The sequence below is a fragment of the Saimiri boliviensis genome, chromosome 16 (genome assembly GCF_048565385.1).
Source record: "Saimiri boliviensis isolate mSaiBol1 chromosome 16, mSaiBol1.pri, whole genome shotgun sequence".
In the NCBI taxonomy this organism is placed as follows: domain Eukaryota; kingdom Metazoa; phylum Chordata; class Mammalia; order Primates; family Cebidae; genus Saimiri; species Saimiri boliviensis.
Window position 1 is genome coordinate 70374018 of NC_133464.1, and position 288358 is coordinate 70662375.

Genomic DNA, 288358 nt, shown 5'->3' on the forward strand with positions numbered 1-288358 from the left:
AAGTTAATAACATGGAATGTATTTAAAATTTTAATTTTCTAAAAGAGGAAAATGAAAGCTTATTTTAAGGAGAAATCTACTAAAGTGAAAAAACTGAACTCTTACAAAGGGTAGAATTTTGCTAAGAATTAGAAAATAATGCATTTGTTGCAAAATATGACTTGAATTGTGTAACATTTGTAACTAGTAAAAGTAAACATTACCCTTTTGAAAGTATATATTCCATAGCCCAATATTAATTGTACTTTTTATCAGACTAATGTCAAGAGCATTATACATATATATTCTCTTTTATCTAAACTTAAAATAAGTAGGAATTTTATTTTATTTATGGAGTTAATTTTTCTATTTAGGCAATCCTCAAGTTAGGCTTTGTCTCTAGAAGTATGAAAGATCACATTTTATGAGTGATATATCATTTCCACGGTAATTTCTCTTGTTTAAACATTATGAATATTTGGCTTAATTCAGATGCAGCAAGAGTTGATAGAAAATATAACTAGAGAAGGTATATTGCCAAAATTTATTAATTAAACTTAAATTAATTAGTTGATTCCTGAAATAAACTATAAATAGCAAGTAGCTTTCTTCTCCACTGTTTGGTTTATAGATACTACAGTAGGTATTTTTTCTTATACACATTTAATAAAACATAGGAACACATAAATACTCATAATGAAGAGTATACTTATGCTTCATTAATTCATGTTCCATAGCTTTAAAAAAATCTCATGAAGTTTAAGTATCTCCTCTGTTCTGACTCTACACTGTCTTCATCTCTGCCCTCCCTATGGAACTGTCAGCTAGCACACTGAAACTGCACTCAAGAAATGAAGTCATCATGGACTTCTCAAAGTCCTGGTAGTAATTTAAGGTCAAAAGACCAGGGTCATCCACTAATACTTAGCCAAGCAATTAGAGTTTAAAGACAGAACTTGGCAAGTGACATTTTAGATCTCCAATTATTTACTTTGTCATTGATTTACTTTTGAACTTAGGAAATGTTCTAAGTTGCTTGGCATGCAATGAAAACACGTACATCAATTTGTTTCTTATCAAGTTATTTAGCCTTGTCTCTTGCTACATAACCTACTCTACCCCTTTGCTCTAGCATCCAGCCAAACCAGACTACATAGAATTCCACAGTGCTCTTTCTCACCTCTTTGCACTTTATTCTTCCCTCTATGTGCCATACCTTTTCCTTGTCCTTTAGGTATCAACCTATATATTGCCTCCACCGAAAAGCCTGCAATATTGACACCAAACTGGGAGAGGTTTCCCTTCTGTGTGTTCCAACAGTGTCCTCTTATATGCTTGTCATGATATCTTATGATTCTGTAAAGAAATTGCCTGTTTGTTTTTTCAGGTGGCAGCATATGAGTTTTGAGGAATGAACTGATCATCTTTGTCTTGTAATTCTAGTGCTTATTGTCATGTGGTTGCTGAATGCAGGAATGAAGAGGGAGAAAACCAGAAGCTCTGATACTTAACCACAATTAATTAATGAATTAATTCAATGCACGACTATGGGCAGATCATATTTAAAATTAAATAGTAATTTTGTGAACTCAACTGGAAGCTTTTAATGTGTATAGATAATTGTATTCTATAAAGTGATGACATCATTTTTTATGGAAAAAAAGTAATTTTGTACTGTGGTCATACATACATATTTTTCCTTCTTATTAACATGAAGTTCTCAACTCTTTTTTTACTGCCTTACACTTAACTATGAAATATTTTAGGTAAAGAGCATCATCCATTTTCTTTCCAGGTGCTGCTGAATTTGAATCTGAGTCCTCTATATGGAATCTGTCCCTTTCTGTGGGATCTACTGATGAGTTACACCTAAATAAAGAGCTATTTAAAAATCATCATGAGAAAATGTGCTGATTTTAAGAAAAATTCTATAATCCATTCAGATCCATGGATTGCATTTAGTTATTGTGTCTCTTAGACTTTATCTGGAGAAGTTTCTCAGGTTTCCCTTGACCTTATGACCTTGAATCTTTCAAAGAGTAAAGTCCAGTAATGTAGAATGTTTGTCAACTGGGTTTTTTCCTGATGTTTCATTGTGATTAGGTTTAGATGATAGTTTTTTAAAAATTCAACTTTTACTTCCAGGGAGTACACGTGCAGCTTTGTTACATGGGTGTATTGTGTCATGCTGAGGTCTGGGATACAAAGAGATTTTACATTTTTGGCCAGGTGTGTCCTGTACAGAAGTGACCCTGTAATTGTCTCATTGTATTGTTATCATGTGACCTACAATGTGAACGTACTTAATGCCACGGAATTGTACATCTGTCGCCAAAATAAAAGTCTGTACTAAAATATACACTCTACAGCACTATAAATAAATCACAAGATAATTTTAAAATACCTTAAAGTCACCCACAGATGGTAATAAAAATGAAACGGAAGGAAAAATACCAGAAAGGACAAACAAGAAACAAAAGGAGACAAAAACAGCACACTTACGTCCTAACATCAAGACAATGATTTACAAGTGAATTTTAAAACAATCTAATGATATGAAACTCAATCATTGAGTTTTCAATGGAAAATTGCTTCCAAAATAGTAACTCAGGTAGCCTAAAGGTTAAAGAATGGAAAAAAGATATATCATAGAAACATTAATAAATAGAAACCAGGAGTAACTATAGAAATGTCAGACAAAGACATCTGACCAATGAAAGTTGTAGACAGAGAAGAACAATAGGTAGTGATGAAAAGATTATTTCACTAAAATGTATAGTTATCACAATTCTGTATGCACTAAACAGCAGAGCTACCATAAATGTAAAGGAAAAAATAATAAAATTGAGAAAAAAATAGTCAAAGCCACAAACTGGAGACTTCAACACTCCCTCTCAACAGCTGAAAGAATGAAGAGACAGAAAATCAGCAAGGATATAAAGAACTCAACAACCCCATCCACCAACAGTATTTAATCAATATATATATAGAACATTCCAACTTATAATAGCTGAATTCACAAAAATAGAATAAGATAGACAACATCTGGGGCCATACAGAAAACCTCCCAAAGATTTAAAAAAATAAAATCATAGAGTACATTCTCTACCACTATAGAATCAAACTAGAAAATAATAGAAAAATGAGATAAGAATTTCTAAACACATAGTGTGGATATTACCTTCTATTGCAAGAGGGAACTTTTGGATGTGATTAGTTTAGTGATCTTCAGATGAAGGCGTTTTTTTTCTGGATTATACAGTTGGACCATAAGTGTGATCATAGATGTCCTCATAAAAGGAGAGAGAGGTAGAGCTAGCCACAGAAAAGAAAAGAACAATATGAGGTCAGGAGCAGAATCTGAAGTTATGTGGCCACAATCAAAATAATAACAATAATAATTCAATCAGCAACACCAGAAATTATAAGAGGAAAAACCAAAGTCTACTCTGGAGCTTCCAGAGATACCCAGGTTTACTAACAGTTTAACTTTAGCCCCAAAACTCAGATTGGACTTTTGACCCTACAACAAATTTCTATTGTAAGCCACTAAGTTTTTGGTAATTTTCTTTTACAGCAACACAAGGAAACTAATACACTAGAAAATTTCAGTAAAACACTCTAAGTAATCCATAGTGAAAAGGAAAGTCACCAGAAAAATTTTAATAATTCATTAAATTGAATGGAAATGAAAATCTGACATATCAAAATTTGTGGAATGTAACTAAAGCAATGCTGAGATGGAAATTTATGGCACTAAACGTATACATAAGAAAAGAAGAAAACTCTCAAATGAATAATCTAAGCTTTCACCCCAAGAACCTGGGAAAAAAAGAGCAAAATAAATCCAATGCAAGCAGATGAAAGGAAATAATAAATATAAGGGCAGAAATCAGTGAAACTGAAAACAGAAGAACAGACAATAAAAATCAATAAAACAAGGAGCTGGTTGTTTGAAAAGATCAACAAAATTATCAAACCTGTAGCAGAACTGACAAAGAAAAGAAAGGAAAGATACAAATTACCAATACCAAAAATGAAATGGGAAACCACTACAGACTATGGAGACATGAATATTATAATAATGAGATACTACAATAAACTTTATACACTTAAGTTTGATAACTTAGATAAAATGGACCAATTCCTTGACAAACATCAACAACTACAGTTTATTCAATTGAAATAGATATTTTGAACATTCTTACAACTATTAAAATTGAATTTGAAAAGGAAAAAGAAACTCTTAATAAAGAAATCTATAGGCCTATATTGTTTTACTGAAGAATTGTATGAAATGTTTAAAAAATAATCAACACCACTTGACACAACCTCTTCCATGAAATGGAATAGTATGAGGTACATCTCAATTTGTTTTATGAAGCTAGTATTACCTTGATTCAAAACCAGAGGAAAAAAGCAAAAAAAAAAAAAAAAAAAAAAAAAAAGGAGAAGAAAAAAAGAAAGTTACAGACCAATGTCTCTTATGACTATAGACTCAACTGTGGTTCATTAAATATTAATAAATAAACTTTAACAATATATGGAAAAGAATAATGCACAATGGCCAAGTGTGGTTTATTCCAGGGATGTGTGGCTGATTCTGACTTTAAAAGTCAATCAATGTCATCCAATTTATTAACAGGCTAAAGAAGAAAATTCAAACAATGATATCAATCAATGCAGAAAAAGCATTTGAAAAAATTCAACAGCCACTTATGATAACAATTCTTGGCAAACTATAGAGGGAGTCTTCCTCAACATAATAAGGAGTGCTATAAAGTAAATTACACCTTCCCACAACTCATACTGAATCCTTTATCCCCAGTAAGATTCTATCTGAAGGTGAGCCTTTTAGGTGGTAGTTAAGGTTAGAGGACATCATAGAGGTGGCATTTCGTTATGACTGCCTAAGCTCACTCATACAAAAAGCATTGACACAAATATTACAGCTAATGTTATACTTAATGGTGAAAGACTCAATGCTTGCTTTTTAAGATTATGAGCAAGTCAAGGATGTCCACTGCCACCACTCTAACTCAGTGCTGGAAGTTCTTGCCAGTAAGACAAGAAAAGAAAATAAAGGGACTACAGATCAATAAGGCAGAAATACAACTGTGCCTATTTGCAGAAAGATATAATTTTCAAGAAAGAAAATTACAGTAAATTTACAAAAAATGCTGAAAATTGTTAAGTGAGTTTATCGAGGCTGCAGTATACAAAATAAATATGTGGAAATAAATTGTATTTCTATAAATTAGTAATGAACACATGGACATCAAAATTAAATATGTAACACCTTATATAATTGCTCCAAAAAGAGATAACTACTTAGGTATAAATCTGACAAAAGATTCACAAGAATTATGCATAAAAATCACAAAATGCTGGTGAAAACAATCAAGGAAGATTTAAATAAATGAACAGACACACCACGTTCATGGTTGGAAGAGTAAACATAAAAAAGGTGACAAGTCTCCTAAAACTGATATGTGTATAGATTTAAAGCAATTCCTATAAAATTTCAGCAAGATGGTTAATAGACATGACAAGATGATTTTAAAATTTACATGCAAACACAGAACTAAGAGAGTTAAAACCTTTCAAAAAAGAAGAAGAAAGTAGAAAGAATCATTCTCTAATTTCAGAACTTATATGACTATAATATTAACACTGGTACTGGTGGTGAGATAGGCACATAGGTTAATGGAATAGAATATGAACCTAGAAATAGACTCACAAAAGCATGTTTGACAAAATTTTGACAACGGAACAAAGTAATTCTACAAAGAAACAGTAACCAAAATTTAAATAGTGGTATTGAAACATTTAGACATCCATAGGGGGAAAAACTTCAACTGAAGTCTCACTTTTATGTAAAAGTTTACTCAAAATATATCATTGACTTACATTTAAAACATAATATTATAAAACTTTAGACAAAAACATAAAAGAAAATCTTTAGATATAATAAAACGGTTCTTAGACTTAACACCATATCATGATCCATAAAAAAGAAAGGTTAATAAACTGAACTTCATGAAAGCTAACTACTTTTGCTTTGTAAAAGATCCCATTCGACAATGAAAAAATCTACAGACTTGTCTTTTCATTTTCTATAAACTAAGAATGCATTTGCACACCATATATTTGATCCAGAACTAGTATATGTATATAAAGATATACATATGACTCAAAATACATAACCCAACTGGATAAAATGTAGTCCAATTATAAAATGGGCAAAAGGCTAGAAGAGACATTTGACTGAAGAGGATATATATATGTTGAATACGCATATAAAAAAGATACCCAAGTCATTATCCACCAACAAAATTAAGATCACATGCTATCACTATTTTATCATTATCACTAAGAATAGCTAAATTTTAAAAAATGACATCTAATGCTTGTGAGAAATCAAAGAAAGTCTGTCATTCTTACCTTGCTGGTGGATATGTAAATGGTACAGCCACTCTAGAAAACCGGTGCTTTCTAAAACAAACAATCTAAACATGTAAGTATTATATGACCCAACCAATGCATTTCTGGGTACTTGAATATTTATGTTCATTCTGAAACCTGTGTAAAAACTTATACAGCAGCTTTGTTTGTAACAGTCAAAATTATAAACCGCTCAGATGTTCCTCAATTAAGGAATAAGTAAATTAATTGTTGTATAGTCAATGAAATCCTAATTTAGCAATAAAAATGAATGAAATACTGTTACATGAAAAACCATGAATGGCTCTCTAGAAAATTATATGGAGGAAAAAAACCCAAACAACCCCATCCTCCCCAAAAAACTCCAATTCCAAAACATCACATGCTGCATGAATCTGTTCTGCTAAGGTAAAGCTCTTAGTGAAGCGCATCCGTATTTCAGGTGTTGTCAATGTGATAGAATTAAGAGGTAGGGTCTTTAATAGATGATTAGGCCAGGAGAAAGCCTCCCTGGTGAACGGAATCAGGTGTTCTTATAAAGAGCTTGAGGGAGGAAGGTCATTCCTTCTTATCTTGTGTCTCCTTCTAAAGGAACCATCTTGGAAGCAGAGAACGGCCCTCACCAGAAAACTGGATCTGTGAGCACCTGGATCTCAGGACTTCCCAGCCTCCAGCACTGTGAGAAAATAAATTTCTGTTCCTTGTAAATTATTTAGTGTCAGGTAGTTTTGTTATAGCAGCACAAAACAGACAAAGATATGTTTCTATAACATTCTTGAAATGATACTGTTAGAGAAATGAAGAACAGATGAATAGTTTTGAGGGGCCGAGTATGGGCAATGGGAGCATGAAGGCAGTAGATGTGCTACAGAAGGGCAAAATGAAGGATCTTTGCAATAATTAAGGTGCTTGGTTTCGTTCCTATGTCACTATGCCTTTGGAGAGGACCCTTCCCAGCCACATGTCAGCAAGCACATGTGGACACAGAGCTCAGGATGCCTCAGAGACAAAAGAATGCCACAGAAGGACACTGTCAGAGGGCAAGTGTTCATACATGCCTTTGTGTCATTGCAGTTATGTCCTCAGAGATTTGTTTTGCTCAAGGATTTCAAGGGGTGTTTTGTATTTATCTGAGTTACAAACACATTCAGAAAGATACATGCATTGCCAGGCTGTGAGGTTTTCGACCAAAAAAAAAAAAAAAAGACCTTTTAAAAAATATGCTTTTACCTACTCCAATTCCTTGGGCCAAGAAAAGAGACGTGGAACTCTGCACAAGTTAGGGGTGACAGGGGCAGGAGGTACATTTCAGAGGAAGCTTAAGGCTGTCTTCTCACTTTCTTCTGGGTCATTTTCTGAATGGGCTGGAGCAGCTGACGGTGCTTGGACACTATTTTGGGAGACAGCAAGGGTCCCTGCTTAAAAGGTCAGAAATGGGAGTTGGCTACTCTCAGCCTGGATTTGGCTTAATTGGCCTCCGGAGCATACGGTGACTCTCTGACAGCCTGGCTCCTACTTGCTTCTTCAGAGAGACTATTTTCTTTATAGAGGGTAGAGAATGAGGAGAAGAGACCCATTAGTCTCAGCTGTGAATGAGCGTTTCCAGGCTGGTGTTTGCTGCTGTATCTGAGCAGGACACTCCCAGGCTGCTTGGGTTTCCTCCAGTCTTTACTTTTTAAGCGGCTCCCTACCTTGACAGAAGAAAACCATCTCTCCCGTCCATTTCAGGGAAACCTGCATGGGGAAGATATTCTTCTGCAAGTAAAGTGTAATCAGGTTGAGAAAACCGGGAAAAGCACGATTTCACTCCATTGAAATGCCTCTGCCGAAGGAGGAGGGCAGAAGGCCAAGGTGGAGTTGAGCAGGGACCACTGGCACCTGTGACCTGTCTCCAGGTCCTCAGGCAAGGGGGTGAGTGATAGTGCCAGAGCCTCATGCACCACATTTTTTTAATGCTGTTGTGGTCATGAGATGGGAAAGTTCCCGTGACCTCCTCATGAGACTTGTGACAGGTTTGTGGCTCGTTTCTTCCCCACTGTGTGCTCAAACCCCTTGTGGGAGGGGAGCATGCAGGTGAGTGGGTGCAGGAGCCAGGGCAAGGGCTTTTGGGCTTTGGCCCGAGGGCAGCATCTGGGGGTGTGTTACAATTAAGCTCTTTTAGCTTTGCCATCTGTGGACAGCTTAAGTATTAAGCAGCTCAGTCAAGAGTCAATGTGACCGCTATTTTGGGTTCCTGCACCCAGTACATCCTGAATTTTTTTCTGGTGTCCAGGGAGAACCAGGTCACATGACAGGTTTGAAAGATGATGAATACGGAGGATTTTATTAAGTGGTGGAAGTGGCTCTCAGCGGATGGTGTGAAAAGAAGGTGATCTTTTTCTGAAGCCTGGCCATCTCGGGCTGGGGCTCCTCTCTGAAATCATGCCATGTGAAGTTAAGCTGAGTCTAACCATAGTCTCAGATGCTCAGTTACTTCTTCCTTTCTTGATGTTCATCTGCTTGTCTCTCTACCAGCTGACGTCTGAGGTTTATGTGGGCACAGGATTGGGGGGCCGGGTGGGCCAAAAACATAACATTTGGGTGGGAAAACAGATAACTTTCCTCATTTAGGGCTTCAGTTTCTAGGCTTGAGGGTGTAGCTCTTGCTGGGGAATCACCCTCTTCTACCCAGTATTTTCCTGTCTCTTGTCTGTATCACTGGCAGGTTTAGGAGAACCAGGAGTTATTGCCAGAGCCCTTCACAATTTAAACAATGTCAGAATGCTCAGTCTGGACAAATGCAGAGGTTGGCACTTGAAAATGAGACTAGGTGAGAAAGGAAAATAAAATCTCGGCACCTGAATTCACCATGACAAAGAAAAATACTTGGAAGCTGAGTTATGCAAGAAACTGCCTTTCCTCTTGTTCCTGAGCAGATAGCTACAAATGAAAGGCCAGATAACTCACAGGTTGCTACTCTATGTTCATTTTATCTTACGTAGTGCCAATGTGGTAAGTGTAAGACAAATACATAATTGATTATTCCATCACCCGCTTTTCTCCTGCAACATGTGCATTCAGTAATGTGACCATATCCTCCCTCTTTTCCCTCAAGCTTGCTCTCCCTTTTAAATACTGAAGCCCTCAAAATCATCTTTGGAAAAAAATGCACAGATCACACATTGTTCCTGTGTCTTTGTGTCCCTTTTTTCCAGGAGTGTTCTTAACCCTGGCTAAGTAAACCTTTAAATTGATTGAGACTTGTCTCAGATACTTTTTGGTTGGGGGAGGTAGGAGACAGATGTGGACAGCGCAATGTCTCAGCTCTGCAACCACTTCTTGATGGGGAGGACAAGCCATGTAACTTATCTCAGTTCAACCGGCATCTGGAGACTGGTTCTTTGTAAAATCTTTTTATTCAGAAAGTGACTATAATACCATCTATGATGAAGCTCTTCTCCCTACTTGCCCCAGCCAGGTAGGCTCTTTTCCCTTCTCCAGCAGCACTCATGGCATATCCCTACATGTGGCTATACTGTGGTTAAGGGATTTCAAGCTTGGATTGGCAACCATGAGACTGTGGGCCTACTGAGCACAGAGGCTACTGTGTTCCAGCTCTTATCCTGTTACCTAACACATAAGAAGTCCTCTATAGATGTTGGCCAACTTGAATTACACCAAATGGAACCAGTCGCAGAAGAGGGTCAGTAGAATTCAGTGGGGGTGTCAGTAGCTTCTCCTAGCCCAGGGATGCACACTGAGCTCCCACTCTGGCTCCAAGGAGCTGTGAACCTACGGTCTGGGATTGTGCAAGTGGCAGGCATCATCTTGGAGGCCTTGACCTTCTGTTATGGCAGATGCTCAAGGGCTTTTTGCATCTAATTTTGGTCCTGTTTTGGGGTCTTCTTTCATCTCTTCCCCAGGCAGCTAAAAGACAGCCTTCTACCACATGTTCTTGTCAGATTCCCCACCTCTCCTAATAAGGTTTCTTCCCACCTTGTCCCCACATAACTTCTCACTTAGCCATTGAAGGAGATACAAAGAACCAGATAGGAAGCACTTCGAGTATTTGTCGGGTGGGCAACATAATCTCACTGCTGCTGAGCAGGCTAAGAAATTGCTCAGGTTGTGTACTGATTGCCAGCTATACACAGAAGGTTTTGGGCTCCCACATTTGGTTCTCTGATAACCTCACCTTTTCTGATTTCAGCTCCAGAAATATGCTTTCAGCTTGCAATGAGAAATGGACAAACGAAATAGACCAATTATTGGTGTGTTTCTTCATATAGTTGTAGCTGAGAACACAGAATGTCCTCCGTAAAGATGGTCCATGGAGAAATCTCTCTGATCAGCATCCTAGGCATTGCTGCTTGTTGTAATCATTGTTTGTTTAGTGACTTTTCTGAACCAATTCTGTAGTCTTTGTTCAGCCACTGTAGTCTTTACTCAGTTTGATTGTTAGCTAGCGATTGTACAGATCATTCTTTAAACTTGAGGCCAATTAATATTTCAGTCTTTGCTGAAAGATTATGTATGTGTTGGAGCATGCCTTCAACACTCAACCAAGCAATTTAAAACTCTATCTTAGTCTTCACTTCCCCTCCATAGAGCTTCAAACTCAACCAGAAGTAAGAGATTAAGGCCTTCTCATGTGTTTTCCTGTGTATGTGTATAGTGCTACACATACGTATGAACTTCTATATTCCTATGAATATGTCTGATTTTAAAAGTCTCTATAAACATCTTACTTTTCAGCATTTTCTTTAAAGCTTTCTGGTTAGTGTGTTGTTTGATCCAACTGTTATTCATCAGATTTAGCAGATACAACATTTTAAACACTTGCCTATACATGTTTTTGTTTGTTTGTTTACAATTTCCTCCCTATCATCCCTCTCTGTATAGGTTTTTGGTACTGTGTGAGCTTTAAGTAAAGTTACATAAAGAGAAGTATTTCTAGTCTAGTCATAGGATAGCACCGGACAGGTCAAATTAAGGCCAATTCTTTGGGAATTAGTCTTTAAAAGCACTCAAGCTCTACTCTATTCTGTTGGTTTGTTTCTTTTTTTTTCTTTTTTTTTCTTTTTTTTTTCTTTTTTTGGTAACAGAAATGCTGTATTCTTCAAGACTACCACTGAGCTAGGGGAAAGGAGAATGCAAATTAAAACACAATAAAATGTGCTGTTCTCATGGAGAGCTAGCCTTTTATTTATTTTTTGAATGCATGCTTCCAGCTTTCTATAAGCCTTTGGTTAATTTCCAAAGTTCTGAAAAAGCTGATTCTATCATATTATTGGTCAGATTTTTGTTGCTTTTACGGAGAGGTGAATTTTCAAAGTTTCTTACTCCACTATTTTTAATAATGTAACTCCACTCCGATTGGTTTAATAGAAATAACATAACTTAATAAATCAATATGCCATATATAATGGATCCTTAAAAGTAATTCTGTGATGTATAGAGTTGTTCTACATAGGAAGATACTGAGACCAACACATGAGAAAAACATTAGAATAAAAATATTGTAATATTAAAATTCTTTCAAATGTTAAAAGATAATTGTTAAGAGGAAAAATTATTTGTTTGTGGTTAAGATTACTGGAGTCCAATATGTTTAATGATGATGATGGCTGGAGATAGACTAAAATTTATCATGGCCCCATTTACTAAAGGATTTGACATTTATCCAAACTGAAAAGTGGCTAACACAGATAATACAGAGATGATCTTGGAAAGGAAAAACCATGAGAACCAGCCTTATTCCCTTACAGGTGGCCAGTGTTCTCTCCTTCTTAGTCATGAATCAATATTCCAGCGACACCTCAAATGAGCTCCTCATCATTTCAGTAACTTCACTCCTTGGGACCCAGACACATGTCACTTTCTCTCCCACTGCCTACAATGCTGTGCCAGCTTTGTTTCAGTTTTCAGATCACACTTACTTCAGGGGATGACAATGGATGAAGTCTGTACATCTATGATGATCAATAAATAAAGAATGGTATCAGTTCAGAGACAGAACAATTAAAGTGATTGGGAAGATGGAGTCAGTCCTAAATTTAATACATAAAATTTGTTTAACAGAGTATTGAAGGACTGGCAAGGAGAAAAGAAAACACCAAAATAGCAAAAAATAATCTCAAGTTTCTTCTCTCTATTAGAAACAGGGCTACTGTAAGAATTAAAGAAAGTGGAAAGAAACATTAAAAGTGGCTTAATAGTCAAAGACAGGTTTCTTTGGAGAATAAACCTAAGAGGGGCTTCTGGCTTTTGGTCAGGAGCATTCTCTCTTACAGACTAAGAGTATTTATTGGTTTTCGGGTGAGACCATGAAGGCTTATCACAGGCTTGGAATGTTTCTGTGTGGGAGAAAAGTTTATGGTGGGGTTGGAATGTCTCTGGCCAGAGGGGAGGTTATCCTGGGGCTGACATCTCTCTGGCCAGAGGGAAAGTTATCTCAGGGCTGGCATGTCTCTGGTAGAAGAGGGGTTTATCTTAGGGTTGGAATGTTTCTGGTTGGTGATGTCATTTGTGTTTAATGGTCATGCAGACCTTAGCTATTAGGCTGATGTCTTTGGATTTAGGCAGTTTTTGATTAAGAGGAACTTTAAAATGGCAGTGCTTGTCCAAGATGGTGGTGCTCATGCTCTGTCAGCTACTTCTTAGGATCATCATAAAGATTCAGTGAGATAACATGTAAAGCAACTAGCAATGAGGTATCACAAAAACATTTACCAATAAAGGACCATTTTCTCTCTTCCCAGAATGACTAGATTCTTATAAATGTATTACTAATGTTTCTAAATATAGAATATAGTGTCTCACATAGTCTCCCTGAGGGACTATGTTAACTTCTCTTCTGGGTCCCCAAGGGGCGTGATTTCAAAGGCAAGAACTTCCCAGCGCCATGCCTCCATCCACCTCCCCATCCTGGAACCTAGAGTTCTTTGGCTAACTTTCCAGGCAGGGGCTAGGTAAAATTCCAGGTGAGCTTCCTTTGTTCAGAAAGCGTGCTAACAGCCCTGGAGGGAGGGGCTCTGTTGCAGGCCCAAGCAACCATCTGGGATCAGAGTCAAAGATCAATCACTCCAAAGGAAGTTTAAAAGAACTCCTCTCATTGGACAAGAACATGAATGGGGCGGGAATAACTTCAAAGTTAAAACTCCACTGCCCCTTACCTTACCTGTGCCGAGAACTCCTTCTCAGGATACCCTCCCACTGTAACATGGGAACTGTCTTTGACTCTCTACCTATGTGGATTTCCCTCTCTGGGATCCCCTCCCACAACAGTGTGGGAGCTCTCTCTACTCTCTCTCTCTCTCTCTCTCTCTCTCTCTCTGTCTCTGCCTAATAAATCTCTCTCTGCAAAACTCTTTGGGTCAGTGATATTTATACAAATGGTAAGCCTGCCACACCTCCAGGGCCTCTGCTCCCATTCCTGGGGCAGGGGAGGCCAAGAACCTGGAACACCTGGTTACATCCCCACCCTGGGCTGCTCCAGCCAAAAGCCATTCTTCTGGTATGATAAATGCTGCCTTTGTTTACCACTGTGCTCACTAAACTGTAGTATTCTGTAGACTTCCAGTTCCACTGTTATTACATTGTGGTGACAGTACCAAGTCTTCAGAGATGCAGGAGAGTATTCGGTGAGCGAGGTGCTGAGATCTCTTACTTAGAGGGTTGGTTGATGTCACAAGATCTCAATTTGCTCCTTAATTTTTCCCCCTCTCTGTTGTGTATGCTTTTATTGGAGAAAGAATCGTAGAGCTAGTAGACATGAGTACATGGCAAGTCTGAAATCAGTTAGGTTCATATGTAGGTTTTTGTTCATATTTTAATTATTTTCACAACAAAATCATCTTTAGGACCATATATCTCCTAAGTCTAATGAGATTTTATTCAGTTCTGCCTAAAAAGGAACTTTGCCTCAGTGTTGTTAATTTGCAGCCTGTACTTATAACACATAATCTTTCAATAATTCTAGGAAAGTATTAATAGTTGAATAATATCCATTACTATTTTAAAGCCTCAGCTCATGTTAATCAATTCTCATCTCAGCTTTCTTTCTTTCTCTTTATTCTTCCTCTCTCTCTCTCTCTCTCTCTCTCTCTCTCTCTCTCTTTCCTCTTTTCTTTTCTTTCTTTTTCTCACTCTGTCACCAGGCTGGAGTGCAGTGGCACAATCTCAACTCACTGCAGGCTCCTGCCTCAGCCTCCCAAGTAGCTGGGACTACACTAATTTTGGCCAAAATTTTCCTTTCTTAGTGATAGAAAGACTTCCTTTCTTAGTGATAGAAAGAGCCCTCACCGAAAACATGGGGCTCACCCAAGAAACCTGATTTGAGACACTGGGCTAAACTTTTGAAGATTACTCTTTCATAGACATCAATTCTTTGGTCTTTAGAGATGCATGTTGTGATCATATTTTGTACACTAATTACTTTGGGTTTATAAACCCTTGCTTCACAAAAAATTTGTGTCTTCTGCCTGTGATTTTGTAGTTTGTGTAGTGCACAAAGATTCAAGACAGAGGATGCACATAAGGACTGAAGTAAAAACTTTGAGGCATGTGCTGAAGTTTACATGTTTTGGCTGGTAAGAGTCAATTGTTAAATTTTCAGGAATTTTTCCAACTAGCTGATGTCACACTGATAACTTGGAATTGATGATGATGGGAGCATTTTCACTAGGAAGTCAGCAAAAGCTGATTTGGGACTCTGCTTTCTTCAAAGAGCTGATTGTTAAAATATCCCAGCACAACACTGGCTTGACTTACCACACCATGCATTCCCTGTGAAGAGTCCTCTTCCACTTTCTAAGTGTATTAACTGTGTTTCTGACCCTCTGACATCCAGGGCCTTTCTGACCCAGGAGATACTGCCTCTCCCAGAGGTAGCCAATTCCTAGAGACAGTAGATGTCTGTGGGTATGGATTTCACATGCAAATCAACCCATCCACAGCCCACACTCTAGGCCATTATACACATGTCCTAATCACCCGAGAACTAGGTACCAAAAACTAGAGACCGTCTCTATGCTCTAGCGACTGCTGTAATTTTTCAAACTAGCCAGTCCTAAACCTGTTTATCTTGCCTCATGACTCCTGCCTCAGATACCGCAATGAAAGAGTTACCATGTCTTCCCCTAGCTCCCTCTGCCTCCTGACCAGCCCTGGTGCTTCTCCATGTGGCCCTCCATGGTGTGGTGTGCCTCTTCCTCTTGTGATCTGTGAGTATAACAAGCTGTGTGTGTGTTTTTTTTTTCTTTGTTTGTTTGTTTTGAGATGGAGTCTTGCGCTGTAGCCCAGGCTGGAGTGCAGTGGCATGATCTCGGCTCACTTCAACTTCTGCCTCCCGGGTCCCAGTTCAAGCAATTCTCCTACCTCAGCCTCCCAAGTAGCTGAGAATACAGGCACAAGCCATCATGTCCAGTTAATTTTTGTACTTCTTAGTAGGGACAGGGTTTCATCATGTTGGCCAGTCTGATCTTGAACTTGTGACCTGGTGATCCACCCGCCTCGGCCTTCCAAAGTGCTGGGATTACAGGCATGAGCCACTATGCCTGGCCACATGCTGTGTTTTTAATGGCAATCTTCTCCTCATCTGTTGGCATTGTCATACCCATATAATACAATCCACATTTAAAAACACCAAATTATGAGCCTGGAGTCTTCATCTCTACAGAGGGGCTACTTTTTCCCAATTATCCACACAGACTAGGTGCCTCTTTTAATGTACACACAAGTGTCTGTAAAAATAACACAGTATATGGACTATACCAATAGAAAATCATAATATTATAAAGAAAGCTTCATTGATTCTAGTCACTGCCTTTGGGGTCTTCTTTTTTGACACTAGGAAATTACCAGTACTTCCCAATTTAGTGGTCTCTCTTTAATTTAAGCCCAGTGGTGGTAGTGGTGGTGTGGAGGGACACGGGAGTCCTGTCCTCATCAAACACGTTTGAATCACATCAGGCCGTAGTTATGGTATGTTCTCACACAGTCTAGATGTTTCTAACTCACTGTCTTCTGAATGGTATCAACTTTATGAAATGCTTGGGGAAATACATTCACCTCTTTTCTCCATACGGCCCTTTCAAACTTTCTTCCCTGATAGCTACCATGCATGCTTCTGATCTGTCCCAATTTCCTTTAGATTTAATCACGCACTATCCAATAACCTTCTCCACCACGCTTTGCCACTTTGCAGTTAGTCACATTTAAATTGCTAGTATGCCCTCTTAACATCCTGGAATGCTCTTTGGGCTGTTGAGAATAAGACTTTCAAAGATTACTGTCAAAGTTTTTAGGGGGAAGTTACTGGCTTGGTTGAAAGGCAGGGAGGAATCAACAGAGTTTAGTCCCAGATCTCCCTGCCTCTGTTCCTGATGAGTCTGTTCTCCCAGTCCGGTCTACCTTGGTAGACCACAAACCCAACTCTGGTTTGTGGGTTTTCCCTTACATTGGGTGCCTCTGAGTGTGGCTTTTTCTCTCACTGTCAATATCCTTGAGGGACTGAGTCATGAATCTTCCCTTCTTTGGTTCCCTTCCTCAGACTTCCTGAAGGCCAGACCCTGTCCCTAGCAGTTTGGACATTTCTTCACAGGCTAATCACCCCAGAACTAGGTATCAGACAACTAGAGACTGTCCCTATGTCCTAGAGACTGCTGAAAGTATTCAAAGTAGCCAATCCTAAACCAGTTTACCCTGCCTCATGACTCCTGCCTCAGACACCAGGATGAAAGGTTTACCCATGTTTTTAAATTCCGTGATCAAGTTTGGTTGAGCTGTACTTTTCTGTTACTGGTCACAAGCTGTCTCTTGCAACATAGCCATTTTCTCTCTCCAGTCTTGGAAGTGCTGGAAGGTCTTTGACATAGGAGTTATTTTTCTTCCACGTCACCCTTTTTTTTTGTAGTTTGTCTTTTTCTTGGGATATCCTTCAAAGTCTTAAACAAGCTGTCTTTGCATTTCATTTTGGTATTTAATAGTGGTGGCCTCATGTTAACAATCTGACCTTACAACAAATCAATTGATCATTAACTTAGATGACCAGACCACATTGGCAGTAAAGACCTGATTAGTTAATTCATCCTCATCACTGCACTAGGTAGGATTTCCTAACCATAGCAGGGTCTAGTCATACTGCTTCCTGGGACAAAGAATTAGTTAGTCCAAATATGCTGTTTCCCTTAAATATACATTGTCCCTGTCCATACACTCTTTATAACTGGTGGGTAGGCGCCAGGATCCTGCAGGTGGATTCTACTGAGGAGAGACAAAGTTTTACTATCAGTCTGAGTGGCAGTGGGAGCACAGGTCCCAGTCCGGATAACTGCGTAAGTTCAAGGCTCCAGGTGGAGAATGAAAATAACTGACATTTATCGCAGACTACAGGAATCTGTGATTTTAGCATAAAAATAAGTTATAGAACACACCAGAATAACTTGGTCATTTGAACACACTTATATTTACATGGGCTTTATTTATATTAAACACTTGATATATTTTGAAGGAAAACAAGTGTATAGTTATGAAACACAAGTGGCAGCAAGACTTATTCTAGACATGAATTTATGACTGAATGGCTCCAAATTTTGGAGCAAAAGTAAATTCCCAGGAATAAATGTCAATATCCACCAATATGTAGTAACTTAGTAAATATATGATAACACTAGACCCTGTTAGGTTTTGAAAAATTCTCATGGGAAAATAAGAATGCTATGAAGTTCTGCAATAATTACATTACACACAGATATGTCACTCAGAGGCTAGAGAAATATAAATTTACTTAGTGTTACGGAGGGCACTTGGGAAGGAAGCAGGCACATAAGACAATTATAAAATGTATCTTGCCAGGCCAAGTGCAGTGGCTCACGCCTGTAATCCCAGCACTTTGGGAGGCTGAGGCAGGCAGATCACCTATGGTCGGGAGTTTGAGACCAGCCTGACTAACATGGAGAAACCCTGTGTCTACTAAAAATACAAACATTAGCCAGGCATGGTGGCAGATGCCTGTAATCCCAGCTACTCAAGAAGCTGAGGCAGAAAAATTGCTTGAACCTGGGAGGTGGAGGTTGCGGTGAGCCGAGATCACCCCACTGCACTCCATCCTGGGCAACAAGAGTAAAACGCTGTCTAAAAAAAAAAAAAAAAAAAAAAAAAAAAGGCCAATAATTCGAATTCCTGAAGTCACAATGAAAGACTAACTTGTACTACTTTTTGTAATGTGTATGCATTTAGCTTTTACAGAATTTTTTTTTATTCTTCCTCAGTATTGCCTTTCTCTATTTTAAGTGATTTTTGTGGTAATGCTCTTTACTTTTAATGCTAGTTTTAAAAAATTTACATTCTTATTTTTTTTCTTTCTTGAGGTGCAATACTGACAATTCTTATCTGAGAGGATGATCCAAACATTGGGAAAAATAAATATAGTAGAAATGCACTTAAACTCTGACAATCATGTAATCAGTGTAGGCAACATTTGGCATAGTAAAAGAACAGTATGCATCTAATAATTATAATTTTAAAAACTTCGATGCTGTTAACATTTTAACAATTTATTTCAGTTATTTTCTTCATTTTAAGGTATTCAGTCATACAAAACAACTACATATATGTGATCTTTGACTTTTTATTCTTAATTAAATAATGAAAGGAAATTTTTTTTGCATCTTAAATGTCAATGTTGAACCTCCACTGAGAAAAATCAAGGCACTGATTGTCATCATTTTATTCAGTATGACACGTTTGATGTTTTGCAGGAAGTTCTTTTTTCTTTCATCTGAAAGTCTTAAAATGTTACACATAAGGGATACTGCATAAATGCTGTGTGGACTTACCAGCTTTCTGATGAATGAGGATATTAGTTACATATCAAATATGGTCATGGTTTTGAAATGAAAGGGGGTGTGTTATTGGAAGAATAAAAAATACATCTCAGAGAAAGAAACCTAGTTCAACAACTTAAAAGAAAGAAAGAAAAAAAGCAAAAGTAGGTGTCATGATTGAGCATCTTTGTTCTTGTTACTGTTCTTTAACTAAACAAAATATTGAAAAAATACAAAGCAAACATCGGGGAAAGAAATTAGATGTTCTTGAAAGATAGGGAAGAAAGATACTGAGTGTCTAAGGAGCTATGATTGCTGTTTTAAAGTTTGCAAATTTAGAATTCTGATTTTTCTCCTAATAAAATACAATTAAGAGAAACGTTAGTAATATTTTATCAACTTTAATTCATGAGTCAGTTTTCTTTCCTTACTGAGAAGTTTTTGATGTACGCTTCCTAGTGGAAACTATAGAAAAACATCATGTCCTTCTATTTTAAAATGTCTTATAAAAATCAAAATAGCTACCAAAATCTCAAGGCATTTGGTTTCTTAGTATCAAAATCTATGGAAAAGGGGAGAAATAGACATTAAGGGATAATTTCAACCTACATAAAATGTTTCCTTAAACATTATATGTTATGACTGTGCAATACTGCAGTCAATTCTAGGATAATACCTCCAGGAAATATATTAACCTCTGAGCTATGTTAAGGATGCTCCCACAATAGTGTTTTCACAAATGAGCTTTCTGTTGACCTTTTTGTAAAACTTCATATGAACTATTTCAGTTAAAACTATGCCTTCAGTGTTATCTCTTTCCTAGAAATTAGATGTTTGGTTATTTTTATATCTATGTGTGTGTATATGTGGCTGTGATAGCAATGGCATTTATAATTTCCTCCTAAATTACATATTTCTGAACCTTGGTAAACTGAACTGGTTGAATATTTGGGTCCCATTTATTTGCCGTACACGTAGTGAAGACACCTGCTTTCACCCGTTGCTTACTGCTGTCATGTCTAGAAACACAAGTTTCAAAGAATGGTCACTGCTTGTTTTCTGATTAATACAATTATAAAAATTTCAAATTTGTAAGACATTTACATTTTTAAACATTTTTTTCTTTACTTATTAAAGGACTGAATTGGCTTCCAAGTCAATACTAAATAAGTGTTTTCAAAAAGCAGAAATAAAATTTCCAACTTTTAAAATCTAAATGTCATTATATTTAGCTCTATTATTGGTATTTTAATAATTTTCAACCTGGGAATATTTTAATTCTCAGCATTGAGATGAATAAGGAAAATCACTCTGTGATATTTACACAGGTCCATTTACATTTTTAATATTGACTTTGGAGTTGGCACACTCGAAAAGAGTTAGAGGTAAGATGACTTGATAAGCTCTTTTGGGCCGGGCGCAGTGGCTCATGCCTGTAATCCCAGGACTTTGGGAGGCCGAGGTGGGTGGATCACGAGGTCAAGAGATTGAGACCATCCTGGCCAACACGGTGAAACCCCATCTCTGCTAAAAAGACCAAAAAAAAAAAAAAAAATTAGCCGGGCATGGTGGCACACGCCTGTGGCCTCAGCTACTTGGGAGGCTGAGGTGGAAGAATCGCTTGAACCCAGGAGGCAGAGGTTTCAGTGAGCCGAGATTGTGCCACTGCACTCCAGCCTGGTGACAGAGCAAGACTCTGTCTCAAAAAAAAAAAAAAAAAAAAAAAAAAAAAAGAAGCTCTTTTGCTGCTTACAGAACTAAATCTCTCCATACTGAGCCTAGAGTTGGTCCTTCTCATCACAAACACTATGCAGTGGCTTGGCAGCAGGATGCTAGCTGACCTTTATGCATATTGTTCGAACATTGTGGATTCTTCTGAGAGGGTGGACTTCAGAAGGTGCTAATGCTGCTAACGAACTGGAAGAAGAGTTTATGTGCTACGTGTTATTCTTGGAATAAAGTGGGCCTATCTTTCACAAGAGTAAAAGAATATGCAGTGCCACCCACAGCTCTGCAAGTCACTCCCCTGTGTGGGTTTGCAAAGGTCAATTTTATAGTTACCAGTTTGAATCATTTTGTATAAATCTGTCATCAAGATGATCCATAACATATAGGGCTCTTCTAGATAAACAAGAGTGGACTCTGCTGTTGTTATTCTAGAAAGATTTTTAAATTGTGGTTCACAGACGGGACTGTTGTGTTTCTGGTTCAGGAGAGAATCTAATGCAAATCCTGACACGTTAGTCCAAATAAGGAGCTGCATTCAGTTATAACCTGCCCAAGGACAAGGAGTGGAGCTTGGTTTCTATGCAGTCTCTCAGAATAGCTGATCCTAGATGAGCATCACTAAATGTTAACTAAGGACAAAAACGGGAACAGATAAAATCATCATTAAAATACACATGTCAGTGCCTTATGATTTTTATGTTTAGGAGAGCTACTAGCATAGCATTTATTTTTGGTTTTATTTTTGCTATATAATATCAACGAGACCTTGATTAGAGTCAGAAGCCACTGAGTGTTAAGGAGCTATTATTGCTATATCCTGTTCTCTATGGGAAGTTATTTTATGTATTTGTTCTGATAGTATCAGAATAGTTCCCTAAAAACAAAATGCTAAAAATCAGGGTCGATATTATTTAACAAAAAAATTATCTTATTCTTCCCACTAAAAAGTTTCAAAAAATAATTCATGTATATTACATATTTAGTAAATAGATATTAAGAAAATGATGCAAAATTCCAAGCACTTTAGACTTTAAAAAGCTGTATCTGCCTATTTCCCACAGACTTTCTTTTTTTCAAGGAAATAAAGGGAAGGAAAAAAAGGGAGGAGAGAGTAAGAGAACAGATGGACAGAGAAGGATACATTTTTATTTGGTAGAATAGGATAGAAATGTTCTGCATTTTATAAGCTCTCCAATTTATATACAGTAGCCTGATAGGCATTGAGGAGTGAAATTTGATATAAAACCAGCCTGCCCCAAAGGCTCAAAACAGCCTTCTATAGTAATGCTTCACCGATCACTATATTCATTGACACACACTCCAAAATCGCATGATAGGCTCAGAAGCTCTTAACTATTGAAATACCAGCAAGTTGAGTATACTTGATCTAACAGTCTACATCAATTGAACCCAATGGTAAGTAGTGAAAAGTCCATGCACTATTTGATGCTCCCCAATTCATGTCCATTCCCATACAAATTATGAGGTAGCCAAAATAGTAGTTAAGCATCTGCCAGAAGGTAAAGCAAAGGAAAGGGGGATGATCAAGACATTACCACTATTTATCTTGCTAAATAAACTCCTGGGCTACACAGTACTTCTGTTTGTATAAGCCATTAGTGGGACTTTTGAAATGTAGGTGACATTTGTAAATTCTCCAATGAAAGGATACTACAATCTATTTTTTAAAAGACTGAATATGAAGTTCAGAGCAGCCTAAAAGAAGAAAGGCAACTGTCAGCCATGTTTCCCGTCTCTCAGTAAGAGTGTCGCTTCCTCATCTTGATCAAGAAATGGTTGATACTTAACAGGCACCAAATGAAGATGTGCACATCTGATCTGAGAAGTTTGCCTTTTAAAAATCTGCAGTGACAAAGCTGTCTAATGTAGCCAGTTTATAGCTGGAAGTGAAAGGGGATTCTAGCCAGCATTGGAAGGATAATCTTTAGGCATTATTCTTTTTCTCCTGACCTTATTTTTCTTTGAAACATGTTTACTAGCTTTTGGAAAACAGCTCATTAAGATACTGAAGTTTTCCCTTTCTGAGCAAAATTTCTGCTAGTTGGTAAAAAACACATTGCGGCAGAAAGGCAATGGGAGGCTTGCCAAGCAAGCTCACCTAAGTTCGCTGGATTTGTCAGGTGAATGGTAAGCACTGTTACAAGCTATATTTTTAAATACTGAGAGGGATTACATTGCACCAGTTCACTGAACTGGGGATGCCAGAGTGACATCTTCCTGAATCAAAGAAGAATACGATCAATGATTCTGGCCACCTCCAATACAATTTCTGAAATGATAGTTGCAGAGATTCCCATTGTTTGGACCAGATGCTACATAGAAAGCTAATAAAATGTCCTGTGGCCAATTTAAGTTCTAAATGTTATTGTGTGATTATGCTCCTTTGAGGGATAACCTCATCTGTCATCTGTCAAAATGTTCTTTTATTCTATTAAGTATGTATAAGAGGCACTCTGATTAGACACATTATATTAATAAATACCACTTTTTCCCTTCACCATCTGTAATAATGTTTCTCATTATCCTTTATGGGTTCAATACTGCAAACATCTAGGCTCAGTTCTCAGAGAACATTGTCTTGTAGTGACGCTTAACTCTGTGGCATTTCTTCATCACCAAAATGTCACTAACCCTCTAATTTCCCACAAATGTTGAGCACCAATAAGGTATATTACTACACAAGAGCTCTACTGTTACTCGCTACATGCCAAAACAGAGCCGTCTCTCTTAAAAATCTCTTCCAGAATTAACATATTCTTTGGTTTAATTTAAAATTAACTAGGCAAATAAAACAAGGAGAGTCTGAGGAGAATGAGAAGCAATTCAAATTCAAGTGAGTGAACTTCCTTCCCTCTGTCTTTCCTTCCACTGTGTCCTAAGTAGTAGATCAGTTGATTTGTGGGTTGAGCCACCCCTGGTCATAATTCTATGCTGTCTTCACCTATTTGAAAACTTGTCATAATAAACACTGTGTTCACCATTTTTCCAGACTAGCAATGAAAACCTTTCTAGTACTAATCTGTTATACAATGAATAAACAATGTGATAATTGCACCTTCAACATTCACACTAACATAGCAACAATAGACTCCTCTTACACTGAGGGGTCTGTAAGAGAGTCTGTTAGCACCTTTTAATAGGTTTATCTCCACTGCGTACAGAATATGTCTAAAATGAGGAGTACATTCCACACCATCTATCCATGGCTCTGTGTACATGTGAGTACATCGTTGCTGCCTTCTGGGCAAGAGGAAAGATGTCTTAATTTGTTCTTTGATGCATAAAAGAGTATGGAGAATTCAAATCAAAGTACATTAGTATACTCATGTTCTCTGATCAGCTTTGTCACAGATGTCCTCCATTCTCTATGGTTTACCAGAAGTATTTAGGGTTCCACTGTGGTCTTTTCTTAGGCACTTAAGAAAAAGGTTGCATTCTACCTGTGTGATGTCATCAAACTTCTGAGCTGTCATTGTAATGGCCCTGTGGGGGCACCATGGGCTCGCTGCTGTTGGAGCCCTTTGGGGCATCCTTCCCCCTGAAACTTTCCTTGCCCCTGCACATCAGTACTGCAATGACAGTGAGGCAGATGGTGAGTAACCCCACCGCGATGCCTCCCACCACGGTGACCAGGCTGACTGCAGAGCTGGGGCTGTTGAGCTCCCGGGGAAGGATGCCATCCAGAGGTACTTTCCCATGGGGGATCTGCCTCTTGGTGCGGTCCAGGGCAATGTGCTGGATGTTTGTTCCCAGATTGTTTTCAGCACCAATCTCCCATGCCAGCGAGGGTGTGCTCCTGATCTCTCTCTTCTTCCGGCTGTTGGTAGTGGCTTGGGGCCTTCCTTGACTCACCAGAGAATGATACTCCACGCTTCTCTTGCCAATACCTCGATTGGCATTGTCTTTTGATCTCACTGTATAGATCGTATGTATGTACCATTCTCGGCCCAGAGCGACCTAGAAAGCACAGCTCTATTTGTTAGGAGATACTAGATATCATGTGAACCTAATTTGTGACTCTTTGCAAGAGAAATTCACGGCAGAGATATTAATAAACGATGATTTATTTTAGTCTGCAGAATTAACTTAATATTTTTGAATGAGTACTATGTGTAAGTTGCTGTGCAAAGTACTCTATGATACATTCCATGCAACTCTTAAGGGAGTGATTATTTGGTACTTGTCATTGAATGGGAGAGTTTTAAAGAACTATAAATAGATTTTACAGTCGAGCTTATTCATTTAAAAAATGAGTAAATAAAAGTACGCAGCAGTTAAGTGAGTTGCCCAATGTTATTCAACCAGTTAGTGGCAGAAGCAGGACTATAGCTCAAACCTTCTGAACCTCAGGACTCTTTTCACCATGTCTTGCAGCTTATTGCTTATAAGACCATAGGCAAAAAAAAACCCAATTTTCAAGCTTTTCTTGGGCTTTGGAAAAGGATGGATTTTCTGATAAGTCTTTGAAGCATGCAGGATTTAGGGAGGTCAGATGCTTTGAGATTGAATGGCAAGAATAAAAATAAAAGATATCATACTTCAAATTATTGTTTGAAAAGATTCAGAATAACAAACATGCTTTCTTAAGATTCCTTCCTTAAGCTGAATGAAAATAACACATTTCTCCAGGATATCCTGTTGGGATAATTTTCAGTCAATATCCTAAAGGGTGCACTTGTTCCCACAGAGATTTACAGTGTAAGCTCATCTTGAAATTTGTGACATTTGTCTGCTCAGTGTTATGGTGGCTGCCTGTGTATCCCTCCACCTTTGATCCCTGAGTTAGGAATTTGTGACTTGGTTTCTGAAATCTTTGAGAGAGGAGCGGTGTACAATTGCTTTTCTGAGTTTAGCTGTTCACACAAGATCACCCTAATTAAGATGTTCATGAAAAGTCAGCAGGAAGGAAGTTTTGAATAAGAAAAGCAGATTACTCAACTGTCAGACACAGATATATATTCTGGGCGAAATAAGACTCTTCATTACCCATAGTCTTAAAATAATATGAATACATTAATAAAAGTGATAAAAGCTATGAAAACCACATGTATTGCTAACAAAAATAATAAAAGCTGGATTGATGGCATACTCATCATGCCCAGTATGGGGCTATGTGGTTTATATGCCATATCTTGTTCAATGTTCCCATTAACTATGCGCAGTGTTGCTATTACTGCTATTTACATTTGAGACATCTGAGGCATATCAATGTTTGGTAGCTCGCATGTGGGTACATAGCTATTACAAATGAGCTTGTTTCTGGCCTACCTGAAAGAGGGGTGTGGAGTCGACTTTAAATCCATCAGATCCAGGCTGATTCACTAAGAGAATAGCTTCAGGGTCATCCACCGCTAGTTTGGCATTAAATAGGACATTTCCAAAACTGGTAGCTTGTGTCTCTGGCTGAGCTTTGTCCTTTAGGCAGTAAGGAAAGTGATGATTGCTGTAGATAATACCAGCTTTTACAAGTACAGAATGCTTCCCTATTTGTTTTGTGCAAGTACAAATTAATATAAAATGTCACCATTCGGTTTAATAAAAATGATAATTAAAAAAATTTTGTCTTTTCTTTTCTTTCTTTCTTTCTTTTTTTTTTTTCTTTTTTTTGGAGACAGAGTCTTGCTTTGTTGCCAGGCTCCAGGCTGGAGTGCAGTGGCGCAATCCTGGCTCACTGCAGCCTCCGACTCCTGGGCTCAAGCAATTCTCCTGCCTCAGCCTCCCAAGTAGCTACAGGCACACGTCACCATGCCCATCTAACTTTTGTATTTTTTTAGTAGAGATGGGGTTTCACCATGTTGACCAGGAGGGTCTCAATCTCTTGACCTTATTATCCGCCCACCTTGGCCTTCCAAAGTGCTGGGATTACAGGCGTGAGCCACCGTGCCCGGCCTATTATTTTATTTTCTTAAGAGACAGGGACCTTCTTTGTCACCCAGGCTAGAGTGCAGTAGCATGATCATAGAGGGAACTTCCTGACTTAAGGAATCTTCCCACTTCAGCCTCCCAAGTAGCTGGGACTCCAGGCATGTGCCACAATACCTGGCTAATTTTTAAAATTTTTTGTAGAGATGAAATCTCACTATGTTGCCCAGGCTGGTCTTGAAACGCTGGCTACAAGTGATCCTTCCACCTTGGCCTCCCAAAGTACTGGGACTACAGTGTGGCCATTTTGCCCAGTCTTGTTTTTAAATATAAGACAAGCAGGCTGAACTCGGAAAAACTGATCTAGCTCATTGGGTCAAAGCACTTACCACAATTTTAAATCTATATAAGATTGAAGGAGAGTCAGCTAAGCAGCCATATTCTGCATTCGTTGGACTATACTTGGGAACGTAGCCATCGGCTCCAGTGCATAGAAACACCTTCTCAATGCTGCAGAGAAAGGAGTCACCCAGGTTCTGGACAGGATCCACCATGACACGACCATAAATTATATCACCTGAAATAGAGATGTGGAAATGTTATTTCTGTGATGTGATAAGGTATATCAGTGTGACACTGTGAACGGGCAATGACAGTGAGGACACAGAGATTATTTCCTTCCCACCTGCATCTACTATCAAATATTGAAGGCCTGTTCATATGAGTTTCAAATCTGGTGCATTCCCAGGCCTCAGGTAAGACCACTTTGCAGACTGACCACAGGTGACTGAAGATTTACTGAATCGCAGATGCTCAGCCACTAGTGGGAATAATTTCCAAGGTCTGGCCTATAATTTGACATTAATAATATCCCACTGTGATTCAAGTCCAGTTTGCATAAATAAGTTGGTAAAAGGAATACTGTTACAATATAGAATAACACTAAGAAAGAATCAATAAAAGCCTAATTCATTTTATTTGCTTTTGAAGGAGGGCTTAATGAAACCCCCTGGTGTTCAATTAATTATTTCATAACTATTATTGAACCCCTACCATGTGTGCCAGGTATTTTTCTAGGTGCTGAATATACACCATGGAACAAGGCAGGCAGTCTTTGCCTGAGAAGCATTTACAGTCTCATGTAGCTGCAGCATTTAAGTTTATGCAAGTTGAAAAAAAAATTGAAGAAAATCATCTAGACTTGTTCCAAAAGTCATTTAGGTAAGACACCTAGAGATTAGCTTCCTCAGAATAAAAAGACACCCAGTAACATATACACAATTGTAACGACCCCCACGCCAGCCAGAGTTGGTAAAGACGCAGTTACATTTTCAAAACCATAAACGAAGCTATAATTTCCCCAAACACAATCCCCAAAAAGTAAAGCACAAAACACATACATGCTAAACAGTATCCCTCTCATTTGTAAAGTGATACCTTCTGCAAAAGCAACATCACTCTCTTGCCCGAATCCCATGGAGCCATCAGACAACCAGAGACTCTTCTTAGAGAGCAGGTACATTTGGGTGTTCAAGCTAAACTCAGCGGCCACTGGATCACTGACCTAAAACCAAATGTAAAAGTCCTTTTATGCACTGGTGGTTCCGAAGGTGCACAGAGGCACCGCTCACAGATACGTACATTCACCGTACGCTGACTATAGTACCGTAAACACCACACTGCTGTTTTCATGCCCTACCAAGCCAACTTAGAAAGTTGTAACATTGTTTTTGTCCTTGAAAAGCAAAAACTGGTGGGGTTAAGTTATTCTTTGAATGGGACTAAATAGAATTGCTTGAGCTCATTTCTACTGGTTTATTGGGGTATATGAAGGACTTGTAAATATCATTTTGTCAGTAGAAGGCCAATAGTATAAGTTCTTGAAAAAAAAAGATACCATCACATTTCTTATAATGCATAACGGCAATGAGGTACTTTGAGGCGGTTTGGGCTACAGGATTTCATTCTCTTTAGAGAAGAACAAGAAAAGAAATGCAAAAATTCTCAAATCTCCAAGACAGAAAATTTCAGGAGGAGACAAGATAAAATGGTAAAAAAATAACGATTGCATACATTAAACTCTGAATTTTACATCCTGTACTAACAACAGATAAAGGGCAAATATTTCCTCCTCCTTTTCTCTCTTGCTTCCTTAACTGATTTCTTTTCTTTCCACCATGCAAGAATTAAAGTCATTCATGTGTGGATACTTCTTTAAAAAATTAATCAATGTAAAACAAAGTGGGATTCTGCAAGTCATGAGATAATACTTCTCTAAGCCGCACCTGTTGGAATCTGATGTCAAGGTCAAAGGTGACAGGCTCTCTGGGATTGCAGCTGACTGGCAGGCGGTATTCCTGATGTGATGGGGCCGTGCATGGCAGCAGCTTCACAGTATAGGTCCCGGAGTAGTCACGTACCTTTGAGGAGAAGACACTGACATGTTACATTTAAAAATCCGAGGTGTCATAAGACGGCAGCAGAAAAAGAAAATTAATTAGAGTCTTAGTCACTTACGGCAAAGTCAGAGACAAAGCTCCACTGCTGTACTGGCTGGTTATAGGTTGGTTCACTCCTTATGAGGCGGAGGGAAAATGTCAGGCCCGGATGATCGGCTGACATGATCACTGAGCTTGTAAAGGATGCTAGGAAACGTTAATAATGATACAGTGGTTCAATTAAAAGAGTGTATAAGAGTTTAGCATTTTCAAAATACCCTATCATACATTTGCTTCTATTTTTATGAGAAGGCTGCAAAGCAGTCATGGTTGATATAATTATCCTCCTTTGGCTGATGAAGAAACTGGGCTGTGAGTGACTGTGTGACTTTCCAAAGATCACACAGCTAGGACATGACTTTCTGATTCCTACTTCGGTGCTGTTTCTGCTCTATGGTTCTGTCAAAAGATAATTGTACAGAAATGCTCAAATTGTTCAGAGCTACTTTCTGGGGAGTCAGAGCAGCACAATAAAGGGTGATGTAATGCATTTATTGCACCGAAGCTATGAGCTGAACTTAAAAGAGTTCTATTAGTATCCACACAGCTGGGCAAGCCCAGTTTATGAAAGGAGTCTAATTCTACTTAGATCGCCTGCAATCATGGTTAAACAAGGATTCAGTTTATTAGAAAGGTAGACATGTAGCGAGAACTGTATAGACCAGAAAATCCTTATTTTCCAGAACTGTCAATTACAATAAAGCAAAATGATTTTTCTGAATTCTTTCTTTCTTATAGCTCAGTTTCATAAAAGTACAATGAAGCTTCTTTCTCTTCCTAATTATGCAGCCCTATTCTCTCTTTTATTAGGGTTCAAGCCTAGAAAAAGAAAAGATATAAAGATATTGAGTGAACTATTTCCCCTTTCCCATTCTAACATAAGTTGGCAGAAACATAGCTTATTTTTTATTTGACTCTCCATGTTACTAGTTTAGTAACTGTTACCAGTTTAGTAACATGGAGAGTCAAAAAATAAGCTCTTTCTAATGAAAGGTACTTTATTAAAAAAATGAAGTTAGATGTGGGATTTTATTGACTGCTGCCTTATTCATATTCAAAGCATAGTGCATCACAGTTAAATTGCATAGCCAACACTTATTAAACATAATTAACATATCCAAAACCTAAATACGAAAGTGAAGTACCTCTTCTGACCCTATTAAAATGGTTTCTCATAGTACCTAGTAAAGAGCTGTGAACAGAGAAGTGCTTGCTGAATGAATATCTGCAATTCAATTTGTACAATGGAAGCAAAGCAGAGAAAGAAATCATTATTCCTATGCTCTTTATCTAAGGAAAACTTTGCTTAATATGAGCTCAATAGGGTGTCCTTTTAATTTTACTCTAATTATTTTGCATTTTCTCTGAAAGTCTGCATAATGATAATTTTGTGGTTTCCGAGATGAAGCTGAAGAATTATCAAGCCCTCATGGAGATAATCCCACAAGTACAATTCATTTGAATTAAGGGCTTCTAAGGCAACAGGGAAGCATGCTGAAATGCATGAAGAAGGAGAATCTATCTCCTTGTTGTGTGGGGAGTGGTTGTTAAAAGGTAACAGGGCTTACCGGGATGTGACAACACGAATAAGCCATGGAACTGAGCCTCTGTTTTGAAGTGCACGGCCAAGCGTCCCTCGTCACCAATGCGCATGCTGGTTGGATAGAGGGAACCTATAATGGAGAGAGTACCCAGAATGAAAATATATGCAGCCAGAGACCCCTATGTACAGATTCCTTCCATAAATTAACCTGCTGAGGTTTGTCTTGTCTTTAAGCAAACAGTATTATCAGGAGAATTCTGAATAACGGAGGCGGAAATATCTTCATTTTCTTTTCTAAGCAGAAAAGGAAGCCAAAATGAATTATTGAGTAACATGAGTCACTATAAAATACACAGACCAATTACAGTAGACAAGTCTTTTAAAAAATTCTTAGTTTACACAAATGAAGCTGCAAATTGAGAGACGTGACAAAATTGTCACGATGGAGATTCGGACATGTAAAAGAAATAGGTTTGAGTTATTCAGAATTATTCCTAATTTTCTAGACTTAAAGAAAGCTCTGAAGCTTTCCCAAGAAACTTAGCAGTTTGATAAAATTTGGCTCCAGAAAAATCAAAAGGAAATAAGAGATCCTATGTGGAGATTGGGAACCACAGAAAAATCCTCATTAAGATTAACTTAAATATATATCTTCTAAAACAAGATATGGACTTAAAGCATTTGAAATAATTTAAAATTATAATTCAGAATGATCACATTACCCATCACATAGCTCTAAAATAATTTTAATCCGCTTAAGAGAATAGATTAACATATAAGATGCATGATCAACTCTATTCTCCTGCTCGCTAGTAAAATGTAGTACTGTCATGACACTATGAATGTATGAAAGTTTGTGGAATCAGAACCGTAATACATGTCTGAAAAGGAAAAGGCACTCATCCCACTAATGGATTTATTATATTGATTCTTGTGGACTTTGAACTATGATTCTAACAGGGAGGTTGAAATCAAGTTTTGCAAATGCTTGTGAACCCGAGTTAGTGGCATTCACAATCAGAGTTCAAAGACATTCAGTGAAAGTGTCTCAGAGTAATATAATTTTAAATCAGAAAGAGATATTAGAAGTTTTGTCTATCATTCAAAGGAAATTAGGTCTCAGAAAAGTTAAGCAACATGCTCGAGATCTCACAGCTAGTTAGTTGTAGAGTCACAACTAGAATTCAGACAACAATTTGTATGAGAGTTTAAAAGGCACCTCTTATTTTCAGAAATAAAAATGTGTAACTTTTTCTTTTGCTCATTTCTTGTTTTCACTGGAGCTTCCTCTATCCATTTTCTAGAACCCAGAAAAATACATATGTTGTGTTATGTAACATATAATCACCTAAAATAGATCACAAGAGTAAAATATCCATGAAATACATAAAGTTATATTTAATCATCACATTATGCAAAATTTGAAGCATTAATATGTTTAAAGAGTTTTTTGATGAAAAGGGTGAAATTATCTTATTGTAGAATAGAAAAAGAAAATATATTGAAAGTTGCTTGTACTACTTTTGGCAAAAGCAAAAAAAATCCTCTTAAATAATTTAAATAGGTTACAAAACTAGAGTATTCCAAGTCTTATTAACTCACCTTGAAGTTCAGCCTCTGGGGGGCTGCCAATCCCATCATTCCACAAGATGGCAGTGTCATACACAAAAGTCAGACGAAGCTCTGACTTCAAGTCAAAATGCTGCCAGCCTCCTATCCCCACGGGGGAATGGAACACGTAGGAAACATACAGGGGGACTCGAAGGGTCACATAGGACTGCACTAGGTTTAGGACCTGAAACAATAAAATTACATCTCTCAACACGATTCAGTGTTAACTCAATGAGCCTAATTTTCTACAAGCCATCTTCTCCTTTCCCTTAACTGAAGATTTTGAGTAATCATTGAGAAAAGGAAATGACAGAATTTTATAGCACTATTTCCCCTCACTTAATTTTGGATCAATTAAATAGTTGACACTAACTACCTTCATTGGCAACAAAGTATATGTACCAGAAATCCTTATGACCATGCATTATTTTGAGCATACTCTACTTACAAAATCCTTTTTACTTTAGTTTTATGAAGATATAGTTTACATACCATATAATTCACCTATTTAAAGTAAATAGTTCAATGGTTTTTAGTACAATCAAGGAGTTGTGCAACCAACACAATCAATTTTAGAACATTTTTATCGCCTCCAAAAGGAAGCCTGTACTTATTAGCAGTCACTCCTCCCGCCAGCCCCTGGCAACCACTAGGTCTCTATGGATTTGTCTATCCTGGACATTTCATATAAATGGAATCATACAAGATGTGGTCTTTGGTGATAGATTTCTTTCACTTAGCATAATGTTTTCAAGGTGTATCCATGTTTTTGCATGTTTCAATACTTCATTCCCCTGTTAATGAATTGCAGCCTACTGTATGCACATTTTATGTATCTATTTATCACTTCATGCCATTTGGGTTGTTTCCAGTGTTTGGCTTTTATGAAAAATGCTGCTATGAGCTACTTTTTTATTAGTGGAATATGAAGCATAGATTTGGAAGCAAATATATTTACTAATGACATATAACATTTATAATATCTCAAGAATAATTAGTTGAAATGAAGTATTTTGTCTTGAATTTTATACTTTTCTCCTTCTGGTATTTAGCAGATGGGTTGAGAATAGTGGAGAATAAACTAATATTTATTTGTTGAGTAGTTACCATATTTCAGACACTGTACTAGTTTCTCAATAAACACTACTTAATATTTTCACTCTTGTCCATAATTATATTTATATGCATGTATGGATAATTGGATGGATCAATGGATGATGGATAGAAAGAGAAGAAGATAAAATTAAGATGCAAAGGAAGAAAGCAAATGTCCTATAGTATTTTCTAAGCTTCCTGAATGGTTTGGCCAAGATCATAACTCAGCTTTTGGCCCATGCTTTTTTCTACTCTGTCATACTTCATTGTATTCCAAACAAAGAAGAAGGCAGTCTTAAGGTCATCTAACAAAGGTTATCATATTCAATTCTCATAACAGCTCTGCACAATAATAGAACAAATACAACTAGCCTCTTCTACATAAGAGGAGAAGACTTAGGTCAGATCACACTCCATGGAAGTTTGAATCAGGCCAGGCGTCCCCAAACTATGGCCCGGCCCCCGCAGGCCGCATGCGGCCCCCTGAGGCCATTTATCTGCCCCACCCACCCCGCTGCACTTCAGGAAGGGGCACCTCTTTCATTGGTGGTCAGTGAGAGGAGCACAGTATGTGGTGGCCCTCCAACGGTCTGAGGGACAGTGAACTGGCCCCCTGTGTAAAAAGTTTGGGGACGCCTGAATCAGGCTGTCTGCTAATGGTCTAGTTCTCCTTCCACACTGAGCTGACGACAAGAATCATAGGCATGAGTTAGCGAATAATTTAAATTATGAGAACTATGATTTATAACATTATGAAGTCAAAAGTAAACTGCTCACGTCACAAAAATGATGACCTGAATCCTTAATAAAAACATATAGAAGAGAACCATCAACGAAACAAGTTATTTCATTCTCAGCTGTATAGTAGCTAGCATTCCCTATAACCCGCCAGCCTGGCCAGCAGAGGTGCTTTGCGTTAAAACTCCTTTGAGACAGTAGTTTCTAAGGGCGGCTATTATTACTTCATTGAGCACTTGATTTTGAAGTGCAGTGGAATGGACAGCGATTAAGTCAATCCATATGCCACTGTTCCTTAAGATTAATATTTTATCTTATGAATTTAATAAACCATGGTTTTAAAAAATGATTAGGCTTTAGGAATAGATTCCAATTAAATTTTATAGATGCTAAGAATAATTTTTTTCCAATATTCTGTCCATCAAATGTTACTGAGTATGCTATTTTGGAGGGAATTACTAATATTCACTTCCTATGAATAAGTTACTTAGAGTACAATTCCTCGACTAATTCTTATTTAATTTTATTTGATGTGGTTAAACTAGAGTTTGATCATTTTTGGACACAGAATTAGCATTCCATTGCATTTTCTTAGTACCCATAACAAGGTCTTCTTTCTGTCTACTAAGAATCTCTACCTAGAGGAACTGGAGCAGAAATGAAGCTACCTTGACCATCTAGATCACCTACCCATTTCTTTCTTCAAAAGTGCAGAGTGCAATGCAATCAATCTAACTTGTAGATGTCAATCTTAAAAAGTACTTAATTTTCTTTCAGCCTATATCACAGGACTTTTCTAGGTATTTGTTTGTACTGAAATAAACATCTGTCAAATCTTAAAGAAACCAAGATATGAGTGATTTCATATGTCCTTATTGATGTTTCAAGTTTCTTCATCAAAGGCAAGTAATACTTAAAATTCCATATTTAAAAGGAAAGTGTAAAACACAAATGCTATGGAAAAATAACACACTGTCAAGTTTATCCTACTATACATTGGGGTAAGTATATATCTTGCAAAAAAATTTAGAGTAGCTTACATATAAAAGAGAATCAGTGTACAAAGCATAAAATAATGGGATGGAAAAATGACCTCTCATTTTTTATTTTGAGTATATTTGAGTATATTCCAGCCTCAAAATTTCATATTTCTAAATCAAATACACAGTAAAAAAGAGGCATAATTCTTCCTCAAAGCAACTAAGAAAAAATTTGTTTACTTTTTAAAAATCATGCTATGTCTTCTCACAAGTACATTATAATTTCACGTTTTAAGTGAAAACTATGATTGGGGTTGCATTTCTGTAGCTTATTCATGCAAATTGAGCAACTTTATCAGTCGCTGTTTACCTAACACATGGGAGAGTTAAGAGTAAGGAAAAATTTTAAGAAGTAGAGAGGATACCAAGAAGATTAAACTGGACTAGCCTTATTTGCAAGTGAAGAATCTGGTGCTGCTTTCAGATGTTTATCCTTTATTTTTTTCCCCATAAGCTTTACTCTTCGTCATTGTCTTAAAGTCAACTGATGTTTCTTGTTTATCGACTTTGGTACAATGGTGCTTTGCAAGAATGTATTTGTATGATCATGGTCAACATCTGATCAGCCCTTGTCCACTTATTCACTTCCCTCCGTTTGTAAAATAAGTGCTTTAATTATAAACTGTATAAAAATACCTCGTATAAAACCCCTTTTTTGATTATTACAATAAGTCGAGTTGTAACAAATGAAATGTTGATTTTTATAATGAAACAGTGGGAAAAAAAAAGATGCTACAATGCAAAACAGCTAGCCAGGACAATAAAAAGTCAAATGATCTGCAGTCTTTAATTATTCTTAAAAACTGTTTTCAAGAGAAAAACTACCAAACTATCCAACAGTTCTAAGAACTTAATTTAGCTTTAATAACCATTGTGCATCTAAAGTGTTTTTTATTGTGTAACCAAACCACTTTAAATTTTATTTACAAAATATAATTTTGTCACATATAAAGGTGGAGTGGAATCATTTATTTAATACATCTGTATTTTGTTTTTCCTGTTATTTATCTGTGTTTATATTTTAGAAACTATTAAAAATGATTTCAGAGTCAAACATCGTTAGAGAAATTCCAAATTTGTTTTCCTTGGCAAGTAAAATTCTTAACTTTTATGAGTGATGATCTGACTCGTAACGACTTTGTTGCTCTGTAAGCTTCATGTCTGGTGTCCTCATGAGTACTTGGTATGTTCCTGGGCACAAAGTAGGTGTTCATTGAATATTTCTTTAATGAATAAATGTACAAGTAAATGAAACAGCAAAATCAGATATGGTTTTAATAACAGCTGAAGCTAGATGTGGTATAGCTGCATAAAAGTTAATCACACTTCATTGCTGTTAACAGATAACTATCCTGTTAACTAATAAGGTAAATAATCTGAATTGGGAGGTTGGAGAAGGCAGAAAATCCTTCCAGTGTGGTGTTAGATTTTCATTTACAAAGAAAAATGCAGGGACTTGGCAATATTTTATGGTGGTAGATTTAGCTACTAAGAACACTTTTTAAAAATCAATTCTCTAACAAGTTGTTTCTGGCAAAAGCAACTACCAGTTGATAAAATGTGTTTGCACAGTGATTACCTTGAGCTAAGTTGCCAACTTTGGGAAAGGACTAGAGGAGGGCAAGCAATGTCGGCTAGGTGCTTGGCCTGGGCTCTGTGGGGCTGTTGAGGACGAGCAGACCTGGGTCAGCACTGGCTTGCTGCAGGGGCTGTTGACTGGGGTAGTCAATAAAACCGTGAAGCCTCTCTGAAGCATATGGAGTCTGTGTTGATGGTTTGCTTTTCATTTTTGTCCATTTTCCCATTCTTAATGCTGAAATGCAAAAGTCTGGAAGGCCCTCACGACAGTCTAAAATAGAGTCTAAAGTAGAATTTACAAAGCATTTAGTTTGCTTTTTCTCAGGTGCCATCTCATGAAATATGCTTGCATTCAACACTGATCTGCCTGTATTCAAACAAAGCTGGAGACTAGTGCTGCGAGGACATGGATTTGCACTGTTTTACCAACAGTGGGTGTGGATGTGATCTGGCATGTATTTTCACAAAGGCTGTCAGGCAGCATACTTGTACCAAGAACAAAGGAAAAAGTTCATCTGGCTTTCTTGCAATTTATGTGTAACCATATCCATTCCTCACATTCACTCATATGCAATTTAATGCCCAGATAAGCATTATGATGTGTTTAACAGCATAGGCTTAAAAGCTACATGAACCTGGGCTAGTTATTTGAATTGCCTTTGCTTCAGCTTCCTAATCTGTTAAAAAGATGCAAAAATAGTACTTATCTCAAAGGGTTTTTGTGAGGCTAGGCTGAGTGAAAATATACAGAGTATTTAAAAGATGGCAGGCATGAAGTAAGCAATAAATACATATAAGCTATTACAATTATCATATCGTTACTGTTATTCTTAGTACTATTATCAGATATTTCATTCTCTTCACTGTAAGTCAAATCTAATGAAGGAAAGTTAGGCCAATATCTCAGAGGGTTGAATATTTTATATTCTAATTTTTATTGTCTTCTCGCTCACCTGTGTGTCAATAACATGTGTGTGTATGTTGAGGTGAGGGTGAAGGACAATATCAACAGCAAGGAGAGAGGTAGAAGCTTAACCTCAAGGAAGAAGGTAGAAGAAAATGGGACGGCCATCTGTGATGGTTAATTCTAGGTGTCAGCTTTACTAGATTAAAGAATACCCAGATAGCGGGCAAAGTATTATTTCTGGATGTGTCCATGAGAGTGTTTCCATAAAAGACTGGCATTTGATTCTGTGGACTGAGTAAGGAAAACTCACCCTCATGCAATGTGGGTAGGCTCCGCCAAATTGGCTGAAACCTAGCTAGACCAAAAAAAGGCAAAGAAAAGGGCAAAAATAGTACTTATCTCAAAGAGCTGTTGTGAATTCTCTCTCTCTCTCTCTCTCTCCTGGAGCCGGGACACTCTTCTTTTCCGGCCCTTGGATAGCAGAACTCCAGGTTCTCTGGCTTTTAGACTGGGGAACTCAACCTGAGTTCTTAGGCCTTTGGCATCAACTGAGAGTAATACCCTCAACTTTGCTGGTTTTCAGGTTTTTGGACTTAGACTGGGCCACATCACTGGCTTCCCTGGTTCTCCAGCTTGCAGATGGTCTGCCATGGAACTGTTCAGTCTCTGCAATATCATGAGCCAATTCTCATACAGAATCCCTTATCATCTAATCTATCTATCCATCCATCCATCCTATTCTGTCTCTGAGGAGAACCTTGCCTAAAACAACATCTCTAAGCTTCACTCCAAGAGAGTAAGCAATATGTTTTATTAAATTGTATTATCATTTACAATGAAGATTTTATAATTCTATAACAAGATCCTAAAATCTCAATGATTTACTCTGAATCTTGTCATCACTATGATATTGATCATGATGGTTATACTACTAAATTTATTTTTAACGATGCAAAAGCAGAATAATTCTTTCAGAAGGAACTCATACAAGTTAGCCATCTTCCTTAAGAAGGTAACACAAGCTATTAAGAACTGAATTATGTTGCAATTCTTACCTTGCACTCTCTCCTAATATTATGGAACATAAGCTTTTCTAGCAGGCAAAACTTAACTGAAAACCTGCAATTGCCGATTTTCACCTAATGGAATTGAACCGTTGTCAGTTTCAATAGAGAAGCAGAGTAATGACTTTTCTAGCTAGTGGAAGTCATAGGAAGAAAAAAAATACTGAACACAAATAATTCAATACAGGCACTGAAGTTTTAAAAATCTAGCAAAAATACCGAACACAAATAATTTGATACAGGAACTGGAATTTTAAAAATCTAGCAAAGTACAGTCACTTTAGCTGAGCTAAATTTTACAGTAAGAAGATTTAAAGAATGAACACAGTAGAGGGCAGGCTTTGCATTCAAAATAAAATGGCCTTGCTACATTAAAAAAAATGGACAGATATAATAGGATAAAGCTTAAGCAGGCAAGTGCAGGATTTTTATTATTGATAGAAAAGGCTACCTGGGTAACATGTTTAAAAGACGGAGAAGTGCTGCCGCTTTGTGGAGAAGATAGAAAGCATTCTTAAGGGTAAAAACAGACTACAGACTAATGAGATCCACAGAGAAGCTCAATAATGCAAAGTGATTTTAACAAGGAATGAGAACTACAGTGTAATTCTATTTCTATATCCAATTTTGTTTATGGCAATAGATCCTGTGATGTAAGCAAGATTCTGAGAGAAAAGTAACCAGAAAGAACATAGAAATAATTTAGTAATGGACTGAAAACAGCTTTGTGAGGAAGACATGAGGGAACTAGAGATACTTGATCTATAAAGGAAAAGGGTGAGGTAGACTTGTTAATATGAAACTTTATTTTTCTTCTGGGGATTGAATACTTATTTTTCCATGTTTCTTTCTGTAGCAAAAACAGGCAAGGAAAGAGGGATCTGCAGGATGAATACTTATAAGTGTTACTTATAAGTAACTTGGTCAAAAACATATAGCTAGAAAATACCGGAGCCAAATTTTGGTCAGCATTTCCTTGATTCCAATACCCAGATTCTTTCCACCATCTTATACTGCCTCTCTGTTGGTATTTCTGTTGGTGTTTTTAGCAATCCCTGCAAGTTACTAAACATTGCTGCTTTTTGACAAGGTGGCTATGGTCATGCCTCACTACTTCTGAGTCCAATTCAATATCAACACCAGCTGAGCTTGTCAAAGTCTACAGATTTACTGTGGGCTTAGCTCATGCTAGTTATCTAGTTTTTTCTTGCTACCGGTTGTTATATACGTCAACACCTTAGGAGTATAGCACAAAAAATACAGTCTCACTTTAGCTCAATCTGGAGGGACATGATATCATCTGTATACCATTCAACACTTCAATGCATAAATCTACTTATATAACTCCTTGTTTAGTCCAGGCAAGACAGAACACTGCTCTTAGTTCAAATACTCATAACAGTTTTAAATTATGCCCTACATATTTTAGGTTCTCCATTGTAACCCTGATGAAGATCTTGCTTCCTTATCATTTAACAACTTTGTTGCTGATGATGAGGTGGGGGTGAGAATTGTTTGTGTGTATGTGTATTTTATGTGTGAATGTCTGTGTAGTATGAAGAAGAATCAGTAATTGTAGAGTGAAAATAACAATAAGCGTTTAATAAAAACACTTTTGACTGTGTTAATCATGATAAATGAATCAAAAAGAGAGGAAGAGGAGAAAAACAGAAAGAAAAAAAAGAAAGTAAAACAGGAGGCTAGAAGAAGAGGATCTTTGTAAAAGGTAAGGGGAGAGGAAAGTTAGAAAAGAGGGAGAAAAATTAAAGTGACTCCCAGGACTGTAAAACCTCACTTTAGGTGGCTCATGATACAACATCACAGGCATCTAAACATGAACACAAATCGATAGTTTATGCTTTGAAGGGAAGTCAGGGCAATAATTATACAGCATCCTTTTGACATAGGTTTAATGTTTCTAGCCCATTGTCAAAAACTATATATATTCTGGCCCACTGTTCAGAAACAGACATGGATTTTCACATCATCCATGCCGCCTGTTTGTTCCCCTGTTGTCACTAATGACCTATGCCACCAAGATGGAAAACTCAAGTTGGGATTTAGTACAAATCTCTGTGATAAAACAAACCAATTGGTTTATCCAGTGACCAAACTCAGATGTTAAAAATCTGTACCTGTCCATCTGTTCCAATGGTGCCACCACAGTCAGCAAGGAGTTCTGACATGTCATAGTAGCTAACGAACTCCCATAAACAGGCCTCTAGGTTCAGGTTTCGGTAGAAGCGTAAGGTATTGGAACCTCTGATAGACAAGCTGTACTGGTAAGGATATGTCTCGCCAATTATTTCCGGATTTTTGGTAGCATCAGTCAAGAAACCATAATGAGTCTTCACTTCAGTATAATCCAGGAGGTTGGAGCACTTGTGGTTTCCAACTCTTGTGCCATCAGGGCTGAGGGTGAGCTCAAAGTTGGAAAGCTCTCTAGTGGAGATCACAGGAAGCATGCCTAGGATAAATTGAAATCATTGTTAATATTCTTTCAGGTAGCCAGGAATTTTGAACACGTTAAAATCTCTTTATCTCTTGAGAAAACAAGTGTCATAAAATACTGCACAGCAGTGATGATCCAAGCCGGGCGCTGTGGCTCATGCTTGTAATCCCAGCACTTTGGGAGGCCGAAGCGGGTGGATCATTTGAGGTCAGGAGTTCGAGACCAGCCTGGCCAACATGATGAAACCCCATCTCTACCAAAATTACAATAGCCAGGCATGGTGGCAGGTACTTGTAATCCCATCTACTTGGGAGGCTGAGGCAGGAGAATTGTTTGAACCCGGGAGGCAGAGGTTGAAGTGAGCTGAGATCACACCATTGCACTCCAGCCTGGGCAACAAGAGCGAAACTCCATCTCACAAAACAAAAACAAAAACGAAAAAACAAGAAAGTGGTAGCATAAGAACCCATGGGTTCCGCAGGAAAATTTCAAGATTTCCATGACTTAAAAGCTGTTTTCATAATGATACTAAGTTATTATTTGACTTGGCCACTCATATTCTCTCATAAGTGCTTCTTTTCAGAGGCTACAAGATAGGATAAATTGCAACAGATTGAATACAGAAGCAGAGAATCCAGTGATTTTCTATTAAGTCAGACATTAACAATATCTTAAAGTATAAAAGTGCCACTCATTATTTTTTATTTTATAACATACTTTCTTAAAAGGATGTATTTTATGTTAATAAGTAATCTATTTATTTTGATTTTTAAGTAAGTGAATAAATATTTAACAATTCCTCAGTTTTAATTTAAAATCCAGTAAACATTTATAGCTATCACCCACATAAACACAATGTCTTTGAGAGCTTCAGTAATTTCCAGGATGTCCTAGATCATAAAAGTTGAAAACTGGCCATGCCCAGAGTGGCTCGTGTATGTAATCATAGCACTTTGTGAGGCCGAGGCAGGTGGATTACTTGAGGTCAGAAGTTTGAGACCAGCCTGGCCAATGTGGTGAAACCCCATCTTTACTAAAAATACAAAAATTAGCCAGGCGTGGTGGCACGTGCCTGTAATCCCAGCTACTCAGGAGGCTGAGGCACGAGAATCACTTGAACTCGGGATGTGGAAGTTGCAGTGAGGTGAGTTCACGCCACTGCACTCTACCCTGGGTAACACAGTAAGACTCTGTCTCAAAATGTATATATATACAAATCATTTTGAGACAGAGTCTTACTGTGTTGAAAACTACTACCGCTATATAGTACAGGCTAAGGATTGAAAATTTGTTCTGTAAAGGGTCAAATAGTAAATATTTTAGGATTGTGGGCCCTGAGGTCTCCGTTGACTGTTCAATGCTCCCATCAGAATGAAGGCCACTGCTCTGTGTAGGAATAAACATAACTGTGTGCAATAAAACTTTATTATGGATGGTGGATTAGAATGTCATACTACCTTCATGTTTCAAAAATTTCATACTAGCTTCATGTTTCTTCTTTTTTTTTCCCCCCAAACATTTAAAAATATAAAACCCATTCCTAGCTTGCAGACCGTATGAAAACAGGCAGCAGACTGTACCTGGCCATAGGCCATAGTGTGCTAACCCCTGGCAAAAGCAATACAGCAAAAGACTATGAACCAGGTCTTCTCTTTGAGCCTTCCCCATCTCTTCCTCTCAGATTCACTCATAGCAAAACCCTGGACCCACAAAAGAAGCGGTCAGCCTCAACTACATTTCTGGCAGAGCTGTGGCTTTTGAACATTGAACGTTGCATTCAGAAAATGCAAAGCCAAGCCTTAGGAGTGGCATAAGAGACACTCTTTCTTTTAGGAAAGATCCGTTTTAGGTCTATGTTTCCTTGATGGGTCTCTTCTCAGCCCTTTGCAGCTCCAGTTACACCTCCACATGGACCTAGAGATTGGGTGGTTCAGGGACCAACATTATGCCACAAAGGAAGGAGACACAGATTCCTGGCCACCTGCCTTTCCAATCCCCAGAAAAATCTGAGGTTGTAACAGACATACAGAGCAGATGTTCCTGTTCTGGGGAGGTATATTCTAAATTACCGTTCCTAATGACATTTCCTCTCCCTTAGCCACATAAAATAAGTGACATATCAAGTAATAAAATTAATATTAACAATTTGCTACAAGTATACAGTGAATTGAGTGGAAAAAACTTGAAAATGCCTTCTATATATAGTAAAATATTCATAAAGTATGATAAAGTTATTGACGCACACGTTCTGGTCACAGCTCCCTAGCCAGAGAAAATAAATATAATGCGTAATACCTGTTAGTTTCATTTTTGTTTTATTTAAATATCTGGGAAATGTCTTAGTGACATGATAAATACTGAGAGAGACATAAAACTCCAGCTATAAAATTGTCAACGTATGTTGCGGGTAGACACTAAGACAGCAAATACTTTACTGTAACTTCAAGTTTATGATTGAAAATACATTTGTGCTCTTTCATAAAATCTAGTATTATATCTATATAATTTTAAAGAATGCTTCCATTGCCATAGTTATAAAAACTGGGTAGAACAAAGCTAAAACAGTTAAAGGAAGCAGAAGGACTTGAAGCTCAAGTTGCAAGGTGAACACCTGTTGAAGCTTGGTTGTTTAGAAGATTAAGGAAAATACACCGGGTAACGAGGAGCCCAGAACAATTCCATGGACTTGCTTACCCAAGTCACCTACCGTCTATGTGCGGCATCGTGACAGTGAGCTTGATAAGGTTTGTGTAGTCTGGGTCCTCAGGGCCTGTGTAGCGCAATTTAGCTGAGAACGGCTCTACCCCAACAACCCCAGGTACACGGGGCTGACAAAGACCTTGAAAAGAAATGAACACAGTTATGCTAAAAGAAGGTAATCGATAACATCTAAAGAATGTTTTTAAAAGTAGGAGCTATTATTTTTCTACGTGATTTAAAATTCTCTGTGGAATAGGACATGGCTGACAGTGTACATTATGTCATAAAAAAGCAGAAGGCCACAGGGTGAGAAGTAATCACAGCAGACAGTTTAGTGGCCACTTGACAATTTAGGGATTGTTTAAACTTTGAGAAAATAGTTACCATTCAATGTAACTTAATGTGTGCTGGTTATTCTAGATCATGCTCATATTCACAAAACCATTTGAAGTATGAACAGATACAGTAAAAATGACTGAAAGTCAGTAGGATAAAAGTAAGTGTAGTTAGACCAAGTAAATTTACTTTTTACTCTAGAATAATATACTTATCATTAGTTATGTTTACATTACTTATAAGTGAATAAAATGAAAAATATGCTCATTTTAGGAACTAAAACTAACGTCTCCTTCAAAATCAGAGGGCAAAATGTGCACAGTTGCGTTTTCCTTATATATGTAATTTTTTTACAGTATGTGTATTATATATTATAAACCATTTTATATTCATCCCTCTATCTTTCTTTCTCACATCTCTCAGTGATCTTCAAGAATTTGGATATGAAACTCTTTCTCCAGTATTTCCTTTAAGAAAATAGTGGTTTTTATTTGAACATCATGAAAGGGACCAAGATGCTGGATTATAATTTTAAAAGAACTTGGAAAAATACAATTTCTCTTCTATTTGTTTAAGACAGAGAACATACATAGGTATTTACTAGAATAGCAATCAGAAGCAGGCCCCAGCATACAGGCTGTCTGATTTATTAAAAGAATCATTTTAAGGTATTATTTAAATATTTGATCCTGAATATATCATAGTGGTAGGTAGGACACACGACCTCTCTTTATGCAACAAATTAACTTTTGAATGCAGTATGCAAATGGATGATTTAGAAATAGAATCAGATATATACACAATCTTTTTTATTTTTTTTAAGTCTCACTAAAAATTATTCTTCAGAGTGAAGGATTTATTTATACAGTGGATTTCCTGTCTTTCCAATGTGGTCCCCAGCCACATCCTATTCTCCTCCCCAATATGTTTTGGCTCCAACCTCAGATACAGTCTCTCTTGTAATACCAAGGTGTGAATTTGCACATACCCCTCTACCTGGACTGCCTTTCCCCTCCTGTCCCCAACAAACTGCTACTCACCCAGCCACCAGCTGAGCTTCTTTCACACCATGAGCTCTGTTTGGAGCTGACCCTTGCATATCATTCTGCCTTGTCTCCTGGTTCTTCCTCTCCCTCTCAGAAGCTTCCCCATTTCTCTGCTTGCTGTTCCCAGAATATCCCACATTCTTTCTTGCTTTTACAAGTTGTTGCTTATGCTTGTTTTTTGTACTGTTTTCAGATTCAGCTTGAGCCTCCCTTCTTTGATGAGTCTTTCCTGACCCACTCAGGGTAGAACAAATCACTTCTACCTTTGCATTCCTGTGCCCTATCTAGACTAAAATGTGTTCGCATCTTCAACTGGACCAAGAATTCCTCAAAGCAGGGATCCTGTCTTCTTTATTTTATAGCCAGCACAAAGCACTGTATCTGGCATCTAATAGGTACTCAAAGGTAGAATGAATATTTCATTTTTCTAATAAATAGGTGGAGGTTGCAGGGAGCTGAGATCGTGCTATTGCACTCCAGCCCGGCGCCTGGCGATGGAGCAAGACTCTGTCTCAAAAAAAAATTTTTTTTTTTTAAATTTTTTAACCACTTACAAAATATATGGAATATGTGGGTCATGTGGAAGTATTAAAAACCAGAAAATAGACATTTGTAATTTTCCACAGTATTCCAGTGATCTACCTGGGAAAGTGGAAATGACTGACCTTCTTCTCTGCTTATGGTTACGATAGTGCTCATGAGCTCCAGGCCTTCATCCCCGTTGGTGTTCACAGCACGAGCCGCACATTGCACCCGGGAGCCAGGCTGAAAGTATATGGAGTCCAGCGTGACCATCTTGGATGATGTAAAAAAGGTGTCGAAGTCCACTTCTCTCATAGGGCTGGTCACACCATCAGGGCCCGCGGGTGCACTCATCAGCCACCGGTACCGGGTCAAAGTGTCATTGATGTTCTCACTTGCACAGATAGAACCTGTTTTATCATAATCTGAATATTTGGGGTTGCAAGCCTGTAGAAAACAAATGACTGTGTTAGGAACAGAGTCTAGAACAGTGTGGAACCCATTCCTCTCCAGTTCTGTCATCGAGTTTTCACTGCTACTTTCCCTGATTTCTACATGCTGTTCATGCAGCTTCCAAAGTTTGATTCCCAGCTATGATAGTGTTTATAAACACTCATCTTGCATTTCAAACAGTGTATTGGATGTTTTCATTTCTAAGTTAATATGTGTAAAACTGCTACTTACATCATAATCTCTCAAATCATCAGGTTTGCCAATTATCTTTATTCTCTCTCTTCTCCTCCCTCCTTCCCTCTCTTCCTTCCTATTCTCATCTTACCCCCCTTATCCAGTGAATCATGAGCTTGACTGATTCTTCTTTTGTGATATTGCTTGAGTTGATGCCTTCCTTTCCATTCCCAGCAGCACCTCTCTGTCTAATTCAGTGTCTTTTCTTCCAGTCCATTGACGCACAACTGCCCTGTTAACCTGCCGATTTCTAAATATGACATTTAAAACTCCCTATCACTTGACACCAAATTTTTATCTCTGCCTTGTTAACTCAATAAACATTTGTTGTGTACCTTTTCTATATAGTTGATTATAGAAGTGCTGTTGTGATATAAAAATAAGTAAGTCATAATTTTAGCTCACAAAGGGCTTGCAATTTAGAGTCAAGAGAAGGCAAACTTTAAAAGTAGTGATAATCTGCTATTTCTTATGCTATTTTTTCTAGCTGTAGCTCATATTATAATCCCTTCTTCCTAGAATGACCTTCCCTTATCAGACTTGCATTCTAAACTATCAAAATTCCACCTGACCATCCCAAACCTCCCCTCATCCATGGAGCTTCAGCGCTAACTTGTAATTTGTATCATTCTATGATAGTGGTCCATCTTGCCTTATATTAGAGTTACCAATTTCTATATTTTTTTCCTCATTTCTAAATATCTTGAATGTACACTTCAAATCTTATTTATTTTTCTATTGGTGACAGACTGAGATAACACACTATGTACACATTAGTTAACGAACCTTTGTTGGGTGAAGAAAGAAAAACAGGACCTTTACTTGATTCTTGTTATATTTGCAAAGTTCAATGGTTAAACCATGTAGTATTTTTCTGCTTTCATTTCTTCATAACAAAGCCAATGCTATATTGATTACAGTTTGTAATTATTTAAAATAATTATCTTACAATTTTCCTCAATTTTGTGAATCTCCTACTCACTGTGATACAGATGACAGGATAGCCAGACACGGGTCCAGCACTCTCCTTAGCTTTGGAAGTGTCATCATACATCAAAAGGGACACAATTTGAGGGACAGAAGGAAAAGTGACATCTGCCATGCTGCTCATTTCTTCTATATACACAATGGCTTTAGTCACCTAGAAGAGAAAGATAATTATCACTGATTAGTGAAATATTAAACTTTTTATGCTTCTATGATACAGGACAATACTCACGATGCCTGGCAAACCCATGCCTCATTATGATGCAAATTGTCATACTCGGAGCCCCTGGAGAGCAACAGGCTCTAAATGGCCTGCTGCACGTGACCTTGGCACCTTGTTCACAACTTTTGATTCCAGGGGAGGGCAGCTGAGACCAGGGCAGTCAGTCCAAAGGTTGGCCAGCAGCCCAGGAGGTGTTCAGGCTCTGCATTTTTTTCTCCATTGTGATGACAGTAGCTAAATCTGTTTTGGAGTTGTGAAGGGAAGTTTGATGAAGAAGTCAATTCATTGACAGTGGGAGGAAAGCTGGAGGACATTCTGAGGGAAGGAAGATCACAGAGGTCATGGGATAGTGTGAGCCTGGATGAAGCAGATGCCAGTAATAAGAAACTCTTTAAAGCAGCTGAGGGCAAAAGGCACCGCCTTAAACACAGGCAGGGAGAATTTGAGTTCCAGACAGAAGAGGAAATTATGAACATCTGCTTCTGGGCAGGCTGACAAGAGCACCTTGCTGTGAACTTGCCCTGGCTTCCAACATCTGACTACATAGCGTAGTTTCCCGAACTATCTTTACATGTATATTCTTAAAAGAAGCTTTCATCACTGGAAGTAATTTGAGTGAATCTTTATTCTTTTCACCCAAAAGAATTTCATATGCTACTCCATAAACATAATAAAAGATTTATCTTATGTGATGAAGACATAAAACTGTATTTGATAAAGATTGCCCATACTTGAATTTTAAATGACTTGCTAAAAAGCAAGGCACTATAGTAGAAAAACCATCAAGCAGTAAGGATTACAAAATGGTAAAAATATGTAAGGAAAAAAATTTCCCAGCTGAAACTCATACTGAAGTGAAACAAATTTAAAAAGGTAATACAGTAAATTTAAGCAAAGACATAAAAAATTAATACATTCCAAAAACAGATGTAGTTTTCAAAATTATTTCCAGTGTAAAGGTCAACATTCTGTGGAATTATGTTCATTTTGAGGAAGATTCTGGTTAATGAGACAATATAAATTAAATAAGTATGGATAATAAGATTTAGGACTGCAATATTTTGATCATGAGGCTGTGGACATCAAATTCTGATAAAGCCAGGAGAAACAGGTCTTGATCTGGAGGGTTAGCAAACTGCTTTGTGGGTTCAGATATATGTTTGACGAGTTGTGGCGTTGAATTAATAGTTCCCTCTTTACTCTGAGATGCTGCTTTCTCTCTGATGGTTAATCCCAAGGTCAATCAATCATACTGACTGACATGGGAAGGGCAGTGCACTGCTTTGGGGCTCAGTGACTTCACTTTTTGAGTTTCCACAAACATGATTTTTCAAAGAAAAGGATAGGAATTTCTTGACTATGATCTAATCGGAACAAAATATATTAGGTGGTAAAAAGAGATTATGCATATCTCTTTCATGTAAGGCTTGTACAAACTCTCCTCATTTTATGGTACACTATGTGATTGCTTTTATGCATTTTCTCTGATGAAGTGCTGGCCATGAATTTACGTACACATTACATTACTTACCTGCGTCTCTGCTATCATATTTTCATCAGGCTTTAGGTGAACAGTGAAGGCCTCTCTCATCTCTCTCACCTCGTCGAAGATAACTTCGATTTCAACCATGTGCTGGGTTTCTCCTTCCTTAAACTCAATTTCTAAGAATGCGAAAATCACAGATTTAAACTGTTTGCATATGAATATGAGAAGTTTTCTATCAAGCTTTTTTAAACTGTGACCTACAATGAGAAATACGTTTTACACTGTGGTCCAGTATACTTGGCTGTGTATGTAAAATGAAATCAAATGTTTAACGAACAGCACCAGTTTTACTCATTTTACTCTAATATTTTCTTTTTTTCCCAAGACTTTAATTTTATTTTTATTTTTTATTTCCATAGTGTTTTGGGGAAACAGGTGGTGTTTGGTTGCATGAATACGTTCTTCAGTGGTGATTTTTGAGATTTTGTTTCACTCATCACCTGAGCAGCATATACTGTACTGGATTTGTAGTCTCACATCCCTCACCTCCCTCCCACCCTTTCCCAGAATTCCCAAAGTCCACTGTATCATTGTTATGCCTTTGCATTCTCATAGCTTAGCTCCCACTTATGAGTGAGAATATACAATGTTTGGTTTTCCATTCCTGAGTTACTTCACTTAGAATAACGGTCTCCAGTTCCATTTAGGTGGCCATGAATGCCGATTTTATCTGAAGGAAAATTTTAATAATAAGACATTGGTTTGTTGGCCCATAGTTTGAAAAGATGCTGAATTATAGGAGGCACAATCAATAGTTCTAATATCAGGACATAATCTGAAAAATTAACCTTTTATTCTCCAGAATTTCTAAATCAATAGGACTCAAGACAAATGAATGTGATCATAAGTATAATAGAGTGTGAATGGGATTTACATTATGTAGTGGATATATAATTGTTGAGTTTTTAAATATAATATCACATTATATTTAAAAAGACTTCTTTTTGGGCTAATATCCAGAATCTGCAAAGAATTAAAACAGATTTACAAGAATAAAACAAAAAGGGCTTCTGTCATGAGTGGCACACATAGAGCAACTTGATTGCTCTTCGTGCGAAATCAACATCAAAAGATTTCAGAAGCATAATTTTTTGGTATTCGGGCAGCTGGTGATCGTTGTTTCTGGCACCCTTTAAAAGAAAAAAAAAAGAAAAAAACAAACAAACCCATTCAAAAGTGGGCAAAGGACATGAACAGACATTTTTTAAAAGAAGACATTTATGAGACCAACAAACATGAAAAAATGCTCATCATCACTGGTCATTAGAGAAATGCAAATCAAAACAAGTCAAATACTGCTTGTTCTCATTTATAAGTGATAGTCAAATAATGTGTATGCATGGACATCAAGTGTAGAATGGTTAACACTGAAGAATTCGGAGGCTGGGAGATTGATAGGGGCTGGGTATTGAGAAATTACTTAATGAGTACAATGTACATTATTCAGGTGATGGATATACTAAAAGACTAGACTTCTCCACTACACAATATAACAATGTAGCAAAATTGCACTTGTACCCCTTAAACTTATACCTTCCCAAAAGATTGTTCTATTTTTATTTCAATTGGATGTTCCCCTTCTTTTCCTTAAGGGCACTGGCACTAGCACACAGAGTTGGCATGACCCATCAGGAGACAGGCTCTGGGAGCCCCGTACCTTCTGACACAGGGTAGTAGTCTTCTCCAGAGGTGGCAGAACCATCCTTGGTGTGGACTCTCACGATGGAAACCTTTGAAGTGTCTCCTTGGCGAATCACTGGAATTCTTATAACCACAGACTCTCTAGGTTCTTTGGGTTCAGTGACACTAAATTTGGTTTCTCCAAATTTAATAACAGTCTCTAAAATTGTGGGAAACACAGACAAATGAAATTGTTAGTAAGGGGAATGCTTCCCCCTCATTTCTAATGTTTATTTCCTTGTGGGAGGGGCTTAGTGACTATTCCATTCCTGGTTTCTCTCTGTCCCCTCACTCAAAATTAGTGCTCTGTGTGGAAGGAAAAGCAGGCATGTGCTGTCCAGCTCCTTCCCGGGATTTAACCAGCCCCCAGTGAGCATGTGCTCCGAGCTGTCTATATGTGCCATAAATTACACGTGAGCAAGTCACTGAAGGTGGGTGGGGAGGGAGGAAATGGTTAATACCCCTGTACTCAAGGGCATGTACAGAGTAGAGGGCAGGTATGGATGTTTGGAATTCAGTGTTTGGATATAAGCCATATTCTCCAAGGTCAACTTTATCAGTTTTAATGGTTTATTTTGTTCGCCATTTGTCTTTTTTCTATTTCTCAGTTGCTTAAGAACCCTAGTCAGAAAGCAGGGGAGGTAGGGAGATTTTTCTGAGCCACTTAAAACCTTAACTTGGATGGATTTTAGTTCCCAGTTTACAGTTGAACACACACAAAAAGTGACTTCTTACTATCAGCATCATCTTGGATCCTTATGAGAGTTTCGTTTTGTTCACCAACTGCAGCCCCAAAGGGAGAGTTGCTTTGTGGAGTGCCGAGTACCAGGCGGAGTTCCTCGACCTCCTCATAGAGCACGTCATCCATCAGCTCAAGGATGCAGGGCTTTTCCGTCTCACCTGGAACAATAATGTTAGCAGGTTAATCACGTCCCATAGAAATATATCTACAACTAGGAATGTGAGCACCAAGGGCAAGAATGTTGATTTTGAACTGCTGTTATCAGTTCAATGTGTAGTGTTTGTCATGTAATAAGCCTTCAATAGATATTTGTTGAATAAGTGAATACATATTTAAGTACATGCAATGACCGGTCCTTATTTGTATGGGGAATTTCTTTAATTTCTGTCTTTAAGCTCATATTCACACATCTTAGAAAACAAGAGGAAAAATGCAAATGCCAATTTTGTTTATGAATTTCTAGTATTACATTAAGAAAGCAACATTAGCAGCCTTGCACATGCTGGTCATTGTTAATTTGACCTCAACACTAGTTTCTAGTATTAGCAACTTTTGACTTACTAAACAAATCATTGAGCCAAGTTTAATTCCCAGCATTGTAAAATCTGTACATTTGATATGCTCTTGTCCATTGAATAAGTTTTAAATAAACCATATATCACATCACTGGAAATCAATCAGTTAATGCAGATACCATAAAGGGCATTCATCCAACTTATTAAAAATCGATCTCGCTTTCCTCATTTAGGGCACATAAAACCATGCCATAAGCCTGTTCATATCAAGGAAGTTGTATTTTCCTGCTATATATTTCTGAGTAAAAATTTGGCTTCTTCAAATTTCTCAAAAAAATTTCAAGCAAAGCTTACCAGGGAGGAATGTAATGATGGAGATATCAGTGTTTGGGCGTTCTTCAAAGTCCATCATCACCTGTGCAGACCCCTGCCGGGTGTAGCATCTCACTGAAGATCTGTACTGGACATCCCCACTCCTATGGATCATTGTAACTATCTGCCCATCACTTTCACTGCCAGTATATATTCGTTCTTTGAATTGCATCTTAGGTACTGCAAAAACAAACAAAAGATCAAAGTGAACCGAAATTTCCTGTGGAAAATGGCATTTCAGAAGATGTAGTTTAGTGGAAAGAATAATGAAAAGTAAGTGAGAACTGGATTCTGTCTCCATTGAGTCTCTTGCTAATGTTTTGCCTTGAGCCAATCACTTAAGAGTTAACTTTGACATTTCGCTCTGCCTGTTTGGTAAAGTAAGGCTATACAATGAAATGCTAACAAGTGGATAAAACCACAAACCTTAAGATATTTGAATCTATATGTTTCCTAGGCATGAGCCTTTCAGAATTTCTTGACATGAAGAACATTAAATATTGTGCACATAATTATAAGCATAGTTTACTCAGATCATGTTGGGAAAGTTGACTCTGTGTGTGTGTGTGTGTGTGTGTGTGTGTGTGTATGTGTGTGTGTGAGTGTGTGACACAGAGAGAGAGAGAGAGAGAGAGAGAGAGAGAGAGAGATTTTTTAGGTGACATCTATGCTAGGTCAATGATGTACAGGGATCATTGACAATAGGTGAGACTTTCCCAAGCACTGTTGGAATCATCATGATTGAAGAGTGCTCAGAATTCCCTTGTGATGACGTGTCAGAGAGCTCTGCCATGTGTCCAGCAAAGGGTTGTCCAAGAGCAGCATTTTTGGCACATTATTAGAGAAATGTTACTAGTGTCAAGGGGAAGGAGATGAAAGAAAGTGTCTTGTGCTGGGAAGTGGAGAAAGATCATTGACACTCAAGGGTCTGTGCAGTTCCACATGGTTCCACCCATCTGTGGTGAGCAGAATTCTTGAGGTACAATCAAGATACTGATGACATCACTTTTTTTTTCTTAAAAGTTTGAGAGGAAGAATAAAAGTTTTATTCTGAGACTGTCTAATTCTGTCAAAATCAGCAGGAAGAGAAAGTGTGGTCAGCTAGGGTATTTGAATGAGTTGGACTGTGTCCCCCTAAACTTCATATGGTGAAATCCCAACCCCCAATACCTGAGGATGTGATCTTACTGGTAGGTTGGGTCTTGGCAGAAGTAATTAAGTTAAAATGGGGTCATTAGGGTGGGCTTTAATCCAATATGACTGATGTCCTCATAAAAAGGGGAAAAATTAGACAGAGATACATACAGGGCACATGATGTGAAGAGACATAGGGACAAGATGGCCATCTTCAAGCAAAAAAGAGAGGCCTGGAATATCCTTCCCTGATGGCCTTCAGAAGGAAGCCTGCCAACACCTTAATTTTGGACTTCTAGCCACCAACCATGAGATAATAAATTTCTGTTTTTTAAGCCACCCAACAGTAGACTTTGCTATGGAAGCCCTAGCAAACAAATATATATATATATATATATCACCCAACAGTAGACTTTGCTATGGAAGCCCTAGCAAACAAATATATATATATATATATATATATATATATATATATATATATATGTATATATATATATAGTTTAGCATCTTGCTCATCATATATATATATATATATATATATATATATATATATATACACACACACACACCTTAGCTATATATACACACACACACACCTTAGCTTATCATTTCACTTATCATTGTGAAATTAATAAACACTCACAATCGGAGACAGAATCATTGATGGACACTGTGGCTTTGCTGGGCTCCCCAAGGGCTGCATTCATAGGCATACGCAGCACCAGTTCAAATTTCTCAATTCCCTCCAGCACTGGTTGTCCTAGATCATCCAGAATGACAACACGAACGGGCTGCATGTTGACTCCAGGTGCAAAATCTAAATTACGGCTGATGCCCACATAGTCTGTTCCAGCTATGACAGTAACAAAAAAAATATTCAGTTGGGGACTAATTAAATTGCAAAAAATTATAAGGCATACATTGTGTAATTATATTTGTGACTTTTTTTAAAAATAGAGATCAGCATAACCTTACAGAAAAATACATTTAATAAAATGCAAAAGATTAGTATCTACATAGCCACATTGGTGGTAGAGCAAAGATCAGCTGCTGAACTTTATCTATGTTTCATGGTTAGACTTTGGATTAGTTATAGTTCCTCTGTATTATAGTTCTTCTAACTTTACTTTGAAAATTCTCTAATAAGGGTAATAAAAATCAGGTTTAAGAAAAATCAGCATATCAATTTATGATCCTCATAAATTACATATGAAATATAGACATTTAAAATTTTGTTAACATTAATTAAGTATTTATATATCTTTGCTGGAGCTACCACAGAACATCCTACTTAGGTATATGGTTGTCTGTTAGTTAAAGCAACACATGTATGGTACCAGCTGTGCCCACATTCCACCCACCCTTGTCCCAGGCAGAGAGAGGCTTCTACTTTCAGAGGTATATTTGATCTTTAGTTTAATATTTTTCAGATAAAGGGAGCTATATCTAGTGTTGATACCTCCATTCATATCTAAAGTAGTTAAAAACAAAACTATCTTTTAATCTGTAGCTACTACATCCACAAAAACTGACAGCGGTGGGCAATAGCTGAATAATGCTGCTTCTTTGTTTTTATAGCTTCTGCTCTTCTGATTCTCGCTCTGTATCCACTTTGCCTCTGAATGTGCAACTTTGCTTGAGGATGTCTGTCTTTAATTCATTCTGTAGAATGTCCATGTCTCCTTCTGGTCCTTTTTACACTTTTTCTTTTCCTCTGCTCCTTCCCCTTTGCCCTTATTTCTCTCTCTCCCTCCCCTCATCTCTGATTTGAATCTTTCTCTTAAAAAATGACTAATTTAGTTAAACAAATGTTTACTGGGCACCTGCTACATAGAAAGCACTATACTGCTTCCACTACATTAAAAAGGTTAAAACCTAAGGGTGACTTTTAAAATGGTATAAGCTGTGCTTGCTTTGTGTGATGAATGTGTGATGTGTGTATGACATGCCTGTGTGTTCTCATGTGTGTGTACTTGAGAAAGTTTGTATGGTTGGTCATTTAGAAAAAAAAAAAAAAAGGAAATTTTGAATTCTATCCTTGCTGTAAACTTTATAATCAACTTTTTGGAGATGTAGATCCTGGAATAAAAGATGTGCTAGTTAGTACATTTTTTATAATGAAGTATGGAAAAAACCTTTTGGATCTGAAGTATTTATAGGGACACATGGTTAAAATAAGGAGACAGCCAACTGAAGACACATGCCTGCATAATACTTAAATGTCATAGGTTTCTGTGGGGATAGATTATGTGCAGCAAGATGATTTTCCTGCATATAATGCCACAACATTCAACAATATTAGATTTCCTGAGAGTAGAGAACCACTTCATGGAAACACAGGCCTTAGTGTATAGATCCTGTGAGTCTTGTATTTGTAACCTAGCTTCAGATTCACGGCGCTTAAATGTACTTTCCCAAAGTAGTGAATAAAGCCTAGATTTACCTCCTAGAGTAATAACTTCAGCAAAAACAATACACTCAGCCAAACTGCTTTAATAGAAGTGAAGTATTTCAGCTTTAAATAAATTTGTGCCATTGTCACTGAAAATTCAACTGAAAGAACCCAGCAGGAAACTGCTCACCCTCTGCAGAGGGAGGATCTGTTTTCCGAGATCTCACTGTGACACTAGAAGACTTGGACAGGTCAGTGCCCATTCTCCACACCCGCACTTCCACGGAACCGGCATTCTCATCCACAGAGTATTCCACATCACTGAAGTAGAAGATGGGTTCTGTTAAGAATGGAACACAAATCATTTCTGTTATTTTTAATTTTTCACATCCAACTCTGTTGGCATGATTCCAAAGAAGAGTGTGCTTCCTGTTAGGGGCTCCTTATATCGTCACACTTTTTCCTTTTAGTAAGATAACGTCTCTTCCATCGGTACTTTTCATGTCAAAGTATTAGTGCTTAACAATCAAACATATGCACAGTAAAGTGCCTAATAAAGTATCTTCGTCTTGAGGCATGAGTTAGTTTGTCCTTCATATGTAGATGATAAGGGGCTTCTAAAAGTGCCTCTGGAAACTTAGTTGGAAAAATAGAACTAAATGAAACAAAACACATACCTGATTACTATTTTTTTTAGTTTGGTCCAGCCAATCACTTAATTATCTCCTACCAAGTTTCTACTCTGGAACAGAGCTATAACTTTTTGCATTATGCCATTTTCTGGTCCATTAGACTGGAGCTTAATTCAGTGTATACAGGCCTGTTATAATCACGAGGGTTAGAACCTATTGTCTGCAACTAGACTGAAGATTGCCAGTCCTGAAGAGTGCAAGGCCTGACTACCAGTTACCTGTAGAGCATTGGAGATGCTCTAGAAACCAAGTGAGATTTAACTAAATAAACAATCTCATACTAAGAGGTTAATATTAATTCTAAACACACATGAAAATGAGGCAAATTCAATCACTACACTAGGGCACATGCTTTGGGGACTTTGTATTTTTTTCCAATACTGGTGATAAATTTGAATTGATCTAATTATTGTTTCTGCCTCACTCAACCTGTGACCAATGGTTTACCTTGTGATGGAGGTGCTAGAAGTCTGAGGTTTAGCATTCAGCTGACCAATGAAAAAACAGAGATTTAATTTGTGAGCTTACTGTAAAAAACATAATTCATTTCGAGATGTACAGAGGCCCACAGGAAGTTGCAAAAGTAGTATATACTTGTGAGCTTATTTTTATAAGCAAGTATTAAGAAAGATAAATTATGTCACTCAGAATGAAGATGAATGATAATAGTTGCCATGTATGAACAGACACAGGTGAATGTACACACTTAAGGTGAACAACCCTTTGACTTGAAACATTCTAGTTATCTGTCTCCAGTTTTACAAGATTCAAAAGGGCTGAATCTAAAGGAACATGCAACTCACATTACTGTTCCTTAAGGAGGAAGGTCACTAAAAAGATGATACCATGTTTCAGGGCAACTAATTGAATTCCCACACATACCAAATCAAGCAAAAGTCTACAACACTGGCTCACAAAGCCACTTGGAAAGCCGAAGAAAATTCATTTTGTGCATTGTTCAAGTTGAGTATGATTTCTTTATTTTCCAATAAATTACCTTTATTTAGAAAACAAACTAGAAAAGTTTGTTTTCTTTGTTTCTTCATGTGGTAGGCATGATAAAAATCATACAGCTCCCTCAAATTCTTCAATAGTACAAAACCAACCTTAGAAATTCTGTTCACATATTTTGTTTCAGGGGGTGATAAATGTCCCTACGGCATAGTTTACCTCCTTCTTATCCTTTTAACTTGGACGGTGCTAGGGCACATGAGTGTACGTGTACAGATGAGGGTGTTATCTGTTAACCTCAATCAAAGCAGACCTCAACTGCAAGCCAATACATTCCTGACATTTCTCACACTGAGGTAGGGGGCAAAGGTGAAGACAGAGAAGCTCTGAAAATGCATCTTCTGACCAGATGGCCAAACCAGGCACATCTGTAAGTCTTTTAAAAGGCTTCCACAATTATCATGAAGGCTTGATCACCTGCATCCAACAAGTGATCTCTGTAAGTCTCTTCACATTCCTGGCAAACTACATCATCACCAGAATTAGGTTTCTGAGTCATGGGAGAGAGCTGTGAAATGCAGTTAAGGGAGGACCTCTTATTTAACAATGATACCTCCCCATTTTCCCACCTCCCAACTCCTCCCAAACATAACAAAAAAGGAACACAGTAAAATCCTGTGAGTGAACAGACAACTGTGAAACACCAGATAAGCTACACACTGGGGACCAAATGGTATGCTGTATGTTTCAGATTCATTCTAGCAACTCTAACACAGGTATTTTTACTTTACAGCTTAATGTGTAGTTTTTATTTAAAAAAAATATGGAAGTCTTATATATGTGGTACATTGAAAACTTTTATTTAAGTTGTCATTCAAAATGAAGATGAATGAGTTACCATATATGTACAGACACGTGTTTTATATGCATGTGTGTGTATTTGTGTGAGTATATATGTCAGCAAGACAGAGAGAGAAAAACAGGTTCGGGTGGCATGGCATGTGACAATGTTAGAAAAATAAAAATGATATGAATGATGCAAACAACATTATTATGTTGCCTATTGCATAATAGAGTGTTATCTCTTGTAGGAAGAAGGAGGGGTAATGGAAATGGGATTTTAACCCTAAATCCTTCAACTTTAATACGTGCTAATAAAAGGAGAAAAGTTAATTAACTACTTCCTTAAAGCTTTTGATTATGAGTAGATTTATTTATATGATTTTTCTCCCTCTTTGTGCTCCACTCACAATGATTGAAAAACTGGTCAAACAATCAATTGCAATTACTGAAGTTAAAAGTTTGAAGTGATTATTATGAGATTAAAACACATTCAATAGTTTCCATATATATATAAAAAAAGAAACTCTGCTAATTACCTACTTTCTTGTGCCTGAATAAAAGAATGGCTAAACATCAGCATATTTTTTTTTCAGGGTTAGATGAGTGAGAACTAAAAAGAAGTAACAATTATGTTTATTTCAATTTCTCATATCTTTTCAAAATATCTAAAATTTGAATGTGTTTATAATCATTACCACTGGGACAAAACCTTATGTAATATGAATGAGTTAAAGACACATCAAGGAGTTGAGTTATAGGTGTCACTTAAGAAAAATATGTTACTGGGACATTTTAATGAGTACTAAGCTAGAAGAAGGAATAAAATAATAAATGGATGAGACTGTCATGCCTTTGAAAGTTATCTATGCAAAAATCCAGAATAACTGCTTGTCCCAAAAAATTATTATTTATTAGTAAGACTTTTAACTCACCTGTTTCTTTGATAAACTTTTTTTTTTTTTTTTGGCCTAGGAACTTGGTTTCTTTTAAGAAAATAAGTAAACTGAAGATCTTTATAGATCAGTTATGGAACTACCCCTACCCCTATTGCAACTTAAAGTAAATTAGAAGTCTATTCAATTCTTTAATTCAGTTCTTAAATACACACTGTGCCTTGTACCACGTTTAAGTTCACAGACTTAATGGATAAAACAGTCCGTGGATGGTATTATTACCTGGAATGAGAGGATGATCAAATAAAGCCACACATCTCACAGCCTACACCCACCTAAGACCATAAAACAGTCATTGCTCATCACTCTACCACCCTCAGATGACACTCCAGAATGCAGAGGAAAGATAAGTTTATCCAAATTGTCTGTGAGCAGTGCAAGGGAGGTTTTGAATTGGCCTAGTGGGTGTGAAATTCATAAGGGAAGCCAAACTCCACACTCTATCCCTTGAAGTCTTTATACTTTTAAATGAAGAACATAGATCAAGGCATTGACTATAGAAAAGTCTATTTTAGCTCATTAAACATAAATGCGCTTCTTAAAGTTGGAGATAATTTCACTACCCACAGCACAGAAAGGATCACATTTATTTCCTACAAATGTAGAAAAGGTGGCCAGGTGGTGAGCAATATAGCACATATACCTGCAACAAAGACAAAGAGAAAACAATTTAAGTTTCTTTCCCAGAGGGAAAAAGTGAACTTTTTTTTTTTTCAGTGTCTGGATGGATGTTTACAATTACAGTGTGTCTCATGAGATGAAAGGATGAGGTGCCAGTAGTAATTGCTATCTGGAGCCAAATCTTATTTACTCACGTGCACATAGACCATCATTCAAGTAAGCTTTGTAGATCTAACCAATGTGTTTGCTTAGAACTGAATGAAGTAAAAGCTTTAATGCTGCTTTTTCATCCAGTGCTGAAAATAATACAAAGGAATTGTTTCCAAATGAAATCTTCCTTCTGAGATATGGACCCTGAAAACTTACTGCCTAATCAAGCCATGTCCCATGGGCACCTCAAGGTGACCTCCATAATGGAGTCCACAGGGTCACCTCCGCTCCCCTTCCCCTGGTTTCTCTCTGTCTCATTGCCACTAATCTAGCTACAGGCAGGAACACCTTCCATTTGAATTTTCCCAGCAACCACTCAACTAGGCTCTTAAGGAAAGTGATCATCCCTCAAAGCAAATCTCATCATGGTACTCCCTTTGCTGAAAGCCTCTCAACTTTCCTTACTGCTCTTGGGATTATTCACAAGCTACTTAACATGGTTTACAAGACACTGAAACATTTGGGCTTGGTTTGCCTTTTCAACTTCATATTTCAACCCTTTTCTACTAAACAATCGAGTGTCTCAAATGTCTTAAATGTGCCCCTCCCAAACTTTGGTCTATGGCTGCTGCTGCTTTGAATGCTCCTCCCACCTCCTCATTCAGATACCTCCTGCTCTGCTCATCTTCCAAGCTTCTGCAGAAATGTCACTTCTGTGGGGAGCACCCTGCTTTCCCCTATCAAAGCCCTTGCTCATCTTCTACTGTCACTGTGAGTATGTCCCCTACTGTCTCTGAACTCTGTAAAGGGAGGAATCAAGCCTCCTCTATTCACCGGTACTTCCCTAACATTAGTTTAATCAATGCAATAGGTGAGCAATCAGTATTTGTAGAATGAATTAACATCAAAGCAGAATTATTTATGTGCTACGGCAAATGAATAAGCATGTCTGTCTTTGTGATGGGTGAGTTAGAAGAGGACACTCTTAGCATCAGGCAATGGCAGCTAAGAAGCCTCAGAAAGAGGAGTCAGTGATTTTCTCTGCAGTAAAACGACTTTGTAAGGCTGCCCTTTGAATCTGCAAGAAATCCACAGGGAAGGAAAAGTGAATCAAAATGAACTCAAAGAGAAGAGGCTTCTTTTCTTTTGAAATACTTTGTTCTCACCGGTTCCCAGATAGGAAGTATACTAGAATTATCCAAGAGGATTTAAAAATACGGATGTAGGGCCTCCTCTCCAACTTACCAAATCAGAATCTCCAACAGGTGTTTCTAGGTACCAGTGTTTATTTATTAATAAGTTTTAGGGTTTTCTTTTTTTTTTTTTTTTTTTTTGAGATGGAGTTTTGCTCTTATTGCCTAGGCTGGAGTGCAATGGTGTGATCCCAGCTCACTGCAAACTCTACCTCCCAGGTTCAAGTGATTCTCCTACCTCAGCCTCCCAAGTAGCTGGGATTACAGGCATGGACCACCACACCCAGCTAGTTTTTCGTATTTTTAGTAGAGATGGGGTTTCACCATGTTGGTCAGCTAGTCACAAACTCCAGACCTCAGCTGGTCCACCCACTTCAGCCTCCCAAAGTGCTGGGATTACAAGTGTGAGCCACCATGCCCGGCCTAGGCTTTAACTTTTAAAGCAGTTTTAGGTTCATGGCAAAACTGAGCAGAAGATACACAGATCTGCACATGCCCCTGGCCTCCACACAGGCACAGCACTAGTGTTTTTAAAAACCTTGACGGGCAACGAACTTGGAGTCAGCAAGTTGCACATAGTCTGCGTATAGTTTTAGTTCATTTCAGTGTCTTTAACACTGGTAACTTAATTACTAGATACCACGCTAGCTGTTTTAAATTCAGTGCCTTATTTCATCCTCACAACCACCCACTGAGGTGTGTACTATATTAATCCTGTTTTCACAGATAAGTAAATAAAGGATTGAGGAGATTAACAGATTTTCCCAAAGTTGTGCTGTACATCAGGGAAATAGTGGAAGTAGAATGCATATCTAGATAAAGCCTGTGCCCCTGACTACTATTAAGGGAGGAAAGGAGTCATAAAACATTTTTATAAGATTTTTATGGACAAAATTTTTACCTAGCAATTCAATATATGGGGATGTGTCATAAAGAAATGTTAACCTAAATGTTCAAAGATACATACAAAGGATTGTTTATTGTATTTCATTCATTTATATTGGGGTGCAATTGGAAACAAGCCCCAAATCCACCAGAAAGGGATTAAATTCAGTTCTCTCACAAAATGGACTACCAGACTATAAATCATATATATATATACATGATCCCACCCACATAGAGCCCAGCAAGCTAAGATCCACTGGCTTTAAATTCTCACTGCCAACACAGCAGTCTGAAGTCCACCTGGGATGCTCGAGCTTGGTGGGGCAAGGGGCACCTGCCATTACTGAGGCTTGAGTAGGCAGTTTTCCCCTAACAGTGTAAACAAAGTCGTGGGGAAGTTCGAACTGGGTAGACCCCACTGCAGCTCTGCAAAACCACTGTAATTAGACTGCCTCTCTATATTCCTCCTCTCTGGGCAGGGCATCTCTGGAAGAAAGGCAGCAGCCCCAGTCAGGGGCTTACAGATCAAACTCCCATCTCCCTGGTAAAGAGCACCTGGGGGAAGGAACAGCTGTGGGTGCATCTTCAGCAAACTTAAATATTCCTGCCTGCCAGCTCTGAAGGCAGCAGCAGATCTCCCAGCACAGTGCTCCAGCTCTGCTCAGAGACAGACTGCCTCCTCAAATGGGTCCCTGACCCGTATGTCTCCTGACAGGGAGACACCTCTCAGCAGGAGTTGACAGATACCTCATACAGGACAGCTCTGGCTGGCATCTGGCAGGTGCTGCTCTTGGACAAAGCTTCCAGAGGAAGGAGCAGGCAGCAATCTTTGTTGTTCTGCAGCCTCCTGCTGCTGCAGCCCCCTGGTGCTGATACCCAAGCAAACAGGACCTGGAGTAGACCCACAGCAAATTCCAGCAGAACTGCAGAAGAGGGGCCTGATTATTAGAAGAAAAACTAACAAACAGAAAGCAATAGCATCAACATCAACAAAAAGGATGCCCACACAAAAACTCCATCCAAAGATCATCAACAGCAAAGACCAAAGGTAGATAAATCCAAAAAGATGAGGAAAAACAAGTGCAAAAAGGCTGAAAATTCCAAAAACCAGAATGCCTCTTCTCCTCCAAAGGATCACAACTCCTTTCCAGCAAGGGAACAAAAGTGGACAAAGAATGAGTTTGACAAACTAACAGAAATAGGCTTCAGAAGGTGGGTAATAACAAACTCCCCTGAGCTAAAGGAGCATGTTCTAACCCAATGCAAGGAAACTAAGAATTTTGAAAAAAGGTTAGAGGAATTTTTCTAACTAGAAAGACCAGTTTAGAGAAAAATATAAATGATCTGATGGAGCTGAAAAACACAGTACAAGAACTTCTTGAAGCATACGCAAGTGTCAATAGCTGAATCAATCAAGTGGAAGAAAGGGTATCAGAGACTGAAGATCAACTTAATGAAATAAAGTACGAAGACAAGATTAGAGAAAAAAGAATGAAAAGGAGTGAACAAAGCCTCCAAGAAATATGAGACTATGTGAAAAGACCAAACCTACATTTGATTGGTGTACCTGAAAGTGATAGAAAGAATGGAATCAAGTTGGGAAACACACTTCAGAATATTATCAATGAGAACTTCCCCAATATAGCAAGACAGGCAAACATTCAAATTCAGAAAATACGAGAATACCATAGAGATACTCCTCAAGAAGAGCAACCCCAAGACATAATTGTCAGACTGACCAAGGTTGAATGAAAAGAAGAAAAAAATGGCAAAGGCAGCCAGAGAGAAAGATTGAGTTACCCACACAGGGAAGCCCGTTAGACTAACAGTGGATCTCCAGAAACCCTATAAGCCAGAAGAAGAGAGTGTGGGCCAATATTGAACATTCTTAAAGAAAATAATTTTCAACCCAGAATTTCATATCCAGCCAAACTAAGCTTCATAAGCGAAGGAGAAATAAAATCCTTTACAGACAAGCAAATGCTGAGGGATTTTGTCACCATCAGGCCTGGCTTACAAGAGCTCCTGAAGGAAGTACTAAATATGGAAAGGAAAAACTGGTACCAGCCACTGCAAAAATAAACCAAAATGGAAAGACCATCAATGCTATGAAGAAACTGCATCAACTAATGGGCAAAATAACTAGCTAGTATCATTATGACAGGATCAAATTCACACATAATAATATTAACCTTAAATGTAAATGGGCTAAATGCCCCAATTAAAAGACATAGAGTGGCAAATTGGATAAAGAGTCAAGACCCATCAGTATGCTGTATTGAGGAGACCTATCTCAGGTGCAAAGATACACCTAGGCTCAAAATAAAGGGATGAAGGAAGATTTACCAAGCAAATGGGAAGAAGAAGAAGAAAAAGAGGTAGGGGTTGCAATCCTAGTATCTGATAAAACAGACTTTAAGCCAATAAAGATCAAAAAAGACAAAGAAGAGCATTTCATCATGGTAAAGGGATCAATACAACAAGAAGAGCTAACTCTCCTAAACATACATGCACCCAATACAGGAGCACCCAGATTCATAATGCAAATTCTCAAGAGACCTACAAAGAGACTTAGACTCCCACACAATAATAGTAGGAGACTTAAACACCCCACTGTCAATATTCAGTGAGACAGAAAATTCAGGATATTCAAGACTTGAACTCCACTATGGACCAAGAAGACCTAATAGACATCTATAGAACTCTCCACCCCAAATCAACAGAATATACATTATTTTCAGCACCACATAGCACATATTCTAAAATCGACCACAAAATTGGAAGTAAAACATTACTCAGTAAATACAAAAGAATGGAAATCATAAGAAACATTCTCTCAGACCACAGTACAGTCAAATTAGCACTCAGGATTAAGAAACTCACTCAAAACTACATAACTACATGGAAACTGAACAACCTGCTCATGAATTACTACTGGTTAAATAACAAAATTAAGGTAGAAATAAATAAGTTCTTTGAAACCAGTGAGAACAAAGACACAACATACCAGAATCTCTGGGACCCAGCTAAAGTAGTGTTTAGAGGGAAATTTTCGCATTAAATGTCCACAGGAGAAAATGGGAAAGATCTAAAATTGACATCACAAAAGAACTAGACAGGCAAGAGCAAATTCAAAAGATAGCAGAAGACAAGACATAAATAAGATCAGGGCAGAACTGAAGGAGATAGAGACACAAAAACCTTTTTTAAAAAATCAATGAATCAAGGAGCTTTTTTTTTTTTTTTTTTTTTTTTTTTTTTTTTTTTTTTTTTTTAAGATTAACAAAATAGACTGCTAGCGAGACTAATAAAGAAGAAAGGAGAGAAGAATCAATAGACACAATAAAAAATGATAAAGGGGAGATCACCACTGATCCCAAAGAAATACAAACTACCATCAGAGAATATTATAAACACCTCTACACAAATAAACTAGAAAATCTAGAAGAAATGAATGAATTCCTGGACACATACACCCTTCCAAGACTAAACCGGGAAGAAGTTGAATGCCTGAATAGACCAATAACAGTCCTAAAATTGAGGAAGCAATTAATAGCCTACCAACCAAAAAAAAAAAAGAAAAAAGCCCATGATCGACAGATTTACAGCCGAATTCTACCAGAGGTACAAAGAGGAGCTAGTACCATTCCATCTGAAACTATTGCGAACAACAGAAAAAGAGTGATTCTTCCCTACCTCATTTTATGAGGCCAGCATCATCCTGATACCAAAACCTGGCAGAGACCCAATGTAAAAAGAAAATTTCAGGCCAATATCACTGATGAACATCGATGTGAAAATCCTCAATAAAATACTGGCAAACCAAACCCAGTAGGACATTAAAAAGCTCATCCACTACCATCAATTCAGCTGCATCCCTGGGATGCAAAGCTGGTTCAACATACGCAAATCAGTAAACATAATCCATCACATAAACAGAACCAATGAAGAAAACCACATTATTATACTAACAGATGCAGAAAAGGCCTTTGATAAAATTCAACACCTCTTCATGCTAAGAACACCCAATAAACTAGGTATCAATGGAACATACCTCAAAATAATAAAAGCTATTTATGACAAACCCACAGCCAATATTATACTGAATGGGTAAAAGCTGGACACATTCCCTTTGAAAACCAGCACAAGACAAGAATGCCCTCTCTCACCACACCTGTTCAACATAGTATTGAAAGTTCTGGCCAGGGAAATCAGGCAAGAGAAAGAAATAAAGTGTATTAAGATAGGAAGACAGGAAGTCAACTTATCTCTGTTTGCAGATTACATGATTGTATAGTTAGAAAACCTCATCATCTCAGGCCGAAAACTCTTTAAGCTGATAAGTAACTTCAGCAATGTCTCAGTATACAAAATCAATGTGCAAAAATCACAAGCATTCCTAGATACCAGTAATAGCCAAATTATGAGCAAATCCCCATTCACAATTGCTATAAAAAGAATAAAATACCCAGGAATACAACTTACAAGGGATATGAAGGACCTCTTGAAGGAGAATTACAAACCACTGCTCAAGGAAATAAGAGAGGACACAAAGGGAAAAACATTCCATGCTCATGGATAGGAAGAGTAATTTATAGGTTCAATGCTACCCCCATCAAGCTACCATTGACTTTCTTCATAGAGTTAGAAAAAAAACACTTTAAATTTCATATAGAACAAAAAGAGCCCACATATCCAAGCCCAATCCTAAGCAAAAAGAACAAAGCTGGGGGCATCACGCTACCTAACTCAAACTATATTAAAAGGCTACAGTAACCAAAACAACATGGTACTGGTCCAAAAACAGAGATATAGACCAATTGGAACTGAACAAGGACCTCAGAAATAATGCCACACATCTACAACCATCTGATCTTTGACCAGCCTGACAGAAAGAAGCAATGGGGAAAGGATTCCCTATTTTAAAAACGGTATTGGGGACTATCTAGCCATATGCAGAAAGCGGAAACAGGACCTCTTCCTTATATCTTATACAAAAATTGACTCAAGATGAATTAAAGATTTTAACATGTGAACTAAAATAGGCAATAACATTCAGAACATAGGCATGGGGAAAGACTTCATGACTAAAACAGCATAAGCAATGGCAACAATAGCCAAAATTGACAAATGGGATCTAATTAAACTAAAGATCTTCTGCACAGAAAAGAAACTATCATCAGAGTGAACAGGCAACCTACAGAATAGGAAAAAGTTTTGCAATCTATCCATCTGACAAAGGTCTAACAGCCAGAATCTACAAAGAACTTAAACAAATTTACAAGAAAAAACACAAACAACCTTATCAGAAAGTGAGTGAAGGATATGAAAAGACACTTCTCGAAAGAAGACATTTATGTGGCCAAGAAATATGTGCAAAAACGCTGATTATCACTAGTCATTAGAGACGTGCAAATCAAAACCACGATGAGATATCATCTCATGCCAGTTAGAATGGTGATCACTAAAAAGTCAAAAAACAACAGATGCTGGAGAGGATGTGGAGATACAGGAATGCCTTTACACTATTGGTGGAAGTGTAAATTAGTTCAACCACTGTGGAAGACAGTGTGGCAATTCCTCAAGGATCTAGAACCAGAAATACCATTTGACCCAGTAATCCCATTATTGGGTATATGCCCAAAGGATTATAAATCATTCTGATATGAAGACACATGCACACATATGTTTATTGCAGCACTATTCACCATAGCAAAGACTTGGAACTAACCAAAATGCTCATCAATGTTAGACTGGATAAAGAAAATATGGCACATATACACCACGGAATATTATTATTATATTATTATTATTATTTTATTGCATTTTAGGTTTTGGGGTACATGTGAAGAACATGCAAGATTGTTGCATAGGTACACACATGGTAGTGTGATTTGCTGCCTTCCTCCCCTTCACCTATATCTGGCATTTTTCCCCATGCTATCTCTCCCCAACTCCCCACCTCCCCACCCCTATCCCTCCCCATATCCCCCCAACAGACCCCAGTGTGTAGTGCTCCCCTCCCTGTGTCCATGTGTTCTCATTGTTCAACACCATGGAATATTATGCAGCAACAAAAAAGAATGAGTTTATGTTCTTTGCAGGGACATGGATAAAGCTGGAAACCATCATTCTCAGCAAACTAACACAGGAACAGAAAACTGAACACCACATGTTCTCACTCATAAGTGGAAGTTGAACAATGAGAACACATGGATACAGGGAGGAGAACATCACACACTGGGGCCTATCAGGTTGTGAAGGGAAAGGGGAGGGATAGCACTAGGAGAAATGCCTGATGTAGGTGATGGGTTAATGGGTATAGCAAACCACTATGTCATATGTATACCTATGTAACAAACCTGCATGTTCTGCACATATATTCCAGAACTTAAAGTATAATTTTTAAAAAGGGTCATTCTTCATTTCTTTTTGGTAGCTTTGAAGTTTTTTCCCTTTTTTGCTAATAACTCCATAAGCAAAAAGGAAACTGTGCTCAAAACCCGATAAACATCTCTATGGACTAAAAATGAAACAGAACATCATAGTGGTAAGGGAAGCCAAAGCAGTGTGGTTCTGCTGGTCTCTAAGTCTGGAGGCAGGCAGTGAATCAGCTCCTGAGGGGGATCGTAAGAAACCAAATGAAAGCATAATTCAAGAAGGAGAAAGAAATATCGATTTTTCAGGCTTTGAAGATGAAAAAGTTTCATCCACTATGTTGAAAAAATGTCATTGCAGAAAAGCACATAAACAATATAACATAATATGTGTTCTATGTAAAACTAAACAATACTGCTATTTTTCATAGTTGCTCCGTCGCCCAGTCTGGAGTGCAGTGGTGACTGCATTGCAACCTCCACCTCCTGGATTCAAGCAATTCCCCGCTAATGTTTGTGTATTTAGTGGAGATGGGGTTTCACCATATCGTCCAGACTGGTCTTGAACTCCTAACCCCAAGTGATCCACCTGTCTTGGCCTCCTAAAGAGCTAGGATTATAGGTTTGAGCCACTGTGCCTGGCCTACTCACTTTTCTTTCAATAAATACTTTACATAAACATACATTCTGAGAAATGAGCTCATATGTAGTCTTTAAAAAGCATTTTCGAAATTATTGTTGAAAAATTAAAGTTCAAGACCAGGTATGGTAGCTTATGTCTGTAGTCCCAGCACTCTGGGAGGCCAAGGCAGGCAGATCATCTGAATTCAGAAGTTCGAGACCAGCCTGGCCAATATGGTAAAACCCCATCTCTACTAAATATACCAAAAAAAATTTAGCCTGCCATGGTAGTGCGCACCTTGTAGTGCCAACTACTTGGGAGGCAGAGGCAGAAAGATTGCTTGAAACCGCGAGGCGGAGGTTGCAGTGAGCCAAAATTGTGCCACTGCAGCTTGGGTGACAGAGCAAGACTCCATCTCAAAGAAAAAAAAGTTGAAATATACATAAAAAGGGAAAGTTTAAAAATATATATCATTTTAAAGACATGTTTTAACATTTCTTTTTCTTGTCAACTATAATTTTCTCAGGGAGAATAAAGAAAAGTCAATACATGTCTAGAATGATGACAATTTAAATACTGAACTCTCCCAAGATCTCAGTTGAGAATATAGTGAGCCTTTCTTCAAAAAGATAATGATATCAGAGATCCTACTGTCAATCTAGTTTCATTCTGGAATCTTCTCTTGCCTTTTTGAGAGTCATCACAAGTTTAAAATAAAATTTAAATATCATAGTCATCAAAATTTTCCAACACCCAGTAGCATGTGAGGAGGCTTCATGAGTATTCTTTATTCCACAAATGTTATTGAGCTCCTGCCTTCTAGAAGAGTGTTTCAAAACTTAAACACATGTTTTTTTATTCCATATGATACCACACCCCATATACAAGGAAGAAGAAGGAAAAACTAGTCATGACCTACTAATTGATTTTTCAATTCAATGGGGTGCAATTTACAATTCCTTATCGATTCTACATGAAACTGTTTCCCAAAAGTGGTCATAGATGTGTACCGCAAGTTCCTCAGGGCTTTTAAAACACACATTCCTGGAGCCCCATCTTAAATCAACAAAACTAAAATTTCTCAGACTCGGGGATTTTAAGCTGTCTCAGGTGGAATGTACACGTATTAGAGTCTGAGAATTAGTTATCACCCTTTGTCTGCAAGTCTGGGAGGCCAGAGGACACAGTGATTTAACAGGTGACAGCTGCTGTAGTGCAGAGGTTCCTGAAATGGAGAGCTGGCACAGGACAGCAACCCAGAGAAGAAAAACAAATGTGAGCTGGGCCTTGTAGACTGAACAGGGCTTGGCAGCTTTGAAGGGGAAGAGCATCTCAGGTGAAGGAAAGGTTGGGAAGTTGTGTGGCTGGAGTACAGAGAACATAGGAAAGGGCGAAATCCCAGGGAGGAAGTCAAGGTGAGAGCCAGGCTTTGCAAGTTCTTGCAATACATGCTAAGAACTACAGAAAAAAGGGAGTCAACGCTGATTTTTAAGCTGGAAGCGAAATCATCAGGACTTGGTTCGCAAAAAAAAGCATACCAATTATGGTGGACAGACTGAAGCAGAGTTAAACTAGAAGCTGGGACCCTTGAGGGGAAAGTGCAATTCAGAGAAACAGTGAGTGAGGTCTGCAGCTAGGGCAGTGGAGATGGGAAGATTGAGAAGTCAGATTCTAGAAGAGCTTCAGAAATACGGTGACAACGCTTCGTGATCAATCACATGTGAAGGACAGTATCACAGTGGATGATTGAGTGACATCCAGCTTGATCAACTGGCCAGCTTTTTAATTTTGAAGGTTATTTGTGTTGTCATTCATTGTGCCATTACCAACTGATTTCTCTGGTACACAGTAGTTTCCCTCACTTTTATTCGTTATCTTTTCCATTACTTTTGCATGATATATTTCTTTAAAATAATCTGGCTAAAAAAACCTATATATCAACATGTTGTATTCACACCTATGTGTCTTCTTTTAGAGAAGATTAAAATTCCTAACTACACTTTGTGACTAAGAATATAGATGAAGTCATCCCCTAGATTTGTGCAGAGATAATAAATGTAATTAAATGTAAGGTTATAAGTACAATTCTTTGAGAAAACTGGTAGAAATAATGTATTCAGTCAACATGATGTCTATTTTTAAAGACAAAAGCAAAGACAAAAGTTGCAGAGAAATGACTTTTGAGAGCAAATCACTGATGGAAAGTAGGCAAATTGTTTGGTGTGTGTAAAATAAATTTCATTCCAAACCCGTGTGTTCCATGTGTATCTTTCAGTTTCCAGGCACCATCCAAATAATTTGTTTATTCAAATCCAAAAAACATTATTCACAGAGGAATGGACTCTATACTCAATAGGTTAAAATCAAGATACTGAATGTGAAATCTAAAAAAAAAAAAAGGGAAATAATAAATACATTCCACTGAGGCCTCCATTTCTATACTATACTACATGGTGTGCTATACCACAAATGGCATAGTAGGTCCCCAAATGCTATTGTACGTACCACAGTGTTTGTATTTTTTTCCTATTAATGTTTGTCTTTTTGTATAAGACCAAAAATGAGAAATAATGATAAATAGTTGAGTTGTCCATAGTTAATGAAAAAGTTTGATATATTTTCTTTCAAAGTCATGTTAAAATGAATCTTGGAAAGGGTTATTCTGCCATCACAGACTAAAGGGGCCTCATTTCTGGAGATAGAGTTTTCCATAGTTAATGAAAAAGTTTGATATATTTTCTTTCAAAGTCATGTTAAAATGAATCTTGGAAAGGGTTATTCTGCCATCATGGACTGAAGAGGCCTCATTTCTGGAGAAAGCCCGTATCATTAGATGCTGTCTACTAAAGGATATGACGCAGACCTGTTAGAACCTCTTACCATGGACAGCCAACTATCACAGGCTATAGCGATTTCCAATATGGATACCTTTTCTCAATTAAATAACTTTGCTTTTTAAAGACTTCCTATGTTCTACCCCTTACCGATCATTTTCTAGCAGTATGGCCTTGGGTATGGTACCTAATATCTGTGTCTCAGTTCTTCATTTGTAAAATTAGGGATTATGACAGGACGTGTATCATGGATTTGTTGAAAGGACTGAATGAGAGAATACATACAACATGCTTACAGCAGTCCTTGGCATGTCATAGTCTCCCCAAAAATGTTAATCATGTATTGTCATTACATAATACAGATAATTTCTAGTCATATTATATATTTTGTTACATCTAAAACTGAATGTAGTGATAGAGACTAGGCAAATAAATGACACCTTGCATGTGTGAAAAAGGATATGTACTATAGCATGTATGTGATTATGAAAAATACCTGAATGCAATCTAAATATCCATAAATAGAGGATTGTTAAATATGTTATAGCCAGATTGTGGAATACTATATAGCCATTAAAAATGAGCTGGGTTTATATGCATTAACATGAAAAGCTTTTCATAATATATTCTCTTAAAATTTTATTTTTAAAATTAATTTATTATTATTATTATTATTTAGATACAAGGTTTCTCTCTGTTGCCCAGTCTGCAGTGCAGTGGCATGATCATAGCTCACTGTAAACTGGAACTTTTGGGCTCAAGTGATCCTCCTGTCTTAGCCTCCTGAGGAGGTAGTATTTTAGGTACACAACACTATGCTAGGCTAATTTTACTTGTTATTTTTGTAGAGATGGGGTCTTTCTATACTGCCTAGGCTGGTCTCAAACTCCTGGCCTCAAGTGATTTTCCTACCTCAGCTTCATGAAGAAATGAGATTACAGGGCAGGACCCTGTGCTTGGTCATTATGTATTCTTATGTGAAATACGTACATCATAAGATAATATGTATATCATCATGTAATAATAATAACCAATATTTATTGAGTACTTTCAGTGTACCTGAACTGTTCTAAGCACTTTATATATATTTCTATCTCTATCTAACTACTAACTCAATCTTCCTAACAATGCTTTGAAGTGCAAACTATTATCATCCTAATTTTACAGATGAAAAAACTGACATACAGAAGTTAAAGATCAATAACCAATAAGTGAAAAGGAAGTCAGACAGTTTGTCTTTGGAATATGCTGCCACCTTACCAATAATTTCCTCTAATTAAAATGAAACAAAAATGTGTGCATGTTACTGAATGTATGGAAAGATGTATCAAACTAAATGACCTCAAGAGAGAGGTGTGGCTTCCATGAGGAAGATTACAAGACTACTGCCATTTAGTTGATGTCCTTCTTAGTACTCACGTAATAAGTTTGTGATAAAAGATATTATTACTAAAACAAAGATTAACATGTATAACCTGTCTCCTTTAAAGATAATCTCAGAATACTAGGCAAAAATATTAGAGAGTAGAAAACCTCTCTTTTTGTTAAGATCTCTAAAACATTTTTACTCTTTAACAGGTTCAGCTCTACCAACTGGCTATACCATTTTACAGTGTTGTGGATGATTATGCTGTCTAGGGAGCTGAACAGTTATTGCACTTTCAAAAACAACATTATCTCACAGACAAAAGGCTCTGCAACGTTTATCTTTCCATTCTTACACGTAACTTGCCTCCGAGGCAATGCCACACATCTACAACCATTCGATCTTTGACAAACCTCACAAAAACAAGCAATGGGGAAAGGATTCTCTGTTTAATAAATGGTGTTGGGAAAACTGGCTAGCCATGTGCAGAAAGCAGAAACTGAACCCCTTCCTGATACCTTATGCTAAAATTAACTCCAGACGGATTAAAGACTTAAACATAAGACCTAACACCATAAAAACCCTAGAAGAAAACTTAGGCAAAACCATCCAGGACATAGGCATAGGCAAGGACTTCATGACCAAAACACCAAAAGCATTGTCAACAAAAGACAAAATAGACAAATGGGACCTATTTAAACTCCAGAGCTTCCGCACGACAAAAGAAACAGTCACTAGAGTGAATTGGCAACCAATAGAATGGGAAAAAATTTTTGCAATCTGCCCATCTGACAAAGGGCTAATATCCAGAATCTACGAAGAACTAAAATAGCTTTATAAGAAAAAAACAAACAAGCCCATTCAAAAGTGGATGAAGGATATGAACAGAACTTTACAAGAGAAGACATATATGAGGCCAACGAACATATGAAAAAATGCTCATCACTGGTCATTAGAGAAATGCAAATCAAAACTGCATTGAGATACCATCTCATGCCAGTTAGAATGTTGATCATTAAAAAATCTGGAGACAGCAGATGCTGGAGAGGATGTGGAGAAATAGGAACACTTTTACACTGCTGGTGGGAGTGTAAATTAGTTCAACCATTGTGGAGGACAGTGCAGCGATTCCTCAAGGACCTAGAAATAGAAATTCCATTTGACTCAGCAATTCCGTTACTGGGTATATATCCAAAGGATTATAAATCGTTCTATTATAAGGACACATGCACACGAATGTTCATTGCAGCACTGTTTACAATAGCAAAGACTTGGAACCAACCCAAATGCCCATTGATGATAGATTGGACAGGGAAAATGTGGCACATATACATCATGGAATGCTATGCAGTCATTAAAAACGATGAGTTTGTGTCCTTTGTAGGGACATGGGTGAACCTGGAAACCATCATTCTCTGCAAAATGACACAAGAACAGAAAATGAAACACCACATGTTCTCACTCATAGGTGGGTGTTGAACAATGAGAACACATGTACACAGGGAGGGGATCATCACACAGTGGGGTCTGTGGGAGGGAACTAGGGGAGGGACAGTGTGGGGTGGGGAGTTGGGGAGGGATAACATGGGGAGAAATGTCAGATATAGGTGATGGGGAGGAAGGCAGCAAACTACATTGCCATGTATGTACCTATGCAACAATCTTGCATGTTCTTCACATGTGCCCCAAAACCTAAAACACAATTTTATATATATTTATATATACAAACAGTTGACTGCTGTCAAGAAACTCCTGCCTTCTCACCTTCTCCCATTACTTTTATGCTGTATTCCAATGACCTATTCACACATCCATCTTCAAGAATCCCAAAGGCAAGAATCACCTATTGTTCATTTGTAAACTCTAATGAAAAACATAACATAGAGTCTGGTCTATGAGAGGTCATTAAAACACGTGTGGAGGCATAAGCAAAGACTGACAACTGCCTCCTGAGTTTCTAATGAAAAGTAATCATTTTGGATGTGAATCTCATCAGGTGAGAACATACCACTTAACATCAAGTTAATGTAATATTAGTATTACAATAGCTACATTTACTGACAGTCTCTGCCCAAGTCACACCAGGATCTCTAGAAACTTTGTTATACTGTCTTCAGTGCTCATAACAGCTTTACAAGGTGATTATTTTTATTTGCTGTTTACAAACATAATTAAGTCAAGACTCAGAGAGGTTAAATAACTTGCTCAAGGCCACACTGCTAGCATGTGGTATAAGCAGGATTTAAACATAAGATACTCATACTACAAAATCTGTACTGTAAAAAAGTTAAACAGTACTTTGTCTAAAAATGGTTGTCTGGACATATGAACATTTTAGATGTTTAGATTTTTAGAATATTATTTTTAAAGATGTGTAATGAGAATTTGATTAAAGATAAAAGGAGGAACATGATATTCTATGCAAGAGAAAATTATGATATGTTATATAGATCAGTATTCCTGAGTTGTGAGCATAAACTTCTTAATTAAAAAATAAAGTAACAGCATTATAGGAAGAGGGAAAGAAAGTGAGATGTCACTTTATGCTTAAACTCTCCATACCTTTAAAATTGTCACTGCTTCAAAAAATCACCAATCAGAAGTTACATATGTACATTTTTATTCTTGCTAACTAAAGTAAATTTTAAAAGTAAGATTTTGAAATCAACATAGACTGTGACAGGACAGTGATTTATTTGGAAATCCCAACAGCTGAATGAAGAAAGATGACGACTAATATGATGTTAAATAAAATCTGTGTGAGATGTCAGGAATAAAAGCATGTGGTTCACACTCAAAAAATAAATAATCTTGACCACAGGCTGCATGACACCTGACACCTGAACATGCCTGCAGGCAGCAGAGGATGGGACTCTGGAGTAAATAGCAAAAGCGACTCCATTTCAAGTTGGAAGGAATGTGCTTCTTCATCGTCAGCTCCTTCTTCAGTTATCCCTGTATTATTCTATATTAGCAGCCAATGCTGCTGCCTCTCTTCCTCATGTTGTACATGGAAAAAAAAACCTCAGTGTTCTACAAGCTAGGATGCCACTCCCCTCTCTGCCACTTTTGAAATGTCTGACATTGGGAAGCCATCTTGTTTGGTTCTTGGATTTTTTGCTGTGCAATATCCAATTTGATCTATGCGAAGTCAGATCTCTAAGCTTTCAGGTCCAAGCTATTCTTCTTGCCCTTCTGAGACATTTGTTTTTCTTGTTGATATAATACTAGTTGACAGCTATTTCTCTCATTCAACGTTTATGCAATTGATTCATGCTTACTTCCTGCAGTCTTTATTGGAAGGATAATAGGTGCTTTCCTCTTACGGAAAAATAGGAGTTAGAAAACCATTCTTGTCTTTAAAATGGTTTGTCTTTAAGGAGTAAACAAGAAGATGAAAACATAAGCATTATGATTTTTATATGACTTCTTATATCAGACAACATTTACTCAGTAACATACTTGGCTTTAAAGAGAACAACTTGTTTAGTCATTTAAACATGTATTTTCATTTATAGAGAATATAAACCTGTCTAATATATTTTTAAAATATAATTTAAAAAGAAACCCATGACACTTTCTAGAGTAAAAGGAGCTCAGCCCCAGTCAGGGCAATATGAGCAATGGTCACAGCAGAGCCTGTGAGTGACGGGGGTAAAAGGTAGCTCAGGGAGGAGCCTGGGTAATAGAAACGGACTGTTAAATAAATAGCTGATGCAAGGAAATGCCAATTGAAGGCTACTGATGTTCGTATAAATGTAACGTCACTAAGGAGCTGTTCAGCATTTTCAGTTTAACAGCTGAATATAAACTGCAGCAGCCAGAGCTTTCTAGGGCAATGACAATGCCTCCCTGCAGCCTTTAGGTGGAAGACTAACCACTGCTTTTCAGAGAAGGATCTAGGAAAATTCAATTAAGCTACAAAGCACATGTTTTGTTCTTAGATATTTGACATTTTGTGAATATACTACATGTGGATTTTCTTTTTAAAAAATTAGACTTTATTCTTTGTTGTTAATTTTGTATATTATAGAAACAATAAATAATAGCAAGAATATCAAGAAAGGTAGCCCTGGCCAACCCTCCTGCCTGCATACATGTAACCATCAATTTATTATCTATTTTTTTAACAACTATTATGGATCAGGCACTGTGCTCCATACTGGGGATATGATAAAGACCAGCCCTTGTTTTCAAAGAGTTCCTGTTCTAGTAGTCAAAACAGAAAACAAACTCACCATTGCACAGTTGTCTGGGCAGTAATAATAATGACAGGTAAACATATTGGTATTCTAAGTGTTTTACATATATTAACTTATTTATTCTTTATAACAACCCTCTGAGGTAGATACTATTATTGAAACCATCTTTCAGTGAGAAAATTATGGCAGTGAGGGAGATCTGATGTAGCCCACCCTTAGCTCTCCTCTTTTCTTTAGCTTTCAACCTGTCTGGGCTTAGCCTGGCTAACTTGGGAAGACATTTAGTTTATAGTTTCAATGAAAATGCCCCTTCCCCAAAACTCAACTGCCTTTATGAAGCTAATGAGAGACCACCAGCCTACAGGAGGAGAGGAGCCTGAATTCTGCTAAGGTGCAACTTCTCCAATTACTCCTGCAAATAACATCACTCTTCTATTGTAGTTAGGCATTTTGAAATATCCTTTCAGTTTTTGTGCATATCTAACACCATGGCTCCACCTGGACCCACTAATTGATGGCTCCTGTGGCCCCACCCAGAACCAACTCAGCTCCAGAGGACAGCTTCAATTCCCTATGATTTCATCTCTGACCCAACCAAGCACCCATTGCATAGGCACTCCCACCCTTTCCCTCAAAATACCTTTGGAAAACCCCTAACCTATGAGCCTTTGATGAGATTGATTTGAGTAATAACTCTGTCTTCCACATGGCCGACCTCATGTCAATTAAACTCCTTTTTTTTACGGAAATGCCATGGTTTTTATTTGTGCACCGAGCAGAATAACCCATCAGGCTGCTATATTATGAGGAAACTGGGGCAGAGAAGGGTTAGATAATTACCCCAACAACATATATCTTATAAGACAGCCAGGATTAGACACCGGGTGATACGGCTTCCTCTCCATGTACCACCCAATTTTACCACTTTATGTGACAAACCTGTCTCTCTCTCCTCACTCTTTCTTCTCTACATAAAATCATCATTTCCCTTAATACAATCACTCCATCCACTGTCACAAGCACCGTATTTGATCTTAAAATTTCTTTCTTCCTTTCACTTGAATAATAACTTGAAATACTGTTATTTTCATATTCTGAGCTCTCATTAATTTTAAACTCATTGAAACACAGCCTCATTCTCCAAAACACTCAAGAAATACTCTCTCCACATTGGCCAGTGCAATTGGATTTCTCTTCGCAAAATCCAACTGCATATTGTAAATCTTTGTCTTTATCTTTGCAGAATTTAATACTGTGGGCCACATCTCTTTTTCTTGCACCTTCATCCTTTTCTGTCCATATTACCACTGTCCCCCTGGTCCTTCTCTCATCTCTTACCTGTTGCTTAATTGTGAATGTTTTCTTTCAAAGGAAGCAAAGATGACCATAAAGTTATCACATTACCTGCACGTAGAAAGTGCTCAGTCGCCGTAAGTTATTATTTTTCATAGCTGAGTTTTAAGGCATTAATATGAGTTAGCCAGCGAATGCATGAGGAGGTAGAAAGGGAGAATTTTTCAAGTAGAAGCAGAGGTAGAAACCGAAGATAAGCAGACAGCCTCATGGGTTTGGGGGCTGCAGAGTTTGGTGTGGTATTGTATGCTGCTTGGAACGAGGAGATGGGGTGAACAAGAAAAGCAGGAAGCCATGGCCAGGCCCTGCAGGACCTCGCGGTGGAAACCTTGTCCTAGAAGTTAGCAGGTGAGAGGTGTGCTCAGTGTTAAAAAGGTGGGGAGCATGATGAAATATGCATTGAGGGGTCTGAAGGATGAATGGACTGGTGGAAAGAGGTAGGATTTGGGCAAACTGGAAGCAGGCAGGCTAGCTAGTCAGCAAGTGCAAGAATCTAGGCAAGACAGGAAGTTCGTTTGGATCAGGTGATGGCAGTTCCGATGGGGAAAAATAATAAGGATATAATATTTAGAGATATGAAGCTGGTAGAATCAAGGAGTTAGGGTGAGGAGTAAGAGGAAGGAACCCAGTACTGAGAACCATTCACCAAGATTAGGGATACGGGAAAAAACAGGGCAGGGCAAGGACTAACTGCTCTCATCTATTGAGTTTTTCTCCTGATTTGTTTGATGCTTTTCAGAATCAAAGGCATTAGCTCTGGTAAGATGTTTGCCTATATCACTTTTCTTGCACGGTTTAAAAAGAAGAAGAAAGAAAGAGTTTTCATGCATGACAATAATCACTGTCTTCCATAATTATAGCTCAAGGGTTTGATGGAGTTACCTTCTTCATAGAGCTGTCAAAGGATGTAATGTGTTGAAGAGAGTAATAAAATTTTCCTCAGAGAGCTAAACTAACATCTTCTACTGCGAAGAGTTGATTTGTCCTCTCAGTATACTGAACTAGATCGAATACATCTTACCATTTAGATGTACTGCCATTTAAAAAAATTCAAAATACACGTAGAGGACCAATATCAGCGACAACATGCATGCTAGGTTTGTTGGGAGGATGGCGATCCCCTGGAAAGAGTTAGGAACTGCACAGCATTCGACCTGCTATGCAGTGCAAAGAGCATTCCACCAGTTTATGAGATGCACACTAGATCCACAGGTATAAAGCAACACCTAGACCACTTTTTGTATTTATAGGATCGTCTTACACCACTGAGACTGTGAAAGACTGTGGCTTTGGCTTTTTAAAGCCTTCTCTGGCAGGGAGTGTGCACTCAAAAATTGCCCTTCTGAATAAGAGTGATTCTTAAAAACAAAGGAAAGAAACAGAAAGAAAGAATGGGCTCCTTGTTGGCATTTTGACCACAGAGCTTCGGCTCTGTAGCATACTTCCTGGGCCTGTGAAACCCATTGTTTGTGAAACACCCTCAGGGAAATTGAAGCTGAGATATATTTCAGCTCTATAAGGTGTGAAAAGAAAGCTATTTTTTTCCTTTCACAATGCCTATGTTCTTGCTTTTTAAAAAAGTACTCACGAGTAAAGATCTATCAGCTGTTTTATTTCTTTTCACAGGAATGTGTTTAAACTCGGGGACTGATGAATTGTACTGCGACTTGGCTCATCTCAAATAGTGCGGTTGTCTTCACAATGGAGAGACTGTCACAGCCTAAAAGGACACGTGACTCTGAGCATCAGTTTACTGGCTGCCCACTAAACGATTCAGGCTCCTCCGTTCTTTGTGTGGAAGAGAACTGACCTTCCGGAAGCCTGAGGCTGAGTGAGAGAACAGTATGAAAGCAGTCACTGCATGTGGAGCCTGGACTTATCCTTTGCCTTTTTGGAGCTGTATGTCCATTTCCTTCTCGAAGTTCTCCATAGAGTGGTCAGTCTCTTTCACCACTGTGTCCTTACTGTCCTGGAGACGACCCGCCACTTAGCAGGGGCCTATAAACATATGGAGGGAGACCAGGACAAATCCTTGTTCCCTCCACGCTTGCACAGAATCTGGAAACATGAGAGATGCTAAGTGTGTGTTTTAAATGAATAAATGTGTGGATTCAAATGATTTCAAATGTCTGTTTCAGAGAGACCAAAAAAAGACCTGCTTCTTAGAAAACAGAAAAAAAAAGATGATTTATTTCTCCAGTAGCATGAAGGAAAAGTTTCATCCATAATTTTAAGTGCTTCGGATTGTTACAAATGGCCTAGAGAAGGAAGGCAATTTTAGTTTTATCTACATTTAAAAAAATTTCAATAAAAATTATTATTGTGATTGTCACATGTTCTTTACTGGCTTATCAAATAATACTAGCACTATATTTGACTGAGCAACCTTGTATTTTTCTAGGTCAATGGTAAGGTTCTCTACATAATTTTAAGAAAGACTTAAGGCCAACTATAAAAAAAAAAGTCTAAGATTTACAACATAGGAATAAATGAGGGAAAAGATGATCCAATGTCCAGTCAGCTAGAAGGAAGACCTACTTCTCAGGGAAAGCATAATACCTATCTGTTCCCTCTGAAAGAAAATATTTATCTACAAAGAGAAGGAAGGTTTCCAGAAAACCTAGGAACACCATAAAGACCCCTCATGAGACAACTACTTCCGATTTCATAAGGAAGCAAACTAACAAGTTTTGCATCTCTACTGTGACCACTGGTGTATCCACCAGTGTCAGAAAGTAGTACATCTATTCTAAAATGTTTTCTTAATATTTCATTCTAATACCATACATAGAGATGCTGCTGTCTGTTTAGTAATGGATTTTATGAAGTACATGTTTTCAACAGTAGACCATAGGCGCATAGTGCATTTTCTGGACTTAAATAATCATAGCCCTGCAAGTTCATGGCAGCATTTCACAGATGCTGGCCTATCTTTACATCACTGAGGCATGCAGGCCACGACTTGGAAGTGCCCTACTTTCAGCCAAGTTGCTGTGTTTGGCTTTTCAGCATTTTCCGTACGTTTTATGATTTCAAGAAAAAGATATGCCAGACCTCTGTGGCCAGCAAATAATTAGGACTTTCTGATCATAACAATAGGATTTAGTAAGAGTTCTTTTTCATTTAATCAACTTTTAATGTATTTTATTGGTTTTTATTATAAGATTCATTTTAATAGTTTTAAACTTACAAATTCTGAAGTCTAGTGTCTCAGAAGTTGCTTCTCAGGTTTATGTGATTTTTAGCGTTAGAATGGAATTTTCTGTGACTGAGATCTTGAGGTTCCTATAAACATTTAGTGAGCTGCTTCCAGGGTTTTAGTGGTAATAAATCAGCAATATTTATTCTTTGATGTCTGTAAGATGGTATTGCATGGCCAGCATTCCCTTTCCTGTTTGGAAGAGACGGGAACCAGGCAGATAGTGTTAGGGGAAAAAGACAAGAACTCAGGATGGTATTTATCCACGAGAACTTGTCAAGAGAGCCAAAATGCAATCTTTCAGAAAGGCAACCATTTTCACTGGGGGGTTTGCTAAATGTCATGAAAAAGGCAATGCTATTTCTTCTCCAATTGAAGTAGCAGACTGCACTTAATAAGCTTTCCTAACGATCCAAGGGGAAATATAATTGATAACAGATCAACAAGAATAGTTCATTTACAAGTTATGCTAACATCTATGATATTTCAATTATCCTAGGATAATATTCAGGTGCTGTATGTCTATATAAGTAGCTTGCTTCATCTTGTAAACTTCCCTACTAGGATACCTAATAATATATTTGAGTATTGCATGATAGAATTAGAAGGTTATTGTGTATATTAAATATGCACACTGCTAGCATAATACAAGGTGTGCCACGTAGTTGTTAATGCCATAGTCTCTTTAGTCAGATTGGCTAAATGCTCCTTGGCCAAGTTACATAACACTCACAGATGATAAATATAACTTGGCTTATAATTTGTGTACGTGCATATGTGTATTAAATAATTCAGATAAATGATTTAGCACACCTAAGGTGTTTCATGTTAGCTATGATTATATAAAAATATATGATATCTATGAAGCCCTATAAAATAAAGCCCTAAAAATATAAAGCCCTAAAAAAATTAAATGAGTTAATTTAATATTGTGAACAGCATGATCCTATTCAGCATCACAACCTTGACATCTTAAAACCATTCTAGCAGACTACATACCTGTAAATGTGCACTCCATGAATCTGAAGCCTCATTTCTGTCAGCCCTATGCCCTGGCACAGCTCCCTGTGCTCACTTTCTTGTGGGCAGAAAGGTCATTCTTCAGTGTAAATTATACAAAATGGTTAGCTTTCCTCATAAAGAAGTTTGGAGCCTTTGCCTTTTCTGGTAACGGTGATGAAATGTTTTTATGTGACTAGCAGGAGAAATTCAAGTGGCTGCTTGCCAAGCTTGTGTGTGTGCAGTGGAACAAAGCTCTTTAATGCTTTTCCTGCGGTGAGCAGTGCATTGTATCAACAGTTTCAAAAAGACCAGGTGAGCGCACAGCAACATAGCAGCCAGGGCCTTTGGAGGTTCTGGCCATAATAGGTTGAGTCAAATTGACTCCTATTGCTAACAAATCCACTAGAGAAGTCTCTGATCTTTGCTCTTTTGCCTTTTGTTTTGTTTTTAAATTTGATTTTTAATTGACACACTGTAATTCCCCATATATATGAGGAGCAATTTGATGTTCTGATACGTATCTGCATTATATAATGATCCAATAAGGGTAGTTAGTACATCTAGCACATCATGCATATATTATTTATTTGTGATGAGAACACTCAAAAGCCTTTCTTCTAGCTTTTTTGTTTGTTTGTTTTCTTCTGTTTGAGATGGAGTCTTGCTCTGTCTTCCAGATTTGTGTATAGTGGTGCAATCTCAGCTCACTGCAACCTCTGCCTCCTGGGTTGAAGTGATTCTCCTGCCTTAGCCTCCTGAGTAGCTGGGACTATAGGTGTACACCAGCACACCAAGCTAATTTTTTTCTTTTTAGTAGAGATGGGGTTTCACTATGTTGGCAAGGCTGGTCTCAAACTCTTGACCTCAGGTGATCTGCCTGCCTTGGCCTCCCAAAGTGCTGGGATTACAGGCGTGAACCACCATGTCCAGTAACCTTTGTTTTATAATATATAATATTTTATTGTACGTAGTCACCCTACTGTGCAATAGAACACGGGAATTTATTCCGTCCAAGTAATTGTAACACATACCCATTAATCAACCTTTCCCCATTATCCTCTCCTTTCTCCTCTTCCCAGTATCTAATAACCACATTTCTGTTCTCTGCTTCAATGATTTCAACTGTTTTTCCTTTGTATATTCCACAATTGAGTGATATCATGAGATATTTGTCTTTCTGTGTCTGCCTTATTTCATTTAACATGGTGTCCTCCAAGTTCACCTATGTTGTCTCAAATGATAAGATTTCATTATTTTTTTATGGCTGTATAGTATTCTGCTGTGGATTTATACCACATTTTTTCATCCATTCATACATTGTTGGATACTTAGGTTGAGTCCATATCTTAGCTATTGTAAATAGTGCTGCAATAAACATGGACATGCAGATACCTCTTCAGCATATAGATTTCAAATATTTCCAGTAAATACTCAGCTGTGGGATTGCTGAATAATATGTTAATTGTATTTCTAGTTGATTGAGGAACCACCATACTGTATTCCATAATGGCTGTACTAGCTTACAATTCCACCAACGGTATGTTAAGTGTTCCCTTTTCTCCACATTCTCAACAATACTTGTCTTTTTTTATAGCAGCCATTCTAACTGAAGTGAGATGGTATCTTATTTTGGTTTCAGTTTGTGTTTCTCTGATGGTTAGCAACGTTGAACATTTTTAAAAATATACCTGTTTGTCATTTGTATATCTTTTTTTGAAAATGGCCTTTTGCCCATTTTGATTAATATTAACATTATGATTATTGTTTTGCTGTTAAGTCCCTTATATATTCTAGATATTAACCCATTTTTGCATGCATAGTTTGCAAATATTTTCTCCCATTCTGTAGGTTGTCTCTTTACTCTCTTAACGGTCTCTGTTGCTATGGAAAAGCTTTTTAGTTCGATGTAACCCAATTTGCCTATTTTTTCTTTTGTTGACCATGCTTTTGAAGTCTTATCTAAAAAGTCCTTGCCCAGCCCAGTGCTGTGAAATGTTTCTCCTATGTTTACTTCTATTAGTTTCAGATTTTACAATAAAATCTTCATCCATTTTGAGTTGATTTTTATATATAGTGAGAGGTAGGGATCTAATTTCATTCTTCTGTGTGTAGATAACTAATTTTCCCGGTACCATTTATTGAAGATACTGTCTTTTCTGCGACATATATTTTTGGTATATTTGTTGAAAATCAGTTGTAGGTGTGTAAATTTACTTCTAGGTTCTATATTCTGTTCCATTGGTCTATATGTCTGTTTTTCATGCCAGCATCATGTTGTTTTGTAGTTACTATAGCTTTGAAGTATGTTTTGAAGTGAGGTAGTATGAAGCTTCCAGCTTTGTTCTTTTTGCACAGGATTGCTTTGGTTATTCTGGGGTCTTTTGTTACAGATAAATTTTAGAATTGTTTCTTTCTATTTTGGTGAAGGATGCCATTGGCATTTTGGTAGGAATTGCATTAAATCTGTACATCGCTTTGGGTAGTTTGGCCATTTTATGACATTAATTCTTACACCCCACAAATATAGGACATCTTTCGATTTGTTTGTATTCTTTTAATTTTCTTGCATCAACGTTTCACAGTTTCAGTATAAAGATTTTTCACCTCCTTGACTAAGTTTATTCCTAGATATCTTTTTTTTATAGCTATTGTAAATGGAACTATTTTCTTGATTTCTTTTTCAGACAGTTGACTATGAGCATATAGAAATGCTACTGATTTTTGTATGTTTACTTTGAATACTGCAACTTTACTGAATTTGTTTATTAGTTCTAATAGTTTTTCAATGGAGTCTTTAGGGTTTTCTATGTATAAGATGATATCATCTGCAAACTTTAGCTTCCTCCTTTCAAATTGGAATGCCTTTTCTTTCTTTCTCTTGCCTAATTGCTCTGGCCAGGGATTCATGTACTACATTTTTTTTTTTTTTTTTTTGAGACGGAGTTTTGCTCTCGTTACCCAGGCTGGAGTGCAATGGCACGATCTCGGCTCACCGCAACCTCCGCCTCCTGGGTTCAGGCAATTCTCCTGCGTCAGCCTCCTGAGTAGCTGGGATTACAGACACGCGCCACCATGCCCAGCTAATTTTTTGTATTTTTAGTAGAGACGGGGTTTCACCATGTTGACCAGGTTGGTCTCGATCTCTCGACCTCGTGATCCACCCGCCTCGGCCTCCCAAAGTGCTGGGATTACAGGCTTGAGCCACCGCGCCCGGCTCAAGTACTACATTTAACAGAAATTGTAAAAGTGGGCATCTTTGTCTTGTTCCTTACCTTACAGAAAAAGCTTACAATTTTTCCTCACTCTGTATGATATGAGCTGTGTGTTTATCATGTATGGCTTTTATTGTGTTGAGGTACACACCCTCTGAAGCTAATTTGTTGAGCGTTTTTGTCATGACAGTAAATTTTATCAAATGCTTTTTCTGCCTGTATTGAAATAACATTTTTAAAATCTTCCTTTCTGTAAATGTGCATATCACATTTATTGGTTTGCAAATGTTAAACCATCCGTGCATCTCTGGAATAAACTCCACTTGATCATAATAAATGATTTGTTTAATGTGCTGTTGGATTCAGCTTGCTGGCATCTCGTTAGGAATTTTCACATCTATGTTCATTGGGGATCCTAACCTGTAGTTTTTCTTAGTCGTTGTGTGATTGTTTGATTCTAAATCAGGGTAATGCTGGCCTTGCAAGATGACTTTGGAAGTATTCCTTCCCCTTCAATTTTTTGGAATAGTTTGAAAAGAATTGGTATTAATTCTTCATTAAATGTTTGTTAGAATTTGGCTGGGAACCATCCAGTACTGAGCTTTTCTTTGATGGAGGACTTTTTATTACTGATTCATTTTCCTCAGTCATTATAGATCTGCTCAGATTTTCTGTTTCATCATGGTTCAATCTTGACAGGTTGTATGTGTCTAGGAATTTATCTATTTCTTCTACTACAGTTTTGATATGGTTTGTTTGTCCCCACCAAATCTCACGTTGAAATTTGGCTTTTAATGTCAGAGGTGGGGTCTCATGGGAAGTGTTTGGGTTATGGGTACAGATCCCTCATGAATAGATTAATGTCCTCCCTTGTGGACGTAAGCGAGTTCTCATTAAATTAGTTCTCACCAAAGCTTGTTGTTAAAAACCTTGGGCTCTCTCACCATGGGATCTTGCACATTCTCGCTCCTGTTTACCTTCTGCCATGAGTGAAAGCAGCCTAAGTCCCTCATCAAAAACTAAACAGATGCTAGAACCATGTTTTCGTACCTGCAGAACTATGAGCCAAATAGTCCTTGTATCCTTATAAATTACCAGCCTTGAGTAATCTCTAATAGTAGTGCAAGATAGACTATTAACAAATTTGTTAGCCTATAGTTGTTTACAGCAGCCTCTCATCATCTTTTGTATTTCTGTGGTATTGGTTGTAATGTCTCTTGTTTAATATTTGATTTTATTTGTCTTCTTTTTCTTATTCTAGCTAAAGGTTTTTCAAGTTTGTTATTGTTTTAAGAAACCAACTCTTTATTTTGTTGATCTTCTGAATTTTTTTGCCTCCATTTTGTTTTTTTCTATTCCAAGATTTGTATCTTTCCTTCTACAAAGGAAGAAAACATTTCTTTAGCAACAGAAATCAAAGAAAAAGACATATACAGAATGCCTGAAAAAAATCAAAACAATAATCTTAAGGAAATAGCCAGATCCAAGGATCTCAGAAAAACAATGCAATGAAATTAAAACAATTCAAGGGAAGTGAAGCAAGATGGTGGAACAGAAGGCTACACCATTTGACCCCCCCAATCCTGCACCAGGAACACCAAATTTTAACAACCGTATGTATATAGAAAAGCACCACCACAAAAGCCAAAAATCAGGCACCAGCTTAGCCACAGTGGGGTAGAGCAACAAGCAGGCCCTTATGGTTCCTGAGTCAAGGTCTAGATTCTTGCACAACATTTCAGGACCTTCCTGGGCCAGGGAGGAGCTCACTGTTCTGAAGGGTGAGTCTTGTGCCTGCCAGCATTCACCACAAGCTAAGAGAAGAGCCCTTGGGCTTTATGTGAACACTGGTGGTGGCCTGGTAGAAACCCCCCTCCGCCCACCGCCCTCCACGGATCAGTGGTAGTGGTGGTCCCAGGGAGAGGCTCCTCTGCCTGTGAAAAAGGGAGAGAAGAGCAGCAAGTACTTTGTATTGTGGTTTGAATATCAGCTTAACTGAGTAGAACATCAAGTAAATTGCTAAGGTTTTTAATTCTAATCCCTGGCTCCCAGACAGCATCCCTGGACATACTTGGGGCCTGGGGAAACTTGTCACTCTGAAGGGAAGGGCCTTGGGCAAGACTCAGTGCTGTGCAGGCTTCAAGTCTGACCCAGCATAGTTCCAATAGTGATGGCCACAGGCATCCTTGCCTCACCACACTCCCTGTTCAAGGTGGCTGAGCACAGAGAGAAAGGGACTCTACATGTTTCAGAGAAAGTGAGGGAGAAGAACAAGAGCCTCTGCCTTGGAATCAGAGAACTGTTCTGGATCTTAACCAAGACCACCAAGGTGCTACCTCTATGAGTCTGCAAAAATCACACTGTCTTGGGCTTGGGGCCCAAGTGCTTTTGAATACTTGGAAAGACATCCAAAGAAGGACAGGCACAAATAAAGCCAGACTCTGAAAACCACAATAAATACCTAACTCTTCAATGCCCAGACACTGACGAGTATCTACAAGCATTAACACCATCCAGGAAAACATGATCTCACCAAATGAACTATATAAAGCACCAGGGACCAATCCTGGAGAAACAGAGATATATGTCCTCTCAGATAGAGAATTCAAAATAGCTGTTTTGAGGAGACTCAAAGAAATTTAAGAGAACACAGAGAAGGAATTCAGAATATCAGATAAATTTAACAAATAGACTAAAATAATTAAAAAATAATTAAACAAATTACAGACTTGAAAATGTAGCTGACATGCTGAAGAATGCTTCAGAGTCTATTAATAATAGAATTGATCAAGCAGGATAAAGAATTAGCGAGCTTAAAGATAGGCAACTTGAAAATACACAGTCAGAAGACAAAAAAAAAGATAATAAAAAGCAGTGAAGCATGCTTACAAGATCTAGAAAAGAGCCTCAAAAGGGCAAACCTAAGAGTTATTGGCCTTAAAAGAAGGTAGAGAAAGATTTGGGGGTAGAAAATTTATCCAAAAGGATAATATCAGAGAACTTCCCAAACCTAGAGAAAAATATAAACATTCAGTTATAAGAAAGTTATAGAACACCAAGCAGATTCAACCCAAGGAAGACTACCTCAAGGCATTTAATAATCAAACTCCCAAAGGTCAAGGATAAGAAAAGGAACCTAAAAGCAGTAAGAGAGAGAAAGTAAAGAAAAACCAAGTAGCATACAATAAAGTTGCAATATGCCTGGCAGCAGACTTTTCAGTGGAAATCTTATAGGACAGGAGAGAGGGGTATGACATATTAAAAGTGCTATAGGAAAAAAAGGCATTTACCATAGAATAATATATCCTGAGAAATTATCCTTCATAACTGAAGGAGAAATAAAGACCTTCCCAGGCAAACAAGACCTGAGGGCTTTCATCAATGCCAGACCTGTCCTATAAGATGCTAGAGGGAGTTCTTCAATCTGAAAGAAAGGATGTTAATGAGCAAGAAGAAATCATCAGAAGGAACAAAACTCAGTGATAATAGGAAGCAGATAGAAAAACACACAATAGTATAACACCATAATTGTGGTGTTATAAACTTCTCTTAAGTAGAAAGACTACAGGATGAATCAATCAAAATAATAACTATAACTTTTAAAGATATAGACACTATAGTAATAAATAAAGAGAAACAGCAAAAAGCTAAAAAGTGGCAGGGGTAGGGGTGAAGTTAACGGGTAGAGGTTTTGCGGGGTTTTCTTGCTTGCTTTTGTTTTTCTTTCATTTTGTTTTTTTGACACAGGGTCTTGCACTGTCAACACCAGACTGGAGTCCAGTGGTGCAATCAAGGCTCACTGCAGCCTCAGTCTTCTGGGGTGGGAGGATCGCTCGAGCAGACTCAAGTGATCTCAAGTAGCTAGGCCTCTCAGCCTCTCAAGTGATCTCAAGTAGCTAGGACTACAGACACATACCACTACATCTGGCTAATCTTTGTAGTTTTATTTTAGAGACAGGGTTTTACCATGTTGCCCAGGCTAGTCACAAACTCCTGTTCTCAAGTGAACTTCATGCCTTAGCCTCCCAACAAGTTGGGATTACAGGTATAAGCCTCCATGCCCGGCCAAAAGTTTTCTTTTTCTTCTTTTTCTTTTTTCATTTGATTTCTTTTTTCCTTTTCTTTTTTTTTGTTAGTGCATTTATAAGGTGGCATTAAACAGTCAAAAGGTTTTATTTGTTCTCTTTTACATGTTTGTCTGGCTGTTATGCAATCAGTGTTAAGTTGTCATTAGTTCAAAATCATAGGTTATAAGATAGTATTTGCAAGCCTCATGGCAACCTCACATCAAAAAGTATACAATATATACACAAAAAATAAATAGCAAGACATTAAAGCGTACCAACAGAGAAAGTCACCTTCACTAAAAGGAAGACAGGAAAAAAAGGATAAAAAAATCAGACAACCAGAAAACAAATAACAAAATGGCAGGAGTAAGCCCTTACTTATCAATAATAACTTTAAATGTAAATGGACCAGACTGTTGAATGAAAAGACACAGACTGGCTGAATGGATGAAAAACCAAGACTCGATGATCTCTTGACTAGAAGAAACATACTTCACTTATAAAGATACGTATAGAGTGAAATTAAAGGAATGGAAAAATATATCCCATGCCAGTGGAAGCCAAAAAAGAGCAGAAGTAGCTAAATTTATATCAGATACTATAGATTTAAAGGCAAAAACTGCCAGAAAATCCAAAGAAGGTCATTGTATACTGATAAAGGGATCAATTCAGTAAGAAGATATATAATAATTTTAAATATAGATGCACCCAACACTGGATCATACAGATATATAAAGCAAATATTGTTAGCGCTAAAGAGAAACATGGACTGCAATACAATAACAGCCGGGGACTTCAACTTTTCACACTCAGCACTGGGCGGCTCTTCCAGACAGAAAATCAGTAGAAAAACATCTGACTTAATCTGCACTACAGAACAAATGGACCTAATAGATATTTACATTTATCCAATAACTGCAGTATACACATTTTTCTCCTCAGATTATGAATCATCCTCAAGAACAGACCATATGTTAGGTCACAAAACAAATCTTAAAACATTCAAAAATTGAAATAATATAAAGCATATTATCTGACCACTAAGGAATAAAACTACAAATCAAAAACAAGAGAAACTCTGGAAACTATAGATACACATGGAAATTAAACAATATGCTCCTGAATGACCAGTGTGCCAATGCAGAAATTAACAAGAAAACTGAAAATCTTTTTGAAACAAATGATAGTGGAAACACACATACTAAAACCTATGGGATACAGCAAAGCAGTACTAAAAGGGAAACTTATAGCTATAAATGCCTACATTAAAAAAAAAAACAGAAAAACTCAAATAAATAACCTAATGATTCATCTTTAATATTTAGAAAAGCAAGAGTAAACCAAACCCAAAATTAAAAGAAAAGAATTAATAAAAATCAGAGCAGAAATAAATTATTTTGAAATGAAGAAAATAATACATAAGATCAATAAAACAAAAAGTTGTTTTTCAAAAAGATAAACAACATTGACAAATCATTAGCCAGACTAACTAATAAAAAAGGCAGAAGATCCAAATAATTAAAATCAGTGATAAAAAAGGAGGCATTACAACTAATATAACAGAAATTCAAAGGATCATTAGTGACTACTATGAGTAACTATATGCAAATAAACTAGAAAATTTAGAAGAAATGAATAAATTCTTAGACACATATAATCTACCAAGATTGAACTACAAAGAAATCCCAAACCTGAACAGACTAATAAGACTAAAGCTATAATAAAAAGTTTACCAGTAAAGAAAAGCCTGGGAACTGAAGACTTCACCACTGAATTCTACCGAAACAGTTACAGAAGAGCTAATACCAATCCTACTAAAACTGTTCTGAAAAACAGAGGAAGAGGGAATATTTCCAAACCCATTCTATCATTATCCTGATACCAAAGCCAGATAAAGACATATTAAAAACAAAACAAAACAAAAACTATAAGCCAATATCTCAATGAATATTGATGTAAAAATACTCAGTGAAATACTAGAAAACCAAATTTAATAATATATTTTAAATACTATTAATCATGACAAAGTGGGATTCATTCCAGGAATGTAAGGGTGGTTTAACATATGCAAATCAATAAACATCATACATCATATCCACAGAATAAAGGATAAAATCCATAAGATTGCTTCAATTGATGCTGAAAAAGCATTTGATGAAGTTTAACATCCTTCCTGATAAAACACTCAAAAAACTGGGTATAGGAGAAAAATATATCAAAAGGTCATCCAAATCAGAAAGAAAGAAATCAAATTTTCCTTGTTTGCAGATGATACAATCTTATATTCAGAAAAAACTAAAAATTCTACCAAAAAACTATAAAAGCTGATAAATTTATATAAAGAACTGATAAATTCATTAGAGTTTCAGGATACAAAATCAACATAAAATATCAGTAGCATTCCTATACGTTAATAAGAACAATCTGAAAAAGAAATGTAAAAATTAATTTCATTTAAAATAGCCACAAATAAAAGTAAATACTTAGAAACCAACTTAAACAAAGAAATGAAAGATCGCTACAACAAAACCATAAAACACAGATGAAAGAAATTGAGGACACACAAAAATGGAGATTTTTCATGTGCATAGATTAGAAGAATCAATATTTTTTAAATGTTCATACTACTCAAAACAATCTATACATTTAATACAAGCCCTATAAAAATATCAATGACATTCTTCACAGAAATAAAGAAAATCCTAAAATTTACATGGAATCACAAAAGACCCAAAAGAGCTAAATCTTCCTGAGCAAAAGAAAAAAACTAAAGAATTCACATTCACTGACTTCAAATTACACTACAGAGCAATTGTAATCGAAACAGCATGGTACTATCTACAGACACTTAGACCAATGCAACAAGAAAGAGAACACAAAAATGAATCCATACACCTACAGTAAACTCATTTTCTAACAAAGGTGCTGAGAGTATACATTGGGAAAAAAGTCTCTTTAATAAGTGGTTCTGGGAAAACTGAATATTCACATGCAGAATAACAATACTTAATCCCCATCTCTCGTCTTAAACAAAAATCAAATTAAAATGGATTAAGACTTAAATTGAAGACCTCAATCCATAAAACTACTACAAGAAAATGTTGGGGAAACTCTCCAGGACATTGGTCTGGGCAAAAAAATCTCTTGCACAGTACCCCATAAGCACAGACAACCAAAACAAAAATATATACACCTATTATGTACCCTCACAAATAAAAACATTAAAAAAAAGTTTTAAAACAATCCAGGATCTGGATGATAAACTCCCCAAGTGGATATATATCATTAAAATAAAACAAACTCAAATTTTGAAGCTGAAAAATTCAATGAATGAAATAAAAAATACTACTGAGAGTTTCAAAAATAAACTAGATTAACCAGAAGAATTTCTGAACATGAGGACAAGGCTTTTAAAATAATCTATCAAAGCAAAAAAAGAAATAAGAATTTTTAAAAATGAAAAAATAAACCCTATGGAACTTAACAGAAAATCAATAATTGGACAAATATTTCCATCAGAAGAATGTCAGATGGAGAAGAGATGGAGAAAAGCACCAAAATCTATTTAATGATACAGTGACATACCTCTTTATATTGTGTTTTGCTTTATTGTTCTTCACAGATTTTGTTTTCTGGCTTTTTTCTTTAAACAAATTGAAGATCTGTGATAAGGAAGTCTATTTGAATCATTTTTCCAACAGCATGTACTCTCACTTTGTTTCTCTGTGTCACATTTTGAAAGTTTTCAGAATATTTCAAACTTCTTTATTATTATTATTATATTTGTTATGGTGTCCTATGATCTGTGATCTTTGATGTTACTATTGTAATTGTTTTGGGATGCCACAAACAGTGCCCATAGAAGAGGTTACACTTAATTGATAAATGATGCATGTGTTCCAAGTATTCCACCAATCATCTGTTCTTCCATCACTCTCCCTTTCTTTGGGCCTCTCTATTGCCTGAGACACAACAATACTGAAGTTAGTATGCCAATTAATAAGTTTACGATGGCTTCTAAGGCCATGTAATAAGCTTACAATGGCTTCTAAGTATTCAAGAGGAAAGAAGAGTTGCATGTCTCTCACTTTAAATAAAAGCTAAAAATGATTAAGCTTAGTGAGGAAGGCATGTCAAAAGCTGAAACAGGCCTCTTGTGACAAACAGTTATCAAAGTTGTGAATGCAAAGAAATAGTTCTTGGAGGACATTTAAAATGCTATTCCAGTAAACATGCAAATGATAAGAAAGTGAGATAGCTATACTGATGACATGGAGAAAATTTGAGTGGTTGGGATAGAATATCAAACAAGCGAAAACATTCTCTTAAGTCAAAACCTAATTCTGAGCAAGGCCTTAACTCTCTTCAATTCTGAGAGGGGTGAGGAAGCTGCAGAAGAAAAGCTGGGAGCTAACAGAGGTTCGTTTATGAGGTTTAGGGAAAGAAGCAGTCTCTAAACCATCAAAGTGCAAGGTAAAGCAGCAAGTGCTGACATAGAACTGCAGCAAGTTATCCAGAAGATCTCACTAAGATAAAAGATGAAGAGAGCTACACTAAATAACATATTTCCAATGGAGAAAAAACAGTCTTATGTTTGAAGAAGCCATCTAGGACTTTCACAGCTGAAGAAGAGAATTCAATGCCTGACTTCAAAGTTTCAAAGGAAAGGCTGACTCTCTTGCTAGGGGCTAATGCAGCTGGTAACTTTAAGTTGAAGCCAATACTCATTTACCAACCAGAAAATCATAGGTAACTTAAGAAGTATTCTAAATTTGCTCTGTGCTCTGTAAATGGAGCAACAAAGCCTGGATGACAGCACATCTGTTTACAGCATAATTTAATGAATATTGTAAGCCACCACTGAGATGTACTGCTCAGAAAAAAAAGATTGCTTTCAAAATATGCTCATTACAATGCACTTAGTTACCCAATAGTTCTGATAGAGATATTCAAGAATATTAATGTTTTCAAATCTGCGAATATAAAATCCATTTTGCAGCCCATGGATTAAGGAGTCATTTCAACTTTGAAGTCTTATGCTTAGCTGATAAAGCAGTGGCAGAGTTTGAAAGAATTTACTCCAATTTTGAATGAAGTTCTACTGTGGGTAAAATGCTATCAAATAGTATCACGAGCTGCAGACACCTTTTGTGAAAGGAAGAGTCATTCAAAAGGACAAACTTTATTGTTGTCTTATTTTAAATAATTACTACAACCAATCCAACCTTCCACAACTCCGATCCATAAGCAGTCATCAACATTGAGACAAGAACCTATACTAGCAAAAAGATTATAAATTACTGAAGCCTCAGACAATCATTAGCATTTTTGGCACTGAAGTATTTTTTATTTAAGGTATGTTTTTTTTTTAGACATACTACTATTGCATACTTAATAGACTACAGTATAGTGTAAGCATAACTTTTATATGTCGTGGGAAACCAAAAAGTTTGTGTGACTTTCTTTATTGCAATAATTGGTTTATTGCAGTGGTCTGGAACCAAGCTCACAACATCTCTGAGGTGTTACAGACATAGCAGAAAACTTCCCAAGTTCGAGGAGAGATATGGGCATCCAGCTTCAGGAAGCTCAAATTTGCTTTTATTTTAATCTGTGCACGGCCCACTTCCTCCCTTATAAAACTGTTCTCCATTAACAGCTGGCCTGGTGGGTTCTGCATCCAAGTTTAGAATTAAGTAGAAAGCGCTAGAAATTGGGATTCATGGAGCCACAGGTCCTCCCACAGGTGAAACATGGAGAAGTCTCTCTTCTCTGGACCCTCCTACTTGTATTTAGTGAATGACTCACTTACCCTCACAATGGTCATTTTTTCCTACCCTCTCCCACTCATGTGTTTGTTAAATGAATCCTGTAATTTTGCAACCTCTCCCCAGAAACTATTTAAAAATATATATATATATCTGAAATGACTCTTCATCAAAAGAGTGGTTTAAATTTACCTGAAAGGAGTTACAAAATGATGGAATGAAACCACACTACAGTATTTTAATTTCTAGTTATGTTTTAAGAGGCAAGATTTAATAACAGTTTATCTAAAAGGCCTAAAGATGTATTTATTATTTGACAATTCCATTATGTACTTAATGCTGCAGAGTTCCACAATTTTCTCATTATATAACAAATGATAATTACTATGATAATTACTATTTGTAGCTAACAGCCAAAAAAATCTATATGTTAATATTTAGTAGAAATACAGTAACCTTTCATTATTCCACTTCACATACTCAATTTATTATAACTATAGATAAAATTCTACTGCACAGTAATTTACTCTCTTCATCCTCTCTCCTCTTTCTTGTAGATGTCATCTACCCTCATTTTAACTACCACCATCAGACATGTGACTTATAAATCTGAAAGTTCAGCTTAGTGAGATCTGTATTTTATTGGCCTATTCCTGGTTTCACCTGCATGCCCTACAGGTAGCTCTATCTTAGTATGTTTAAATAGAGTCTCATCTTCTTCCAACTCTTTTTCCCTAGACTAATTCCCTCTCCTAAACTCCTATAATGGTACCTCTGTTTTTTTTGGACTTTCCACTCATAATCTTTTTTGAAAATAGATTTTTTTTCAATCTCCCTTCTCCTTCTCCCTCTGTGATGTCCGAGTTATATCAGGTTTTTACTTAGCAGTGATTCCTTTCCTATCTAGCCTCACCTCCTTACCCTACATTTCCCATTCCTTTTTGTTTTAATCTCTCTTCACTTACATTGCTATATCATTAATAACCTTCAAACACTACTCTGATTATTTCATTCTCTTGTTGAAAAACATCCAGGTGCTTCCTATCAAATAAATGTGCTTCAACCTTGTTGATCCATACCCGACTGCCAATGATTCTCATTTTTCTTTTGCTTAGTTTTTAAAGTACTTTCATACAGATCATATTTTTGATACTCATCAAAGTTCCATACAGTAAGAAATTCAGGTAAAAATATGCTCATGCTTCAAATGAGGAAAAGAGGCTGGAAAAGAAAGCTGGATTGGTTAAGGAGAAACATTGTTTGGTCAGGAATTATTGACTGGAAAACTGCAAAAATGTGTCTATAGCCCAGGACTCCTAACTCCCAATGCAAGGAGCTGGGCACTAAACCTTCCTCATAAAAAGGGAGTCTGGCCAAATTGGAATGCCCACTGCTCCCAGAAGCCTTTTCCTCCCTCACGGCTTCTCTCATGCAATCTTACAATAGGTGGCCTATTCTCCATTCATCTACATCCTTTTCATCTTTTAAAGGCTTCATCTGTTCCTCCTCTGACTCACAGAATGATTCATACAATTGGTTTTAGTCACACTCTGCTCTCTTAGTCTCCTTTTTACTGTTTCAAATTCTTACTAAAATAAGTTATTCTTGTTTAGCTTTTTACATACTTAGCTTTTCCTTTCAAACAGATTTTAAATATTGTGAGGTCTTGGCCTATATTGTAAATGTCTTTGTATTCCCACATATTATTTTAGTATGTGCAGAGCAAAGATTTGCTACATACATGTGCCTTTTGACACTGGATAGTTTTGAAACAGCAAGATATTTTATATACTGTTTGATTTGATTTGATTTTTGTTTTCAGACTATAATATCTCCATTATTCTATCTAGCATCCTTCTCGTGGAAAAACTGGTATAATTTCTGCTATTCAGTGAACCCCTGGAATGCTTTCCACATAGTTGGGACTTGCTAAATATTTACTGACTTTCACTGAACTGTTAGAATCAACTATATTAAATGGCTAGATTGCATTACTATTCTGAGGAATTAGAAACTCATTTTTCTACTTCTTGATTTTTCATTTTGTTCTAATTCAAGTGTACTAAATACAGAATGTGACTTTATCAAGTTGTTACTTTAAAGGAATCTAGCCATTTCTGATAATGACTGTTACTTTTTGAGAGCTTGCACTAATGCAAATAATTGTATTCAAAACAAAAAAGGATGGTGATTAGGTCTTTCAGCTCAGCACTAATGAATAAAAAATATTTCAGTCACACACCCACCGTGCCATGATGTATTTTTCTAGCACTAGAAATGTTTTCTTCTCTGAGGTACTCCTGCTGTTGAGAAAGCTTTTCCGATGTCAGTAAGCTTTTGAACTGCACTGAACTGAGTTACATTTACCACAGAGCTCACCAGGTTGCCTTTTACATGTCCCTGGCTTATATCTAGTATGGTAATTTTTCCAGGGTGGTCCAGGAAGCAAGCCACTTTAGCTAAAACCCCTGCAGGTTGTCACACAAAGGCAGAGAATAGATTCAGTTTGAATGTTCCTTAATTACCTTCCTAAGACTGACAGTAAAGATTAGTGAATGGTTGTTAACACTGACTTAATACTGACCCCAGTAAACCAATACTGCAGTATTAAGTTGTAACATTACTGAAGTACTGAGGACCAAGGATATCGATGTAAGATGTTTAAGGATATCTGCACAAAATGAGAACATCATTCTTTTTTTAAAAAACTTGAAGTTCCAGTGTACATGTGTAGAACGTGCAGGTTAGTTACAGAGGTATACACGTGCCATGCTGGTTTGCTGTACCCATCACCGTGTCATCTACATTAGGTATTTCTCCTAATGCTATCCCTCCCTGTTGAGCCTTATTCTTAACAACAATTGTGTTGTTCATGTGTAAACATGCTGCAGTGTAAAAATTTTAGCTGTGTCTTAAAGAATCGACATAGGTTTCATCAGGCCATGTTCCTGTACAGATTCTAGCACCCCTGCCCCCCTTGCACACAGTTAAGAGTTAGTCAGCACAGAGAAAAGCTTTGGCCCCAGCTGGAAGTTTCAGACATTGCAACGAAGAGAAGTCACTAGTAATCCAGGGCTTGGTCTACCAGTCTGCAAGCACAAAAACATAATTTCATAATTTTATTGAGAGACAATATAGTTTTAGAGAACCAATTCACATGTAAAATTTCAAATTTTCCCTGAGTCACAAAGTCATAAGGAGGTCCAGAGTTCAAAAGGGCTGACTAGATGCAGCTAGTCCCTGCCTCATCCATGGAAAGGAACCAATATAGCAAGTATTCACACTTCGAATAGACAATCTAAGAGACTGTATTGAGATTCAATAGAGTAGCAATGGGAAGCGCCAGAAGCAAAGAAGGAGAGGGAAGCGAGGCAGCCTGCTCAGCTGGGATTGGCTGGAAGCAGAGAGAACCTCCCACAAGTGGGGAAAGGGTAAGTGACAGACTGCCAGGGCTCCATATTCCCTCTACAGACTTTCACAATCCCAGCTACAGGAGAGCCCCTCAATCTATGCAGGGCTTGCGACTGTCATAGGGAGCTGCCTACTGGTTGCACAGAGGCATTGCTCTAGAGAGGAAACTCAAGCTGAGTACCACAGGCTTCTGAGCTGTCAGCAGCTACAGCTTGGTACCACTCGGAGAGCCAAGTGCCCAAAGGACTGTATCTTGCCCTGGAGCTGATGCTGCCACTGCTGCTACCACGCTGAGGAGGGGAAGGGACTGAGCATCTTCACCCACTTCCAGAAAAAAAATCTTAGTGCCATTGCTGTGGGCTGTTGTGGGACTGAGGTGCAATCAAACTGCACTCCCCACAACTACCTATCTACACTGTTCCCACTGAGTGTAGCCCTGCCTTCCTGGTGGCAGACCCACAGGTGGGATATCCTGAAAGCTCAGCCTCCAAAGGTCTGTGTTATACCCTGGAGCTGGGGCTGATGTTGCCATTGCTGTGCTGGCCCAAAAAGGAGAAGAGAGGCTGAGCAGGTCACTGTCACTATTGCAGGCTGCAACAGGGACCTAGGAGCAAGGAAACCATGCATCCTATAGCTACTTCCTTACTCTGTTCCCATTGAGAGTGGCCCCACTTGCCCTGATGGCAGGCCCACAATAATCTGCTGCTGCTCACACCAGAAGACTCCACTGGTGGCCTGGGGACAACCCCACTTCTGCTTATCAAAGCCAGCACCTGAACACACTACCAAGGGTCCTGAAGACAAATCTACCAGCCTGGTCTAGTCCTCTCAGTATTTGAATATGCCATCCAGGGGTCTGGAAATCACCCAGCCCAGTGTGCCACTGCTGGAACCTGAACACTCTTGGGATCTGAGGTTGAGGCAAATCAACCTGCCGATCTTATCACACAGCTGACATCTACCCATGTGTGCCTGCCCAATCTGTTGCAGCTACCACAACAAACATCTTTGGTTCCAGTGGGCTGCTTCAGCACTGTTACTGCTGTCTCCCACACTATATTTGTTGTCCAGAAAACCAAGAACCGTCCCACATGCCTGGTCCACCACTGCCACTGATAGCATCTGAGCAAGCCACATGAAAGCCACTGAACTGGCCCACCATGACCCACTAATACTGGTGCCAGCATATACTACCTTGGGGCCCAGAGACAGGCATGCTCAGCTTACCACTGCCACCCCTAGGGCCCAAAGACTCACCCACCTGGCATCCCAGTTCCCAGAACAACTTCAGCATAGCCTCCACTAATAATGACACCCTAGCTAAAGAGAAATCACAGATACCACTGATGCTATTTACAGTCAATAAAATCATATGAATATTACATTACTGCAGGTACTTAAAAACATATATACATCTTCAAGAAAAAGTCATCCCCTACAAAAGCAAATTCAAAAAATTAGAAGCAACGGTTATGCCAGATGCACGGGTATCAACATAAGGACACAAAACATGAAAAAGCAAGAAAAGAAACCTTCAGATAAACATGATAATTCTCCAACAACAGACCTCAATCAAAAGGGAATTCACAAAATCCCAAAGAATTAAAAATGCTAATTTTAATGAAGCTCTGTGAGATACAAGAAAATTCTGAAAAACAATCGAGAGAAATTTTTAAAAATTAAGGATATAAAACAAAGAAATATATATATTTTTAAATAACCAAACAGAAATTCTGTAACTCAAGAATTCACTGAATGGAATACAAAATACATTCATAAGTTTCAACAATACGTTAGGTCAAGTGGAAGAAAGAATCTCAGAACTTAAAGACAGGTCTTTTAAAATAATACAGTCAGACAAAAATAAAAGGAATGGTCAACACCTTTATGACATTTAGTATCAAATAAAGCCACCACATATTCAAATTATTGGTTTCTCTGCAGGAAAAGAGAAAATGAAATGGCTTAAAAAAAAAAAAAACCTACTTAATCCCTGGATGAGGTGGCTCACACCTGTAATCCCAGCACTTTGGGAGGCTGAGGTGGGCGAATCATCTGAGGTCAGGAGTTCGAGACTAGCCTGGCCAATGTGGTAAAACCCCATCTCTACTAAAATTATGAAAATTAGCCAGGCCTGAAGGGACATTTCTGTCTTCATGTTTCTCTTTGTATTATTTGTGTTAAGTATATGGTAGATGTAGTGATTTCCAAACAGACAAACAATAGGGACTTCCCATTAAATGACAAACAATAGGGTTTGCTACAGTATGATAAAAAGTAGATGAACATAGGAGGGAGGAAAGATATTACTGGCAAAACTGCACTCACTCTTTACTTGAAGATACTTTCTGGCATTGAAAGTCAGGCAAGTGGTAAGGTAGAGAGAAGCCCAATGAAATAAATATGTTGCTTTTGGCTTTTTGTGCTTGATATGGCTTGGCTCTGTGTCCACACCCAAATCTCATCTTGAACTGTAATAATCTCCATGTGACAAGGGCAGGACCAGGTAGAGATAATGGAATCATGGGGGTGGTTCCCCCATACTGTTGTGATAGTGAGTTCTCAGGAGATATGATGGTTTTATAAGGGGTGTCCCACTTCTCTTGGCTCTCACTCTGTCCTACCACTCTGTGAGGAGCTGCCTTCTGCCATGATTGTAAGTTTCCTGAGGCCTCCCCAGCCATGTGAAACTGTGTCAATTAAACCTCTTTTCTTTATAAATTATCCAGTTTCAGGTATTTCTTTTTAGGAGCACGAGAACTGACTAATACCTTGCTTTTTATAGTTTTCCATGTATTGTTCATTCATGCACTTTTAGGGATGGTGGCCAAGGTAAGGAAACGGTGAATAATCAAGATACATGAGACACTTTTTTTTTTTTTTTTTTTTTTTTTTTTTTAGACGGAGTTTGGCTCTTGTTGCCCAGGCCGGAGTGCAATGGCGCGATCTCAGCTCACCGCAACCTCCGCCTCCTGGGTTCAGGCAATTATCCTGCCTCAGCCTCCTGAGTAGCTGGGATTACAGGCACACGCCACCATGCCCAGCTAATTTTTTGTATTTTTAGTAGAGACGGGGTTTCACCATGTTGACCAGGATGGTCTCGATCTCTTGACCTTGTGATCCACCCGCCTCGGCCTCCCAAAGTGCTGGGATTACAGGCTTGAGCCACCGCGCCCGGCTGAGACACTTTTAAGCAGCAAATTCACAGGGGGAGACTGAGTTGCTTGATGCTCTCACTTGACCCAATCCTAGCCTAGAGTCTTTTCAACTTAGACACCAAAAAAGCATATAGATAAAGGGAGAGTTTCAGATGCTTTCTATAAAAACATGTATTTGTAAATGTGCTGTTGAAGAAGTGATGAAGCTATGTTATTCAGTGGTTCCGAATTAAATTTGTTGCATTTCCCCCTTTATTTAATCTCAGTCACTAGCAATCCTTGATGATATATGAGAAGTAAGCTGCTTCAGTCATCGCCCAGATTTTCCTACTTTGTCAAGTGCTCTTGTCCTTTTCACAGGGGAGCTTGGTTTATAATGGTAATCTTCTGTGCTCACTGACACCTTAGTGATGAAATTGTGTCTATCTGAATAATGCATTGTGGGAAACAATACAGTGGGATTAATTAAAATAAAACTTCAAATAACCTATTTTGGGCTTGTCTTGGATATGTTTCAGTACAATAAAAGAAAAACAGGATTTGTATAGTAAGTGTCAAATCATTTGGCAAAAAAGGTCATGTCTAGAAATTAAAGCTTTTAAGAGCAACTTACCTCACAAAATATTAAGTTGGTGCAAAAGTAATTGCTATTTTTGCCATTACTTTCAATGGCAAAAACTGCAATTACTTTTGCACCAGCCTAATAAAAAGTTTGGTTGCCCCATCTTTGACTCAGCTTGACATAAGAACTGATATAAAACTGATAGTACAAATGGCAATCTAGTATTAGAAAAGAGTAGTCCATCAGCACCACTGCAGAAAAACTTCTGGATACATGTTATTTTCACTCGGTAAAAGCTTTTCTAATGAATTATAACAGCAATATTTTGAAGGGTGCACTTGAAAACCTTCCTCTCACAAATTTGGTAAATATAATAGAAACTCTTTTAAATGTAGGTTTTACAATAAAGAAAGAGATACTCTCACAAGATAAAATTAAAAAAAAAATAAAATAAAAACACTGAGTACTAGCTACATGAGCTAATACTGTGGCTGTCCTGAGTGGGTTCCATTTGATTGCCCACACAGAGACAGGTGATATAAAGTGGAAATTTGAAACTGAAACCCCAAGAATAAAGTTTGGGTACCAGAGGAGGTATGTGAGTTAGAATAAAAATCCAATAAACCTCAAAGATTTTTTTTTTTAAGAATGTACAGGGGAGCCAGCACCATGCCTGGCACAGAGTATAAGCTCACAGGACACTTTATCACCTTCACCTCTCACACGCTTTGTCATGTAACTATCAAAGACCTTTTCTGGTAGATTATTTTCAACTTCCTGAGTTTGGTCTTTTGACTAGCCTCCAGCTTCTTTCCAGTCTGAAAGACTCATCCCTCCAGTTTCTTCCTCTTTCATTTACCAGGAGGAAAATTTCAAGGTGGAAGGAAAACTAGCCCAGTGTTAGGGAGTCCCGTCTCCCAATTTACTGCTCTCTGCTTTACTTTTAAGACTATTCACAATCTTTCCTTTTGCTCTCTCTATCCACACAAAAAAGTACAAACTGTTTCTTGAACTGGGAAGATTAAGATCCTTTTGTTCCCTTCTCTATTTCTATTTCATGGCAATTTAGTTTCTCTGGGGAAGAATGATCTAGGATATTCCCTCCTATTTTGAGGCAGAGAGTGGACTGTTGGACTTAAGTTTTCTGTGTAGTTACTAGTTTTTCATTTAACAGCCTTGTCTGACAGGTTTATTTGAAAAAGCTTCAAACACTGAGATTAAGGTTACAAAACATAAGCTTTTAAAAGCAAAACAAAACGAAAAACTAAGAAGGAAATACGTTAGATTTCAATTCTTCACCATGAAATGTTAAAAGTTTAATCACCTAATGGTAAATGGCACGGTAAAAGAAACTGCACAGGGGAAAAACACACGTAGTTGTGACTTTTGCCCTTTAAAAGCATTAAATCAAAGGAGACAAACTGACAGATGCAGCCAACTTTGAAACCTAATCATATGAAAAAGCCAAATATCAAATAAATGTGTATATTATCACTGTTTTAGACTCCCATTTTTTCTATCTAGAAAGTTGTTCCTAATGTTGATCTTCCAAGTAAGAAGAATTTTCAGGTAACTTAGTACTCACCATCGTCTTTGTCAGGAAGGATTGTAACCTGAGCCCCTGGGAACTCTGATCCGATTCTCCCTCCCATGGGCATGCTCAGAAGGACATGGAAGGTTTCCTCCTCCTCATACAAGGAGTCGTCAATTACGACTATCCGACACAGTTTCTCCCGTTCATCTTTGTCAAAGCGGACAACACTGGTGTGGTCCTCAGGCCTGGATATGTAATCAGAGTAAGATAACACAGAAGTTGGCACAGTTCCAGTTGCTGTTCCTGGAAGCAGAGAGGATTCAAAAGATTTTTATGTAGAACATAAGACAAAGATATTTCCAGACACAATTATTTTCATATACAGCATTTTAATGGGCAGTTAGTAGACATGAACACCCCCAGAATTATAATAGCAACTCCATACTCCTCTAGTATCATGAGCCAACTTGAGAATGACCTCAAACCTATACACCTGCAAGGAATATTACATTTCCAGTGTTCTTTCCTGTCTTTTCTGTCAATGAACTTTAGATCAACACAATGTTACAAATTAATAGCTCCTACTATTCAAAAGCTTACTCTGTAGGGGCAAAGTGCCAAGTGCTTCACATATTTGCCTCCTTAATCCTCTCAACCACTCTACTGGGCTTTACACATTTGGAAACCGAGGTTTTAAGAAGTTGAACTACTTGCTCTGGGACCCAGAGTTCAAGGCTGGTCCTGAAGTTGGCTTTTAATCACTCTTCCGTACTGCCTCTCAAATCACATATTCATGCATGAAAATTTTAGCAAATGTCTACTCTGATATCAATATCAGCATATATGACTTTTGCTTTTGCATTTTTGGAAAATCTGCTTATTTCCTAGAAAGGTGTCTAGCATACTAGTGAATATTATGTATTAATTTTAATTTTACATTACATAATATCACCTTCCATAGGATGGTTGCTCATGAGCAAAGCAAACATTTTGATATTTCTTTGAAATGAGTTTCAAACTGGTTTTAAATTAGTTCCTTTTCCTTGGACATGCATCCCTTTGCCTCTTTTTTAAATTTTTTTTTAAAACAGTTACGCATTTCTACTTGAGCAGGTTTGGGTAGGCTGTAGTTCCTTGCAATCCAAAAAGCCTTGAGTATTGCAGTAAGTGACCAAGTGAAATCAGAAAGGGGACTCCTCAAAGGTGAAATCCTGAAGAAATACTTCTAAATGAATCCTTTTTTGCATTTATGGAAAATTAATAAAGTATACCCTTTGTGGCAAAATGTTATAGCTCCAAAATGTTAAAAAGGCTCATTTATATCTTTCAGGACTTATCTTAGGTTTTTGGCAAATTGAGCTACCTTGTTGGGTATAACAGACCACCATAAACTCCTGGCTCACATCTCCGCTCCTCCTGATGGGAATGAACACCTCACCAACATCTTCTTCAATGGAGTATTTGGACTGGGGAATAAATACAGTTGATTCTAAGGAGAAAACACAATTGCAGTCACTATTATTTTTGTTTGAGCTTCTTACTGCTGAAACAATCATACACAATTAAAATTTCTCTAATGATTGATATTTTTCCCCTTGAATATTCTTTAGAACAACATAGTGGGAGGAAAAGGAAGAAGGACAGGGGGAAAGAAATGGGTTTAAAGTGTGTGGGCACTGGGCCAGTGAATTCCTAAATCTAAAAACAAAACCCAACATGGCTTTTATCTCTAGTAATTGCTTTCTTCTAAATTAGTAAGTCTTGCTGACACAGTTTTTTTTCAAATCTAACTTTGTTCTCTCGGCACACATTAACATCTTCCAATGGAGTACAATTTGAGAGGTGGGAATGACCTCAAAAGTCACCTTGTCCCACCTCCCACTCTACAGATGAGGAAACTCAAGCTCCTGCAGTTGAACTCATTTGTCAATGGTTGGCCAAATCAGAATTGGAACTTGGATCTTGAAATGTCTGTTCTGTTGTTTTTTTTCATCCAAAGTGTGTTCCTTTTGGACAATTCGTGATTAAAAGTACAATAATACATTGCTCATTCAACATTTAAAAAAATAGCTGTTCCTTAGAATTGATAAACCTATTTATCAGCTATAAAAAATATTTCCGTGGTTCCCTTTCACCCTGGCAGAATATAATATACAACAACATTACCAATGATTTTTTTAACATAGTAAAAAAGCATGCTAAATGATAAAAGTGTGATAATTAAATTGTTTAAAAAATGCAGTTATTGTGTAAAATGATAAAAACCATTTAGTACAATGGTTTGACTATGCAAACCCTAAACAGATACTTTGGTATTTGACTGGGAGTTTGTTTCAGTGAGACTCTCACACCCACACAGAGAACACTACAGTTAACCTTATGATTTTCAATAATGATAGAAGACCGTTGGAACAGTGGATATAGCCTTGGAGGTCCATGCTCCACCCTGCTCCACCCTGTGCTGTGCCCCAGGAGCTGGCAAACGGGAACCACGTCTAATGTTTCCCTTACACTCTGGCTCCTAGTTGGGTCAGCCAACGGGGAAAACAGGAAGGACCTGGGAGGGCAAGAGCAGAGTGGGCCAGGCGTTTATTCCCCTGGTTTCCCTTAGGGTTTCCAGAGCTGGCTGCTCACCCTCCCCAAAAGGTTAGAGTGCCTGGCTCTGTAGCCTCTGTGCTCTGGCTCAGCTAGCCTCTCCTGTCCTGTGCCTAGAGGTGGTGATGAGGCTGCTCTCATTAGCCTTAAAGCACTTTACCATGCCTAGGTGTTAAAGGGTCTTTGCCCTCTCCTTTCTAAAATAGTCATGTGATTCAATCCTTTCTAAATTACTCATTTTGAGTGTGCCACTTGTTTTCTCCTGGGGTTGTGACTGGCATACTAATTTTTTAAATGTCCTCCTTTTCAGAAATCTGTGAATATAAAATTTTGTAACTATTTATCAAATATTGGTTGGGTGACATCAACTTGCCAAACACTGCGCAGGGGACACAGAAATAACAAAATCTTTTTCCTCATGGGGTTTTTAATTATAGTCGAGGGGTGGGGCGGAGGAACAAAATATGTATACAAGAAAATAGGTAGCATATTAGGGGGCAACAAGTTACACGAAGAAAATAAAATGTGCTGAGGTGACAGTGAGGGCTGTGGCTGCACATAGTATGAGTGGAGGGGTCGATGACACACAGGAACATTGCAACAAATGTCTCTGTAGAATTAGAACCACATTTGCGCTGAGATTGGAAGGTAGTAATAAAATTTCCTATACAAATAACTTAAGAGAATTCCTGGTAAATGGATGGACAAGTGAAAAAGGCCTTGGGCCAGATTGCACCAAATCTTTACAATGATCAGCCAGGAGGCCACTGTGCTTGAAGCAAACTGGGCAAGGAGGTGAGCATAACACATGAGGCTAGAGAGGTGGTGAAGGGGTGGATGGTGCGAAGATCACATGAGCCCGTCAGGACTATTGGAAGGACTTTGGTTTTCACTTATTGTTAAGATATAGAAATAAAGATCAGCTGGGATGAGAACAAGCATACGCTGTTTATTCAGAGCTTGCTATAGCAATGGAGTCAGCCACTGTCACCAGTGTTTTGATAAAGACTCAAAGACAGGCAGAGATGTGGGAATGCCTAGTAGTGGAAAAAAGGGAAGGCTTCAGGAATGCCCTGAATGGAGGCTGCTGACATGAGGAAGCTCTAGCAGATTAACTAGAGGTGAGTTATCCAATGGGGTATCCTATGGTTAGAGGTGCAAATCTGGCTCTGTCTGGTTGTTCCAAAATTTCAAGTGGAGACAAAAATTAGGAAAGCCATCATCAGATACTGACCACTGGGGGCTGATTGCCAGAGAAGTTGTCTTTGGCTTTCTGGTTGCTGTAGTCTGTGCCGCAAAACTGTATTTTAATGTTTGGTCTGGCTACGGGCTGTTTACATATTCAGTCTTTCAATATGAAACCATGGGAAGTCTTTGGACATGGGAGGAAGGGTGCCATAATCTGACATTCTTTAAGAACATAAGTTGTGGCTGCTGTAAGATAAAGAGACACTAGGTCCAGGAGTTGAAGTAAAGAGCCTGATCAGGAGATTTCGCAACTACACAGGGAAGCGATCAGAGAAGCTTTAACCAGGCAGTGCAGTGGAGGTGGAATGACAGAGCTGCAGGCAGGAATATAAAGGCAGAGCCATTCAAGTTTTCTGATGGACCAGATGTGGTATGTGCAAAAAACAGAAGAATCAAGGATGGCTCCAAGTTTTGTTGACTTGACCAACTAGAAAGATGAAATCACTCTTTATATAGAGTTTAGAAGATTGTAGGAGAATCAGATTTAGGAGTGGAAATCCACAGTTCCATTTGGACATATTAAAATTGAGGTTCCTTTTAAATATCCAAGCTGACATGTCAAATTAGCCATCTGGGTATAGAATCACGGATATTCTGAATGGAAATCTAAACCGAACATGTTGATGGTATGGAGAGCCATGAGTCAGAATAAAATCATATAGATAGATAAATTAGAGAATGGATTTACAGACTCACCATGGGGCACTTAGAAGTCAGGAAGATACAGAAAACTGAGCAATGAGGCTGAGAAGAAGTCCTAGTGATGAGGACACCCAGAGGAGTGTGGGTCCCAGAGGCCAGTTACAAAAAGCATATCAAGGAAACGGAGTGACCAGTTGTTTCAAAAGCTACTAACGTCACATGAGTGAAGAACTGAGAGGTGATCCTCAGAGATAGCAAATGGAAGTCACCAGAAGTTGGTTATTTTCACCAGAACTGTCAGTGGTGAAAAGGGGGAACAAAGCCTGAATGAATAGGTTTAAGAGAGAGTGTGAGGAGGGGAACAGGTGACACCAGGCATAGGCATTTACTTCAAGAAGCTTTGCTTTAAATGGAAATAAGTGACATGGAGAAAAACGTCTTTGTTGGTTTTTACATTTTATTTTCTTACTCATGTGTCAGTAATCTTGGTGGCTAGGGAGGTCCTTACCATCACTCAGGCAGCAAAAATGTGAAACGCTTCACAGATTTGCTTGTCATCCTTGCACAGGGGCCATGCTAACTCCAATTTCAGTATATGACCTGACCAGGTGAGCACTTGCTGGGTGTGCTTTATATATATAAAATATATATATACATATATATTTTAATTTGCTTTAAGTTCTGGGATACAAGTGCAGAACGTGTAGGTTTGTTACATAGGTATACAGGTGCCATGGTGATTGTGTTTTGTTTTTTTTTTTTTTTTGAGACGGAGTCTCGCTCTGTCTCCCAGGCTAGAGTGCAATAGCATGATCTCAGCTCACTGCTACCTCCACCTTTCAGGTTTAAATGATTCTCCTGCCTCAGCCTCTTGAGTAGCTGAGATGATATGTGTGTCCCACTACACCTGGCTGATTTTTGTATTTTTAGTAGACACAGGGTTTCACCATGTTGGCCAGGCTGGTCTCAAACTCCTGACCTCAGGTGATCCATCTACCTTAGCCTTCCAAAGTGCTTCACATGCATTTGTCCTAATGCTGTCCCTCCCCTTGGCCCCTATCTACAGACCCTGGTGTGGGTTGCTCCCCTCCCTGTGTCCAGGTATTCTCACTGTCCAACTTCCACTTATGAGTGAAAACATGTGGTGTTTGGTTTTCTGTTCCTGTGTTAGTTTGCTGAGAATGTCAGTTTATTTTTAAGATGAGTTTTAGTAAGAGCAAGAATTACACCTATTATTATAAAGTAAGGTTTTTACCAAATATAAAATGTCAACATAGGAATTATCATTGACTTGAGTACAAATAATACAGCAAGTATCACTGAAAATTTAAGTCAAATATTCAATTCGTTTCAGTGAGTTTCTTTTCATTAACTATGAAAATGTGCTCTAGTATCACCTAGATTTTGGCAGTCTTCAGGTCATGGACTCCATGGCATTAGTATGAAATATTACACAAAGTTTGATTTGTTAGGAGTTTTGTTAACTTATTTTTAAGTTCAGGGGTATAAGTGTAGGGTTGTTACATAGATAAATGTGTGCCATGGTGGTTTGCTGCCCAGATTATTTAATCACCCAGGTGTTAAGCCAAGCATAGTACCTACTAGTTATTTTTCCTGATTGTCTTCCTCCTCCCATCCTCTACCCTCTGAAAGACCCAGTGTATGTTGTTTCCCTCTATGTTTCCATCCATTCTTATTCTTTAGGGTTTGTTATGGGCTGAATGTTTGTGTTCGTCCTGCATTATATGTTGTAGCCCTAATCCCTAAGGTAGTGGTATTAGGAGATACAGCCTTTGGGAGGTATTAAAGTACCAGCTTTTGGGAGGTACTTTAGTGAGGTCATGAGGGTGGGGCCCTCAGGATGGGATTAGTGTCCTTATAAGAAGAGGAAGATGAGATATTTTTCTCTCCAGGAGCATGCATCAAGGAAACGGAAGATGCAGAGAGAAGGCAGCCATTTCCAAGCCAGAAAGAGGCCCCTCGCCAAAAACCAAATCTACTGGCACCTTGGCCTGGGATTCTCCAGCTTCCAGAACTGTGAGAAAGAAATGTCTGTTGTTTAAGCCACCCCAGTCTGTGACACTTTGTTATAGCAGCCTGAGTTGACTAAGATAGGGTTGATTACTCATAATATCTGTTCTATACTGCTAATCCACACTGGCCCGGTTTTTCTTTTCAAATAACTTATTCAGAAGTGGCCCATGTATGGGATTTTAATTTAATAAGCTTTTTTAAGATTTAAAGCTCAAGTATCTGAGTTTTTGTGTTTGGTTCTTCCTACACCTTATGACCCTTGAAGGTTTGATTAAGCAAGCCAGGACCTCTTGCTGGTGCCAGTAAGTTTCAATTAGGAACAACAAAGAAACCTGAGTGTCCGGGCTGTGCCCTTCGCTATGGAATTCACTCCTACAGCTGATCTGACAGAGAGTAAATAGGCCCAGTATCAAGTTCAGGTCTTCTGTTGACCTAACTTCTAACAGAAATATGTAGGCTGTGGGAGAAACTGGAAAAGGGTATCAGAGAGACAAAGAAAGCCTCCCCTGATAGACTTTTCAGTTAACATTCCTTTTCAACTTCACATTATAAATACAATAGAAGTGTCTACGCAGACTGCTTCAAGTAAGCATAGCTCTTTAAGTGCAAAATTCCTTAAAGTGGCATTTGTATATTATCCTTAAAGATTATTAGCTAATAGGCATGGAGTACTTATTATTTGCTAAGCCCTATTCTAAACACTTCACCCGATTGGCTAGTTTTACCCTTGCATCAATCTTTGAGCTAAGAATTATTATGACTCACTTTACCTCTGAGGTACATGGATGTTGAGTGAGAAGCTGAAAGATAGGTTGGCAGGTGGTGATGCTGGAATTTCAACTCAGAACCTCCGTGTCAGAACCCGTCCAGGCTCATAACCACTGCACTCTACTGCCTAAGAGAAGACTGCTCAAGGTAGCCGGGAGTGGGAACATCACTTACAGCAGAGAAAAATGAAAGGCTAAATTGAGATAATGAAAGAGCCATATGAAGTTCTGCTAAGGCAGAGACAGGGCCATTGTAGTAGAAGCAGAAAAAAAAAGTTAGAAACAAATATTTTGAGAATTCCTTTTAAGATCCAGTATTTTCGCGCCGGGCGCGGTGGCTCAAGCCTGTAATCCCAGCACTTTGGGAGGCCGAGGCGGGTGGATCACGAGGTCGAGAGATCGAGACCATCCTGGTCAACGTGGTGAAACCCCGTCTCTACTAAAAATACAAAAAATTAGCTGGGCATGGTGGCACATGCCTGTAATCCCAGCTACTCAGGAGGCTGAGGCAGGAGAATTGCCTGAACCCAGGAGGCGGAGGTTGCGGTGAGCCGAGATCGTGCCATTGCACTCCAGCCTGGGTAACAAGAGCGACACTCTGTCTCAAAAAAAAAAAAAAAAAAAAAAAAGATCCAGTATTTTCATAGAAATTGTATATATATGATTGCATACATACACAATTATAAAAGTATTATGTATAATTTTATAATATATGTATAATATGCATATTAATGAATCTTCACAAGTATGAAAAAATATATAATGTATATAATATATTAATATGTATATGGAATATAATACATGTATATCATAACATAAAAGTACGCAGGTCAAATCCCATTAATGCACTGGACTGGAACTGCAGCTCTTTGTGAGGGTGTTCACTGAGAGACAAACTAAGGGCTAAAGTATAGAATAGTCAACTCTCATGGGAAAAAAATGACCACAGTATCGTCCTTTCAAATGTTAACAATGGTTATTCCCAAGTGGTAAGGTTGCAAATGCATGCTTCTAATCCCAGCACTTTGGGAGGCTGAGGCGGGCTGATCATGTGGTCAGGAGATCAAGACCATTCTGGCCAATCTGATGAAACCTCATTTGTACTAAAAATACAAAAATTAGTATAGTGGTGGGTGCCTGTAGTCCCAGCTACTCGGAAGGCTGAGGCAGGAGAACCGCTTGAACATGGGAGGAGGAGGCTGCAGTGAGCCGAGATATCACACTAATGCACTCCATCTGGCGACAGAGCAAGACTCCATCTCAAAAAAAAAAAAAAAAAAAAGAAAATTAAGAGAGTAGACCTCTGTTTTGATTTTTTTCTTTTTAGCAGTTTTAGATTTAGAGACAAATGAATGGGAAGTACACACAGTTACCCTATATTCCTTCACCCCCTCTCATTTCCCACGATTATTAACATCTTGTATTTGTTTTTGACAATGAACATGTGTTACTTTTATGCTTCCAGATTGATTTAATTATGCCTTTATTTTGAAAGAAAGAATAAAGTGAATGCATTCTTTATTAGTCCATGTGACTATATTGTAATGCATACTGCAATCTGTAACTGCAGTTTTTATTTTTAGGTTTTGCCTGTTCTAGAACATAGGCAAAATTGACTTGTGTTCTCAGACACAAAGTAGCTGTATCTTCATTTAAAAGAGAATGTACATTTTGTCCCTTCTCGCAATTATATCCTACAAAGGATAAAAAATAAACAGACTCTGCCAAATAATGATAGAACAGAATATCTTCTAAAAATCTGCTATAAAAGAACAAGGAAGGAAAAGAAAATGCAGATATGGATGAAGGCACTGATTGTTCCTTGCCTTTAAGAAATCTGGCAGGTTCAAAAACAACTCAGAAGATATTCCAGATTCCAGTACATTTTCAGGCCACTACGGTGCCCTCAGACTAGCCAAGTGGTATTGAATACAGCAGAGTCTGTCATTGATATATTTGAACATAGACAGCTTTCTTACATTTCTATGGTTTGTTTGTTTTACTCTAAGACAGACATAGTAATATAGACTAATTTTTGCAGGAGCTTGAAAAAGAAATAAATCAAAGTAATGTAAACATACTCAAACCAGATGATAATAAGTGCTACAAGTTCACATCAAGATTTCATGAGGTCCAAAAGTTATCCTTTGGTACCATACAAACTTGTTGATTAAAGTGAATCTTTGGAGCAGAGCATGGTGGCTCATGCTTATAATCCCAGCAATCTGGGAGTCCGAGATGGGAGGACCACTTGAGGTCAGGAGTTTGAGATCAGCCTGGCCAACATGGTGAAGCCCCGTCCCTACTAAAAATACAAAAATTAGTCAGGCGTGGCAGTGCATGCCTGTAATCTCAGCTATTTGGGAGGCTGAGGAAGGAGAATCGCTTGAACTGGGGAGGCAGAGGCTGCAGTAAGCCAAGATTGTGCCACTGCACTACAGCTAGGGTGGCAAAGTGAGACTCTGTCTCTAAATAAATAAATAAATAAATTGAATCTTTTGATAATCTTTGTTTGAATCATTAGATGTTTTTATTTTGTAAATGTAGAAACTTTCAGAATGTTTTTCATGACTCGAATTTTATTTTGCACTATTTTTCTTCACATCCACAACTCAGTGTCAGAAACTATGTGCTATACTTTTAACAAGTGTTCAAAATTTTTTGTTTGCCTTAAGATGATGACTCATGCTTCACACTGATAGTTTCTTTTTAAAAAAGTTTTGACTGTCACTAAAGTTGAAGCTCTCACATGCCTGCTTTATCATTTCTCTGTCATCATCTGCAGTATACTATGGTTTCATTAATTCTGGGACTTGAATTTTGGCACATTCACTGCAAAATATCAACTAGCCAGTGACCTACTTATGCCAATATTGACAATGTTGACAATTTCAAAAATAAGAATTAATGTTTGGGTTTCATAGTGTAGTCAGCTTATGTCATCTGAATTCTATCATATGAAATGGGTTTGGTTCACTCAGAATATACATTTTTGTCTTTTCTTTGTATCCATTAATATTAGGTTTTTAACATTTAATGTTAAGGCCTACATTCTTTTAAAATAATGTGTTTATTTGCTATTAAATATTATGTAGCATCAACCTGCCATGGGCCCACTAGAAATCATTACAGAGATCAAATATTTAATCTACTCATTCCTGGCCATATGTTGGTATCATGCAAATATCAGAATGACTCAGTTTCTATCAGAAGTTGGCAGACATTTCAAGTGTACAAACTAAATAATTACATAAACTATTACAGGCTTTAGATACCTGTGCTAAGTATCTGTACTCAAATACCTCTATATTTGAGGTTGTTTTCTCCCAATAAATGTACATAAAACTCCATTTAGTCTGGCTAGAAATTACAAAGTAAAAAAAAAGAAAAAATAAGGGATCTTTATATAAAATAATACATTTTAGCTCTTGCATATTTCCCTTAACAGAATTGGAAATGTTGAACATTAACTAACATCTATATGCGTTAAAGAGCAAGGAAAGATTGTGTAATTTCTGACAGGGAACTTAATACACAGAGGTTAAGAATCTCTATCCTAGAAGCATTTCCTTCTCTCTCAAGACAGGATACTCCATAGATCCTCCTTCTATGGGCTCTGGTTGCTTTAACAGAGCACATAGCATTCTATATTGTTATTCTATATTGTTAAATTCCCCTAGTAACAATCTAGGGGAATTAGATCACCTAATTATATAATTAACTTCAAGGGTTAGTATGCCTTCTTCTCTACTACCTAGATCCTAGCAGCATTCCTGGCATAGAGTAGATGTTTTATAAGCATTTGTTGAGAACACAGATACATGATACAGGGGCTGAATTGGTCCTGACTATTTTCTTAGAATGCTTAGTTTTATTCACCCATATAAGAAATTTGAGGCTTTAGTATATAATAGAAAGAGAAAAGAGAAGAGCATAAGAAGGGAAGAAATTACTTTGTTGTTTTCATAGACAAGATAAGTAAAACAATGTCATAGTGATAAGCACACTGATTAATTATGATTTGGGATATTAATTCTTTTCTAACCATGTAAAATGATAGAAGATCATAACTTAGGGGAAACAATATACATATTTGAAAATACACTGTTTAGTTTTATTACATGAGATATGTATGTATACACACATATATATATTTTAAATACTGCCTCTGGCACTTATTAGCTTGGCGACTTTGGGAAAGTAAATTCTTTGAGCCTCAGAGATATTTGTAAATTGATATATAAATCACAGCATTTTTATACACATGAGATTCAAATGAGAAAAGTTTTCAATGCTCTGTTTCTCAGATTCCTCATCCAGAAAATGAGTTAAATGTTTCATGAACTTTAAAACCCTTCCCAATTGGAACTTTCTATGAGCATATAAAAAGAAAGAAGAGGCTGTGTGTGGTGGCTGATGCTGGTAGTCTCAACATTTTGGGAGGCCAAGGAGGACCACTCGAGGTCAGGAGATCAAGATCAGCCTGGGCAACATAGTGAGACTTCTTTCTCTACAAAACAACAAACAAACAAAAAACAAAACAAAGAAACACTTATCTTGGCATGGTGGTATGTACCTCTAATACTAGGTGCTTGGAAGGCTGAGGTGGGAGCATTGCTTGAGCCCAGGAGTTTGAGGATGCAGTGAGCTATGATAGCTCCAGTGCACTCCAGCCTGGGCAACAGAGTGAGATACTTACTGTCTCAAAAAAAAAAAAAAGGTGGGGGTGCAGGGGAGACTGTAGAATCAATCTCAATGAGTGACTGAACTCACTCTTTACTTGAGGGTCAGCTCTATTAATCACAGAGCCATGGTTCCCAACCAGACAGCCACAGATACCTGGAGGCATGGGGGCGGGGTGGAGTGAGGTATTACGGTATAACCATGAGGGAACTGAGTATCATCAGGCTAAATAAATAAGGAAGCACATAACTGTGTGAGTTACTCTTCCAGTGATGTAGATGCTGATGTATTAAATAAAATAGTCATTTAAAATCTTCACCTATATAACAACTACATAATTTAAAAAATATATGGATAGATGGCATTATAAGATCATAACTACAAAATTATGAGATGCCAATACATATACATGTGTTTGTGTGTGTATGTTTGTATGTGTGTTAACAAGTTATTTTTTGTCACATAAATTTGGTACTAATGTTCTAAAACTTGCCAAATATAAAATTGAAAGCCTCCCGTAAATATCAAGTAAAATGCCTAAAATGGTTCAGATGTCTACAAGGTAATGCAGTAAAAGGGGCTGAATGAGAGAATGTATATAATGTGCTAAACACACTGTCTGCTGTGTAGTAACTGCTCAGTGAATTTCAGTCAGTACCATTATAAATATTGAGAAAAGCATAGACTTGTGTTTAAATAAACTTGCTAATAAGTAAAACTAGTTCTCAGCCTAAAACAAAGCAGAGTTGAATTGGTTTATTCTCTCTTCTGAATTTCATGATACTGTTCATACCTTGTTTTATCACATCACATTCTCCTGTGATCAGTTAAAGGCTCTCTTTCCCATCCCCTATGGTCTTTGACAGCAGAGATTCTATCCTATGATCTCTGCATCCCCAATACACAGTGCTGTACCCAGCACAGTAGGAGCTGGATAAATTTTTAATGCATGAAAACAAAACCTCAAAACACATCCTAGAATGAATATGAAGAGGGAGAGCTTGTAGGCATAATGGTTCCTAGGGCAGGTGAATTTATAGGCAAAGAGCTGGAGAGAGAGTACAAAAGGAAACAAAGTTTTTAAATGGTGGGGAAAGTGATCCTTTGTTAGGAAAAAAAGAATTACTCAATTTCTTAAAATGAAATCTAACATTAGATTTATGATATTAGAAATAAGAATATTCGCATTCTGCATTATGTTTTATAGAACTTCCACAGGAATGCTATAACATGCTAATTATTAATTTTTCTTATTTTGTGCATTAGGAAACTAAATCTTATTAAAAGCTACTTTATTTTAGGTCATAAAACTAGAAATAGATTTAGGAATCAATTCCAGGTCTAACAGTTTCAAGACCAATGGTCTTCAACAAGGCACGGAGCATACCAGGCATTATGGAAGATTTGTCAGTTAACCAAGGATTATCACAACTTCAAATAAACAAGGCTGAACTTTATCCATACAATTCTGAAACAACTTAGACGATCAATATGTGAAATCTATGAAATGAAATTACGGCAAAGTTTTATTTGGTATAGGCTATGTTAAGAAAGGATTATACAGGTGGGGAGCTGTGTACATGAGGCATGTGCATGTATTTTGTTTTGTTTTTAATATCCTACTGCTTAGATATATCATGGGTACAGCATGCCACTCTGAGCTTATAAATTGGAAGGAAGGCAGAAATGAATTCAAGTGTCTTATTTCTTCAGGTAATATGGCAATTGTACTAGTTGGGAAATAAAATATGAAAAAATGGCTTCCAGCTTTAACTAACGCATCAGTTTATATGTATTAAAGCTGTCCTGGACTTGTTTAAAAGAGAAAAGCTTCATTTTTCAAACATATATCCAAAGCTCAGGACCAAAAGAAAGTTTAATTATTTATCCCTGGATAATGCAGATGAAATCAAATGTAATTAAATGTTAACTGTTCTTTAATGAAAATTATAAACATAATTAAACTTCATCTTTAACTAAAGGCAGAGTTGTTAGTTAAATAAATGATGTCAGAGCTCCAGTTTTCTTTTTCACTTTATCTAATTATACTTAGTCTTTTAACACAAGAATTTCCACACAGGTCTCTATTTCACGTACTCTGTAGATTGTATCTTTGCAAACCATTTAACAATCTTCTGATTGACAAAATAAAGTAGGCTGGCAATTTAAAAGAAAGTCATGTTTGGCTTTTGACAGGATCTCAGCTTTAGACTTTTCTACAAGATTTGTATAAATGCCAGGCCTCAAAAAGCCATTCGAGCTTTTTTTTTTCTTTTTTAAATTTTCTGACTAGATCGAGACAAGCTAGGACTGTAGAAGTATGATGGGGAGGAAAAAGGTCAAATTACACACAAAAGCATTAAGGTTCACTTTTGCCAGCATCAGCCAAGGTGTGCAATGACAAGAAAATGTAATCTGATAGAAATTAACAGCAATTATTCAAAACACTGTGCTCACTACAGAATGGGAGTAGGTGGGGTGGGTATTATGCAACAAATGTAGACACATATGGCCAAATAGAAATTTTTGGCTGGTAAATATATAAAGAAAACTTTAATAATTAAAAGTAATATGGGGACCACATTAATTCAAAAATGATCTCATTCTCAAGCCATTTGTTTAAAAGATATGTTAAGACATTTAAAAGACTCCAAAAAGTGATGAATTAATCCAAGAAAAATGACAGGAGCAATATTAAATGATAGAATTATAATAACAGAAAGAACATGTTGGTAATTCCATGGATAATTCATTCACTTGGAAAAATATAGCATCCCTGGCTGGGCAGAGTGGCTCATACCTGTAATCCCAGCACTTTGAGAGGCTGAGTTGGGAGGATAGCTTGAGGCCAGAAGTTTGAGACCAGAAACATAGCAAGACGCTGTCTTTACAAACAATTATATATACACACACACACAAACACACATATATAAACCAGAAAATTTTTAATGCATATATATTTACATATTTATACACAATTATATATATAATTATATATTATATATATTTGTGTATGTATATATATGACTATATAATTGTGTATAAATATGTAAATAATTTTTATATATGCATTAAAAATTTTCTGGTAATATGGAAATTGTACTAACTGGCAAATATATATAAATATGTTGTTATATATACATAAAATCTATTAATATAATTTATTTATGAATATATAAATAATTTTATATTATACATATTTTAGATATAGAGCATTCTTTCATTACTTTTCAGTTTCCAACTTCCTGTCAGCATATCTGATAATAGTGAATCATTAATCTCGAAGATTCTCTCTATGGAAATTTCAAACACTGAATTTAAAATTACAAGGTATACCCCTATAGGGTATTTTGTCATAGCAGCCCAACAGCAAAAACATAAACCAACTGACAATGGCTCTTACCGTCTCCTGGGTCAATAATCTCAACAGTGGCCACTGTGGGGAATTCCAGGGCAGCCAGCACGGGCTCCGAGAGGACCACCTGGAAGGTTTCGGACTGCTCGTGCTCCCCGTCACTCAGGATCCGCACTCGCCACGTGGCCCTGGTCTGGCCTGGGTTGAATTGCACTTGCTTCTGTGCCTTGCCCTTGAAGTCTTTGTCTTTTTCTGCAGTCCCATCTCTTGTGCCGATACCTTCACAGAAACATATCATTTTCTTAGTTTCATTTTCACTTGGATTATTAAGGTTTTCCTTATTAACTTTTTGGGTGTCATTTTATCCTGAAGAGCAAAGTTGATCCTGCTTTGATCTCATAAAATGGAAAACTAGGTATGGGTTTGATGACGAAAGTGTTTCACTGTAGGTGTTGGGTAGTTCATGATTCTGTTCTGCATTTGACTCCATTATGGTTTGGCTACATATGCTTTGAGCTACATTTGGATTAGAACTTCTTTCAAACAAGAATATATTTTATATTCACATTGTACAATATCCTTACTCCTACAAGTTCATACAATCTTAAAACTCTTCACATTTACTTTTGCATGTGTTGCTGCATGTTACATAAAAAACATTCTCTAACTGTAAAATATAAGCCAATAAGAAACTCTTCCATGAAAGAATTCTTTGGCTCACCATCTAAGTCATGAATGGCTAAGTGAAATAATAAAAAGTGACAGTATTCTCTAAACATTTAATGGAACTAGGATCTATAAAAAATGTAATTTGGTATTTTCAACATGGCCACTGCCAGATTTTCCTCTGTGGAACACCCTAGAATTCCATGAAACCATGTAAATAGAATTGGAGAACTAAATATATGTGGTTATTATGAGCAGTATGCTTGGCTTACTTTGGAAGTTCATTCAAGGTCAATTTCAGTTAGCTGGGAAGGTTGAAGGATCTCTGGGTCTCTAAGTACATCGCAAGATGATCTTCACTATTACCATGCCAGATCCTCAAACCATAGGGTACATTATCCAAAAGCAGTGAAAACATTCAATGTCATAGAAAAATATAAAAATGGCAATAGTACCTGAACTTCTATATCCTTAAATATGGAATCAGAACCTCTTAGTGAGTCAAGTTAATAGAATAATTTTCAAATACATTTCTCTAAACCTGGGCATTTTCAGAGACGTTGACAGGACAGACAAGTGTAAAAGAGGGAAAAATAAGCCTGGGCATGGTGGCTCAGGCTTATCATCCTAGCAGTTTGGGAGGGGAGGTAGATGGATCACTTGAGCCCAGGAGTTCGAGACCAGCCTGGAAAACATGGTGAAACTTCATCTCTACAAAATAGACAAAAATTAGCTGGGTGTGGTGACACATGCCTACAGTCCCCACTACTGGGGAGGCTGAGACGGGAGGATCACCCGAGCCCTAGGAGGTACAGGCTGCAGTGAGCTGTGATCCTGCCACTGTGTTCTAGCCTGAGTGAGACCATGTCTCAAAAATTAAAAATACATAAAAACATAAAAGAAAAATAAAGTCTTGTGACTTCGATTTTTTAAAGCTTGAAAATAAGTTATGCTGGAACATTTTGCATTTAATTAAAAATTATTATATTTTTGAACAATTCCTTTTGATTTTTGAACTAAAAATGAAACTAGACTAAGTAAGATCCATTCAACTACAAATATTCATTGAGTACTTATTCCATGCCAGGCTCTGTTCCATGTGCTGGGGCTGTATCAGAGAACAAAACAGACAAAAACCTTTGCCTTTATAGTGCTTGTGTATGAGTCATTTGAATATTTATTTATTTCTAGAAATATATCAATGACTGTTATTTTAATCTTAAAATGAAGCTGAAAACAAACATTTTATTAAAAATATTTCTGTCTTACAGTTCTCAGAAAAATAACGGACAAAAATGTTGCATCATATTTTTCTTTTCAGTAGCAGGTAAAACATGATTTATTTAATGGCAAGAGAAAAAAGGGCACAGAACCAGGAATTGCAGGGCTGCATATTTTGTTGAATGCTGTAGACTTCCTGATAGCTCTCTGGTTCCTCGTGCACACAGACTGGTTGTCAACACCTCTTGGATCCACTACAATTCACTGCCAAGACACTGATGAAAGAAATCATTCTCTCTGAGGTTCCAGAACACATGCTGCTCACTGACCCCTCTATCCCCAGTGGCATGACCAGCAAAAATTGGTTAGTCTGCCTCCGATAGCTACTGCTCACTTTTCTGTTTTGTTTTCTTTCATCAGCAATGCACTATATATGTTTTCTGCAGGTTCAAAAGGCAGTTAAAAGCAAAAATGAGTAAGAATGATACAAGGAATGCCTGCTAGTTCCAACTAGTCCTCCTTCCTACATGACAGTCAGGCCATCTAATATTAAAGGAGTTGCAATACCATCTGATATTAAATCAGTTGCAATGCCACATCCCAATTGTTGCTGCTAAAAATATCTATCATTTTTTACTTTTGTTATTAAATGAAACTGCAACTGGATCTTTTCCTCTGATATTGAAAAATAACAAGGTGTTTAAACAAGGTAGTCGTGGAAGGAGAGAATAGATTTTATATCCCATCCCGGCCATATAACAGTTGTGGGATGGTAGACAAGTTATGAACTTATCTCAGTGGAGGATTTATGAAGCACTATGGTGCAGTGGTTAAGAGCATGGGCCTTTTGCCAAATCTCAGCTCTGCCCCTCACTAGCTGTCTAACTTTGGACATATCACAGCCTTTCTATTTCCTCACCTCATGGCGCTCTTCTCATGGAATTGACCTAGGTAGGGTATTGGGAAGTAGGCCCAGCAAATAACTCAGTAAACATTAACTATCATTGTTTCTTCATAGTTTACTACCCAACAAAGCCCCTGGTATGTAATGAGTACTCAAGAAAATATTTGTTGAGTCAGGGAATAAAGGGTTGCTGTAAGGCACAAAAGAGATAAAGTGCTTAATGTATGTACAAAGTACCTTGCCTTATTAAATGTTCAAAAACTGGTAGCAATAAGATCTTTGAAATGCAAATACTACTGTGGACTATAAATACACATTTAGTTTATTAGTGGTTAGAATAGTTATAAAATGAATAATCTTCTTTCAGAAAATACATCTACAAATTTCATGTAATTCATGATTTCCTAGTTGTACTCAAGTGATGTTCTGTCTTTTGCTATAATGCAATCTATCTCATCCTAACAGTCCATAAATAAAAGTAGAGTTTGTATGGAACAGTTATAGGCAACATATTCATTGTAGAACTTCTATGAGGCTACCCTTCATTTTAATCTGATTTTCATTCCAGGTTCTAGCATGAATTCCATTACCATCTTTAATGACTGAAGGATGTGGACCACACACAGAAGGCTTTCCAACTTTCTATCACCCCAGGTTACTAAGTAACCATGTGAAGGGAACCAAGGAAAGCCTATGAGCCTTTGCAGAACTGCTGGTAACCCCACATTCATAGGAAATAATCGTGCAATGAAGAAAACAACAACAAAAAGAGTTCTTGTTTGACAGTTTAGTATCCAGCTTAAGAAGAAAAAGGCAGTGGAGAAAAAAAATGCAAAAAAAAAAATTTAAAAATCTTTTTCCACTATTAACTTTCCCAATGCTATCCATGGGCTGGTTGTGAGTGAAAAATTAAATAAATTTACCAGGAATGGGAACTGAGGTAAAAAATAGATTAACCTGGCCAGGCGCGGTGGCTCACACCTATAATCCCAGCACTTTGGGAGGCAGAGGAAGGTGGATCATGAGGTCAGGAGTTCAAGACCAGCCTGGCCAAGATGGTGAAATCCCATCTTTACTAAAACTATAAAAATTAGCCAGGCACAGTGGAAGGTGCCTGTAATCCCAGGTACTCGGGAGGCTGTGGCAGGAGAATCACTTGAACCTGGGCAGCAGAGGTTGCAGTGAGCCGAGATCATGCCACTGCACTCCAGTCTGGGCTCACGCCTGTAATCCCAGCACTTTGGGAGGTCAAGGCTGGTGATCACGAGGTCAAGAGATGGAGACCATCCTGGTCAACATGGTGAAACCCCGTCTCTACTAAAAATACAAAAAATTAGCTGGGCATGGCGGCGCGTGCCTGTAATCCCAGCTACTCAGGAGGCTGAGGCAGGAGAATTGCCTGAACCCAGGAGGCGGAGGTTGCGGTGAGCCGAGATCGCGCCATTGCACTCCAGCCTGGGTAACAAGAATGAAACTCCGTCTCAAAAAAAAAAAAAAGATAAACCTATTCTTAATAATTGGTAATGTGCTCTGTTTCTTAGCTATCATTTTCCCTATGATTTATTTGCTACAGGTTCAAGTTCAAAGCAGAGTTAAGACAAATCTCTCCCTGATGATAAGACAGACATGATGTGCACGTGTGCACAGAGAATGTCCCTAAAAGAGAGCGCAGTGAAAGCGCTCAGAATATCCAAGGCTAAATATAAAGCGTGTGAAGCATAGCCAGGTGGAGGCTCATGCAAAGTGAAGATGGAAGCAGAGGCTGGAGGTGAGGCTGCGGGGGACCAGCGCCCCTGCAGTCAGAGCAACCTCAAAGATAGGGAAAGTGTTCTGTGAAAACCCAGTCCGCTAAAGTTAAAAGGAAAAAAAAAAGAATTTTTAAAGTAAGGAATAATTAATATTCAGAACCAAAATATGTGAGGGGAAATAAAAAAGAACGGTAGGGGGTTGTGGCTGCAGCAAATGTACAGTGGGTGTGTGGGTGCGGGGGGTGGTGTTGGGGCGGCAGGGGCATAGACCTGTGCATAGAGGTCTACTGTTTAAGGTTCTTGAAACTCATGAGCTTGTAAAATTTCAAAATAATCATTTGGAGACAAGCAAAGGGTCACTAACTTTTTACTTTGCCAACATTTTCCTAGATTCCTATCTTACTTGATAATCTCACTCAATGAAATCTTTTTTACCCCATGCAAATTCTATAGGCCTAGATGTCTATAAAATACATGGTACCGAAACCATATAATTGCTTCCCAGATGCTGCTATTTTTATCAACATATTAAATATTTTGTGCCAACTATATTGCTGCTTAAAAATACCAATATATTGCCAATTTTACACTTCTATGAAAATCAAATATGAGCTTGAATTGGAGTTGACAAAAGGTTTCCTTTGTTTGCTTTTGACTCTCAGTTTTATTTAAATGAAACAAAGCAGAAGAAAATTATTAGTATTTAACAATTTGCTGTTAGTTACAAAGAAAGTTCACAACACTAATGTTTCAGAAGACTTTTATCTTAGGGGTAAATTACAGATTTGTCTAAGCTCATTCTAAGATCCAGTGACATTTACTTTTATTTCGTAACTTATTAGTGTTGCCAATTTTTATGACAGAAAAAGATCATATGTGTACATAAAAGTCTTATAGAGATAAGTACCTGGACACAAACCTGTTGCTTGTTTCTTTAGCAGTTAGAGAACTTTTAAATCTTTAAGCTCTAAAACTAGATCAGTGAACTAAACTGATATTTTAATCACTGTACAAGAATTACAAACCTTTGCTAGAAAATAAAATTTTGAGACAGAAATAAAAAATTAAACTTACTTATAAATGAAGTTTCTCCCAAGTAACCTCTGCGTTTAAGAATGACATCTAGAAATTTGGAGTCCTCATTGATCAGGTAATATTCCTTTTCGAAGGAGATCCATGCCCAATTCAGACGAAAATGCTGGTTGGTTAATTTGTTTCCACCTTGAAAATAAAAATGTAAAGCCATAAATTAGTGCTTTCTTGCATGAGGGAAAATTAGTGCTTTCTTGAATGAGTGACCTTAAAAATTCCACAGACTACATTAATGAAGCAACATTAAGAATCAATACAGCTACTTAGTTTAATACATAACTCTAGAATATGTACATGGAAGTACAGCTTACAGTCTAGGAACTGTTACACATAAATTCAATCGCTGACATAATTCTTCACAAATTTTTTGCTGTTTTAGAAGGGGAAGTAGGTAATGGGTAGAGGCAATTTAATCCCAAAACTAAATATCCCACTTACAGGATAACTCACTTCCCACAAGGTGCCGCTGGAGAGCAAGTTTTCTATTCGGAGGGCTGCAAGGCTCCTTTGTGATGTTCTTAAAAAACACAACTTCACAAATACCTTTTTCTGGTTCACAGAGCAATTAGGTGGAAGGTTTTAATTATAACTACTTAAGGAAAAACAAATATCCCTTCTCCGCCTACCGTCCCCACTATATTCCACTCCATTCCTTAGAGCAAACAGACAGCTCTTTTCATTGATTTTCGTTCCACTCTGAAGATAAGATTTTCCCCTCCCATCTTCCCACCAAAATGGAGCTGGCTGCCTATCAGGAGAAAATAAACCTCGCGTGTGATCGCTCTAATGTGAAAGCAACTATGTTGGGTAAATGAAAGGAAAAAATGGTTATCAGCTGATCACTCTGCACGCATCCCTCTACTTTTGATCTACACCAATTATTTCAGAGTAAGGTGAGGTTTACAAACAAAGGCATCAGTAATGCCTTTTAAGTCTTTCTGAAAGAGGCTGTGAAAAAAAAAAATGCCCAAGTAACAAACACAGCTAGAGGCACAATTTTCATTTTAGTTTCTTCTCTTTGCGATTCACATAGAGTTTCACTAGATAGAAGAAATGAAAGAGGAAAGTCTCAAAACTTTAATAGACCACAAAAAAATCTACACAAAGGAAAATGTTGAGTGAGCAAAGACATGAAAATGCGTTTGTCTTTGCTCGAACTTTTAAAAAATAAAATCTGCAGCAACTTTGAGCTATTAACTTGATGTGTACTAAAGATTAAAGAGAATACCCCGTACAAGTGAGATTATGTAGGGAAAGTGTTTTCCTGTTTACTGTTGTTTGACTTGCAAATTAGCACGAGCCTTTTGGACAGCTATGTGCCAATGTGTGAAAGGGGCAAAAAGATGGTTATATCATTCAGTCTTGTTAGTCCTCCTGTGAGATTTTTGCTTTAAGAGAAGCAAAATATATATTCGTAAGAAACTATTAATTGCAATGTTTTCTATAGTAACTCCAAACCTTAATAACTATCTTATAGTGTATCAAATCAATAACATCTTATTCAACTACTAAACAACAAATATGAAATTCTTGTTGGAACACTGAAAACACTTAAAAACACAACAACAAAATGGTACTGATGCCGTGAACGCAGCTACATAAAATGAGGCATGACACGGGTGAAGCTGCCTGGTGTTTTAAATGATGGGATTATGGACTTTCCTATTTTTAGTTAATTTATCAACTATAAAATATAAATAGATTGGAGAGCAGGAATTTTGTGTCCGTTTAACAAGGAAACTCATTCCACATTTTGCCCTGATGAAACTTACTGTGCCTAATATCGGCTGCACCCTGAGTGCTGTTCTGGAGAGGAGAGGCCATGGGCTGGGAGGGTCTTCAGAACTGGAGTCCAAGGCACACCCACATCACTTCTAGCTGCTGTCTGACTCTGAGCAAGTTACTTCTCTAGACCTCTGTTTCCTTTTCTGGAGTGTCAAGTGAGGGCGATGCTAATTAGCACCTGTGATTTCTTCGAAGATCAACTCAGATAAGCCATACACACACATAGTACCCTGAGGTCAATAGTAGCATTCAACAGATGCCAGCTCACTCTGCCCTGCCATACCACGAATGCACCAGCCCACCCTACATGGCCCCTGTTGGACTACTATTCGTCTGCCTTACACCTACAGGTGCTCACTTCGCCTTTGCCTCTCTTGCCTACAGCTTTTGCCCATATCAAGTGAACTTTTTTTTGCAGATTTCCAGGTTCATCCTGACCTACTCTGATTGTGCTCCTTGCACTCTAATCTGCTCATCTGGAGGTAAGCCAAGATTCTTGCAGCTCCTGGGATTTGCCACCCTCACTCTTCCTGTCACCCATGTCCTCTTGTCTAAAGTGAGGACCCCTATTCTTCCTTGACTGATGCTTTCCACTCCTTATCTCTGGTCTATCCCCCTGCTTGTGAAGCAGCTGCAGCTGCTCCAGCCCTCTCATCTCTTTGTGATTCTGCAGCTGTTCTCTTATTGATTACTCTGTATAGTTGTGCCCTTTGGTGAGTATCCTCTCATATTTAATTGTATTAATTTACTAATTGTACTAAATTGCACTAATTTACATCAATAATTGAGAGTATCCATTCTTTCATTATTTCCAATACTTAGTCTCATTGTTTCTAAAATATATTTTTAAAAAGTATTGTGTATGTTCCATTAATTGGAACATCATCTAGAAAGCAATGGAAAAGAGAATAACATGTACTTGATTAAGGCCGGGTGCAGTGGCTCAAGCCTGTAATCCCAGCACTTTGGGAGGCCGAGGCAGGTGGATCATGAGGTCAAGAGATCGAGACCAAGCTGGTCAACATGGTGAAACCCCATCTCTACTAAAAGTACAAAAAATTAGCTGGGCATGGTGGCGCGTGCCTGTAATCCCAGCTACTCAGAAGGCTGAGGCAGGAGAATTGCCTGAACCCAGGAGGCGGAGGTTGCGGTGAGCCGAGATTAAGCCATTGCACTCCAGCCTGGGTAACAAGAGCGAAACTCCGTCTCAAAACAACAACAACAACAACAACAAAAACCATGTACTTGATTAAATGAGTACATAAAATAGCTCTGATGTCAAAACAAATTATTAGATGAAAACAACTTTATGCTATACTCCTGTCCACTTTAAAATGTGGTCCCAGCAAGCCCAGGTTTCATTCCAAACTTCTTGTCATGCTCTACCAAGTCTTTCCTCGTCTATTCTAACACCTATGGCATCACATCCCATCACTTCCCCTTAAAGAGAAATATCCAGCCACATCCAACCTCTTACCTCTTTTCTGAACAAAAGTGGCTGTTTTAGTATGTGCAATGTCTTCTGCACGGGACAGCCTTCGTTTTCCTACTCTTCCTGGGAATCCCTATTTCTCTAAATTTTAACAATTCTTAGCTAATTTTAAGAATTGATTCTAACCTTTTCCTGAAATATTCCAGAAAATATTATTCTCTTGTAAACATGGCACATTTTAAGAATAGGCTTCTCTCTTCAATTTTATAAAACAGGAAGCCCATTGCAAACCCCAGCACTCTCTATGCCTTCATTCTGATTTTTCCCTACTTTCTAAAATTTTATTTCATATATATATATATATATATATACACTATTTTTTTGTTCATTTTCTGTTTTCTCCCACTGTAACACATGATTCATGAGGTCATGGAGCTCATTATACTTATTAGAAAAACACCTGTTGCATCAATCAGAAACTCGAATGTCTTGGTTGAAAGTTCAGTGGTCCTTCATGTATTGAGCAATATAAATTTCCTATGTAAATGTAACATATCTCTTTCATTACTGAATCTTTTTATTTAAAAAAATTTGTTTAATGACACCCTTTCTAAAATGTTTGCATGCTTCTTGAAAGATTTTAAGTAACACATAAATGTGAATTATTGGAATTTGTGTTTCTCTAAATGACACTTCCAGGCATTACTGATGACTAAAGGCCGTTTAACCCTTCCATTCCCTTTATGGATGGTTTTAGACACACCTAACTTTGTCTCTACTTAAATATCTATAAAAATGATTTTCAGTTTTGTGCCTATGTTCTGAATGGCCGAAGTTGCCAAGTTACTGGTTAATCAGAGGTCTTGAATGACACATAGCTGAATAGTTTGCTAGTATTGGATATGTACAACCACCACCTTGAGATTTTATTTCAAAATAAAATTCAGAAACACTATAAAGAAGCTTTGCTTTGTAAGACAGAGAGATGGTCCAAGGTAACTATTACCGAAAATTTAGAATTCCCACTGAAACTGGGATTTTAAACCAGAGAATATAAATGAAATACATATTTAACTAGAAAATATGAAGTCTATAAAGCTTAACTCTTAATGGAATTAAATACTTCATAACTCTTCTGAACCTTACACATGTGAATCAGATTTGATTTCAGAATTTGTAAAATCTTAGGTACTTACTTATTTGAAAAACCAAGCTGTAACCTATTAAACTCCCTTTACTAAAACTGTGACCTTACATAATTGAATGCTGTATTTTATTTAAAGAATAGGAAGATACCTTATTTACTAATTTGTTACCTATCACATAAACTCTTCTAAAACCTCAATCAATGGAAATAATAAACGTTGACATTTTAACAAAAGCTACAGCTTACTGAATGTGAAATTATAGATGAAGCTAAATAATGTCAAAAATGGACACATTTTTACTTAAACAAAATTTGTCGCCTTTCTAAAATAGATTCTGTCATCTATGGTGCATGAGGAGCTAGTCTCAGCATCTCATTGGAAAAAAATTAAACTCCATAACTCATGTCATAAATCCACACAACAGGTGTCTGACAGCTGATAAGCACACTCCCAGATGCTCTGTCCTCAAATCCTGACACCAAAGCCATTACGGTTTTGATGAAAAGACCTCTTTTGAACTTTTCCAGCTGGTCTTTAGACTTCTTCATTTTCTTTTTCAATTCAAACTCAGTCGTTTTTTTTAGAATAACCAAGAAACCAATCTCCAATTAGCCCTCCCTAAAAGCTCAGGGCTGCCTGATTTCACTAAAGACAAAGCAATTGATCTTCAATAATATGAAACGAGTGCCACAATTTTGACTTTTGTTTGATAAAGGGGATGTGTTTATTTAGCTTTGACAACAAATTTCTTCTTGGAGAATAGTTACACGTAGAAAATATTGTTGGTGATTTCTAGTTTGGTAAATTCTAATTTGCCCAGAATAAAGTTCATCTTTAAAGCTGAACTGAAAATCAACTATACAGATATTTTTTTAAAGCTAGATGTGGTCCTTTAAATCAGCAATAGAAATATATATTTATATGAGAAAAGATTAAGATAACAATACTATTACCTAACTTATTGGAGAAATTAGATGATTTGATTTTTGTTATTGTTTTAGAGACATGGTCTCACTCTGCTGACCAGGCTGGAGTGTCGTGGTGTTGAGGCTCTCCGCAGCCTCAAACTCCTGGGCTCAAGTGATCCTCCCACCTCAGGCCCCTGAGTAGCTGGGACTACAGGTGCAAGCCACTGCACTGAGCAGCTAATTGGATTTTTAAGCAGATTTTTAAAGAAATCTTGTTCTCTTGAACGGTAAGGATAGCGATTAGCAACCATCCAGATGAATGCTAGTAATTATAGTGAAAATCTAAAATGAAAGTTAAAGGATCCCTTTCATTGCCATTTCTGTGGTAGGATGTTCTTCCCTTGAACTTTGCATTGCCTTAGAGTCTTCCATAGGAGGGTCTCCTCCAGCCTGTGGAATCCTGTCCTCTGGCCTCTAAAGGCAGACTGACTTCACTCTTTGCTGAAAACCACCTGGTGCAGAGCTGAAGCCGACTTGGCTCTTACCCTGCCCCCGGGGGCTGGCATCCAACTGTGGGAGATGGCACAGGCACCCAGATAATGTGCACACACTAAAGCCTGGCAAATGCTGCGAGAGGCACTGATAATGAGCTGTGGGAGTCCACAAGAGTGAGGGATTACTGTAGCCTCAGGGGATCAAAGACAAATTCATGGAAGAGATAGTGTTTAAATGGGGCCTTAAGTACAGGGCGGTATTTGGACATTAAGAGAGACGGAGGGGAAGGCCTTCCTGGAAGATTAGGTATAAAACGAGAGATAAGAAATCAGGTGAAAAAAGGAACTTCAAAGAATTCGATGTGGTAGGTGCTCAGGGCATTTACTAAATATTTATTTCCTTCTCCTTCTCCTGTTTAAGAGATTGGATATGAGAGACAAGATACATCCACAAGCCGCCCTGGATCAGCCTGCGGTGACTCAGGTACCTGACAAGCTTTGAACTAAGAGCAGCTGCACCTTCCTGGAACTAATGAAGCTCCCGAAGAACTTGGACAGATCCAGAAAAATCAGCAGTGGGTTTAATTAATTAATTAATTAATTATTTTTTTTGTAGACTACTTAATGATTTCAATAATGACTGCTCCAACAGTAAGGTGTTCAAGAATTGCTGCTTATGATAATTGTTATATCATTTTCTTCCTTCCTTCTGAACACTCCCTCATCATGATTTCCACTGCCTTACACATTCGGAAAATGCAGCAGCACAGCACACGGGGCAGATCCACAGACAAATACAAAGACTTGGTAGAGAAATGTAGAGAAAGAGGGATGGGGCCGGGCACCATGGCTCATGCCTGTAATCCCAGCACTTTGGGAGGCCTAGGAAAGCAGATCACCTGAGATCAGGAGTTTCAGACCAGCCTGGCCAACATGGTGAAACCCCGTCTGTACTAAAAATAGAGATTAGCCAGGCTTGGTGACAGGTGTATGTAATCCCAGCTACTTAGGAGGCTGAGGCAGGAGAATTGCTTGAACCTGGGAGGCGGAGGTTGCAGTGAGCCGAGATCAAGCCACTGCACTCCAGCCTGGGCAACAGAACAAGACTTCATCTCAAGAAAAAAAGGGGTGGCATGACAAAGACCCAGGAGGTAGAAGGAAACAGGCACAGCATCATAGCACACATGGGTTTCTACTGGACACACACAGCTTGTAGAGATCTTTTGGGCCAGTTTCAGGATAGGCATGTACAAGCACATCTTTGATGATGGAAAGAATAAATGGAGCTACGATATCTTTATAATTGTCACACACAAACTACACTGAATTGAGATCAAGTATGGATTATTTCATACTCTACTCAATATTCTTCTATACACAGGTAAGAAATGGCCAGATTACATGGGTGTGAAGATGGGCACTAACAAATATATCAGTGTTGACCTTAGAATCCAAAAATATCACAATCCACATTTTTATGTATAATTTTGTTCCTTGGGGACATGATATGATTACATATATACCCATCCCAGGTATATAATATGGGTATATAATGGATATTTGTACACAAGTTTCCAAAGACTGAAATTCCTATCATCTACTATGGAAAAGGCTAATACATTGTTGATTCTCATTATTCTTGGATTCTATATTTACAAACTGCCCTATTTATGAAAATTTATTTCTTAGCCCCCAAATTAATACTTGCGGTGCTTTTGTGATCATTCTCGAACATGTGCAGGGGTCCAACAAAAAATTCTCATTGCCTGACACTCTGTGCCTTCTTGTTTCAGCTCTTATGCTGTAAAGGTATCCTTTTCAAGTTTTTTTAGTGCCTCATTTTCCATATCTTTGTGCTTTTTTTCGGTGGTTTTGCTATTTTTAAAAATAGTCCCCAATGGCCAGCTGCTGTGGCTCATGCCTGTAATCTCAGCACTTTGGGAGGCCGAGTCAGGGGATCACCTGAGATTAAGAGCTCAAGACCAGTCCGGCCAACATGGGGAAACCCCGTCTCTACTAAAAATACAAAAAAAAAAAAAAAAAAAAGCCAGGAATGGTGGCATGTGCCTGTAGTCCCAGCTACTTGGGAGGCTGGGACATGAGAATAGCTTGAACCTGTGAGGCGGAGGTTGGAGTGAGCCCAGATCACACCACTGCACTCCAGCCTGGGTGATGGAGTGACACTCCATCTCAAAAAAATAAGGCCCCCAACCACAGTGCTAAAGCTTTGTCTGGTGTTCTTAAGAAGATAAGACGGCTGTGATGTGCCTTACAAAAAATAATATTTGTGTGCTATATAAGTTTTGTTCAGACTGTGAGTGCCATGTTAATGAATCAACAACATATATCTAATAAGTTGTCTTTAAATAGAAACACATGGCTGGATGCAGTGGTTCATGCTTGTAATCCCAGCACTTTGGGAGGCCTAGGTGGGTGAATAACGAGATCAGGAGTTCAAGACCAGCCTGACCAAGATAGTGAAACCCCGTCTCTAGTAAAAACACAAAAATTAGCTGAGCGTGGTGGTGGGCACTTGTAATCCTAGCTACTCAGGAGGCTGAGGCAGGAGAATTGCTTGAACCTGGGAGGTGGAGGTTACAGTGAGCCGAGATCATACCACTGCACTCCAGCCTAGGTGACAAAATGAGACTCATCTCAAAGAAAAAAGAAAAAAATAATAAATAGAAACACACATAAAACAAGGTTATAATGGATTGGTTGATGAGATGTGACCAGAGGCTCACAGAAACCTAATCCTGTCTTTCCCCTAGGAGCAATGCTTCAGTATTTGCTAATTCCGTATTCACTGTGATTTTACAGAAATGTAATTGCACTGAATAATTACAATCAACTGTTTTTACTCAGTAAAAGTCATAATAAGTCATTTTGGGGTGGCACAAAAAATGGAGCACAGAAGCAGAAAAGTGTTTACCCCACACCCATTTTGTCTCCCTTTCATTGATCTTTTTTCTGCCATATGCTCGGGAGTGTGAATTGAAAGGACCCTCACTGCATTCTCAGATGGGCAGCTCTGGCTGTCCTCCAGCCATCTGTCCCTGGCCATGACAACACAGCTGTGGCTTGGGGGTGAAAGGTGTACTGGCTCCTGCATAACTACCTGCTGTAAATTGAGAGTATACAAAGAAAATTTGTAGGATTGCTGTTAACCTATAGGAAAGTAGTATACGTGGAATGAATTCCACTGAAGAATCACTCCTAATCCTACTAGAGAATTTTAGGACAATTCATTCTAGGATCTAGAAAAAGCTCACATCTGGGGTTCATGTCTTCCCATGCTTTGGTGGGAAGCTGATTTTAGCGGGCTATAAAGGAGCCTGCGGAGAGAGAACTTGTGGTAATGAAAATGGATATTAGGCAAAATAATGGACTCCATACAAAAGTTTAATCATCCGAGTGTAGGGAGTGTAGGGATTCAAAGTGTAGTATAAGTTTTCTCATCTCTAATTCTTGCCCAGGCTCCTGGGTGTATTTTTTGGATCCCAGGGAAAGAAAGCAGTATAAGTGGAAATTTAAAGAGATGCTTAATTAATCTCTTTTTCACACCAGGAGCCAAGCAGCACACTTTTGGATACCCTTTTCCTTCAATAGAGAATAACAGAAAATATCACCCCTAGGTTATGCCTAGGGGTTCTTGGGGCCACAGGGAGGGTTCCTGCTATTGGGGAGCTGGGCATAGCTGATAGGATTTCTAGTAGAGTTGTGCAGATGTTGTGCAACTGGGCTTACTATGGAGAACACCTATCCTTGGGGCAGAAGTGATATTAAAAATAATCTTGACCAACCAGTGGCATGGGCTTTGACCAGTCAGAACTGTCACAATATAGGCATTGACCAATCAAAACACAGAAAAGAGAAACCATAACCCTCATCAAGAACAACTAGAATTCAAGTGCTGGTATAAACTGCCTGAATTCAGCTCAGCCTTGGGGACTCTGAAAATGCCTGTGGAGGAGAGCTGGACAGATTGAGAGCCACAGTCAGGGTGATTTTTTATCATCTGTACATTACTTCAATGCATCTCACAGCAACCCTGCAATTTAGGTATTTCCACATTCTATGCATGAGGTAAATGAGTGTCAGGTTTAACTACCCACTTTACATTCCAAGGGGTGTAGTATGTGGTGGATGTAGCATTCAAGTGCAGCCTGCTAATATTCTTCCTATGCTTCCCTGAGTCTTCAGATGACATCATTTCGGTGAATATCCTATTAGCAGGCTACTCTAGCTTAATTGTCATTTGCTTAATTTAATTTATAAATTAGTGCTACTGAAAAGAAATAAAACCATCATCCGAGTGAGTTTCCCTCTATTCTCAGCTCTGATACTAGCGAATAGTGAGGCCCTCAAATAAGTATTACATGACAAAGCAAAGGACACGAAGGTCGGTTAATAAATATGTGAGACAGATTTATAAAAAATTAACACAAGCTAAGATGTAAGACCCTCTGTTTTGATGAATGAATTTGGAGCCAAAGCCAAAATCCAGGGAAGCTAGAAGGAAAATCCTCCTTCCGGGCTGAATCATGTGCGTCATCAGGCCACAGTCAGGTTGGAATAGGAATCTGCAAGCCTGAGCCTGCCAATCCTCAGCATTTCTCCAAGCACGGCTCCCTCCCCCAGCTCCATTCAAAAATAAAATAAAATTAATAAAATTAAAAAGTTGATTTTCATCCCCTGCAACAAAAATGGGGGGAAAAATAGAAAGAAACATGAATTTACATCCCCTCACCTAGGGTTTAAGCGTATTTCCTTAATCAAATCTGACTTAATTGGGTAACACTTTACTTTCTTATTTAGAAGCTTACACTTAGTGGAATGAATGTTCAGTTGGTATGCATGCCTAGGATAAGGAATTCAGGTGTACACATACAGAGGACAAAGGACAAGGCAAACACGTAATTGCAAGATGAACTCTCATTTACAACATTCAGGTTGTTGGATTATCATTTGGAGTCTAAATTATAAGCTAATTTAGTCAGTTTAACACTGTGATGTGAGTGGCTGAGAATTATTTTTTCCTGAAAATGCACACTGCATTTTAAATAAGAACACAAACGAACTCAAGAAAAGATTATGTTGGTGAATAATACAAATATGTATGCCAAGCATTTTAGAGTAGAATGAATGCTGGACTGCATTGTTTCTCAATGCTCCCTTTTACCAAGATTCAGAAAGGGTGGGATTTGAATAAGTTTATAAAACATTTTAAATTCCCAGGGATTTCACTCCTGATTTAGTGGTCTTACCCTTTAACAGGATATAATCTCAAATACTGTTTTTAAGCATAAGATTATTCTAAAGTGTGTTGAAAATTAAATAAAATTATATGTGTATATATAATTTGGGAGGACTTACTTTATTTTCTTTAAAGCAACCCAGATAGAATTTTTTAAATCATTTTTTACCTGTATAGAAGTTACACAGAAGTTAATTTTTGAAAAAAAACACTATACTGTTATAGAAAAAATAACTGCTTTACCAAGAGTTAAGTGTGTCAAGGAGATCCACACCCTCTTCTCCCTCTGGGGAAGGGAAAAAACACAAAACAAAACACCTGGCCCAGCAAGATTTCATGCATGCACTGCCTGAAGCCACAAATACATTTATTAGATCTCTGGCAACACATTCTTAAAATAAACTTAATAGCCTTCAGGTCTCTGTTCAAACCAGAGCCTAATTCCTTTTGTGGCGCCAGACATCTCCCCCCACCCCGAAGGAGACTCTGAGCTGAAGGAAAGCAGTGGTTCCCTACACTTCTCCACCTCTTTGAGTAACCGGTTTAGCACCATTTAGTTAATTCTCTGTGAAGTGAGGCTGTTTTCTAATTCCTACTTGTATAACAGTACCATACACAGACACTGTCATGACAGTTAACATGGATTACAGTCTGAACTGTATCTTGGATTATCTTTTGAAAATGTGGTATATCCACATCAGAAGACAAAAATATAGATGGGGGGAAAAAAACAAGTGCCTACTAACAGTCAATAAGAAAACTTTTTTTAAAAATCTGACTTGTTTCCATTATTACCAAAATTTAAATCTGATGGCTAGTATGAAGAGATTAGAGTGGGTGAGAGAATAAAAGTCATTCTATTAATTAAAATACCATGAGTAAATCTTAACTCAGAATCCCAGAACATTAGATTGAAAATTAGAAATAAGAACTTCCTCACGATAATTCTAGTTGAATTTGTTATTATTGCTTTTAAAAAGTAAGTCAGTAACATGTTCTTAGTTCTATTTGTTTTCAGCAGCAAAATCAAGATTTGGAAGTTTTAAACTCCTAGACTTAAAAAGACATATACAGCATTATACCTGGTTACTTAGCTAGCGCTCCTGTGAGAAACTAAATGAGATGTGTCATTGATATCTGTCAAAAAGGAAGGAGAGAAGGAGGGAAAGAGAAAACAGGGTAGGGGGTGACAGTGTGGGGGAGACAGAGACAAAGATAGGATGGAGTAAGATAGCATCAATGTCACACATTTATTTTTCATATTTTATTTTCATTTATTTCAGATTAGTTTTGCAAAGCTAGCTTTTGTGCTTAGCATGTAGTATTATTTAATTAGTCGAACCCTTTAGTGATTGCTCTGATCCCTTTAGAATTGTGCCAGAGCTACAACAGCAGCCCTTCTCATTAATTTCACTATCTCAGATTAATATAAAAGCTGTTCATTTTGTATATTTAGCCGCCAAAGGAAAAAAAAAAAAAAGTAAGTAGAAAAACAAGTTGGTATGGTCTTAGAGCTCCAGTTCTTACTAGAAAAAAAAAGTTAGACAATGCACAGTTTCATTTAATTGATATTTTGGAACAAACTCCATGAAAAGCACATGTGTCAGGAAGTATAAAGTTGGTTCACATATAGTCCTTTCTGTTAAATGTAGACTCTAGTAAGGAAAAATCAAATACTATACATACATGATAATAAAAAACGTAAGGTGAAAAGTGGAACAGAAATCTCCCGGGGCTCAGAGGAGGGAGGGGAACACACTGGATTGGAAAGACCATTAAAGACTTGGCATAAGGGGCAGTGGAAGGACAGTGGAGGATGGGGCCCCTCCCAGAAGAAGGAACTGCAAGACACCCAATTCAGGGAAGGACAGTGCAGCATGTGTGTGGGCAGCAATGAGTCCAGCTCTGTAGGGTTTGTGAAAGGAAAGGGGAAGAGTAGATAAGCTGGAAAATCAGGCTGCTCACAAAGGAAACTTGGGGCACAGAGAGACATATTATGTACCACACTTTAAGAAATATTGATTTGTAGATAGCAAGCATTGGCAAGGAGGTGAAGAAAAGGGAATCCCTGTACATCGTTGATGGGAATGTAAATTGGTACAGCCATTATGAAAAACAATACAGAAGTTTCTCAAAACAACAGAAAAAGAACTGTCATATGATTCAGCAATCCCACTTCTGAGTATATATCCAAAGAATATGAAATCAGGATATTGAAGAAATGTCTGCATTCCCATGTTCACTGCAGCTTTATTCACAATGGCCAAGACATGGAATCAACCTCAGTGCCTATCCATGGAAAAAAAAATGTGGTAGAATTGTTGGTGGAAATGTATAGTATAGCCACTATAGACAACAGTATGGCTTTGGGAGGCTGAGGCATGCAGACCACCTAAGGTAAGGAGTTCAAGACCAGCCTGGCCAATATGGTGAAATCCCATCTCTACCAAAAAGTACAAAAATTAGTAGAGTGTGGTGGTGGGTGTCTGTAATCCCAGCTACTTTGGAAGGCTGAGGCAGGAGCATCACTTGAACCCAGGAGGAAGAGGTTGCAGTGAGCTGAGATAACGCCACTGCACTCCAGCCTAGGCAACAGAGTAAGACTCTGTGTCAACAACAACAAAAAAAAAAAAAAAAAAAAAAAAAAGAAAGAAAAGAAAAAGAAAAAGAAACACCAGCATATGGCTAAAAACAGAACTACCATATGATCCAGGTATCCCACTGTTAAGTATAAACCCAAAAGAAAGAAAATCAGTGTATTGAAGAGCTATCTGCGCTCTCAAGTCTATTGCAGCAATATTCACAATAGCCAAGATATGGAATCAGTTTAAGTGTTCATCAATGGATGAATGGATAAAGAAATGTTCTATATACATAGTAGAATATTATTCAGTCATAAGAAAGAATGAACTCCTGCATTTGCAGCAATATAGTTAGTACTGGAACTAATTATCTTAAGTAAAATAAGGTAGGCACAGAAAAACACATAACACATGAATTTCACTCATAGGTGAGTCTCAATTCTGTTTTTAAAACCAACAGATTTCATGAGACTTATTCACTATCACAAGAACAGCACAGGAAAGACCTACCCTCATGATTCAGTTACCTCCCACCAGGTCCCTCCACAACACGTGGGAATTATGGGAGCTATCAGATGAGATTTGGGTGGGGACACGGAGCCAAACCATATCAGAGGCACTCGAAGAATCTATTCATTTTAAGCAGTAAAAATAAGCGATGGATGAATTTCTTAGAGGAGTTTTGATCCTAAGCAACTATTTAGCCAAAATCCAGACATATATTACATACAGATAAAAGTTATGCCCTACCTCTTTCTTTCTCTCTCTTTCAACTTAGAAAGAAAATGAGGATCAGTGTGACAAAATTTTTCTCCTAGGCCAAGATAAACTACATCTCACTTCACTTGGTTAATAAACAATTCAGGTGGCATTTTTTAATATGCTGAGGATTTCAGGCACTGATTACTGCAGATAATTCATACTAATTACATGCAGAACATTTTAAAGAGCAGGCCGGGAAAGCAAATACATTGATTTTATAATTAATAATATGCTCTAAACCAGTAGTTCTTGAAGAGGGGGCAGTAATTTTGCCCTTTGGGGAATGTTTGGCAATGTCTGGAGAGTTGTCACATTTGGGGAGGGGGCGGAGAGCAAGGCAGTGTGTGTTACTGACATCTAGTGGGTAGGGGCCAGGGAGATCTTGCAATGCACAGAAGAGTCAGACCCTCCCATTCAACACACACTCAAAGCATTAGAATTATTTGGCCCCAAATGTCAATAGCACTGGTGTTGAGAAATTGTGGTCTATACTTGTTACATGGTGATATATTAACATGTATAACCTAACATGAACATATGATCTGACTTTTCTTGGTAAATTCATGTTTTCTTATAAATTGAATTGAGACTATATATGATCAAATGATAAAACTGCCTCCTCTTCTTACATAAATATGCAGAACTTTTCAAGTCCATCATTGATGTGGAACAGTTTCCCGTAGGAAGTGTTTATTCTCTTGTTTCAGGAAGTAGTTGGGCCAGTAATTTTCCTACTGTCGAAATTTATGGCTAATCCGTTGGAAAGTTAGAGGTGAGGAAGGATCTTGAGAAATGCACCAAACTGTGTCAAAGTTTGACACTGCATGCATGATTTAGATTTGAGTATGAAATCCAATATGTGGGCAATGATTTCCATGTTAGATGTTTTAAGCAGATTAGGCTTCGCCAAACCATGTTAGAGCTAAGAGCACAAAACAGAAAGCCTTCCTAAGGTCATTGCAGATAGACAAGGCTGGGCACTGAACACAGTTATCCAAACTTCTGTGTCATTATTGTAGCTCAAAAGAGAAATACTACATGTTCAAACGCACGTGTGCTTGTGAGTACATACACATGCACCTGCACATGCACACTCATGCATACACATCCTTACCTTCGTTCTTACAAAGAACAAAACTGCCTTCCTCTCCAAAAACATAGAACACACAGCATCCTCTACATGTTTTTCCACTGAACGATTTGGAAAAGCATTTCCCAAAATATTTTTTATCTTGTTTTTCCTGGCAGTAAATAGGTATTACATTAATAAAAAAATCACTCTATGTTAACTAAGGGAGAAATCGACTGTATTAAGCTATGTAAACAGAATTCCTAACTGCAGTAATTCCTAGGGCCTTTAATGTATGATAATGCGCTGAGAAAATCTGAGGAAGGGATTGGAGCACACAGCATTTCTCAGTGTCATTCCCACAGGGACCTTATGTTTTAAGGCATCATGTTAAGAGTCTGATCTACAGCACATACTTTGGGACAAGCTGGCTTCAAGTACAAACCATTCAAAACACAGATAGGAGCAGAGAGCCTGTGTAGTATCAATCACATGCAGGTCACATAACTTTCATTTGTCATATTTGACACTCACAGTCAGAACTGCATGTCATAATCTTGAGGAACAAATCCAAATAAAATTAAGAAACTGCTTCCCTACCAGCAATACAAATTCCGGTTCATGTCATTTCCATTTCCTAATCCAAATGACAAAGTAAATATGTTAGTTTGTAGAATGCCAAGAAAAATAAAAGTTCAAGTAAACACAACTGACTACTGGTATACTTGTTCCGTAGACGGACCACATTTATTGTTGGAGACACACGCTTTGATTTTTTTATGGCTTAACATTATAGTGCCCTGGCCCTGTTTTTTAATCACTCAAATGTGGGATCAGATCTCAGAAGAGACAAAGGTTAGGATTTTGGCCAGTTCCAAAAAACACAGCTAAAATCATCAACAATGTACAGTGAGCTATGTCAGCTTCCTGTTTTCAGTTGGCTCTTACTCCCTGTGGATATTTGAACCCCACGATCTGCCCAGCTCTGATAAGGGATTTAAAGGCTTACTAAGAAGAATGCTTCTGAAGCTATTAAAACAACCAGTATGGGAAGCATGGACTAAGCTGGGTTTTGGAAAGAGGATAATGCTGCAACATAAACTTTAAGGCTGATAAACAGATAAAAACTCTGAAAGCACATTGTTCCCTGGGCTGCACTTCTTCCTCAACCCTGATCACTAACTGCTTCCCATGAGAATATCAATAAATACAACAGCTCTGTACTCATCAATTTTAGAAGGAAGCTGATAGACAATTTTGAGTCATTGATTTTACATCTCAACTGGTTTTGGTAATAACATTAGTAACTTGTATTGGAAAATACTTTTATTGACTGGAGAACCAAATGAGTTAGAAAATGAAAATGAACTAACTTACTCCTACGTTATTTATATAGACAAGGAAAAAAAATACATAATATGTATACATATTACATATTATGTAATACATAATATGTGTGTGGATATATATGTGTGTATATATTATACATATACACATTCACCAGGCACTCTGGAGATTAAGGGTAACAGATGAATACACACACACACACACTCATATATACCAGATTTATGACCTCAAGAAACTCAAACAAAATCTTTATAAGAAGAGGAAATGCACACACAGAGAAAACCAGACCATGTGTACCCTTCAAAGAATAATAGGATAACTATGTTTTAGGAATATAGAAGATTATCAGAATGCATTCCTAAGACAGGAAAATCTCATAAATATTTTTTAGTACGTCAATGATAACAAAATGAGTGAGACTATGGAGAACATCTGTATCTCTTCTGTTTCTTACTCTCTTGGCTCCCTTTTCTCAATATGGGGGGCAAGGTAGGTAGGGATTGGAACTCAAACAAGGAAATACCTGATAGAACTTATAGAAGCTGGACTAAATGTGTCTAAACAGGGGAAACTGGGCTGACCTGCCCGGACACGTAAGCAATGTCTACACTAGAATATCTGAATGGCTTTCGAAGCTCCAACCTGGCTGGTGTTTGGACTCTGCACTGGTTTCTACCAAGGACTCAAGAAATGCTGCCAAGTTGGCAAAGACTGGCTGTGTGAACCTTCTGTCTTAGTAAAATCTTCATCCACACCTTCATTTGTTCCCTGGAAGAGTTAAATCTTCTTTTGGTCATTTAAAGCCCTCACTCCCTTCATGGCGGGCACTCAACTCAGCAATTTCACTTCCCTCCTGACCTCAGTGGTAAACCTCTCTACCTGAATGCCATTGGTCAGGTACTGAGCAGCTTGTCTTAATTAGTTATTCAGTCTAAAAAATGCATAAGTTTATCTCTTCAAGGCTTCCTATAAATGAGGCTCTTTGAGACATAAAATATTCTACTAATAGAAGAGAAAATTTTAGTCATGGGTACTTCAATAATTTCTGCCTACTTTAGACCATTTCTCTTAGTGCAGTAAATACATAAAATCATATGGTTGGTTCTTTTCAACTCTCTGCCTCCCCACCACTGGCCCTGTCACGTCTTGGGAGAGAGTTACAGCTTAGAAAAGTGCTTTGGGTATTGTGAGTAGGAATGTGGGCAATTTTATGTGTTATGGAAAAATCTTGAGCAGAACCATACTGCACTTTACACTCATTATACCTAGACATCATAACAAATCTTTCACTGGGAAAGGCCAGAAGACATATGTTAATAGTGACCTCATTGTGTACAGGTTTTCTCTATGTATGAACTCTTTGCAAGCCTTATCAAAAGGTAAAATAGGATTGAATGTTGTTATGCAGAAAAAGAGTTCACAGTCAGTGAGCCTATGTTTAGAGTTCCTACTTAGCATACGTAGCCTAAAGACCAATTTAGGACAGATGAATAGAGGTGAATACAACTATAAGAGTTCTATAAAACTATGCACTTGTAAATCTAATAATGAGTATTTCCACTGTGTCCATTAGGCAGGATTCTCTAAGTTATATGACACAGAAATCACAAAAGTTAAAAAAAAAAATGGGTCAAATCCCTCATATAGAGAAATTACATGAACTAGAAAGGGTGTGATACTGGAATGAGAATTTAGCACAGGGAACCAAACAGAGGTTGGCTGTGAGGAGCTGGGGAAGACAGAAGGAGAGATGAGGAAGTCAAATACACACAGAGAGAAAATCCTAACCTTGCCCCTAATGGGCAGAATATTGATAATTACCCAGAACTGACTCTGTGAGATTTCTGGTGTCAATCATATTGAAAACCAGAAAGCATAAACCAGATTAAAACCTGAAAGCTCACAGAATCAGTGAGCTTGAGATGCCGAAGAAAAATGACAACAAACAATGAAAAAAAGGCCATCTTTTTCTATGGAAAGGATTTATGCATGGTGATCCTTGAAAATAGTGGATTAAGGTGCCAACCCAGGCTTCTTAGGTCAACAGAGGGGAAAAACAGGGACATCTTCATAGAAAAGACAAAACCATATAGGAAAAACTGAAATAAGCCTAATGTTTTTAGGGAACTGATTAAACTGCATGTCTTTATTAGCAATTATACCACAATGAAAAATAAACAACTATATGATGAGATGTTGTTGAATACACCCATAGCTTTTATTAAGCATGGGATAGGAATTCAAGTAAAGTTTATTTAAACAAAGTGTTTCTCAGGATTGGTTTTGCAGCCGAACTTGGAACTTCTTTATGAAGACACTTCATAAAATATAAACAGCACGCTCAGCAAGGTTTTTCTTTTTAATATATTTATACTATTAAACAAAATGATTTTAAAATAATTGAATCAGATTAGGAGATCTGGTTGATTTGTAAATATTCACCCTCAATTTATTTCCGATTCTATTCTATGTACTATTTATGTGTTCCTTACAGTTCCTTACAGTTCTGTTTTCCATTTAGGCTTTATCTTAATATTTGAGGATTATTGGGTCTATTAATTCTTTCTAATTAATGTTTTAATGGCAATGAATTCATTTGCTTTAGCGAAAACAAGAACCAGAATATACACCATTTGACTTCTAGTGCAAAATAGGTGATTCAGTGAGCTTCAATGTCATGTTAGTTTATAAACCACAAAAATAATGGCTTCAATTATTTGTTATTGTATCATGGCTTCTGTGAATAAAATTACTGTTGAAAAATCTGCCTAATTGCTGGGTAAGGAAAGTTGTACTACTTCTTCATTAAAGTGTTGACTGTTCTCTATAAAATAACTGGAGCTGGCCAGGCGCAGTGGCTCATGCCTGTAATCTCAGCACTTTGGGAGGCCAATGTGGGTGGATCACCTGAAGTCAGGAGTTCAAGACCAGCCTGGCCAACATGGTGAAACCCTATCTCTACTAAAAATACAAAACTTAGCCAAGCATGGTGGTAGGCACCTGTAATTCCAGCTACTAAGGAGGCCAAGGCAGGAGAATCGCCTGAACCCAAGAGGTGGAGGTTGCAGTGAGCAGATATCGTGCCACTGCACTCCAGCCTGGGAGACAAAAGCAAAACTCCATCTCAAAATAATAATAATAATAATAAAATAATTGGAGCTTTTAAAGTTAAGTAACAAGTTGGAGTCATTAAAAGAAAAGCTAAGATTTGCAAGTAGCCTTGTCAACATAGTGACACCCCATCTCTACAAGAAAATTAACTGGGTGTGGTTATGCATGCCAGTAGTCCCAGCTACTAGGGAGGCTGAGGCAGGAGGATTGCTTGAGCTTAGGAGTTGGAGGCTGCTGTGAGCTATGATCCCACCAATGCATTCCAGCCTGGGGGGCAGAACAAGACCTGTCTCAAAAAAAAAAAAAAAAAAAGAAGAAAGAAAGAAAGAAAAGAAAAGAAAAGAAAAAAATTTGCCACAAATCTGTAAGCTGGAATAATAACAATAGAATATTTTAGATATTTTTCTTCTGACTTAACAAATGTTAGTAGTTTATATTCTTAGCTGACACTTTTTAAATTCAAAAATATCTTTGTGTTTATTCATTTTATCTTTTTCCACCTCTCTCAATTCATTCCCATGAGAATTAGGGGGATTTTTTTATTTATTTTGTTTCGAAAGTAGTTCACTGATTCTCTTGAATATTAACCTGTAATTGTTCCTATAAAACATAGATACATATGTATGTACTTATACATATAATGTATACATAGTCATTTTATTAATCCATTTACCCTAAAAATTGCTGAGAGTAGATATTACAGGCTTGGCTCTATGCTGATGCCAGGGATGTGGATATAAAAAGCAAACTCATGATATAGTGGCAGAAATGACAAAGAAAGAGAGGTTTATTGTTCTGTTCTGTAAGGATTAAGCTAGTGGAGAGTGAGCAAAGGTTGCTATAGTGGTTTAGGGGTGGGGCACACAGGCTTGATGACTCCAGAACACAATTATCAACAGCTGTTATTACACTGCTCTGTAATCAAGTGATGCCTCTTGGCTTATTGAGAAGTACAAGACTTTCTGTACTTGTGCTAAATAGCCTCCCTCATACCATTTGAGATTCTGCACTTGTTTTAAAATAGACTTTCTTTTTTCCATTACTGTGAATTGTTAACTGTCATTTCAGTTGTTAGTGGTCCCTCTTTTGGGAAACTATCCCCATCTTAATATTAATTTTGAAATCTGCTGGGGGCCTGAAATAACAAGACAAATTAAATTCCATAGACTCAGAGTGAGGCAAATATAAGAAATTTTGCCGCATACTACACATATATATCTGCATATGTATATATAAAAATCTCTCTATATATATAGCTATTGATATTTTAAAATAGCATAATGGTAAGGAATGTACTATCCAGAATGAGAAAAACCTGGGTAGAAAGCTTACTCAAATATGCCAAGTATAGTTGGCTTAAGCATCCCTGAGTTGTATCTGAAGTGTATATTTGGACACCAGAGGACCCTTACATAGGGGCATGCCTGTGAGCAAGGTGGATGAACTGGACCATGGATTTAGTGACATCAATTTTGTCCATCGGAAGCTTGTTTTGCTTATATAATCCTTCTTACCAGTGTTCCATACAGAAAAGTTTTTGCCAGGTACATTGAGTTTTAGACCCAAAAAGTGCTAACAGTATTGTCCTAGTTCAATGCCTAAATTATTCCAGACATTCTGGTCCGGACCTTGCTATTGAGCCATTTCAAGCAACAATGAAATTGCTCAATTTGATGATTATTTAATGATTTTAATAATTCAAAGGTGTTCTTGGTTCTTACTGATGTAAAAGATAGGGAACCAAGTTAATTGCTAATTTAAGTCTCAAAATTCATTGAAAGAACTACTGTAGTGTAGCAATGACAAGGTTTGAGGCTCACGATTAGAAAAGTACAAAAGGCTGGGCATGGTGGCTCACACCTGTTAGGAGATCAAGACCATCCTGGCTAACACAGTGAAACCCCGTCTCTACTAAAAAAAAATAGAAAAAATTAGCCAGGCAGGGTGGCATGCGCCTGTAGTCCTAGCTACTTGGGAGGCTAAGGCAGGAGAATCGCTTGGACCCAGGAGGCAGAGATTGCAGTGAGCCGAGATTCACACCACTGCACTCTTGCCTAGGCATCAGAGTGAGTTTCTGTCCCCAGCTCCCCCACTCCCCAAAAAAGAAGAAAAGTATACAAAGATTACACATCAATAGTTCCACCCCATTGGGAAACCCCACACAAATTATAGTCCAGTAAATAATAAAATGGCATAGGTCCTCAAGAACAAAGAAAACAGGAAAGAAGGCAAATGCAATGTAACACTTGAAATCTGGAAAGCAAGTGGGCAAGTGTGAAAGACTAAGGATATTAGAGACAGCAACATTTGAAATCATCACTGGGAAAAACCCAGCTACAACCTGATCTTGTACCTAAGAACCATAGAACACCAAAAACTCGATAATGCCAGGGAGCTTCTCACAGCTAGCTGTTATATGCCCCCTGTGCCAAATTCACATTCCTGCACCCTTTCTAGTCCATGTAATTTCTCTGTATGAGGAATCTGATCTCATTCTCACTTTCCGAATCCCTGGACCATATAAATTAGGGAATTTTGCCTCACAAAATACAGCAGCAATACTCTTTATTAGATTTTGCAAGTGCATATGTATATAGAATCCTTATAGTTGCATACATCCCTATTCATCTATTCTTTTTTTTTTTTTTTTTTTTTTTTTTTTTTTTTTTTTTTTTTTTTTTTTTTGAGACGGAGTTTCGCTCTTGTTACCCAGGCTGGAGTGCAATGGCGCAATCTCGGCTCACCGCAACCTCCGCCTCCCGGGCTCAGGCAATTCTCCTGCCTCAGCCTCCTGAGTAGCTGGGATTACAGGCACGCACCACCATGCCCAGCTGAGTTTTTGTATTTTTAGTAGAGACAGGGTTTCACTATGTTGACCAGGATGGTCTCGATCTCTTGACCTCGTGATCCACTCGCCTCGGCCTCCCAAAGTGCTGGGATTACAGGCTTGAGCCACTGCGCCCGGCCCCCTATTCATCTGTTCTAAATTGTTCTTTAAACTATTTATGATAAATAGGATCTGTAAAGATATGCTCGGTACCTGGTAAAGAGACTTAAAACTTGGACAGTTGAAGAGCAGTGTAAGGAAGAAATGTTGACAGATGGAAAAATGACTTGTCTAATTCTTACTGTAATTTAGATGCCACTTTGTCTTATTCGAGTTCAATAATTCCGAATACATGTTCAGTTGTTTACTCATAGTGTATTCCCAGCCTCTGCTCAACATGTATTTTTTTCATTGTCAATATTTATCAGATGAACAACAAAAAAGTACACAGAAAAGCCTCAGTGCCTCCTTTTTCTCCAGTCAAGCATATTACACATAAGCCATAGATTTACACACTTAGGCTTTGGAAAGTTTTCCACAGGTGTGTTAATTAAATGATTCCCACTTTCATATCCTCATAAAAATGCATTCCTAGAGCCACAAATACATAACACTTTTCATGACTGATGAGCACAGCTGCTTCAACTCGAGTAGGGGAATGAAACCAACCCTTTCAAAAAGAGTAAGAGTCAGGGAGTCCATTCACTAAAGTGCTGTTTAAGTTATAACTATCTGTGATTTGTGATGTATCCAAAAAGAGCTAAAACTAAGTGTCTCTAGTACCTTAATTCGCTCCTAACAATGACTTATACTTGAGTCAATTACAGGCCACACCTTGAGTTGAGGGCTGATCTCAATTGACCCTGTTGATGGATTATTCAGAAAAATGTATTGAGCGCCCGTTTTGTGGTTAATTCAGTGACTCACATTAGATACATATGAAGGTCTTCATTAAAGATAAATTTTGCTGGTTTGTGACTTGCTGGATATACTTATTTCTTCCATGTTTTAAAATATGTTAAGAGAGCACAGGGTACTCCTGGCACTTACTCAACTTCACAGTTCTGAGTGTCTAACACTGTCCCTGACTGGCCCATTCTGTGCTGAATCGGGCATGCATAAACCTCTCTTATCTCTTGTGGTCTTACCACCCTAAGAGGCAGTATGTTTTAGTGGAAGGAACAGTTTTGCAGTTAGATAGATCAGCATTTAAATTCCAGCAATGCCGATTACTCTGTCTGATGTGGGATATTTAATCTTTGTGCTTTAGTTTCCTACATTGTAACATGATAAATACCTTATAGGTAAGGTTGTGAAGTCAATGAGTCTAAAGCAAAAGTATACATATTCTAATATTGTTATGGATGTTTGCGTGTGGGGCTGTGATCCGCACGTACACAGAGGGTTGCATTGTTGAATAGTCAAACTTATTCTCGCTTTCGAGAAAAAAATTATCTTCTTCACCATTATTTGGGAAGAAAAGGAGTCAAGAGTGGTAAGCAAGTCCTGATTCTTCTCTTCTTCTAACAGTAACCACTAATAAAGGGGCAAGCTTCCAAATTAATGCTATGAATAAAAGTTTCCTAAAACTTTAATACACAAGCACACAATTAATTTTTAAAATGATAGCATACACTGTGTTTCTATTTGCAATTAAAATTTTAATTATGATCAACATTAATTGATGCCCAAAGGGCCAATAGCACTGTACTAAATTTTTCATTATGACAGGTGCTGTAATGAAATCAGAGAACAGAATACAGAATGATTTATTTCTTTTCTTATGAGGAATAATGATTGCAAATCATTTCCTTTGTCTCTTTTGTTCTTCCAGTGAAGAATATAACAGACAGCGCAACAGGATCTTTAAATACCTCTACTAGCTCCAACTAATCATCTCAACAAGTAATGTATTTTCAAGTTCATTTCAGAAGCCAGAGCCCCTAATAGTGTACACATTGCTTAAGTACTCCTTGAAAATGTACATGTTTAAAATCTCAGTTTACTATCACTTTCTCATTTTTTTTCTCACTACAAGCCTTTAATGTTTACAAACTGAAGTGACATATTTCTAGAACATGAGAATACAGTATAAAATGAAATGTTTTATTAAATAACTTTTTCTCCATAGTCTATTTGAGCAAACTCATTCTACTGCTTAATTACAATTACTTGTTTATTTAATATAAAAGCATATTGAGAATGTCCTAAAATAGATTATTATGATTCATAAGTAAAAGTTTATTCAGAACTTACAAAACACAGTGAAAAGTTTTCTTAAAAATATGGAAATTTTGGCTATGAATGGTTATACAATTTCAAATGGTTGTATTTATTTTAAAGAAATTTAAATGCAAGCCACTTTAAACTGAAGGATATTTTGCTAGCATCAGTAGGCAGTGCTGTTCTCTGAATGCTCTCACGCCTTAGCTACGTATGTAAATGTGAGGTTCTGATAACAATATCACATGTTCTAAGTGAATAAAAAAAGCAACTTAATTATGTTATGTGTTCCAACTACTTTATCATGAAACAAATTTCAATCATGCATTATATAACCAAACAAGACAGGAAAGGAATCCCCGCTCTTAGAGACACTGTGTAGAATCTCTCTGGGAAGTAGATGACTTGTAAGCCTATCTGTACTGGGTGATGTGAGGGTGGCACAGGGGTATGTGCTAAAGCAGTGATCATGGAAGAGCCAGTGAAAAGGGAGGAGTTGAGAGGAGTCTTCCGAGAGAAGCTGGGAGTTTGGCTGAGTCTTAGAGGGAAGGATGATCAGGGAGAGTTCATGCTTTCTAGGAAGAACAGTATGGACAAAGGAAGTCAACTATAGGTGTAATGATTTTGTTTCATGAAGAGACATGTTGGGACGGAGCAGGAACATGCTGAGAATGCTGCACTGAACTGTTGCTATATTCTTCTCCTTCTCATAAAAGTCAAAGAGGATTCTACATAATCACTCCTGGTTCCTTCACACTTTACTGGTATGCCAGTAGGTCTCCCTGTCCCATTAAGATTGTGTTTATTGAGGCCACCAAACAAATGTAAGTTATTAAATCCATGGGGCAGTTTCAGGCATTTGTCTTCCTTTATCTTTTTCTAATATTTTCCTGTTTTTTAAATTATATTCAATTATTTTAAAACTTTCTTAATAAAATAGAGATGAGGACGATGATTGCTACTATGACTCTACCATTTCTATTTCTACTGGTAATCCCTCCACCAACTGTAATTCTTATGTACTTATCATGGACTCGACATTGACAAGCATTCTGTATAGATGATAATACTTACTCCCCACATGAATATTCTGAGATAGACAGTGTTAATATGCCTATTTTGAAATCAGGAAACTAGGCATTAGAAAAGTCATTTACCTTGTCTAGTACAATACAGCTAGTATTTCTGGAACTGAAGTTAAAAACCCTGTCTGTCTCACCCCAGAATCTATTATCTTAACAGTGTGACATCACACTTTTGGTTTTACTCTGGGCTTTCTGGATGCCTCATTTCTGTTTTCTTCATGGGCTTCTGTTTCTCAGGGAACCCCTTTGTTATTGTTGGCCTCCAGAGTTCTGTGCTCAAGAGACATGTTGGTCTCATATTTGGTATCTGACTGAACATATCCATTCTCATGCTCCCTTTTGTACATAGATCACTCTAAAATCTGTAGACTTATCCAGACAATTTTTTCTCACCTCTAAACCAAGATTATCCCCTTTTTAAATTTATTTTTATTTTTAATATATTTTTGGACAGAGTCTCACTCTGTATCCCAGGCTGGAATGCAGTGGCACAATCTCAGCTCACTGTAGCTTCCACCTCCTGGTTCAAGTGATTCTCCTGCCTCAGCTTCCCAAGTACCTGGGTCCACAGGCAGGTGCCACCACCCACCATGCCTGGCTAAGTTTTGTATTTTTTAGTAGAGGTGGGGTTTCACCATGTTGCCCCGGCTGCTCTTGAACTCCTGACCTCAGGTGATCTGCCCAACTCAGCCTCCTTAAGTGCTGGGATTACAGGTGTGAGCCACCACTCCCAGCCAATTATCTTTCTGTTGCACATGTCTGTCTAGATGTCTCACCAGCACCTAAAAATTACATATGTCCTCGTTACTTTTTCCTGCAAAGTGTTTCTCCTTCTGTATTCCATACTGTAGAAAACAGTATTTTCTTTCTTTCAGCTACCAGAGCAGAACATGAGGAGTCAAACGTGCTTCTGTCATTCAGTCACTCCCTATCTAATCAGTCACCAAGTCCTCAGCATCTCTGGAATTCACACCCTCTTTATTTGCCACAACAGCATCCTTATCTTTCTTTCATGGCTTTCTACCCGATGTACCTGCCTCCCATTTCCTAGTCTTCTCTTCACCCCCATCCAACCTCCAATTAGCTCCCCAGTAATCTTCCTAAAATGCCAGCTTACATTATTTCATTTCCATTTGAAAACCCTTAACTAACCCAATATTGACTCAAGGATAAAGTCTAAAACCTTAGAATTACATACCAAAACGTTCATGACTTGTCCAAAGCCTTCACAACTTGTCTCCTTACATTCCCCGTCTCATTTCCCTTGGTTCTCCACACCAACCCTTCACTGAAATCACACCAGACTGTCTATTAGTCCAGATACATGATGTAGTCTCTTAGGCTTCCATTCAACTCTAATACGTATTTAATGAAGGTCTAATATATCACATACTAAGCACTGATCTAGGCTGTTTCCTTCACTGCTATATCCTATTTTCTTGAAACATTCTTGACAGTCAGTTTTAATTTACTATTAGTTTCAGCTTACAAGTAATACTTTAGAACTGGTATGTACATCATTAATCAAAATGAAGTTTTCCGGTAGTTTTATTGATGGTGGATAATCTCTAGTAACATGCACTCTGGCATAGATTTTAAAGAGAAATATGCTAACATTGTTTTGTTCTTTCCTTTGGATATCTCAGATGCTATTTTTAATTAAAAGAATCTAAATAATAAAAGCATGTGCACCCCATTCATCTAGCATTAAAATACCAACAGCTTAGAGACCTTCTTGGGTTCCTGATTGTTCAAAAACTAAATTCATTAATTGATTTATTCCATTCAACAAACCTTGAAAATTTTGCTATATTCAAGGGTCTGCATTAGGGGTGGCAGATACAAAAAAGAAGGTGACATAGTCCCCAAAGGAAAGGCAGGTCAGAACATACTACTAAAATCCCCACAGAGAATACACCCACAGGATTCTGGTGGGTAGGGGCCATGAAGTGGCTTCATATTAGTCAGTAATGGTTCCCATGGTGAGAGCATGCTGAATCTGAGACTCAAAACATGGGGAAATTAGATTAAGTAGGGAAAGGGCATAAGAACATTTGAGCCAGAGAAACTACCAAACGCCAGTCTTCAGTGGCTTAAAGTGAGCTTTAAGGAAGAAAACAGAAAGAATAAGAAAGCAGAAACAAAAATAAACAATTTGCATGTGAGTTATGTACCCGTGTATCTTACAGTAAAAGTTAATACTGTCTGTTGGTTAATTTAAATTTCCTTTCAAGGGAAATGTTTACTTTTCAGCATCAATCTAAATTTCTTTACATAATATTTTCACTATTTATTTATAATAGGACCACCCATTATTTTTTTTTTCTTTATTTTTCTAATAGATGAGGTTTAACCATGAACTGTGGGTCTGCTTCTTCCATAATCCTCATGTTCAGAACAGTCTTACTATGTAAGATCACGCTGCATACCTGACAGTGGATAGAGAGAAAGTATCATATAGAATAAACATTTGTGTGTAAAAATAGAAACATTTTTCTGTAAACCATCAAAAAGGTTTCACATGTTAAAGTAACATAAAATCTAATAATGAATAGAAGCATTTTTTTCCTAGCCTTTAAAAAACAATGCCTGTTTCATGGTTACAGTGAGGTTTTGATGATCTATCCATTAATAAAATCATGGCACTTTTAAACAGGTTCCCTTCACCTATAAGCTTCTCAACCACAATTTCCAGTCATTTGTTTTTAGGTCGGTTTGTTTCCTCTTGAAACAATTTTGTAGCTCCCTAAGGGCAGAAAACACATGGCACTTAGAACCACTTGCTAAAAATCATTCTTATAAATAGGTTACTTTCTAGTTAAAAATTATCTTTCAAGGTTTGAGATACCTTGTATCATTAAGTGAACCTCTGAGGCAAAGAAAAGCTGCGCTGAAGAAACAGTGAAATCTAGTCTAGTCTTGAGCTACTGGGTCTGGGGGCGGTTAGGATACATTGAAGCCCTTTCACAGAGCCTAAGGGATCTCAGTTCTGTACCCACCTCCCTCCTGGAAGATTGTGCTCCTTCTCCCACTGAAGGCTCTGTGGTTTCCTAGAGAAATGAGGATGTCAGCTTTTCCTCTAACTGCACCTCTGTGACTGTGAGGAGTCAGTGGAATTAACTCTTGCTAATTCCCACACTAATTGCCTGGAAATACCAGTGGCCACTGCTCCTCAGATAGGGAGACAGGGGAAACAGTAATTATTATTATCTAATGTTGCAGGTACTCCTAACTCCTCCCATGCTCACTACCTGGAGCAGATTTCAGACAACAAAATCTCAGCTTCTGGGTCTACTTGAAAAGCCACTCTGTTTCATAAGCAACAAAAACGTTTTTGGACTCTGCATTATTGTATGCTAAGCTTTTCAGCAAAAACCATTCAAGTTTTTCTAAGTAGTTCCTGAGTACCCATTTTTTTTTTTTTAAAAAAAAGCCCTTGCTATAATTTCCTGCTGTGATGATAACAAGTAATTACTGTTTCAATAAATGATTTTTTTCTGAAGAATAATAATTGAAACTGAAATGATAAAGGAGTAGTTATCTTTTGCACAGATATAATCAGAGAGAACCATAAAAGGGAGCAGATATACTTCCTTTCTTTAATGAACTTCACTTTCAAATATAGACATTACTGGATGTGTATGTTTCTGTCATAGGCGTCTATGTATCTAAACTCAATCACATAATTTCTAACATAAAGGGTACATTTATAATTTGGAATATGAGGACTGTTACAAATTGGGATGGTTTTAGTATTTTCTATATATGGGGGAACTTCAATTAAATATAGTGTGATGATAGAATTCTTCGTAAAAAGGACAATGTTGTGAGGCTAGGGTTTCTTCATATAAATCAACCAAAATGAGATGTCACCCCAGATTGAATGTAGAATCAGATATCAGAATCCAGCTGTCCTCTATTAAGGCAAACATTAAAGAGATTTCTAAAAATGTATAGCACTGGCCGGGCGTGATGGCTCACGACTGTAATCCCAGCATGTTGGGCCAAGGCGGGTGGATCATGAGTTCAGAAGTTCGAGACCAGCTTGGCTAACATGGTGAAACCCCGTCTCTACTAAAAATATAAAAAGTTAGCTGGATGTGGTGGCACAGGCCTGTAGTCCCAGCTACTGGAGAGGCTGAGGCAGGAGAACTGCTTGAACTCAAGAGGCGGAGGTTGCAGTGAGCTGAGATCATGCCATTACACTCCAGCCTGGGTGACAGAGCAAGACTCTCAAAAATAGAGAAATGTATAGCACTGCAATTCTTCTCACCAATATTTTCATTTAGGAATATAAAGTTACTGCTAATTAAAATGTTATTTAATATGTCATGGATTTGTTATTATATTTCAATGACTTAATGAGTGAATGTTAGATTTCTTTACTTAGATTCTGGTATATATCAGCAGATATTCCCCAAATGGAATCTCTTTGAGGCCCTCAACAATTTTTTTAAGAGTAGAGAGGTTCTAGGTCCAAAAGTCTGAGACCTGCTGCTCTACAATATGTACAAGTAATAATTTATCACAAAAGGGTGCAGGATTAAGGAAAAAGTCTTTTAACTAGTTATAGATAAAGTATTTCATAGCTGAAAAAGAATATATTTCTTCTTAAAGACTCCTCTGGGTCCTTTCTTTCTCATATTGTCCAGTGCCTACAGCCAGGCTCAAAAATGTATGTGGAACATGTACATCTTAGTAAACATGTGATTATTGGCACGGGGGGCAGGGGAGGAATCAGATAGGGTAACACATGTTATTTTTCTTTGTTATTTGTCTTTTCCTTTTTCTTTTCTTTTACTTTTTTTTTTTTTGGTACAAATCAGCATCTCTTTAAGACTGGTTCATTTTACGTGGTTTGTCCACTAGAATTTTTTAAAAATAAGAACATAGTTAATCATAAGGTGATCTAGTTTCTATTGTAATTGCTTTCCTTCCATTAACTTATACCACCTATTTATTGAGCTTCCTAAATATTTGTTTAAGTGAACTATTTTTTCTCTGGCTTATGTTAGAAGATTTATTTTTGTCACTAATAGGATATTAAAGACAGTTCTATCTGAGACATTTTGTCAAATGCAGGGAGCTTATGTTTTCATAAGATAAATACCAGCAGTATTTTGCTCAATCATTTTTGAATAATTATTTAAAACAACTGTGGTGTTCATGCCTGTAATCCTAGCACTTTGGTAGGCCAAGGCAAGAGGATCACTTGAAGCCAGCCAGGAGTTCAAGACCAACCTGGGCAATAGAGCAAGACCCTGTTTCAAAATTTAAAAAATAAATAAAACAGTAAGACAAAGGAAAGGAATTTGAACTGCTTGCTGTAAATATATTTAAAGTTTCTTGACAACTTTTTTTTTTAATCGCAAAAAACAAAATTCTCTAGTGTACCCTTTTTTCTAAAATATTCCATTAGCAGTTACTGAAATCTGGTGGGTAGTTGCAACCAACATTTCAGCCAAAGGAATAAAATAGAAAATGTCAGTTTGTGGGGAGGTATCATTTCAGGAAACACTGTCCTCTTTTCATTCCTATTCAATTTATAGGCTAATACTTCTATGCATTTAAGCTTTTCTATGATCCCTCACTTCTTCCCCTTCATTGAATCTTTCCAGCATTACAAAAAACAAACACTGGCTCTGAAGTCCTTTCCAACAGAGGTTTCTCTGTTCCAACTGTCTACTTCCCACAAGATGAGGAGGAGGAGCTGGTCTATTTCTTTATTTCTTACTCCTCAGTGCCTCTTAGAAATTGGTGGTTTCATTGCTGTCTCTTAAAAAACTGTCACCTCTTTAGATGCCACAGTTTAGTATAGATCTGCAGAATATCCTTCCTCTTTACTTGATGTCTCCAGCAAATGGTTTACAGTTTTCCTCTCACCATCATCTGCTACCCTCCTCTAAGTAACCAAAAAAAAAAAAAAAAAAAAAAAAAAAAAAAAAAAAAAACCTCCATGAGAAAGCCTCCTTCATATTATCCATGTCAAAGATCCTCTTCTGGTATCATTTCTATCCCTATCCATTCTTTAACCATTGTCAGTTACTGAAACCATATCCCAATAATACAGTAAAATTTCTCACTATTCGCCAAGCCAGTGTGACCATGGGTTCCTCCAGGCTTCTAAACTCCTCAAGAGTTTTCCAGAGCCATGTATAATAGTGTTCACTACAGATTCCCTATGTAGTCAATATGGAATCTTCACTGAGATTTGTCAGTTCTTTTCCTAATTTCTTCTTAATTCCCTTTCTACTCTTGGTAGAATGATTTCTCTGAGAACTTCATTTTCATCAGTTTCTTCTGTGTACTTCAGTGATGTTGAGAAGGACTGCACAGCTCAGAACACCACTTGTAAGGAGTGGAATTTCAACCCAGTTCTGTCTGACTTGTCAGTTCCCATCCCGCTTTCCACACTACTTCTTGGGAGGGGCCACATCTTGCTGATTTTGATTTACATATGGAGCTAGTAAAACCTACACAGAACAAAAGTTCGACACACACCTGAACTGGTATTTAGAAAGCTTTGAAAATCATGGGTGTCATAACTGAAGTTGTTTATTAAGTAAATATAAATCGCAAAATGTAATGAGTATGCAGCTGTGATATTTTGCTATTAGCAGCAATTTCTGTTCAATTAGTAACGCCCATAGACTAGCAAAGTCCAGTTGGGAATTTGGTAAAATCTGACATGAAACCTGAATTGACAAGTTCTGATTTACATGGAGCCCTAGGGTTAAAAATCCAAGAGTGAATAATATTTAACATTTCAACTTTAAAAGAGCACTAAGACATGACATTTTGTCAGACTTAGTTGTATTATTTTAAGAGGATTTTAATGAGGCTTAGAGTTTATACAGCTTTACTGTTAACATTCTTTCAAATGTAAAGAGACAATACACACTACTATATTCCATATTTCTCTTGCAAGTTACCAAGTTAACTGAACACAAAGTAACTGGTGGTATGGATATTCATTTCCCAGTTCTATGTGACACATCTCAAGATAAAAATTCAGAATCTCATTTTTATACCAGGCATCAAATTCTGTTGACTCTTGGAATTATTTTTCACTAGTGAATTTTCTTTTTCTTTTCTTCTACTCTTTCTTTCTCTTTCTTTCTTTCTCCTTCCTTCATTCCTTCCTTCTTTCTCTTTCTTTCTTTCTTCTTTCTCCTTCCCTCTTTCCTTCCTTCCCTCCTTCCCTCCTTCCCTCCTTCCTTCCTTCCTTCCTTCTTTCTCTCTTTTTTTTTTTTTTGAGACAGAGTCTCACTCTGTCTCCCACTCTGGAGTACAGGGGCATGATCTCAGCTCACTGCAACCTCCTCCTCCTAGGCTCAAGCGATTCTCCTGCCTCAGCCTCCCAAGTAGCTGGGACTATAGTTGAGGGCCATCACACACAGCTAATTTTTGTATTTTTAGTAGAGATGGGGTTTCTCCATGTTGGTCAGGCTGGTCATAAACTCCTGACCTCAACTGATCCGCTCACCCCCGTCTCCCAAAGTGTTGGGATTACAGGCGTAAGCCACCGCGCCTGTCTGATTTTCTTCTACTGTGGTTATTTGCTTAGTGTCTACTGTACACTGGTGATAATTATTTTACAGACATGAATAGTAGCAGCTTGACTGAGGCCATTTAACGTAAATCATTCTACTTGGGGTGAATGTTTTGTAGCTGGTGCCTACAAAACAAATTCCAGGAGCGCAGTCCTGTCTGTTCATTTCCAAGTTATTTCCCAGTTGTTTCAAGATGCCAAGTGCAGCATATTGAATGCAATACTAATAATGATCTATGATTATTGAACAGTTTTGCTTTTGTGAAAATCCATACTCGGTAGACTGACTAGTCTTTCTTACTTGTCTAGAGCTGTCCCAGTGGATGCTGTTTGTTTTCATGTCCAGTGTGGTTAGTGCCCCTCTTTCTCTCTCAACAGTATCCTAGTTAGATAATAAATTATATTGTCACCTAATTCCTTCAGATAATAAAACAAAAGGCCCATTTATTAAGCTAATGCACTCAACAGAAGACTTGCTTCTTGACCAATCTTCACTGGCACCTTATAACTTAAGGAATCCCCAGGGAACATCTCTATGCTATTTTAAAAGGCAAAATATCTAACAGTAACCTTTAGTCATTTACTTTGTATGTTTTTGTCATTTTAATTTTCTTGATTGAAAAATAAAGCAGTTTCTAATAAAGTCAGTTAATTGGATATTTTTAATCTACTTCCTCACAGGCTACATTTTCTTGAAGTTCACATAGACTTCTCAATGCCTTAAGTGTTTTCTTACCACTGTTATGAGAGAGTTTTCAGGTGTAAATTTGGAATAGAGTCCAGTTATTTTAAAAAGACAGAAATTGAACACTGAGCATTGAGCTTTGCCAAAGAGTTTAAATCCAAAATAATTATGAATTCTTCGGTTTAGATAATATCTATAAGAGCATTCATATTTGTCATCAAAGAGGAAGGTAAGAACTGTGGTTAAAAAAAAAAACTTGTGGAAAACTAGATTGCATAAGAAATTTTTATAACCCCTTTGGTGTATGTAAGTAAGGTTATATACTTCAAAAACATAAAGAATAATAATGTTTTTGAATCTTTTCTTTAATAAACAAACAATAATATTTCTGCTGTTTTATTATTATTTTTTCACCTATAAAATGAAGGCAATGAGCCTTGTCTAAATGACAAATCACAGTTCAATAAAAGCATTTTAGTCTTGTAAAAACACATCTCAAAACACTTAGGTGCAAATAATAGGTTTGGAGGAAGGTGGGAGTGAGGGTGAGCTGCCTGAGGAGGAGGTCAGTTATAATTTTTACTTTCTTCTTGCAAGTCGTTCCAAGAAAGTGCCAAGTCTTAATGAGAATCTCCAGCAATCCAGCATTCCTTCCTCACAGAATGGGACACTGATTCACACCAATAGAACGGCAAAAGCTCGCAAGGTTCCCTCTATCAAGCATGTAAGTATGTTGGTAACCACCATGGTGCCATGTTCACCTTCCCTGTACGTCTTCCATATGTTAAGTTCTCAAATTCTATTTGCATTTTTACCACTGAATGATGGTGAACAGATGGTATCACTTTATAAACAAAAAGAAATATCATTTATAAAGAAGTTAAATGTATGACAAATCCCCACACTCTCCTTCTCCTTTTTAAACAAACGTATCACAAACGTACTGAGCAGTCCAATGGAAAATAAGAACATTTCAGTTACAGCAAAGGCCTCTTCACATTGCAACTAGACCCAGTGCTACCGTGAGATGTGTGTGACAATGGAATTTTTGTTTATTTAACACTAGGCAAAGCCTATTCTCTAGGGCTGCTTCTAAATTCTTGACCATCATGGGTTCACTCCTGTTAGGCACTCCTACACAATTATCCAAATGATTATACACAAAAGAGAAAATAGTCCTCACATGAAGAATTTCTCTATCTACTTCATAGAATGTAGCTTTATTCGACAATTGTTTCTGCCTTATTTTTTAAAAATATGGATGAAACCAAGTTAGCCAACGTAAAATTACTTTATATTTACTGCCAGACCACAGGTAGGACTATCATATCTCCTGATGTTACTAACTCACTATATGGAACACAAGTTTAAATACTCTGATTATGCACCTTAGAAAACAACATACTTACTACAGTTTGATCACAAATGTTGAATGTCTAGATATAATGGAGCCCACATTTAACACTTACATAAAGTCTAAGGAAAGACTCAATACACATATCACACATGGAGTATTTGTTGTACTGTATCACTCACAGATGAAAATCACGTTTTTCAAGAAGTATTCTTTGGTTAAAAAAAAAAGCTGAATGAGAGTTAAATTCAAGTCCTTTAGTAAGTCTGAAGACAAAAATTAAATTAGCATAAATTCTTAGGTCAAGAATTTAATGATAATTATAAAAATAAAACTTAAAAATCACAATCCTAATGATCCTGCAATAATGAAATCACATGATAATATATTCCTGAGATTATTACAAATATACATTCTTTTTAGACAACAATGTGGCATTACATTTCAAGAATAACATAAAAGTTCTTATTGATGTTATCTCATAAATAAAATCATTCAGCAAAAGAAAAGCATCATATGCCATAGACACACACACACACAAAATCATCATTCTATCCCATAGAGTGCATCATGAGCTGTGTTCTTTGAAAGACAAGTTCTGTGAGACACTAATTGGTGTTATTTGAAAAAAAAAAGTCTGTGATCAAATGAACATAAGAAATGCTGAGTTCAGGGTTTCTTTTCTTTGAGACTCTAACAACCATGACTCTCCAAGAGAAGGATAAGATAGGCAACATTTCCCAACATATTTGACTATGAAATTCTTTTTTTTTTTTTTTTGAGATGGAGTTTCGCTCTTGTTACCCAGGCTGGAGTGCAATGGCGCGATCTCGGCTCACCGCAACCTCCGCCTCCTGGGCTCAGGCAATTCTCCTGCCTCAGCCTCCTGAGTAGCTGGGATTACAGGCACGTGCCACCATGCCCAGCTAATTTTTTGCACTTTTTGGTAGAGACGGGGTTTCACCATGTTGACCAGGATGGTCTCGATCTCTCGACCTCGTGATCCACCCGCCTCGGCCTCCCAAAGTGCTGGGATTACAGGCTTGAGCCACCGCGCCCGGCCGACTATGAAATTCTTACTTTATGCAATATCTTATGAGGCTGGTCTTTTGTAGAATATATTTATAAAAATAATAGTGTGGCAGCCAGGTGCAGTGGCTCATACATATAATCCTAACACTTTGGGAGGTTGAGGTGTGTAGACTGCTTGAGGCCATAGTTCCAGACCAGGTTGGGCAACACAATGAAACACTGTCTCTACAAAAAAAAAAAAAAAAAAAAAAAATTAGGTGGGCATAGCGGTGTACACCTATATTCCCAGCTACTCTGGTGGCTGAAGTTAGAGGATCATTTGAGCATGGGAAGTGGAGGCTACCCTGATCACACCACTGTACTCCAGCCTGGGTGACAAGAAAGACCACATTTAAAAAGAAGAATACGATGAGGATCCCTACTAGATATTTCATTTTTTCTCTGTTATCAGAGCTTCTGTGTAACTCAAATGGAGAACCCCAAAGCTCACACTCATTGTATACTCAGCACAAGACTTCATCCTGCTCAGTAAAAAATGGTAACACTAGCAGTCCTGTCAATGACAATGCACTAACTGGTCCTTATCAGAGATTCAGGAAATTACTAGGTAGAAAAAAAAGAATACACAATGCTCTACATTGTTTATGATATTGGTGTTGTGTGATCAGCAGTGCAAAGCTTAAAACCAAGGATTCTAGTCCTGAATGTACCATTAAATAAGTTCATTGGTCTAAATATATCCTAAACCTCTACTTGCCTTGTTTTCTTTATCCAAGAAATGGGCCAAACCATATTCAGTATGTGTTTGTTAGTTTAAATATAACTTACCTGAAGTTCTGGCAATGTTAGTGTAGTGTAACTGACTTCCATCTAAGCCATGCTCAGATGACAAGCTTGGATTAACTTGTAATTGTAATCAAAGAGGAATGTAATTAATTTTATAGTTCTGATTTGTTCCATTTTTGCCATTACTAATATCATATAATAAAATGATGAAATATTGCCAGAAGCAAAACAGTAAAAAAAAAAAAAAGCTGCAGAAAGCAAGCTACTGAGAGACTATACAGCACACACACATGAGGAGATGGCAACACTTACTTCATAGATACTTGCTGATACTTGCTATCGTTGTAATATACCCAGTGCCCGTTTATTCACTAGGTGTGCATTGAGAGTTTACTTAGTGTTAAGTGCTATTCCAGGCACTCAATAAAATGGTGAACAGTCATGGTCTCTGCCTTCATGCAGCTTGTAGTGTTTTATCTATGAAATAAAAACATTGAAATACATTTGAAGGGCAGAATGTTGATCTGGTTTTGGTTTGTTTGTTTGCTTGTTTGTTTGTTTGTTTTTTAGATGGAGTCTCACTCTGTTATCCAGGCTGGAGTGCAGTGGCACCATCTCAGTTCACTGCAACCTCTACCTCCTGGGTTCAAGTGATTCTCCTGCATCAGCCTCCAAAGTAGCTGGGATTATAGGCACACACCACCATTCCGGGCTAATTTTTGCATTTTTAGTAGAGATGGAATTTTACCCTGTAGATCTGTATTTTTTATAGCACTTAAACAAATAAAACAGTATTTAGCCCAAAAGGATTCTTTTAGAAATAATTTTATGATGAAATAGTAAAGTTTCCATATCCTAGATTCAAATCTAAAAGTTAAAGACCTATGATTCAGAGGTGTTTTGTTGCAATAGATGAAAATCTTTGCTTGAGTGCTGCTGAAACTGTACCAAAGGCATCAAAAACTACACCCAACAAGCTCTGAGGAATTAAAACAATACTTTCTTTGCACCCTAATTAAATTCAGTAAAGAATTTTAGTTTGTCAGGCTTGACAATCACCACCTTTCATTTCAACCATTTTAATTAAAGTACCTAGCAACTTGGCAGTTTTACCGATTAACTGAACTACCACTTAACTCTTTTAGAAACATCTATCAGATTCCAAATTAAAGTGTAGCAATAGCTGTTAAGTACATTATATGCATAATGGGTAAATATTTTTATTTCCTCCACCCACAATCATATGTCTGTGTGAAAATAGCATATAAGAGCAGTTTGGGCAACAAGATTGGGTTGGGGAGACGGCAGCTGCAACTTCTTTGTCTGTGCTCTCTATGCTGTAATCATTAGCAGTGAAGGAAACAAAAACAATACAAAGCAATCATATTTTCCAAACTCCCCTTTGAATGCACTTTTCAACATTTTTCCAGGGGTATCTGGAAGAAGGAGAGAGTAGTTCTTAACCTGCCCCCACCCATACACTCTTCCCCTATGCTACATACGTGAAAGACTCCATTTACAAATTTGTGCCTCTGACCCTGTATTAACCGTATTCTCATATTTTCTGTATTTTTGATGCTCTGGCATCTGCCAGTTTGCTAACTCAAGAGGAACTGCTCTTCTTTAGGCTAGTTAATTCCTAGAGATTAGCAAGCTGCTTCTCTAGGAGCATGCCTTCCATAGGCAAACTCTCCAATACCTAGCACCTATTCCAAACTGCCTCCTCTATCTGGCTCTGACATTCCGGGAGGCAATCTGTTCCTCTGCCCTAATCACCTCAGGGCCCAGCACTGGATAATTACAGATAGGCCCTACACCCAGGAGCCTGCTGCAATTATTAAAAACGAGCCAATCCTCGGTCTGCTTTCCCTGCTTCACTTTTCCCACAGAAACCACAATAAAAGTTCCTGCCGGGGCCTTTCTCTCACCCCTCCTTCCTAACCCTGGTGCCTCTCTGTGGGGCCCTTCATGGGATGGTGTGCCCCCTCCTCTTGGGAACTCTGAGTAACAAACATCTTTTCAATAGCAATTGTGTCCTGATCTGTTGGCTTCACAATACCTCAATAACAAAACTCACACTTTAAAAGAGGCTCAGATTTTTTGAGTTCGACATCTCCATCTGAAATTGCAGCCTTGCGAGCTCATTTACAGACTTCGCCATCTTGACCTGTCTAAAGTAAAACTTTTCATTTTCCCAAAATCACATCCCCCATGTCAGTAAAAAGCCTTGCCATGCATCCAGTCACTTGAGCCTGAAAACTTTCCAATCCTGCTCTCCACAGATCTGCAAAAGTACATTAGATTATATTCTTCCCTCTCTTGAAAATGTTAAGTGGCATCACAGTCCTGAAGGGAACAAACGGGTCTGAATGACTAGGTTTCCATTCAGCTCCTCCACTTTCTCTCTAGGTTACTTGGCTTCAGCCACACTAGGTTTTTCTCAGTTCTGAAGCCGTGAACCTCTTTTCCACCTCAGACCGTGGCACTAAGAACCAGCATTGCTTTTTTCAGGTGCCCACTTCCTCTCCCATCTTTCCAGGGTTAACTCTTTTATATTCCTCAGGGGTCAGCTTGAACCCAGCGTAACTGGCTCTTTCTTTGGCCATGATTTGGAAAGGTTAAGCTCCCTCTACATTTATTCATTTTTTAAATTATTAGCAACCCATTTGTTTGTTTTCTTTTTTGTTTTAAACCACTCATCATGGCTGACAGCCATCTAAAACTTCCCTGTTTACTTGTCTACCACTTGTTTTCCCACGTATGTAAAGTATGAAGGCAGCGAGGCCACCTTTTCTTCATTGTTCTAAATGCTGCACCTGGTACTGTACTTGACACAAAATTGGCAGATAATGAGCAATGAATGAGTAAATGAATGATGAATAAATTTCTGTGTAGGCACTCCTATTTGCACATACAGGTTACTGGCTAAGGCCTATACAGCATAGGCTGGGGATTATGTATAATTCCTCAAAGTCCTGCCTCTAGCTTTATCTTTTTATTTCCTTCCCTAAAAGGCAAGTTTCAAAATAAATATAATTTACATTTAAAATATTTCATTCCAGGACATATTTGCTTTTTCCCTAGCCACATCCCTGACTATGGGTACAAAGTCTGTTACCCAGGTATGTTCACACAACTTCCTGGTTCCTGGATAGACACATGATCTTAGCTAGTGCAATTAAGATAAATCTCAGAACTTTTTGAAAGCTACTGCAACAAAAGGCTGGCTCTTACCACTAGACTTGACTGTAATTGGTATGGGGCTAGCGTGCTACAGCCTTCTTGCCACCATATTGCTCTGGAGAATGAGGCTAAGGAACAAAGTTGAGACAAACAAAGACACAGGAAGGCCCCCAGTTCTCATAATGTTAGTTCTAACCACCCCTGAAATCAGTCTCTTTGGCTGCAAATAAACTTTTTTGTTTAAACAAATATCAATTTTTTTAAATATAACTTTCACAGAAAGAGCCCCAGTTGACATCCGTGAGTGATAATGATACTGCTACCGAGACAATTTGTATTTTACGTAAAAATTGCTTCAAAATCTTTAGTTCTTTAAATAATATCTTACAAAGGATAGTGATAAACACATCTAAATTTTGGGCTTTGAAATTCAATACCTCATCCCTGGTGTGAATTCTAACTCTGTCATATACTTGCTGTGAAATATTGGTTAAGTTAAACCTTGGTTAAGAATCTCTGTGTCTTTAAACTACAAAATATTTTACCTTAAAATGTACTACTTTTATCTTAGAATGAAGTGAGAAAATGCACTAGGCTCACAGCAGACATTAAACCAGGGTTAGTTTCCTGCTGTTCTCTGCTCTGACTTTCCATCTGCTGCCCACTCTTCTTTGCCGTACCAATGTGTGTTGTCATCCCCAACTAGTTTTAGCTGCAAGAAAACACATAGGATAGAAGGAGTAACAATCTAAGGGACCATCCTAGAGCATGGATGTGCTGGGTCACCCGACTCAGCAAAGGAGTAAATCTAAAGGCAGCACAAGTCTAACTCCAGAACATTTGTACTGTAGTGAACCCACTGTCGCAGAACCAGTAAGAACATGGGCTGCAGAGTCAGAGGACTCTTGGCTTTCATCCTTCCTCTGCTACTTACTGTACGACCTTGAGCAAGTTATTTAGTTGTGCCCATTTCCTAACCTGTAAGAATGAGGATAAATAATGGAATCTCCTCTTAAAAGAATAATGAGAATTAAATAAGCTACAACCCATAAAGCTCTTGGAGCAGTGCCTAGATTCCACCTCTACAGGAAGTGATTTCAGTGATTATTTTTTAAATAGTACATAGCTAGTACCATTCTTGATGTATAGTCATGAAATAAATTTGTTTTACACAATGCATGCTTTAGGGCATTAGGAATTAATTCTCTCATAAAGATTTAGAAGGAATAGATATAGAAAGAACTCAATAAATATTCACAATTACTGGAGTTCTCTTACAGGGCAAATGAAGAGACAATTACATCACACCCCGTCCCCGGCAGCAAGGATCCTAAAAATCTTTTCCATACATATCTGAACCAGAAGTTCTTGTTATCCATCCAGCCCCAGTTTAAAGGCCCATTTGCTAGCTTAGCTAACAAAGGAAACTTTCTGCATATAAGCAGGGGCAAGGGAAAGTGTACAAATACTCTTAATTTTGCATTTTAAAAATTAATCTTATCATATTTGACAAAAAATTGATATACATACTAACATGTTTAAGATGAATAAACAAATTGACATAGATACATTCCTGTAGGCAATTCCAGCTGGCGTTGTTGTTGTTGTTGTTGTTGTTGTCTGATTATGAGACAGAGCTCGCTCTGTTGCCCAGACTGGAGTTCAGTGACCCAGCTTGGCTCACTGCAACCTCTGCCTCCCAGCTTCAAGCAATTCTCCAGCCTCAGCCTCCCAACTAGCTGGGATTACAGGTGTGTGCCACCATACCTGGCTAATTTTTTTTTTTTAAAGTAGAGATAGGGTTTCACCATGATAACCAGGCTGGTCTCAAACTCCTGACTTCAAGTGATCCTCCCGCCTCAGCTGCCCAAAGCGCTGGGATTACAGGCATGAGCCTCTGCACCCCACGGCCCAGCTAGCTTTTGAATACTTCAAGGTTTAAATATTCAATGCTTTGACCTAAAATTTTTCTGCAAAACTCTTCAACAGGTTATCAGACAGGAGTAACATAAAGTACTTAAAATCTTGTGTTTGATATTAACTCTGGGCCATAGATTAAATCTCTGAGGTCAGGTGGACAGGCAGTAGGGTGAAAAAAAAAGTTACCAGATATACACTCTACTGGATTATTTTTATCTTTACACCATCCTGTTAGAACAGTGGTTCTCAAAATACGCCTCCAATGTTAATAGCATTGGCATGGCCTGAATCCCACCCAGACCTACTGAATTAGATACTCTGGGGTGGGGCCCCTCAGTTTGTGCTGTAAGAAGCCCTCCTGGTTATTTTGATGCATGCTAAAATTTGATAACCACTGTTCAAGAAAGGTAGACTTAGCTTGGTCAGTGAAATCTGTATTAAAAAAAAAAAAAGAGGTCAGACGTCCAGGCAGGATTAAGGATTTACTCTCTCAAATCCAGTGTTTTCCAATCTTTTATACATAACAAACTCAAGGAATTTTAATTCATATGTATACACACACACACACACACACACACACACACACACACACACACATATATTAGGCTGGGAGAGATAACTCAGGCCTATAATCCCAGCACTTTTAGAAGCTGAGACAGGAGAATTGATTGAGCTCAGCAGTTCCAGACTAGACTGGGCAAGACAGGCAGACCTCATCTCTACGTTAATTTTTTTTTTTTAAAGGAAGGGCTAAGGGAGACCCCATCTCTACAAATAATGAAAAAGTTAACCAGGCATAGTGGTGCATGCCTGAATACTGGCGCTCAGTTACTAGGGAAGCTGAGGCAGGAGGATCTCTTGAGCCCAGGAGTTCAGGGTTACAGTGAGCTATAATTGTGCCATTGCACTCCAGCCTGGGCAACAGAGTAAGACACCATCTCTAAAAAGAAAAACAACAACAACAACAACAACAACAACAACAACAAAAAAAAAAATCGATGTTTGTGCCCCAGCACCAGGGCTTCAGATTACTGGGGCTGTCTTGGGCTTTGAGAATTTTAAAAAACTCTCCGAGGACTCTGATATCTGACCAGGGCTGAGAACTTATTCTCTCTAAGCAGTAAGTAGTATACAGGAAGGACAGAAACTCCATCATCTCCAAAAATTATATCAGGAGTTTAATTTCTAGCATTAGTAGATTTTAGTACCATCAGGAGTTAATTTTATCCCACTAAAATGCAAGAGTAAATATTACTTTAATTGACTTATCAAAATAAAATTTGGCAAATTTCATCCGTGCTAAAACATAGCCTCTAAAACAAGACCTATGAAATAGCTTGAGTATGCCTAGCCCAGCCAACTGTTCTTTCTCATAAAACTCATTATCAAACTGCCTTTGGGGTCAGTATCAACCGGGGATCACTGATACACCCAGCTCTGGCCTGATACAGGTTCTGGAACTGTTCTGCACTGAGGATCAGCTTGCTACTATTGCAAAACAAATGCACCCACTGACTGCAGCTATGTGTCTGCTGCTGCATTCCCCTCCCTGGGTGGCTGCCTCTGCCACTGCTGTGCTTCCTCTGCTCTGCTGTCCTCACCCATGGCTGCCCCTTTGTTTTACATGGCTCTCTCTCCGTCCCTGTCCCTATGTTCCAGGGACATCTGGACTTAGTTTCAATGTCACCGCCAGCTGTCACCACTATATATATATATATATATGTATATATATGTATGTATATATATGTGTATATATATATGTATGTATATATATATATATATATATACACACACACACACATATATATAATGTGGATATATATACACACACAATTTCTTTTTTTAAATGTTCATTTATTTATTTTTTATATTTTATTTATATATATTTATATTTATATATATTTATAGGTCTGGACCTACCAAACACATGATTTCTTTTTTAAAATGTTCATTTATTTATTTTTTATATTTTATTTTAATATATATATATATTGGTCTGGACCTACCAAACACACAATTTCTTTTTTAAAATGTTCATTTACTTATTTTTTATATTTTATTTTAAGTTCTGAGGTACATGAGCAGGATGTGCAGGTTTGTTTCATATGTAAATGTGTGCCACGGTGGTTTGCTACATCTATCAACTCATCACCCAGGTATTAAGCCCAGCATGCATTAGCTATTTTTCCTGATGCTCCTCACTCCCCCGACAAAACACACAATTTCTTTAATCTTCATAGTGTCTCTTTTCATCAAACTCATGCTCAGAAATAGCCATCTATTTCCACTTCTGATGATATCCTAAACAATACAGGATCCATACTGAGGAGGGTAAAAATACATCTTAGAAATAGAACTTGTTGGCCGGGCACGGTGGCTCAAGCCTGTAATCCCAGCACTTTGGGAGGCCGAGGCGGGTGGATCACGAGATCAAGAGATCGAGGCCATCCTGGTCAACATGGTGAAACCCCGTCTCTATTAAAAATACAAAACATTAGCTGGGCATGGTGGCGCGTGCCTGTAGTCCCAGCTACTTGGGAGGCTGAGGCAGGAGAATTGCCTGAACCCAGGAGGCGGAGGTTGCAGTGAGCTGAAATTGTGCCATTGCACTCCAGCCTGGGTGACAAGAGTGAAACTCCGTCTCCAAAAAAAAAAAAAAGAAAGAAATAGAACTTGTTTTGAACTCCAACCATCTGGGCACCCTGACATCTCCCTCCTTACCCCAGGGAGACTGAGAAGACTCATCCTATCTAGATTCAGTCTTTCCCCTCCTGTTTGAGCCTGGTTGCTTTGCTCTGGTTTCTTTAGACGTTTTCATTTTGCCTCATAACCCTTCTCGGCATCTTTGATTAGCCACTCAGTTGGAGCAAGGAGTTTAGCTTTCTGTCACTCCTCTGTGGGCCAGAAACATGCTCTTGCCCTGGTCCAGCGTTAGGTTCTCAGAAATCCGACCTAACACCTGATTTTATAAGGGCATGTGATTCCGGCTATGTTTCCTTTAGTTCATTTAGATCACTCTGGTCTGAGTTTATAAACCCAGCCTTTTGTATGCCAGAATATATCCAGAGTCAGAGATGCAATTAGAATCTGTCTGTGCATGTGTGAGTTCTATAGCTTTAAGCAGTGTGGCTGGCATATACTATGAAATCAATTAAAATGTGTCAAACTGAATTGACTACATTTAGTGTCAATCTCTGTAGATAAAGCTCCTCCCATTCTAGTTGGTACAGTGCTGATTTTCTTTAAACTCTCAAGTAACAATAAGGTAGTAGTAAATAGGATTAATAATTCAGAAAATAGATAAACGGAAAGTTACAATGCTGTTTGTGCATGTTTGTATGTCTAAATTAGAGGGAAATCCATACCTACTAGCTCTGGGCCAAATTACATAGTAGACTAGAAGGAAAATTGGCACTGACACACTTCCCTTTCGATGACTTTCTTTGCTATCCTCTTCCCTTACTTCTTTTCCCTGAAATATTCCTTGTGTACTAAATATGCTATTGATAAACCTTCTCCAGAGGACCCATAATGTCTGAATTTTACTTGGGGATTCTGGACTTTTGCATGTGAACCTCAAAGAAACTAATTCCAATGATGGAGTGTATTGTGACAGGCAGCAGGCTAGATATGTTTGCAAAGGAGGATCTGTCTTTAAATTTCACCAACAGGAAGACAAACCTGGACTTGACTCAAAATTTGGCTCATATCCAACAAGCAGGGTGACTCTGGTTGGCAGAATAATGGCTCCCTGCAAATGCACATGTTCTGACCCATGGAATATGTGAATATGTATGTTTACACAGCAAAAGGTAATTAAGACTGAAGATGGAATTAAGTTTGCTAATCAACTGGCCTTGAGATGAAGAGATTATCCTAGATTGTCTGGGTGAGCCCAGCAGAATCACAAAGGTCCTTTTAAGTGGAAAAAAGAGACAGAAAGCCAGCATAGAGAGATAAAGATGTTAAGCTGCTAAGCTGCGGGATAAGTGCAGTGGCTCATGCCTATAATCTCAGCACTTTGGGAGGCGGAGGCAGGCAGATCACCTGAGGTCAGGGGTTTGGGACCAGCCTGGCCCACATGGTGAAACCCCATCTCTACTAAAGATACAAAAATTAGCTGGGCATGGTAGTACATGCTTGTAATCTCAGCTACTCAAGAGGCTAAGGCAGGATAATTGCTTGGACCTAGGAGGCAGAGGTTGCAGTGAGCCGAGACCGCACCACTGCACTCCAGCCTGGGTGACAGAGTGAGATTCCATCTCAAAAAATAAAAAATAGAATAAAATATGACATGATATGCTGCCTAATTTGAAATTGGAGGAAGGGGCTATGAGCCAAGGAAAGCAGACAGCCTTTAAGAGCTGGGAAAGCCAAGAAAACGGATTCTCCTCTTGGGCTTCCAAACAAACACACCCTGAATACAGCCCGATTTAAGCTTATACCCAGTTTAAACTTCTCACCTCCAAACTGTAAGATAAGAAATTTGTGTTGTTTTAAGTCACTAAATTTGTGATAATTTGTTATAGCAGCAATAGGAAATTAGCACAGTAACTCTGAGAAATTTAATTCTTTGAGACTCAATGTCTTCCTAAGTAAAATGGAAGTAACAGAAAGCACTGACTGCTCCTATGATAATCAAATGAGTGGACCTGAGTAAAGTCTGCATCGTATATGAAGTATTTAAGACATGCTGCTTCCTATCTCTGACCTCTGTTTGCCGGCCCACCTACCAATTTGCCACCATAAATCTTGCAATGCTGTCCACATTCAAAACTGGAGAAATGTAGTTAAGAGATAATTGTTTAATAAATATTACAGAATTATCTCTCAAAATATTAGAGTAGTTTTTTTATAGTGAAAGAGAGAGAGAAACCGGTAGAATGAGAGCCCTTAGCAAATACTACAGAAACACTGTTTACATACAGCTTATCGCTGGAGGATGTAAATTGACTTCTGAGCTAGTAGATGCTCTGAATAAGCATGCCAGGAATTCCAAGTTCAAAAGATCACCCCAACCATACTTTATTTCCATTAATAATAAAAGAGAGAAGGAATTGTGAGGGGGGTCTTGGTCCCATCAACTCTTAAAAAGCAGCAAGAATGCAGCTTGATTTTACCTGTTCACAGTAGAAAACAGAAATGGATGGGTCCAAAAATACCTTTTCACCCCTGGAGTAGGGTTGTCATAATTGATAATGCTAATTAGGTAAGGTTCATTTAATAGCTCATCTCTTAAACATACAGAGTTTTTAAAAAAATGCTGCAGTTTTAAAAATAAGTTATAGAATGTAATCATACAGTAGAATACAAAGCAATCATTAAAAACAACTGTTTTTAATGTAATTAATATTCATTGATCTAGAAAGGTGTTGAAAACATGCTATGAAATGTGAAAGCCACCCTTCAGATGCGTATTAAATGATGCCTTTTTGGGTAAAACACATGCTATGAAAAAAGACACAGCTAATTGCTAATTGAGATTCTCTCTGGTTGGTTATTTTTAGCTTTGTAGTTGCTTTTTCTCTTACAATGAAAATGTATACTTGCATAAAAAGAAAACCTGAAATAACCCTCATTGGTGAAAACTCAGTGTAATAGTCTTTCAGGTCGTAAATGGCAATGTTTTCTAGCAAAACATTCATATTTATCAAGATGAGGACTTCACCATCTATACCTGAAAGGTCTTTTTGTCAAGTGAAGCATGCATCATAGAAACTTAGAATTAATATCTAGCCAGGTTTCTTACCTCTTGTGCATTTGTTTTGCTATTTTCAATGAAAAACGAGTACTTATAGTTGGGCATGGTGGCCCAGGCCTGTAATCCCAGTACTTTGGGAGGCGAAGACAGGCAGATCATTTGAGTTCAAGAGTTCAAGACCAGCCTGGCCAAGATGGTGAAACTCCATCTCTACTAAAAATACAAAAATTAGCTGGGCATGGTGATGCATGCCTATAATTCCAGCTACTTGAGAGGCTGAGCCAGGAGAATCGCTTGAATCTGGGAGGTGGAGGCTGCAGTGAGCTGAGCTCATTCCACTGCATTCCGGCCTGGGTAACAGAGCCAGACACAGTCTCAAAAAAAAAAAAAGTATTTATGCAAAATTCTCATCAGCCCCTGCATCCGCTTTCCCACACCCCAGAACCTTCACCACATATCTTGGTGCTTCGACAGCATCAGCACAGTGTATTCTCAACTTAAACCTTCTTCTACATAATTATAATGGCTGTAAATGTGCAAATTAGGTTAAAAACAAGGACAATAAATATTCAAAACTCATTCCTAAAAAAAAAAAAAAAAAACCTTTTTCTATATCTTTCCATATAAAAAGAGCTCTTTTCTGTTTTTTGGGGGGTTTTTTGTTGTTGTTTTTTTAAGGGACTCATTCATCCCAGTGAGGCAGGACATGGAAGGAGAAAAGAGTCACATCTCCCTGTTGTTCCCCTAAACTATTTTAAAATAAATCAGTTTTAAAGCCCTTGGCCATGGTTATTCAGTCTTGATTTGAGTGCTTCTAGTGACAGGAAGATTCTTATCACACGGCAGTTCACTCATGTCAGGCAGCACTTGTTAAGAGGTTCTGCTTCATGGTGAGTCAAATCATCTCTTTCTCTTTCTTCCAGTCAGTGACCTTGGTCCCAAATGAAGGTATTTACAAGTATTTATAGCATAAGCTCTCTACACCTGGACGCACAGCATTGGGAAAAAATAAAAGGACATCTCACTCAAATTTTTGTCTATTGTATACACATACACACGCAGATAAAGTGTGTGGGCCTGTGCATATGTGTGTTTTGGGAAGGTGAGAAAGAGCAGAGATGATTACTGAGCCAACAAGGTGGAGGTAGGTATGAGGGAAGGAAATGGGAAAGAAAGATACAGAAGAAGGTTTAAGCTGAGAACATGCTGTGCTGATGCTATAGAACCACCAACATGTGTAGTGAAGGTTCTGGTGAGTGGGGAAGCTGGAGGCAGGCTGATTCAAATTTTGCATAAGCATGTATTTTGAAATGAAAATAGCAAAGCACACTGCACAACCTGGCAGTGGGACAGACCACAAGAAAACAGTGAAAGCCAGCAGCGATTGATTAATACAGGCTTGATACACTATTCATGCAGATATTTTTACCGAACAAGTTCACTCATTTGAATATGTGACTGATCAGCCACTATGTGCATGGCATGGTGCTTTATACTGCTCAGGACACAAATATGACTGTGACAAGGCCTCTGTCCCTAAAGAGTTTGTCACTAGAATCACAATGCCAACAACCCAAAGCTGGTCGGGTTATAGTCAATTCAATGAGTACCACAGATCTGGCTTCTAAGTAGTAGAATTATTGACATTGTAGCCTCCATAGTTCTTTGATGTTGGAAGCTGTCTCCTGTATTGTGAGATGTTTAGAGGCACCCCTGGCTTCCCTACCCACTAGATATCAATAACATTCTACCCCTTTCCGCCAAGTTGGTAAGTCGAAAATGTCTCCAGTCATTGTCAACTATCTTGGGTGGGACAGTTGAGAACCATTGGTTTAGATGCAGAAAAGATAGAGCTTGCTTCAGGATGAAGAAATACGACAAGGTTTCATGGAATTTAATATGTATGAGCAGTGCTTTAAAAGTAAGTAGAGAAGGCCAGGCGTGGTGGCTCACACCTATAATCCCAGCACTTTGGGAGGCTGAGGCGGGTGGAACATGAGGTCAAGAGATTGAGAACATCTTGGTCAACATGGTGAAATCTCATCTCTACTAAAAATACAAAAATTAACTGGATGTGGTGGCATACGCCTGTAGTCCCAGCTTCTTGGGAGGCTGAGACAGGAGAGTCGCTTGAACCCGGGAGGCAGAAGTTGCAGTGAGCTGAGATTGTGCCACTGTACTCCAGCCTGGCAACAGAGTGAGACTCCGTCTCAAAAAAAAAAAAAAAAAAAAAAAAAAAAGCAGAGGAAGTTGAAATTTTTACTTTGGAGAAGAGATAACATGAATATGTATGTTGACTTGTGAATTAAGCACAGTAGGTGAAATCCTCTTAAGAGACAATACAGATAAATCACAGGAGCTAAAAATGAAGCGATCCGTTAAGGTCATTGAATGGCTGACCTTAAATGCATGAGCTAGATTAATAAATACATAGTACAATCTAGTCAGTAGACAAAGCAAGAAAATCAAAGATAGGTGACAAAAAATGATGCCACAGAATATTATATCCATAATAATACTATGCATTATGAATTCATTAGGTTATATGTTCACATTCTTGTGCCATATAGTCCTTGTCACATTCCTGAGAGACTGCTACATTATGTTTTCAGGTTTACAGATGAGGAAACAAAAGCTTTGGGAGGCTAAGTGACCTTGCCTGATATCACTCTGTTAATAAGTGGCAAAGCTGAGAATTAGACCCATTTTCTGAGCTTAAATCCAGGGTTCTCGTTCATTTACAAATGCAAAGACTTCCTCTGTGAAAGACTGTGGAGGAATTTGAGGTTGGGGAGACAGGAGAGAGAACACTACTTAGAAAAGTACTGGAATAATAATAATAATTCAGTACCTCAGGATACTAGGATGCTGCCCACAGAAGGTATCGAAAAGAGGGTCAAATGAGATTTTGTAAATGAAAAATAGCAGGTTGTGAGCACTACTTGGACAGTGGAGCGGGGAGGAGAATTAAAAGATGCTTAGATGGTTGAGCAAACAGACACACCATTGAAAGAAATGGGGATAGTAGAAGAATCACATCTGATACAGGCACTTAATTACTATGAGAATTAAATGCTGAATCATGTTACCATCTAGGAGTAAGTCAGAATGTAATAAAATATTTTCAGCCTTTTTTATATTATTGCCTAAGAGGCTAATTTTGGCACTAGTACCAGGAAAATTTTATTGACTTATTAAAGTATGAAACTGGTTCTCAAAGAGGAATACATTGGAATCCCATGGGAATAGTCAGTCTCTCTCTCTCTCTTTCTCTCTCTCACTCTCTCTGTGTGTGTGTTTCTGTGTGTGTGTGTGTGTGTGTGTGTGTGTGTGTGTGTGTGGTAAGACTATTTTTAAAACTATCTAAAACTTTAGGAATCTTCTATTTAAAAAACAATCCATTCCCTGAAATATCAAAAATCAAATGCTATAATGGTATCTGTAATTCTAGACTCTATATAACAAGTGATTTTCACTACATTTGCTAAGCATGCTCATATAGTGAATATTTAAACAATATGGTAAAAAATATAGACTCTTAAATAGGCATGTTAAAAGAAGTGATTTATTGATATTTTCAGATACATTTACTTTACCCCATAGTTTAGTAACATCACTTATTTTATTAATCTAGTATAAAATGCTTTGATAGCCACTTGATCTCTTAGTGCTACCTTGCCTTACATTCAATAAAACAGACATGAACTGTCATTTAACTGACTCTGTAATGCTTACTTTTACCACATACATGCTGATAGGAGGTGAATAGAAGGATGGGAAGGGAAAGGGAGCTGGTGGTTGTCTCAGTTTTATCAAAGTGATGCAGAGAAATGGGAGAGTAAAGTGAGTCCATTAAGATGAGGGTATAAACTCACTCCATTCTCAACAGGATCTAGAATATAAATCAAGAAGGTACAATATGCTCGTTACACGAACCAAGTCAAAGAAATGGCAGCATTTGCAAATGCTGAAACATCTGGAAGTGAAATCTCCAAACTAGAAACATGCTTAGAGGTGTATAAATAAGAAGAGCAACTTTGTTTATAAAGAGCAAGAGTTTGATGTCACCATAAAAGTCTATGCAAACAATAGCAGGAAAGAATATGTTCATATGCACCTATGTGTCCTTGAAAGATACAGAAAGTAAACACAAGCTTTCATTTATTCTTACACTATTTTTAGCTGGTAAGCCTATTCTGTTTTCCTTTAGATTCTTCTCTTGACTTCTGAAGTTACTCCACATACAACTTTAAGAGAAAACAGAAATCAAAAATTCACCCATGCTCTACATTTACTCGAGACTCACTCTACACATATTCACTGACCTCATACCAAGTGCCATGTGGTGACTAAGGGGACTAAGCACTGAACAAGAGACACAAATATGAATGAAACAGCTCTTGCAGTTGAGAAGCTTTGTAAACACAGGTGTGTCTAAGGAGTTCCAGTGCACAGTAGTACATTTAGGGCCAGTATACCAATTGTTAAAGTGAAATACATCTCGATCGATTAATAGATAAGCAGAAAGTTTAATTAAAACTTGGAAGAGCCAGGATTCAAGGCCAAAATGCCTAGAAGAGCTCACTTCTTATTGGTCCTGAAGTATTTAGATTCACCTAATTAAACTTTGCATGCTAGTGAATAATTTTTGTGACTTCATCTATAAATAGAGATGCTGAATAGATGAGTCTCATGTATTTTTTAAGTCTTAGAAATAGTTTGGATATAATTGCTTTCATTCAGGAAAAGCCCAGTAGCTTTAGCACTATGACCAATATCTTGATGTTTTTTTGTTTGTTTGTTTTGAGACGGAGTCTCACTCACTCTGTCACCCAGGCTGGAGCGCAGTGGCACAATCTCAGCTCACTGCAACCTCTGCCTCCTGGATTCAAGCAATTCTCTTGTCTCAGCCTCCTGAGTGGCTGGGATTACAGGCATGCACCACCATGCCTGGCTAATTTTGTTGTGTGTGTGTGTGTGTGTGTGTGTGTGTGTGTGTGTGTGTGTGTGTGTATGTATTTTTAGTAGAGTAATTTTCTTCACCATTTTGGCCAGGCTGGTCTTGAACTCCTGACTTCAAGTGATCCACCCATCTCAACCTCCCAAAATGCCGACATTATAGGCATGAGCCACCATGCCCAGCCATCGCTGATGTTAAGAGCAATTTTCTACCAATTGAGACTACAAGTCACCTAATAATAATCAGTTTAAGGGTAAAGTCATCAGAAGAGTTTGGTACAGTATCTTGTGTCAAATCAAGGCCCTAGTAGAGTATCCTTCAGCTTGTGAAAGCCACTTTAAATAAAACATGACATCAAAATAAAAGATTTTTAAATTATCGGTGTGATTTGAGGAGCAATTTGTACTACAATATAGCATTTATAAGCATTTTCATATAACATAGGTATATACACATATGTAGTATATTCTGCATAATATTCTAACAACCTTTTACATTATATTATATATTATTAAATATTTGTGCTGCTCTGTACATCACTTGGTAAGCAATTGTTTGTGTGTGTGTCCACATAATGTATCTATATATTTACACAGCTTTATGTACATATATAATATTTTCACAATTGGCATAATGATTTAAATTATTATATAAATCAATATATTGCTACGTAAATCAATGTTCTGAATATAACTTTGAGATACAAACATGAGTAGTTATGGGAAACACAGAGGAGAGGCTCGACCTTAGGGATAGGCTTAGAGGGCATCAGGAAGAAATGTGCTATCTCTGCTGACTCTCATGCAGAGGAGGTGGGAAGGGGATTCAGGAAGAAAGGAAAGGCGAGTATGCATGAAGCAGCATGGCATGTGCAGGAATCCTGAGTAGGCAGTGTGGTTGCACGGGTCAGACCTGCTCAGTGTATACAACATGAGAATTTTATTCTGTGCCTAACACACCAGATAACACTGAGTCTGAGCATGGTGGCTTATGCCTGTAATCCCAGCACTTTGGGAGGCGGAGGCATTGGATCACTTGAGGTCAGGAGTTCAGGATGAGTCTGGCCGAAAGGATGAAACCCTGTCTATACTAAAAAAATTATCTGGGCGTGGTGGCAGGCACCTGTAATCCCAAATACTCAGGAGGCCAAGGCAGGAGAATCGCTTGAACCTGGGAGGTGGAGGTTTCAGTGAGTTGAGATCGCACCATTGCATTCCAGCCTGGGCAAGAAGAGAGAAACTATCTCAAAAACAAAACAAAACATTGAGAGTTATAAAGTAGAGAAAACATCAAATTTGCACTTTAGAAAATTAACTATGGCAGTTCTTCAAGAAGGGAGGAAATAAGTGTTTTTTTTTTTTTTTAAAAGATTATTTACCTATTTATTTATTTTTCTGAGACAGAGTCTCATTCTGTCACCCAGGCTGGGGTGTAGTGATGCAATCTTGGCTCACTGCAACCTCTGCCTCCCAGGTATAGGCACATGCTACCAGGTCCAGCTAATTTTTGTATTTTTAGTAGAGACAGGGTTTCACCATGTTGTCCAGTCTGAACTCAAACTCCTGACCTCAAATGACCTGCCCCACTTCGGCCTTCCAAGGTGCTGGGATTACAGGCATGAGCCACCGCGCTTGGTCTAAAATCACATTTGTGTTTTTAGGTAATTTTGGAAATAAGCTATATCCAGATCACAGGGGAAGGCAACAAGAGACAAAGATCCATTAGAATTGCATTGGAAGAAATTTTTTCGTTCACTCAATAAATATTTATCGAGCACCTATATGTGCTCAGGTACTGAGGGTACATTAGTGAAAAACAGATATAAAAATCCTGGCTCTCATGGCAGCATATGATGTTATAGTGGGGGGAAATGGCTAACATGAATATAGCACTTACTTTGTGCCCATGATTATTTTAAGAAGTTTACATCTATTATGTCATTTAAGATAAGCTTCCGTATGTTTCTGAAGGAAGCAATAGCCATGGAGAATGTGCAGAAATCTTACTCAACAGAAATTCAGAAGCCAGGAAAAGTGGCTGGATTTATTACCTGAGTGGACAAAGATGGTAAAATGAAATGACTCTGAGGTTAAGGTGGAAAGAAGAAATTGAGAAAACAATTTCCTAAAGAATCAAATGTACTCTATCTTTCTTAATTTTATAGCAGTGATGCAATGCACTTAATTTTTGGCTATTACTGCCTAAAATCTAGTAAAGCAAGAGAAGAATTATGGGAACACAAAATGGCCTTTTCCTTTCTTGGGGATTTCTAAAGTTTACCAACCAGTTTCACCACTTTATTTTCAATTTCTGAAGTGGCACTCTTGAACTATACTTGCAAACACTGTTTTCAGTGTTCTCAACTCATGCCTCTAACAGCTGTAAAGGTAGAGTTAAAGGTAGCAGGTGGCACATTACCAAGATGAAATGATTAAACCTTCCTGTGCTAAAGAATCCAGCAAAGAAATGGAGTGCAGGCACTTCTGCTCTGTCTGTCTGCAATAACGTAGTCAGTGCTCTCTGAGAACAGGAAGAGAACAATTGTGTCCTCACTTCCTTCATCAAAAGCCACCATGAAGGCTGCTATTTTCTAAGCTTAGCACAAAATTAACATGAAGGAAAAAAACCTCAAAGTTGAAAGCCAAATATAGCTATATCATTTTATTCCCTATTCTTTTTCTTTGAATGTCTTTGTTCCAAGAATAATACTCTGCAAAAAAAATGAATCATATCTAATGGTAATTAGCTATAACTGAATAATTCATTCTGGAAACTTCTCTCCTAAAAATGTAAGAATTTTAAGTGTAAAGCATCTGAAGGTACATTGTTTCTTTAATATAATATTTCCTCATTGCTTATATGCAGCTACTTGGCAATTGATTTTTTTGACTACAAAGGGGCAGAACCAGATTAATAAATTAATAATCTTAGTAAACTTGCACTAACTGTTCTGAAACAGAATGTTTAAAAAGACATTTTTTTCTCATTTATACATACATTTTTGGTTTTAGAAAATGTACATTATGAAATCAATTCACATTTGTGAAGCAAGAACAAAAGTACTTATACTTTGTGTGTGTGATTCATGCATTCATCACTGTGTCACAAAGTTAAACTTCAATGAATCTAATTTTTCCTTATTTGCAATCAGGATTAAGTATGACATCTGTCCTTTTGACCTCACTGGGATATTGCAGAAAGGTACAAGGCTTTAATACTTATCAGGTAGAAAGTTTGTGATTGTAGCTGTTAAAATGTATTCGTTACCCAATCATTACTTACGAAAATATTAAAATTACAAGATTGTAAAAAGCAGTTTTCCTCTAATCTCAGGAAAAGTAGAGTTTTACATTTTCATAAAATAAAATCAAGAAGTACTCTTTTACTACAAATTGTTTTGATAAGCAACTTTGAGCTTTTGAAGGAACTTGTTAGAAGTATCTACATACACACAACACTCATTTTCCAATGACCTCAATAAGGAATTTCAAGTTTCTTAAAGCCTAAATTTACTAGTTTTACAAGCTCTTCTCAGTGCCTAAATTTACTAGTTTTCCCAAAGACACATTTATTTAGTTCCTTTTTTCTCCACAATATTGACTAAATGGGGCATCTGGCCACTGGGGTGACTATATATATCATTCCCTCCACAACAAAGCATATTTAGGTGATTCCAATACCTAAATAAACATGGTATTTAACCCATCTTGTCAACCATTTATGGCTCAGTGTATTGAGATTTGCAATCAAAACTATCCTTTGAAACTCATTTTTGCTAAACCCAGATGTTTTGAAGGGTTACATTTTTATTAAACCAAGATACTGTATTTAACCTTTAAGCCTATCAAATTTATACTTTAACCCTTAAAAAAAAGGAGAAATAAAACATGCAGGCTGAAATTCAGAGATATAGTGAGTTTTTAAAAATTTCTTGTATTTGGCCATAGGGAAAACTCATTTGTTAGTATTTTTGTAATAAAAATATTGGTTAAACTACTTACAACCTGTGAAATAACCTTAAAAGCCTTCTTAGCATTGAACATTGCACTGCAGAAGGGCTCATAAGATTTTCACTTTCCATCCCTGTGTATTGCCCCATCTCTCCACCAACACCCAATGAACAGTCTCACTGTATAGACAGCTACTGTGAGAAAGATAGGAGAAAGGAAGAAGAAAGGAAGAAAAGAAGAAAGGGAGGGAGGGGACATAGGAAAGAAAAATAAAGAACAGAAAAGCTCTGGAAACCCTCAGAGGAGTAGCTACAGCAACAGCAGCTACCTGCACAGTTGTTACTATGTGACAGGAACTGTGCCGCATGAATGATCTTATTTTCATGAATTATCTACTTAATCTTCAAAAGCACCCTATTAGGTAGGTACTATTATTATCCCAACTTTATAAATGAAACTGAGGCTGAGAAAGTCTCAGTCACTTGGCCCAGGGTCACATCACGAATTACGGTAAGAGGCACAACTAGTATTTGCTCCAGTTCTCATTCCTAACGCTGTGCTTCTAACTATGATGGAGGAAAAGATAAGCAAGATGAAAAGGCTGGCCTTCCTGTATACACATTTCAGAGAAGCAAGAGGTCTCATAATTAATATGTTTCTAATGTCCTCTTAATTTCCTCCCTTAAACCTAGCTCATGACCCTCTAGTCTATTTCCTCTAAATAAATGGCAGCACCATTCTCTGTTGGCCATAAAACCTAGAATACTGCTTAAGGTCTCCTTTTTCCTTACCCTATGCTGCAACCCATAATAAGTCTTACAGATTTAGATCTAACATTATATCAAGCCTACCTTTTTCTTCCCATATGACATCTGCCTTTCTGCATCAGCCTCATGTCAATCTTTCTATTTCCCCTTGCTGTCTTCCTATAGATTCTCTACAGCTGCAAGAATCATCTTCCTAAAACACAAATCGGAACACAATGCTCCCCTGCTTTAAAATGATTTACTGGTAATATAGTTTGGCTCTGTGTCCCCACCCAAATCTCATCTTGAATTATAATTCCCATGTTTGAAGGAGGGACCTGGTGAGTGGTGATTGGATCATGATGGGGGTGGTTTTCCCCATGTGGTTCTCAGGATAGTGAGTGAGTTCTCATGAGATCTGATGTTTTAAAAATGTAGTCGTTCCCTTTACTCGCTCTCTCCTCTGCCACCTTTTGAAGAAGTTACTTGCTTCTCTTTTATCTTCTGCCATGATTGTGAGTTTCCTGAGGCCTCCTCATCCATGCATAACTGTGGGTCAACTAAACCTTTTCTTCATAAATTACCCAATCTCAGGTAGTTCTTTAGACCAGTGTAAAAACGGACTAATACTGGTGGGTTTCTCTTTTCTTTAGCACAAAATCTAAATCATTCCCCTGGGTATACAAGGCTCTGCACCATTGGGCTTTGATCTAGCTCTCCAGCCTCATCTTGTTATCCTCTCTGGTTTATTCATGGAGCTGCAGCCATGCTGGTGCTCTTCCAAGTCTTGAGCATACAAAGCTCAGTCCCTTTGCACATGCTTTTCCTTCCACCTGGAAGGTTTCTTCTTCCCTTCTTCCAGTGGCAGCTTCATTCCTGTCCTAAGTCTGTACCTACATACCACCTTTTAGATGCCTTTCCTGACAACTGTATCTCTATCTGGGGCTTAATTATAACCTTCAGAATACTTTAAATAAAGTTTAACTAATTTGTCTACTGTTTTATCCTAAGGATGAATCTCAGGTCAAAGATCCTGACTGTAATAGCCATCATTGTTTTCACAGATCCCAAGGGACACCTGAAATATGGTGAGTGGGTGCTCCAAAAATATTTGTTTAGTAATTGAATAACCAAATTTACAGGGATTCTTGTTTTAGCAAATAAGACTCACCATAGAAACTCTGACCCTTCTTTTACATTGCATTCTGGTTATCTGTTACATTATCTCAGGTTCTAGCAAATACAGAAAAATACCAATTACCAGTGTGTGATTCTCCTTTGAAAATCACTTTCTACTTCTCCCAGCCATCAGAGCAAATGTAAAGAAACAGATTGGGATACTATCAAATTATTAACATATACCACAAATAAATACTTGATTTGAGATTACGGTACTTAAATCACCTATGAAAAATTTGCTTAGTGTTTAAATGGTGATCATTTGTTCTGAGTAATATGAAATCATGTGAAATTTTTAGAAATGTGCCTAACAAGAACACATAGTCACCCAAATATTTAACAATTTAGAAAAAAAAAGCCCTCTGAACTAAAGCCAATGAAAACAGTATATTCATATAATGTATAATTTTGTAATGAATCTAAAGAATAATAAATAAAATTGAGTTTTACTTTTCTATCTAAAAGGTATAAACTTCAGTTTATAATTTTCTGTCTAAAAGGTTTAACTTCATTCTCACACACAGTACAGGTACCTTAATACAGTCATGCTTTTACAGACAGGGATCTGGCATAGAAACACCTTGATGATTTGTTCTGTTGCAAACTGCTTAATGAAGAGTGAAAGGCTTACACACATTCAGGCACAGTAGCCAAGATCTGTATTCTAGTAGACTATGACCTGTATTCTAGTAGGCCATGCACTGCCTTACAGATTAAAAATATTTGTATCAGTGCCTGACATTACTTCACTGTCTTATTATAACTCCCTAAGGCACTAGCATCTTTCCTCTGGTTCTCATGTCACTAGCAATTAATTTTATTGCCAAGAATGCTTGCTTTTTTCTCTGAGCTGAATATGTCTGTATAATCTTTTAATGCTTGTACTCAGACCTCTCTTTCCTACTTACTCTATTTATATTTTTCTAGCCCTTGACTTACTTTCAAGCTAATTACCAGTAATTACTTTGTCTTAAACCCCAAAGTTCTTGGTCACTTTCAAGCAAAAGCTTGTACTCCTTCAATCTAAAATGAAAGGCGTCCAGTAGTCTCACTGTGTTTGAGTCAGTCATCAAATATGGAATAACAATGCAAAAGCCTCCACCTTAAATGACATTTCACATATAGAAATGACTTTGCAGCTTCTACTATGTCAAGATGCTATTTATAACATCCTTCAATAGCATGTGAATCAAGGATCTTGGGGGATGGAGAATTGGGCACCAAAATGCATAATTAAAGACATAATTAAAGATCTAGCTGTGGCCTAGATAACACTATGATGGCCAATGCAGATATTATGTCTGCTGCCCCAGTTTCAATGCCAAACCCAGCAGGCGGAACTCACTTAGACTGCATGACTATGTCATATGAGAGGGTTCAAATAAGGAAGCAGCAAGGTGGTTTTCTTATTGAATAAAAATGTAAGACTCCTCCTACTCAATATATCCAGCCAGGTTATCACGTATTCTAACTTTTTTTGAAGTCCGTCAAGAAACAAGCTGGCTCTGATGCTGAGGCTTTGAGACTTAAAACAAAAAAATTGAAAGTTTACACAAGGATTTTTAAATGAAAGCTAGTGATACTTTTTGCTAATATTGTCTTCTACTTTTCCACCTGTCCTAATGTTATCTCATACCACACAAGAAAATACTGGGGTAACTGAAAATACCCAGTGGTGCTGCTAGCTTACAGAATTCAATTTCAGCGACTTACAGAAAATGTCTATTTCCTTTTAGATTTTAAATTGTATAATTTTTTAATAATAAACTTGTAAGTTTTCTTTTCTGAAAAGGCTTCTTTAAGAATAATATGAGCTCTGAACTGGTGGTTAATACTTCAATCTTAAGTACATTTCCCTGAAGATTTCAAAGGAATTTTCACAGCAGTTGATTTAGTTAATTTCATGTGTTTAAAAAGGTGAAAGCTTTACTAAAAAACTTTCTTGGTGCCATAGGGATTTAAATTAATGCTAGGATAGGGCAATTCCTATATCTAAAGGAATGCAAAGGGTCTACTGGGAATTGTTTATAGGCGTTTCTCTTATCATACTATTTAATTGATTTTTGTGTCAAAAGAGAGCAACTGTTTTTCTCCTGTTTATTCATTTTAATATTCGGTAAGTATTTATCTTGTGCTCAACCTTGGGTAGGCACTGAGGTACAAAGATTAATGATAACTTTTTTTATATGAAGAAGTTTCTTCCTTACTAATGAAGGTTTTTGCATTAGTAAATAATGATAATATGAATTTTTACTGTAAATAAAGTTAGGAAGAAAAGCATATAACAGAGTGAGACTAACTTTGTCACTGTGATGTTGGGAGCAGCTTTGGAGAGGAAATGATATTTGAGTCTGGTGATGAAGAGTGATTAACAGTCATTAGAGCTAAGGGTAGGGCATACCTGGAATAGTTACGTGAGACCAGCTTTCACATCATAATAAAGAGCTAGAAGGGCTCCACAAAGCACTTTCATGTTAGACCTTATAGGAAAATTACAGAGAGTTGAACACTGAGAAGGAATCAGATAAAAATGGTTGACTACCCAAAAAATAAAAGAATATATGTTTTCTTTCCCCCCAACAAAATTCCAGGGTACTAGATAGATCTGGAATTAGAATTCAAAGAGGCAATCAACAAAGGAAGATGTATTTCCCAGGTCTGTATTATTATAAGTTACCTTCATGAAGATATAAAGCATGAAAACAAAAAGAAATGAAAGACAATTTAGCTAAATCCATAGGAAATTGCTACATACATATATGAGCTCATTAGATGAAGCCACAGACAGTGGGAATATGTTCCCGAACTTCAGAACTTGACCTTATACTTTGTAATGATGCATTCACATATGTTGACTGGCCCAGAATACCTGCTCGAGTGCCCTATTCTCACATCACATTTTCTTGCTGTTTACTAATAGTCCAATAAACATATTGCATTATAAAATACTTTAAGAATTACAAAACAAAAATAACTATTGGGTACTAGGCTTAGTACTTGGGTCACAAATAATCTGTACAAGCCCCCTTGAAATGACTTTACCTATATAACAAACTTGCATATGTACCTCTGAACCTAAAACAAAAGTGTTTTTTATTTTTACTTTTTATTTTGTTTATTTATTTTTAAGACACAGTCTTACTCTGTCACCAGGCACCAGGCTGGAGTGCAATGGCGTGACCTCGGCTCACTGCAACCTCTGCCTCCTGGGTTCAAGCAATTCTCCTGCCTCAGCCTACCAAGTAGCTGGGACTACAGGCACTCACCACCATGCCCAGCTAATTTTTTTGTATTTTTAGTAGAGACGGGGTTTCACCATGTTGGCCAGGATGGTCTCGATCTCTTGACCTTGTGATCCGCCTGCTTTGGCCTTCCAAAGTGCTGGGATTACAGGCGTGAGCCACTGTGCCCGGCCAAAAGTGTTTTTTAAAAAAGAATTACACTATGATACCAAGAAAGAGTACTACAAAGTTTAAGGCACTACAACTTTTAAAGTATTTTAAAATAAAAATCCATGCTTTAGAAAACGCAAAGTTTTTTGTCTCTCAGAAAAGCAGATCCTACTCTGACTTCACTCTCATCTATTAAACATTCCTAGAAAGTTGGTCTGGAGAACCCAGAGAAGTTCAAGAACTCCTCCCTCTTATGCCTATCTGAATAAGCATGGAAGTTATTGTTTACTGTTGTTTGAGGAAAGAATTTGGGATTGAAAGCAGCCTCTAGCTGCCCAGTCGCACAGCTTGAAGGAGGACAGTTACTTATTTTGGTGACTCAGTTTCCTCATCTGCCAAATAGAAATCATACTTTTGTTGTTGTTGTTTATATTGCTCACAGGGATGTTATGAAGGCAAAAATCACATAAGTAACAATAAATAACATTGAAAGTTTAAAATCTAATTGAAAAAACCCTAAGATATAAGCATCTGTGCATGTTGTGGACAAGTGCTGTATCAACCAACATGTATTAAGCCCAAATACGGTAGACTTCCCCTGAGGTCAAGACCCTGATGTTATCTATTACTCAGATAGTGCTCTCTTTAATTCTGTTATTTGGTAAAAGTCCCCAAGCACTCCAAAACTTCAAAAGTAGTAACTCTGTCCCAAGCCTAGTCACTTTAGTAATGGATGGTCACTAATCCATTGCCATATGATAACAGAATAATCCTGTGGCCAGCTAGATTCCCATGGTAACACAATTAAATCTGAAACAAGAGGTCTGAGGCTTCTGTTCTTCTCAATCTCTTTTCCTATTCTAAATCCCTTAAATTGAATTATGTTTTATTTTTAAGGTTATTCAAGGATTATGTTTGCCCCACTAATTTCCTTAGACAGTTACTGTCGTAAAACCAATCACGTTGATTTGAACAAGGTGAATTTATCAGATTGGAAAGCAAACTGGAGACAGGGAGTTCTCAATTTTATACCACTGTGCCTTGACTTGCTTCCCAGGGGTGAAATGCTCATGCATTTCATATTTAATTGGGATGACTTATAAAAATGCCTACTATCACTGTATAGAGTAGATGACAATAGATTACTACAGCTAATTAAGTTTAAACAGTATTGCACTTCTCATTCAAACATTAAAACATTTATAAGGGAATACAAAAATCCTTAAAAAATTAAGAATCACGTTAAAACAATTTAGAGATACAAATGTAAATTTTTAATCTTTCAGGTCTCTGTGTTTATTCTGTCAAAGGGTAGTTTTCTTGTATCAGGGGAATTAAGGTAAATTCTGTTCAACAGCTTGCCAAAATCTGCCTGAGCACCATAGGTAATGCTCTGCTGGTAAAGAGAAAGAGGGTAAAAAAGAAAATCTGAAATTTTTATCTCTCACATGAAACTCTCTCTCTAAAAAGGCTCCTAAGATGAGTATGTTTCTACTTCCATAAAGACAATCTTTAGAGGCCTTGCCACACTTTCAGCAAATATAAACATAAACCCAGCATCTTCAGCTAGTCATTCTTCACTTCATACTTTAAAATATGATACTATAGAATGTTTTCCAAAATTGGAATAGAGACCACAATTTTAAAGTAAATGCTACCATTTTTGAGCGAAAATGGAAAATATTTTATGAGCAAAAAAGCAAAATATTTTATTAAAAAGTATAGACTATAATACTTTAGAGTAATTATAGACAATGAACTTCAAACTTTTGTTTGTAATTTTACAGAAAGTCACACTTTGCTATTGAGGTTTATTCAGTCATTCTGAGATAAACATGGTGTCCTAAACCAATAATTTTGTCCTTAAATTTTTAGGTATGTTACACACATTTGGATTGTTTCAGGATCTCACTCTAAAGTTTATTTACAATAGAATTACTCATTTGAGCAGCAAGATTCAAGCTGCAAGATTCAAGATTTTTTTTTATGAGTTGATTTCCTTTTTAGAGCTTAGTTTTATGCTAGGATTCCTTTTATCAATGCATAGAACACTAAACTATGATTTGGTTACTCAAAAAGTAAAGGCATTCACATGATTGACTCTGATTTACAGTAGGAATCAAACAGTTAAACCCAAGTTAACACATTTTTTTGCCTCTCTGGCACACACTCAACAATTGTCCTTTTTCAGAACTACGATCATGTTGTGTCCAGTAATATTTTAAACAAACACCACGTAATGCTTCAAAAAACATGGAGGGTAAGGATGGAGTCTTTTTTAGATAGACGACATAATAGTGTGCCATTTTTAAAAAGCATCGTAAGGAAACAGATAATAGCGTATGAATTATTTCTCTCCTCCCTCTTTCTTCCCTTCACATATACCCTCAGTTTAGGTGCCCTGTTCACACGACACGTGTACTTGGGGAGGTTCTTTTGCTTCCCATGAAAACAGGCAAGAACAAAATCATCTTTATGAATAATCTGACAGTGACCGGTTTTTCTCCTCATCCACAGAGTTAGAAAGACAAGAGATCCGAACCTGAAGGGAGTGTAAGTGGCAGGCAGTTCTGCGGGAGTAAGAGCATAATATTGCCCAGGAGACTTAGCTTAGAAGTCATATCCTATACTCTAAAGTATTCTTTGCACTTAACCAGGAAAAACTTTTAGCCGGACTAGGTCACAAAAATCCCCCAAACAAGAAAATCATTAGAAATTCTGAGATTGGTGAGATAAAACAGACATTAATTTACTACTGATTTCTCGGTGAATGCAACACATTATCCATCAGTATGAGTTCACACAGCACCCACGAGTGAATTAGGAAAATGCAGCTCCTTTGGGCAGCTATACCTCAATGAGCATGTGGCTATGAGTGGAACAGCAGCTGAATTCCGACATCCTCTTACTGACTCAAGTAGGCAACCTCATGCATGGAGTAATCTGAACAACTAGACATGGAGATCCTATTTATAACGATCTCTCTCTTTAGTGCTTTACAAATAATAAAACAAAAGTAATATAACTAGAACTTTTATCTTTAGACTTTACATAAGAGGGTTGTGTCATAGTGAGACTGTAAAATTGTCTACAGCAAATACCAGGTTAAATTCAGGTGATCATATTACTTAATAAAGACTTCTTGTAATAACATCATCAAAGAGTGACCAAGAAAAGTCTCTCTCCTTGCTGTCATTACTAGGAGAGTGAAATACTTACCACCATCTTCAACTGCAAAATAGAACATATCACTTGTGGCATCAGCCCCTCCTCTTAAGACATAGCATATTTTCATGTCATCAATGTCAGCTAGAAAATAACCGAAAACAAGATGATTAATTAACAGAGTAAAACTGATGACTAATTATGGTAAATATTATTGGCTACTGGTTTTCCTATAAACATGTTTAAATTCCTTTTCCCTCCTAAGAGAAACAGTGCTATCTTATTTCTCAGATCTCTAAGCCCCTAGATTTCAGCTGTCCCATGGAAACCTGATCCCTTACACAGATAAATAGAGTACAAGAGTTTATAATAATAGCAAGGTGTTGCCCCTCCCAGTGGTATTTGCATGTTCATGCACCAAAGGAATGACTATCTAAATATGGAATGCCAGGCACCATGACAGGTGGAAAGGAAGATATTTTGAGGCATGGCAGATTTCCTGGCACTCTTGAAATCACACCCTTTGCCTCCCTGTAAGGAACTGGCTTGCAGAGGACAGAGGCTTTGCTTCTCGACACTGGCTAATTTTTCTTACTTTTTGTAGTGTTGCAGGCTATTTTTTGGTCTCCAAAGTTCGAGAGAAAAAAATGAAGGTGATATTTTCAAAAAATCGCACACAGTGAAATAACTGATGACTCCCTGTTGAGAAAAAACAAACAAAGAAACACATCTAATACAAGTGGAAGCCGGCCGGACACAGTGGCTCATGCCTGTCATCCCAGCACTTTGGTAGGCTAAGGCAGCTGGATCATATGAGGTCAGGAGTTCAAGACTAGCCTGGCCAATATGGTGAAATGCTGTCTCTGACAAAAATTAGCCATGTGGTAGTGGTGTGTGCCTGTAATCTCAGCTACTTGGAAGGTTGAGGCCGGAGAATCACTTGAACCTGGGAGGCAGAGGTTGCAGTGAGCTGAGGTTGCACCACTGCACTCCAGTCTGGGTGAAAGAGTAAGACCCTGTCTCAAAAAAAAAAAAAAAAGTGGGAAGCTTTATTTCTAGCAAAAAGTTGTATCATCTCAGAAATGTTTCTTATGTTGTTTTCTACTCTATCAAATTAACATACATACATTAGTTTTCATTACTAAGACATGATTTTTAAAACTTAGGCATCCATCTTACCAGTTCCTTTCCTTAATGATGTCATATATACCACATAAAAAAAATACATTTATATATATATATAATCTATCCCTGGGCTTGGTGGCTCACAGCTGCAATCCCAGAACTTTGGGAGGCTGAGCTGGGTGGATCACGAGGTCAGGAGGTCAAGACCAGCCTGGCCAACATAGTGAAACCCTGTCTCTCCTAAAAATACAAAAATTAGCCAGGCATGGTGGGGCATGCCAATAGGCCCAGCTACTCAGGAAGCTGAGAAAGGAGAACCACTTGAACCTCACAGGTAGAGGTTGCAGTGAGCTGAGATTGCGCCACTACAATCCAGCTTGGGTGACAGATATACATATACATATATATATTATATATATAAAATATATATTATATATTATATATAAATATATATAGTATATTATATATAAATATATATAATATATATTATATAAATATATATACAAATATATATAAATATATATAAAATATATATAAATATAAATATATATAAAATATATATATAATTTTTTCTCCAAGATGGAGTCTTGGAAAATTTTATATATATATAAAATTTTGTCCTGTGATATTTATAGATCATTAATTGCATCTGGTCCAATCAGCGAGTTTCTAAGAATACATAAAGTCAAGATCATGGCTAAAAATAGCTATGACAATGATAGATAATATTTACCTGTCTAATGTGTATTCCATGGTTTTTCCATCTCCTAAAATCTCTACTAAGTTCATGCTATGAAATTCAGAGGCTTATATAGAAGACAATGGCTTTACGAAATGTTAATCTCAAGTGAGGCAAGGTATTAGGATGGACCAATGACCTCATAAATTTCTGTAGCTCCACTTTATAGATGTAAAATGTGTGCTCTATCCTGGCTCATGAAGTTTCAAAAGAGAACACTTGCAGAAGGGAAAATCTGATTTTACACTTAATGGTACCTTCCTGCTAATAGAGGTATTTGGAGTTAAAACATGCCTAAGATGTTTGATTCTCCCTTAATACTTAAGTTCTTTTTTAAAAACAGAATATTTAATATAGAGATGGGGTCTCACTATGTTGCCCAGGCTGGCCTTAGTAGTCTTCCCACCTCTGTTTCCCAAAGTGCTCTAAGATTACAGGTGTGAGCCACTGGGCCGGGCCCCTCATTTCTAACTGTACTGCAACTTCCCACCCTTGCTGCCTAGTTTCACTTTTATCGTTCTGTATGGTTATGTTTCCCAGTGGATTAGATCACCCTTGCATATCTACTTTTGCATGAAGGATGTTTCTGCCAGGGTAAAGACTGAAGCCCCTGCACAACTCTTTGCCTGTTGACTCTTACCATTCTTAATTTTATAACTTTCCCTTTATCAGTAAAAACATGCAGTAAACTCTGCTGACTACACATCTTTACCATAAGAACCATGACCTCTGACCATGTGGGGGAAGACCCTCTTTCAATGTCCCCACCCCTCCAAATTGTATTAAAAAATCTAAAGGCTCTACCAGGAGAAAAGGAACTGTTTAGCACGCCTAGCGTCTGTAGCAATGTTTTGTTAAGCAAAAATATAATTGTTAAGGGATAGTTTCATTGAAATAAATCCTCACTTCAAAACCGAATTTTAAGAACTTTTTTTTTTTAAGATAAAGAGAACATAAATGAAACTATATGGCACTCACATACCCAATTTTCTCTCCAAGTTAGGGCATGTGTTATTGATTAGTTGGAACATACTAAAACCTTTAAATTTTTCACATAATTTATTAATAATTCACGGTTCAAAAAAGTAAGTACTTTCATCATAATACTGGTATTCTAAAGGTACCTCTACATATAACATAAACATAGTATAAATATATACATTGTCTAGCTTTCTTAAGACACATGAGTAGTAGAATGATAATCTAATAGCCAAAATGTTATCTTTCTTTTAAGCAAACATCTAAGAATTATCTAGATTTTCTTCTAGTTGTTAAACATACGTTAAATTCATTTTAGTTTATCTACAAAATCATTCCATGAGATTGTTTGCTTGTTTTTAAATCTCAGTTCATTAACATGCCAGGCAACCATATCTGGTTCAAACTGTTTGAGGACATTTCTGCTCTCCTTAAACTGATTTATTAATTAACCCACAGAATATGTTATTATATACTAATTGTAGGGAAGAAAAAACTAAGTATACTTGAGACATACGATTTAGGTCTGGGTTGCGGGTAGCAGGGGCAACTTGGCAAAGAGGTGAAGTTTGGAATAAATAAATAATATCCATAATTTACCTAATTATACATTGTTAACTTTTCATCAATTTGGTAAGTTTTTGAAAGGAATTAATTTTTTTCTCCTAGGAACCACTTAGTCAATCAATTTAGGAATGACCTTCTCTGGCCACCTGTGCTAAATTGACCTAATTCTGGTGCATTGAAAATGCATCAAAATGTAAGTTTACCTTATCCTTCTATGACAAAGTAAAAACAAAAACAAATAAAAGAAGGACTGCACTGTAAGCACTGATTTCATTCCTCCTCCTGGAAGAAGAGCCATAGAAGCTTTCTGATGGCGCTTTCTCCGTTTTTTAAACCACTCACCTAATCTCCATAAATAACAGCTATGACTCAAACTCCAGCCTTGACTTGTTCGAATGAGTGCTGTGTGATTAAATACCAACAGCTTCCCTAGTCAATATTTTGGTTTGTATTAGAATGTGAAAAAAGGTAATTCTTAAAAAGTCACAACACATAATAAGCATAACTTCTTTACATTTATAAAGATGTTAAAAATTAACCATGGTGCCTCAAAGTCAGTAAGAGACTGGACAACTGCCTATAAAGAAACAGAATAATGTTCAGAGTTCACAACTTCAGAAATAATATTCTAGTATTTCGAGCTGTTGAACTTGGTCCGCAGAACTTAAATTAAGTAATTTGCCTGTCTTCATCAAAATAGTCCTTTTTAAAAATCTCTAAAATCAGATTTCTTTTTCAGGTCAGAGGAGTAATTTGAAGGACTATTTTCTATCATCTAATATATTCCTTTCATTCTCTTTCCTTTCCATGAAAATAAACCAGCATAAGACGGCATGGCACCGCCAGCCTCAGAAAGCCTGCATGTAAGTTTCCTACTAGTCTAGCATGACACTTGGCACTTCGAGGCTTTCCTGTCCCTGCAGGCCCTGGGATACCGTCAGGCTCTTAGCCAAGAATCAGGAGGTTGGAGTGTGGCGCTATTTGTCAGCACCCAAAACAGAGAAGTAGTTCACTTTAACACTACATTTTGCTACATTCCTGTTCATTAAAGCATTTGCTATCTAAGACCATAACACAGTTGCAGGAAAAGAACACCCCCATTGGGATGCCCTGGGGTTAAGCTCCATCTTTGCCCACAGATCCCACATAGGAAAGATCTAGTTTCCATTCTGACATGGTGAGATTTTCATGAAAGGAACCCAAATCCCATTGTAATGAAAGTTGCATGTTCTACCAAACAGAGCCCTGACTCCCAAGCCAGCTTAGTGAATGGGCTTCTCCCTTTCCTCACTAAATAACTCTGCATAGGTCACTTGTCCTTTCTGCTTCAGACTGTGTCCACCACAAAGGCAATTCAGGTTAGAAAAACCCTGTTGTGGCCGGGCGCGGTGGCTCAAGCCTGTAATCCCAGCACTTTGGGAGGCTGAGGCGGGTGAATCACGAGGTCAAGAGATCGAGACCATCCTGGTCAACAAGGTGAAACCCCGTCTCTACTAAAAATACAAAAAATTAGCTGGGCATGGTGGCGCGTGCCTGTAATCCCAGCTACTCAGGAGGCTGAGGCAGGAGAATTGCCTGAACCCAGAAGGTGGAGGTTGCGGTGAGCCGAGACCGCGCCATTGCACTCCAGCCTGGGTAACAAGAGCGAAACTCTGTCCCAGAAAAAAAAAAAAAAAAAAAAAGAAAAACCCTGTTGTGTAATGAATGCAGGTGCCTGAGGCAACTGTTTTTTGTTGCTGTGTTTGCAACAGGTCAGAGAGGAGGTTCACAATGCTAAAATAATTTCCCTCCTCTGCCATTAATCTTGTTTACATATATTCATGTTCTTAATGATGAATTAGATATATGTTTTGGTGATGAACATATTGTCATTTTCTACATCTTTAAGTATACTTTCTTGTTTCATATATATCATAGTAGCACGCCCTGTACACATCATTGTTATTACTCTAGGTAGGTGTTTACTGCTTACATCTCTGGACGGGTATTTGCCTGAGTCATAAAATATCACTAAAAAATTTAAAAATCTACAAAGTAATTAATCATAAACAAATCTATTAGTTACAAAGTTCCTAACAACGATAACTGTGTCAGAACAATGCTCTTAAAATTTAATCAAAGTACCATAAGTTTAAAGGCTTTTTTGGAATGGTAATTGATAATGACAGCAATGTGACTAAACAGAATTTAGAAAGCACATCTTTCATTAAGGTGCCAAAATGCTTCACGGACCACCTGCAACATACAACACAGGATGCTCAGAGGATGGGTATGGCAAATGAAGCAGAATTGGAAAGCCTGCTTCAATTTCAATTCACCAAAGTCCGCCTCCTGCTTCAGCAGCATATCTTCCCATTTTCAAAATACATCAGTACTCCCTCTAATGAAGGTCATTGCTATGGGAAGTAGGACAAGAAGGTAGCTGTTCTCCCAGGGAAGTGAGTCCCTGTGTTCTCCCCATCCCCTTTGTTCCCTTCCCTTCCCTAGGTCTCTAATTTGATGCTCTATTTATAAGGCTTTCGGTGAAGCCATATTCTCTGGAATGAGACCTGGAATGTCCTTTGATAACCGAGGAAAGAAACATGAAACATACCTTGGGTAAACTGAGTGATACTGTGATTGCCTTTGTCCAGGTTGAGGAGATATCCATGTTGAGGGGCCTCTGTCACAATAAACCTCAGAGAAACGTGTAGGCTGTCTCTGTCCTCCACTTTCAATATTTTGCTGGTGATCATGAACCCCAAGTGGCCAGTGGCTAGAGTGCGAAGTGTGGAGGCCCCCTTATTCACTGTGATTTGGGGGACACTGTTGTCAACAGCTAAGACCTGGATCTTCATCACTTGGGGTCTCCTTGTTTCAAATACGGTATTGGGAAAAACGTAGAAGTCTGTATGGGTGCCATCAGTCACTGTGAAGGAGAAGCTATCTTCACTTGACTCAGTACCATCGTGTTTGTAGCTGATTAAGTTTTCATTCAAGTCTTGCTTGGTAAAAACCATGACAGGTCTGGTATTGTTGAATAGGAGATGGCCATGAATAGGCACCTGAGTGATAGTGAATTTCAGGAGCCTGTCAGGAGTATCTCTGTCTTCCACAGTGAGTTCAAAGGGAGTAATCAGCTTGTTTTCACTTTCACTGACGACCAGGTTGTGGATAGTGATCACTGGCTTTTTATTGTCCACATCACTAATGGAGATACGGAATGTCCGAAAGACAGGGTTACGTCCATCAGTGACTTGAAACTCAAAACTGTCCATCTTCACTTCATCATCAGCTGTGTGGATGTAGTAGATTTTGTTTCCAGCCAGTTGCAGCTGAGTGAAAGATGTGATGGACATTCCAGGCTGATCTGTGCACTCCAGGTGACCTCTCATAGGAGCCCTGGTGATGGTAAAAACCAAGTTTTCATCAGGACTGTTCAAGTCACTAGTGCTTAGTAGGTCTGTTGTGAGAGTGACTTTGCCACCTTCTTTCAAGGACACTCCCTTACTTATGACATCAGGGAAGACAATGTCAATGCTCCCGATGGACACATAAAAGTAACGATCTATGAGGGCATTTATTCCATCAGTCACATCAAATTTAATTAGGTCCCGAATGCCCTCTTGCCCCAAATGGACATACTGAATTAAATTTCTGTCTACTTGATCCTGGGTAAAATTCATGCCCAGTGTGATATTTTCAAAGGCACCACTAGGTTTTCGTCTCTGTAATAAGCCATGTCCTGGCCCATAACGAATAATATAAACCAAAGATTTATCTTCTGAATCTAAATCTGTTGCCATTAATATTTTGTTGTTAATAATCTTGGTTTCCCCAATTTCTATTTCTAGTCCATTATTGATAGCCATTCTGGGTGTCTCATCATCAACAGGGATAACCATAATGAGGACCATCTTTTCCACAGCGTGCTTCCCATCTGTTAGTTTAATCACAAAACTGTCTTCCTGAGTCTCAGAGTCATCATGCTCATAAATAATGCTGGAACTCTCTATGATCTGGTCCAAGGTGAAGCTTTCGACCAACACTGTGCCATTTATCAGCTGATTCATAATGTGACCATGAGTGGGGAATTGGGTAATAGTGAAAGTTAAATCATCCAGGGGAACATCAGCATCAGCAGCATTGAGAATGGGTGTATCGATGACCAGACTCATGCCTTCCATCACTATAAATTCTCTCATAAACATCTCTGGCTGTTCATCGTTGGTGGGAATGATTATAATGGGGAAGAACTGTCTCTCTGAAAAGTTAATGCCATCAGAACAACGAAATATAAATCGGTCCTCTACAGGTTCCACCCCTTTATGGACACTCTGGACGTAGTTTATGTGGCCCTGCCTAAGATCTTTCAAATTGAAAGCACTTATTGCAATCCCTGCTCTTGATTTCTCAGAGCCTGGTGCTGGAGATATGTTCTCGACATAACCTGAAGTAGGTTGAATAACTATAGTGCACAAGATGTCATCATTCAGGGAATCAGTATCTTTAGCACTTATATGCAATGATGTTATAGCACTTTTATCACCTTCCATTACCATAAACTGTTCACCTACAGAAATTTCTGGGGCCTGGCTATCAACAGGCAAGATAGTCACCCATATAGTAACTCCTTGGATAGTATTGCCACCAATTCTCCATTCTTGAGACCTATCTGAAAGACTCAGGTTAAAAGAATCCGCTTTAGGCAAAAGGCCTATCTCACCACTGGTGTGGGCATATACAACGGAGCCCTCTAAGATGTCCCTTTGAGTAAACTGCTCTGCTGGAATGCCACTGACCAAGATTTCCCCATACAAAGGTGGATTTTCCAAGAGAAATGTCAACATCAAGTCATCAGTTTCCTCACTGGTCCCCTTAATAACATTGGCAGTGATTTCAGTAGCCCCATTTTCTAAGACATCTAGATAGGACTCCAGTGTGCCAGTAGGATGGCTCAGTACGGGCACCTCATCGTCCACTGGCCGGACATTCACTCTGAGAGTGATGGGCACCACATGATGTCTGTCGCTGACTTCCAAGGAGCAGCTATCAGTCAGGGACTTGTCTCCATTATGGGCATAGGAAACTCGGCCCAGTTTTATGTCTTCCAAGTGGAAGAGACCCCCTACATGCAGGATCTGTCCAGACACTCTCATGTGGCCATGTTTGGGTGCCTGTGTGAGAGTGAAAGAGATATGGGTGACATCAGTGTCTACATCACTCACATGCAACTCTGTCTCACTCAGGATATGGTGACCCTTTCCCTGAACAGTGAAGCCGGTGTTGAGGATCTCAGGTGGCTGGTTGTCCACGGGCTGCAAGTAAAGGGTAAAGGTGCCTGGAGCCATATTCCCAGCTCGGTCTTCCACCTGGAACTGGAACTGGGCCACTCGAGTAGCCACACCCAGTTCTTGACCCGGGGGTCTGTAAGCAATTTTATGATGGTTGATCTGGGCTTGGGTAAAATGGGTCACCACGACTGAGGGGTTGTCAGTCAGGACCAAGGTACCCAGTGGGGTTGGCGAGTGGTTTTCATCTGTGTCTGTCGGGGGCTGAGTCACTGTGTAATATAGTTCTCGGTCATCTGTGTCTAGGTCAGTGTAGCGCAGCCACTTCTTCCTCAGTGGTGTGAGCTGGGATTCCTGTACCACCATACGAAGGGGACAGCCACTGCCCAGCTCTGGAGGGAGGCGATCCACAGGATGGATACGTATCACAAACCGCTGTAGCCCAGACTGATTAGGAGGGTCATGGTTATCCTGGACTCTAAATGTGAACTGGTCTGTGACTGGCCCAGGACTATGGGGCCCAGAGTGTCTGTAGAACAGCCTGCCCTCTGTTATGTCCTGCTGCTGCCACTCTGTCACTGTTCGCTCATAAAATGCTCCCTGCTTCCTCCAAAGGCCCCTGAGAAGCTCCTGTTCTTCACGGGGAGGGTGAGTTTGGCGGAGAAGCAGATGCCCAGTAGTTAAGAAGGGTGATTCCAGCACAAAAAGGAGCAGAGAATCATCTGAATCTATGTCAGTTGCACTCAGGGAAAGGGGCAGGATGGGCACTGTTTCACCCTCTGCCAGTGTCAGCCCCGTGTTGGCATTGAGGACAGGTGGCTGGTCATCCACAGGCACTAAGGTGATGGGAAACAGAAATTGTACCTGGTGCCTGCCTCCTCCATCCACCATGCGAAGCACCAAGTTATCGCTCAGTGAGCCATCTCTGTCATCATGCTGGTAGACCACCTGGCCGGCTGCCAGCTCAGCCACTGTAAAGCTCTTGGGAGCAGAGCTGCCCCTGGAAGCACCCAGAATGACAAGGTGACCATGCCGGAGCCCAGCCACCACCTCCAGCCGCACTGCTTCTAGGTCATCCTCATCGCTGATGACCAAGGTTTGCGGACCACTGCCTGCAGGGCCTGTGAGGGGTCGAGACTGACCCTCATAGAGAATAAGCCCAGTATTCCGGGTGACTACCGGAGCCATTGTGTTCATGGGCTTCACCACTACCATGAAGGCAAAAGGGTCTGAAGCTGCTCCTTCTGGATCCACTACTTCCAATTCCAGTTCAAAGAGACGCTCCTGATCGGAGTCTTCAGAGGGGGGCTGGTAGGCAATCTTCAGGAGGTGCAGATCCCTCTGGGTGAAGGAGGAAAGGGGCAGGCTGCGATCATCGGTGCTTACCAAGTAGCCCTGGCCAGGCTGGAATGGAGAGGTGAGGTTAAAGATCAACAGATCCGGGGGAGACTCGGCATCCTCGGCTGCCAGCATGTCTGGGGTCAGGGCTGTCAGTACAAACTGGTCCACCTCCATCATCATCATGGCCACAAAACTGGGCTTGGGTGCAGTGTTCTCGGCCCCTCCTCGGATCCTCACCAGCACCTGGAAGTGCTCGCGTTTCAAAGCAGGGCTGCCCACAGGAGCCCCTCGCGAACGCAGCTCCACCATCATGGGCATCCAGTCCCTGTTTGGTGAGCGATTGGCTGCTGTGTGGCGGTAGCGCACCCCTAGTTCCTGGAAAGCTTTGCAGTCCATCAGGAGAGGCTCCAGGGCGCCTCCCTCTCTGGCTCCTCCAGGGACCTGCGGGTAGTGGAGGAGCTCTCCATAGCGAGGCAGCGCGCCCAAGCCGGACAGGATGCCCACACGGCACTCCTCTGTCTCGGGCTGGTAGGCGAACTCCAGGCTCCGCGCATCCAAGACATTGCTGGTCCCCAGCAGTTCTTCCACGACCAGAGGCAAGTTCCGAGTCACAACCTCCAGCTGGGTGAAGACCACCTCCACCTCCAGCACCAGTGGTAGCACTACCGCCCCTCCGGGCGCGTCGTAGCGCAGCTGCAGCCTGACGCGGTCCCGAGACGGGCTGCGCGCGCCCAGGTGCGAGTAGCGCACCTCGCCAGGGCCAAAGTCGCACGGGAAGCGCTTGGGACTCAGGCGGCCGGGTCGCTGGGCCAGTGCGTCGTTGTCTAGCACCGAAACCGCGCAGCGGTCCCCGGGCTGCACCTGCAACACCAGGTCACGCAGGGGATCCAGCCAGACTTCACGGCCGAAAGGCACCCGGAGTCCGCGGTTCGCCAGCACTATGGCCTCCTCAGCAGGGACCCCTGCAGCCCCCGCGAGACCGGGGGACAGCAACGCCCCGCCGAAGGCAGCGGGCTGTGCCAGGACGCGGCTTACCAGTGACAGGAGAAGCAGCAACAGCAGCAGCAGTAGCCGAGGCGGCGGCGGTCCTGGTTGAACGCTGGTGGAGTTGCCTGTTGCGCGCGAGGATAACGCAGCAGTCCCGGCTGCGTGCATGGTCCGGGTGTTCATGCTCGGACAGGTCAGCCTGAGAGCATGTGAAGTCATCCCCGGGCAGACAACGAGGGACACCGCCGGGAAGTGCCAGGAACTCCGCGCGCTGCCTGCGGGGTCCTCCTGTGGCCGGGGCTGGGCCAGAAGGATGGCAAAGCTGCGAGGCGCGGTCCGGGCTGGAGCTTCCGCGGAGGAGCCGAACCCGTCCCAGCCGGTCCAGCTCCGCCGCGGGCGACTCAGTCGCGCGAAGTGAATCCCTCCACTTCTGCTTTCCAGGTCCCCGGACCCTGAGCTTTGAGGGAAATCCCTCCCCTCGCACCCCTTTGCTCCAGTCCTCCCAGGAGGCCAATCGTTGGTCGGGGGAGGAGGCGCGGAGCTGAGGGTTGGGTAGTAATTCCTGCCAATCAGCTCTTAGAGGCCGAGGCGGGGAAGCTGTGAGGACGGGAGGAGACAGAGGCGCAACAGGTTGTCTAGGAAGTGAGGGGAGAAGCGGCCCGGAGTTTTCCACCCTTGCTGGTGCTTGGGTCTGGGCTGCTATTAATAGATTTGGGACTCCTGCAGAGGAGCCGGAACACACTGCTGTGCTGAATTAACTTCATCTGCCTGCGACCGAGGGTTACCCATTTTAGCCATCCCCACTCCTCCTCCCTATTCAATGAAAGCCCGCGCGGGGCATGGTCATTTCTCACAGAAACTTGCAAACCCAGGGGAAGTTAGACGCAATGCTGTTTGAGTTTGAAGGTAAACACAGAGCGTTTGAGAAATTCTGCGGCATATTTGCAAAAGAACAGCTGGAATTAAAAGCCACAGCTAGAGCAGGTTGCGCTCCAGCCCAGCCCCCTTCGGCGCGCCCCCAAGCTGCCTTCTCCTCGTAAATTACAATGGGCGCAGTCCTCCGATTGGTGAGTTTTTAACAAGCTCCTCCTTTGCAACCGAGGTTCACCGAGTAAAAGGAAAAAAGGGCATTTGGAATGCGTGAGAAATGCAGTCTGATCAGAATCGCTAGTCTTGCACCAAAGAATAAATTCTAGGGAATGCGGCCCCAGGCTCTCCCAAATCCGCCTCTGTTAGCGTAGCTGTCATTAGAGACGTTCCTCTTCTCTTCGTAGTAATTAGACCAAGCACAAACTAAACCCACTTGTCAGCATCACATTTCTTTGCATGCCACGAAAATTGATAAATATCTGGAGGGCACGCTAAAATAGTTTAGATAGCCTTTCAGCCAGCAGGTTTTGAAATCAAAGCTTGAGCTCTTCCTGCCCCCTTGTGTTTGTTTGGTTTCATTAGAGTGTAGATTCCCTTCCTAAAAAGTTTTCTATCAACTCCCCTCCCCCCTCAAAAAACACCCCTTATCATTTAAACCTAACCACTTTCGGATTGGCTTCTAAGTAATCATGGTCAGAATGTTTTATTTAGGATGGTATTATTTTTTTCTCCAGTAATACAAATCTGATTGTCAACAGGAACATAGAATTGGAGTAATAGATTGCCCTTTTCCTGCTGCAAGAGTGTTTGAATTTGGAAAAGAAATACAAGAAACTGTTAATGTTGTTCTACATTTCAGTCTAAATTGAAGCTAGAAGGTTTCTATGGGAGTAATTTCAGTAAGAAGTGCCTATCCTTTTAACCCTTTGTGCTTTGAGCTTGAGCTCCTCCAGACCAGGATTTTGATCCTTGCTTGACACAGTTACGACTATTTTCCAGGATGCAGCACAAACTCTATACATAAGTATGGCTGGGAGATGCCAGATTCTCCTTCATGAAGCCTACTGAGTGGTGCTTGTCTACAGGAGTCAAAGACAGGAAGTTCTGACATCTTCCAAAAAGAAGCAAGAGATCAATTTAAAGGAGTGAGTCATCCAAGAAAGTAAGCAAGCAAAAAATTTTAAATATTAATTAAATATTAAATTATTATTAACTGATTAATATTAAATTTAAAAGTTAATTAAATATTAAGATTATTCTCTGCCGTCTGCGTTGTTTAAGAAGCTTTTAACTCCCACTTAAAACTGATGAATACACTTAACAATTTATTACAAAATGAGCATCCAGGAACATAGAAGGGATGTGGCCCTTATTTAAATACATTAGAAAATCTCTCATCTAACTCGTTACCAATTTCCTATTCTTATCATTATTATTTTATAATTTATTATGATTATTAATTGCATACAGAATTCAAATTGCAGAAACTTGGGGGAAATTCTGCCATTTCCTGTTCCAAATTAAAACAAATAAGATGCCAAGTAAAATAGGAAACCAATTTCAGAATATGGCTCTTTTTATAGTTTATTTCAAATTCTGGTTGTGTGTTTGTATTGAAAAATGTCATCTGGAGCAAAGCACCCCTTACCCAGACATTGTGATCCTGGGTAAATTCTGAGCAGAACCAGACTAACAGCTTGACCCTTAATGCTTCTTAGTGGCTCCAGGGTTTTCCTTTTTTCCTTTTAAAGTCCAACTCTGTTTGACTTGCAAGCAAAGATAAGATCAGCATTTGAAGTATGGTAGTATACCTCAAGGGCAGAGTTCAATATTTTGTTTCATGGTAAGAAAAATACAGGCCCACATTTATTTTTACATAGCCTAAGGAAATCAATAAACTACATAATCTTTTTGACTTTTTAATTTAGCCTGCCTTGATTGTATTGATGGAATGATAGGGATTATTCTCATTTTTTTTTATAAATGTCTTAGTTATTTGTTTTGCAAATCAAATAGAAGTTAGCACAAACTATCATTTGCCTAGATATATTTTGCATTAATGATCATTGATAAATAGTGAGATGTTAAATTTTCATTTGAGAGCAAATATTATTGGTGAAGATCATCTCTCTTTAGGGTCATAGCTCAGTGTTAAAAGATATGAACACTTAAAAATAGCAAGCAAATTATTATTTTACAGCCAAAATACTCAATATCACTTAGTATCATGGGAATAAGTTAGCAAATGTGATTTTTTTTTTAAGCAAAATTCGAGCTTAACTCATCACTTCTTACTTTCTTAAGCCTTGTAACACTTCCTATACATACCATGGGCAAAATGTTTTAATGTCATACCAAAATATTTTCTCATGTCAACTTAAGTTTATTATTGATTGCTAATATTCACAGATTAAGATTAAGCACTAGAGAACTTATTTCCTAAAATAAAGAAAGTAATCGAATGAATTTATGATTCAGGCAAGGTATTTAGGTGGAAATACAACAGTAGGTCTAGGACTGGAGGTCAGACTGGAACTAAAAATACATCTAGTTAAATTTTGACAATTATAGTTTTCATTATGTAGTTTATTTCATTTTTCTTATGATTCTCTACTGGATCATAAGATTCCAATAGAGAAGGTTGCTTCATAAACACTTTAAGAATACTTACAGATGAATTATTGAAGAGTCTTCTTGTGAAACGTCCTTTTTTTTTTTTTTTTTTTTGAAAGAAAGAAGGAGAAAGAAAAAGGGAGAGAGAGAACAGGATTCTTGCTCTATTGCCCAGGCTGGAATGCAATCTTAAAAAGGTATTAAAAACCTTTTTTATGCCAATAATTGTACTTAACAACAGAGACAGGAAGGAATAAGGGAAGAAAATAACAAACAGCTACCAATATTTCATTTAAGTCTGTGAGATGCTATGCAAATACTGAAGAGTAATTTAATTCCAATTATGTAGTCACTTTCAGAATAGGTGTAATATGATACTGAGAAAAATATATGTTCTGTAGACCTGGGGTGGAGAATTCTGTATATATTCCCTGAGTTTACTTATTCCAGGTCTAAATTCAAATCATAGATGTCCCTATTAATTTTCTATCTGATTAATCTGTTGAATATTAACAATGCAATGTCAAAATCACCCGCTGTTATTGTGCAGGAGTCCAAATCTCTATATAAGTCAATAAAAACTTATCTTATGTATCTGGGTACTCCTTTGTTGGATATGTATATATTTATGATCATTAACTCCTGTTGTTGCATGATCCTTTTACCATTATATGTCCTTCTTTGTTTCTTTTGGTCTTTGTTACTATTAAAGTCTATTTTGTCAGAGACAAAAGTTACAACTCCTGTTGTTTTATTTTTTTTGCTCTCCATTTAATTGGTAAATCTTCCTCCATCCCTTTATTTTGAGTCTTGTGTGTCTTGTGAGTTAGATCTGGATACAACGTACCAATAGATTTTAACTTTTTATTCCATTTGTCTGCATTGAATCCATTTAAATTTAGGATTAATATTAATATTTGTGAGTTCAATATTGTAACTTAATGCTAGCTGGCTATTTTGCCCATTAGTTGATGTAAATTCTTCATTGTGGAGATACTGTACGTGTTGGTAAATTTTTGGGATGACTGATACTGGTTGTTCCTTTCTGTTTGTAGTGCTTCTTTCAGAAGGTCTTGTAAAGCAAGCCTGATGGTGATGAAATCTCTGAGTGCTTGTTTGTTCGTGAAAACTTTTATTTTTCCTTCATTTCTGAAGCTTCGTTTGGCTGGATATGAGATTCTGGGTTGAAAATTCTTTTCTTTGAGGATATTGAATATTGACCCCCACTCTCTTCCAGATTGTAGGGTTTCTTCTGAGAGGTCTGCTGTAAGTCTGATAGGCTTCCCTTTATGGGTAACCTGACCTTGCTCTCTAGCTGCCCTCAGAATTTTCTCCTTTATTTCAACCCTAGTGAATCTAGTGATTATGTGTCTTGGAGTTGCTCTACTTGAGAAATATCTTTGTGGTGTTCTCTGGATTACCTGGAGTTGAGTATTGTCTTGCCTTACTAGGTTAGGAAAGTTTTTCTGAATAATATCCTGAAGAATATTTTCCAACTTGGATTCATTCTCTTCATGACATTCAGGTACACCTATCAGTTGTAAATTAGGTCTTTTCACATAGTCCCATATTTCCTGGAGACTGTGCTCATTCCTTTTTACTCTTTCTTCTCGAATCTTGTCTTCTCATTTCACTTCATTAAGTAGGTCTGCGACCTCTGATATCCTTTCTTCTGCTTGATCAATTCGACTGTTAAAACCTGTGCATACTTCGCAAAGTTCTCATATTGTGTCCTTCAGTTCCATTAATTCACTTATTTTCGTTTCTAAATTGTCTATTCTCATTAGCATTTCGTCAAACTTTTTTTTCAAAGTTCTTAGTTTCTTTACATTGGGTTAGAACATGTTCTTTTAGCTCACAAAAGTTCCTTATTATCCACCTTCTGAAGCCTAAATCTGTTAATAGAACGCACTCGTTCTCCATCAGGCCTTGTTCCCTTGATGATGAGGAACTGTGATCCCCTGTAGAAGGAGAGGCATTCTGATTCTGGGTATTCTCAACCTTTTTACGCTGGTTTCTTCCCATCATTGTGAGTTTACCTACCTGTCATCTTTGTGATTGCCAACTTTCAAATTAGGTCTCTGAGTGGACGTCCAACTTGTTGATTCCCAGTGCCAGAATCTGAGCAACCCACTGTGTCGGCTAAAACAGCAGTGTTAAGATTCGTTGTGCCTTTCTGCTCGGAATGGTCTGGCTTCACTCTTGAATCCTTTTTTCAATCAGGTAAATGGGCGACTCTGCCTTCCCAGAGCTCCAAACGTTGGTCAAAAGGGGACCCAGTCCCATTTACTCGGCACCAAGAACCACCATGCCGAAGCGCCAGCAAAACCGCCATTCCGGCCACAAGAGTCGCACTGGCAACCCATGGGGCTCCTCCGCTGGGAATCTCCTAGTCTGTGGGCAAAAAATTCATCTGAAAGTGTGGTGTCCTCTCTTTCTGTGTGCTTTCTCTGGGAGCAACAATCCTGAAGGGCTAGTAATCGGCCATCTTGGATCTCTCTGTGAAACATCCTCATTCATTTTCAACAAATATTTATTCTGATTTATGATTCTCTACTGGATCATAAGATTCCAATAGAGAAGATTACATCATAGACACTTTAAGAATACTTATAAATAAATTACTGAAGCTTCTTGTGAAACATTCTCATTCATTCTCAACAAATATTTATTCTTCAATAGCATCAAAACTATGGTTTGCCTAAAAACACAAAACTTCATTGATTTCAGAGCAGCACTAAGGGTTAAGGCTAAACAGCCATGGACTGATTAACCAAGAGTTGGGTTCCATCAGTGGTTCTGACTTCCACTAAACAATGACTTGCAGCAATTCTCTTCATGTTTTCCAACTATAGTCTTCTCAACTGTAAAACAAGAGAATCAGCCTTTGTAGACAAATTTCCTTTTGGTTCTAATACGCTTGTGGCATAAGATCAAATTTATGGATGACCTGCTATTTTGATTTCTCATGTCCCTTGGCCATTGGCTATAGGTTTCATTCTTGCCAGAAAGACTATTAATCAAAAGTGTATCACTGCTACCAGGTCAGAAAATGTAGAACTCAAATTCATGCCCCCTGCCAATGGCTCAATTGTTTCTGCCTAAAATATATAGAACAACATTTGTATAAATTGACATGGACATCTTAAATACAACATCTCTAAATAACTATTTTTAAATCAAAAATAAAATTGAAATAAAAATCTAGCAATGCAAAACGTATTAGACTCATCATAAGGATAGATGAATTTTCAAGATGGATTTATTATTGAGTAACACATGGCTTCACAAGTGCCCAGACTTTCTGGACAAAGCTATGTTCAGATGGGAGTCTACATGGGTAAGAAAGAGCACTGAACTAGAAGCTAGAATACCTGTTTTGAAACTGGCCTTCCTACTTGCTTGCTTGAAGCTCAGGACCAGTTACTATATTCATCTCTAAAAATGTGTAATTGAGGAGGTAATTTATCTACAAATATAAAATATATATGTATTTATGTATAGTATATATGCAAAGTGGAAATGAAGAGAAAGGGTCAATTGTTTCCAAACACCTTTCTCTCTTTTCTCTCTCTCTCTGTATTTTTGAGACTTATTTCTTATTATTTAAATGAAAGATTAGAATGTTTGATTATGATAAATGATACTATATCTATTAATTATATTTATTTGTTGTTTTATTAATTTTCATTTCTTATCTATATTTCCATTCTTCCTAGTGACTTCTTCTTTGATTACAATTATGCTTAATTTTTCGCTTCTGTAGAACAGCAATCTCTCTTAACAAAGATAACCCCTCAATTTCTGCACACATCTCTCTCTTTCAGAATCCTGTGAATCGTCTATATCTGCTTCTTCAACTTTTTCATCAAACTGGCTTATGAATCTTCTCTAAGGTGATGTTCACCTCACAAGTTATTTTGACCACAACTCCTATAACTCTCTCCAGTCCATCAAGTTAAGGAAAATTTGTGTCCACAGTGTATCTTTCCACTGCTGTCTTTCTTTCTTTCTTTCTTTCTTTCTTTCTTTTTTTTTTTTTTTTTTGAGATGGAGTTGCGCTCTTATTACCCAGGCTGGAATGCAATGGCGCAATCTCGGTTCACCGCAACCTCCGCCTCCCAGGTTCAGACAATTATCCTGCCTCAGCTAATTTTTTGTATTTTTAGTAGAGACAGGGTTTCACCATGTTGGCCAGGATGGTCTCGATCTCTTGACCTCGTGATCCACCCGCCTCGGCCTCCCAAAGTGCTGGGATTACAGGCATGAGAAACCGCGCCCGGCCCCCACTGCTGTCTTTCTTTATCCTAGCTCAGTTCACCATTATTTTCCATCCAGGTTTCTTCAAATTATAGCCTTCCGTTGCTTATTGAATGAAACTCATTCTCTTCATCTTTACATTCCATACTAAACTACAGATTTTTTTGTGACCACACCGACTGTTTTGCTTCTAGACCTTTCCTCATCTCACATGTCTTTACCTTTAATTTTTGGTTCACTATGCTCTTTCTTATTTTCTGCAGTGTTATTCTTGTCTGTCCTTGGGAATCAGTCAGCCTTACTGACTATTTATTGTTACCTCCTCGTTTCACATTAGAGGAAATAGAGACAAGGAGGCTAAGACCTGAGAATAGAGCTGGAAAGGATGAGAGATTTCTGATTCCAAGGGCTGGTGTCTATAACCTACATTATGGACAGTTTGACTTTCAAGGATGATGTCAAGTCCTTCTTTTTCCATGAAATCTGTGTTATCGATGCACTTTAATACAAACTGTGCAACTTTTAACTGTTTTTTACCACCTTCTTCCCTCTGCAACAACTTCCTGTGTATTTCCCATGTGAAGCCAGTCTGCTACCATAAGCTGTGTTACACTTGCCTGTGTTCTTGTACCGTTTACTATTCTGAAAGCATCTTGAGCTCATAGACTGCATCTTGCTCATCCTTTAACTCTATAAAAGCCTTAATAAATACTCACCACATTAAAATAGATTACAGTTCATTCTTTCCCAAGCACCTTCACTTGAAATAAAACTCAGCCAGATTTCACAAGAGCTTTGCGAGGGAACCAAGCATATTATGCAGTTTTCTTAGTAATAATCAACAGAAACTGACTTTGGCTGAATTAAGCAATAGAGAAATGAAAATATATTCAATAGTTCCCATAATTCCTGGAAAGACTCAGAATCTGGGAAGATTAAGCATAAAGATCAAAACGAAGGAACAGGAGCCAAAGCTGAGGCCACCCCAAGCAAAGGTCCTGCTTGGTAACGGTCTGGTGGGTACTGCACTGTGGTCTCTGCTGGATGCTGGGCCCTGCAGTGACACCTGGACTCTGGCCAGCACCTGGTGTGAGTCAGCCTCCTTGAAGCCTCTGTCTCTGTTGCTCTTGGACTTGGTATGTCATTGCAGCCACTGACCAAATAAACCCTTCTCTGCCACTGGGAATTCAAAGGTCTAAACAGGATGGATTATTCAAGCTTAAGTCATAGGCCTATGCCCTGGCTGCCCAGGACACGGGGGAACCAGGAGTGAGTGCTGCCCTTTGGACTCCTAGTGTTGAGTGGCTCCCCTACCACTAAGAATCCTACTATGGCAGTTTCTCACCTTGAGGGGAGAGGTTTACATTCAGGGGAGCTCAACACAACCACTGCTCATGGTAACAGGACAAGTAACAACAATAGCATTTTATATTTGAGGAAACTGAGACATTACAGGGTTCGGTAATTTTTATAATCTTGCATAAGTATGGATGAAATTAGAATTAAATAAATTAGGTTAGATACAATTAAAGGAATTGGAATTTAAGTCATTTAACCACTGCTACTGGTCTGTTTTTTCTTTTACATTCTGAGATACTCCAGTTTTTACTTTCAAGAACTTTGGTGAATCTTCCTACTCTTTACTTATGCAGAAAAGGGGTGATGGAGGACATCAGCAAGGAGAAAGATTCCCTGGAGGCTTATCTTCTGACAGGCTTTGGAGGTGGGAATTGCAGGATGTGCACAATTGGGAATCTACTCAATCCACACAGTTGTGAAAACCCTTCATACTGAGGAACGTCATAAAGGGAAGAGGGAAGGGAGGGAGGCCGGGTCATTGTAGCTGCAGAGACCTGAGCTGAGCCAGCAATAAACACTCAGTGTGGCCTGAGTTTCAGCATAAAAGGCTTGACTTGCTTCCCTTTAAAATAGTTTAGCTTTATCAAATGACTGACGATGCCATTTGTTAAGATCTTTTTGAAGCCAGTGATCCTAAGACATTAATATTCCTGGATTTTTCACCTGTGAGTTTTCAAACAAAACTCAGTATGAAGGAGAAATTAAACACAGTTTAAATAAGAGACCATGGCGCAGCTGAGCCCAGAAAAACTAAACAAAGAACAAAGAAGGAAAAAAAGTGATCTTACCAACATTTACATTACAAATTTTAAAAATGATGAGATAATTTCTGTAGGTTTCTTGCAGCAATCCTATTTTTGGGTCTTTTTTGTTTTTTTTTTTTTTGAGTCTTATTAACAAGCCTCTACTGTAATACCCATGATACCCTTTGGGAGATGCAATGTGGCATTTGACAAAAGACCCTCTGAGGTAGAATGCTCTCTACTTTCTACTTCTAACTTCAGTGAAGTTTTGTAAAGCAGAGTAATCTAAGGGATATAATTTAAATTTAGAAAGAAAATTGAATTTTAATATGAGGCTAATAATGCACATACTTTTAGAGAGAAAAAGAACTCTTATAGCTTCAGAAGAGAACTATAAAGCCATGACACAGAGAAACAATTGCAGAATTGCTGCCAGAAATTATGGTTTAAGATGAATCAGTTATTGAAGATAATTTCATTGCTAAATTACCGAAAAGTCCCTAAAATATTCTTTTTTCCATTCTTTTTTGTTTATGAATTAATCTCTAGGTTGTCAGTAATTTTCCACCCCTGTCTTAGAAAGATGCCAGCCTTGTTCATGCTGGTGCCCTATCTAGGATCTCAGGCAGTGTTCCCAAATTGCCCACATGAAGCTTAGCCCTGTTATCTTTTGGAAGGTGTCCCAAATTCCAGTTTCCCAATCCCCTGCCTTCCTGTCTTGATTCCAGAATACAACTTGTGCCCCCTAGGAGAGGTGATCATTTGGCTGCTGCTGGAAACCTGCTAGTGGAAAGAAGCTTGCTGCTCCAGGTAGAAGCCAGGCTCATTACTAACACACTGTAAGTATTCGAAAGGCTACCCTCTATAAAGGTGAAACTGCCTCCTTATGAATTCTATGTGTTCTCTTCTCCAGCATGAAACAGAATCTATCCACCCTGTCTTCTTCAGGACAGCTATTCAGGTTTTGGAAGTCAGCAATCACGATCCCTTTGTGTAACCATTTCTTCAGACTAAACATTGCCGCTTCGTTCAGCGATTCCTTGGGATGTGTTTCCCAGACCCTCGCCATTTTGTGTTTTTCCAGTGTCACCTTTAAAAGGTAGCTGAGCTGAGATTTAAACCCAGGCAGTAAAGGTGCCATGACTGGGTTCTTCCACACTAAACACTCCTGTCTGTCAACATTTGTGTTTGTGTTGACATTTGTGTTTCAAAGATACATCCAAGTGTAATAAGCTACATTATCCTGTCAAATATATTTTGAAACAGCAGAAGGAAATTAATTAGAAAGATCTCCAGCTCTATTTTTACCTCTTAAGTTCTCAGAAAAGCAAAACGATGATTAAAATTAAAATTAAAAGAACATCCACAAGTCCCTCAGCACCCAGATCTGGAAGAATTTCGTGAAAAGCAAATGGAAGCAAACGTTTAATGCTACAGCCTTCGTGATACCTAAGAGAAAACAGCATCTTGGCAGTAGCCTGGACAGTTCAAATGCAAGTGTCCCTAGCAGGCTGCTTGTCCAGCCAAACAGATTGTGCGCCTGGAACCTTCCATGCTCTTCATTTCTTCTTCCTCCAGGGACTCAGGAAACGGTGGTAAGCGGAAACCCAAGCCCAGCATTATGACAACAGTGCACTCTGGAAGTGAGTGACTGACTCTGGAGGTGTGGTCTGGAGGCAGAGCCAGGGAAGGAGACCTTGGAGGGTCGCCCATGCCTATTTTATAATACAATTTTTAAGTGTGCATTTTTCGCAAACTGTACTGACTCAAAAGGAGCTAATTTAATAGGATCTGATGCTGTATAACTGAATCTTGCAAAGCTCAAGGAAAAAAAAGGAAAATTAAAAAAAAATAAAGCTGACTAAGTTATGGAGGGCGTATATGCTGTTATCAGAATTGTTGGAAAGGAATTAGTTAATTCTTAGCATATTAGTTCCCTTTTGAAATGGGAGAGAATATTTTTATTCCTTTGAAACAGTTATTGTAATGTCAAGAATTTATTCTAGAAACTAATCCAAAAGTGAAATGAATGCTTTATAAAAATGCTTATGGCAGTATTATTGACAAAAGAAAGAAGGCACAAAGAAAAACTAAGTGTCTCAAAGAAAATGGAAAAATAAATTAAAATTTAATATTGATTCATGGTCGAGTGTAGTGGCTCAGGCCTGTAATCCCAGCACTTTGGGAGGCCCAGGCGGGTGGATCACCTGAAGTCAGGAGTTCGAGACCAGCCTGGCCAGCATGGTGAAACCCCATCTCTACTAAAAATACAAAAAAATTAGCCAGATGTGGTGGCACATGCTTGTAATTTCAGCTGCTTGAGATGCTGAGGCAGGAGAATAGCTTGAACCTGGAAGGCAGAGGTTGCAGTGAGCTGAGATCACACCATTGCACTCCAGCCTGGGCAACAGGAACAAAACTCTGTCTCAAAAGAAAAAAAATGTGTATATATATATATATATATATATATATATATATATATTCATTATATTGGTATGTATATGTTTAAGATGATAATTATGTGAGGAGAAACACAGAAAATTTATTTTAGGTATGTATTCCTATGATTACAATATATGAATTACGAGATATAAAGAACTGAAAGAAGCAGCAAAAAAATGATTGGCCTGTACTGATGGTCTTGTGGATAACTATTTTCTCTTATTAGTTGCCACATTTGTTAGATTTATAACAAAACATGTTTTAAAATTAAAGAGTTAAAAGTCATATGCTGATAAGGGCATTTCAGTCAACAATGGACTGCATATACAATGGTAGTCCCATAAGATTATAATACCTTATTTTTACTGTACCTTTTCTGTGGTTAGATGTGTTTAGATACACAAATACTTTCATTGTATCATAATTGTCTGAAGTATTCAGTACAGTAACAAGCTGTACAGGTTTGTAGCCTAGGAACAATAGGCTACATGTGTGGAGTAGGCTGTAACACCTAGGTTTATGTGAATACACTATAATATTCGCACAATGATGAAATTGCCTAACAATGCATTTCTCGGAATGTATTCTTGTCATTAAGCAATGAATTACTATATTTAGATTTGTCTTAAAAGCTGCACTAAATTCTCTTGAAAGGTAAGTGAAATTTGTACATCCACTTACCCCACCTAGAACTGAATTTGTACAATTCAAGAGGTTTAAACATGATTGCTTAAGACAGATATTGATCACGCTATAAACCATTTCTTTCTCTCCCTTCTTTTAAGACATTGGCTCCCACCTTAAGAGCAATAGTTATGATAAAACATCATATGCAATGTGCTTTATCACTGAGCTAGGTTTTGAACTTTGCTGCCAGAAATGTGCACATTTTCTCACCTATTATAAAGCATTAGGTGGGTTACTTCTATCACATTTATAAACCTTCAGTGTTAGGAGACTAAATAACTTGTCATTGAGGACACAAACTAAAACATCATTGGTATTGCTTCATAACACATATCAACATTTGTCTATCTTTACTCAGTAGATGTATTTGCATATGACTACAATTTTTTCAATCAAAAACACATTCAAAATCATGCTATTTTTTAAATAGAAATTTAAAAACTCCAGAGAATAATATCTATGTGGCACGCTATCTTAGCTGAGCATGTTGGCAGGCGCCTGTAATCCCAGCTGCTAGGGAGCCTGAGGCAGGAGAATTGCTTGAACCCAGGAGGTGGTGGTTTCGGTGAGCCAAGATCGTGCCATTGCACTCCTGCCTGGGTGACAGGAGCAAAATTATGTCTCAAACAACAACAACAACAACAACAACAACAACAACACAACTTTGGGAGGCCGAGGCGGGTGGATCACGAGGTCAAGAGATCATCACCATCCTGGTCAACATGGTGAAACCCCGTCTCTACTGAAAATACAAAAATTAGCTGGGCATGGTGGCACGCACCTGTAGTCCCAGCTACTCAGGAGGCTGAGGCAGGAGAATTGCTTGAACCCAGGAGGCAGAGATTGCGGTGAGCTGAGATCGTGCCATTGCACTCCAGCCTGGGCAACAAGAGCGAAACTCCGTCTCAAAAAAGAGAGAGAGAGAGAAAGAGAGAGAGATTGGAAATAATTTTAAGATTGCTGAGGCAGTTATTTGGTGATATCTAAAAATAAGTACAAGAAAGGTTTATTGCATCTCTTTTCTCTTCCTTGTTTTATATTCATTTATTGGGTGTGTGACCTTAAGCAAGTTACTTAATTTCTGTCCTTCATTTTCTTGGATTTTTTAAGAATGATTCTTAATAAAACAAGATATATCATCATAACCTTCTGTTAAGAATTAATATATTTATGTTTATATTTTGTTTTCAAATGTGAGATATAAAACATAACATAAATGTCTCAAGATTTTGAGTATCTTTTTCCCAAAAAATTCATACTGAATTTGAATTATTTAATGAATTAACAGCTAATTTGCAATTAAATGTATGAATGTACTATGCACTATTAAATTTTTAACATGTAATTGAAATGATTCCACAAAGATTTGTTATTGAAAAATTTAAACTCTAGTTTAATTCAGCTTTGTCAAGATTGTGGATGTATTAGTCAGGGTTCTCTGGAGTGACAGAACCAACAGAAGATTGATCTATCTATGTATCTATGTATCTATCTCTCTATCTATCTTAATATAGATAATTATATCTTCTGTGTCTGAATGACTGAGAACCAAAAGAGCCAATGGTATGTGCTTCATTTGGAGTGCAGGAAAAACTATTATCTTAGCTCAAAAACAGGAAGAGAGCAAATTCTCCCTTCTTCTGGGAAGGAGAGTGGTGACCAGAGTCTGTCACAGAGGCATAACTTAGCTAATAAGATGACTGGTCCTTCTTAAGGGAATGAGAAATAATACTCCCTTTCTGGAGGATGGGTCAGCATCTTCTCATTTGAGGAAAGTAGGAAAGAACATCAGGGTTGAGGCAGACCATATCTGGTTCATAACACAGTATCTGATTCCTAGCAAGCACTCAGTAAAGGTTTGTCAAATGAATATTGCATATGTGCTCTAGATGCTGAAGTCATAAAGATAAACAAGCAAAAAGCTCTGTCCTAAGACTCTCACCATTTCAGTGGTGAGAATTGAAAACAAACCAATAGTGGAAAAAACAATGTGGTAAATATTACGAGAGGGCTATGTCCTGGGTGCAGTGGAAGAACAGTAGTGGGAAACATCCTCTTTACCTGTGGGGAGAGCTGGGCAAGTTTTCACAGTGAAGACAAAAACTTAACGGAGCCTTAAGGAAGGGAATCATACACTGTCATCAAGGAGACAGATAGGAAGGGCATCTCATTGGTGAACCTGAGGTTGCCCTGACGAATTCACATACTTGCTGCTGGAGCTCAGGCGGACGCCTGCCCTGCTGAGCCCCTGATCACAGAAATACCTTAGAGTATGTTCTCAGTCTCCCCCAAATCAATGTGACTCTCTCTCTCTTTTCTCCTGTATATCCTGTATTGATGTTCTGCTTTAAGCTTTGTTCACTCTACCCAGTTTTTTTGTTTTTTTGTTTTTTTTTTTTTGCTTCGTGCTGCTCATGTTCTGTCTAGCCTGATTCACCGCCTATGAGCTATTTTTGACAATGAGTTTCTTTTCACTTTCCAGTCTCAAGAATAAGAGCTTATAATAATTGATACTGTCAGAAAAACCCATGGGGACAAGTACATCGTGACTTGAAAAAACACGACAATGTTTAGGAGGAATGTGTTACGTGGAGGTAGAAGCATTTATCCATGCAGTCAACAAAATTAATAGGTAAGTACTTCTGTACTCTAACAGAGTGTACTTGTTGAGATAGTCTACTGCAGAGTCAACTGTGAATTCTTTCTTTGAAAATCCCTTTTTCATACCCCACAGTTTGGAATATTGTTCAGAAGCTCTCATGAGTAACTCTTCTGTGTCAGACACTGTTCTTGCTGCAAAAGGATGAAGTTACTTAATCGACTCTCTCCTTTCCTTCTTGCACTTAACTCAGTTGTTCTCAATCCGGGCAATTTTGGCCTCCAAGCAGATATTTGGCATAGTTTGGAGACATTTCTGGTTCTTACAATTGGTGGGGAGAATGCTACTGCTTTCTAGAGAGTAGAGGCCAGGGATATAATAAGCATCCTCCAATGCACAGGATATCTCCTGCATAACCAGGAATTTTCTAGTTCTAAATGGCCGTACTGGCACAGTTGAGAAACGCTGTCCCAGCCTTGTATAGAGAATGCTGTTTTTGCTTTGTACAGATCTCCAAGGCGTACCCATTTCCCAGCTGTTGCGAGTGTTGCCTGATAAACATTCACACCTTCTCCTTTCTCAGAGAATTACCCCTATCCAGCCAGGAGCCACCTCAATAGAGTGGCTAAGACTCTCATCAGACCAAAGCCACCATCAGACCAAAGCCAATGACTCAAAAGGCTAGCCTCTTGCCTCAAGATGGGACCAACTCTGTGGGGTCATTCACACTCCAGAGCTTTCCCATGACATCACGTTGAAGCTAGTCTCTATTTAAGGCTATATTCTTGCTTAACTTTTCCCCTGAACTTTGCTGCTTCCATCACTTCCAATTTTCTGAGCTCTTCCTCAATAAATTGCCTGAACAAGGATCTCTATCTTGGGCTCTGCCTCCATGATACCCAACCTGAGACAATGTGACTTGAATAAATCAAATACTAAAACATGGCTTCCACACTCTCCACTCTACATTGAGGGTGATAGATTCTTGACCTTCATATTAACCTGATTTTCTTCAGGTCCCACCTGTTGAATGGTAAAAATTAGATTATTTTTGCGTCAAGACACTATTGTCTCTGAATCAATTCCTCTGTCATAAACCTGTCCTCATCCTCTAGAAAACCAGAAAAGGATCCCATTAAAATGTACCACTATTTTGAGAATCTTTGCCAGTGTCTCACATATAATCCCTATCTCTGTGTAATGGATCTTTTCATGACATTTTCTGTTGGTGTCCTCTATGTCATCTTTGATTCTTCACCCAGAGTGCCGTCTCCTAGAACTTTTATGCCAGTATGATTCTGCCTTTTACCCAGCCATTCACCTATCCACCTGTTCACCCATTCAGCCTTCCACTCACACATCTGTGTATCCATATATCTATCCATCCATCCCTACATGCACTCACGTATTTATTCAACAAGTGTGATGAGTGTATTTTCTATGTCATACATAGAGTCAGCTTCTGACTTCATGAAGCCTACTGCTCAGTGGTAGACATTGATTTAAAAAAAAAAAAGACATCACTGTAACATAGGCTGTCAAAGGACTTTGAGGTGACCACTTAGTAAATGAAACAAAAACCACAAAGATAAGTTTTTTGTTTACTGTGGTAAAGGAGAACTACCTTGTTCAGGTACAGTCTCTCTCTGAGGAACAAACTGCTCATACCATTTCAGGGAAGAAGGGAGGGAGTTTAGAATTTGGCAGATTTTCACGGGTGGATTGACGTCATCTGTTGAGACACAGTTATCCAGGTAAGGCTACCTTGGATTGGTTGACACTTAGAGGCAAATATAGAGGACTGAATCTGAGTCTGTTCCTGCCTGGCTGATTCCTGGTAGGTAAGGAGCTGTTATTGACAGTTCACTTGCAAAATAAAGTGTGTTCCCTGGGGCAAATTGTGATTAAACTGAATTTAAAGAAGTTCTGGTGGCCACTCTTATCATGGCTACTGAAAAATCAATTTTTTCCTGGGAATATAGATTTTTTTAAAACAGTTGTCAAGTAAGATTTACCCTCTGATGGGCTATTTCCCCTCCCACACAGCTTTTCTGCTTCCTGTGTCTTGGTTACTATAACAGAATTAGTATAAAATTTGAGAAGAATTTACTTTTGATTACCTCTAAAATCTCTTCCTACAATCAACTTAAGAAATTAGTTTATAGACTAGATTAATTGGTTTTTAGTACAAGATCATTGTAATCTAGATGTCTGGGTTTTAGATGAATTGTATATGAATACCTTTTCTAAAATGGGGCATTTCTTCCCCCATTTATTAAGCTTTATTAAGATAAAATTGACTAATAAAAATTATACACATTTAAAGTATATAACATGATGTTTTGATATATGTATACGTTGTAAAGTTATTAAATCAAGTAAATTAACATACACATCACCTCATATACTTTTTTGGTAGTGAGGAAATTCATTTTTATTTTTATTTTTTTCATATATAGCACTATAGAGGTAATGAGAACATTTAGAATCTACTCTCCTAGAGACCTTCAAGCATATAACACATTATTTACTATAGTCAACATACTGTACAATCAATCTCCAAAACTTCTTCCTCTTGTCTAACTGAAACTTTGGCCCTTTGACCAACATCTCTGCAACTCCCCCACTACCCCCTAATTCCCACATCAGTCTCCCGTACTTTGGTAACCACCATTCTGCTCTCTGTTTCTATGAGTTTGACTTTTTCAGATTACATATATAAATGAGAGCATGCAGGATGTGTCTGATTTTTTTTCCACGTAGCATAGTATCCCCCAGGTATATTAATGTTGCAAATGACATGATTTTATTTTTTTTTTTGATTGGCTGAATAGTGTTATCTATCTGGCTATCTGTCTATTTATCTATTATCTATCTATTTGTTTACCTATCTATCTGCCACATTTTCTTTATCCATTCATTCACTGATAGACACTTAGGTTGATTCCATATCATAGCTATCGTGAATAATGCTGCAGTAAACATGGGAATGAAGATTCTCTTTGACATACTGGTTTTATATTCTTTGGATATATGCCCAGAAGTGGGATTGCTGAATAATATGGTAGTTACATTTTTAATTTTTTGAGAAATCTTTATACTGTTTTCCCTAATGTCTATACCAATTTACACTCCCACTAGCAGTGTACAAGGATTCCCTTTTATGCACATTCTTACCAACACTTGTTATCTTTTATCTTTTTAAGTAATAACCATTCTCATCAGGCGTGAGATGGTATTTAATTGTGATTTTAATTTGCATTTCCCTGATGAATAGTGTTGTTGAGCATTTTTGCATATGTATGTTGGCCATTTGTATGTCTTCTTATGAGAAATGTCTGTTCAGGTCCTTTGTCCATTTTTAAATAGAGTTTTTTGGGGGCTATTGAGTTGTTTGAGTTCCTTATATATTTTGGATATTAACTCCTTATCATCTGATGTATGGCTTCTAAATATTTCCTCCCATTGTGTAAGTTGACTCTTCACTCCGTTGAGTTTGTTGTTGTTGTTGGTATGTTTGTTTTTCTGTGCAGGAGATTTAAGTTTGATGTATTTCCACTTGTCTATTTTTTGCTTCTGTTGCCTGTACTTTAGGTCATATTTGAAAATATTATTGCCTAAAACTTATTCCCTGTATTTTGCACTGGTAGTTTTAGAGTTTAGGTTTTATATGTAAGTCTTTAATTCATTTTGAGTTGAGTTCTGTATATGGTGTGAGATAAGGGTTCAATTTAATTCTTCCACATGTAGATAACCAATTTTTTTCAACATCATTTATTAAAGAGACAGTCCCTTTCCCTGTTGTATGTTCTTGGCAACTTTATCAAAGATTAATTGACCTTGAATGTGTGAATTTATTTCTGAGCTCTTTATTCATTTCATTGGTCTATAGGCCAATTATTATGCCAATACCATGTTGTTTGGGCTACTATAGCATTGTCACATATTTTCAAATAATTCAGTCTGTTATCTCCAGGTTTGCTGTTTTTGCTTAAGATTGCTTTGGCTATTTTGGGATCTTTTGTGAATTCATACAAATTTTAGGTCACTTTCTCTATTTCTGTGAAAAATATTGGAATTTTTATAGGAATTGGATTAAATATGCAAATCACTTTGGGTAGAATGAACATTTTAACAATATTAATTATTCTAATCCTGACATCCCCAAACTTTTTACACTGGGGGCCAGTTCACTGTCCCTCAGACCGTTGGAGGGCCACCATATACAGTGCTCCTCTCACTGACCACCAATGAAAGAGGTGCCCCTTCCTGAAGTGCTAGGAGCATTTATCCGGGGGGCCGGATAAATGGCCTCAGGGGGCCGCATGTGGCCTGTGGGCCGTAGTTTGGGGACACCTGTTCTAATCCATTAACATGAGATATCTTTCCCTTTATTTGTATCTTCTTCAATTTCTTTCATCAACATTTTAAAGTTTTAAGTGTACAGATCTTTTACTTCGTTGGTTAAATTTATTTCTAAGTATTTTTTTTTTCTTGATGTTATTGTAGAAGGGATGATTTCTACATTTCATTTTTGGATGACTCTTTGCTAGTGTATAGAAATGTTACTGATTTTTGCATGTTGAATTTGTATTCTGCATCTTTACTGAATTTATCATGTATTAGTTTTACAGTTTTCCTGACAGAGTTTGTAGGGTTTTATATACAAGACTATGTCATCAGCAAACAGATATAATTTTACTTTTTTCTATTTGGATGCCTTTTCTTAGTTTTTCTTGCCTAAATGTTTTGGCTAGAACTTCCAGTACTATAATCAATAGAAGTGGCAAGAGTGGACATCCTTGTCTTCTTCCTGATGTCAGAGAAATGGTTTCCTGCCTTTTGCCCTGAATATGAAGTTTGCTGTGGACTTGTCATATATGGACTTTATTATGTTGAGGAAGATTCCATTTATAAATAGATTGTTGGTAGTGTTTATCATGAAAGAAAGTTAAATTGTGTTAAATGCTTTTTCTTCATCTCTTGAGATGATCATGTGTTTTTATTCTTCATTTGATTAATATGGTATATCACATTTATAGATTTGCATTATGTTGAACCATCCTTGCATCACAGTTATAAATCTCACCTGATCATGGTGTGTGATCCTTTTAATGTGCTGTTGAATTTGGTTTGCAAGCATTTTGTTGAAAATTTTTGCATCTATGTTCATCAGTAATATTGGTCTGTAATTTTCTTTTTTTGTAGTGTCAATGCCTTGTCTGGCTTTGATATCAGGATAATAAGGGATACGTAAAATGAGTTTGAAAGTGTTCCCTTCTCTTCAATATTTTTGAAAGAGTTTGGGAAAAATTGACACCAATTCTTCTTTAAATATTTGGTAGAATTCACCAATGAAACCATGGGGTCCTAGACTTTTCTTTGTTTGAAGGCTTTCATTTTTTATTGAGATGGAGTTTCTCTCTGCTACCCAGGGTGGAGTGCCTCCCAAGTAGCTGGGATTACAGGCATACCAGCACATCTGGCTAAATTTTGTGTTTTTAGTAGTGACAGAGTTTCACCATGTTGGCCATGTCGGTCTTGAATTCCTGACTTGAGGTGATCTGCCCACCTCAGGCTTTCAAATTACTGGGATTAAAAGTGTGAGCCACCATGCCAGGCCTTGTTTGGAGGTTTTTGATTACTTATTCAGTATTCTGACTTGTAATTGGTCTGTTCGGATTTTCTATTTTTTCATGATTTAGTCTCAGTAAGTTGTATGTTTTTCAGAATGTATTCATTTCTTCTATATTATCCAATTTGTTGGTGTATAAATTGTACACAGTAATCTTTTATGGTCCTTTGTATTCTGTGTGGTGACAGTTGTATCTCCACTTTGATATATAAATGTATTTATTTGTCTTCTCAACTTTCTTATTATTTAGCTAAGGTTTGTTAATTTTGTTTGTCTTTTCAAAAAGCCAACTGTTGGTTTCATGGATCTTTTTAATTTTTTCTAGTCTTAAAATATTAAGCCCATCATTGAATATAAACTATTATTCAATGTGTGCAAACGTACAAAATACATTGTCATTCAGGATGCAAATATATATGATAGAAACTTGACTATATAAATAATGTCACAGAAAATAGGGTTGTAGTCATGTCCTATTAAATACACTCCCAGAGGAGGAGAGAAATCCAGGATTCTTTTTTAGAAGAAAAGGTTTTATAAAATATTGTAAGTGAAGCTTTGACTTCCACAAAACAAGATCTGAAGATACAGGAAAGAAGAGGGTAAGCTGCCTATCAATGAAAAGAAATTTATCCCTCTCCTTGAAAAATTGGTAAATATTTAGTGATAATATGGTGTTGTACAGAGCTAACTCATTGCCCCATTTATTCTATTTACATGCATAATGATTTGTATATGATAAGTATCCTTATTTAGAAGTTCTGAATGTTTTTAAAGTACTATAGATTTTAAAAGGCAATTGTTATTTTTATGTATGTTTTAGCTCATGGAAAGAAAATGCTATCATAAGACAAGAGGTGGAAACTATCGTTCAGCTGTGCGTTTTGCTCCTACCTGCTTGTCATTCTCTCTCTTTCTCTTTTTCTCTCTCTCTCTCTCTCTTTTTAATGCCTATCTCTCTCTAGGTTTTCTTGTCTATCAGACTTTTAACATTGCCATGCCACTATTTTCCAAAAACAGAACAATGGTAGAGGAAAGTAGTGCTTACATATTCAGTGTTTTGATTTTTTTTTTCTTTGCGTAGTGCTAATGAGTTTACTTCTTTGGATAACATGATTGAGGTATATACCCTTTAGGGACCTTGAAGGTGCCCTGATCAGCTCTCTCTTCAAGAGAACTTACTGCTGGGAGTGGAGGAGGTTCACAATCTCCTGCTGCCATCCCTCTGGACCTACCCTGTGCCAGGTCATGCTGTCTGGAGCTGCTCCTAGCTAATAACTCAGCAGAATCCAAGTGTTGATACCAGCTAATTCCTGCCAAATATGGTAATTCTCTTGCAGACAGGGTTTTGCTAAGGGACTCTCCATTCTTCTGGTTAAATTTTTTTTTAGAACTGTGCTGTGATCTGAGCTGCTTCCTACCCAATCCTTCTCTACCTGCTTTCACACTTGATGGAACTGCATCAAGGTCTGAAGGCCCTCTGCCATTTTGGCTCTCCCAAAATCCTTCACAGGCTTCCCCTAGTGTGTCTTTTGTTTGTCTGATGCTGTCTTGGTATTTGTTTCTTGGAATGCCTGAGCTAATGTGTGTTCCCCAGTTGTAGCTATAGTGATGCATAGCTGCATTACCAGCAAACCCAAACCCTAATTATATTCTGTATTAGAGAATTTTCATGCTGCTGATAATGACATATGCAAAACTGGGTAATTTATACAGGAAAAAGGGTTTATTGGACTTACAGTTCCAGGTGGCTGGGGAAGACTCACAGTCATGGTGGAAGGCAAGGAGGAGCAAGTCACATCTTATGTGGATGGCAGCAGGCAAAGAGAGAGTTTGTGCAGGAAAACTCCACCTTACAGAGTCATACAATCTCCTGAGACTTATTCACTGTGTCCAGAACAGCACAGGAAAGACCTGTCCTTATGATTCAATTACCTTCTACCAGGTCCCTCCCACAGCATATGGCAATTCAATATGATGCAAGTTAATTAATTCCCAGATATGATGGGGGTACAGGCATTGGGTAAATACAGGCCTTCCAATTAGGAAGAACTGGCCAAACCCAAGGGGCTACAGGTCCCATGAAAGTCCAAAATCCAGCAGGACGGTCAAATCTTTACAGATCCAAAATGATCTACTTTGACTCCGTGTCTCACGTCCAGGCCATGCTGATGCAAGAGGAAGACTCCCACAGTCTTGTGCAGCTCTGCCTCTGAGGCTTTGCCGCATACAGCCTCACTCCTGGCTACTTTCATGGACTAGCGATGAGTATCTGAGGCCCAGGGGCATGGTGAAAGCCATCAGTAAATCTATCGTTCTGGGGTCTGGAGGATGGTGGCCCTCTTCTCACAGCTCCACTAGGTGGTACCTCAGTAGGGGCTCCATGTGGGAGCTCCGACCCCACATTTCCATCCTGCACTGCCCTAGCAGAGGTTCTCCATGAGGGCCTGCCCCTGCAGCAAACTTCTGCCTGGGCATCTGGGCATTTCCATACATCCTCCGAAATCTAGGAGGAGGTTCCCAAACCGCAATTCTTGACTTCTGTGCACTTGCAGGCTCAGCACCACATAGAAGCTGCCAAGGCTTGAGGCTTGTAGCCACTCAAGCCACAGTCTGACCTCTACATTGGCCCCTTTCATCCACAGCTGGAGTGGCTGGGACACAGGACACCAAGTCACTAGGTTACACACAGCACAGGAACCCTGGGCCGAGTCGATGAAACTATTTTTTCCTCCTAGGCCTCCAGGCTTGTGATGGAAGGAGCTGCCAGGAGGATCTCTAACATGCCCTGGAGACCTTTTCCCCATTGTCCTAGAGATTAAAATTTGTCTCCTCATTACTTATGCAAATTTCTGTAGCTGGCTTGGATTTCTCTTCAGATAATAAATAACCCAGTTATTTTTATGGCAGTAATTAATGACTCACTTTTGTATAGTATTAGTCCCTGTGACAATGTTATCAAAGTTATTGGCTCCTTTCTAGTAAACTGCATGTCTGCACATTCATCCAAATTTTGTTTGCAGTTCCAGGGACTTGAGGGATATGAACTTTACAAGTTCATCCCATCAGTCCAGGAGCTTGTGGATCTGAGATTGAGAACACCTGTTCTGCAAAAACTAAAATAACTAACTTTATTTTAATTTCTTCTGATGCTCCTTTCTTCTGTTTCTTTACAGAAAAATTTGAATTTTAATACTATTTAACCAAGGTTGATCAATGTCAGACCATCCTTTAATAAACAATGTCTGATTCTGTGGTGGTACTCAATGCCAAATCTGTTTGCCCTGTCATTCAGCTTTAGTGCATCTGATGTAAACATTCAAATGGAAATTCAAAATATAAAATTAGTGTGTGGAAATAATATAGGCTTCTTTGACAAAAAGAACTTTTTTTTTTCCCTCAACCTGTGTTCACTTGGTGTTTTCATTGATTTACTCCATGACTATGGGCAAATCACTTCACTTCAGGCCTGCTGCTCTTCCTATGAAATGGGAAAACCCTCCCTTTTTGTAACCCAATGATTGGCACCGTGTGTCTGTCTTTGATTCTCAAGAGTTTGAAGGTTCTAAGATTTCTGAGCCTACTACAGGCAAAATACCAATCACACATATTTGACATAATTCACTCAGGCAGATTTTATTATGCAAACACTAAAATGATACAACATCAAGTTTGAACATGTAGATTGTAGTTATTGTCTCTCTCCTCCTGCATGTCTCCTTCTGTCTTGGTTAATCTGAAGAAAAACAGCGTTGACAGTTTGAAAAGCAGATACCTGTTTCTAGAGATAGACAAAATGCAGTTGTCCTACACGCTGTGCAGGCTGCAGTAGACACTTGATTAATTTTGGGTTTGTGGCTGGTTAGCTAGTTACAAACCAGTTCTTGGTTCCAGGGATGAATCTTTAGTTTTTGTCATTCATTCATTCAGGTCTGTTAGGCTCTGAGCTCATATTGTTGAATTAAAATAAAACCAAACCAAACAAAGCAAAGCAAATGGGCTCTGCCACAGTAGACCTTCCAATTTCGTTCAACACAAACAATAAACAAGCAGATTGCAAATTTTATCAGCATCGTGAAAGAAACAAGTTGCCCACAGTAGTCTAATGTTTATAACTTTAAAATGCTCTTATTTATAGTATGGAAGTGCAATGACACATTGATATTTAATAACAGACTATAATTCAAACAGAAAAAAACCACTTACTTTGCACACTAGTTACTTCATGGAATTAACAAAGACAGGATTGTTTTTGCTGCTTTTTGGGGGACCTACTTCAGAAAAATTGTGGATGCTATATAGCATCACAGGAAGTGACAACCTTGGTATTAGTGACGAGAGGGAGAAGTGGCTGCAGCTCAAGGGAGGCAGTGAGGAGAGGTCAAATTTCCCAAGGAGAAATTGCAAGTGAACTAAATAAGTGAAGGGTAATAAGCAGAAGAGGATTTCGGGAAAAGGCGTTTATGTGAGAAGATTTGAGAGAAATTGGACAGCTGAATTATCGTGCACTTTAAATAACTGAGAAAAGTTACTGATTACCTTTAAATTTCTCAATTTTTGTTTGGGTGGACATGGCATTATGTGTGGGAAAATGGAAACATGAAAACAGAGGGTGGCCGATAAGAGAAAAACTCCAATGTACTGAGCACTGCTTGTTTAATTTTCCTATGATGTTCCTTATGCTAGTCCAGATTTCTTATGTAAAAGGCTAGTTTGATCATTTCAAATGATGTTCTTTAGTTTATCAATGCATTACGTGGTTAACATAGTAGCCACACTGCCTGTGCTGGCAATATGTGTAGATGTATGTGTGTGTGTGTGTGTTTCTATGTGTAATGTGTGCATGTTTTACATGTCTGTTTGGTTTGTTACATCTATTTTTTTTTCCAGAAAAGTGCCTGGCATTTAGTAGATGCTCAATAAATACTTGTTGAATTAAAAATCATGTTCAGTTTATTAGCAAATTTTTAAAATTAACTTCATCATGTCCTGAATTAATACAAAATATAAACAAACAAACAAATGAAATAAAACGTTATTGGCATAATTAGTAAGAAATACCAATATAATCCCATTGCCACCTACAGCAGCTAAATCCTGATATTCTGGAAAAATAAACAGCTTTCCTAACTGAGCAGTGCTGAAATAGAGCCTATTCCTATTTGTGTATTCCAGGTGTTACATGGACTGCAGAGAAATTCAGCATCTCTTTTTAGAAAGAAAGGGAATATAAGGTGAGAGGAAACAAGTATATAGGTGGGAGGCAAGTAAGGGAGGGTGTAATGTACAGAAAAGGCTGCCACCTCCCAAGGGTATAGGGCAGCATGAGATAGGTCATTTACAGCCTGTCCTGCCATTCTATCTCCTGGCAATGCACACATCTGGGCAACAGGGCAATTGTTTTTCAGAACCTTATTCTATTTAGGGGAGTGGAAATGTTTTGCAACCTTTTAGAAGCTAAAATCCCATCTACCTCTGCCTGACCCCCACTCTTACCTTGCACACTCATTCAGAGCTGGGACACTCCAGGAGAAGCTGATGCTGTTTCAGTGTCTTATTTAAAAACTTACACTCTGAATTTCTTTGAGAAAAGAAAGGAATAATTTTTAGAGTAGGGAAACTACCTCTCAGAGCTTGCATCATGGGAGCTAGACTATTGAATGGATAGAAAATACTCAAAAATCCTACAGATCATAAAGGCAAAAAATAAGTTTCCTTCATCCCTCTTGTTCGTCCTTTTGTTCCTAGAACCTAGAATAGTGTTAGACACACAATTTGTGCTCAGAAGTTTGTGAATGAAGATTTTCACTCTGTAGTTCTCACTCAAGTCTTTGAGTGACGGTGGGGATGGGGGTGAGGAGCATGATGTTGAATGTTTTTCACGTGAAATCACCAGCAAATGTTGAAAAATAATATCATGTGCCTAAAAAATAGCCATCCAAAATGTTAAGTCACACATACGTGTTAAAATTTTAATCCAGAGTTTATGCTTACAATGAAAAAAGAATGTATTTTCTATATGTTCTTTTTGGGAGAGAAACTTCTTACCTAGTTTTAACACGAAGACAGAATTGGCTCAGTTGTTACTTCCAGAGAGGAAAGAGTTAAAACTGATTCTAAGTTTTTCTGTGTCAGCTTTCTTTTTATCTCTACTGGAAGAGTTACTGCCTATAAGCAGCTGGGGTCCTGCCCAAGTTTTCAGTTCAATGATTCATACGAAATCTCATAGTTAGAAGAGGGTTTGGAACTGATTTTGTAATCAGTCTCCTTTCTTTACTAAGCATGGTTGGCAGATAAAGCAGAGTATGTAGAATAAAAGGGCAGAGGAAACTTCTGCCCCCTGCTTTCTTCTTCCAGGGAGAATAGAAAGAAAAATATGGCATGCCTATTTTTTAAAGCATATTTTCAGAGCCCTTTACAGAAAAGATCAGAACATATGAGGCTAATTTTTGTTTTATTAAAAAAAATCTCTTCTGTAATCTTACTGATAAAAAACAGAGCTCAGGAAACGATACTGAGAGTTTCTACATTTGGAAAGTCAGGATGAATGAAGATTTAAAAGAGGACAATTAATGTGTTTGTTAGTGCATAATTTTTCTAGTTGCCACACCCATCCTCACCTAGTTTTGATGTTTCATGAAGGTAATAAAACCTCAATTTTGGTTTCATCATTAAAATTTGAGATCATTCTGCAGACATATTTTCAGGAAAAGGAGAGGCTGTATTCTTGGATAATCCTGCTTTTCTTTAGGGTGTATACTAAAGGACACATGAAATTGACTTTTTTTCTCAAGTTTAAGTTTAAAGGTTCTGTGTGAGTCTCGGATATCTTGGATTTTACATATATATGTATATTCTTATTATTATTTGGGGTTCCTGGGGACAAAATAATGAGTATACAAAGAGAATAATTTAAGTTGTTGTATATTATTATATGTTGTCTTTTTTCGAACATTATTTATTTTTATATGTTCATATCTATTTCTATAGTCTTCATTTTATTATAGAAATATCATCTATGTATGCAAAAATACAATATGGTGACTTCTGAATGTCTCACAAATAATAAAGATTACTTAAAATTTTCAATTTTCAAAGATAAATACTCAGTCCTTTTAAGTTTCTCTTTTGTCTGTAGCTAGCCTGGCCTTTCAAAGATGTTTGAATAAAATCAATTACAGCGCTATGTCATATCCATGGCAGCCTGGCTCTGAAGCATGCTGCAACTTCAGCAGCTGCCAGCCAGCACAAGGATTCAATCCTGTGCCATTCTACAGACAGTGGAACTATGTATATTGTAGGTTTCTCTCTCTACTACCTTAGTTCACATTAAAGCTTCTACAGGGTTAGGGAGATTTTAGATTCTAGTTTAGCAAGAACCAAGATGGATAGTAGGATCTAAACCTAGTAAGTTAGATTTCAGCCCAGGGCTTCAGCCCAGAGTGGGAAATGGACAGATAATTAAGCAGAAGCTCAGACATATGAATTGGGTGCATATGGAAGGGTTGTGCGTGCATGCATGTGTGTGTGTGTGTGTGTGCGTGTGTGGTGGCAGGGGACAAGATTGGAGAGGAAAGTTGTAGGTGAGAGACACACTCATATCTAGACAGCAAGATTTAATTATACCCTGCTACTATACATTAATGCCTGAGCCTATTGGAATGCAGACTGCCATGGCAAGGACTGGCTCAGTATCTGAGGTGAGCAAAGCCTGAAGGTTTAGTAAAGGTAATGCCTGCAGATGAGAGGAGCTGAAGAAGTGAGGCACAACTGGCCCATCTTGGAAGCAACCCAAGTTAAAGCCTGTGAGCAGAGAATGTGTGTCTTCAATGCATATGAAAATGACTTTTCTCCATCATCGGTTTTGGTAGCCTTCAACCCACTCCATACAATCAAATCATATATAAATATTGTAACTTTTCCTAGCATGGTAGAACATAAACCATGATAGTGCATGAAACAGAGAAACCCACATTTGGTTGCATTTGTTTTGTGACCGTGTAAGGAGCACAGGATTTTCATCAATATAGAAGCTAAAAGTCATTATATACCACGAATGCTATCTCATAGAGATGCTCACTGTTACTTCAGCTTATATTCTGCTAATTATGAAGATTCCTTTATTTATATTGGATGTTGTTGTTTATACTTTTTGATACGCCTGATAAATCTAGCATGCTCCAAAGAAAACAGAGCTCTACTTTTCTACAGAGACTTCTGATGGGCACAAATTCCATTTTCTCTTCTTGGTCGGGTAGAAAAAACACATTTTATAGCATCCCTTGAAGTTAGGTTGGTGCAGTATGACTGAGTTTGGCCAAAGGATGTGGGTAGAAGTGATGTACGTAATTCCTGACCTGGGAATAAGACCACATATGAGACCCTCCTCACTTTCTCCCACAGAGGACTGTCAAAAAATGAAAGAAGTTTGGATTGCTGAGCCAATATAACTACTGTGTGATTAAGAAATAGACTTTTGTGTGATAAACTACTCAGATTTGGTTGGTTTAGCCTATCCTAGGGTCAAAGGGGTTAATCTCACCTTTTAATGGGGAGATATGCAAACTTGTGGAGATCCCTACGTAAGAAAAATCCACGACAGAGAAGGGGCAGTTACACATCATGCTTTGAGATTAACCGGAAAACAAGTGGAAGCTAACAGCTTCTACTTCCCTAGTTCATTATTTGTTTATTTTTGCACAACATATTACCCCAGACTTAGTGGCTAAAAACAAGAAACATTTGCTATTTCTAGTTGCTGTGAGTCAGTATCTGGCAGCAGCTTAGCTGGTTTTCTTAGCTAGATAGCTCAGGGTCTCAAATGGAATTACAATCCAAATGCCAGTCAGGGCTGCAGTCATCTAGGGGCTTCACTGAGGCTGGAGGATTTGATTCCACAGAAGGTTCACTTACATGGCTGCTGGCTGGAAGTCCTGATTTATCACCAATGGAACCTAGGACCATTACAACATCGCAGTGAATTTCATCCCCAGTGAAGGATCTGAGAGAGAGAGGCATAATCCGCCATGTCTTTTATAAACTATTCTTGGAAGTGACATATCATACATAATACAATTCTGACTCTAACTTCCTTGAGTTTGGTTGAATTTCACAGGCTAAGGATACAGTCTTTTACAAGGCTGTCCTAAACTTCAGACACCAGCTATAAGCTTTGGGGAATCCTGGGCCATCTGCAACTCTGATCAACTGCCTACCAGTTTGTGGGTTCTCACTAATTTCCCACATTCAATTTTTTGCTAGAAAGACTCATAGAGGTCAGGACAGCACTTTACTTGTGATCATAGTTTTAATATTAAAAACACAAATCAGAATCAATCTAATGAAGAGATACATAGGGCAATATGTGGAAGAGTCCAAAATGCAAAGCTCCCAAGTCCTCAGGACATGTCACTCTACAGCACATCCTTGTGTATCCCTAACCAGCGAGCTCACCTGAGCTTCCTTGGTCTCCAGGGTTTTCATTATTAAGGTTTCATTATAAAGGCTTGGTTGATTGAACCATTGGTCACATGACTAAATTACATCTCAGCCTTTCTTTGCCTCCCAGGAGTTCAGACTGATATTGTATGGCTTACAGTCCCAACTCTCTAATCACATGGTTGATTTTGCTGGCATAGCCACTCCCCATCATGAACCTATCTAGGAGCCTACCATAAGACACCAGGTTAGTGTAGGCTCAGGTGTGGTCTGAGGGGCCCCCATGAATGACAGACACTCCAATCACTTGGGAATTTCCAAGGCTTTAGAACTTCCTTCCAAGGAACCAGAGATAAAGGCCAGCAAAATTCTTTATTATACAATAGCATACTTCTGCTATATTCTGTTTTCGTACAGACCCACCCTAATACAACTGTGGGAGATGACTATCCAAGAGTGCAAACACAAAAAGTCAAGAGTCACTGGAGCCGTCTTAGAGGCTGCCTACTATGCTTATATAAACAAAATCAAAATATCCATGGATTATACATGGATTTCTTACATAGTATTATTGGAATTATTAAATCATTTTCACATAGTAGAGATTCAATAAATAATTGGGGTTATAACTTAAAATAGTAATGTAAAAAGTTAAAATATAATTATTTTCATTTTGATAAGTGAATTATAATGTTTAGTTGAAAATTATCATTAATTCCACTTAGTTAAAAAATACCAGTACTTACAAAAGAATCAATAAAAATGTGAATTTCTACTGATTGGCCAAAATTTTAAAACCAATAATACATTGAATACAAGTCAGGAAAAAAGTAGCAAAAAAGCTTTATAATCCATTCCAAGATAATGAAAGAGAAACAAAGACTGTAATTGATAAGAAAACAAAACAAAAATACAAAAACACAAATAAACCAGAATCTTTTCTTTCATTTGTCCTTATTTTTAGATCCAAATGACTGAGTTAAGGAAAATCGTTCTGCTTAATGCAATCAATTTTCTTTCTCTTCTAATTTGGCAGAGAAATTAACTTAAGTATAATCTTTCCACTTAATTGCAAAGTAACAAGACTTAAAGAAAGTTTAAGAGCAACTAGAATTAATCTTTAACCAAAGTTAAAATAGCAACTCAGTCATGTGGCTCAATAATTAATGAATGCAGTACATTTAAATAAGTGTGCTATCTAGTTCCTTAATCACGAATTTAAACCAAATGACCTTGGATGCTATCATATCACATACTTAAAAAATTTAACTAAGTATGTCTTGTCTGAAAATTAAGCATGCATATTTAACATATTTTATTTTGTATTCACATATTTTTGTAGTCATCTGAACTAAATATTTTCTCTTTGGAGTTTAATAATTCAAACCTTTGTTTAATTCTGTTGGTTTGTTTTTAATAAGTAGCCTTCAAAAATGTCCTAAAGAAAGAGAAGAGAGTATGCTCTAGAAGTTATTTCTTACCTTTAACTTTTTAAATGAATAACAGAAGTATTTGAAAGTGAAAACAGCGTATTTTTTGCTTTTTCCTTGGTTTAATGAAAGAAAATATACAGCACAATAGCAATTTCTCAAGAAGTACAACTTTATGGATTTGGGTTTCTTTTTTAAGGGAGTTATCTAAAAACGTAACCTAGCTGATTTTTAAATCAGCTTGGATTGAATCTTGGCAATTACCTACAGCACAGATGAAATACGGATAGAAGACCTTAGGGAACCAGCAGGGCTTACAAGAATCATTTTTATTTATCTGTAAGAAGACAAGACCAAGGGTATGTTAAAGTAAATCAAGTAAGCAGTGGAAAAACCAGATTATTATGACTTGATGACAAAGAGGCATTTTCTTGCTTGGATATTCAGATAACAGATTATGAGGTCCCATGAAAACAGGACTCATGTAGCAAGGCTTCTCACTTTAACTGTAGTCACTCAGCTGTTTGGATTTAGTAGATTCTGAGATATATTGCTATACATCTCTCCAAGATTTTATTGCCAGAGATATACAGAAATTCAAGTCTAGTCCAAGAATTTAAAAATCTGTGACAAAAATCTCTATATCTTTCATCAGTTTTTAGTCTAATGAAATCTAAGAGTCTTTCCAGAAGATAGATTGGTCCCCAAGTGCGTGATATCATGAATAGCGGTAGAGTTGATAGGAAATAGAGTAGATCTGAAAACTTCTTTAAAAGACATCTCATCTCTGGGCAAGAGAGCTATGTTCAGAAGAGTGATTTAAGGGAAGGTTTCTGGGCCAGAACTCTGATCATTTTTAAAAATTATTAAAAAGCAGCAACAACCATATTTTGATCACCTGCTATAGATAAGGCTGTATGCTCTGTTTAATAAAGAAATAAAATACATCATTTTTTACTTTCAAGACATGTAAACAGTACACAGAAGGATGACTCATGAGTAAAAATAGTTAAAAGTGAAGTGAAGATCAGTGGACATGTCACTAGCCTGTGTGAATTTGAGTAAGTTTACAAGCGAAGGGATTTCTGAAGTAAGGAAGGAGAGTTCTCTGAATAAAGAGGGGACAGAGAGATAATGTTTATGCCAGTTAGGTTGGAACAAAGAACTCTGAAGGTGACTAGGGCCAAGACTGCAAACGTAGGTTTGGGACCAATTGTAGAAAATGTGAATAAAAAGTGAAGGAAAAGTCTTGTTAACTTTAGACTGGAGTATTTCAGAAAGATTAATAAATTGTGACCTTCAGAATGAACTGCAAGCAAACAAATAGACATACAGAAAACAGGAAGCTAATGAAGTAATTTTAGATCAAAAGAATCTCAATTTTTAAGAAGGAAATCATGGGAAATTCCTAATATTTGACTGTTTTGACCCCTGTAAATAGACACTTTGTGTGGTTCTATCTAATAAGGTGAAGAATCAGTAAAATTTAATATTTGAAGAAAAGATATGTAGGTAACTTGGAAAAAGATGTTACCACAAACAGAAACAAGAAAAATGAGGGCCAGGCATGATGACTCATACCTCTAATTTTAGCACTTTGGGAGGCCAAGGTGCGGAGAGGATCTCTGGAGTGCAGGAGTTTGAGACGAGCCTGGGCAACATAGGAACACCAATGTCTCTACAAAAAATAAAATAAATAATAACAGCCGGGCATGGTCCTATAATCCCAGCTGCTTGGGAGGCTGAGGTGAAAGGTTTGCTTGACCCTGGGAGGCAGAGGTTGTAGTGAGCTGAGATTGCACCACTGCCCTCCAACCTGGGCAACAGAGTGAGATCTCCTTGCACTAAATACAATTAAGAAGAAAATTGAAAAGAAAATGAAAGGAAAGAAAAGTTAGGGAAACCAAGTGGTAGATGAGACCAGGTTTTTGTTTTTGTTTTTGTTTTTGTTTTTGTTTTTGTTTGAGACAGAGTCTCATTCTGTTGCCCCAGCTGGAGTGCAGTGGCACAATCTGACTCACTGAAATCTCCGCCTCCTGGGTTCGAGCAATTCTCCTGCCTCAGCCTCCCGAGTAGCTGAGATTACAGGCATCTGCCACCACGCCTGGCTAATTTTTGTATTTTAGTAGAGACAGGGTTTCACTATGTTGGCCATGCTGGTCTCAAACTCCTGACCTCATGATCCACCCACCTTGGCCTCCCAAAGTGCTGGGATTACAGGTGTGATGAAGAGTTCAGTGTTAAACATATTGTATTTTAAGTGACAAGTAGAAATGTGTCCATTGGTGGCTAAAGTTGCAGGTCTGGAGTTCAGGCAAAGTCAAGAATGAAACTGTGGACTTGGAAATTCACCCTACAGGAAGGAGCCTTCGAGGACAGGAGAAGTAGGAACAGGATCCCTGAGGAAGGCAGAATAGGATGAGAAAATAATAAGATCAAAGACACTCATTTTAAAAGTGAAGAGGCAGATGGCGTAGTCTTTGGAAACAGAAGAGGAAATGAAGTAATTCAGTGGGATCACACATAGTGTGGAGTGAGCACCAGCCATCGGACTGAATGATCAGGAGATGATTCATAATCTGGGGAAGCCAGTTCAGTAGTACAGAGAGGGTGAAGCCAGACTTTTTAGGAAAAAGGAGGCCATGGATAAAGGTTTTCATGGCTTTCGCCGCAGAAGAGGACCGTGCTGTGCTCTAAGTTTGGCCAGTTAATCGAAGTTAAGTGCAGTGTGCTTCATGACTTCCATTCCCAGAGAAGGATGAGGGGTTATCGCTTTAGTTTTGTGCATGTTTAGACTTCTCCCTGACATCCAAAGTCTTCTCCCTTAGAGCACTCCAGAATATAAACATATAAAACTGTCTTAAGGCGGTTTCAACTTACAATTAAGAATGAGAGCCATGTTTATCATTTTGGTGTTAATTGTGTTCTTGTGAATTCCCACCCCAACCTGAGCTGCCAGGCTTAAAGCATTCATACCCAGACACAGGGCCTGTGGGGCGGTTTGCATGGGGTGAGACTGCCAGCGCCCTCGATCAAAGGTGGAGATAAGCCTACCAGAGGCTGGCACATGCAGCTGTGGCCTGCAGGGAGCTCCTTCTTGCTCCAGGTTTTTCTTTAACTAGAGCAGCAGAACTTAAGTCAAATGCCATTCATCGCAATAATTGTTAGAGTAAAAATATTCTGACTTTTATAAATTTGGAAAGGAGAAAAGGAAACTTTATTTTTTATACAGAATGACAATCTGTAAGGTGGCCATTCTGCAAGCTAGCAAGTGTGTCTCCAGACAAAACTGGAGATAGGCATTTTGAAGGAGGAGGAGTTGGGGTAGGAGTTTTCTGTTGAAGGGGTTGGCTAAACCTATATTTAACAGGTCATTGAAGGAGTTATGAATATATATGAATGTGATCTTGACACATGTGTATTGAATAAAGATGTATGTAACATATGATCTATGTTTACTTTGGGACGGAGACTTATTATCTAAATATATCATAATTAGGTACTATATATTAAAAGGTCTTTTTAGGACATGAAGGCACACAAGTGTGTAATGTCTGTAAACCAGCCAGAACTAGTCTACAGTTGCTGCATTTGTCATTAGGAGAAAGTAATTGAAATGAGTCTCTTGTCTAATTAAAACTGTAGTTATGGCTAATGAAACACGAGTTTAGTTAGTATCTTGCGGAGCTGTAAATTGCTTAATATGGTTTATTTCTAGGTCAATGTTTAGTTATTAGAGAAAAACAAAATTCTTGGCAGTTAGAACATAGTTTATTTGTTAAGTGTAGGGGATATATGACTTAATTTTTGCCTCGCCTGGCCTTTAATTTTGTCTATAATTTAGTATTTTCTTGTCACAAAAAGTCTGTTTTGTTAGTTTATGATTTTCCTTTTAACATTAATCTTGGTTGTGTCTAAATTATAAAAGGAAAGGCGTACATCACAGAATGTGTGATCTCTTGTCCCATTATGGTAGGGAACCACATTTTAAGGCTTTGGGGGGTCTTTTTGGCCAAGGGGTATCTGTTTAATTGATTGGAGGCTCAGGATTTTATTTTAAGTTTACACTACCATGACTCAATAAATGATTTTATTAATTCCAATTTATACAATTTCTTTCTAAGCCATTCTCATATTTTTGTTTCCGTGGGTGTTACTTCCATTGTTATCTTTTATGTATATTTTATATGTATATTTGTTATTCGTTGAGTTGCTGAAAACTACTTTGAGAAGATTCATTATAGGAGAAACTACATCAGCACCATTTGAAAATTACAAATTAAACTCATTACAATATGAAGAATGTAATAATAAGAAATTTTTTACGAGTAAAACATCAATCAGATCACATTTACATTGCCATATTCAACTGTACATTGAATCCTGATTTAAGTAATTTAAGTATTTCAGAGATTATAATGCTAGAGAACATTTTCTTAAATTACTTTTTCTTAATTTTGAGATGATCACATTTACAGCTTTAATATTGAACTAGACTTTTTAACTTAGAATCAGATTAAACTTTAATATTGCATTAGTAGAGGTTTTCTCTAGTAGCCAGCAAATAGAAATGATTCTATATCCTTTTTTATTTTATGCATAATGCCCATTGTTAAACCCACGAACTCGACTTCTATGCACCCTGCCTGCTGTGATCCATACTGTCATGGAAGGGTCTTAGGAAAAGCACACACCAGAGCTGGGAAGAAAAACAGAAGAGCACTCTACTACATGCTTATATTAATTGCATTTTTTAAAAGACAGTTTGTTTTTGAAGTTCTTTTTAGTTATTTCTGATTTTCCAGAAAGTTACTGCTAACTCCTCAATATTGCCAGCGTTTCTTATTCCCAATAGGTTATTCATTTGTTAACTTCATTGATGAATGAAGAAAGTGCTGCATAAGGGACATAGATTTAACATTTTCTTCACATAAAAATGAAGGAGTTAAGGACATGACATTTATCATGAATAAAAACACTAGAGTCTACTGTTGTGAAGAGAAATATGGAAGCAGAGTTCAGATGTGAAATAATTACCTCTGGTCCTCAAAGAATTACTCTAAGGGCCTATGCAGGACACATCAGTATACCCCAGAGTCACAGAAATATATATAAAGAAAAATACAATTTGAAATGAACAGAAAGTGACCATAGTTTCCATTCCTTTCAATAGCGGAATATGTGCATCTCTAATCATAACGGTGCCATTCAGCCAACGGAATCTACTGAGTGCCAGCTGCTGTTCTGGGCACTGGGGAGAGGGAAGTGGGAAGTCTCTGTTTTCATGGGATGTAACATATATACCTCTATTCCTCCTTCTGTGTGCCAAGTTCTGAGCAAAGACTGTGATATGGAGAGACATGGTCTTAGCCTTAACATCAAAGCCTCAGAAAAAGACTCTGAAATCCTCAAATAACAACAATAATACAATGTACTAAGTAGAAAATCCCTTGGTCAGATAATAAATTATTGGAGGGTGAGATTTATTATAGAAAGACTAGTGACTTAAATAAAGCTCATGAAAATGCTTTAGCTAAAAGCCTGGATTCTCAGAAAATACACATGGCACCAAGAAATTAAACTTAACTCTTTTTATTGTCTCAGTTTTGAGGTTGGCAAAGCCAAGAACCATGGATGGTGAGTACCCTTGTATCATAAAAATCTTGTTAGAGCAGCTATGCAGGACTTATTTATATTTCCCATTGGATAGTGTTGGCTCAGCCATTCTGAATCAATCCATTTTTTAATGTATTTGTTCTGTATTTAAAGAAGCCCTCTAGAATAATGAATAGAGAACTAAGTTTTACAGCCCATGCTTGATTATAGAAATAGTTTCTGCTCATGGTATGAATGTCAAGTAAATAGTGTCTTTTAATAGTATTGCTGTAACAAAGATTAGTTTTGCTCCATTTTTTTGTACATAACCAAGGTGCTACTTACTGCCAGAAAAGAGGTTGAGAAACCATCCAGTCTAGTCTTTATTACTGGGTCATGCTGTTTTGTCCAAGTGGTCATTCACCAATCTCTTTAGCGGGACATAAATGTCTCCCAGAGTCTTTTGCAGTGTGTGTCAAAGAGGAGGCTTAGCATCATAAAACCACTTCTCTGACCTTTCCTTCGGCGCACTTCAAACAAATCCTTTAAACCACGTTTGATCTCTTATTTTGGCAAAGTTTTGCAAACCAAATAAAAATACAACTATGCTAATTTTACAGAGGCATTTGTAGTCATTACTCAGTCCTTACAATTATTTTAGAAAACAAAACGTGTGTCTTGGTTACAAGAAACAGCTGACACCCGAAAAGGAAGAGCACGGTGCTGCTTTGAGCTCTTGGCATCAGATCAAGGCTTTCATTTTTCCCCCCAGCTTTCCTCATGGAATTAAAACAACAGGATGAAAAGCACTGTAAAATAAATATTTTTCATCAGATTTTATTATTTATCATTTATTTTTATTTTTTATTATTATTATTTGAGTTGGAGTCTTTCTTCATCACCAGGCTGGAGTGCAGTGGCGCAATCTCAGCTCACTGCAACCTCTGCCTCCCAGGTTCAAGCAATTCTCCTGCCTTAGCCTCCCGAGTAGCTGGGACTACAGGCACGCACCACCACGCCCAGCTAATTTTTTTTTTTTTTTGTATTTTTTTTTTTTTTTTTTGAGACGGAGTTTCACTCTTGTTACCCAGGCTGGAGTGCAATGGCGCGATCTCGGCTCACCGCAACCTCCGCCTCCTGGGCTCAGGCAATTCTCCTGCCTCAGCCTCCTGAGTAGCTGGGATTACAGGCACGTGCCACCATGCCCAGCTAATTTTTTGTATCTTTAGTAGAGATGGGGTTTCACCATGTTGGCCAGGATGATCTCGATCTCTTGACCTCGTGATCTGCTCGCCTCGGCCTCCCAAAGTGCTGGAATTACAGGTGTGAGCCCCTGCGCCCGGCCTAGATTTTAAATGGATATACTAGTACAAATCCACAGATAAATGTTTATTTGGTCAGTGTTACCTTTGGTTTCTTATTTTATACATGGTGCTTTTGACTGGGATTGCTACTAATGTACTATATCAGGTCCAGGTGAGGGATAGTCGAGTCAGCAAGGTTAAAGGAGAGCCATTCATAACCTAAGATACCTGAAAAAACAGTCTTTGTGCTCTGTAGCATAGTGGTTCTCAAGCCATTTCATGTATTACTGAGGTTTCTTGACACTGTTCCAAGGGGTATGCAAGGTCCAAGCTATTTTCATAACAACACTAGGATGTTATTTACCTCAGGCAATATGTTGGCATTTGTACTGAGGGGGCAAAAGTAACAGAGGGCGAAACCACTGGTGCTTTAGCATTTATCAACACAGTACACCAAACGATACTGGTAGTCACTATATAGGTATATATTTTTACCACAACCACACTTGCTGTTAAGAATATCACTGGTGAAACTGTATAAAATATTAATTTTGTTAAGTCTTAATTTTTTTTTATTATAGTTAAGTTCTGGGGTACATGTGCAGATCGTGCAGGTTTGTTACACAGGTATATACGTGCCATGTGGTGGTTTGCTGCACCCATCACCCCATCATCTACATTAGGTATTTCTCCTAATACTATCCCTCCCCAATCGCCCCACCCCCCTGCTATTTCTTTCCTTGCCTCCCACCCCCCCAGGCCCCAGTGTGTGGTGTTCCCCTCCCTGTGTCCATGTGTTTTTGTAACCGGGTTTTTTCTTGGGTGCTGGTGAGGCACAGCTCCTCCGAGAGAATGTTGTAGGTTTTGGTGATTTTGTTTAGGTAGAGAAAAGAGAAGAAAAGGAGAAGAAGAGAAAGACTTCCACGAAGAGTGTGGAAGGGGATTCCAGAGAGGAAATCCCGGCCAGGTGTGTGGACACGGACTTTTATCCTGGGAAGAACCCCCGCCTCCTCCAAGACCCTGGGCCAATGAAAGGAGTTCCTTAGAACTTCCGCTGCAGTGATTGACCGTTAGTTTCTTTCTGCGCCTGCGAAATTCAAACATAAACCGTTACATCTTCCAGATGGAGAGAGATGGGAGGGGGGCATGGCGCTGGGAAATTCTTGCCCTTAAGACTACGCTGCCTTTTCAACCTGGTAAGAGAATACATTCCCTCATTACCCCCTTTGAACAGGAAAATTTAACTTTTGTTGGAATAGGGGCATTGATTCTCTTTAACTATTTGATTTAACTACTTGCTGCTGAAATGAGGCATAGAAGGGGCCCTGAAGCTGAAGTTTCCTTCAGAGGGGAGCTTTTTAGGGGTGCGGGTTGATTTAGAGGTCCACAATAGAGCTTACAAGCCAAGGACATCCAGGGTTCCCACGGCAGGAGTGACCTTATGGTGTTATAAGAAATGAATGTGACAAGGTGGGTACAGCTGAAAGGCCCGGAATGGTTATAAACGAGCCTAGGAGAGAACAGAGCCAGGTTCTTGAAGGTCTTTAGCCCTGTGTTTGATTGATTTCTGAGTTGTATGTTTAAAACAACACTTAACTAGTTTATAAAATAACAGCATTTTTCCTAGAAAGAAATAGGTTCCCCTCCTCTCTGTTGTTAGCCGATTTAGGAATCTTTTATTTTTTAAAGCTATGGCAGCTAAAGAGTTAAGCTGGTTTGCAGAGAGAGCTGCCTTTTGCAGAGAGAATTAGGAACATTTTTATGTTCTATTTAACTTCTGAGATAGCTTATAGTATCTGAATAGAGGTAGTAACTTTCCTAATACCAGCACTAAGTTTTTCTATTATTTGAGGGATAGCAAAGTTGAGGGTTATAGTCCTATTAATGCCAGGATAAATTAGACTTATGAGGGGTTACTCCTTTGAGGATCTTGTTGGAAAAGCAGATTTAGATCTTTTAATGGCTTGCAGGTGTTTGAAGGGTTATTTTCTTGAACTTCAGGCTTCGGAGTGGAGGGTTTATGACTTTCCTCAGGAGGTATCCAAAGCTTCAGCTGAGTGTGATGAATTCATGAGTCAATTCCCACCACCTTAACTGCCGTTGGGGTAGACAGAATAACTGAAAATCATCTTGGGTCTTTCCCAAGACGGGCCTAGAGAGGGAGAGTCTGAGGGGAGAGATTTAACAAGCACCAAGTCTCCAGGGCAGAACAACTTTTTCCCTTTTCCCCTGGATGTTCTTTAGGCAAAGGCTTGAGAACCTGTTGGTACTTAGCCAAGGAGGTCATATTTTTTATTAGATTTGCTGTTTTCCTTGTCTAATACAAGATTATTAGTAAGAAAGAGCCATCCATAAAGCATTTCATAAGGACTGAGTCCTATTTTCTGAGGAGAGTTTTGAGCTCTTAAGAATGCTATTGGTGCCGGGCGCGGTGGCTCAAGCCTGTAGTCCCAGCACTTTGGGAGGCTGAGGCGGGTGGATCATGAGGTCAGGAGATCGAGACCATCCTGGTCAACACAGTGAAACCCCGTCTCTACTAAAAATACAAAAAATTAGCTGGGCATGGTGGCACGTGCCTGTAATCCCAGCTACTCAGGAGGCTGAGGCAGGAGAATTGCCTGAGCCCAGGAGGCGGAGGTTGCGGTGAGCCGAGATCGCGCCATTGCACTCCAGCCTGGGTAACAAGAGCGAAACTCCGTCTCAAAAAAAAAAAAAAAAAAAAGAATGCTATTGGTAATAGAGAAGGCCATGAGAGGTGGGTTTCCTGTGCCAGTTTTTTTAGGTGATTCTTAAGAATTTTATTTATTTATTTTTTTACTTTCCCTGAGGGCTGAGGCCTCTAAGCACAGTGGAGATGATACTGTATCCCTAGAGCAGGCGTCCCCAAACTTTTTACACAGGGGGCCAGTTCACTGTCCCTCAGACCGTTGGAGGGCCGCCACATACTGTGCTCCTCTCACCGACCACCAATGAAAGAGGTGCCCCTTCCTGAAGTGCGGCGTGGGCTGGATAAATGGCCTCAGGGGGCCGCATGCGGCCCACGGGCCATAGTTTGGGGATGCCTGCCCTAGAGCCTTGGAAATTTCTTCAGTTACTGCAGCTTTGCAGGCAGGACTGTTACTGCTTTGAAGACAGCAAGGGAGTTTAAATCTAGGGATTAATCAGGACTTTCATAACTTCTTGGGCTTTCTCTGTTCTATAGAGGAAAGCCTTAACCCAGTTTGTATAAGTATTTACACGTACTGGCAGATACTGACGTTCCCGAGACTTAGGCCTATGGGTGAAATCCATCCGCCAGTCCTCCCTGGGGTAGCATCCAGCTCGTTGTTGCCCACGGGGAGTTTTGCAATGTGCCAAAGGATTATTTGTTTGACATACTTCACATCCTTTGACAATTTGTTGGACAGCCTTGAAGAGACCTTTGTCTTTAAATACAGATTTGGCCATTTGACGCATATTTTTTATGCCCATATGGAAGGTTTGATGCCGAGTTTTAAGTACCTTCCACCAGCTGGCGGCAGGTAGAAGCACTTTTCCCTCCTCAGTGGCTAACCATCCTGAAGGAAGAAGATTGTGTCCCTGGGAGATTGCCTACTTTACTTCTTTTGATGAGTATTGAGGTTTAGTTCCCTGGAATGGGTTCTCCCATATTAAAGGTACTTCCATAAATGCTTGTCTAGCTGCCTTTTTAGCCTCTAGGTCAGCTTGGTGATTGCCCTTGGCTACTTTTTATTTCTTTTTTGGTGGCCCCATCAGTGTAAGGTTGCTACTTTGTTTTTTTGGTTTTTGGACAGCTTGTAGTAAGTTTAAAATTTCCTTGCAATATTTCATGGGAGTTCCTGCCAAGGTTAGGAACTCTCTTTCCTTCCATATAGCAGCGTGAGCATGCAGAACCAGATAGTCATATTTGGAATCTGTATATACATTCACTTTTTTTCCTTTTTCTAATTTCAGAGCTTGGGTGAGGGCTATTAGTTCTGCCAGCTGGGCACTAGCACCAGGAGAAAGGGAGTTGCTTTCGAGCACTATTTGATCACCGACTACTACATATCCTGCTTTTTGAACTTCATTTGCCACAAACAAACTTCTGTCAGTGTAAAGGTTAAGGTTAGGGTTGACTAGAGGAATATTTAAGAGTTTCTCTTGAGCAGCATAGTTCTGAGCTATCATCTGCTGACAATCATGCTCAGTGTCTGCTCCTGTCTCAGGGAGGAAAGTAGCTGGGTTGAGGGCTGCACACGTACACAGCTGGAGTACAGGCCCTTTGAGCATTAAGGCCTGATATTTGAGGAGACGATTTTTAGACAGCCATAAGCCTCCTTTAGAGGCCAGAATTCCAGCTACATTATGTGAAGTCTATACAGTGAGATCTTTTCCTTGCACTATTTTAACTGCCTTTGAGACCGGTATAACCACGGCGGCTACGACTTGTAAGCAGTATGGCCAGCCTTTTGCTACTGCATTGATTTCCTTACTTAGGTATGCCACTGGTCATGGTGTGGCTCCCTGAGTCTGGGTGAGAACTCCCGGTGCCACTCCTGACTTCTCTGTAACATATAGGGAGAAGTCATTCCCTGTACGAAGGCTTAGAGCTGGAGTCTGCAGTAGTGACTACTTCTGGGTCTGAAAGGCTGCCTTAGCTATGGGGTTCCAGAGTTCTAAATGGGTATTAGCTTTTTGGGTTTCATTAGAGTGTACAGAGGTTTTGCTATTTCACCATATTTGAGAATTCACAATTTGCAAAAAACAGTTATTCCCGAGAATCCCCATAAGTGTTTTAAGGTTTTGGGATGGGGGAAGCCTAGTATGGGTTGGAGACATCCCTTATTTAGGGCCCAAGTGCCCTTAGACAAGACTGGCCCTAGGTGTTTTACCTCCTGCCTGCAAAGCTGGGTTTTCGGTTTTGGAAATTTTATATCCAAGGAAGTTTAGGAGGTCCTGAGTGGCCTGCTGACACTGGGTTTCTGAGCTTGCAGCTAAAAGTAAGTCATCCAGGTATTGAAGAACCTGAGTACCTGGATGTGAGGAACTACTGAGGTCCTGAGCTAGAGCTTGGCTGAACAGGTGGGGGCTGTCTCTAAAGCCCTGAGGTGATACTGTCCAGGTGAGCTGAGAACTCTGGTCTAAAGGATTTTTAAAGGCAAACAGAAATTGAGAGTTAGGATGTAGCGGTGCATAGAAAAAGACATCTTTAAGGTCCAGAACTGTAAACAAAACAACTGGCAGTATTTGTTGTCAACAGAATTTGAGACTTCAAGAAAAAAGTAGCATTTGAAAAACATAACCAATAAACTAAAAATGTAATTGTTTGGTATTGAATAATGAAATGTGGTAACATTTGAGAGCTGCATTCATCTCAGTGAACCAATATTTTACTAGTGACCAATGCATGATGTTACAAAATTGCATGAATTCAAGATCCGTTTTTTGTTCAAGATAGAAAAAAATGGATTTTTAATGTAATGATATGAAATCTTCATTGATATGGTTTGATTCCTCATTGCAGCTAATGTTTAAGAAGCTACATCTTGCTGTGTTTTGGTGTCATATTGAAGATTATTGGTAATTGTTTCAAGCAGGCTATTAAAATGCTCTTACTTACCTTTTCCAACTACAAATCTATGTGAGGCTAGATTTTCATTATATGCTTTAACCCAACAACAGACCACAATAGATTGAACGTAGAAGCAGATGTAAAGTTCAGCTGTCTTCTATTACGCTAGACATTGAAATATTTGCCAGAAATGTGAAATCATGCCATTTTCTCACTGTTTTTTATTTTGGAAAATATAGTTATTTTTCATAAAAACATGCTACTTATGTCAACATTAATGGGTTATTTTTGTTATTTTTAAGAGAATAAATACCTCCTTTTGTGTCAGATTTTACTTCTAATATAGTAAATATTTTTTAAAAACTACATAAACAAAAGATCTTTGAAGTCCTCATTTAGGAGCATGAAGAGGCCATGAGGCAAAAACATATAAGAACTGGTTTTTTTTTTTACAGTATTATGTGAGAACAACCAGGAGTAAAACTAAAAATGGAACAAAATGAAACAAATAATACCATGGAGAAAATTGGGAGGGATCATTGTCTGGTGGTATGTCAAGGTTGTGTAAATGACTGGAACATGTATTAATACGACATTTTGTCTTTTGTGTTGGGAATTACTGACATCTTAAGGTAAAATTTAGATTGTAGAGACATTAGTGTGTTATTCAGGAGCATAATTTAGGTGAGCCACTGTAGCATAGTCTGATATTATGGAAGCTGGAACAGGAGAGCATCAATTTGCTTGCCTGCTTCACCATACACCAATTGTGCTGTCACTGGGCAAATTATGTTATTTTTCCATGTCTCAGCTTCTTTTTATAAAAGAGGAATAAAAATGTTACTTAAATTACTTCTTAGCTGATTTAATTGTTATATGGATTGAATGAGATACATAAGAAGTATGACTGTATCATAGTCATTATTTATAAAATATGAAATACATATAAAATATTTAGGAAATTTATGAAATGTATTCTTCTGCTTCTTCCAATCTTATATCTTTTCCCACTTCCAGTATTTCCCTGCCTATTTTCAGTGCCTAATATTGTAGTTGATCACTTAGCTGACAACATGGATCCCTTTTCCTAAAATTCTGAAATATTTCTTTTCTAACATCCTAAGTGAGCAGGTAAGTGCAGCACAGGACATGTTTCATATGTCAGTAACTAATGGGAATTTCCAACATGCTGATTTCAATAAAGCAACACCATATGAAACATGCCTAAGAAAATAACACACACATCAAACTAACAGCAGGGAGACCATACTTAATACTTACATCTTTAAATTTTTTGTAATGTTTCTAAATCTCTACAAACAGGGCCTTGAGACTTTTTCTTGGGTTAGAGAATTTTTGGAAATATTCCAGGATTTATAATACTAGAAGGCGAAAATTATTCAGCAGTGGCAAGGATGAAGAGATTAACATAAAAAACAGGGATTTGTAATGAAGGATTTTCATGTTAGGGTTTACATTAGGCTAACTAGGTGCATGTTTACCATTTTTGTGTCATTTATTGTTATTTTAGCAGGCATTGAAGGAATTAAGGGTCTTTATTGGAATACATAAACACATTGCTTTATTTTACACCAGAGAAGGTATTAGGAGAGAAAATAATCAGAGGAAAGAATCTTTATGAAATTGACCTTTTGACATCAGTCTGTCAATTTGTCTTGCTTCACAGAATTCGTCCCAAACTAACCTTTCATGCACAAAGTCTTCTGCTACTTTACAGAAAGAAAGAATGAGATTTTTAAACATTGTAGGGAGAACATACCTGACTTCAGAAATTGATAGTAGAATTGGGATCAGTTTATTCCACAGACAGGTTACATTAACACCCATTCAATCCCATAGAGACAAAAAGAGTCTTTAATAAAGCATGCCAGCTGCACAGACGTTTGCTGGCTAAATGTAGATGCAGACAAACATTTATTATTTTATGCTATTAATATATCAGAAGTCATAGAGAGGCCTCTTTCAAAGAGTTCTGTGAAAGAGAACACATAATTCTGTCAAGCGAACATTTTCTTAGATGTTAGATCACTCCTAGATTTCCAAGTAGGGAAATATGAGTATATTCCAATGCGCCTGCTCCAATATTATTATTTAATTATATCTGAATTCCATTCCGGAGAATCAACATTCTTGCCTTAGGTTTAACAACAGTTAATTTTCCTACTGTCCAGTTGATAAAAGTATGAGACAGAATTGTATGAGATTTATTATATAACCTTTTCTCTAAGGATTCTAAAATGTTTAGTTGTTAATTATTTTACAGAAGTATGGCCTTTTAAATTCCTTTTGCTTGAGTTTTTTTTCCTTTCATTTTTCTATTTGAATTCTCATCTCTCCCTTACTTCTTATTCTTTTTTTGTATATTTCCTTTTTGTCGTTGTTCATTTCCCTCCCCTGTCTTTCTATTCATTTATTTACACTTTTCCAATATTGGCCTCTATTTTTGTATCAAATTGCTAGCCAAATTTTTTCTTTCTTTTCCTCTAGTCTATCCATTATAAAAGTACAAGCGGTAGTTAGTTTAGATACAGAAATGCGTTACACAGTCAATTTAGGACATCTTCTAAATTACAAGTGAGGGAGATGTTTTAAGTTTGGAAGAATATTAGAAGTCATTTCATTTGAGTGTCAATGGAAGAAAATTTCTTTCAGGATATGAATACAGGTAATTTTCTAATTTTCTAACATTTCTTAATAGTATAAGCATTTGAAGGCTGATTTTTTGTGTGTGTATTTGAGGGTTCAATCAGCAAATAGTCAAAATGTAGGTATTTATATTCTCAGTAACTAATGCGTATTCAAAAAATGTTTGAACTGCATTGTTTGTTGAAGTAAGAAAAGAAATTCCACATTGGCAGTTCTTAAGTACACTGCTATATTGAGGCTCTAGTTCAAGGTTCAAATGCAGATACTTAAGCTCAAATGGAATGATTAATGGCTCTCATTGCATAAATAAATAAGCTAGGAATGCCAAACCATTACATTAGGTGCCTATGAAGGTAATGGCCTAAAAATGCTCTATTGCTATTTTCTTGGTCGTTGTTTGTATGTTACGTAAAATGAGTTAAAGAACATTTTCCTGGTTATGATTTTCTGATGACAAAACGTTCATTTAAAATGATTTGTTTTATTTAAAATGTTCATAACATTTGAATATATATTTTTAACTCCTTACTAAGGACAGCTCTCAAAATTGTTTTAAGTAAGTTTATGTTTTTAAATTTCCGTGTTCTCAGGTCATTTTTACTCTAGGATGAGATTACAGAAAACGTTTTGTCACTGAAAATGATGGGCTGAGATAGAAGTTTTATAGAACACCAGTGACAATAGCATTTGTAATGTATGCATGGCATCAGAAACAGTTCAATCAGAGAAACAGAATCAGTGAATCAGCAGGAGGCATATATTAAGAGATTTGTCATGAGGAACTGTCTTACGTGACTGTAGGAGGCTGGTTAGGCAAGTCCCACATCTGTAGGGCAGCTTGGCAGGAAGTGCAGGGTGGAACTTTGGAACTGAAGCTGCCTTCCTCCATAGCTCCTGGTGGAATTTCTTCTTGAGGGAAGCCTCGGCTTTGCTTTTATGGACTTTCAACTGACTAAGCACCACCCAAATTATTTATGATTATCTCCCTTCCTTAAAGTCAACTAATTATGGACTTTAATCACATCTACAAAGTATCTTCACAGCAATGACTAGACTGTTTCATTGATAGCTGGCTAGGCATGGTAGCCTAGTCAAGTAGACATATCAAAAGATCATTATATCCAGAAATACTCCAGATTGTGTTTAGCGATTTCTCTCCCCCAATTGTTTAGTGCCTTTTAATGTTTTGTTTTATTCTGCTTTTTTGTGTTGATTTAAAACACAGGCATCCTTTCCAGAAAAGCTTATTTTTTCCAGTTAAAGACAGTTGTTGAAAGTCTGATTATTCTGCTCATAATACAGCTAAATAATAGGATCATTAGTTTAGAACATTGTTAAATCCCTACCGAAGCCTTATGTCCTTTTAGGCATTTTCAAGTTGAGCTAAATAGAGAGAATGATTTTTCTTGGGCCTCATTGTCTAAGAAAAAGTATAAATAATATCTAAAGTTAAAAAAGAAATAAAATATATCTCTTGTTTTTGCAAAAGGACTTAGGCAGTTTTTTGAAGCATAAATTAAGAAAGACTTACATGTTCCTAGGAAGCATCTTGAGTTTACATTGTAAGTGACCATCTAAAATCAATCAGTCCCCAAGCTTTAGTGAAGATTTATAATATACAGAACTTACCTCAAGACATTTGGGAATTTACAGACTAACTGAGATAGTTAGATCATACTCATTTGAAAGATAAGAATGAATTCAAAGGCATACACATGCAAACAAATACAAGAACAGGTTTCTCATGTCAGTTTGAGGTGGTATTTACAGCACCATAGTAAAAGTTGAATGGCATCCCACTAAGTAATGCAAATAGATTCAGAGGTTTTTGTTTGTTTCCTTCTACAAAGCATGTCCCTCATTGCAACCCTGGAACGGTTTATCATAAACATTATTACACCCATTAGTGGCAAGAATTATGCAAGAGAGGAAGCCCAAAACGCCCATCCACAATCAATGTCAGCTAATCACATACAAAATCAGGACAAAAATCTACACCAGTAGCATTTGTACCACATTTTGTTTGAAATCAGAATTTGAGTCTTAATCAGTAGTTATACACAATGAATCTATAGTCTATTTCAATTCAAGTAAACACTTTTTATTAGAGCAATTACTGATGCCCAGTGCTTCACAGATCACACTCCCTTTCATATTTAATTTGCTCCCAACAGTCTCAACACACACACACACACGCTTCCTTCTTTCGCTGTACCTTCCATGTCTTCTTAATATTTTCTGTATCCTCTTCTTCCTCAGGACTCTGCTGAACACTCATTTTCTTCATGAAGTGAGTCTATATATATAATGAAGTCTGTGTATACCTTTGCTGTATTTTATGCTTTTTTTTTTGAAAAAAAAAAAAAAAAAAAAAAGGTGGTGGGGGCAGTGGCTAGATCTTGGCCCACTGCAACCTCCACCTCCTGGGTTCCAGCATTTCCTTCACCTCAGCTTCCTGAGTAGCTGGGACCACAGGCACATGCCATTAAGCCTGCCTATTTTTGATTATTATTATCTTTTGTAGAGACAAAGTTTCACCATGTTGTCCAGGCTGGTCTTAAACTCCTAGGCTCAAGAGATGCACCTACCTTGTCCTCTCAAGTGCTGAGATTACGGGCATGAGCCACAGCACTCAGCCTAAACTGTTTTATGATTTTCATATTTGGTATTAATTCTACTTTGGATTTTTGCTTCATTCACATAAATATAGTCATGTATATTCTTCGTCCACTAAAAATGCTTAAAAATGTTTTCAGTGATGATAAAGTGTTTTAGGGACTGTGTTAAAGAAACTTCTCTTCCTGGGTCCGTGAGGCGTGTGGTTTCAAAGGCAGGAATTTTATTGCCCCAGGCCTCCATCCAGAGACCAGAGGGGTTTCAAATGTGAAGTTCTTTGTTCTGGTTTCCCTTGGGCCAGGTAGGAAAGCCAGGTGGACCTCCTTTGTCCCAAAAAACCCGCCAACAGCTGGGGGGTGGGGTGCTCTGCACCTCAGGGCTGTGGACCACATAGCCAATCCGGTATCAAAGTCAAAGATCAACCACTCCAGAGGAAGTTTGAAAGAACTCCCCTCATTGGATGAGAACATGAACGGGAAGGGAATAACTCAAGGATTAAAACCTCAGCTGCTCCTTACCTAAACGAACATCCTTCTCTGGATCCCCGTCCTCTCTCCTCTCCCCTCTCCCCTTTCCCGTCTAATAAATGGCTCTTCGGCAAAACTCTTTGAGGCCACAATATTTATTTGAACAGCAAACTCACCGGGCCTCCAGGACCCCTTTCCCCATTCTTTGGGGTTAGAGAGGCCAAGAACCTCTCGGATCTGGGAGCTGGGTAATCTCCCCCCAGTTACATTTTGGCACCTATTTATTGCTAAAATTACTACTCTATATGCAGGGAAACTGTTATACAATTTAAATTGTTAGCTTATGTGTTACATGTATGTGTATTTAAACACCATTCTCTTTGGGTGGGGACTAGATGTCTTGTCTACTTGATAATTCAGGTTATAAAATTATAGAAATGAAGACAGCAGTAATGATGAATACCAGTTTCTATACATAGAGGGAAAAGAAAACTTGGAGTGATAGAAATATTTCATTTGTTTTCAGTGTGGGTCACATGTATGTATTATTTATCAAAACTCATCAAACTCTACATTTGGAATTTTCTATTTCACCACGTGTAAATTACATCGTAGTAAAAACTTGCAAGTAAAGAAGAGTGGGGTACGGGAAGAGTTAAATGGCAAAGAAGGAAGATCTTATTCAAATGTGTATTATTGAGCTGGTCCCAGTCTTGCTATGGACTAAATTTAGAGAAACACTAGAGAGGGATTTTTAGATCACAGTGGTATGGCTTCTCCGTCTTCAGTCTACCACACTGGTAGGATTTTTGTTCTGTCCTAAATTTTATCTCACTCTTGTCAATAGCAATATCAAGAAGAGTTCTTTGAGTAGAAGAAATATAGCCAGAATATAATGGAGGAGTGAAAATTGGGTCCACTAATTTTGATTTTAGAAATATGTTTATTTCATAAAAAATATTTTTCCAAAGTATATCTACTTAGCCACATATAAATTTAATAAAATATACATTTATAGTCAGTATCTTTATACAATATGCTTTTCTTAAATTTTAAAATATTTTTATTAATTTTTGAAACTAGGGCAGAGAGATGTTTGCCGGGGATTTCTATAGCTAGAAGACATCATTATTCTTTAATCTTCTGCCTAGAATACAGTCTTCTCACTTTTCTTTCTGGTTAACTCTTAACCCATTCCTGAAAACACGTAAAAATTACTTTTTCTATTAATATTCTACGTTTTCTCTGAGGTAGCACATCTTTGATCCCAAATAATTCATCCATCTCTCCAACAATACACATATTCTATTGTAGTGTAATTATCTTGGCCACCTTTGCTTCCTTAATTAAACAGCAAATTTTCAAACGTAGGCTATATTTCCTTACCTTTTGGATTATTACAAATCTGTATATTATGCTTGGCAGAGGATAGATGCTTTAAAATAATTGTTTAATAAATAAATGATTTGGTTAAAAAAATATTAAGAATAATTCTTATGCTCTTCATTAGCCAGTATTGACCAAAATAGAATTCCTTAAAATAATTTTGTAAAATAATACATGTTTGTGAAAAGCTTGATATAAAAGCAGGAAGTGGATGTTTAGCTCTTGATTCAGAGCATAAACGGGCTATTGATTGATGATTCAGCCCAAATATATTCACTTCTCGTGGTATCAACATATCCTCTAAATTTTTTTCATCTTGTTTCTCTGCCATTCTCCTCCCTGAATTTTGTGCTTTAAATCACCAGACTGCATTCAACAGGCTCCTGTTTATTTCCAATTTTTGGCTTGCTTTTCTGTGCTTAGGAAACTCCTAGCTACCTTTAATACTAGGTGAAACGTCTTCTGTTTTATAAATCCTTTCTAGTCTTCCCTGTAATAGTGACCTGCCTCTTACTCTATTATCCAATAGTATTTGAATCTATTTCTATTACAGCCTTGTCACTTTGTATTTGCTTTTTGTTACTCCTATCAGATGGCAAGTATCTCAATGCTCAACAAATATTTGTTCCATATTCGAACAAGTCAATGAACACCCGTTTCTACTTTCAATATGCAAACTAAACAACCAGAAGATGAAATTCACAGCAAGGGGAAAACCCTCTCAAATATATATGAGCCTTAAGAAAAAGGCAAGAGATGAAACTTGAATAGCATTATATAAATTAATCATGACTGCTCTTTGGATAAGACCTTGTCCAATTTGTTGTTGTTGCCCCAGGGCCTAGAACAGTGTTCAACACACAGTACAAGTCAATAGTCATTGAGTTAAAAAGTACATGTATATAAATTGAGGGTAATCTCTGAGAGTCTTAACATTGGTTTTCTTCATGATCCTGTTCACCATATACCATGATGTGCAAATGGACATCATAGCTATGTGACTGTCATGACATTCTACCACCAGCCTGCAAATGTCACAAAGGCAGGGACTGTATTTAATCATTGGCTATCTAGTACTTACAGGTGTCCATTAACTTTTTCTTCAATATTGCTAAATACTGAAGCCCTAGGTCAGGCGTCCCCAAACTACGGCCCGCATGCCGCATGTGGCCCCCTGAGGCCATTTATCCGGGCCCCTGCCGCACTTCAGGAAGGGGCACCTCTTTCATTGGTGGTCAGTGAGAGGAGCACAGTATGTGGCGGCCCTCCAACGATCTGAAGGACAGTGAACTGGCCCCCTGTGTAAAAAGTTTGGGGACGCCTGCCCTAGGCATTTATAGAATAGGGTTATGCTTTGATAAAAAAAAAAAATTCTTACATAATCTTTTATTCTGGTTATTTGCATTATCATTCTAACAATGATTGAATTCATTTATGGCCATTAGGTGATTCATTTGAGGCAGAGATAATAATACCTACAGTCAAATATTTTGATATTCACATAATGAATTTAGCATAATATTTATGTTTAAACTATAATTGAATGTTAAAAATTTTAGAAGGTGGAAATTGATTTAGTTCATCCAGAAAAAAAAATTGTATATGCAATATAGTGCTTAATACACTCTTATGATTAAGTTAAAGAAAGTCACTTACTCAGTGGCAGAAGTTTACATTCAGCATTGCAAAGAACTCCTCCCCCCACCTTTTTTTTTTTTTTTTTTTTTTTTGCAGATAATAACCCCTCAAATCAGAAATGTTACCTTTATCATGAATGTTTTGGACTTTCCTCTAATGTAGATATTAAGTGTGAGTATTATCTACAACTCTTATAGGTGCATATGCTATTTTTAAAAACTTCTCTTGCCAACTCTTTAAAAATTAGCCTTTGTTAGAAAATAATTGAGTTCTGGTTGGGTGCCCTGGCTCACACCTGTAATGAGGCACTTTGGGAGACTGAGGAGGGTGGATCACTTGAAGTCAGGAGTTCGAGATGCAACATCATGCCCGGCCAATGTGGTGAAACCTCATCTCTACTGAAAAAAAAAAATACAAAAATTAGCTGGGCAATGTGGCAGGCGCCTGTAATCCCAACTACTTGGGAGGCTAAGGCTTGAGCCTGGGAGGCGGAGGTACATTGAGCAGAGATTGCACTGTTGCATTCCAGCCTAGCAAGACTCTATCTCAAAAAAAAAGAAAAGAAAAAAGAAAAAAGAAGTAAGAAGTGAGTTTTATTCTCTTTCTCTGCATCTCAGGAAGAAAGGAAAGCATAACATGGTTTTATCTTGTAAGTCCAAGACACAGAAATATGTTCATGATAATTTATTTGCCACCATGTGGGTGGGTGTTTGTTTGTTTGAGACAGTCTCGCTCTGCCTCCCGGACCAGAATGCAGCTCACTACAGCCTCCGCTTCATAGGTTCAAGAGATTATCCTGTCAGGCTCCCCAGTAGTTGGGATTACATCATCACATAAATATGATAAAACCCCATGTCTACTAAAAATACAAAATTAGCCATGCGCCTGGCTAATTTTGCGTTTTTAGTAGACACGGGGTTTTACTATGTAGGGCAGGCTGATCTCAAACTCCTGACCTCAAGTGATCCTCCCACCTCAGTCTCCCAAGGTGCTGGGATTACAGCTGTCAGCCACCGTGCCTGTCTGCCACCGCATGGCCTTTGAACTCTTGGAGTGTTAAAATCTGTTGGATTTAAAGAAATAAAGTTTATCTAAAAACAAGTAAAGTTTTGTTTCGTTTCGTGTGTGTGTGTGTGTGTGTGTGTGTGTGTGTGTGTGTGTGTGTGATGGATTCTCATTCTGTTGCCAGACTGAAGTTCAGTGGCGTGATCTCGGCTCACTGCAACATCTGCCTCATGGGTTCAAGTGATTCTCCTGCCTCAGCCTCCTGAGTAGCTGGGTCTATGGGCATGCACCATCACGTCCTGCCAATTTTTGTATTTTTAGTAAAGATGGGGTTTCACCATGTTGGTCAGGATAGTCTCGATCTCTCACACCTGTAATCCCAGCACTGTGGGAGGCCGAGGTGGGCGGATCACGAAGTTAACTTTTTAATGAAAAGCTCAAGAACAATTAGCTTTTGCTTCTGTAACTCTTGGATGCTGAGAGTAGAATCAAGAGTTTTGGGATGGTTTTAGTTAATCTATTGTCAATAGGTTAATTCCTTCGGGTGTCTCCATATTCCATAATGTGCACGTTAGTCTGGATAAGCATTTGTCCAGTGTAAATTTCCATGATGATGGAAATGTTCTATGTCTGAGCTGTCAATAGCTGCACAAGATTATTGAATATTTGATATGTGGCCAGTGTGACTGAGGAACTGAATTTTCCATTTATTTTCTATTTAAATTTAAATAGCCATATGTGATTGGTGGTTACCATATCGGACAGCACAGCTTTTGAAAGACCTTTTAAGAGAAAGGGCCAGTGCACCTATGAATATTGGTCTATGCTATGCATCCACTAGAGGGTGATAATAGCAAAAAACAGGCTTCTACATTTGCACAAACAATTTACTCAAATAGTACCCTCCTTCCTACAGTCAGGAATGTAGGATTTTGAAATAGCGAAAATTGCCATAAAGAGATTAAATGGGATTTCTTATTATTTACTTGAGCAAAAGATTGAGAAATATTAAAATGTGCCTAGTATTTAATTTACTTTAAAGTGACTGAGGACCCTTGTGAATAAAAATAACTACTGATTATAGTTCATGGGAGTATGGTGAAGTAGTGGTTAACTTGAAAGAATCCATCTTATTGATACCAAACTTGCAAGCAACTTACCTGTTTATCAGTTGTGAGCTGTGATTATTCAAGGCGACACAGGAAAGTGAAACTGCTCATTCCTACTTTCCATGCCTTTGAATATTTCATCTCTTTGTCATTCTATAAAAGATACACAATGCGAAAGCAGCAACAACCTGTATGATGGTTGTATAATTTCTTGATAAAACTCTTAGCAAACCATGAAGAGTAGATGGTTAAGACTTTAAATTAGGTGTCTAATTTAGCCAGTTCGCTCTGAAGAAAAGCGAAACAAAGCCCAATAACCCTCCTGCAAATGTGTTAATGATCAGGATCAGAACAGAAGTGAGTGTAGAGAAGATTCAGGGAAAGGATGCTCAACTTTTGCAAAATGTAACCCACCAAATCTGCAACACACTTTTTTTTTTCTTTAAATAAAAATAGCATTGTTGGCCAGGTGTGGTGGCTCACACCTGTAATCCCAGCACTTTGGTAGGCTGAGGTGGGTGGATCACTTGAGGTCAGGAGTTTGAGACCAGCCTGGCTAACTTGGTGAAACTCCATCTTTACTAAAAATAAAAAACTTAGCCAGGCATAGTGTCATGTGCCTGTAATCCTAGCTACTCGGGGGACTGAGGCAGGAGAATAGCTGGAACAAAGGAGATGGAGGTTGCCAGTGAGCCAAGATCCAAGAACTCCAGCCTAGGCAACAGAGCGAGACTCTGTCTCAAAAAAAAAAAAAAAAAAAAAAAGAAAAGAAACTTTCTGTTTTAGTAGCCCATAAAATGAGAGTGCTAGTAGTACCTGTCTCACAGTGATCTTCAGGCAATTAAGTGAGTTAATACATGTATGTGCTTACGATATCATCTGGCACATAGTAAGTGAGCACTTGACAGATATTTACTAGGGTTAGTGTTGTTCTTTTCCTTCTTACATTTGACAACTATGCAGACTATTTTCTATTATCCAAGAATTAGAAAATAGGAATATTTTTTGGTCTTACTTCTCTTCACTATCTCTATCCAGTTGTTTATCAAGCCCTTCCCTTTAATCCTCTGCAATTTGTAAATTTTCTTCTATTCTGGGATTATTTCTAAATTGAAAATTTACTTTCTTTATATATTATGATTAAGAATGTCGATAACCCATATACAATAATACCCCTTCTCCTTTTCTCTTTTACTCTTAAATCTGTTCATATATTTTCAAATTAATCCTGCTGGAGTGCAGATGAATTCTTACCTCCCAGTGACTCATTCTGTCATTGCTCCATCCTGAGACTCTAGCATACACTGTTGACATATGGGCATCTTCAGTTTACAAAGAATCCCAGAATATAAAAGATAATACACAAATTGCAGAGGATAAGTCTCCAGGCTTTTTTCAACAAAACAATCCACTTTATTTCAAAACATTAAAATAGAAATAACTTGGTTACAAGTTAAAATAAGATAAAAGTACACAATTAAAAGTAAATCCCCCTTTATAACCTGAAGTTTCTTTTTAAGAACAATTATTGTTATCAGTTTTCTCCTCTCCTTTACAGATAGTCTGTGCATATTCAGGCATGTGTAACTCTGTACTTTTGTGTTCAAATGAGAGCAACCTGTATATAATATTTTGTAACTTAATTTTTGTTGTTTATTTTGTATTTTAATGTAATTTTTATTGTGACCAATATTGAAAAGGTAAATGGCTTTAAAAGTCAATTAGCTCTACAAGACATAAGACTAAAATAATAATCTACTCCCCTGCTTCTGATTCTTAATACCTAAAGGTAGGTGGCCTTTTTAAAAATTTTTATTTACCTCCATGTTTCTAAATATGTTTCTATTAATATTTCTAAGTTTTTCAGTTTCAAACACAAATTGTATATTTCTGAGACCTTGCATATCTGAAAAGTCCTTTGTTGTACTTTCCTAGTGGAGTGATAATTTTGATGGTTGGAAGGAATTTTCGGTCTGATTATTTAAAGCCTTGCTCCATTGTCTTCTAGCTTCTAGTTGTTCTGAAACCTGGTGGCACTTTGATCCTCCACCCTTTGATTCTGATCGTTTTTTTTTTCTGTCAGTAATTTTTGTAATTATCTGATTGTGAACAGAGTTCTGGAATTTTTCTGATGCTGTGATTTCATGAAGGTCTTTTATGGTCTTGAAAACTTGGGCTTTTTCAGTCTAGAAAGTCATGCTTACTTAGGTCTGGGAAATCATATCATTTCTCAACTTCTGTTCTTGTTTTTTTCTGGTGGTCTCTTATGTAAATATTGATCTCTGATTTTCTTATGTATTTTATATATTTTTTCTTTTTGTTTTTTCTTCTATGTTCTGAAAAAGTTCTTCAATTTTGTGTTCCAGTTTCTTTTTTTTTTATTTTGGCATTTTCTGTTCCTGCTATAATATGTTCAAATTCTTTGAGTTCTTTTATATTTTCAAAGTGCTTCTTTTAAAAATACCATTCTATTTTAGATTAAGAATACATTTTTTTACATCTTTGAAGGACTAGAGTTTTGAGAAATTTGCTTCTGCAACTTGCATTTTCTCTCTGTTCTTTCCTGGATTATTTTGGCCTTTGTATTTCATGTTAGAAGCTGATTAGAAGCGCTGTGTGTGTGTGTGTGCATGTGTGTGTGTGTGTGCGTGCACGTGCGCCCACACATCCACACGCTGGCGGGGGTTGAGGAGTTTCTCAGGTGGTACTTCTTACAGTAAGATAATCTGGCTTGGTTATTTTGTTGGAGAAGCCATCTACCGTCAGTATCTGTGTATCTTCTCTCTCGGCTTGGTTGGTTTCTCCAGAAAGGGACTCTGTTCTTCCTAGAAAAGGATGGAGTATAAGCCAGATATTGTTTTCTCAGGTGACTTGGTAAAATAGTATATTTTCCTTCTCATTGTGTAGATTTTTACTGAATCTCCAACTGTCAGAGAGCTAATTCTATTGCCAGCTGAGCCTGGCACTGGGCCGCGTGTTGCTAACTCAGTCTTTCTGGAAGGCCAAGAAATCTTCTGCCTGGGGTGATGTGAGGCAGTCACCGGACTGGGTGGAGTCAGAAACAGGATTTGGGAGATGAACTGCAACTAACATGAACATTTAGCCCAAGTGCTACCTCATTTTCAAAGTACCCACTGTACTTTCCATTTCTGTCCTTTTTGGGGTTTCTACAACTCAGATGATCTTGCTGCTGGCTTTTCTCGGCGGCTGGCTCAGGTCCTGGCTTCCTTTAGTGTGTCAGGTTACTTACCCCCATTTACCTGCTTTCCAGCCTCCAAAATCTGGCTGCTCTCACATCTTCTTCTATATTTCCTTGGGGCTTTATGCTTTAAAAATCCCTTGACTGCCATGTTAGTGCAGTTTCAGGAGGGAATAGAGGAAGCACATGTGCAGTCTCCTACCTTTCTCTCCCATCCTTGCCATGGTCATTCAGTTACCTCCACAGATGATCTCATCTGGCACCTACCTGGGCTTTAACTGCCTTGAGTCTGGAATATAGTCATCATTTCTCAGCTCCCTACTGACAATTTTGTCCTATTGGTTCTGTTGTTTACATAATCCCTCCTCAAATGTTGTTGGAAATATGCCACTTCTTTTAGGATATCTCTAGGGGCTCTTAATTAACTTGAAAAGTAAAATTCTATCTAATGAGTTCAAACTGTGTAATCCATGCTTCTTCTGGATACTTTGGTTCCCTGTTATAAAACAAACAAACAAACAAACAAACAAACAAACAAACAAACAGAAACCAAGATGATTAATTGCAATATCCTGGAGGGAGAGTGTGGTGTCAGAGTTCACTTCTCCTCTCATCATCATCTGTTCTGTGTAGTATTTGTGCTCTAACACATGAACTTTTGTAATTCTGTCACTTAAATTGTGTTTACCTGCCACCAAATGGCTAACCAAAACTTGAATTTATTTAAAAGTTCATTTTTTATTTTCGAAATCAGGGTTGCAGAATAATTTCTATTGACTATTTTTATGCCTTGAATAGAAATGAAACAAATTTATTAATAACTAAGTGTCTTAAAGAAACTACTAAAATTTGGTTATATTTTTACCTTTTAAAGTATTTTATATTTATTTAGAGACTAATAAGTCTTTATTAGATGAGGAATATCTAACTGTAGTTGTGAGGATAATTTAATAACAATGTACAGTTTAAAGGCTTCATTAATTCCAAATTTAATATACTCAAATTACATTTTACAGGTGGCATGTTCATAGTAGCAATATGTATTAAAATAAGTGATATTCTTATTTATAGATTTTGCTTCATGTGATATTACACATAAACTTTTCTAAAATAAAAATAACTGGTGAATCTATGGAATGTATTTTCACTGAGTCTTGTCAGAATACACACAAACATTACTTACCAAATACCTAGTAGTAACTATTCTGGAAATGGATTTCCTGTATTACAAATGCCTTCAGCATTCTCAGCCACAGAAGTCTACAACGGTCTCCTAATGCGAAGTTAAAGTTTAATCAGTCTTTGTTGATACCATGCATTGATGGGGAGTGGTCTGACCTGCTCAACTTGTTTTAAATGACATACCATTCAGAATAGACTCAGTTCAGCCAGACATCACCGGTTTCCCAAAGTGCTGGATGCACACTGGCAGGTTCTCCTATTCACTAGCCACCTGTGCTTTCAAGGGCACCCATCTGAACAATGTTTAAGCCCTTTTAACAAAGTTTATGTTGATATCTGTGAAGTTTAAATGTATTATAAATTTTAAGGTCAGAAAGTAGTACAAGTATAAATCCTTATACATCCTGGGCTTTTGGATTTTAAATGATTTCCAGAGCCTTATTTTAACAATTACACTTAAGAAAAAGATAGTTTTGTCTGATTATCTTAATTTTTCTGACATAGCACCATTTAGACAGCCTTGTAAATTAGGGGGAGGGGAAATCCTAATAAATGCTAAGAAAACAATGAAAACAAGGGCAATGGAGCATATCACTATAGAACAAACATAAATGACTTCAAGGATCTGAGCGCTCAGTTCATCATAAATTGTTTCTTGTTCTGCAAATTATAAAGTGGCTTTTCTCAAAGTTGTTTAAACAAGGAGCTATTGATCTCTTTTTTGTGATGAAGGAAAAACTTCAGCCGAATTACATTGGAAGGAGTTTAATTGAGCAATGAATGATTCGTGAATCAGGCAGCCCCAAGATCACAGATTCACAGAGACTCCTGGGTAGCCACATGTTAGTAGGAAGTTTATAGACAAAAAAAAGGGAAATGATGGGAAGAAATTGGCAGTGAGGTTCAGAAACAGCTGGATTGGTTACAGGTTGGCGTTTGCCATATTTGAGCACGGTTTGAACGCTCAGCAGTCTATGAGTGGTTGAAGTATGGCTGCTGGGATTGGCCAAGACTCCATTGTTGTTACAGGCGCATACTCCTAAGTTAGGTTTTCAATCTTGTCTGACTGTTAAACTAGGTTACACTTTATCCACAAGGACTCAAATAGAGAATTATGGAGTTCTCGGGCCATATTTAGTTTGCTTTAACAATTATTAATTTTCACCCAAGATTATGTCCATATTTTTAAAAGAATCCACATAATGTACACAATTTTAAAAGATTCTACAGAAGCTTATGACAAAACTTCCATAATGATTCCCTGAGAATGCTGAGATGCTCAAGAGATTTACTTAATGTCAGGATACATGCACATCAACAAGTCACTGCAAAAGACAACAGACACTGAGCACCACTTGTACTAAGTGGTGGAGGTCTCTTAGGGGAACCAAGAAGTAGCTCTTTCCTTATCAAGTCTACACAGAAGAAGACCCAGGCATAAGAGAAAGAAAAACGTTGCCCTCGTTTCCCGGGCACAACTTACTTCTAGATTTGCTCCCAAGAGGAAGAGGCATGACATGCCTGATTTATTCTTACCAAATGTATCAATCTGATAAATCACTGCACTTGCATCTGACTGAGCAATGGCATGTGGAAAACCCAGAAGTCCTTAGGATACTTTCCTTAACACCAGGCATTACGGGTGCCACACTTTCTCAACTGTAGCCCCACCTTTATTATCTATAATGAGCATCCCACTGCATGTTTGTTTGGGCTCTTTCTAGGGGACCAGTAAGGAGCCATCCACTTAGTGTTTATAAAAGCTTTGCCACACACACAGTAGAAGGTTGAAAATATCCTTATGTGCATGTGCAGTCTTTCTTATCCACAACCAGAAATGTACAGTAATCTTCAGAGTGTCCAATGCCTTCCTTAGATCCTTTAAGGAGTACGTGATCGCACAGGTTAGGAACCACTGCCCTCTAGGGAATGCAGTAGCTTCCTGACCTCTTGCTTGATGTTTAAACACAGCTGTTTGGTGTCTCCAAGAATGCTGACTGATTTGCTGCTGTCATTTCACATGAGCGTCCTGGAATTATCCTATCTCAGTCCATTTTTATCACTCAGATGGCCCCACAGATCTCTTATGTCTGCCCAGAAAATTGATAAGTCTGCTCTGTCCTGGTTGGACCTAGTCTGAGATTGATTTTTCATCTGGGGAATGTGTATGCAGGGGCTTTTCCAAGTCTTTGGCAACTTTCTGTGAAATTCTTTTAAGGTGCTATGTCCTTGATCCCATGCCGACTCTACGTATTTGGATTCTTCAGTCTAATGGGATTGAGTGTAGGGGGTGGAAATGTGGGAGAAAAGATGACCTACTGGATGAGGCACTTTGACATGAAGTTTTCACTCAACAAATATTTCTTGGGTGCCTGCTATGTGTCAGACCCTGCCCTGGGCCATAGGGGCATTAAAGGTGGTTACAACATGAAGCTGACATTTGATTTGGTAAGGGAGTAGATATAGACATTATCTAATTTTTCACGTTCTCATATGGGGCAAAGTCGAGTCCATCATATATTCTCACTGAGTACAGAATTTAACACAAAGGAAAAGATATAAAAAATGAATATTTCAACATAAAGGAAATAATTTTATCTATAAAGGCTCAACATGGATAAAATCTTTCAAACTAGAGTCTGAAAATCTGATTTCCTCTTAGAGGAACCACTGTATTGGTAACAAATAGACCTAAACTGAAACAAGTGTGTCAGGAACAGTCAGGACGGCACGTCTGCTGGGGATCTCTCGACCTGCAAGAGGGTCCCAATACCTGGAAGAGAGAGTGCGCAGAAGAAAAGAGAGACAAAAAGCAGGATCTGGAGGACTGAATAGGCAGTGCCCAAACAGCGAGTTTATTTTCTCAAAGGCCAGGAATAAATACATTTTCTCGGCTCTGGTTTACGTCATTGCAAGAGGAAATGCAAATCTATACCTTACATGGCCTATACAATAGAGAAGTCAGATACATAATCAGTGGTTGTAAAAAGTAATAGAATTTCCTGTGATCATAGAGCTTATTTACGTCCAGATATTGTTCCTCATGAGTGCAGGTGTTTCTGGTTTGATCTTGTTTTAGAACTCACATGTGAAAAGGTTTTCTGGTTTTACTCATCAGAATATCTTTTAACCAGATTCTCCTTTGTCTGCTCCTGACTCAACTTATCTCAACTCCCCCTATTCAGGCATCTCTGTGTCTGGGATCAAAACCATCCGTATCGTGGCATTTGCTTTGCAAATATCCACATGGTAGGGTTCCCCACACAAGTGTCCTTAGAATTATAAGACCTGCTTGAAATTAAATCCATTTGTGAAAACAGTATGAACAAGGCTGTCTTCCTTCTGAATCTACTTGTCATATTTTGCTTAAGCAAAGGGAACTCCAGAGGCCATAAAATTCTCATCTTGTTTCCCAACATACCTTCATGAGTTGGGACCCATACCAATGTCCATTTTATTATCCCTCCTACCATTCTTTCATCCAAAATAAAATAAATTTCAACTTCTTTAAACTTTATGCTTTCCGTGTCACCATCTGGGAACTTTAACCATTGGCCATCCTGAAGTTTCCATTGTGCTATTATCTCTCTCCCTTTGAACTTTTTAGGTTTTCTGAATTTTGAAGGCATTAAATGACACTAAAGGCTTTCTATAAGTGAAATAAATAAGATGTATTCCAGAATCACTTTTGAACAAGTAATGTTTGCCAGAAAAAAGTGCAAGGTGCTGGGAATAGGTGGAGAATCAAGTAAAGATGGTACCTGTAGTCCACAACTGTCTATTTCATTGAGTGGAATAGAGAGTAAACACTGAAAAGCATATGCTTTTCAGTGATGAGCCCCATAAAGGAAATGCACAGAGTACTGTGAGAATGTAACAGTATGTGACCAAATTTAGGTTGGAGAATCAGGCAAGCTCCTTCTGCAGAAACAATGCTTCAGATATGATTGAAAAATAGTAAGACACCATCTGCCTTGATGAGGTATTAATAACATGACAAAAAGTGTGCATAATGTGTGCATTAGGAGTACGTTGATGAGTATATTATACTTGTGGAACATTTTATCTTTGTAGTAAGCCAAGCATTACAATATTGTTTTTGATGCAAACCTTCTTCAAAATTAGATGAAAAAATTCAACTTCAATTAAAGTGATAATAGGAGAATCAGTAATCACTGGAATTTTGTTATTAAAATAATGCCATCTGCTGCTACCATGAACCTCACTGCAGAGTTCAGATAGTGTTATGAATAAGTAAAGCATCTCTGCTACACTGATGATACCTGACTTAAGCTCAGTGTTTTTAGTAGTATGCACGGCCTTTACAGTGCATGTGCCTTTGTCTTATTTCTGCCAAAAATATCCTTGCATTGTCCTCCACTGTTGCAGAGCCTTTACATTTTATGTATGAGCACAAAATACAACAGGTGGCCTATTTGAACATTATGATTATTTTCCCAGTACAAAATAGTTCACAATAACCTAAAAAATTAGTAACATTGAGGCAGTGACCAGATATCTGATGTCCCAGGGATAATGGCACCGCAGTCACGGGTGGCTTGAGCTATCAGTTTCTGGGGTGTAAGTTGGGAAGCACGTAAGATGACTCTAGTATGGCAGAAAGAATAGGTGCAATGTGCCTCACAAATAAATTCTCATCCTGAAGTCTACTCTTTCTTGCTTTTCATTCAAAAGCCACCAGTCACCATATTCCCACCTTCTAGTTTACATCTGCCTTAAATTTCTATCTTCCATTTGGTCTCATTTATTCTCTATTTTTCTTGAAGCATCTTCATGACCTTAAAAGCAGATCCTTACTTTGATTTTGATTTTTTGAAATATCTGTCAAGAATATTCCTCAAAAATAATGAATGTGATAATATTTGTAGTATAACATGTAATTGTAAATGTCTTAAACAATATATTAATTTGGATTCAATTTGGAGAATGTTAAATCTTACTTTGTGAGTTTAGAAGCAAGTATAAGCTCCTGACTTGAACTGTTAAATTAGATATTATATTTTATTTTTTATTTTTGATATTTTAAAAGCATTTTGTTTATTTACTTTTTATTTACCACTGAAAACAGCGAAAGGCTGTTGTAGTTCTTAGCAACATTGAATTTAGAATCAGATAGACCTTGGTTCAAGTAAAGAGGATAAGGATCTTTACCTTATGAGTTTATCATGTTGACACTCCCAGCATTTACAGGGCTTGGGGCCAGAACACAAATGGAGACCCACATCTTCTATGACTAGATACAACACTAACATGCTATCAAATTAACAAATGCGTTACCCTCTGCCTTCACAAATACATCTTCATAATAACAATCTTAACAGAAACATATAAACCTATGTTTTTACATGACTAAAAATTGGCAAAAAGTTAGACAGCTGAGATTATTATATACTGGAAGTTTTACTGATGGGCAAATGAGGTTTTGGAGAATAATAAGAAAAATACATATATAATTAATTATTATTATTTATTCTATAAAATGTATTTTTATGCCACTTTAGCAAAATCACTAATTATGCTGTAATCAGACTTTTCATTAAATTCACTGTACCCTGTGTTCTATTATCAGTAATGATTTAAGGAGTAAAAACAAGTGTACTTCTAGCCAAACGATAAATGTTTATGTGTATTTTTTCATTAAAATGTAAGTTTTGTTGAGAGAAGTTATTTTTCTTTTAAAAGTCAACAGTATCGGCTGGGCACAGTGGCTCATGCCTGTCACCCAGCAATTTGGGAGGCTGAGATGGGTGGATCACTTGAAGCCAGGAGTTCGAGACCAGCCTGGCCAACATGGTAAAACTCAATCCCTACTAAAAAGAAAAATACAAAAATTAGCCAGATGTGGTGGTGCATGCCTCTTATTCCAGCTACTTGGAAGGTTGAAGCATGAGAATCACTTGAACCCTGGAGGCAAATGTTACAGTGAGCTGAGATCAGGCCATTGTACTACAGCATGGGTGATGGAGTGAGACTGTCTCAAAATGTATATATATTTTTAAGTCAACATTATTTTATAAAATTCAAAGATAAATACAATCTACAATTAATATCAAGTGCTTAAGTAAAAATTAATAAATACAACTAAAGTTAAAAATTATTTTGTATATGTAATTACATCTGTTTTTTTATTTGACATCTGTATTTATTCTGAAATTGCTTGTCCACAAAGCATGATATGTAACTGCGATCAGATATCCTTCTGAAAGTGAAAATAATCATCATTTTGTAAGGTTTCAGTTAAACCCAATTGATGGTCAATGTGAACTTATTTTTATCAAAAAATTTTAAACAGCTTTATTGAGGAGTCAAGTGACACCCATGCTGCACATATTGGAAGTGTAAAGTTAGATGTTTTCACAGAGGTATTCAGCCATAGAGCTGTCACCACTAGAGATAATAGACTTACTTGTCATCCCAACAATTTCCTTGTACTCTTTTCTTTTCTTTCTTTCTTTTTTTTATTGCATTTTAGGTTTTGAGGTACATGTGGAGAACATGCAAGATTGTTGCATAGGTACACACGTGGCAGTGTGATTTGCTGCCTTCCTCCTCTTCACCTATATCTGGCATTTCTCCCCATGCTATCTCTCCTCACCTCCCCACCCCCCTGTAATTACATCTTATTAGAATTTTACAGAAATAAAATTTGCAATTCCAGTGTTCAGTGCTGTCCAGATGACAATTTGCAGAGTAAGTGGTGTGTTGGAGTGTTTGTGTATATTTCTACCCAGTTTAGCAATATTACATTGGCAGCTTGAAATCAGTCATGGCAGAAGTATTTAAACTATGAAAATTGGCCAGCACTACAGTTCAGGTTTTCTCCCCCCAGAGAATCAGCTTTTAAATATTTGCCAGCATACTATTGAGTATTATGTTTCACCCAAGAGAAGCTTATGATGTGATCAGAACTTTTCAGAGAGAAGAAATTATCTATTGAATCAAATGCTGCTGAAGGTTGAATGTGATGAGGGAAGAACAGTATCTATTAACGTGTTAACAGTGGAATTCTTGGTTCTTTGTCAAGAGAGTTTTAGTGGGGAGGTGACAAGGAAAGAAGACTGGTTTGTTTGAAGACTAATGGAAAGTAAATAAGTGTAAATTTGAGGTGTGAGTATTTTATGAAGTGTGGCTACAAGAAATTGGGATGGTGAATGGAGAACAGTTATAGTTCATTTAAGGTGACTCATCATTGACAAGATATATTATTTCCCATTAATCAGAATTAAGGACTTAGGTTATTTTAAAGGGTTCATTAAAATCAATGTCATAAAATCTTCTGATGGGGATAGCTTTCTATAGCCTACATAAAATTGTGTTACTTCAGTCCAGAAGACCTAGAAGGTGGGGGTTATATTCAAAATATTTATATAATATTAAACATTGTTTGAAAGTATGAAGAGTAATTTTGTTTTAGCTGAAATTGAGTTGCATAGTCTTTAATTATACATTCATGATGATATTCATTAGAGAGATGGGCTTGGACTTAAACTGTGTCAAATTAACAACCAGCTGTGTCTATTCAAACTAAAAACAGCCAATATCTCTGCAATATTGTTAAATAATATACTGTATCTGAAGGTTTTAAATAATTATTAAAAATTTGAAGACAATAGTTAATATTTATTGGGTCTTACTATTGCCTGATCTGTGACAAGCACATGTGTTATCTCATTTTCTCTTCATAGAATTATCTCTGAGGCATTATGAAGTAGGAACTATTGCCTCTCCCCACTTTATGGGTGATCAGGTAGGTTAAGTAACTTGATTAGGTTCATAGAGATGAAGTTTGAACTCTGGCAGTTTTACTGATTCCAGATGGTTCTGAAAGCAGCTTCTGGGGTTTTCTTTTTTAGGTCAAGGAATTGGCTATGATTTTTCCCCTGCTATAGATCATGAGATCCTTCAGTGTAGAAATGGATTTTTTTCTTCCTGGCATCTTGTGGCTTAGCAGCACAGTTTCTATACACAACTTCACAAACACATCTTGCACTGGAGAGTTCAGTGATAGAAACTGGCCTCAATTTTAAAAAGCATTTTCACAGAAAATATAGGATTTATATAATATTAATCTTAAGCAGCAAAGTCAACATTCAGAAAAATCTGAATGAAGTTCTAAATGTTTAAGAATGTTGCTATTGCAGCCTACATGGGAACTTTGCCTAAAATCTGAGTTACACCCCTGTTATTCTTGTCTGCATATTACTGTCTTCTTGCAAAGGTGCATTGCTGGAGACTTATCTTCTCAAATGTAATCCATTAACAAGTGAGATTTAAAAAAAAATAGCATTACTTGAAGTCAAAGACAAAAGAGTGATCGTAATGAGTTTAAGAGAACAACTACGTATCCTCATGTATTCATGGCATCTGTGTGCATTAACTTTTAATATGATTTATCCTATGGGAAAAAAGTTAAGTATCATATTTGATCCAAAATATTTTCTATGCATAAAAAGAAAGATGCTAAGATTAATTTTTAAAAACTGCAGCAGATGAATAGGAAATATGAAGGAAGAAGTCAGTTAGATGGGCTTCATTTGTTCATCAGTTAAGTTTGACACATCATTTGTTACAGTATTTACTCTTGACATCAAAGGAATTTTAGTATGACTTACATTGCCACACATCCTTGTGGTAACAGGCTGACTTGGGGCTTTTATGATAATTATAGAATGATGGCCATACCCATGAAACCCATGAGGGAAGTCTGAGACTACGTTAGAGAAAGTAGCATTTGTGGAACTTTTGAGCCAGATAGCAGTAACATAAACTCTTTTTTTGTTACTTTTTCATTCCATTTAAGAGTGTTTCAAAAAGCCCATAGATTTAACTGTTGGTATAAATATGGGTGGTCATTTTGGATGCAAGGATTAGCAAATCTCTGTGACTAACAGAGGAGGAAGGGTTCTTAGGAATTCAAGAATAATAACTGTCGTATAAGACCTTTAGCAACAGCTTCTATATCATCTCTCTTTCTGCCTTAAACATGACTCAGTTTTCTTAGATTCTGCATCTCTGGGAACATCTTGTCATTTCCTCTCAGTTGTCAGATCAAAGAGATCATTCTCTACTCTGTCCATATTTTCTCTACCTATAGCACTCTTCTTAATAATTTAGCTCATTCATAATTAATACATGATATAACTTTTTTCCTCATAATTCTTTAGCTTCTCTTCTAGTTATTAATGGTCCAATTCTTTTAGTATGTCTTTATCTGGATTTTCAAGAGGAAACAATCTCACTGACCTAGCTCTCTCTTACATGGGTAGGGTTTTTTGGACACAGGTCACTGATCATTGGCAAGCCTGTAGATTAACTATTTTATGTTAGATATCTAATCCTAATTTAATAGTTATAATAGAAATTTGAGAGAGTGCCAAGATACTTAAGTTGGAAACAATAATTTTTTTTCTTTAGATGGTCTAGCTCTGTAGTCATAGTGTGGTCTCAGCTCACTGCAACCTCCACCTCCTGGGTTCAAGTGATTCTCCTACCTCAGTCTCCTGAAGAGCTGGGATTACAAGTGCATGTCCCAATGTCTGGCTACTTTTTGTATTTTTAGTGTAGACGGGGTTTCACTATGTTGGCCAGGCTGGTCTGGAACTCAGCTGATTTTCTTGCCTCAAAGAGTCTGCCCACCTCGGTCTCCCAAAGAGCTGGGATGACAGGTGTGAGCCACCGTGCCCAGCTGGAAATGATAATCTTTTAATAAACAGGGCTAGGAAAACAGGACTACCACATGCAAAAGAATAGAGCTGGACCCTTACCTTACAACCTTACATCATCTATAAAAATTAACTCAAAATGAATTAGAGGCTCAAATGTGCAAGGTAAAATGATAAAACTCTCAGAAGAAAATATAGGCATAGATATTTGTGACCTTGGATTAAACAATTGTTTCTTACATACCACACCAAATGTATAGGTCCAAAAAATATATACTGAGCACTATGAATATTAAAATCTATATATCTATATAAAATTTGTGTATCTATATAAAATCTCTCTGTATAAAATCTATAATATAAAATATAAAACCTCCTAGTATGACTATATAAAAAAGACAGATTACAAGTGTTAGTGAAGACGTGGAGGTATTGAAGCCCTTATGCTCTGCTGGTGGGAGTGTAATATGATGATGCAGCCACCTTTTTTTTTTTTTTGAGACAGGATCTCACTCTGTCACCCCTGCTGGAGTGCAGTGGCGTGATCTCAACTCACTACAACCTTCGCTTCCCAGGTTCAAGCAATTCTTGTGCCTCAGCCTCCCATGTAGCTGGAATTACAGGCACACATCACCACGCCCAGCTTATTTTTTTGGAGACAGGATTTCACCATATTGGCCAGGCTGGTCTTGAGCTCCTGACCTCAAATGATCCATCCACTCTGACCTCCCAAAATTCTGGGATTACAGGCATGAGCCACCATGCCTGACCTAATGCAGCCACTTTGGAAAAAATTTTGGCAATTTCACAGAGGGTTAAATATAAAGGTACAGTATGATCTAGCAATACTCCTTCTAGGTATCCAAGAGAACAAAACCCACAGAAAAACTTGTGCGTAAGTGTTCATAGTAGCAATATTCATAATAGCCTAAAAAGTGCAAACAATCCAAATATTCATCAACTGGTTAATGGATAATTGAAATGTGGCATATTTATATAATGGAATATTTTTCAGCAAAAAAAGCAAGTGAAACATTGACACATGCTACAGCATGGACAAACCTTTCAAAACATCATTGTAAGTGAAAGAAGCCAGTCATCAAGGATCACGTCATAGTATAATTCTATTTACATAAAATGTCCCAAATAGGCCAACATATAAAGATGGGAAAAAGATTAGTGGTTAGCTAGGCCTGGGGGAGATGGGGAGGTGGGTTGAGAGTGACAGCTAAAGGGTGTGGTGTTTTCATTTCGGGTAATGAAAATGGTCTAAATTTGGCCAGGCACAATGGCTCATGCCTGTAATCCCAGCGCTTTGGGAGGCTAAGGTGGGTGGGTTACTTGAGGTCAGGAGTTTGAGACTAGCCTGGCCAACATGGTAAAACCCCTTCTCTACTAAAAATATAAAAATCAACTGGGTGTGGTGGCAGGTGCCTGTAATTCCAGCTGCTAGGGAGGCTGAGGCAAGAGAATCTTGAATTTGGTAAGTGGAGGTTTCAGTGAGCCAAGATTGAACTACTGAATTCCAGCCTAGGGGACAGAGTGAATATGATGGTTGATACTGAGTGTCAACTTGATTGGATTGAAGGATGCAAAGTATCGATCTGGGTGTGTCTGTCAGGGTGTTGCCAAAAGAGATTAATGTTTGAATCAGTGGGCTGGGAAAGGCAGACCCACCCTTAATCTGGGTGGGCACAATCTAATCAGCTGCCAGCATGGCTAGAAACTGAGCAGGCAGAGCAATGTGAAAGGAGAGACTGGCCTCGCCTCCCAGCCTTCATCTTTCTCCCATGCTGGATCCTTCCTGCCCTTGAACACCAGACTCCAAATCTTCAGTTTTGGAATTTAGCCTGGCTCTCCTTGCTACTTAGCCTGCAGACAACCTATTGTGGGACCTCCTGAGCATGTGAATTAATACTTAATAAACTTCCCTTTATATATATATATGGAATATATATATATATGGAATATATATATTTATGGAATATATATACACACACACATATGGAATATATATATAATAAACTTCCCTTTATATATATGGTATATATATTTATATATGCAATATTCCATTACTTCTATCTAGAGAACCCTGACCAATACAGTAAGACTCTGTCTTAAAAAAAAAAAGATCTAAATTTGATTGTGGTGATGGTTGTATACTCCTGTGAACATACTAAAAAACATTGATATATATACTTTAAACATATGTATGTATATATATATATATATATAAAGTATATGGTATGCATGTTATATCTCAGTGAAACTGTTTTTTAAAATCACAATCAGTATTTATTAAAGATTATCTTTAAATCTGTGTTTCCCCCAGTTGCTGTCACAAATTCAGTCACACAGGCTAGTAACTGGCATTTTCTCTCATTCATCCCCTATTTTCATTTAGACACATCTATTTGATTTTGTCTTTTATTTTATATCTCCCTAATATCACTAAATTCTTTATTTCTACTCTGTTTTTATTCCTACTACTTGAATTCAACCTGTGATATATTTTTTCCCTCTGGATTACTGCCTCCTCCTGTGATATATTTTTTCCCTCTGGATTACTGCCTCCTCCTGTGATATATTTTTTCCCTCTGGATTACTGCCTCCTCCTTCAGCCCATTTTCTTTGTCTCTAATCTGGGGCTCCTCCAAGCTACAGCAATGATGATCTTTCCACACCAGCGTGGTTATGTCTGCAGTAACTCTTTAACGTGTGTTAGATGCTTTTTAGCTTTCAGTATAAAGTTTAGAATTCCTGAGCTTAGCATCCTCTTCAAGAACTGGTAATACCAATCTCTCCCCTTCCCCAAGCCACCCCATTTCTCCAGCCATATGGATCTACTTAAAGCATCTTGAACTTGCAATTCTCTTAGCATGAAAATACATATAGGTACATACACACACACACACACACACACACACACACACACACAATTTTCTGACACATACAACCTGTGCACACACACAATCACACACAGTGTTTCTGTTATAAAGTAATAATTTTTTTCTAGCAAGTTCACAGAAATAAGATAAAGTAATATTTCTTGAAGTCACATTTGAAGAACTGTCACTGCCTTTCCTCTCGATTTCTTAGGAAAGTCGCAGGAAACTATGGCATTAAGAAACAATCATGAATTTATTTGACTCTTCTGAAAGAGTAAGCTTCAAAAACTTGTAGTAGTTTATTTAATTTTCATTCAAATCCACTGAATACACTGAAATATACTGAAAATGAAATTGTGGTATGGAAGTTGCCTGTTTTAAACATTTTAATTTAAATTTTAAACAGCACATTATTACTCTTGGACAATGTCTTTAATTTTTAATTAAACATAGATATGATTAGCTTAAGAAAGTACTTTCCCCTCTTTTTTTTCCTTATTGCAGGGAACCAATGGAGAAAAATCAATGTGGTCATTCCAACTTAAAAATTAGGGCAGTTTTTATACTATGTAAAACTGATACGTCCAGATACCAGCTGCATAGATGAGTTGTGAAACAATAAACAAAGTGATTAAAAGACATTATCTGATTCAGTCCCAGCAACAGAAATTTGTCTTATTCACAAAATTTTAAATTTTCACTGATTTTTTTCTTTTTGTATCTTGATGCTCCCTTTTACAATAAGCCTTTAAATATTAATCATTTTTAACTTTCTCATTTATTTCTCTCCTAAATTTCATAATTGTGAAATTGATGCACATTTTTCTAGTATTTTTAAATGCTCTTATAGTTATCTTTGTGTATCACTTTCTACATAGAGATATCAAAATACTAAGAAATATCATTCATCCATCCGTCCACCATCCCACTGTCACCCAATATTCACTGTGTGCCACTCACTGTTGTGTGCTGGAGACAGGAGGAAGTATGAGACAGATACCTTGTGGGGGCTAATGTAAACACAATGTTGCATAATTACATCTTAGCATGATAACTTACATGTCAATTACAACTTAGCATGTAAATGGTAACAGATTTGTGGTGGAAATTTAATGTAACACAGAAGGACAATACATTCTTGCCATTCTCATCACATTCAAATTTATTTTTGTTTTTTACAGCTCACATCACTATTTAACATGATTATTAAAATATTTTAATTCTCTTCCCAAGTAAAATATTAATTAACTCCATGAGAGTAGAATTAAATCTTTTTTTATATTAATAATTAGTATAGCCCCAATTCCTAGAACAATGCCTGTCATAGAGTGGTTGTACAACAAAGACTTGTTGGATAAATCAACTAACAAATAAATGGAGTTGTACGCAAGCAGGTATGGAAGTTTTCACATTGGAGTTGTGAGGCAGTGGTGATATTTACGTTCTTACCTTTTGAATCACAAGCAAGCATTTACCAAGTGGGTAAAAAAGGGAAATATCTAAGGCAGAGGGAGAAGAGTGTGGGGTTTATTGGAGTAAGGAAGACCTGATGTGTGTGTGAACTCAGTCACACTCAGCTTAGCTAAAAAAGAGAATGTACCAGCGAATGACCTCAATGATATCATAGTGGAAGAAAGAGAGTAAGTGAATAAATGAGGGGATGCAGTGATCATATAATGTATGGAGATGCATATTTTATTGTTTATTAAATTCTTGGAGACACGGATGATCACAATTTTCATCTACTAAGATGTAATATTATTATTTGTTCTTATTCTATCTTCCTTTTTTTCTTGTAGTAAATATTTATATCTTATTTCAATTTCTTTATTGATGAAGGTTAAATCCTTGTATCAGAGGAATCAACTGTCAGGCAAAAGTTTTGTACAGTTTTCTGATCTCTCTTCCTAAGGGTAAAACTACATTTACTCACTGTCATTTATTTCATCAGGTTTTTTGTGCCAGGTATTGCTCCAGATCAGAAGCCCACAAATTTTCTCTGTAAAATTTAAGCTTTACAGGACACATACGATCTTTGTCCTAATTGCTCAACTATGCCACAATAGGGGGAACACTGTCATAGATAATACATAAATAAACAATTGTGATTGTGTTTCAATAATGCTTTATGTACAAAAAAATTTAATTTCATATCTTTTCATGCATTACCAGATATTATTATTTTTATTTTTTTAACCACATGAAAGTGTAAAAAACCATTGCTAGCTCAAAAGGTACATAAAAACAGGTGGTACAAATTTGGCCCTTGTGCCGTAGTTTGCTGATCCCTGCCTGAGACACCAGGAATGCAATAAAACTAAAAAAAAAAAAAAAAAAATCTCTACTCACATGAAGCTTACATTTTATTTGGAGGAGACAGACAGTAAACAATGATGTTTATAAGTACTGTGAGAAAAACAAAGCTGAGAAAGGCAGATAGAAATGGATAGGGGTGCGTGAGATCCTCTGTGTGTGTGTGTGTGTGTGTGTGTGTGTGTGTGTGTGTGTGTTATTTTAAATACTGTGATTAGGGAACATTTCTCTGGCCAAGTAGCATTTGACCTGAATAAAATGAGGGAATGAGCCTGGGGAAAGAGGATTCAGACAGAAGGAATAGTAAATGGGAAACCCTGAGGCAGGATCATGGTTAGAATGTTCTGAAGATAGAAAATAATGTCAACGGGGATGCAACAGAGTAAGTAAATGAGGAGCAGGAGAAAATGACATAAAGAAGGAAAGACAGAAGACAGAGATGTAGAGAGCCCTGCCTTCCTGGATCCAACAGCTTCTGAAACCAGGCCTCACCACCCCAACCCCAGCCCCCAGCCCACAGATAACAAAAGGCCCTTTTGTCATCAAGCCTGTTGAAATTGGATTTGTTTCCAATTAAAAGACTGATGTTGTATCTCCAATATTAAAAATTCAGAAATTTCCCAAAACATATATACATTGACAGTTGCCATTTCTAGATAACTCTGAAGCCCCCAACCACAGGCATGAGCTTTGAGTTTCATTTCTCTGCCTCAACCTCTCTCTCTCCACTCAGCCCTAGGATTAGATGATCTTATTTAGCAACACAAAGAGGATCTGGAAAAGGAAAAGTATCATGGCTCAACCTACATCAACCGCTTAATGCATTTTCAGTAGATGGATTTAAAAAATGAATAAAAAATGAATGAATTCTTATATTAACTTTTTAAGTACAAGTAATTCAAAGTCAAACAATATTATTATTATTACCGTTAGAGAACCACTCATGAGCATACTGTAACGATCTCTTAGCATGGAAGACCCTAGATACCGCTTACTGTGCACGTGTCTATGATAATCTACGGCAGGCCACAGTCCCTTGCTGATCCTTCACAGTAATAACAGGATCACAGAGTGACAGATTTGTGGAAGCAGAAACCCTGTACACTTAAATATATTTTCTTCTCACAATAATTTATTTTAAAAATTGTGGTAAAATATGTATAATACTTAACCACTTTTGCCATTTTTATGAGTATAGTTCAATGTGCATGAATCACATTCATACTGTTGTGCAACCAACACCCTCGTTTATCTCCAGAACCGTGTTCACTTTTCAACCCTTCATCTGTGTACTGACCAAATAATAACTTCTCTCTCTTCTCTGCCCCCAGTGCCTGTCAACTACTATTCCACTTCTGGTGTTTAGAGATTTAACTACTCTAGGTATAAAACTGTGTCCCATTGGTCAACAAAACCAATGACCAAAGATATTCTTGAATTTATGGAATAGCAAGAAAAGAAACAACTTGCTGAAATGCTGAAACTCCCTCCTCTTGAGACATCAAGTAAAAACGGGCTGAAATCCATCGGAACTGAGATGGCCAGTTGGAATTTGTATAGAAAGAGCTTGCTGATATCACAGCCTGAATTTCCACTGCGTGTTTTATACTCTCTTGAAATAGCACATGGGATGCATGAGGAGGCATGAAGAGTTAACTATGCATGTCTGATGAATTTCTAGACTTTCTTTTCCTTCTACCGATCACCTACTAATCCCAGCATCTGCCCACTTAATCTTTTCTAATAAAATTACTGCCTTAAGGACAGTATGGGGAGACAGATTTGAGCTGGACTCTTATCTCCTTAATAATTGACTTGTAATAAAAATCTTTTGATTTATATTAAAAAAAAACCCAGCCATAGTATTGACTTCGAGCACATTGAGCAGCAAAGTATCTTTTGCTTCATAACAGGTACCTCAAACAGATTGAATCACTCAGCATTTTTATTTTTGTAATTGGCTTACTTCATTCAGGATAATATCATTAGGGTTCATTCATGTTGTAGCATGCGTCAGAAATGCATTCCTTTTTAAGACAATAATATTCCATTGTATGTGTTACAGAGTCAAAGGGGTCTTCCTGCCTGATGTATGAGAAGCCATCAGGTTTTTGTAGAAAGACTTTTTATTGGAAGTAGACTCACAAGGAGACAGGTGTATCAAGTTCAATTCTGTCTCCCCTTGCTGTTTTTAAGGCAGCATTTCTATTGGAAAAGGTTTATTGGGTGGATATTGGGATTAGCGGATTAAAAGAGGAGATTTGGAAAGTTTTTTGGCATGCACAGTTATCACTTCATGCTAACTCATGGATCACGTGCAAATTTTGGATGAGTTCTTATAAAACATACAATGGAAATTCAGGCTGGGACATCAGAATCATTTTGCTCAAACTCCAGTTGGCTATCCTTGTTTCAACTGATTGTAGCTAGTTATTTTTTGTTTCTTCTTTTCTTTTCTATCTTTGTTTTTTTTTTTAGACACGGTTTTACTCTGTAGCCTAGGCTGGAGTACAGTGGTGTGATCACAGCTTCCCTGCAGCTTCGAATTCCTGGGCTCAAGCAATCCTCTCATCTCAGGCTCTCAAGCAGCTGGTACCACAGGTACATGCCATGATGCCCAGCTAAGTTTTACTTTGTGGTACAGACAGGGTCTTGCTATGTTGCCCAGGCTGGACTCAAACTCCTGGGCTCAAGCGATTCTCCTGCCTCAGCCTTCCAAAGTGCTGGAATCACAGGTGCAAGCCACTTCACCTGGCACAATTTTTTCTTGATCTCACAAGCAAAGGGAGTTTCAGTGTCTGACCAGGTTGTTTCTTTTCTGCTATCCTGTAAACTCAAGAATTTTTGTTAGTTACTGTCTTCTTACTCTTTGGCCAGAGTTTGAGTTTAGGTATCTCAGCATGTTGTTTCATCTCTTATCTACTATCCTGTAAACCTAAAAATTTAGTCACTGGCCTTAAGTCTTTAGGGGCACAGGTTCATAGGTATATACCACATTATATTTATCCATTTATTTGTTGATAGGCACTTAAGTTGATTAAGTATCTTGGCTATTATGAATAATGCTGCTATTAACGTGTGGTACATGTTTGAATTCCTGCTTTTAATTCTTTTGAATATATACTGAGAAGTAGAATTACTTCTCAGTGAATTATATAACAATTCTACTTTAAACTTTTTCTCACAAACATGTTTTTTAAAATTTGTTGGATATATGTAGTTTTAAAAACTTCTATTGACAATGAGACTTGAAGCTAATAAAAAATACTTCAGTTATGAGAGTAATTTTAGGAAGTAAATATTAAAATATAATTTCTGTTAGCAATGAACAATTCTGCTGCAAAGTACACATAATTCACTTGTTCCATTTAAATAAACCATTATAGCTAGTCATGGAAATAGAACGTTATTCTGCTAAGAATCTCTGAATGTGATGTAAACATACAGATCTCTGAAGATAAATTGAATAACAATTATTGAAAGGGATTCTAATAGATTTTAGAAAACCTACTATTGCTATAACTGGTTTTCAGTTGACCACACAGTTTTTTTCTAAGCCTAGAGCCAAGTTAAATAGTATAAATCTTTCTATGGATGTATGTTTATATAAAATGCTGTTAATAATTATTATAAATGTAAGCTACAATTATACATCTTGCTTACTTTATGCCGGTTACCATGTTCAACATTACACAGGATCATATGAAATACAGTAGGTAGAGATAGATAGAGGTCTAAAGCAGCATTGCATGCCCAGAGGCCATAACTGTTAGGCTCTAGTCAGGCAGAATTCATAAACATTCCTGCTTATAGTACTCAAATACTCAAAATTGTTCAGTGTCTCCCTATTGTTCTCATGGTGTAAAACCAACTCCTTAGCTTAACATATAAGGCCTACCTCATTTCTTCCAAGCATGTCTCTCCAGGCTCATCATCTCTCCATCCTACTTATGTGCTTGCTTTTGTGGCCCAAGAGCAGTGAAATATTTTCCTTGAATATACAATACTTTCATAACTTTGTTTTTTCATGTCCTCTGAACTGTGCTAAGAAGGATCTCTTCTCTGAGCCATCTCCATTTCATAGACTCCTAGTCTCCCCTCAAGATATTTTATAAGTATTACTATCTTTGTGAAGTCTTTCTTGATTCACCCACGGCTCAATAAGGACGACTTCTCTGTGTTCCATCTACATATTTGTATCACAGCACTGATCATACTGTAGCAAATAACTATGAACTTTCTGAGGGCAGAAAGTTGAACTTCTGATCCTAGCACTCAGAAAAGTGCCTGGCACAGTTAAGTCCTCAATGCATGTCTGTTGGATAAAAGAATGAGGCATTATACTAACAAATTGCTGCAAGTTATTCACTGGGACCCTCTCTATGGAATGAGAGGTATTGATAACTAATGGTCTTAATTAGCATATAATGAAGAGAGTTAACATTCTTGATCCAACAAAATCCTCTTTTCAGGTGATGCACTTTCTATTTTGAAAAAAGGTAAATGTTGTTACATGGCATAGGTTCTATGCCCAAATGATCTTTCATTTCATCGGTGCTGCCCAGATGTTATAACTATGAAAGATTTAAATTTCTGTTAATGTCAGAAGCAGCAAACACAGGGGCCTAGCAAGCATCCTGAATTACAGCATTAATGGCTAAGGATTATTTCTGATGTAGAAGACTCGTGTGGGAAATGGACCATGTGACATTTCATGGTGCAACTAATTCTAAGTTTCTGACATTGAATACAAATGGGAACTTAGCGTTTCTTTTGTCTGATTCTTATAACCTCTGCCATGAAGTAGTAACAATTAGAGATCTCTTCTGAAGACTATCTAATAAAAATTTATATAATAATTTTAAAATGCAAATGTAATAGTCAATATGAAAAATTAAAGTAGGCTTCAATAATAACACAATCATTTAATTTTTTAAAAGGCCATTTTAACATATGAAAAATTTCCAAAACATACTGCAAAGTTGAAAGAATTTTACAGAGAACATCTTTATACCTATAATGTAGTTTCTAACATTTATTGTTTTAATATACGTGTTGTACCATCTTATTTTTGATGCATTTTTAAATAAATGCAAAGGTAAATATGCTTTTTTGTAAATACTTTGGTATGTGTTAATTAGAACTTACTTTAAAAATAACTTTAATTTAAAAGTTACATATAGCGAAATGTCCAAATCTTTAGGATACATTTGCTTAAGAAATAGAAATAATATATGCTCTTTTATCTAACTGAAATTTTGTATCTTGTGACTATAGTTAAAAATAATATACTGCATTTTTGAAAAGTGGTAAGAGTAAATGTTAAGTGTTCTTACTGCAAAAATGATAACTATATAAGGCAATGTATAGGTTGATGAACTAGATTTAATCTTCTACAGTGCATAAACACTTCAAAACATCATGTTATACATGATAAATACATAAACTTTTATCTACCAATTTAAAAAAATATTTAAATGAAAAGAACATGCCCAGCACTTCAGGAAGTTTTCTCATGACCCTTCTAGTCAATTCCTGCTATGGCTCCTCTGGAAACAGCTGCCTTTCTGACTCTTTGCCACCAGAGATTAGCATTGCCTCTTCTGGGATTTCATGCAAAAGTCATCCTATGATTAGGTGGTAGATACACAAATGTTCTCTCTAAAATTTTTTCGACTTTGCAGCATGCTTTGGAAATTTCTCATAATATGTGTTGGCTTCATTCACATGGCATAATGTTTTTAGGATTCATCCATGTTGTTGCTTGTTTCAGTAGCTTACTTGGTTAACATATGCAATCATAAAATAAAGTGAACCTTAAGTGTTTAGACAAAGGAGATCAAAATGCTATCTTCTGTTTTTCTTCATTACTCTCAGTATCACTCATGATAATGCATTAAGTACACTAGGTATTCAATGAACGTCCATTTAATTTATTAATAGCTGAGTAAATGTTGAGTAGATCTTCCCCAAAAGGCACATGTTAAGACACAGCAAACATTTTCTGTCATTTGGCACACAAGCCCCAGCTGGTCAGGTCACTGACAGATGCCATGAAATACACATAACTATCAAGTATCTGAACCCATTCAGGAGCAGCTGTGTCACATGCCATGGATCAGGTGTGAGTGGATTAGGGAGACCATCCATAGCAGTTTAGAAAATGTTTTCTTCTCATCGTCCATGAATATAAATAACTGTGAAGTTATTCACATAAAATAGAAGCTATAACTGTATATCGTGATAGCACTGTATTGCAGTTAATGGTTTCAGTTGATTTAGTTAGTGAATATCATATAAATGGAGAGAGAAGTCTTGTGTATCTTATAAAACAATAAATATACTAGGAGTTAAAAACTGAAAACAGCCTACCCCCATTTATTAATTACTATTCCTAAGTGTATTAATTTCACCCGATTGAAGAATCAAAAACAGTATGAGAAGCCTAGTAGTCATTTATCAAAGTATAAACAAGAAGATAGAGAGGAAGAGACAGAGACAGAGAGAGAGAGAGAGAGAGAGAGAGAGAGAGGGAGGGGGAGAGAGAGAGAAAGAGAGAGACTGAGAGAGGCAAAGGTCCAATCATGCCTCAGTAAAAGAGAAAGTTCAAATGAAAAGTGACAGGAGTTTTTAAACTGCTGAGGCACATATATGGCCAGAATCTATGTACTACTGGCCTCCATGAGCAGGAGATTCGAGACACCTTCCCTGTATCCAGACCCTCAGTGCCTGTCAGGAATATCTCTGTGACCATGGATCAAAAAGTAACATTCTCAAATCACTGCCTCAGGAAAATGGCAATTATAATATATATTGGCCAGCACACTTACAAACATGAATACTAATCACAAAGAGCATAGGACTCAAGGTTACACCAAGCATATGTAAACATTAATTAGTTCTAAACAATTCTCTAAATTAACATGACATTCTTCAACTAAAATTAGGCCTGCAGGCATTCAGAGGAATTTAGAGTCAAGTAATAGATCAAATGCCTCAAGGAAATCCACAAGGAAGTGCATTACATACAATGAATGATCCCTTGTTGAGTGACACGTGATCATTGTTAAGTGTTATACACTGGAAGGCAAACTACTGTTTGCAATAGCACAAATTATTTGAAAAAAAAATAAGTTGAAACCTTGATATAAGCAGATTGGGGGGTCATTTGGGGACTTCAATTGGACACATTTCTAAATTATTACAGATTCAATTAATATTACATATGTGAAACATTTAACAAGGAAAATGATATATAAATATAATTATATACATATAAACTGTAAGACATACATGTGTGTCTAACACATGAATACACAAATATGCATAATTCTGTATCTATATTGATTAAGTGAGTATATTTTAAAGTTTTTTTTTTTTTTTGCCAGGCACAGTGGCTCATATCTGTAATTCCAGCACTTTGGAAGGCTGAGGCAGGAGGCTCCCTTGAGGCTAGGAGTTTGAGACTACTCTGGGCAACAAAGCAAGACCCCATCTCTATAAAAAAATGAAAACATTAGCCAGGCCAACTGTGTGATGGTATGTGCCTGAAGTCCCAGATACTCAGGAGGCTGAGATAGGAAGATTATTAGAGTGTGAGGTTCCCATGAGCTATGATTATGCCACTGCATTCCAGCCTGGATGACAGAACAAGATTATGCCTCCAAAGAATAAAGAAAAAATTCTGTGACAAGTGCTGTATAACATACTAGAGAAACACTGATAAACAAGACAGACAGTTCTTGTATTATATGAAATTTATCATACAATAAAATTTCAGACTGTATTGCATATCATAGCTCAGTAGTTTCCAAACCATATATATGTATATATGCATATACATATGTATGTGCATATACATATGCATGTATATATACATGTATTTATACTTTTTATTTTAGCACGATTTCAGATTTAGAGAAAAATTATGAAGCTAGTAGAGTTTGCATATACCCCTGTTCAACTTTCCCTATTATTAACATCTAACATGAGTTTGGTGCATTTGTTACGATTAATGAACCGATATCGACACACTATAATAAACTAAATTCAACACTGTGCTTTATCCAGGGTTCCATCCAGGATAGCACATTCTATTAGTTGTCGTGTCTTCTTAGGCTCCTATTGGCTCTGACTGTTTCTCAGAATTATCTTGTTTTTGACAATCTTGTCTGTTTTCAGGAGTACTGCTCAGATGCTTTGCATAATATCCCTTAACTGGAGTTTGCCTGATGTTTTTCTTGTGATTACACTTGATTTATGTGTTCTTGGGAGAGAGACAACTGAGGTGTCACACTGAATGCCACAAAGTGCCTTTCTCGTTACATCATATCAAGTGTACACACAATTTACGTGACTTACCACTGTTGATGTTAACCTTGATTACCTGCTGAGATAGTTGTTGGTCAGTTTTCTCCACTGGAAAGTTATTCTTTTTCCTCTTTTCACACTCTACTCCTTGAAAGGAAATCACTATGCATAGCCTACCCAGAAAGGGTGGGGAATTATGTTTCACCTCTTTGAGAGCAGAATGTCTGTAGGATTCTTTTTCATTCATAGCACATTTGTGTATTCTTCCCCCACTTATTTATTTTTTTAATCACTTATTATGCTATGAACTCATGGGTATTTATTTCATACTTTGGGTTATAGTTCAATGTACTTAATTTTTCTGCTAAAATTGTTCCAGCTTTGGTCATTGATGGCTCTTTCAGTTGACTTCTGTGTTCCTTTGTCATACCTCCATAATTATTTTGTTAGTGCTTCTTTCTAACACTACAAAATGCTCTAGGCTGATCTTGTATCTTTTTCCCCCAATCTTCAAATCAGCATTACTCTAAGAAATCCTGGTTTCTTTTTTGGAGAATAAGAAACCTGGAGCCAGGGATAGGTATGCTCTTTGCTACTGGGGTATCATTGATTTTAGGGCTGAGGAAGAATAAAAATACATGTTTATATACTAACCTATGTATATACTCATTTTTATGCATATTTCTATATGTAGCCATATATATATGTTTAGCTAAACATGAATACATACTGATGTATTGAAGACTAATCCATTACCATTAAATGATTCTATTCTTTCCCTGTGTGAAATAAAATATCCTACACATAATGAATTTTTAAAGCTTTAACTGAAAATACTCCGACCACCTTAGAACGAAAACTAACTTTTGTGGAGATTCTAGGGCAGAGAAATAGATGCCCATAGTCATTTACCTGAGTGTTGCACTTCCACCATCTATGAAGATTATTCTCTTTAGCAGAGGATAAGGCTCCTGAAAAGATGCCTAGTCAGATAATTCAACTCTGGCAATTAATTCAAACTGCTGATTATGTTAACACATTACCAGTTCTTAAACCTAGTCTACGCACAGGGCAAATACACAACAGAGCTTTTCTTTAAACAGTAATTACACATCTCAGAAAACTCTGGCCTCAGTGTTTCTTTATGTACATCTTTCTCTAGCACTACATTATTTTCTTTCTGAAATTGGCTCATCACAAAGTTTTTGTCTCATTGTGTCTAGCAAGACTTGCCAAATTTGTCCTATTTTTTTCCTTGGCATTCTGTGGACATAGCCATTGGGTGATGATTGCCTCTTTTCTATAAAATGCATATTGCAAGCTCGGACTAACAGGGATATATTTGTAAGACCCAGTTAAATGATGGGATTATATTCTACAAAAGTTAAAGTTTGCATATAGTTTGTGAATTATTTTTTGGATAATGTAAAATCAGATTACTTTTTGATAATGCTATGTTGACATAAATATTTTGGATGAGATTGGTAGAAATGATAAGCTGAAAAAAACATTTAGAAATACTTTACTAAAGGAAATCATAATTAGGCAGAGAGAGTTTTTGGCTGAGAGGCAGATAACTCGGGTTTTTTGTTTGAATTTTGCCAGCATTTTTGGATGGGTTTAGGGAATGTTTCATCTTTTACAAATAAGAAAAATAAGATGGGATGTGGGGACACAGTTAATCTCTAAAATCTTTCTTACTTAAAAGGGTGACAAATTCTAGGCATTTGTAAGACCAAAGCTTCAAGCATTTTAGCATTTTTGGAATGTTTAGCTGTCTGATGTTATCTTTACACGAGGAAAGGAGACTTATGGGGAAATTTCTCTGTAAAATGTCATATTATTTCATTAGTTTCCATGCTTGCTTATTGCTTTTAATTTTTTAATTTTAATTTTTTAAAAGAAAACTTAAATTTTAAAAATTGAGCATAAATTTGTCTTGGTATGTCTCAGAATGAATTGTTTCTCCATTATTCTGAACTATCAGGAAATATTTTTGTGACATAGGGTATGATATTTAATATTCCTCACATTTTGTCAGAACATAGTACACATGGGGAAGATCAACAATGCATATAGCAGCTGGCCCCTTCAATGTCTCTTCTTAGAATAAAAGTGGTTGGTAGTTTGATTTGCTCTCCACTATCTACTTAGTATAACTGTTCAGAACAAAAGGCAGCAGGAACAAACACTTTCATTACTTAAAACCTTTTTCTGCACAAAGCTGGCACAGTGAAGTTTCTCAATTCACATTTGCTACGTTCTTCAATTGCATGAATGAATGAATACGTTCCTCAGAAACCTACTGTTTTAAATATATTGCCATTGTCAGGGAAAAGTTCAAAGAACTAAGCCTTGACGTTAGGCTTGACTTAAAAAAATATTTGATTCTCTTCTCTTATCCTTTGGCATTCACCTTTGTGTGTCCTACAGAAATGATTGCTTTGAGTGCAAAAGCCAATGCATCTCATAATGTGAACTGTGAAGTTGTTGCAATTTCAGTGGATTCTCACTATAACCATCATGTCTAGATATAAACATCAAAGAAAGGCAGTTTGGGCCACAT

The 288358-nt window shown here is 37.8% G+C and overlaps 1 protein-coding gene, 1 non-coding gene and 1 pseudogene across 2 annotated transcripts; 1 reads left to right on the forward strand and 2 right to left on the reverse strand.

Moving 5' to 3' along the window:
* Positions 1–8189: 8189 nt before the first annotated feature.
* On the reverse strand, positions 8190–203240 carry FREM2 (FRAS1 related extracellular matrix 2). The gene is made up of 24 exons (XM_003934401.4): positions 197796–203240; positions 191848–191937; positions 126141–126287; positions 120576–120806; positions 106567–106692; positions 105255–105506; positions 56439–56588; positions 54500–54709; positions 52705–52902; positions 51829–51993; positions 51071–51253; positions 49399–49529; positions 47640–47798; positions 46114–46417; positions 44074–44205; positions 41050–41381; positions 32484–32676; positions 30907–31011; positions 29358–29485; positions 29126–29260; positions 28278–28404; positions 27230–27417; positions 26247–26393; positions 8190–24935 (listed from the first exon to the last, which is right to left on the reverse strand). Exons 1-24 carry the CDS (start codon positions 203017–203019, stop codon positions 24432–24434), a joined length of 9561 nt encoding a protein of 3186 aa, XP_003934450.4. The 5' UTR covers positions 203020–203240; the 3' UTR covers positions 8190–24431.
* Positions 50413–50546, forward strand: LOC120365844 (U11 spliceosomal RNA). The gene has a single exon (XR_005580687.1). It is a non-coding gene; the product is annotated as a U11 spliceosomal RNA (small nuclear RNA).
* Positions 110212–110299, reverse strand: LOC120365815 (U6 spliceosomal RNA; annotated as a pseudogene).
* Positions 203241–288358: the final 85118 nt, after the last annotated feature.

Coding starts and splice junctions, on each gene's coding strand:
- FREM2 (XM_003934401.4), bottom strand. CDS start 203,019: ATGACTTCACATGCTCTCAGGCTGACCTGTCCGAGCATGAACACCCGG. Junction 51,254..51,828: donor GATCCAAGATGATGCTGATA/GTAAGAAGTCAC, acceptor CCACAATTTTAG/AGACTGTTATTAAATTTGGA. Junction 44,206..46,113: donor AACCATAAGCAGAGAAGAAG/GTCAGTCATTTC, acceptor TTTCTTTTCAAG/GTCTTTGTCAGCCCCGTGTA.